The sequence below is a fragment of the Macrobrachium rosenbergii genome, chromosome 55 (assembly GCF_040412425.1).
Source record: "Macrobrachium rosenbergii isolate ZJJX-2024 chromosome 55, ASM4041242v1, whole genome shotgun sequence".
Lineage (NCBI taxonomy): Eukaryota > Metazoa > Arthropoda > Malacostraca > Decapoda > Palaemonidae > Macrobrachium > Macrobrachium rosenbergii.
In genome coordinates, this window is record NC_089795.1 from 84,365,923 (window position 1) to 84,654,280 (window position 288,358).

At 36.7% G+C, this 288,358-nt stretch overlaps 8 protein-coding genes and 4 long non-coding RNA genes across 12 annotated transcripts in view; 7 read left to right on the forward strand and 5 right to left on the reverse strand.

Moving 5' to 3' along the window:
- Nucleotides 1-18,636: 18,636 nt before the first annotated feature.
- LOC136835545 (uncharacterized) lies at nucleotides 18,637-43,901 on the reverse strand. The gene is made up of 3 exons (XR_010852187.1): nucleotides 43,715-43,901; nucleotides 37,420-37,589; nucleotides 18,637-18,733 (listed from the first exon to the last, which is right to left on the reverse strand). It is a non-coding gene; the product is annotated as an uncharacterized lncRNA (long non-coding RNA).
- LOC136835544 (caveolin-3-like) lies at nucleotides 21,627-81,765 on the forward strand. Its single transcript, XM_067099191.1, is given in 5 exon segments — nucleotides 21,627-22,504; nucleotides 58,033-58,190; nucleotides 78,749-78,782; nucleotides 78,785-78,927; nucleotides 80,349-81,765. Coding segments are annotated over 5 exon segments (588 nt in total). The 5' UTR covers nucleotides 21,627-22,455; the 3' UTR covers nucleotides 80,553-81,765.
- Nucleotides 81,766-86,772: 5,007 nt separating this feature from the next.
- On the forward strand, nucleotides 86,773-88,883 carry LOC136835146 (uncharacterized). The gene is made up of 3 exons (XR_010852000.1): nucleotides 86,773-86,926; nucleotides 87,385-87,507; nucleotides 88,400-88,883. It is a non-coding gene; the product is annotated as an uncharacterized lncRNA (long non-coding RNA).
- Nucleotides 88,884-105,747: 16,864 nt separating this feature from the next.
- On the reverse strand, nucleotides 105,748-106,143 carry LOC136835860 (SCAN domain-containing protein 3-like). The gene has a single exon (XM_067099705.1). It carries the CDS (start codon nucleotides 106,141-106,143, stop codon nucleotides 105,748-105,750), a length of 396 nt encoding a protein of 131 aa, XP_066955806.1.
- A 2,562-nt stretch (nucleotides 106,144-108,705) lies between these two features.
- On the forward strand, nucleotides 108,706-124,475 carry LOC136835541 (uncharacterized). Its single transcript, XR_010852185.1, has 3 exons — nucleotides 108,706-110,162; nucleotides 120,386-120,432; nucleotides 123,708-124,475. It is a non-coding gene; the product is annotated as an uncharacterized lncRNA (long non-coding RNA).
- A 10,606-nt stretch (nucleotides 124,476-135,081) lies between these two features.
- Nucleotides 135,082-140,601, forward strand: LOC136835861 (uncharacterized; the record flags this gene model as incomplete). The annotated part of the gene is made up of 9 exons (XM_067099706.1): nucleotides 135,082-135,240; nucleotides 135,421-135,648; nucleotides 136,789-136,920; nucleotides 137,551-137,715; nucleotides 138,266-138,355; nucleotides 139,003-139,130; nucleotides 139,387-139,579; nucleotides 140,018-140,350; nucleotides 140,519-140,601. Coding segments are annotated over exons 2-9 (1,293 nt in total), but the record flags the coding sequence as incomplete, so codon positions are not given.
- Nucleotides 140,602-147,597, forward strand: LOC136835862 (receptor-type tyrosine-protein phosphatase delta-like). Its single transcript, XM_067099707.1, has 8 exons — nucleotides 140,602-140,749; nucleotides 141,585-141,648; nucleotides 142,484-142,653; nucleotides 143,851-144,053; nucleotides 144,351-144,507; nucleotides 146,170-146,284; nucleotides 147,009-147,168; nucleotides 147,591-147,597. Exons 1-8 carry the CDS (start codon nucleotides 140,726-140,728, stop codon nucleotides 147,595-147,597), a joined length of 900 nt encoding a protein of 299 aa, XP_066955808.1. The 5' UTR covers nucleotides 140,602-140,725.
- An 8,867-nt stretch (nucleotides 147,598-156,464) lies between these two features.
- Nucleotides 156,465-169,309, reverse strand: LOC136835552 (uncharacterized). The gene is made up of 10 exons (XM_067099204.1): nucleotides 169,190-169,309; nucleotides 168,786-169,019; nucleotides 167,882-167,945; nucleotides 166,785-166,954; nucleotides 165,500-165,702; nucleotides 165,064-165,244; nucleotides 164,368-164,481; nucleotides 163,557-163,716; nucleotides 160,405-160,454; nucleotides 156,465-159,980 (listed from the first exon to the last, which is right to left on the reverse strand). Exons 2-7 carry the CDS (start codon nucleotides 168,957-168,959, stop codon nucleotides 164,464-164,466), a joined length of 810 nt encoding a protein of 269 aa, XP_066955305.1. The 5' UTR covers nucleotides 168,960-169,019; nucleotides 169,190-169,309; the 3' UTR covers nucleotides 156,465-159,980; nucleotides 160,405-160,454; nucleotides 163,557-163,716; nucleotides 164,368-164,463.
- LOC136835553 (uncharacterized) lies at nucleotides 169,190-190,108 on the reverse strand. Its single transcript, XM_067099205.1, has 15 exons — nucleotides 189,969-190,108; nucleotides 183,311-183,357; nucleotides 180,400-180,496; nucleotides 179,871-179,934; nucleotides 178,820-178,956; nucleotides 177,817-177,869; nucleotides 176,945-177,088; nucleotides 174,385-174,507; nucleotides 173,979-174,204; nucleotides 172,666-172,794; nucleotides 171,846-172,013; nucleotides 171,209-171,296; nucleotides 170,410-170,535; nucleotides 169,958-170,152; nucleotides 169,190-169,519 (listed from the first exon to the last, which is right to left on the reverse strand). Exons 2-9 carry the CDS (start codon nucleotides 183,342-183,344, stop codon nucleotides 174,086-174,088), a joined length of 771 nt encoding a protein of 256 aa, XP_066955306.1. The 5' UTR covers nucleotides 183,345-183,357; nucleotides 189,969-190,108; the 3' UTR covers nucleotides 169,190-169,519; nucleotides 169,958-170,152; nucleotides 170,410-170,535; nucleotides 171,209-171,296; nucleotides 171,846-172,013; nucleotides 172,666-172,794; nucleotides 173,979-174,085.
- A 29,642-nt stretch (nucleotides 190,109-219,750) lies between these two features.
- On the forward strand, nucleotides 219,751-266,599 carry LOC136835863 (uncharacterized). Its single transcript, XM_067099708.1, has 14 exons — nucleotides 219,751-219,863; nucleotides 220,124-220,214; nucleotides 228,871-228,943; nucleotides 238,805-238,964; nucleotides 239,420-239,475; nucleotides 246,917-247,048; nucleotides 247,230-247,337; nucleotides 253,480-253,749; nucleotides 253,995-254,126; nucleotides 254,697-254,864; nucleotides 257,908-258,009; nucleotides 258,316-258,431; nucleotides 261,196-261,382; nucleotides 266,331-266,599. Exons 6-14 carry the CDS (start codon nucleotides 246,934-246,936, stop codon nucleotides 266,597-266,599), a joined length of 1,467 nt encoding a protein of 488 aa, XP_066955809.1. The 5' UTR covers nucleotides 219,751-219,863; nucleotides 220,124-220,214; nucleotides 228,871-228,943; nucleotides 238,805-238,964; nucleotides 239,420-239,475; nucleotides 246,917-246,933.
- Nucleotides 266,579-288,358, forward strand: part of LOC136835554 (receptor-type tyrosine-protein phosphatase epsilon-like) — a 282,453-nt gene continuing 260,673 nt past the window's right edge. Inside the window, exons 1-2 of the mRNA XM_067099206.1 lie at nucleotides 266,579-266,659; nucleotides 267,112-267,353. Coding sequence (XP_066955307.1) covers nucleotides 267,117-267,353 — 237 coding nt within the window. The 5' untranslated portion in view covers nucleotides 266,579-266,659; nucleotides 267,112-267,116. The remainder of the gene's footprint in view (nucleotides 266,660-267,111; nucleotides 267,354-288,358) is intronic.
- On the reverse strand, nucleotides 285,382-285,950 carry LOC136835147 (uncharacterized). The gene is made up of 4 exons (XR_010852001.1): nucleotides 285,893-285,950; nucleotides 285,695-285,777; nucleotides 285,535-285,601; nucleotides 285,382-285,411 (listed from the first exon to the last, which is right to left on the reverse strand). It is a non-coding gene; the product is annotated as an uncharacterized lncRNA (long non-coding RNA).

Genomic DNA, 288,358 nt, shown 5'->3' on the forward strand with positions numbered 1-288,358 from the left:
CCTACTATTTTTCTGACTAAGTATTCCTCATCCCTTCCCATCACATGCCCATAGCATCTCAACCTTTGAGAAAACAAGTCTATTATCTAGCCATTAAAACTTCCTTATTTGTAACAGGATCTTCCCATCCATTTCTGGCCATCTTAGAAAACCGACAGTCCCACATTTTCAAGATCTCTGCTCCCTTTGTCAGGGCTATTTATGTTCTGTTTTAATCCTCTCCTTCTTATTCCGCACTTCTGTCTTTTAAAAATGTCTGCAACCTCTTCCTCTGATTCTTCTGTAGACTACGTAACCTGCATATAGCTGCTCACAGCACCTCCTTTTCTAAACTCTTAGGTTCCTCCAAGACTGTGATAAAAACACCAGGCTTAGGGCTGATACTTGATGGACTAAGCTACTATCTCAAAACTCCTCTGATGCACCTAGGTCTCTTCCTATGGTATAGGAACATCACCAGCTCAACAGATTTTTCAAATCTTTCTGGTACCCTTTGCCTTCGTTTTGTTCACTGAATTGTTGTTCGGTACTATGCAAGAACTTGGAGACTTCCTGCGTCCATTTAACTGCCAAATGTACATACAGATTCCACCAACATGTCGCTCATTCTCTCTATCCATTTCCCAGTGCCACACAGCTAATTAATACGGCTATCTTTTATGTCTTCTTCCATCGATTTCCATCAACCATCTTTCAGTGCTACGTTTGCCGATACTTACTGTTGATACTTTCTTCTAACTTATTTTCAAGTTCTATGTTTTTATTCTTTTCACAATCTCTTTCTTCATCTTTTTATCCCTCACAATTAAATCAGGAAGCAGCAATCTACGCTGTGTTCAGCAAACCTCAATAGAATACTTTCTCTGCTGACAACACGATAAAATCAGTCTGCATTTCTGTTTCTTTGTACTTGTATGTTATTTTTCTGTGGGCTTCCCAAACAGTGTGTTCGGCAGCTTCAATCCTTGGCTCTGGCACAATTCAAGAATTGCTTCTCCGTCTTGGTTTCCCTCCAAGCCGTATCTTTCAATAAAAACCTAAAAACCTATTCTATTAGGTCTCCTATGGCCATGAAAATCTCATTCTAGTATCCCTTCTGACTGTGGGATTTCTGTCACTGCATCTAATAAAATTTCCCTTTCTTCTTCTGGATCCATGATTTTGTTGAGTATACTGTACAGCAAATACATCCATTGCCTTCTTTCCTCAGATTATCTAAAATTCCACTGTTCTTTCATTTATTAGACTCATTTCTAACATATCTTATACCATTTCATTTTTGACCAGTATGTTAATCTGTTCTGTAACGTCTCGCATACAATTCACCGGAGTTCTTTCTTAATGCTGTCCACTACCGATTGTTTTTCAGCCAACTCATTTACATCTTACCTCCTGCGCACAACAAATGCCTTATTTTTTTTTATTAGCTAACATCTCCACCAGTCCTATGCTGTCTTACCAAAGTGCTTTATTCTTACAGCTACAAGGGACCTTTGCAGTCCCAGCCTACTAAAAGGCTACTGGGTATTTCAGATCATTTCGTCTTGAAAATCCATTTCCCGTGTTTCATTTCGTGGCTGTAGAATATTTTAAGGATTCCTATACCCTTACCGAACTAGGGCTGGCTGCTGACGGGTCATTAACTCAAGTTTTATAAGGCAAAAGTAGGGCAATCTGATAAGGATGGGAATATCTATCTTCAGTGTTGTCAGTTTTGACGAAGTATTCGGTGTGAGCGTTTGTACATGGCAAGTCCCTTGCCTCGAGAAAGGGATCCATTGGTGTGTATGGGAAGTATTAAAAAAAAACATATCTCAGTGGGTGACTGATGACTTGGGCAGCCTACTTCCTACCATACATTTCATTATTAAATCATGGAAATAAATTTTGAAATAACGAAAAGTAAGCCTTTGGCAAAAAATATAGTAATGCTTTATTTCTCTTTAGCATAAAATATTCCCACCACACACACACACACACACACACACACACACACACACACACACACACACAGAGTAGCATTTCTCAATTCATCTTTGTAATCAATAACATTCATGTAATTAATAACCTCCATATTCTCGCACTCTATATTTTCACCTCAGAGTGCTTACTAGGAATATAATTTAGAAGCTGGGTTAAGTAAAAGCGTCCTCTAACTTAGTCCTACCATGTTATTATCTAAGTATCTAGGTCTCCAAATTGCCCATGCTAGAGCATGCAAAGGTATGCCGCTGTGTTTTATTAAGACACATGGTACGGAACCTAATACTCATCAACCAAATTATCCAGTAAAAAATGTTGTGGTAATTTACATCTCTTGTTGTAGCAACAGAAGCCATAGCCCTTTGGGTTCAATAAACAGCTTCAGCTAAGCAAAGGTCAAGAGGCCGTATCAGCTTGAATTGTTTATACATCCATTAACACAAACGCTCATAATCATTTTATTTAGGATAATGATGTGGAGATAATACTAAAACTGACATTTTGAATCACTCTTCCAGCTGATTCGAGACGGTCTTAAAAACCTATATAACAAATATATCTACTAAGTAGGATACCATCATTAAAAAGAACATTTTCAATTCAAGAATCACACTCAGCGTGCAACAAAGGATTCGCTGACGGAGGGAGGGGCAGGGGAGGGGAGGTTGGGGGTTGGAGACAGGCAAGGACCGGTTAAGCTACTCTGCAAATTCCAGCCTCAACCTCTCCAAGAACCTGGATACAATATACTGATGGGTTAAAATAATGCAACAGACAAATTAACTGACTCAACGAGATTAAATCATAATCACACACATAGCACTTCGCAATGGCTCCTAAAAGAAAAAAATGGATCAAGCTCAAGAAGGGTAAACGAATTTAACAGAGGAAGAATGGAGATATTCAAAACCTATTGTCAAAGAGGACGGACCATACATAAAAAGGTGTTAGCTTAGTTGCAACCAGTCTTGACCAAAATAGGTTTCAATAAGCTTTCATGTCAGCACAGACTTTCCAATACTTGTGGATAATCCTTGGCCACGCCATCCAGAAGAATACTGGATGTGTAGCACTGCAACGTAATATAAACAGTGGGTCCGGAAAACACTACAGTGACAGATAAAATGTAGCTGACTAAATGTTATTCTTAATAACGAGTAACTGGACATACCTATACAATGAAATTTAAGATTTGTGAAAGTATTTTATCAATGTGTGTGTGTGAGAGAGAGAGAGAGAGAGAGAGAGAGAGAGAGAGAGAGAGAGAGAGAGAGAGAGAGAGAGAGAGAGAGAAAATATACAGTAATAATTATATTTTGGGGGTTGAGTGGATGACAATCAATATCAACAGTACTTTCTACCAGTAATGACTATGGAAAAACTACGGGAATAAGACTAAACGCAAAAAGTTGATATATCATCTACTGATTGACAAAAACGCGCTAACAACGCTCTTACCGTCTGTCTACAACTCCAGTGTAATTCGACTTTCATTAATAAAAGATCACAACACGGGAGAAGTTCTTATGGGCAAATGGGCAGTCTTAATTACGTGTACGTGAGGTACAGCACGTAACAAATTAATAAAATACATACAAACATATACATACATACACACACCTATATATTATAGATATATACTTACATTAAAATGCCTTTACGTTAGCATGATTAGTACCTTATATACTGTATATACACTTCATCCATGAATTATACGAACTACAGCCGGATATTTTCATATAGTTATTGTTTTTTACGTAGTGTTTTTTACGAAACACATTCTACCTTAAAATATTACCCTACAACCACACTATAGCGACAGCTAAAGTACCAATTAGCCCTATGTGCGCTCCGTAATTGATACCTACGTAAAAAGAATAAGTGTGCTGACCTGAAACTGACCTAAAGGTCACGTGGCATTCCATTCGCAGGAAACCGCCAAGAGAAAAGCCACTAATGTTTGATAAAGAACCGAAAGACCCCAAAACCAGTGACAACACGTGGACCTCATCAACTATTAACGTGGCGTCTAGTTGTATTGATTAACAGCGCGTTAAGTTCTCTCTCTCTCTCTCTCTCTCTCTCTCTCTCTCTCTCTCTCTCTCTCTCTCTCTCTCTCTCTGTGCCTTTTCATCATCGTATCAACTTAAGAATCCTGATGCTATATTTTACAGGTATAAAACTTGGGAGCTTGTTTAAACATACCTGATATCCAACAAAAGAATTACAGGGTTAGTGTAACCAACACCAGTGCAAGAGTATACAAGTCTTTCTCTTTCGTGATTTTAGTTTGATTACTAAATAAATAAACATAACAAGGGATTCGAGTTAAGCCACACGATCAGAACACGAAAGAACTCGTTTATCTTCAGCTGACAAAACACACGAGCGAACAGAAAAGGTGTCAACTCTCAGAATATCGAAACACGAAGGGGCATGGGTCAGGATTTTCCTCACAATCTGGTAAACCAGGGAGCCTGTGATACCAGAAACAGGTCACTGTTCTCAGAGACTGAATAAGGTCAAATTACAGATATGGTTGCGTGCATATAATTTATATATATATATATATATATATATATATATATATATATATATATATATATATAAAATGTATTTTCTTACTGTCAGAAGAGATCGTGGTGCCCTTTTAGATCGGCCTCCAAACATTAAAATCAATTCTAAATGACAACAACGTCTAAATGTCTACATTTTTGTCTTCGGAATTTTTCTGTCCTACAAGAACCATTTTCCTACAGCCATCAAAAATTGTGGAATAGTCTTTTAGTATTTGTGAGAATTCAAGGTATTTATTAGTATTTGTAAAGGACAAAATCTGTAAATAACCCATCCTTTCCTAGACTTACTGACATTTAATTCTTTAAAATGCAGCCTGGTTTTCTTCGACTATTATTTCTAAAGGACAAAATGTGTACATAACCCATCTTTTCCTAGATTATTAGCTTTTAATTCTTTAAAATGCAGCTTGTTTTCTTGAACTAGTATTTTTTAAAGGACAAATTCTGTAAATAACCCATCTTTTCCTGGACCTACTGAATTGTAATTCTTTAAAATGCGGCTTGTTTTCTTCCCTCCCTAAATGTTGGCGACTGGGTTATTGTGATTACGATTTCGCTGCACCAGTTGCTTCCTCCAGCTGCAACATAAGAATTAAGAAATAGTGGCGACATTTCAATCCTTCTAGGGGATTAGTTTCCACCGGCGCTGCTTCCCAGAAGCCAAGAAAACAATTTCAAATAGAGGGTGGAGTTCAAAGATCTCTTTACGGTAAGACGCCAGTTAATGGAGATATCTCATGCGACGGTCCTCTCCAGCAAACTCACTCATTCAGGCTTTTGGGCGAACACTGTTTGAAAGCTCTCAAAAACTCTATACTACTAAGCTGACTTTTAAGGCGAATGAATTTGAAAATGAAAATATTATGAGCAATGAAATATTAATGCAAATGGGCCGTTACCAAATTACTACACAAACTTGGGACAGTGTCACTGAACTTGCTGGAATGGTATTTGACCGCAGAAGGCCGTAGCAATTCTTGAGAGCCAACCACTTCTCTTGAGAGGAGAGTTTGGCAATATCGGTAGTAGGAGAAAGGTCTAGACTCCAAGAAGAATTAAAGGAATTACTTAAAATCGGAAGCTAAGGAATCAAGAGGAAAATGAGCACAGAAAGTACTATGGCATTACATTCAAGGTAAATCACAATGAACAAAGAAGGCTGTAACATACTTAGAGGGGATATAATAGTTTATAGTATTATATACTTATTGAAATCTCTGTAACCATGCCTATACATGCAGCTAGCCGGACATCACACATTTCAAGGTTAATGTTCATGTGGAACTCATTAGCATATAGCAGTTCCATATGTAAACTCGCTACGACACGAACACGATCTTACGTAAAATAAGCGTGTCCAGTGTTCACGGTGTGACCACAGCTGACTAGATCCTTACTGATTTTTTTCTCCATCCGAAATATTTGTAACATGTAAGCTTAAAGTAAGGAATGCGACTATTTTCAACATGTACGGTTAATGTAAGGAATGTGACACGAATGAATACACAATTACGAAAGCCAGCAGTAAATATCAACAAGAGAAAGAAAAAAAAAAGAAAACAAATTGCCATGGCAATGATAGTAAGCAGATAAAAGGCAATAAGCGGTACTTGGAAAGACTGTAATACAACCCTTCCAGGAAGGACTTCGATGAATTATTCGGGGTCCCTGTAAAAAGCGCGGGATCTCCGTCTCGCCTGAATTTATGCAGTGTCTGAAGAAAAGAATTTAAAGGCCAACTAATGCAAGCGGTTACCAGATTTATAGAAAAAAAAAATCGTAATATTATCACCCTGATTATCTGATTACCCAGTCGGACTGGAAGACTGGTTAAATGCCTGATTACATGTGTTGATAATCTTGATAACTTAAAAACAACGGCACTGAAAGCTATGAAAATCCCCAACAAATCTGTTTCTCAGTAAATATATGATTATGGAGAAATACAAATGAGGGTAAGACAATAAGGGGAGTTGGTAAAGGCTACAAAGGAGAGAATAAATAGAATAGAACAGAATATAGGATTTAAGACAAAGGCCAAACGCTGGGACCTATGAGGTCATTCAGTGCTGAACAGGAAACACAGTAAAAAGGGTTGAGAGGTGTAACAGGAGGAAAACCTCGCAGTTGCACTGTTAACAAACTGCTAGGAGAGGATGGAAAGTAATAAGATGGAAGAAAGAGAATATGAACGGAGGTACAGAAAAAGGAATGAAAAGGGTTGCAGCTAGGGGTCGAAGGGAAGCTGCAAAGAACCTTACGTAATGCGTACAGTGCACCGCATGAGGTGCACTGACGTCACTAACCCCCTACAGGGGAGAGAATAAATAGAAAAATCTATTAAATACCGCATAAGACGAAGAGCATTCCGCTCCTGAATGCCAAGGTCACGTTAGCCTTTTGGGACTGAAGAACGGTCGAGGAATAGAACTATTAGTCTTACCATCATAAATAAAAGAAAAAGATTTGAGAAGTACTCTCCTTTGAAGTGCCAAGTGGCTCACTAAGGCCTCTGACCCTCATACACAGGTCGCACGCAAAGAAAATTATTGCTAATAGTAGGTATACAAATACAGGTAGAAAAGTGTACTCGTAAAGCTACGCTAATACTGAAACGTCACTGTGCGCGCGCTTACATATATATATATATATATATATATATATATATATATATATATAGCATAAGGTTAGCAACCTCATCATAAGACTCTGCATATATATATATATATATATATATATATATATATATATATATATATATATATATAATACTGTTTATCCTTAAATCTATATACGTGAAACAGCTCAAACACACGTGCAGCAGCTCCGAAACTTTGGCCTTATTGAATACTGAATTGCTCTTGCTAAGAATAAAAAAATATTCGTCTGGCAACCCGACTCTTATTTCTATAATCGTCCGAGAATATGTCTCTGACATTAACTGAAATGTCTCATCTATTCTGAGCGCTTCTAAGAGACACTGAGCGTATCCCATCCGTACCTTCATAGTTTTTCGTCAGGTGGAGTCGAAGAGGAACCATGAAAGAAAGAAGTAAGGATTAGACTCAATAATCCATGAGATTATGAAGGTAACCTGCGCGCGAGAGAGAGAGAGAGAGAGAGAGAGAGAGAGAGAGAGAGAGAGAGAGAGAGAGAGAGAGAGAGAGAGAGAGAGAGAGAGAGAGAGGTTGTTTTAAAAAAATATCTTTCAATTATTCAACGAGAGGAAATCTGTAAAATACACAACAGCCTTCTTGGGAACATTTTCTCACTCCTGCAACCCATTACAGACGGCCAATTCTTCAAAGATCATAAAACACTTCACCTGATTAGCTGCAGCAGTGAACCAAAGTCACCAACAGCAACGAGACGTCAAACCCAGAAACTTCAGATAACCGCAATTCCTCTGTAATGTCTATTAAATGTGTGTCGCAAATACACGACGAAGGTTGACGGGCTATTGTTTTTACTGGAAAAAAAAAAAACTGGATCACTTGGCCGTACAAGGTTGCTCAGGCAGACTTAAACGAATTCGTGTCCACTGTCCATTTGGCGCTACAGATGAGCTTTGTTATGCTATGAATATTTACCGAGTTTCAAAATCAATATTTTATTTGAAGTCTAAATAATTTTGTCCAATTGCACGAATGATTTTCAGATATTTTACAGTGACAATGGTAGCTGAGAGGTCATCTACCATATGTACGCTTCGTTGGCTAATGACCCATGTGTTAAGTCTTTCATTACAGCATTAATTAAGAAAGGCCTATTCAAATTAACTTACTTTTATTACAAAAAATTCACATGCCCTCTGTCGGCAGCTTCGTCCAAAAAAATTCCCCGGTGCGCTTGACATTCATTGATCCTGAGACTGAAAATCAAAAAGTGACAAGCAAATGAGAATGCTTTTGTATCCTAAGGGCTACGACCTGATAAATGAGTATTGTACGTGTATCAGAATACGCACATAAAAAAAATAAATGATGAACTGTCAAAGCAAAGCAATGAAGAGCCAAGCAAGCATCGGTTCATTAGAAGAACATCAATACAGCTAAAACTCTATAAAGAAAATGACCCAATTGGTTACTCTAAGAAGACGATGTCTGGAACCGGTCAGTTGTGAAGACATGCACACACACACACACATACACCCACACACTCGATTCTTTCAATGGCTTTTAAGAACGGAATGCTGCTGCAATCACAAAGAAACCCAATATAGGTCAGCGGCGACATTCTGGGACGCGGAGAAACACGCCGTTTCCATGGAATTGAGTAAACTGGAAGAGTAGCGGTAACTGCGAACAGGCGAAATCAGAAGGGCGATGTCTGTGGTCCCCGTAGTCTCAAATAGGAGTTTCTGAAGAGTGTCACAGTACCGCTTCCCAAGGGAATGGAAATGTAAACACTGACATTTGTTATTTCGCTGTACACTTCTGAAACGTATACAAGGACGAAAGGAGGTAAGAGCTGAACGTTATTCTGTTGAAATTCTTCATATTCGTTCGTTCACGTTCGAGTGCCTTGAGTCTCAAAATCTGAAGATTCAGGAAGTGGCGTGTTAATGGTTTCCCTGACACCTGAAGTGTACAAGTTATTATATCTTTTTAATTGCACATGTAGAGATAGATAGGAGAAGGCCAGTTCTTTACATACTTTCAACACGAATATCCAAAATTATATGAAATTCCTGGACGAAGTATTTCAAGCAACAATGAAAAACGCGGAAGCAAACAAATTAATAAATAAAAATAGAAGGAGACATAAAAAGAAAATTCTTTTCATACATCCGCCAAGCAAGAAGTGCGATGACACGCATCAAATGCTCAAATGGGCTTCGAACTACATTTTGGTGCAAATGTCAAGTGTCAGTAAGTCATTTCCTGAGACAGAACGTCATAGTGATTTCAAAGGCGAGTGGTATTTAATATGCATTTGTACCCTATAAAAAGACATATACGTTGGTGCACAGGATATATCTTGCAAACACATGTACTGTACACACACACTTACTACTGACTGAACACAAAAAAGTGCATATAAATTTATATCTGCACATATATAACGTATATATATAAACATTATATATATACATATATATATATACACACATCATATGTATATACATTATATATACATAAATATACACATACACATCGTATATGTATGTATATATGCATATATATATATATATATATATATATATATATATATATATATATATATATCAGAAAATAGTCAAGTCAAACGCAATCACGTATGGAAACATAAATTGAAAGACCTGAGTTCGATCCTGATGTGAATGTATATATATATATATATATATATATATATATATATATATATATATATATATATATATATATATATATATATATATATATATATATAAATATACACACACATCATATATGTATGTATATATACATTATATATATATATATATATATATATATATATATATATATATATATATATATCATATATAACTAATAAGCCATGTTTCTCTTGCAAATTTGGCCCCATGGAAATAACACAACGGTTACTGCTCACCCATAATCTGACTGCAAAATCGTGGGCGAACAGTTGTGCAGAAAACTTCCACAATATCTTTTGCTTCATTTAACCACACACAAGGCTCACCATCAGCACATCAAACCCTTGCACATACTAAGCCATTTATCTCTGACGCACTCTTGTACTTCCTAGATATTACGGCCCCACCTTTCCAATACAAGCTCATCATGTCCAAGAATTTCTAGGTTTTACTCTCTTCCTTCTTAGAACTTTCGGGTTATGCCTACCAGAGATTCCTGAGTTATACTTTCACCTTCAATAACCTTCTTAACACTTCTGTGCCTCTGCACATTTCTCAACCTTCAATTCTTCGTATGACACACATGCTAAAAAAAATAGATCATCTCCACAACTTCAACCTTTTTTATTCAGTATCACTCAACATCCATTTTTGACTTCAGAGAAGTGTAGTTTCATAAATCCTTTCAAACATCCCTACCTTAACACCCGTAGGCACTCCAAATCTCTTCATAATCTTTTGCAAAAACCCTGGGGCCTTCTGCGCACCTTTCCGACTCTCCCCTTTTTAATACCTATACAAATAAACTGCTCCCTATCTTCCTCTAACAATACTGACATTCATTGCTCCGTCTACCTAATTTCTATTTACCTTGATATCTTTAGTCTTACCATATCTACCCTTAACCATCTCTACTTGCAGTTTTAATATTCTTTCACTAGTTGCCGCAGTGTCTCTTCATTATCTCTAAAAACTGCTGAACCATTTAAAAAAATAAATTCCCCACTTCATTCTAGAATCACCTTATCTCAGAACTTTGCATTTACATCTACTGCCCTTCCTACGACTTCTCACATAAATCCATCCTTAAAGATAAAAAAACTGCCGTGTTGACATAAAACACACACACATATATGTGTGTGTGTGCGGTGCGTTTGTGTGTATGTTACATCTGAACAGTTTACCCCAGCAGAAGGTGGCTCCAGAGGTAAATAAAACAAAAGCGATAACCAAATTCAAACTTTAAAAGCTGAATCCTGGATGAATCCACTACAAAGTGAAAATCCAAAACATTAGCTATACTGTATTACACTTTTTGTTCGCCTTCGCCCCTCTTTTTATTTTATTACATACATTTCTTCTTCCTCTGACACACTTTCTTCCATGAGCTTTACATGAGCTGCTATTTTGTCATTCACCTGTACCTCAAATAATTTCCATTTTCCTTCACTGGAATTTAGATTCCGTCTCCTCAACCGCCACAGCCCACAAACACTCCGTTGTCCTTATTAATTCGTCAAAGAATTTTACAAACTTTTCGTCTACAAGTTCTATTGCGGTCTCTTTACCTATATCTTATGCAGCATCCATTTTCTTTGTAAATGCTCGTCTCATTTCTTTCAAATAAAACTGACTTGCCTTTACTACAGTTACAAGCATATTTCATTCTAAACTTTCCAGTTTAAATTTACGTCCATTTTAATCTTTGCTTCAACTAAATAGTGATCAGATATACCTCCAGCCACTATTCCCACTGCTTCATCCATTAACTTCCTATTTCATTTGCTCTGTGTTAACACACTTCTAGAAAACGTGTTCATTTATACGCCTTATTCGTTAACGTGGGCAGAATAAATATAGCAGTTTCAAAACAATGGAGAGACTATAAGGAGAATGCTAGAATGATATAGAAGCAGAATTTTTAATGAGAAAGTTTCCTGTAGAACACAAGACCTGACTTCCTGTTTTTGATGCTTATTAGATTACGTGGAAAAGTGTTACAACTGAATCCACCTTCGACTCAGCCCATATAAGGCGAATCATGAAATAACCACGGCAAGTTCTGTATTGACAACGGGGCTTTATAGGTGCTGATATTATTTAGTGATTATTTGCATGCGTAATAATATTAGCATAGTAGTCTATACATACGATTAAACATAACTAGACACGGTTTAGAAAATGACAAAGAAAGCATTTACTGTGCATCAATAATGTTCTAAGCAAACAACACCGTGCGCTTTCTTTTCAAAACTCATGTTTGTTGCGAATCTGAGCAGTGCAATTTTTCTTTTTAAATCAATGTCACATCTTATGGTACCATGACAAGTTTGCTGTTCTTCAAAGCAGTTTTCTCTTTCTGAGGCGGTTCACGTTGTTTATGGCATGGTTTTTGTTCTTCCTGTTTTTCTTTTTTATAGCAGTGCAGGGCTTCATGCATTAAAGTCATGATGCCTTGCGAAAACTGTTTGGAATTGGAACATACGATTGAGGCCAAAGGTCAAGCGCTGGGGCCTATGATGTCATTCAGCGCTGCAAGGGAAATTGAGAGTCAAGAAGGTTTTAAGGTGCAACAGGAGGAAAACCTCAAAGCAGTTCCACTGTGAAACAATGGTTAGGGGAGGGTGGAAAGTAAGACTGAAACCAATTTTTAGATCCACTGAAGAACTGTTTCAGGGTTGGTAATCTCTTATGCGCTTGCTGCAGGAGACTAAATCTTAAGAAAAAATAAGCAATTGGCCTGATTCAGGTAATGGTCACTTGTCCCCACAAGCTTTCCAGAGGATTTGTCGCTTTGGAATATAACAGGCCAAGTTTTTACTTAAAGCACTTAATAATTTTGTAGACCTCGATACAAGTTTATAACGTTGCATTAGCGTTTGCAGTTAATGGCGGCCAATCTCTCGAAAGCCTCACTATATATAGCAGTACCACACGAGATGTTCTCGTCTTTCCAGTTAAGAAAAATATACTCCATCTAACGAGAGAAATATTATGGGGTTCTAGGAAATCAGGGAGCTGAAGGAAAATATGCTGAATCTAAATAAAAAAATATGGGTTTCTAGGAAACCACTGTGCTACATGAAATGAAGAAACAAAGCAAAATGGAAAGATGTTTATCAGTACATTGGATAGTTTATAGGATTGCTAAAAACAATTTATTTGCATAAGTTGTATATTCTGATTAAATAGTTCACCATAACAGGGGACGTAGTAATAAACTGCTGATTTAGAACTAAAATCATTTTTTTTATTTGGCCCTGTTAGTCTCGAACAATGGACGGTCATTATCACTAAATGACACAGCACAGCAACTACAAAAGATAGTCTAAGAGGCCGATACAATCAAGCTTTTACTTTCTCCTTATAGCTGGCAGATACAATGGTGGTGATGATTATCGATTTCTCGTGCCATTTGCAACGCATCACTATTTGAACGGACAATTACCTCAATAATTAGTCAACATCTCATAATTAACCGTCCATGCTAACAAATGATTCTCTGACATGAAATAATCATTTGAAGGAAGGTCGTGAAGAACCCCTTTAGCGATTCTTCACCGTCATTATGAAGGAAAAGTTCAGTCATTATATAAGACCTTATAAATCACGAACTTTCCTCTGAAATTTCAGTGAAAAAATGTATATTAACGCAGCAAAAGACCTTGAAAGCGCGGTGGATTCAATATCTTGAACTTGTTAAGTAAGGGGCGAACAAAAGAAAGACGTAATAAAGAAAAAAGCTGGACATAAAGCAACTGGAAATTGATAAGGCCTCTACTTCCCTCGCTTTCAAGGACGAGAGCGTGCATTCAATCTTGACACATTCGCAGGCACAAGGCTGTTTGTGCGTAGGCGTCCCTGGCTCTACGATGCGTGATCTACACGATTTTGTACGGTTCGCATTCAGTCCAAACCTCAATTCACATTTCAAGAAACAACACAAACCTGCTTCTAATAGAGTGAATGATGAATTGACCACACGGACAGACGCATCGCATTCATATTTCTTTTTTTCTTTTTTTGTTCCAGAAGCATTGATTCCTGGAACTATACTAACCCCTAGGTCTGAGCGACTGAAGGCAGCGTTTCCACGAAAGGTGTTCCAGCGCAAAGACGTTTATTGGTAACTGTCACTCAGAGTGTTTGTGTCCCGCTTCAGAGAGTCAACGCCAAAGGTAAAGGTAAGTTGTTTATCCAGTCGCAGTTTATGACGTTGTTGTAGAAACCACACAAGTTTTGGGTATTTTTATCTGTCAAGTTCGAGATCAACTTAAAAGTTTGATGGATGTTTCAAAGCGAATCTTTGGCAGTTTCGTGTTAGAAGGAATATGAATGGAGATTGTTCTGGAACGATTGATTTGTCACATTATGCAGTGAAAAAATTCGAATAAGTGATAGAAAAAGGGTGCTTAAAAGCCATACCATGAGAAAATAGCAAACTAGTGATCATTAGTACCGTATTAATTAGTAGAAGCAAAGATAAAAGAATAAGAACAGGATATTGCAGAACTTTAACTTAAAATCAACAGTCAAGGTGTGAAGGTAAGCGTTGATATACAATTTTCATTTTCATTATTATACTACAGTTAAATTATGAGTTTTTTAATCTCTTGCTCCTCTTTTCCATCCTATAAGCCATTCTATTTAAATGCTAACCCGCTTTTTACTATCAAAAGATTGACAAGAAATACTATTCGCTTAAGCAAGCATGTGACAATTCTGAAAAATATTAAAACTTTCTGCTTACAAAGGGAACCATAATTTACATAAAAAAAAGTCTTGTACTATTGATAGCACGTTATTAACTAAGCATAAATTTAAAAACAAATGAAAAAAAAGCCGCAAACCCTCATGTATCGAGGGGCCAGCCCGAAGGGGGTAGTCAGTGTTGGATGGGACAAGTGGATTAAGGGGAAGTGGGGAGATCGATGTTTAATTCGTGAACACAGCGCGAACAATGCGCAAGTGATCCCTTTAGTCCCTCTCATCAAAGCTCTTTATAGTCCGGTGTACGTATGTTGCATATCGCCTCAACCTACGCCAAGCCAAGTCCCGCCTTATCCTCTTCTTTCCTTGTAAAACGTGAGGCTCACTCAGATTGCTGAAGGCTGGGAAACACTAACCCCTGTCCAGGAAACAGAGTTGGCACATTCTGCCGCCTATGCTTTCAGGTTCTTGACCTCTCAGCCTGTAACTGCGTTTCACATTCGGTCGATATGGCAACACCGCAAACAAATCCAAGCGAAAATGGCTGCCTTGTTTCCACACTGTGATTTACAGGTGTGAGTTCTGTCATCTGGAAGTTATTTGTTGGAGACGAAAAGCGGTAGATCTGTCAAACGGTTATTTTGTTGAACAAAAAACATATATGTTTTCTGTAAATACATGACAGTGCCACACCACAGTTCCACGTCGCATCAGGAAAACTTAATTTCTTGTTGTCTTTCGTAGTACTTAAGAGTGCCTCATAGATACATTCTCAAAGGCACATACGGAGACGTCTTTCCTGAAAAATTTACGTTTTAGCTTACTGTTTCCTGCTCATCTTCACCCCAGGCGATGACAATGTCACTAAACCTTTCAATATTTAGTACAAAGTCTGTACAGTACTCGACTACATGTAGGAAGCAAAAACCAAAAGGACAAGCTGTCTTGTCAAAGAATTTCCTGACGAACGAATTTCGGTATTTTTCCACCATTTTCATCTCATCCTCAACAGTGGCGTTTACTTTTCATAATAAGTGCACATATTTTTTTTACGGCCTCTTCCTAAGAAGGGCGACTACCCTGAACCCACACAAGCTTCCATTCAATTGTACTTGTACTATGACAAAAGTGCTGGAAACCACAACTCACTGCTTATTTTCTGAACGCTGGAAATCTCATAGCTTCTTCTCGGATCATCAATAAGGAACCCATACGGCAAGACCAGTCTGTCTTACCCTGCTACTGTTTGGCAAACATTTCTAAGAAACCTTGGTGGATTTTACCATTCTTGGCATTAGTAAGGTTATTAATGTGAACTGGAACAATTCAATACCAAGAATTCTCGGTGTATTACCACGAATCAAGAGACATTAGGCTATTGTGCATATTGACAGAGAGTGATAATTTTGCCAGTGTATTAATATTTTATCAATAAGGGTTTTTGAAAATTGTGTATAACTCCTTGCACTCTGAACTTCCAAAAGAAGCAATAAGTAAATACCTCTTCACTACTAGCATATGAGATTCTGGCACATTTAACGAAGTCGCAAGTTGGTATTTCTTCAGAACCACCCTTGTTAGGGAACTGGCCTACAGTAATGTAGAAACTTATAGCGGTGCCTTAGATTTTTAGCAAGTCTTCGTACATGGGCGCACGCTCACGCGGTGTTTACCACTAGTAGTTTCAGCCACCACAGTCGCCTACCTACCAGATACACAATTAGTTTTTCAGTGCTTATTTTTAGGGGGAGGGGGGCAAGGCAAGCTTTTTTTAATGAAACATTCCCACAAGTAGAGCCTGGAGACCTCTGCCTGTATTTGTGTACTGTATATTTTTATCAATACATACATATATATATATATATAAATAAATATATATACAGTATATATATATATATAAAATTTATAAATAGACAGATATATTAGTAATATATATAAAAATATATACAAATATATATAAAAAATATATACACACACACATATATATATATATATATATATATATATATATATATATATATATATATATATATATATATATATACATATATATACACATTATATATATATATATATATATATATATATATATATATAGATATGTATATATATATATATATATATATATATATATATATAATCATATATATATATATATACATATATATAGAAAATTACAGATCACGAACAGGATAATAATTTCATTTTGAATCTAAATTAAATATTTCTACGCCGAAGAAAAGAAAAAGATGGTATCTCTGTAACCCATACTCAATGAAATTAAGGTGTCCGTTTTCTGCAAATGTTCAACTGTTGTCTAGAATACCATTCATTATTACAAAGTAAAAGAAAAGGCAAAATTAATTTAGATGAAAGTAAGGGTAAAAATCCACTCTAAAAATGAGGGTGAAATCATTAGCACTCGCAAATGAAAAGGAGGAAAAGGAATACATTACGTACAGTCATTAAGGGAATAACCAACTCGCAGAGAGGTACCGTAGTTGATCGTAAACCGACATTAAGTTTTAAGCACTGGCGAGTAATTGCCGGCCTTTCAAGCGCACCGACACCAGGGTACCGAGTCGAAAGGAAGAGTTTATTCGCTGTCACGCTAACAACGTCTTTCCAAGATGATAAATCCGGAAAGTCTCAGCAAAATTCTTAACAGCTCATTGCGTGGGCGTTATCTGAATTTCGCAAAACCTACGCGTAAAGTCTCCATTGCGTGGGCGTTATCTTGCTGTAACTTCCATTCTGAATTTTGCAAAAGCTACGCATATTCAGCTTGATCCGACTTGCATAAGTAAAGCAAAGAATCAAATAAAGCTACATGAATCACTAGTGGCATTTGAAAAGAAGGACGCATATTTGCACTGGTATAAACACGAGGTATAAAAGCAATTTATCTTGCAAAGCAGCCATGAGTCATTCTACTGAATAAACATGGCTGAGCTTCTAATGACATCCCATGCTACTGCTTAGGTATAATGAAGTGGCTATAAAGTGGGACGAAGAGGACTGTTTACCCATGACAAAAACGAGAATACATGAAGGAGGATTATGTACACAAAAATAAAATAAGAAAATGCAGCAAAAAAGAGAGAAAGCGAAAGATGACACCTGCGATTATATACCAAATTTACTGTCAGATATATATCCATAGGAGCCAACAACAAACATTAAGTATAGAAGATACATATCCCACGTTAACTGAAGTATAGCTGATTATAATGCATTTAAACCACAGAAAATCCTAATCTTTGAGAGTATGTGTTAACAAATGTACGAAGAGACGGCTAAAAAACTGAAGAAATCTAACTCGTAGGTTCAGTAGGTTTTCATAGCACCGAATCGTTAAGTCTGAGCTTTTTCCAAAATATTAATATACTCGAGGTAACATTTGAATGTATCAGCCATGTTTCACCATAATCGGTCCGCCCGTTTATGAGCTATCCAGCTATAAACACCATCATACACACGGGTAACAGCATAACCTAGTCCTTATCTCGCTGGCGGTGGTAATAATGAAAGTTGGGTTTTGATGGAAGTTAGATTTGAATATTTTTTTTCTCTTGAGAGAGAGAGAGAGAGAGAGAGAGAGAGAGAGAGAGAGAGAGAGAGAGAGAGAGAGAGAGAGGTATTGATTGATTGATTTTGGGCATACATGCCAAGCACTGGGGCAACTAAGGCCATTCAGCGCTGAAACGGAAATTGACAGTAAAAGCTTGAAAGGTGTAACAGGAGGAAAACCTTGCAGTTGCACTATGAATCAATTGTTAGGAGAGGGTGGACAGTAAGTTGGAAGAAAGAGAATATGAAAGGAGGTGCAGCAAAAGGAATGAAAGCAGCTGCAGCTAGCTAGGGGTCAAAGGGACGCCGCAAAGACCCTGAAGTAATGCCTACATTGAACCGCATGAGGGACACTGGCAGCACTAAGAGAGAGAGAGAGAGAGAGAGAGAGAGAGAGAGAGAGAGAGAGAGAGAGAGAGAGAGAGAGAGAGAGAGAGCGTTTAAAATGGAAATAAGACATTATTATTTGAAACTTACCTTGCCATTGCGCTTCTATGCCAAAGTACAGAGAAATGCGAGACGAACTTTGATAAACTTTTCTTATGCCTAATCTGCTCCTCTGTCAGCACCACATCTGAAAGAATGACAGGCTTTTAATGCTTTCGTACTAGGCATCAACAAGATGTTAGGCAACGTTCATTAATTTTGAGTAAATAATGTATGTATTACATAGCAGACTAAGGTATCTGAGCTCTTAATAATCTTTTTATGAGTTTCTCCTAGTTAAGAAGTTCTGTGACACTCAACTCTTCAAAATGTCAGGCGTCTTCTGTACAACGTGAAATTATGAGCTTTATATATATACATTTATATATATATATATATATATATATATATATATATATATATATATATATATATATATATATATATATATATATATATACATACATAATTTTTATTACATTACTCTTCATCATCTACCAGACAGGTACTTCTCCAGAAACCATATAATGATCCGTTCCTTAGAAGGGGAACACGATAATTGGCCTATAATTGTCGCAATGATGGAATATCAACAGTTTTCACATGACAGATAAGCGAGGCATTTTTCAATGTAATGGATAAAACCCAGCAGGGGGTACACTGATGACGTCTAATGACTGACGTAACAATTGCCGAGTTAATGGGATATTTACACAGCCATTGGAAAAAGAAACATTGGCAAGGGAGCATTAGTCAAGTTCTCTGAAAGATAATCCAATCAACTACAGCAGACGATCCTGAATTTGCAGAAGTACGTCAAGTATGCGCTTTCTTGAAGCATATGAAGCTAAGCACGTCGAAAAAGTTTATTATATTACCTAATTACGGTACGAATTACGAATGGTTCCAACTACGGAATGACAGGAATAATGGGGTGCAGCTAGGGGCCGAAAGGATGCTGCAAACAAACTTAAGTAATGCCTACAGTGCACAACGTGAGGACCACTGACGGCATAACTCCCCTACGGAAAAGATGAAGATGAAGATGACGAAGATGAAAAAGTGATGACAGCGCTAACAAAGGATAAAAGAAAGATCCTTGTTTCGGAGAGGTTTGGTCCCTTGGAAAAAAGTAAAAGGATGGACTGAGCAACAGAATAGATAACTTGGAAGGTTGGAAGGCAGGAAGAGGAGGAAAGGAACAAGATAAATTGCTACATTACCGAATCAACAGATATGTTGGAACAAAAATGCCTAAATGTCCCGGAAGCACTGGAGTTCATGCAAGATAGAGATGAGTGTTGAGGTATGTTTAGTAATTGTAAATTTGTTGTTGAAGAGTTTTTAGTGAGTATTAATGGTTATAATACTGCAGATGATTCCTGCATAAGGGTCATCCTACAGTAAATTGCCCTAAAAATGAATGTTGAAGTAAATTTTTTTTCTGCAGCCATCCCTTTTCGAGGAAAAGACTGAAAGGGGAATAAATGTGTGTGTGTATGTGTGTGTGTAAATTAGTCAGCCATCTTTCTTAAAAAAAAATTACGCTTAAAATCAGCTTAAAATCGACTGGGGTTCATAACAGTGACTTTTATAGCAAGAGTAATGAATGTATCATGAATTATTCCTCACAATAATTTGGCCAAGTACAGCCATGCGTGACCTATCATTCATATGTATGTATTATTTTATATTTTTACTGTTGAACTGTGAGTTCAGTACATCTATTATGTCACAGTCTTGCTGAATATATAAGGATACGCACACAGAAGACCATAAATTAAGAACTTTCCAGACTGATATGACCTCCTTTGTCCAACAATAGTAATTTTACAGTTATCTAGGACACAGATATATAGCAATACCTCACAACCTGTCACAGCTAACGACAGCTCAGGAACGCAATAACGCGATTGGTTGCTAAGCAAGGATAAAAAAAAAAAACTGGTATTTATTCGAATGGATCGACTTTCATTGGCCCCTCTGGCTGTAACTGGTTTATCAATTTTCCAACAGATGGCGCAAAGGTAGTCCTAAATGACAATTACCATCAAGTAGAACACTCGATACACACAAGACATTCAGCTACAATTACGGCGCAATACGCATACTTCACACGGCACCCGCTAATCAGCACGCAAGACCCTATGCAAACTTTACTTATGTTTAACACGATTCAATATCCTTTTCAGCGACCAAATATTGAGATTTTATATTAAATACAATATACAATTTAGGCCGAAAGCCAAGCGCTCGGACCTATGAGGTCATTCAGCGCTGAAAGGAAAACAGAGTAAAAGGTTACAAAGGCGTAACAGGAGAAAAACCTCGCAGCTGCACTATGAAACAATTGTTAGGAGGGGGTGGAAAGTAAAATGAAGAAAGAATATGAAAGGAGGTAGGGTAAAGGGAATGAAAGGAGTTGCAGCCAGGGACCGAAAGGACGCTGCAAAGAGCCTTAAGTAATGCCTACAGTGCACCGCGCGAGGTGCACTGACGGCACTACCCCACTACGGACGAGTTTTTAAATAAAATCGTAATAGGCTTACCATTATTTCAGTGTTTCCGTTGGCAACGGTAAGCCAAGCTACTCCAGAAAACATCATTCACTTTTACTGAAGAAAACACGGGAAACAACTTTAAATATGCTTTATAAGTTACACCCAAAATAAAAAACAAAATAATCACGAATTTTAACACTTTGTTGGGGTTACAGTACACGGGAAACATTAACAAGCCAATGGGAAATGTGAAGTCCCTTCGCTTTCTCCGCAATGCAACTCTGGGTTTGGCTAGTAATTAAAAAAAACTGGGGTCAATTGCCCCTGGTTCTAATCTACAGACACATTCCAGACATGAACTTGTTGGGGGGGGGGGGATCTTGGGAACGGTTAGACTCACATGCATACTGGGGGTGAGGTAAGGGGAGGAGAAAAGTGAGGAACAGGAGGTTGGGGGGGGGAGAGAGAGAGAGAGAGAGAGAGAGAGAGAGAGAGAGAGAGAGAGAGGGGGTTCTTAATTTGTTTAACGATGGGGTCTATAAGGTAAAGAAGATATACAGTCAACAGATGAGTGAAGGAGTAAAAGTTAATCAATAAATAATCGAAATTCAATAGAAATAAACGAAATTTAACAAAAATACGAGAAACCGAAAAAAAGGACCCGAACTAACAATTAAGACAAATAGGCTATGCCAGGCCAGCCTAAACCTGTAATAGAAAGTTGATTGGGAATAACAGAGAGAGAGAGAGAGAGAGAGAGAGAGAGAGAGAGAGAGAGAGAGAGAGAGAGAGAGAGACTCATAAAATGTCAATCCACCACCAAGTAAGGTACCTCGAAAGCCTCCCCCAAATATCAAACACCAACCCCGACTCCTCCTCTTCACTCCAACCCCCTTCCACAGGAACACACTCGCCCAGTCTCTTTGTTCCTCTCTCTCACCTTCTCTTTCTCTCTCACGAGTCACTTACGCTTCGGATCTCGTAGTACGACAACCGTCCCCCTTAGTAAATCACAAAAAGATATCTAGTTCTTTATTTAAATCGGGTGAAAAGAAATAACATAATATAAGTAAGAATAACAGCGAAAAAACAATGAGAAATCGGTGCTGACTTTCAAGTGTATTGTTACGTTCTTGAAAAAGGCTCTAAAGCTTGAACGAGCGTCAAGCTGTAAAGTCGATCTCGGGTCCGTTAGATAACAGCTCTAAGAGAAAAAAAAAATAGAGACTCCTGTTCGACCAGAGAGAGGCAGAGACAGCCATTCGTCTTTTAGAATTACACAGGGACAGTTCATTGACCTGACCAAACTCCGACGAGGAAACAGCGTCTGCAGGTCACGTAATAATGATAATGGAGGTTGAGAGTCATAATGTCCGAGCAAGGTGAAGTGAACCTCGCATACTGGAGTCAAATCTACGGTAAGACGCTGCCAGGTTTCAATAGATAGTTGTCTTTTCTTTTATATTTACTGTTTTATTAATTGTTGTCACATCTCAAGTTATTCACTGGACAGAGATGCACACACACACAAAAAAACCGACTTTGATGATTTAAGTCTAAACAAAGGTCAGTAATTTCTTTGAAAAAATGTCTAAATTTTGGCAGCCATTCGTCTTATGGAAGTTAAAAATAACTGGGACATTATTTCCTCATTAAAACTCTAATAAACTGTTCGTGTAATTACTTACTTTTAAAAAAATCTTACCAGTAACCTTACCAGCAAGTTACATTCACTTAGATGAATGCATGTGCATTAGAAAATGCAGGTAGGATGGTTTTAATTACAGTAAGTTCAAGTGCATACACACGAATGGTAAGTTTATTTGGCATGACACTGTAGCAATCAAATTCAAATCGCTTATATAAAAATTGAAGAATTATATTTTGTGCATATTTGAATTTAATTTAGTCCCAAGTTCATCAAGAAATATCAGCTTCAGGCATCAAGTATATATCCAAATTGTAAATATACTTTGAAACTGTCGTCTTTTTTTATATTCTTTTCGATTATCTATAGTTTTCTAATCCTAAAGTACGGGATTTCTCCCTTCCCTTAAATAATGCGCTCAACATTAAATTTTCCCTTCCGTTCCTAATCGCACTCTTAAAAACATTAACAAAAAACATTCTTAACACGCCAACATTTTACCTACACGCGGAAATGTTTACTCTTAGCAAGAAAGCAAGCGCGCAAGCAAACGTAATGCAATTATCTCAAAAAACCCTTTTGAAAGGAAGAGACAGCAGCCATGGTCGTCTTCTTGAAGAATCATTTACGACCAGAATCGCACGCATGCGCGTTGCGCCGCTTTTCACAGGAATGCAAGAGAAGGAACATTGATTCATGGAAGATTGGTGGAGAGAGAGAGAGAGAGAGAGAGAGAGAGAGAGAGAGAGAGAAGAGGGAGAGAGAGAGAGAAGATTGGGAGGGGGATGGTGGGTGTGGAGGCACTTTAACCCGTACCCTAAACACTCCTAATTATAGAAATTATACACTACTAATTACTACTTACTTGCGTGATGACGCACTCACCGAAAGGACGTATTAGTAATTAACCAAGATAAAGTCACCTTGGGGTCATTTACTCCCTCCCACACCCACACACACACACACACACACACACACAGAAAGAGAGAGAGAGAGAGAGAGAGAGAGAGAGAGAGAGAGAGAGAGAGAGAGAGGAGGGGGGTGGCACAATGATAATTAATCAAGAAAAAGTCAACTGTGTCTTTTACTCCCACACACATATACACACACTAATAATTAACCATGCTAATAACTTTACTGACAGCCTTTTTACTCCCACACACACACACACACACACACAGGTTACTAATTAACTGAGATAAAGTTAACAAGCAGTCCTTTGTTGAAAGAGAGAGAGAGAGAGAGAGAGAGAGAGAGAGAGAGAGAGAGAGAGAGGAGAGAGAGAGAGAGAGAGAGAGAGAGAAATTTAAATATTTAACCAAGATACAGTCAATTGATGGTCTTTAATTTACACACACACACTCAGAGAGAGAGAGAGAGAGAGAGAGAGAGAGAGAGAGAGAGAGAGAGGGGGGAGAGAGAGAGAGAGAGAGAGAAAAATTAGCTAATTAACTAAGACAGTCAACTGATGGTCTTTCATTTCCACACAACACACACACACACACACACACACACACACACACACACACAGAGAGAGAGAGAGAGAGAGAGAGAGAGAGAGAGAGAGAGAGAGAGGATCTAGATGGAAAGCAAAATGCACAGAAAGTGCTCATACAAGAAAAAACAGAAAGAATACATAAAAATATTGAAATCTAAAAACATGGTGCCTGAGTGTATATTCGAATAAGAGGAATAAAACTTTTAGTTATTATGGAAGATCATGGGACAAAGGTCATTGCAGTGCCCGGGGTTTAATAAAAGACTACGTGACCCTATCTGACCTAATTTACATTAGGATCCCATCTTGTGTACAGAAAACAATTCCCCATTCATATTTCTATTTATCATGTTAAATGATAATGATCCGCCTAATACCAACAAGTAATAAATAATAGTTCTTCGTTGGGAGAGTCGGTAGAGTTGTGGGCTAGCACTTGCTAGGCCCGAGTTCGAGTCTCCGGCCGGCTAAATGAAGAATTAGAGGAATTTATTTCGGTGACAGAAATTCATTTTTCGCTATAATGTGGTTCGATTCCACAATAAGCTGTAGGTCCCATGTTGCTAAGCACAATAAGCTGTAGTCCCGTTGCTAAGTAACCAATTGGTTCTTAGCTACAGAAAATAAGTTCGATCCTTTCGGGCCAGCCTTTGAGAGCTGTTAATCAGCTCAGTGGTCTGGTAAATCTAAGGTATCCTTTTTTAACGAAGTGTAATCAACTACTGCTAATGCCACTATACAAAGAAGTAAGGTGATGCTTTAATTATCAAATGTTAGCATAGTCTTGGATAAACAATTAATAAGGATAAGAGAACAAGACAAAGGGATAAAAGGGTGAATGCTTTCATGCACGAAATTCATTATTTACTTCCACCTCAAGTTAATTGGGGACTACACGATATCGTTTAGCTCGGTAACTAAGGAACGAACGTGCCCGGCAGTATCTGATGAACCTAACGAAAGGTTCCCAGGGGTGCGGAGGGAATTACCTTGTCGAGATCCCCCACAATTTGTGGGAATGTATCAGATCGTTGTTCTCTTAAGTAAATATAGCGCCAGGACGCCCATGCTTTCCAGACAAGGGCACTAACTAAACAATAAGTTACCTTTAAGAACTTAGGTATGCATGCTGTTCTTAGCGACCTAAAGCTTACTTATTTGGGAATGCTGAGGGTTGGGAAAGGCAGATCTATACATAACTAATTTAGCGTGATAATCTGAAAATTTACATAGTACCAGCAACTTCCAGGGAAGACGCTCATCTCAACCAATAAACTGTTCAATCAAGATACATGATCATAAAGGGTTTTCAATATTAATCTCGAAAAAAGATGACTCGCCTTAGCGAAAAATAAGTACCCTTAAGCCATCGTGGTTTATTTCAGAACAGCAACTTCAAATCTGTTGTACAAGTTATCTCCACCCATCCCTGCCTTTAAGCTTTATGTATTCACGAGGCTCCAAGCCAAGATTAGAGCAAGGGTTGAACGCAGGGTAAGGTCCCCCATCTCCTGAAACAACCAAATATTGCTTGAACTTCCGTAACATGTTCGCTATACCGCTGGTCTCCACACCAGTGAAGTTAAAACCGGGTCTGGGAAGTGTATCAAAGGGTGACCAACAATGAATGCCAAACACCAGTGGCATGAGGGCCACCACAGAAGAAAGGCACTTCTTATATTATTTCTTAACCTCAATGAATGGACTTGGTCCTATGATGATCTAGCACTGCTATCCCAAAACGCAGAGGCCATTACCTCACCAAAGACACCACTTGTTACGAGTTTTCTGAGGGAAGAGAACCATATTACTTCCATTGCTTGCCCGAAATCTTTGATTCATGTTCAAACCAGTGAACTCACGTATCATTCTATTATCAAAACTGTCCTGGAAGTTTCCACTCTGGTGTCAACAGCCGTGGTACATGAGATCCAGACCTTTTACTTATTCCCAAGATGTCAGTATCTATATGCTATTCACTGAACCAATAGTGATACCAGCGATCTCAGCTATTTCTTAACCTTTCAAATGTCTGTACCCAAAATCAAGTGATGACATTTACATGTCTGTCAAGAGCTGATGATTTTGAATGTCACGACTGGGTTCGATAGAGCAGTCCCTGCCATGTCTGAGTTCAGCAACCCATTTTTAATAGTACAATACGAAAGGAGAGGTGGGGGAGGCAAGCGTGTTGATACGTGTGTTCGCAGACTTCCTAGAGGCTATAACTTTCTTCTGCAGATATTTAATCATTGTGTAGTTTGTTTCATGTCCATTTTGGATTTCACTTGCAACTTTATGAATTTCCAAAGGTCTCACTTATCAAGTAATAATGGAATACAATGAAGCTTGTGTTACTATTTTTTCCGGACAAACTACAGAACGTTTTGAATGATCACTGTAGCTACAGCCAGGGTACACCGGGTCTTCAAAATCTGATGTGCATACCCAAAGGTCCTGTTTCAAGTTTTAGGAAATTCCGGTTTAGAATCCCACAGACATCATCTAGTTTCATGAGATTCTTGGCTCGTGGAACCTTAATAAGAACAACACCAGTCTTACATTCAACATTTCAAAAAGTACCATCATGTCTAGACCTTTTGTGACTAAGTCTTTATTCATCAGCTTGGTCTGTAGCCCAGTTTTCTTTCATTTTCATTTTTTTTATTTGGGACTAAGTCAGAAAAGAGCAAACGGTTCCACGTCCCAAAGGTTTATTTTTTATCTTAAAAGAAATATCTTTCTTATTACGCAACTGTCAATGCCCTACTGACAATATACTTAAACCTATTCAATATAAACATTATATACACCTTCCTCTACGGCTCCTTTCCTGATAAAATTCCTCGTAAGAAAAAACTCTATCATTATTTCCAGTGCAATCAATAAAACTGCCATAAAATAAAGAAAAGAGCATCGACACACTTAGGACTCATGCCACCTTTAGGTAGTGAAATATCCGGTAATGACATCCTTACCTAATAATGATCAACAAAAAAATCAGTCGAAAACAAAGGACAGTCTGCGCTCTCTCATACTAGCCTACACCTTCGGGTAGCGCAGAACCACCTGCTGAATTCCACCCTCCCACCCACGCCCACCCCCTCCCCCTCAACTCACAAAGTCTTTCCCCGGACTTAATACGCCTTAACCTAAATACCCGAAGCCTGCCTACCATTTCGCCCGCCTCCTAATTGCACGGCAACTGGTTGTGAAGTTGCTTGCAGAAGTAAATAATGACGCAATTGTGTTGCTCCGCGTTTATCGATCGACGTAGGGAATTATTAACGTAGCTGCGTACGGTTGTAGGATACGGAATTGGATCGTGGACGATATATTGCGCACCAGCCGAGGAGCGCGTCGAGAGTCTCGACTAAGTCTCCTGAATTAAACAGTTTCACGTTATGTAATCAGAGGTGCGGTGAAAAAGCTCAACCTTCAGGTTTATATATATGTAATATTCAGTGACATTTGTCCGGTAGGATCTTCATGTATCGATTCAGTGATTACACCATGTACATTGGAGAAACATTAAAATGTCACAGGCAATCGAGGTAAATCGATAATTAATTAATGATGATTAGCGGAAGTGTCCTCGGTGACCTCATTGCCATGTTACTTCGCAGAGAGGAGAGAGAGAGAGAGAGAGAGAGAGAGAGAGAGAGAGAGAGAGAGAGAGAGTGGGGGGAGATCGAATACTTTGCTAATGAGGGCATTTGTTCAGCAGCAAGTCGCTCGAGCTCTACCATGACTAAAGTAGAACTTTCATTTTTTCACTGCACGAGTAATGACGTTACAGCACGATCGTGACATCAGCCACGGTCTTTTTGCATAAATCACAAAACAATCTTAACAGCCTCTAAACATGTGACGTGCAAGATCACTATTTTAATGTACTGCATTTCGGACGTAAATGACTCGCGGTTGGGGGGGGGTTGAAAGAAAGGAATATCATTCGTTTCGTATGAGGAAAACCCCAAGGATCAATACGCGAGCGTGGTCACCCACGTCATAGGTTTAAACACATGAAAGGGTCCTGGTAACCATGTGGTTGTCACGAAGAAACAGCAACCAATCACAGTGGAAGTTCTCTTTAATATTCTATGCAATTGTGATAAATTATATATATTTTTTCGAGTATTCTTAGACTTTATTTCCTGTTTATGCGGATCGTCTTTAGTCCCTTATCGGCAAAATCAGAGCCTATAGTTTTTCCTTGTGTATGTCTGTCTGTCTGTCATGTGCATATTTCCTTAATTTTTTTTTATATAATTAAGCTAGAATAAGGTGAAACGGGAACTTAAGGTGGCAGACTTTTTATTAAACGCATATTTTCGTTAGAAAACTGTTTCGTTATAAACCTGTCGAAGTTACTTACGTCAAAACAATCATACACTAATGGTGCTTTCTTCACCATTTCATAGGTTGGAATGCTCTTGAAGAGAAGTTGGCTATATCAATCTCAAAAAAACCTCTGCGTCAATCCTTCTTCCACCATTTAACCAACAAAGACTTGACTTACCTTGCCACCCCGTCCTTGAACATAATCTTTATTTACTTCACCTTGACGGCATTGTGTCTTTCCTAATTGTCCTTCTAATCCTCCTATCTGCTCCTCGGGCATTCGTGACCTGACTTCTCTTTCCCCCACTCCCCGAAAAAAAGCAAGAGAAAAGAAAGAAAAAAGAAGCCAGTCCCTAAGGCTGCCAGGAATGTGTCTGGCTATCGATTATCAACTTGTATTCAGACCTCACAAGCCATTTGAGTTGACAGCATGGACACCACCGTTCTCTTTCCAACGGAGGAAATAATCGGGAGGAGGAGGAGGAGGAGGAGGAGGAGGAGGAGGAGGAGGAGGAGGGTAGTGAGTGAAACACCTAACGGAGGAGGACGAGGAGGAGAAAGGTTACAATCATGGAAATGGGGACATTGACTGTTAATAAAACTATAAAAAAATTGGGGACTTTCCAAGAAGTTGGATTAATATTTAATGCAAACGTAAATAAAAGGGTAATAACTATAGTTACCGAAGGAGTTTTTACACTCAGCAGCAGCTAAGGAAATAGTATGTAAATGGTTCTCAAAAACGGGAAGAGCGAGTAACCTTTGCCCAAATAGAGGAAATATCAAAACAAATATCCCAAAACTAACATGAGAATATTTCTCCATTGAAAAAAATATGAGAAACAACTTACACCCACAAAGGGAAGAAAAGAAGCTACTGATATTCATATTCTGAATTGGTTATGTTTCAGATTTGAACTTGCTAGTCGCATAAAATGTTAATAGTTCAGCTGATTATTATTATAAATAATAATAATTAATTATTATTATTCAGTAGATGAAACCTATTCATATGGAGCAAGCCCACCAAAGGAGCCACTAACATGCAATTCAAGTCCCCAAAGAATATGATGTTCATTAGGAAGAATTAAGAGGAAGTAAAGCGAAATACAGAAAAAGAGATCCCATTTATCAAAAAAAAATTAATAAATAGATAGATAAATAGATAAAAAAATATTAAAATGCAAGGAGAACAGTATTAGGGTAATAATGCATTGCATTTTCGCTTGAACTTTTGAAGTTCCAGTTGCACGATGTATGTATAACTTTCACTGGTTTTCCTGGCAAACTTTGGAAGAGAGATTTTTACGAAGTCCTTATTTCAAACTGTACCAAATGGTTTGAAAGAGTGTTCCCAATTCAAGTCCTTCCTCCAATAAAACAATAATGACAATATGCATAAAACATCAATGAAAAGTGAACTGGGACAATCGACATTCTTAAAAGACAAGAGCGAAACAGTGAATGTGGTGATGTTCAATGCAAACAGGAAATTGACAGACAACTGAGGAGGCACTCTTTAGATTTGCAGCGAGTAATCCATAAATTGGTCCTGTCGAAATAATCCTGCAGAATTCGCAGAACTAAACTAATATTTATTGATCCACCTCTTCACAAACAAAGACATGACAACACTAAGGCGTAGAAATATGAGTAAAAAATCAGTTAGTTTGTGGCTAATCAATTTTATAATGGAAAATTAAACCACGTATATCAAAATTAAATTACACTGACTGAAAAAAAGGTAGTGACAAAATACAAAATACACTCATATTTCGTAAAAAAAAATAAATATAATTTTTTTTAACCTGACCTAGTTTAGCGGGTGCATTACGATAATCACAAGTTATGACCATCTAGAGTATCATTACCATTACTGTAACAGTTCTGGAAGATATCCGCCTACATCTACAGAACACAATTCGTCAGCCAGATGCAAAAGAAAGATATTTAAAAGGTTCAATATATCAAACAACTCTTACGAAAATCCACAATGACTAATCCCAATGTAAGCACAACCCTTTCAAAAGAGAGCGAAACTGTTCAAGAATAAAACCAATGGTTTTTTTTTTTTATTATAAACAACTTCAAATATTTACCCGATTTGGGATACTGAAAGCTGGAAAATATGTCATGACTGATAAAATATAATATGAATGTTTACTGACACGACTTGGAAGTCTGGAAAGAACCAGATATATTCGTACTGGAATGACGTGGATGTTATCACAGTAGACCAGGGTCCAACCCAGATTCCGACTACTCGCAGAGTTCAAGACGGGAATTCTAGCAACGCGAATTGCAACATCCTGGGCCATTGCTGCTGAGGTGAGTACGTCACTGAACGCCAAAAGCACACGCTGGTTAACGTGGAATCTGACTCACGCCCCACTGACGCAAGGGAAACTTCTGGAACTTCATAAGTTTTGGAAAGCGAGGAATTAATATCCAATTATACTTTCGACACAACTGGTCCCACACTTCCAAAATGGGGCACTTCGGGAATATTAAGAATAACTCTGGAATGGCGTTTCGGGATTAGAATGCAGAATTTAGGCCAAAGGCCTAGCGCTGGGACCTATGAGGTCATTCAGCGCTGAAGGGGAAACTGACAGTAAGAAGGTCTGAAAGGCGTAACAAGAGGAAAACCTCGCAGTTGCACTATGAAACAATTGTTAGAGGGTGGAAAGTCAGATGGAAGAAAGAGAATATGAATGGATGTAAAGTAAAAGGAATGAAAGGGATAGCAGCTAGGGACCGAAGGGACACAGCATAGAACCTTAATTAATGCCTACAGTGCACCACGTGAGGAGCCTGACGGCACTAACCCCTCTACAGGGATGGCGTTTCGGAGAGACTAGAGAATAGTGTGCGCAGATTTGTCTAACATTTCCTTCACAGAAGTGTTTCTTAACCTTTTTTGGCAGTGACCCAAAATCTTGTCCAAATTAACCATGGCGAACCATGCCCTCATAAACATTTTCTTTTCATATAATCATGCTTATGAAAACGTGTTACAGAAACAAAAATTACATGCATTGATTTTTATTAATGCAATTATTAGAGAAAATGTTAGAGTTATATACATAATTCATTAATGTCTAAGACTTAGATATTAATGAATTATATTGTAATACAATATTTTCTAATCTAATAATAATAATAATAATAATAATAATAATAATAATAATAATAATAATAATGAGTATTGGGGACCCGTTGAAATGGGTTTGGTCAGACTGTACAGAACCATCATTTATGGTAGCAAATATTTTTGGGGAAACAGGGTAATCCAAAAATATAAAATAAACAAACAAATGAAAACTACACACACACACACACGCACACACACACACACACACTAACGAAACAAACGATCAGGATTTCTCTAAGGGGGTTAGGGACTGGGTGGAGGTAGGCAGTAGACTGAATCCATGGATGAAAGGTCGGGAGTTCATGGACTCCTGAATACTCGCTGGGGAATAACGTCCAAAAGTGATGAGGGACATAAATAACAGCCTGCGTTGTTATGAAGCCGGTGTCCTGCTTGTTAAATAAATTGACCCGTCGTAGTAACCGTTCTTGTGTTTATAGGTCAGCTAATATCAGACTAATATATATATATATATATATATATATATATATATATATATATATATATATACATATACATACTGTATATGTATAGTATCGATATATATTTAAATAAATAAATATATATATATATATATATATATATATGTATAATATATATATATATATATATATATATATATATATATATATTTAAGTATATATGATATATATTTAAATATAAATTATATATATATATATATGTATATATATAATATATATGTTTCACATAAATATATATATTTATATATGTAATTATATATATATTTATATGTATACATAATATCAATATATGTATATATAAATATATACACTATATATATTTATATTATATATATATATATATATATATATATATATATATATATATATATTATTTATTTATATATATAGCAAAAATTACCAAATAAGCAATCGATTTGTGTTCTTTGTTAAAAGTGTACAGCGACATTCTCTTTACAACAGGAAGGTGGGTCGTGTCACGCCAAGTCACGGGGTACATTAACGGGTTAAATGAATTCCCCACAATACTATTACAATATATATATACACACGTGTGTGTGTGTGTGTATAATATACATATATATATATATATATATATATATATAATATATATATATATATATATATATATATATATATATATATCTATATTTATAGATTTATATATATACATGTGTATTTGTAAATACAAGACTAAACGTACGTAGCGGCAAAAGAAAAAAACCGACTATGAAACCTTCACAAGATGCTAGCATAATATATCATACTATATTTGGAGGATTTCATACAAATTTGTTGCTCTGAGCAACATTGCCACACTCGTAGAGACGGGACTTCCATAAACTTACGCTCACGCGCTATTTTCCAAATCACTATCACTAAGAAAACATGAAGTTCTGGATGGGTTTAAACGAGTTCATTATCATCACACATTCACATTTCTTAGCTTATGATTAGTCATCAACACGTCAGTGTTGCAGTGTTCAGCGTCTGCTGTCAAAACTGGAAATCTATCTGCTACATTCTAAAATAGATCAATCCGCACTTCCTGACAAACATTTCGAGAAAATTCGTCAATTGTTGGAAACAAATACTTTATAGGCTTTATGTTTTTGTGTTTTTCTTATGAAAAATAAATCAAAACCTATAGGACATACAAAGTATGGTAACGGTGCGGGCGCAGTGAAGAATACAAGATAGGCCTATACATTCTTCATGAATGTCAAGGCCGCGAGGAACACTATTCTTACACGAACGAACTTTAACGTCACGATACTCCAAACACAGCAGCATTTCCATGAGATGACGGGAGTCTCGGGTGCAAACGTTTGTGGGGAAGTCATTCAGATTTAAGATGTAAGATTTAAGATAGAGGACTAATAACAAACCCTAAAACTGTATCAATACAGCTCTCTTATTCTGTTCCTGTAAAGGGGGTAAAGCTAATTTAAATTACTTTCTTCAACAAGTCTGGATGAGATATGGACCATTTTACGCATAAAAAATTTCTGACATGAGATATGGACCATTTAATATATAAAAAAAACTAAGTTTTGACATTCTACTGAGCACTTCGATGACGTCCTCGTTGCCCATTAGGATTCCAATCGGTTTTGTTCACCATAAACTAAAGACAATTATCGTCAACTTAGAGGTAAACATTGTACAGTGTGTGAAAGAAAACAGAGAACCTATCAATATTTTAAAACTACAAGCGGGAGACGAAAAACTATGAGTGAATAAAACGCCTTCGGTTGGAAAGGCTGGAATATAAGGAATAACAGTAAAAAAAAAAAGCATACATAAAACTCATTAACGAATAAGGTCAGAGTTATAGAAGTACAAGGAATACACCACTGAACGGACCAAGGGCAATGTTATAAGAACTCATAGGAATGGAAGATAGAATTTAGCCACAGGCCAAGCGCTGGGACCTATGAGGTCATTCAGCGCTGAAAGGGAAACAAGAGTAGAACGTTTGGAAGGTGTAACAGGAGGAAAACTCGCAGTTACACTATGAAACAATAGACGGGAGAGGAAGGAAACAAAGGTATAAGAATGAAAATATGAACGGAGTTAAGGTGAAAAGAAATGGAAGGGGTTGTGGCTAGGGGCCGAAGGCATGCTGCAAAGAACCTTAAGCAATAAGAAAACACAATTAAAGAAACAATCACGTTAGCATTAAGTGTTAGTACGAAAGCACATATAAACCAAACCGAAGTAAAGATGTTTGAAAAGAAAATTGTCGCAGTGAGCACTTAAATAATGTAAGAAGGAACTGCAAATTACCGAAGAAATGTGAACTGGGTAAACACACGAAGGAAGAAGGGGAAATGTATAGGCATCAACGAAAATGCAATATATGTGAACGAATGGCGTTATGGCAAATGAAGTGAGCAGAAAACGAAGGAAAATATCAAGGCCAATGACACGAAACAAACAGTAATGTAAAGATGTAAATTATAATGAAGAGGGCTAAGTAAAATAAGCCAAAAAGAGGATGAATTACTATGTTACCTTGTGATAAATATGCGAAGCATTTATCCGTCTTCCATGATGTAACCAAGAAATTATTATACCTCATGGCTGTCACGTTTTGTGCGTGTTGTAGTAAATATGTATAGGTTAATCTGTGTAGGTCATCTATTAGTGCTGGAACATTGGCTTATCTACTGTGTTACGTGTATATGCAATATATCTCTGACAGTACAATATATCATTATCAGAAGGAACTTACCTATATTAATTTAATTACGAGTATGAATGGAACTGGTAAATGCATATTTTTACATTTTGTCCCTTAGCTCACGCACGGAGTCTTACAGAGAGAGAGAGAGAGAGAGAGAGAGAGAGAGAGAGAGAGAGAGAGAGAGAGAGAGAGAGAGAGAGAGAGAGAGAGAGAGATTTGGGCGATCTGTAATGTCAAAATGTTTCATGATTAAAAGCAGGAGAACCTCGGCGAGGTAATCCTGGCGTCACTCAGGTGAACTCATCATTCATGGAAGAGACCTATTTACCTCGGATTACTTTTTTGTTTAAATAACTGATGGTGTAATGGGTTATATGGGCTAAGCACTAACTTCACTTTCAACCAGCTCAAATCCCAGCTGGAGGGAGAATTTCTCGATTCGATTCCTTTAGGATTTCCAGGCATTCAGTGTAAAACACATGCAAATATATTAGGAAATAAAATAGTTAAAAGGGCACTGTCGCTCTTAGGAATCGTATTTTGTAAGTTTATTTTTGTGTTCGTTGTGTAAGATTTCGTGAGAGTCTACGGAAAAGTCTGTCTTAGGAAGTTAAGCTTTACCATAATTAAATCAGTTTCAAACGTAACTAAACAGTATTCACTGTAAATACTTCTGTGAAATCCTGCCTCTCATGTCTTCCTAGTGTTTTTGTTTTCACAATTCACTCATTTTCACCCTCCCGTCTCATAATTACCATATGCGTCGGTCTATATGCTTTACCGCCACAAGGATCACGTGACTAAATATACTGCAAGAGCCAGAAGCAAATATTAAGAGGCATAAATACCAAGCGCTTACGTGTATTCAATATATACACTTCTCCAAGGTACAGTACCCTGAAGAAATGTGTATTAATACACGAAAGCGCTTGGTACTTGCGCCTTTTAACACTTCCCCCTGGCTCTTGCAGTAGGTCTATATCTACTAAACTCTTCTCGTGCCGACGGGAACCCCGCGGATACGCCCGTACTATTCTCCCAAGCATCTCCGTTTCCCTTTTATCATTACCTCATCTACAATTAGGACTTCGTATTTTCATTCTATTGTCACTTTTCACTGTATTCTGCCAACTAACTTCATATATTCTTCTTAAAACACCTTGTACATTTAGTTTCACTCTCATACCACGATTCATGCCCGTAAAGGATTAAGATCTTACCAGACTTCTGTATAATATTGCCATCGTATGCAATGTCGGGCCATCTGATTTGTAAATCTTATTCAGTCTGTATTATAATAACTAACTTGCCTCTTCTATTCTTACACTAAATTTCAATTGAAGAGAACCTGTAATGGATATAATTGTTCCTCATTATTTGTTCTTCTTAGATATATGCTTTAGTCTCATATCACTATATATATATATATGACGCATTCAGTTAAGCAAACTTCGTAAACCGTATGGTGTTTTGCTGATTAAAATTACAACAAATGCATATTCGAAGTCCACCAAGTTTCTGTCGTTATCCCATCTAAGCCACCTTTTCCATCTTCGACCACTATTTTCAATTATAAAATCTATGAGAAGGGCTAACAGCAACACTAGGAAAGAAAGTTACATATTTTTAAGAAGGGAAATAAATAATTTTTTTTTTTTATATAATTAAACCAAAGTAAAACTGGCGATGTAAAAAGTAATTCGATGCCATTTTTACCAACAAAAAAAAGCCTGCTTCATTATTGTAAATGAGAGAAGTTCCCTTTTCTCCTTGCAAGATGCATCCATGAAAAAATGGCAGAATAACATTCCTGATATCATGCGACCGTACGAAAATATAAGATGCGCTTCAAGTGCTTTATTAGCAATTAAATGCAGCCTTGGCAGATGTGACACCAGACAGTTCTCAATCATCTAAGCCAGTCTGCAGTTAGATTAGGGTTCTCGTGAAGAAACACTTTGCATTAGGAAGTTCATGTTATCCATTTGGGAAGATATAAAAGGATAAAAGCAAAAACAGATCAAAACAAAAAAGAATTGACATAATAAAAGTCTAGTACTATACCAAAGATAGAGGCGAAACGAAATGAATGTGTGTGATGGTCGAAGAGATAAGAAACATGCTAGTTTAGCTCTCTCCTTGCCGTCAGCTCGTCCCCTACCACACACCCACACCAACGGAGACAGTGTTTTGACAAATGGAAGGCGTGGACGACGCAGAGGCTACAATCTCTGATATCGTGCCTTGGGACGATAGTTTTGAGAAAGGTACGACTTGACCACAGATTCTTGAACTGTATACGAGTGCATCCAACACCCTCTTTCTTGACGACCTTCCTTGGCGTAAGCAATGTCGTCATAGAAGTGACAACATTTTGCCTTAAGGTAGGTAGGTAGGTTGTTAAGTCAACGCAGCGAGCCAGTAATCCAAACAAACAAAAGGCTGATCAAGAAGGCATGCAGAATCCAGGAAGACAAACAGAACTACTTAATTTAAAAGAGTAATGACATACGCTCACCTGCTCTTCAGCTGCAGATTAGTTCCGTTTTTGTAAGCAAGATATGACTTGGCAGTGCTGCTACTAGGCCTATGGCAGTGCTACTACTAGGCCTATCAATTACTGCGGCTTCCAGTCGTCGTTTGCAGGACGAAGGGAGATGAAGGATGACAGAAGACATCAATTTACTCCTGTGAGAAAATGAAAATATTCATTAACAAAATTTCAGTGTATACATCATTATCAGTTTTTCCTTTTGATTACCCTTAACGATGCTCATCTATGCTTGAGAAGAAAATTAAACTACGTATAATTTAGCAGTAACGTTCTGAATTGTAATATCTCACCAAATAGTAAAGATATTTTTGTTAAATTCCAGAAAAGAAATTATAAAAGGTATGGTGTTTCCTATAACTTATTAGATTAAGTGAGCAGAGACTATTTTACCCAAAATCTGTGACTATCATCGAATATTACAGATATATATCCCTTGAAAGTTCGGCATTCTAAGACATAACCTTTATGCCAATGACACAGCTTGGTAAGTAAGGAAGCAGCACTACAGAATATTGCTTAAGAATTTGCTCATATTCTATATATACAGCATAAGGAAAAACACTGCAAGAATCAGACTTCTTATATATTAATCCGTGTCTTGTCTTGTTTTAACTCACCTGCAACGTGTGTCTCCTGAGTACAGAACTCAGTCACTATTGAAAATTAACTGAATGCTATGTATATCTAAGACCTCAGTATGGAAACTTTCTATTTTTTTTATTAATAGGATTCACTCTAGAACCACCGGTACAAAGGCCACCTGACAAGGGGTCATTTTCCTTTAACCCTTAATAAGTTTATACAATCACTTGCCCAACACCATTCATAAAAATATGCTCAATTTATGTGTTCATTTATGCTTGTTCTTGAATCTATTTTGTTGACGTACACACACATACATTTAGCCTATATATATATATATATATATATATATAGTATATATATATATATATATATATATATATATATATATATTATATATATTTGTATATTTATACTATATATATTATATATATATATATATATATATATATAATTTACATATGCATATATACGTATGCATTTGTATGTATATATATATATATGTTATATATATATGTTCCAGAAATATGCATCAATGTACTTATTAGCAACCATATCGTCACAGTATTGTAATATTAGCGACAACACAAACACCAGGTTGCTAGGTGTATAAGTGTTCCGTAAAGCTGTTGTAACAAGTACCATTAATCACTAATCACTATCCCATATCACCTATGAAAGCTTTCACTAACACCTGCCGTTGTATTGATTTCACGTCGACTAGGCTGATAACCGTCGTGTTTATCTCTACCACACGTTGAATGAAATTGTCTTTGACATAAAAATTATCAAGATTAAAAGAGACCTTTTTATATCTCAAGCAAGCTAAATTATCCATAAAAGATTCTACTACAGCGCGCGAAAGTGTGAGAGAGAGAGAGAGAGAGAGAGAGAGAGAGAGAGAGAGAGAGAGAGAGAGAGAGAGAGAGAGAGATTACTACCGAGAATTTGGTGCTCACAAAACAAGCCTATGCCATCAACTCTGTTATGACATTATTCACCACACAACATACTTTCTTCTAGTTGAGATTGATGATTTTTTTTTTTTACTACAAGATCTACAAGAAACCATACATTTCAAAATAATATTACGTACGTCTTAATAAAATTCTTAAATTAAGTAGACTAGTGTGGATGATGCCCGTCAAGAAAATTTGGGGTGTATTTATAGTGCGCAGGTTATGAATTGTCATGATTAGTCTGGCTTATGAAATTTAAGCTGTCAAGCCAAGCACTGGGGCACTTCCGGCCGTTCACCCCTTACGACAGTGAAAAGAAAAAATGAGTTTCAGTGGTTGAACAGGATAAAAGAATGGAAGCAGGAATGGAAATAAAGTAAAAAGGCTGGAAAGTGGATGCAGCTGAGGGCTGAAGGGACACTGCAAAACCCTTTAGTAATAACTACTGTGCACCATGTGAGGTAAAATGACTTTTAAGAATAACTTTTGAAATTACATGCTAATCCAGACTTAGTAACAAATCGGCCTGACATCGAAAGCAACTGCCTTCGGCAAAAACTTGAAATTTTACAGAAATTACTTTCCTTTTTCACTCCGATTTGCAGAATCTAACTTGCCACGTTAAAATCTAAAGGACTCTGACAAACGGCAAGGAGAATAACATCACAAGAACTAACTTTGAAAGATGTCACAAGATCCTGACAAGCAGCTGTTGTAACATCAGTATGCTTTTAGCACCATGGCTGAAAAGTTTACTCGAAATTCGAACTTCAGAAAATCTAGCATTCTTCTGTCAATATACATTTACGGCATTTAAAGCTGACTTCCAAGTCGTATACTCCAACGAAAGGTTCCAGACCTTTTGGTTGTCACGCCTTAATACAAAATTAAACTACCCGTACTATGTGTGTTTGATATCGCACTGTCAAGTCAATAAGCCTATGGATGACAAACCTGACAATAGGCTTGCAAGGATTGGGCTGTGTTAGTCTAAAAACAATACACCAAGAACGATCTTCTGGGGAGTAATTTTAAGTCTCAGTCATTCCTAAGGCCAGTGTTTGTTTAAGAAAACTTACAATCTCGACAATGGTTCTCCTTTTTGAGTGATGTTCTCAACAATAGTCAGTGAACACAAGCAAAAACAAAAAATTGTTTTTCTTTCAATAGCTGTCTGTTGCTGTCTAGCCTATCCTCTCACTACACAGCTCTACGGTAAATTTAGTGGCACAGCATCGATTTCCTTCAGAGCCTTTTCTGTTCTTAATTACGAGTTCTCACGATACACTTACATACACCAGTACCTCCACTCTTAACATTATGTTTCGTCTTTCAAGCATGACATTCCTCTCGTAATGCACTTACACTATCTTAAGAAACAAATAAATATAAGTTGAAGGAAAGAGAGGGGAAGATTGACAGAGAGAAAAAATTGCCTTCTACAGTACAGCCTAGAAGGTGAAGTATGCCAAAATGAAATTAAACTTAAAACTTACACAGTACTTCGAGTTGGATCAGGGTCGTTCGGGAAACAACTGACGTCATTCATATGATGACAAAAATGTATGCTAAAAATTATAACACAGTGTGTAATGGATAATTTCAAGCAACTTTTATTTTCCTTTCAAATATAAGGTCAACTACTAGCCCATTAAATGAGGTTATTATACTAAACTAATTGATTTTGTACACTTATTGAAGACGTTTTTGTTGCTATTCCCTTTCATCATTCAGAATAGTTAGTGATAACTACGATTGCAATATTTACATGGCGCATGAATTGAAATATACGTATTTGACATTCCACAGTCGAGCTGATTACGTATCCTCTCAATAGCATGTTGTGTTCATTCACTATGTTAAGTCGGATTATCGACCCGTTTCCAAAATATCTTATGCGTACTTAAGTTTTATCAGACATAGTGATCAATACTTGATACGTCACCTGGAAACTTGAACACTAGCACGAACACGTAATTTTACACTCATAATCATACCAAGATCTTGAAGAACTGGATTAATAAATGACGTCTCAGTGGCAGGCCACGTTTTGCTTATTGCTGATTATTATCGTCAATATTCGTCATCATAAATGCACTTCGCATTTAAGCATGTTTCTTCTCTTTCACCTTTATTCGTCGATATAAATGGGTTTCCCTTCATTCTTTGCACGATCGTTCTTTCACTTCACCATGCATTCAAGAAAGCATTTCCAGTGAGTTTTTTTCTAAGCATTTAGCACCTTATTTTTCCTCTTATGTCAACTCTCTTCCCAGCTCTTTGCACCCTCATCCCCCTCTTTTAGTCTTTTGCAGGACAAAATACCCATACTTCAAAAATAATAATTCTGGGGTTCGAAAGCTTTTTTGTAACTTTTTTATAAAATCAACAAGAATACCATTGAATATTATTGTGGATCTGATATACAGCATATACCTTTCTCGATCTAGAGAAGAAAGATCTATTATGTGATTTAATATAAAAAGAAAAAACAGGTAAGATTTAACCTGCATGCATTAATTGAAATATGCTGAGACTATGGAAAACTGAATCGAACCTTCATGGCAGACTAAAATAAGATTAGGTCTAACTCTGGTTTCAAAATGACACTATCACACATCACTATCAGGCTAGGCTAACTCAAAAGCTTAGGCTACACTATCAGAATGGAATGGAAAGGAAGACAGAATTTAGGCCAAAGGCCTAATGCTAGGATCTATAAGGTCATTCAGTGTTGAAAGTGAAATTGAGAATAGAAAGGTTTGAAAGGTGTAGCAGGGGGAAATCCAGTATTATTTTACTATAGTTCCAACTCATTCTATAATAACTATAGTATTATAGATGCATTATGCATAAAAAATAATTAAACTTTGTCTCTGAACACTTTTTGGGGAAATTCACCATATCCGAGATATGAATGCTTATATAGCCTAATCGCCATCCTCGAAAAATTTCTAAGTGTTTTGTTTACTTTAACACGGACACAGTTTGTGCTCTGATGCGAGTTTGTTTTTGTTTAGAACTGCATTGTGGTTCTGATACGAATTTTTTTCCCCTTAAAATTGCATTGTGGGTAGTTATGTGTTACGTCTAGGGGTCAAGTGATCTGGTGAAAATCTTACAGGTGTCAGACATTTTCACTTGTCATTTAGTTCAAGTCTGTCATAGAGTGAGGCTATGTCCAGTCTGTGTTCGTCTTGTTACTTTGATTATTTTCGCTTAATTCACGAACTTTGAAAATGAAACACAATACATTGATTTTTTAAGACAACATGGAGTGTTACCTGCAGCAGTAAAGTGCAGTTTTACACCAATTTTTACTTGAAGCTGCTAAATTATATCCACCTTAAGTAACACTCAGCCACCATCACCACCTACGGAATCATTTTCTGATGACGACTATGATGACACTGTAGAGGAGCCACAACCATTTTGTTCTGTATACAACCCATCAAAAACGTTTGTGTTCATCCAATTAAGGTAAATTTATAATTGTTTTTAAAATAATATTGTAACATGATTTTACCTCCTGTAACCCTAGTATTAGTGCGCGCAGTGCAAACATTACCTCTTGCCAGCATGTACGAGAGCTTGCCAAGAATCTGTGAGAATGAGGATAGCACTGCCACCACTCCTTTGGGTTAAGAGATGTTAGGCTACATTACACTAGCCTATGTTGCCTGACTATGCCTTTGCTAGGTATGCTATGATTTACCTCATTTTATTCATTAATTCAAGTGTTGTTTTGTGTCGATGAGGACACCCCACCCAAAACCCCACATTCCCAAAGGGTCCCCAACCTTGTTGGATGTAGCTGGGGTGTATAGTTAAAGTAACTCAAAAACAACTCATTTCCTGATGTATTACTATCATAACCATTCAGAACACATTAAAAACACACATGAAAATACATAATTACTTTTAGAAAAATGGAGTTGGAACTGTTGTAAAAATTTACCAGAAATCCTAACACTTGCACTATGAAACAATTGATAGAAGAGGGTGGAAAGAAAGATACTGTAAAAGAACATGAATGGAGGTACAGTAAAAGGAATGATAAGGATTGCAGCTCTGGACTGATGGGCCGCTGCAAAGAACCTTAACTATTGCCTACAGTGCACCACATGAGGTGCACTGATGGCACTTCCCCGCTCCAGAAGGCTAGAATATCATATACACAAAACTAGATGAGGTTACTGCTACTTTATCTTTGATTAGGTCTAGTTGGCTGGGCTATCTTTATTCTTCTCTGATTAGGCCTAGGCTATGCCTTGGCTAACCTACAATAGCATGCGTCATCCTACTCTAATCCTATTCCGCAGGATTTCAGGTGTTACATTTAAATGACACTCTTTAACGACTCCTACTCATTTTGAGTATTAGCATGTGTAACCTTCAATTCTACTAGAAATAAAATTAGACCTATATACTGGGCCTAGTACGTCCTACGGAGACCTTCCGAGTAAGTGACAACTTTACCACAAATTTTGTAGTTACTCGAACTGCCGTCATAACTGCAAATATACAGTACGGCTGTTAAGTGACAAAACGAAATAAGTACTCTATGCAGCATTATTAATAGGCCTAGGTCTAAATTCTTTCAAGACCAAGGGTGTCATTGACATCCACTTAGGCCGTGGAGGTGTAATTTGCAGGTGATTCATTCTAACCACCGAAATTCATCTCCCCCAACAAAAGTTAAAATATTGAAAACTTACAAAATCTATAACAGCTACTTCGGCAGCAAAAACAAAGCCATAAAATATATCCTGCAGAAATATTCCAAAGTAAACCACAGCGTCTCTAGACACACTAAACATAGTCTTGCGGACACAGTACTGAATACTGATGTCGGACAGTCGGAAAGCAAAACGATGAGTTGCCAAGGATTTACTAGCACTATTTTTAAGCTAGGAAGGTGGAGGTTTTCAGATGGATATTAGTATTCATCAACTGATGATAAGTAGCCAAGGAATTTCTGTTTACTGAATTGACATATGAGGTAACAGTATTTTTGAGAAAATCTCGTTTTACCGCCTTTTCCATTGAGTTGTTATATCTAGAGTTATGAGTCATCTCGTGTGTGTGGGTTAGACAATTATTATCAAACAAAAGAGTACTTTTGAGATTACTAAGAGAAATGGCGCGTAGATATAATTTTGTCTTCCGTCAAATTACCTACAGGTTCTTGAAATGTTTTAAAACTTTAGGAAACAAAATTTATGACGGACAAGAGAAGAAGAATACGAGGAAAGAAAGATGACTTGTGTATTGTTCACTCTGTACCTGTATTTCAAAATCACGTTTCTTTCGCTCTTGAAACTGAAAACCTTTTTGGAAAAAGGCAACTGAATATAGATCCGACATGATTCTAAAGGAAATCAGCCTGCAGAGAGAAACAAGTTATAGTTAAAGGTAATACAAAAGTAAATATGAAATGGAAAATAAAACCGATAAGCCACGTTTCAGGAGTCATCACCAGAAAGCAGGAACGAATTTGCTCCTCCCCGAAACATTTGGAGATCAAAAGATACCACAGTGACACTAGGCAAGCTATTCCTTATTTTAGTTTTGGCCAAGATAAGGACCCAAACAAACCGAGTAGTACTAAGCCTAATACTAGAAATGACACTGTTTGCATACACTCCTGTAATGTAGATTGTCAGGATGCCTAACAAAATTCTCTTGGATTTCTGTTTTAATATATTTAGTTTATTAAGTTACACCCTGAGGTGATGACGTCTGTTAAGCTATATTACGTCTTTTCAAAAGTTAATCGAAAGGCAAAACAATGAAGTCATGTGACTTCGGAGTGATTTATAACCTGGATACCGATCCGTGACTTGTCTTTATTCTTTCCAGTACAAGTTCTTTCCTGATCAATAAAGGAAAAAGTTCTATCCTGATGTCTTCTTTTAAATTCATTTTATGATTTCCCTCCTTAAACTTCCTTCCCGATTCTCCTCCCTGCAATTCCTTCAGTATTGTCTTCTTGCAGTTCATGTCTTCCAGCTCCTTGCCAAATCTAAAATTCCCATTTTCTTCCTCATTATTTCTGCTTCCAATTTTTTCCCTGATGTTCTCCCCTGCAATTCTTATGCGTTTTATTCTTTTTGTTTTTGTTTTTTTTCTTACAACACCTTCCAACAACTGGTGCCAATCGATTCTGACAGAAAAGATGGAGATGGTTTTGGTCACGTGACTTTGCATCATGTGTCATGCCATGCGGCGCAATAGTCATGGAAATGAGTAAGAGTGTGAACTGCAGTGAGGGATTAAGAGAGAGAGAGAGAGAGAGAGAGAGAGAGAGAGAGAGAGAGAGAGAGAGAGAGAGAGAGAGAGAGGAAATGGGAACAAAGGAGAATCGTCCTAAGATCGTTAGGCAATTGAGGGGGACAAGTTGAATAGATGACATGGAGCCTCATATTTGAAGAATTCTCGGGATAAAAAAAAGGCAATTATGTAAAAAAAAAAAAATGAAAACAGGTCATCGACCTACCATCTGCATTCTGCCTGCTTAATTCACTTCAGGTTATTTATTTTCAGATCGAGTGAGAAAAGGTGATTGCTTCTGAAGGTTTCTGGTATTTCGTATCCTCAGAAATAAACATTTCTCGATCTCATGACTATAATCGGTTGGCAATGCCTCCTAAAAAAAAGGCTAAAGCATATGCCAGTGCTCGAATAAACTGGAATAAACTAGATATAAAATGAAGCCAGACCTCCCAGATCAGACCGAGACTGGATTCTTCCCCTCTCCTCCTCCCCACCCCCTCCAGCGTCCTTCAGAGAGCGATCTTCATTTAGCCGCATTTTAAACCGCAAAACTCGGTGCATGTCGGCAAAATAACGATATTCTTTTGGTGATGTATTATTAATTTAGTGACTTACCTTGATGTTAACCATTTTCTGCGATGCTGGAGAGACTAGTGAAGAAGGGAATGTATAGACGAAAAGAAAGAAAAGAGACATTTGTTTTTAAAGTTTTATTTAAGGAGGCAGTGTTAGGCTGAAAGAGAATCCAGTCCTGAATTTAACAGAGGTCGTTGGTGGTTGCTCGAGAACAAGAGCCCGTGCTGGCATAAGGCCAGCTTCATCTAAAACAACAGCAACAACAAATATGATTTTAAAAACTGAACAAATTTATCCTTAAAATAAGTGGTTGGGAATGTTTTGCTTTGGAGAAAATACAGTAAGAGATGGTATAATATAAGGAGAAAAGGATAGTAACAGCAATAATGAGCGGAAATGGATAGATAATGATGGGATAATGTTGATTGTTCTTTGAGAAATACAATGCTATCAGTGCGATCCTGAGAGAGAGAGAGAGAGAGGCTGAAGGGACAAACTCTACTCTGTCACGACAGAATTTACACACACACACACACACACACACACACAGAGGAGGCTGAAGGGACTCTGCTCTGTCACGACAGAAGTTCAGAGAGAGAGAGAGAGAGAGAGAGAGAGAGAGAGAGAGAGAGAGAGAGAGAGAGAGAGAGACTAAACAAAACAAAAAATGAAGATAGTCAGTTAGGTATTATAGACTTAATCGCGAGACCTGTCACTGAAAAGAGCTAAGAAAAGGAAGTTGGACGGAGTTGAAAGAGTTAAGAGGAATCGAACAGACGGGACAGTAACGATGAGTCCCAGAGTTCTCGAAAGTGACTCTCGGTTACCGCTGGAATGCGGCGAAGAAGTAATGAGAAATAATGGCGCGCTCTCTTTACCTTATTAAGGCACTCATGAGAAATTATCCATTATTTCAGGCGGGTAACGAAAAGAGAAAGTTGTGGACAGGAAGCTCTTGGCGGGAATCTCGCACAAAACCGGAGCGTCATTAGTGCGTTCGCTTCCCAGAACCTTCTCATTCGCGACTATGGAACTTTCTACCGTTTACTTTCTTTGCTTCCTTTGGATGGAGAGAGAGAGAGAGAGAGAGAGAGAGAGAGAGAGGAGGCTGAAGGAACAAACTCTACTCTGTCTCTGTCACGACAGAAGAAATTTAGAGAGAGAGAGAGAGAGAGTAACTCTCTCTCTACCCCTCTCTCTCTCTGTACATATCCACAAAAAAACAGTATTCTTAATTCAGCCCATCTGCTGAAAATTACACAAAGTATGATTTTGAAATGACCAACAATTTCCATTTGTGTTAGCCCACCATTACCAGTACAGCAAAATTTGTGAGCTGTACGTTTCTGAATATCCTAATCTTGTTAATCATCTTAAAATCACAGAAAACACACTTCAAGAAAATATCAGCAAATGACGAAAGATGGCCGCACAACGATTATTTTCGGAACCTACGACTGAATACAGAGGTCAATGCATCCAGTGCAGCTTACCTAAGCTGTTGACATTTTACAGAAAATGGGAAAACAGGAGGGTTTGTTTAACCTACTCTTTATATGTGTTCTTTAATGTATATATTCAAACTCGTTCTAAAATAAAAACAAAAACTCACAACATGCGCTACGTGAATCCAGCTGTTAGTTATTGCAATCTTTTAGTATGATGGTGATAAGCAAAGGGAAAGTTTGGGAATACTGAAAAATCCACCGTAAAAAGAAAAACAACAAAACGCATGTTGTGGCACCAACATTTGTTTTTTTGGCAACTGCAAGGATGTTCAAAGTTCAAAAGAAATTCACAGACGTTTTTATGATTATTTAATTCAGTCTTTATTCAAATGAAAACGTAATCCGGAGAGTTAAAATTTCATGATCATTAAATCCCAAGTAGCTGAATATGAAACAGAACTGCTCACGGTGTGCATTCAAGTCCTGCCGTCTAATGCGCCTTACTTCCTCTTGGTACCTGTACCTTTTTTTATCAACCGTTTAATAGCTCTTTTAAACGTTGTCTCTAGAGGTTTAGGTCCTGCGCATTAGCAGATTAAAGGTAGGTGATTTGACCTCTAGTTAGTAATGGGATTTTTAAATGGATTAATTGTATATATATATACAATAAATATAATATATATATATATATATATATATATATATATATATATATATATATATATATATATATATATTTAGTACGAACATGCATAGGTACAAATTATACAAACGCACACACACATATATATATGTATGTGTATGTATGCATGTGTATGTATGTGCATATGTATAATTTGTGTCTGTGCATGTTCGTACTTTGTAACTACAGTACATAAATAAAATATACCTATAGATATATTATATATCATATATTATATCTATATATATTTATAAACATATATATACATATATATGAGCAATCTCTTTTGCACTTGTCTTGGTGTCTCTGCCTGACAAACTGTTAAGAACACGTAAGAGAGAACGAACATGAAATTCGCTATTGATGACGAGGCATTTCAGTGGGTTCAGTATTTTCAACTGGCTTCATTCATTTAATATTTGATCTTGTGCGGCTGTTTAAATGAATCTTCTCTGGTGATTCCCGCGCCTCACTGCCACCCATTGCTGCTTGCACTAGAACAGTGGTTCTTAACCTGGGGGGCGTCAGCAATTTCCAAGGTAGGCTCAAGCCCTAGGGAAAAATTAAAGTTTCTCTAATTTTATTCGTTATTCTCTTAACAAGAGTGAGGAACTGATATTCAGAAGTTTATGAAAACAAACGTATCGCCTATAACGTTAGCTTCCTATAGTTCCATTATTCTGGTTAGACCTGTTGGGCTTAATATATTTGTAATTATTTTACCTCCCTATCCTCTAAACCTCTCTCTTCTTTTTTCCATTTTCCTTAAATATGGAGGAAATTTTACCATAGATGCAAGGGGTGGTGAGGGCTGACCAACTTTGAGGAAGCGTGGAGCAAAAGGTTAGGAACCACTGCACTAGATTCTTGAGGTCTGTTGCACGTTTCATTGTGATATTTCCAACCGATCTCGCCTCTCCCCTAAGAGACTCTGTCGACAATGTGCCCTTCACAGCGCACTGTAGGCAATATCAAGAGTTCTTTGCATTGCTTTCTCCCTTTGAATTTTCATCTATTCCCTCTGGAATGGAATGGAGTGGAATATCAAATTTAGGCCAAAAGCACTGGGACTTATGAGGTCATTCAGCGCTGAAAAAGAGATTGAGAGTAAAAAGGTTTGAAAGGTGTAACAGGAGGAAAACCTCGCAGTTGCACTATGAAACAATTGTTAGGAGAGAGAGGAAAGTAAGATGGAAGAAAGAATATATGAACGGAGGTACAGTAAAAGAAATGAAAGGGGTTGCTGCTAGGGCCCGAAGGGATGCTGCAAATAACCGAACCTCGTTTAGTTGTTCAACTTCTCTAGCTTTACCTTGCTCACTTTTCTCTTGGATCAGAAAGACCTTTGAAGGCCTCATAATGACTCAGTGGTCTGATTAAGAGCCCATGATTAATACCAAGAGCCTTGGAGACAATAATTTTCTCCATCTCTCGAGGATGCTTAAACTGGCGTCTTCTGGTATCACCTAAGGCCTCAAATAATTGCGTTAGAATAAAATGTTTGCTTCTGGTCAATTAAATATGCAGTGATGGCTTATGCAGTTCAAACTTGAACATTAGAGTGTAAGCGTTGGAGTTCATGCTATTTCAACATTGTCAGCATGATAGTTTGCCAGATGCAACAAATCCTTTTTTCCAGTTTGGTGATTATTACTTGACTCGGGGTCACAATTAAACGACTCGCGTGATAACAGTAATTTATTGATGCAGATTTCATCGAGTGCTCAAGGCTCTTTTTTGGTCGATCAACCTTCTGTTTAAAAAAAGAACGACGCCGAAGCGTAAGTTTCGGCTCAAAGCAGTGGAGGTGGGTCTCGTATTGTTAAGGCACGGTTGGCTGGCGGACCGTGACGTCACGGTCTCCAGGTCTGATTGGCTCGGCAGAACGAGTGACGTCACGGAATCCCGCCTTCGACATGCGGTTCCCCAGCAGCGTAGGAGATGCTCTTGGTCATTCTGTGCTCAATAGCGTATTCGCGTGAACACATTTCTGTGGTTCTTGTTCCCATTGTTGTTGTGGAGTTCAAATCAATCAAAGTGGCGATGCTTGTGGAAGGTGAGAGTTTTCCGTTTGATTGTTGGGGAATATCTAATGTAAGAGGTCAGATTGTCAAGTGTCAGAGATTGGGGATGGTCTTGACGTATTGTGGAATTTCATCCTGAATGAGGTACTGATTAAATACCAGATTTCAGTAGCATGCTTTTTTTTAATTAATACAGACTACTCTTCGCTAAAATATAGTGAATCAGATCAGAAAAGTTACTGATAGTCGTGGGGTAGAGTAGATTCTTTTTTTTTAATCAGAGACCTAAGGTTAAGCAGTACCGAAAAAAGGATGAAATATTCAATTATGCCCAAAGTCAGATACAATTTGAGCCAAATTTAATGGCAAGGACCACGCTGGTACGGCTGCTAAGTAACTAAGTTTAGAATAGCCTAACTGTAAAATTGTGGGTATTGTCTCAACAAGTACATTTGATTTGAGCTGCAAAGAGATGGGAGTCCCTAGGCGTACTTGGAAGAGGACTATGAGAATGGAGGCTGAGATGAGTGGTGATTTGAGAAAGACAAATCACAGGAAAGACATGAATTTTACAGAGGCCCTTGGCGCCACGCGGCGTTGGGGGTGATGATGATGATGATGACATCACTACTGGCTCGTCAACGTATCCTCAAATAAATGAGTTGATCATCAACTCCTTCAGAATCTCTGTGGTGGATTATATCAATAATTTGAACTAATAAAAGTCCACAATTACGTAAATAATACTGCATTGTATGTGAAAGATAAAAATAAAGACTTTCGAACACCGGAAGGGTGTTCCTCCTCAGTGTTTTAAGTAAACACTGGGGAGAGATGCCGTTCAGGTGTTTGGAAGTCCTTGCTTTTATCTTTTACAAATAATACACTTTGTCTATATAGTTGTGGTTTTCTGTTATACATCACTTTAATGGCGACATTGTGAATTTCTTAGCAATGCGAACTAAATCCCTCATGAAATATGTGAGCTCAATATTGTAAAACCAATGAGACTGGATATATATAAAAGCCTTAACTGGTTACATTCACCAATAATCTCGAAATTATAACTCAGGAGACTCCATTCATAAAAATGCTCCACAACTGGTCATTCACTAGAATACTATCAAGGTTACCCATTCACAATGGATTCCCACTATCTCCTCCGTCTGTTCATTCACTTAAATTATTAACAATCCATGTTAAAACGGCGGATATCAATGTGATCAGACATGCGCACAAATATATACCTACGAATATCTTCAGTTGTTTCTCGATGAAAATATTCCATGGAAAATGAACTGTTTATAATTCAGACTGGATTGGTAAAGCATCCATGTATATATATATCTGTCTGTCTGCTGAACTGTCTGTTTATTTGTGCCTTCTGTCTGTACACCAACTGCATCTGTATGTTTGTTATATTGAGCATAAATTTATTATAGTTCTTTGCAGAGAGTAGAAAGGTGGAGAAGTTTGCTCATAAGCTAGCTGGGGTCACAAGAGCAAAAATCAAAGACACCTCAGAGTGGGGGAGCAAAGCCCATGAATATGATAAAGAACAAAGTTGAAACTGTTGGATAACTGTGGGATTTTTAGGGGTCTTGTTCCCAAAACAGAAGGAAGACGAAATACGGTTCAGAGAAGGGGTCTATCATTTCACTCTGGAAATTTTGATTTAAGGCGAATTAGGGGTGTCCTTTGAATAGTTAGACAAATTATGATATGATTCATATATAAAGATACCCCCATCAATAATTGTCCAATCCTCTATTAAATTTACGCTGTATGTTTAATGACATAACTATAAGCTTCCCTTTTTATCTAGCAAAAACTTGGCCGCCATAAGACTGAAACGGATATGCGTTGAAATCTTCAGCGTTCGTGTTTATGTTGAGCAATTTATCTCACAAATGGAAATGACTCCTGTTTCAGTAAAAGGTGGACAGGCTACAGATTGCATAAATAGAATTAAGTATTCCGTACTATTCCTTCGCCGTGGATGCATGCGAGCCGGTTGTTACGTCTCGTTTTGTTAAAATGTAAATAAGCTTCGTACACCTGCCGCTCCTTTTGTCTTTTTCACCTTCATCTAAACTGGTTTTTTCTTCTTATTTTATGACGTCTGTATCTCGTGCGTCTCAAATTTTGTGAAGGGAGAAGAATGTTATTACGAGTCACGCTAGGGAGGTGCCAACAATACCGAGAGAGAGAGAGAGAGAGAGAGAGAGAGAGAGAGAGAGAGAGAGAGAGAGACATACCAGGATTATAGTGTCATTTTTTCTGCTTCTCAGTTCAGTCAAAATATCTCCTCTCTCTCTCTCTCTCTCTCTCTCTCTCTCTCTCTCTCTCTCTCTCAAGGTAATGTATATGTATGGATGCATGCATTCATACAATTGATATTATCTACATTACATACGTGAATTCAACACAGGCGTAGGTGCATGCTGGAAACATCATAAGCTTGTCGCACGCGTTGTATATGATACAGACAAATAATATATATATATATATATATATATATATATATATATATATATATATATATATATATATATATATATATATATATATATATATATATATATATATATCCACACAGGATTATAGGTTCATGTAGTGTGACAACCTGGCATACTAACGTGACAGAGTAATATCACCGTAAACTATGAATTACAGCCAAGGCGATAACAATCAAAACGAAAATGTTGCAATGGCGTGCACTAAGAAAAAAAAAGACGAACGTAGAAGTATACAAAAAAAAAAAAAAGGATAGAGAACATTAAAAAAAAAATATCTTGCGCTGGCGCAGTATAGCAATCAATAAAATAATTATCTACTCTTTTTTTTTTAAATCAAAGAGTTTTGGTGGCGACATTATTCACGGCTAAGTTGTCTTATGTAATCATTTACGCTTGCCATACTTGCCGTGCTGAAACTAAAAGCGAGAAGGAATGAATATTGTGTTTGTGACGTCTTATGCCTTAGAATAGAATACAGAATTTAGGCCAACGGCCAAGCGCTGGGACCTATGAGGTCATTCAGCGTCGAAACAGAAATCGACAGTAAAGGAGGTTTGAAAGGCGTAACAGGAGGAAAACCTGAAAGCAGTTGCACTGTGAATCAATTGTTAGGAGAGGGTTGGAAAGCAAGATCGAAGAAAGATAATATGAACGGACGTACAGTTAAAGGAATGAAAAGGGTTGCAGCTATGGGTTGAAGGGACGCTGCAAGGAACCTTAAGTAATGCCTACAGTGCACCGCATGAGGTGCACTGACGGCACTACCCCGTTGTGGGGGCGTCTTATGTCTTGGCTAGTCTTATTTTTTTTATATTTTCTTTTCCTCATCTGTAAATGTGATTCCTCTACAAAACGGGGAAATATAATCAGTAGAATAATGCCAGTGTAATCATATAGCACTGAGAAATAACACTAAATGCCCAGGACAGCAAAGGGTCAAGATAATCCAACAATAGTATCGACCATTTAAACTTTACAAAAAAAAAAACACACACCCAAATTGGAGAGCAAATATATTTAAGGAATTCACATACACTTTCGGAGCGTCATGCTCTCTCTTCAGTGTGGAGACACTAAAACCCAGCTATAATTCAATATGAGTGAAGTTAACTCACAATGAGCTATAGTTCGGTTTTTGTGTCTCCACACTGAAGAGAGAGTATGATGCTCCGAGGCTGTATGTGGATTCCTTAAATATATTTCTCCTCCATTTTGTGCGTGTATCTGTGTTTCTTTTAATCCAGCAATGGAACTGAAATAAGAATAAGATTCATACCCTGCAGCTAGTTATAGAAACTCAAAGATCAAAAGTGTCAGGTGCAAATGAAGTGCCAATCACACATGTCAGAATTCATCCCGGTGAAGTTGCGTGATGGAGTATGTAGTTATGAAGATATTAAATCCCTCTACCTCATTTCTCAATAGGTGTTGATTGCCATGACATTGTGTTTGCCCTTCAACTGTGTGTAATTGTTGCAAAGCACGCTTCATTTTGAGTATTACACGCACTCGTGCATCCAAACATAATGCAATGCGAATTTGAACCTTGTTACTTGCATTTTTATGACGCAATTGGCAGAAAAGGAATTGCTCAGGCGATGATAATTCTCGTAAAAATCGGTGTCATCAGTCTGGAGGACATAGGAGAAAGAAAGAAACAAGAATCAAGGCCTTCCTCGCAACTGTAAAGAGGAGAAGAACTATGGTAGAGTTTCAAAGACTTTTGTCTTTCAGTCTCCCTGAGGAAGTTTGTGCAACCGGAACTTCAAAACTGCGAGCGAAGATACATGCATTACTACCTTAAAGCAATATATGGAAGGAAGGAATATAGAATTTAGGCCAAAGGCCAAGCGCTGGAACCTATGAAGTTATTCAGTAAGAAGGTCTGAAAGGTGTAACAGGAGGAAAACCTCGCAGTTGCACTATGAAACAATTGTTAGGAGAGGGTGGAAAGTCAGATGGAAGAAAGAGAATATGAACGGAGGCACAGTAAAAGGAATGAAAGAGGCTGCAGCTAGGGGCCGAACAGACGCTGCAAAGAACCTTAAGTAATGCCTACAGTGCACCATGGTAGATGCACTGACGGCACTACCCCCCTACGAGGAACTTTAAAGCAATTCTCCTTTTAATAATTTGCTTACATTTTTATCTATGTATTATTTAATTTGATAATTTATTTTTTTTTTTTTTTGCTAATAACTGATCTCTTCTAACTGTATTTCCCACTACCTTCTGCTGCGTCTTTAAAACGACAACCATATTCTTTGGAAGTTCGAATTTCAACTAAATGGACCCTGTGGGCTTGTTCCCCATGAATGGGGTTCTTCCTCTGAATACTACTACTTACTACTACTACTACTACTACTACTAATAATAATAATAATAATAATCAAGAGAGGGAAGCTGGAGTATTAGTTACCTCATTCAAGGAGGTTATGCACTGATTCGGTTTGTTTGTTTGTTAGTAGGACCGGGCAAAAAGTTACGTGTGGATTTTTACGAAAATATTGCCAAAGGTGGGCCTCAAGACAGGCAACACTTCAATATTTTTTGGGAGGGATAGGAATGTAACGCTCTGGGAAAAGGAATTTTGGGAGATGGGGTGATCAGCTTTTAAAGAGATATTTGTCTCTGATCGTTTTTATTGACACTATATGTCCTTATTTTTTCTTGCTCTGAATTTGCCCATTTCAAGTCAACCTATGAATTATTCAGTTTCTTTTGCCTGACCATTGCAAATAAAGGCTTAGTTTTTTTTTTTTTGGGGAAGCTTTTTTTTTGGGGGGGGTCGCAATGACAAATGGCAACATTTGGGAGTTTTCTTCTTCCATAATGAATTTTCTGATCCTTTAGTTTTAAAACTTCACCTTCTAAATTGTCGATATTATTCAAGGTCAAAATACTAATATATTAAATATAAAGATAGTTTGAACAATCATAGTCTAACTCGATGCTGAGTACCATATTGCTTCAATAATAAAGGATCGGAACTAAATTTATTCACTGAAGGAATAAGAAATCCAGTCTCCCGAAAATTCAAACTCCATGAGCTTCGCTCTTCAGAAGCGCCAGGTCATTAGAAGTGGAAAACAACCAGATTAAAAATCATAGGTTTTGTTCTTCCAACGATACCTCCACAAGAGACATGTCATCACAACTGACAGTGACATGGCGATAGTGATGACAAAGATGACGTGCAGGGGAGGGAGGAAACGAATGGAGGAGTCCCAGAGGTGTAGCCTACCTTATCTGCTAGCGACACCCCTCCCCCCATCCACACACCCCTCCCATTCCCCCCTAGGTGGTGTTGCAACTGTTGCACACTTGTAGCCTCTCATCCATGATCAACAACCTTTCGCAATCATTGTAATAATTCACGAGAGTTTTGCTCTGTGATTACTTCTCATTGTGCATACGTTCGTACTCTCTCTTCTTCTTCTTCTTCTTCTTCTTCTTCTTCTTCTTCTGTGGTAAAGAACCCCAGGTAATCTTCCGCAAAGGAGAGGACACTCGACAAGAAATTTGTCAGAATTCACAGACGAACTTTTTCCCTATTTTTTTTAAGCTCGACAAAATATCCCCTTGCGCAACACCATGACGTTATTTTCTCCATCTGTTCTGAGTCTGTTTCATCTTTTGTGTTTGAAGGGCCAGCATTCCTCCTTTATTATATTGGGTATTATCCTTCTCTTATGCATTCATTTATGCCTTTGGGACAATGTTTTAATTGTTTTTATCTTCCGAGATCTCTAACTTTACGAATATTAATCATCTCCACTCGTACGTTTTCCGGTATGATTTTTTTCCTTGATGGAGAACCTGTTATTTTAGTAATCCTTAACAGAAGTGGCTCTACTTCCCTATAAAAAAAAACTACAATTTTTTTTTATCTATTTCATTTTCTTTTCATGATCGTGTGACACTGGTTTTATTTATGATTTTTTAAATAACTCCAGGCCTCACCAATGGTTTTCAAGCATTCGCTAAAACATTCGTTTTCTCTTATCGACAACAGTTTCCCTGACAGAGTACGCCCGAGGATGATGCTCATGAGTTCACTGACATTCAGTCCACTTCCTAGAAACGATGATAGGACTTATTCGTGAACGTGAACTGATGTGCCGTTGCAAAGGCAGTAATTCTAACGCCCTTCCGACCGGTTTTCAAACGGAGATTCCTTCAAGTGGAATGGAAAGTTTAAACTCACAGAAGATGAAATCATAATATGCATTACACTGTTCTTCAGTTGAATAACACACAGAAAGAAGATGATCACAGTCATGCTCAAGATGGCCCTTTTTCGTAGCAAGCACAGAAAAAGAAAAGAACACTTTCTAGCCATCTGCTTGGAGAAAGCGAAACTACGTCTCAACAAGCGAATGCCGCCTTGCCTGCTTTAGTAAGCAGAAATCTTGATCATCTGTCCCCATGTGCCATTTTCAGAAGGGAAAAGAAGAAAATCTCTGTACAGCTGCAATGTAAGAGAAACTTTGTCTGTGATCACCATTAAATACCACCCTCGGAGTCTCGATGAGTTTGAGAACATCTTTAGCCTCGGGAAGAAATCGGAAAATTGAGCACCACCCAGCGCACGAAACATATACAACTAAGGCTTCACTATTCTTAAGATGATGTACCTTGCGTGAATGTTAAAGGCATACTATTGTCTTTAACACTGTAGAATTTCGACGGACACTTTTCAAGCTAGTTTTTTGCAAGTTTCACTCAGTTTCCACTTTCATGCGGATACTAATATCTATAGTCTTAAGCAATATTCCATGTAGATGTTATCGTTGTTTGTAGTCCATCTTAATGCATTAGTATGGTGATGCTGACGCAAAACATTGAGTGACAACATGCATATATAAATATACTATCCAGATGCATACAGCAGATTCTCTCTCAATAACGTTAGGAGGCCCTGTTCCTCATGCACGCGCACATATCTAATAGGATCTCATGCACACACACATATGTAAGAGGATGACCATGGAAATGAAACAAGAGAGACAGGAGGGTGTTGTAATACAGGTAGCTTTTCTGCTCTTCATCAGACAGAGAAACAAATAAAAACTACCTGTAATGTAACGCTTTTCTGTTTCCTTGTGTTCTATCGCATGAACAGGCTGCGGACTGGCTGTACAAAGGGACGAAGGGGTTAGAAAGAACAAGATTAGTATTGTAGCTTGTAGAATTGGTGGTGGGGGTTGGGGGTAAGGGTTTGCGCTAGGTTAGTTTAGGTTAGGTAACATCAGTACCAGTGCGCACGCGCTCCCGACCTTCTCCTTCCCAGCACACTTCTTTGTGTATAACTGCAAGTATCAATTTACAATCATGTAAAAAAAACATGCCATTGATGTTTCGTGTCACTGTATTTTTTATACGAATATTCTTCTTCACTGCACGCTTCCTGTATAAATGTAGTTATGAACTTATACACGCAAATGCATATCGTAGACGTGCCTCCTTTTAATGCAGGACACTCACAAACCTCCTCCGCCCTCTCTGTAGGACCCGTTGACCCGAACAAGCTCGAAGGAGACGAGTCACAGGAGATCCGAAAGGACTCGGCCAAGGAGAAGTCCGCCAAGGGAAATCGCATGGGAGGAGAGACGTCACCATTCGCCATGGACAACAGGGATCCTAACAACTTGAATCCGCACATCCAGGTAAGGATTACGTTGGGATTTTTGTAGGATTTCCCTCACCCAGTGCTCCAGGTAACCCTGAAGGTGGATTTGATCACGTTAAAAATGAAGTTTTTTCGGTGGTGGATTTGATAAAGTTCAAATGAAGTTTTTTCTTCACTGTTTTGAATGAGAGGTATTGAAAGAAGTCACTGTGGGTAGAATTGATTTAAACTTTTCATGTTTTGAAAATTAAAGAATTTTTGGATTGTCTTCAATGACCGGCGTCCATTTAAATAAATGTGTGTAACTCATTTCAACACTTATAATTACAATGAATTGAATTAAATATAGCTTAAGCACTTTGAAAGTGTCATAACACTATATTATTTTTAATTATTCACTTGGATGAAATTACACTTACTATTCTACTAAAGGAAAAATCTACGCCAAATCAATCCCACTAATAACACGGTTCTTTTTTATATATAACTTGATCGATTATTGTAAAGGTTACCTGAATCCTTAATGAAAATGAAATTGCATTTAATTTATCGCATGCTGAATAATAAAATAGAGAACTTGGGCCAAAGGCCAAGCGCTGGGACCTATGAGGTCATTCAGCGCTGAAAAGGAAATCGACAGTAGAAGGTTTGAAAGGTGTAACAGGAGGAAAACCTCAAAGCAGTTGGACTATGAAACAGTTGTTAGAGAGGGTGGAAAGTGCGATGGAAGAAAGTGAATAGGAACGGAGATACAGTAAAAGAACATACTGTGCAAGAAAAATCATTTGCAACACAACGTCTCAATTGCGTGCATACGGTTGACAACGACTCAAAAAAGTACTTAATACTCACCTAACTCTTTAGGCCTATGTAAGTCTACTCGAAAAACCTAGGTGGGACTCAATTATCAAAGTTAGAAACATAAGGGAACAAGTAAGAAATGAGACGAAGTTTGAGACGAAGTTTCTTCGGCGCAACCGAGTTTTCTCCACAGCTTATAATCAAGGCCACCAACAACAGCTCTATCTTTCGGTGATCTCTGTATAATGCTGTATGAGCCGCGGCCCATGAAACTCTCAGCCGGCCGCGGTGGCCTGTGTTGTTGCGTTGCCAGAAGCACGATCATGGCTAACTTTAACCTTAAATAAAATAAAAACTACTGAGGTTAGAGGGCTGCAATTTGGTATGTTTGATGATTGGAGGGTGGATGATCAACATCACAGTTTGTAGCCCTCTAGCCTCAGCAGTTTTAAAGATATGTGGGCGGACAGAAAAAGTGCAGCCAGAAAAAAAGTGCGGACGGACAGACACAGCCGGCACAACAGTTCCCTTTTCAGAAAACTAAAAATGAAATAGGGATTTTGACTTGTGTAGGTGTCTTGAACCGTTATTACCAAAAAATCAACGAATCAGTAGATAAATAGATAGATAAATAATAAGGTTCAACAGTTCAGTGATACAGTAATTTTGAAAGCCACATCTGCATCCGTCAAAGACACGCCAAGCCTGGCATCGAGGTCTATAAGATCTTTGTCAATTGCTCCGTGCATGAGCGTTCAACCATTCGAACTAGGCAAACGACACCCAAGAGGGATATTTATGGAAAGTCATATATATAACTTAAATAAGTTTCGCTTAACTGGATGACCGTGAGAAAAATAACTTTCCGCTGTCAATGCCGTTTTTCGTTCGTGGCCGGGTGGTAGCTGAACGCACACTCGACCCGCGCAGAGAAAGCCCGGGAATTTCGGGAAACAATCGATGGAGATTTTTTCGGTAATTTCAGGTCTCTCATTCAAAGAACATCGTTCCCATTCACTTTCCACGTTAAAGGGATGGGAAAGTTGATAATAAGAGTGACCATTTAACCATAATGAGTGAGAACGGGTTCAAATAATGAGGGGCGGGACAGGGAATAGGTTTTTGCGTACGATGTCGAAGGGGAACATAACAAAAAGATTCTCGTTTTTTAACTTTCAGTTCGAATTTTTGGGAGAGGAGCAGACTTAGATGTTTTCCTTGTTGCAATGGCAGAACTCAGTTGAACTGAATTGAACTGAATATAGAATTTAGGCCAAAGCCCAACCACTGGGACCTACGAGGTCATTCAGAGCTGAAACGGAAATTGACAGCGAAAGGTTTGAAAGGTGTAACAGGAGGAAAACCTCAAAGCAGTTGCACTGTGAATCAATTGTTAGGAGAGGGTTGGAAAGTAAGAAGGAAGAGAATATGAATGGAGTTACAGCAAAACGAGCGAAAGGGGTTGCAGCTAGGGGCTGTAGGCACGCTGCAAAGAACCTTAAGTAATGCCTACAGTGCACCGCATGAGGTGCACTGACGGCCCTAACAGCCAACGGGGCAGAACTCATCTGAAGAAGAGCCCATTTTGTCTTTTCTTGGAAAGACACAGACATTACAACAGCCTATTAATAGTTATCTTTAAAACAGTGAGAACAAATGACCAAGACTGGTAAAAGAAAGTGTTTTTAATATGAAAACACGAGAAATAAGCATAGTCATCAATAACAATAATTATAACATGAAGAATAATGCCTTATAAAGATTACAAAAACCGAGACCACCGTGCTTCCCAAAGTTCACTGACACGATATTCGAAACTGGGCGATCAGCGTCGAAATGGCCTTAAGGGAGATTCATTTTTGCCATCTAAGCAACGAGAGTTTCTACGTCCTTTTTGTTACGGCAAGGTCTGCTTTGTGCACCAGTTGGCGAAATAATGATTATAAACACCCTGCTACACATTTTTTCCCCTTTTTGTCCAAAATAATTCTGCTCGGTTTTCCATGAAACAAACTTCTGTCCGTTGTAGTACTACGCTTGTATAGGCGCATGGCGCTGTACTGAAAGTTGCTCAGTTTAATAGTCTAATAATTATCTACGTATAAATAGCGCGCAGATACCAAGAACTACTGTATTATTACTGTTGTCAGCAATCACGACTAACTCCTCGTAGTAGTCAGCCAGACTGGTTTGTCATCAACGAGGTGAAAATTATGACGATGAACATTTCTCAGTTTATCGATGAACACAAAAGAAAAATCTCGGTACCGAGTTTTCGCGGGTGAATTAGAGGTTCCGTCGGTATCCCTCGATGTGTATCCTGCCATGTCATTACACACGGACGGATATCTAGAATCGTAAATGCTCTCTCTCTCTCTCTCTCTCTCTCCACTTTTGGACCATAACGAGGTAAGTTGTTATGAATCCGTTGGATTGGTGGAAAAATATTACTGATTATAGAGGAGATTATTACGTGTTATAAGGTTTTTCTCAAAACGTATTGTATCCAGTAAACGGGTGACCCAATCTGTTTTGAGGTTTCTTGAGTGAAAGGGTGGGGTTCCGTAGGGTATGGATATATTATCCTTTATGTATAATAAATAATGTATATAAATATATATGCACATATATATTATATATAATACATATAATATATATATACTATATATATATTATATATACACATAAACATATATAGTATATATAATTATATATATATATATATAATTATATATATATATATATATATATATATATATATATATATATATACACAAATATGAAAATATACACATATATATGTGTATGTATGCATATATAATTGTTTATACATATATGTACATACATTATATATATATGAATATATATATATACTGTATATACACATTATTAATTGGGAATGTAGGTAATACATGGTATGAATGAAAGGTAACCAAGGCCCCTCATGTTAAAGATCTCAGTATGAAAGAGGAAAAAATTAATGACTGACGCGCAGATGGAAAAAATAGCGAAAAGCCGAGTAACAGAGAGAGAGAGAGAGAGAGAGAGAGAGAGAGAGAGAGAGAGAGAGAGAGAGAGAGAGAAAGCGCTTTACAGTTGTTTGATGGAAGACCATCTACGGAAGTAAATATAAGGTAATGATTATCCTTTTTTTTTAGAAGGCACACCCATTTCGGACTTGCCTATACCAGATTATTATTATTATTATTATTATTATTATTATTATTATTATTATTATTATTATTATTATTATTATTATTGAGAGTAAATTCCCACCCAATGGGTTGGCTGAAAATGCAGACAAATCAGCATCACTGTCAAATTCAACTGCTGAATCTAAGAAAAGTTATAAGTACATAAATAAATCCATAGTACCATCGCTGCATCATACACCTCCACGCAAGGTTCATTAGCAGCTCACTGGTACCCTAACACATTCTTTATAATAATAATAATAATAATAATAATAATAATAATAATAATAATAAATTATTATTATTCTATCCTATCCACCTACACCTTGCATTTACTCTCGATCTTTGTGAAGTTAGGGGCCCTGGGACCGTCTCATTCACTCCTCTCTTCATACTGTTTCCCCTTACATAATGTTAAAGTGATCAACTCAAGATATATAGATCTAATGTATCGCCATAATTATCATCTGTAAACTTATCGTAATCTTAGTATGACTTGATTAGTAGCTCATCCTTCGTGTTCCTAAGAAAATGTCACAAAAACTCTTCTTCTGATTCCCAGAGCTCAGATTCTCCTTAGAAGCACAAAAATGAAGAAAGGAAACACTATCACACGTACACACATACACACACATACACACATATACATACACGCAATTGCGATCCCGTACACGCACTTACGCTACTCTACTTCCGGTTCATACTCATTTTTTTGTCCCGAGAAGCCAAAAGAACTCATCCCGAAATTAGCAGGTACCTTTACCCGGCTCAGAACAGTAGCGGAAGTCATTAAGAGAGAGAGAGAGAGAGAGAGAGAGAGAGAGAGAGAGAGAGAGAGAGAGAGACCATGCAATTACAGTCATTACGGTAACCGGTTCTTGCTTTACCGGACTCCTTTATCTGGTGTAATGTAAATTGTAAATTACGAATGAACGGTGCCTGTGAGTACACAGTGATAAACATAAATCTGTTATCTTATTCTGACACCTTGGCTACTTTAAAGATCTTTTCCAAATTACTTCCATTGCTTCTGATTTTTATTTATTATGCCACTGGTACATTAAAATTACACTCATAACATCAGAGAAACACCTGATTAGACAGAAGAGGGAGAATAATTATGGCTGTAATCAGCTTAATCCCTAGTCTGGGTCGTTGTTTTCGAAAGTGCATGAAGAAAAATGAACAAGTGTATTACAGTACAGTAACTGCGCAGCGCGAGGGTTAGTGTACCTTAACTTGGGATTCCACAGAACCACAAGCCATTTGGAAGTCACAGAAACCATGGATTCAAGGAACTGTCATGTAAGCAAGCAGGTATGCCACAACTTGAGGACAGGATAGGAATATGAAATTTAGGCCTAGGGCCGAACGCTGGGACCTATGAGGTCACTCAGCGCTGAAAGGGACATTGACAGTAAGAAGGTCTGAAAGGTGTAACCGGAGGAAAACCTCGCAGTTGCACTATGTAGCAATTGTTAGGAGAAGGTGGAAAGTAAGACTGAAGAAAGAGAATATGAATGGAGATCTAGTAAAAGGAGTGAAAGGAGTTGCAGCCGGAGGCCGAAGGGGCGCTGCAAAAAACGGGGGCCACAACTTGAGATATCCACGTAAAACTAAAATTTTACCTGGAGGCTTACCTGTCATGAAGCCGATAGGCCCAAGGATTTTGTAAACAATAAAACGTCTTTGGGGAGTTCTAGAGCTTCTTCAGGTAGCTGAATAAAACTGATAAAAACTTGACACTCCACTTGACAATATATTCCAGGAACAGGATAATGAACATGAAAATGAGCCGTTTAACCAGATGCACATAAAGCATCAAAACTGGAGATTGAAACAGAGAGGCCATTCTCTTATCTCCAGGACTCAACGGCTGGGAGTGTCAAGGCTATCTTATTCATACGAACCTACAAAGCATGGTAGTCGGAGTATCTTTCCCATTAATCAATTCAATTGTCTCATTCATACCGTACTATCAAGTAGACGAAGGAAATGGAAGGAAATGATTAAAAAATCGTATTGGAATTCCGGTGTGTGCTTCAAAGAGCTTCTGGTAGACCGTCAAGTGTTTAAAGGAAATGCTGTCTAATTATTGGGGAAAAATCTAGATACAGCTGGAAACTGACCGGAACTAAATGTGAAATGTAGGAGGGTGTATCAGAGCACAGTATAGAGAATTTTCAAGCGTGCATTTGTGTCAAACCGCGAATTACTCATTATTATCATCAAACTACATCCTCAAACTCTAGCGGTTCCAGAGAATGAGTTGAAAAGAAAGAAAAAACCCTAAATTATCCGAAGGCGAAAAAGGTAGGTATCTGATGGCTTTCCGCTCGGGTACCGCTCAAAATGAGGCTGTGGAATGTGGTTCCCTCTGTGGGTGTTGCCTCCGAAGGGTGGACAACTTTAGGACCGAACGACCCTCCCATCTCCTAGGCCTCCCACCCCTTCTTCTTATTCCTCATCCTCCTGTCTGTCTTCCACTCTTCCCCCATTCTGTCACTCCTACCTTACTGACCGGCTACTTGACTTATCAGATGACATCCGTATGACCACGGCTAAATTATGAGTTTCTTATTGTGTGTTTGATCAGAGTAATTCTCTCCTTTTCTTATCGCTATCAACAGTCACAGCCAGATAACTTATCTACAACATTAGAAAAATACTTGCTTTTACAAGTTGCCTTTTGTGAGGAGTGGGTTGAAGAATCTTCAGATAATGCTGAATATCAGCAAGACCTGAAAATAATATTATGGGAGCCTTTGGATATGAATGGTCACCTAGGTGGCAGTGTTCTGATCTGATTTTGAAGTGTCTGAAATGGAGAGAGCGGCTCAAATCTAGTCTGGCCACTGTAGGACAAGAGGGATTAAAGAAAGAACAAGCACGTGAAAGTGTTCTAAATCTTATGTCTACAATGCCACTGCTAATCATTTAATGAATGAATGTATGTGTCCCAAGGTTGGAAAACGGAAACAATGGGTCTGCTGGTCCACCGCCATCACCAGTCCTGAGGTTGGTAGGTCAGAAAAGTATGAGTATCAGTAACTAGTTCCTTCCATTCTGGCAGAGAGACTTCGATCAGCACTTGTCCCGTTTACGCAGATGAGCATCATAGTCATACTTAGTCAGAATTCCTGTATATAGATTAGGAACTTGGCAATATGCCTCTTGCGTGACGTTACTGTATCACGTAGCTGGCTGCCTCAGTAGTAACCATCTTGCTTAGCAGCTTTGCTTCTGTAAAAAGTATTGTGAGTATAGTTCTACCATCTGTGCTTATTTTCTCTTTTAGTGAATGCCACAGTCTTCTACATTCCACAGTAGGTAGTAGTAGTAGGTACTCTCAGCATTTAGAAGAACCACCATATATTCCAGCAGAAAGCAATACACTTCTCTAACTAAAGGATAATGATGGCAAGAAGGACTGAGGTAACGCATGAACCAGTCCCAGAGACTAGCCTGTCGCTTTTAGCAAAAGTAATAATCAATTGCTCTACATCATGAGAAGCATGTGAACCACAGTTCCTAAATACTCTACGAATCTCACTGTTTTGGCCCAGTCCTTGAAAACTGCATGAATGTTTGCTATTAGGTGTACAGTGAATAATTTACAAAAAGGGAACAAGGTGCAAACAAAATTGGAAGCCAATTTACAAACTATAGAGGAAGGTGGAAGTTCCTGGAAAAAAAGGGAAATGATAAAATCCCATATCTACATTTGCATGTGAAATCTTAATTTGGCAATTACAGAGAGATGTGTCCTGTCATTATGGACACTGAATGCAATAGTAGGGTATTATTTACTGTAACCAAACTATAAACAGTTTAGAACATGAGACATCTGTATACTATTCCACTCGGCATTCATAAATTTAATGACTGGAATAACAGTGTTGATTAAAACCACATGGAGCTTCCTGCACTAATTTCACGTGGAAACTCTTCAGAAAGAAAATCTAGTTCATCTCCTAACACTTACTGAGTTGATTTCACTTGTAAATATTACTGAAAATTTTACTAGACAAGATTAATGTGGTCATATTATTATGCACAGTAATGTAAACCTGATAGTCATGCAAGTGTAGTTATTTGCCCAGTAATCAATTCTGTCAATATTATCAACAGTAAAGTCTCCACTAGATTTCATTTTTAGCCAAATTTAAGAATTTTTTGTAATTATCATCCACCATCTATTCATGGCAGTTATTGCATCATAGGTAGAAGCAGAAGTAAAAGCAGCAGCAATACCAGCAACTGAAGAAGCAAGAGTAGTTGTGATAGTAAGACCTTTCAGTAATCCAGAAATAAACTGATATGAGAATTGACGCACTAAAGATTGCCTCCTTGTTCCATCACTGTTGCCGATTATCTATAAAAGTCGAACATAATTTAGCTTTAAACAAATGTAAGCTACACAATGAATGTAGAACTCTAGAAAAGCTTCTAAAATTCTTTAAAAATCTGCTTGGTAGTGTAGAGAAATGGTTGTTATCCATTAAAATTTATTTTTTTTATTCAAATTAAAAGTTGATTTGCTTGAACTTAGGTGGTAAATTCTGTAAAAAGGGCTCACTATAGTAGTGTTGGGTCCTGTCCTAAGATAACAGTGGTACTGATATCTTTAGTAGTAGATGTACTAGTAGCAGTAGCAGTAGTAGTAGCAGTAGCTGCTATTTTCACACGCAACTAGATTTTATTGTAATACTTAGCAATACTCATAAATTGCTTGTAGTGTAAGCACAGACATCAGCCAAGTAACGCCATCTTTTTAATAGTTGTAGGTAACATTAGATTTAAAGGAGTAAGTAGTAGACAAGTTATTAAAAGTAGGTTATTAAAAGTATACTTTTTTAATAAAAGGAAGGTCACCAGTACTAGCATTATCTCGAGAGCTTAGAAAACTAAAATCACATGTACCTACAGAATTTAAATAGGCCTATATAAATTCCTTCACAGGGGTTAGTAAAACTTGGGCAGTATGAACTATAAGTATCAGCTGCAATATGTAGACTATATACTGGATCAAATTAATCAGAATTTATGGTTTTGTTGTGAAGAGTTAAGAGATGCGTAAAAGAGAAGTCTTGCAGTGGTAACATGACATTTATAAGAGATTCTGTTTTAAGAGCAAATGAAGTCACATACGAACCAGTATCACACTTGATAGAATTAGTGATAGTAAGAGCAGCTGTAGTAGTAGTAGTCGTATTAGTAGTGGCATTATTATTAACATTATATAAGTAGTGGTCGCAGAAGTAACATATTTATTCGTAAATACATAAACCTTGGTGACATTTGTAATATGAAACGTACAAGCAGCGGTTGGAATGCAGTCTCTGCAATAACGATATAGTAATAGTAATAGTAATAACTTTGATAGTAACAGCTATAGTAGAAGTAGCAGTAGTAATAGTAGTAAAATCAGCAGCATAGCCAGGTGAAAGTGAAACATCAGCAATAATTTCGAGGTTACAGAGGACAGCAACAACTTCATCTATGGCTCTTCATAAATATTACAACTGGTGGGAAACACATTAAAAAAGTCTATGTCCTCTTGGCTCACTAGCAATGGCAGCAGCCACTCTGTTAATAACGTCCACTCAGCTATAACGGCAGGTAACGTTTCTGGCCACTAAGGACATTGGTAATATCAGTGATCTCTTAGTTACTCTGATAATGCTGGTGCCTGACTACACTGCAGATAGTCGATAACCACGTGGCCATACACGTTACATCAATGTCCATTTGGCCTGATAATGTCTGTGTTCGCTTAAAGGTATTGGAGCCACTGGTACCGATTTGGATAAATTGATTAAATAGTTTCACCTTGACTCATAAATAATTCATGTCCATTTGGGTACGTTGGCAATGTTAATGCCAACTAGGTTGTAAAGATATGTCAAGTGCCACTTGACTGACCTGATAACGCAGGACTCCATTTCCTCGCACTGAAAATCTGTGCTTAACTGACCGCAACATTTTTGTGAACGGTGAGAGGGTTTCAGATAGTTCGGAAAATAATGATCATTGTGTACTGCCACCCAATATCTTCTTACTACACCTTCAAGTTGACTTGAAGTGGAAATGAAGTACTGTAGGCGTGCATCACTCGCAACAGAATGGACTTGATTCTTGTAAGTTCCACTCAATTAAAAGTCCTGTATTTCATCTGGTTTGTAAAGATACATTGTTCATCTATTAAAGAATTAAATACTTCGGTTGTGAACGCCCAGTTGAGTCAGCATAGCATTTAAGCGGGACTGCATGATTTATTAGCCGTTCTTCTGAAAACAGAACTGAATAACTGAAGCAATCAGAATGAATTTACACAAGACTTCATGAAGTTTTCAACAACAGATTCATTAAGCGTTGTTAGAAAACAGAACTCACAATTGAAGACTTTTGAAAGTATTCAAACCAGATTTCATGAAGTTTTCAACAACAGAATTATTGGATGCTTTATTGAAAAATAGAACTAAAAAATTAGAACATTTTATGCGTGGGAAAACAGGCTGGAATTGGAATACAGAATTTAGGCTAAATGCCAAGCGTTGGGACTTATGAGGTCATTCAGCGCTGAAAGGAAAACTGGTAGTAAGAAGGTTTGAAAGGTGTAACAGGAGGAAAACCTCGCAGTTGCACTATGAAACAACTGTTAGACGAGAGCGAAAACTAAGATAGAAGAAAGAACATGAATGGAGGCACAGTAAAATGAATGAATGGGGTTGCAGCTAGAGGCCGAAGGGACGCTGCAAAGAACCTTGAGATAATGCCTACAGTGCACCGTGTGAGGTGCACTGACGGCTCTACCCCCCTATGGGGCCTAGGATGCTAAGAATAAGAAGATAGTGAGAGTGATTGGGCTCTTTATCCGAAGCGGGTTGGATGTATTATTAACACCACCAGTATTATAGTAGTAGAAGACTAAAGTGTTGTAATTGCACGTACCAGTTGTAATTGAACAAACAAAGAAGAGTTATGGAGCGAAGCGTCTGAAATCGACAACAGAGAGCAAGAAGAAGAAATGAAATGAAGTGATCTATTAAGCAAACATCCAGAAGAGGGAATAAATTAAGAAGTCTTGATACAGACGAAAACACCGAGAAAATAAATCCATGAAGTTCTTCCACGACTGCGGCAGGATCTTCAATGACAGGATGCAAGATATTTCACACGCCCAGTTGCCAAATTCCTATTGTACGAGTTACGGACGACGCGTAATCACAAAAGGAGATGAAAAGAACCGACGGATAACCCCGGATAAAAAAGTATGTCAAGGAGAGGAGGAGGAGGAAGTGGTGGGATCTGGAAGAGCGCTGAGATAAGAAGCAGAGCGAAGGGCACCTTGATTACAGACCAAGCCGAAACAGAAGCTAGAAGAACTAGCAAAAAATGCGCCGAAGTTTTTTCGGCGCAGTCGAGTTTTCTGTACATCCAATAATCAAGGCCACCGGAAATAGATCTGTCTTTAGGTGGTCTAGGTATACCCAAACATTCCGCATCACTTATATTTTGCTTTTTTTTTGCTTTCCTCTAGGAAAAAGTTAAGTATGCCTTAGTTTAACCAGACCACTGAGCTGATTAATAGCTCTAGGCTGGCCCGTTGAAGGATTAGACTTATTTTACATGTCTAAGAACCAATTAGTTACTTAGCAACGGGACCTCACAGCTTATTGTGAATCGAACACATTATAGGAGAATGAATTTCATCACCAGAAATAAATTTCTCTAATTCTTCATTACCCGGCCGACTTTCCTCTAGGAAATAGCAGAGACAATAAGCAAAGCAATCGAAATAATCTGGATCCAAAATTAATCAACAGTTCTCTGGGACATACTGAATCTACAAAAAAAAAAAAAAGTAAAAAATGCGCCGAAGTTTCTTCGGCGCAATCGAGTTTTCTGTACAGCCGATAATGCTGTATGAAACTCTTAGCCACGGCCCATGAAACTCTCAGCGGCGGCCCACGAAACTTTCAGCCACGGCCCATAGGTAGCCCGTGTTGTTGGCACCTATAGCGGTGCCAGACGCACGATCGACTAACTTTAGCTTTAAATAAAATAAAAACTACTGGAGATAGAGGGCTGCAATTTGGTATGTTTGATGATGGAGGGTGGATGATCAACATACCAATTTGCAGCCCTCTGGCTTCGGTAGTTTTTAAGATCTGAGGGCGGGCAGAAAAAGTGCGGACGGACGGACAAATAGCCATCTCAATAGTTTTCTTTTACAGAAAACTAAAAATCTTTAAAATTTGTTAAAATTAGTTAATAGTGGTTTAAATCTGACTCTGACAGCAGACATTTCGATCAAATTAGCCCCTCCTTGCGGGAAGGCAACAATAATGATGTTAGTAGTGAAAATATAAAGAAAATATAAACAATATTTATAACAACTCAACCACTAAGCGTAAATCTATCAGTCTATCCACCTATACATTTATCACTGTATTTACGTATGCATTTATTGTTATTACAACAGTAACCTCTTGATTTCTAGATTTCGTGCATTCATGGATGCTCTAACCTCTGAAAGCCTTGAATCTGAACTGGAAATAAACGTAAAAGCTTCCGTGATATGATACGAAATTTTTAACTTATTGGGGAGGGGGGTAACATACACCATCGTATCCAAAAATGGGGGACTAAAGTCGAGATGTATATGAGGTCATTATGGCTATTGGAAAAACATTAAACGGAACGACAGATTTTATATTATATATATACATATATATATATATATATATATATATATATATATATATATATATATATATATATATATATATATATATACTGTATATATGGATGAATTTCATCATATCACCGTGATTCATATACAGGCATTAAACTTAAACGTCCTTTAATATCCAATTGGATATTAAAGGACGTTTGTAGCTTAATGCTTGTATATGAATCACGGTAATGTGATAAAATGGCTGCGTGCGACAAACGCACTACATGGTTAGCATGGGAGAGGTGGGATGATACCGATTCTAATTACAAATACCTGAGTTCGACGGGGATTTGTATGTACGAGTCGGTATCAACTTATACCTCACTTGTTGGCTGTGTGGTTATAATGTGCGTCACTGTAGTCCTGAGTTCTTGTCTTCCATGGTTCGAGCCCACGATACGACGAACTTGTTATCAACTAAAAAATTCCCCTTTGGGAAACATATATGAAAATATATTATTTCCAAGGTAGAGCGAATTGGATAATAAAGGACGTTTGTAGCTTAATGCTTATATATATATACATATATATATATATATTTATAGAGCCTCGATGGCCAAGTTGGTTAAGGCAGCAGCCCTCGACTTCTTAGGAGGTCTGTGGCGCGGGTTCAACCAAGAGCCTACCGGTCAGAGAGGTGACACTTTGCTATCCGCGTAGACACCCTGGGATTATGTATGTAATCAACGGATAGGTTTGCTTAAAAGCAAATGGGTGTTGTGACTATTACACACAAACAAAGCCACTCCAACATCTTCTAAAACATAACAGACACCTCACACATTTCGACTGTCGACTCACTGCAACAACTCCTCGCCGCTGGGAGAAAGAGCTGGTGAACTGGTACAATACATGTACACAATAACGGGTCTAAGCGATGTCAGGCAGGGCAGCCGATCGGGACTACAAAGTTTTTACCCCAAAAAGCCAAATCAAAGTCCTTCAAAAGAAGGCATCACGGGAGACCTCATATATGTAAAGAAGAAGATACAGTATATATATCAGATATTTATATTTATATATATATATATATATATATATATATATATATATATATATATATATATATATATATATATATAATATATATATATATATATATATATATATATATATATATATATATATATATATATATATATATTTGGATTTATATAGATATATATATGTTATATAAAATATATATTATATATATACATATATAAAAAATGTAGAGTATAAGTATCTATCAACTAAAACATAATCAACGATGCATTGATTATACAGAAAGGGGTTGAAGGCTACTCAAAAAAAAAAATTTACCAATTTTGTTTAATTACAGTATATACCTATCAATGGAGATTAATTAGTGAATCGAAATACGAATTACTAGTGATGTGACAGATTTGGGTCAATATTGGTCTCCTTATTTCTTTGTACGTTTATTGACGAAACAGGTGGAAGTTCATAATGAATAGGTATATACCTAGTACATCATTACATAAGCAAAACCATTGTAAGAAGCTGGCCTCAACATTTCAAGTTTAGGGGATTATGATACAAATAGGTTTTTCAGTTACACTGTAGTAAGTTTGAGATTCCTTAACCTTGGTTTGAACTGCCATTACTTTACACAGAGGTTCTTATAATTGAGAGTCAGTTTTTACCAGCACCAATATGCAGTAAATGGGCCTCGCTGTCGAACTCCTCAGTTCCAGAGGTCCTTTATTCTTCACACCGTTGACTGTGGAACAGTCTCCCTGAGCATTTGGTGCAATTGAAACTTTGAAAGTTGCTGAAGATGCACGCACATTACCCCTAATACAATTCTTCTTGTATTTTAATAATTTACTGACATTTTTACTTATTTATTTATTTGTTAATTGGTCTGTTTTTCGAATAACTGATCTCTTATTTCTGTATTTCCCATTATCATCTGTTACTTCTTTCGAATGAACGCCATATTCTTTGGAAGCTTGAATTTCCAGTCAATGGCCCCTGTTGTGGGCTTGTTCCATATGAAAAGGGTCTATTCTTCTGAATAATAATAATAATAATAATAATAATAATAATAATAATAATAATAATAATAATAATTAATTATTATTATTATTATTATTATTATTATTATTTTTTTAATAATAATAATAATAATTATTATTAGTTATTATTATTGTTATTATTATTAATATTTTTAATAATAATAATAATAATAATAATAATTACCATTTTATCCAATTTTTTAAAAAGCACGTGGATGAAAGACGCGAGAGTATTTACAAAGCAAGAATGAACGAGCGGATGTTTCATGAATGAAATTTGACTGAGATGGCTCTATTCCATTTTAGCCGAATTATATACTTTGAGCCTCCATGACCACGACACTGTCGACGTCAGGTTGCACGTTGTCAGTTCATCAGTTAACTGTTACCAGTCTACTGGACCTCCAAGATGAGGGAAAAGTCTGCCTTGCCTCTCCCTTGGGGAGGAATTGGATGGAGAATGTGGACGTCAGCGGAGAAATCTCAACAATGGAATGGAATATAAAATTTTGGCAAAAGGCCAAGCGCTGGGACCTATGAGGTCATTTAGCGCTGGAACGGAAACCAACAGCAAAAAGGTTTGAAAGGTGTTACAGGAGGAAAACCTCGCAGTTGCACTGAAACAATTGTCAGGAGAGGGTGGAAAGTACGATGGAAGAGAGAGGATATGAACAAAGGTATAGTAAAAGGAATGACAAAGGGTTGCAGCTAGGGGCCAAAGGGACGTCGCAAAGGAACTTAGGTAATGCCTACAGTGCACCGCATGAGGTGCACTGACGGCACTAACCTCCTTCGGAGAATCTCAACGGTGGCTTTGTTACCAAGAACACGAGATGAAAACCGCTCAAAAACAACAACATAACCCAGGCGCTTACTGATATGGTACCGTTTTAGACCCATACACATGAAAATAAATAATGCGTGTTACTTCCCAGACTTCACTGCCTAACTTATCTGGTGGCCAAGGTGGCGGACAGGGTAACATTTAACAAAATACTCTGCCCTGAGATTTCCCACTCAGTTCTCTGGCCTTATGGCAAAGGCACCGATAAGGAATATCCTCCAATGGAAGAAAAGGCTATGCGAGGGTGTTCCTGTCACTGGGATCAGCAAATAATTTCGGAGCAGTTCTATACATCAGATGACGTGCGCTTTGGACATTCACAAAAATGGATTTTTTCTTATATTACTAAAATCACCCCTTTCTGCTCCACAAAAGGGAACTCTTGCACCAGAGATGATATAACAATATGCCCTTATTTTGGGAGCTTTGCATGCTAACACGTATACGGCTACAGGAATAGAAAAAAAAACTTTTTGTAGGAATTCCAACCCTCCAACCATGTCTAATACTTAAATGACATATCCAAGCTATGGCTTGGTAAAAGAATAAATTGTGCGTCTGCGCTACGTAAAACAATTAAAATTTCACAACGGTTTTTGTTTGCGTTCTGACTTTCCGCGGGCGCGCCCTTTCACTTCCTGCGATCGACATACCATTCTTCCACTCTTCTCATTTTTGTTATGATTCTCTCCCTCTCCCTTTCTCTCTCTCTCTCTCTCTCTCTCTCTGTCTGTATGCGTGTGTGTGTGTGTGTTTAAAAACAATGGCTGGAACTCCACCCTTCATAATTACGCCTCTGAGATGATACTGATGATCACTCAACCTGTTCAACTACGCCCTGTTATACTTCAGACATTTTTCACATTTCAGTAAATGTAGGACGAGAGGTATATTTTTCATTTCCTTTTTTTTTCACGATAATTACGTGTCTTCCGTCCACAGAGACACAGCATTTTACTGAAACTTTCTTTTCATGCCCATGTCTTTCCTGTGTGCAAAGACATGCAGTACACAAACAAACAGACAAAAACATGCGAATTAATTTTGAACCCGTCAGTTTCACATGAAAAATTTTTTTTAATGAATAAGTTGTTTTAATCACAAATGAAATCCGGTTATTTATCAGAAGTCGCCTAATTTACGTTATCACCTTCGTGTCCAAATAATATAAGCTATGTAGTTATAGGTTTGTGCGTGTTTGTGTGTGTGTTTATTGTCCTTATTGAGAGACGAACAGAAAAAAATTTCCCACGACCAAAATGTACCGTAAAGAGCAGTGGTACCCTTAAATTTACTTAAAGACTCCCCTTTCTCCTTCACAAAACACCATGACAGTGAATGAAGAGGGAAGCTAAGGTTATTGCTATCATTACCGTTTGCGTGAAAAACGGATATCTTAGGAATAAATGAAATTGGAAAATGCAGAGATCACTTCCAATTTCATTTGTTCCAAAGAGAGAGAGAGAGAGAGAGAGAGAGAGAGAGAGAGAGAGAGAGAGAGAGAGAGAGAGAGAGAATGTCCTAAATAGCTATACGTAAAGGGAGGGGTTGCAATGGTGACAAAACATGACCTTAAAGGCTAAGAGATCATTCTAGGAGACAGACTGACAGACAGACAGAGAGGAGAGGCAGCGTTGTTTCGGCTTGTTATGAGGGGTACTGGTAATTTAACTGATACGAAACTATAATGAAAATACTGATGAAATAATGCTGCTTTTGTGCCATGGCATGAAATTAAGATCGTCCCAATATGAGTTCGCCACTCGAGAAACATGCTATGTGTCCTTTTTTAAAAATTGAGTAAATCGCGACTGAAAATAAGATATTTTCACGTCGTTATAATACTATAATTTGAGAACATGATATTACATCTTTTCAAAAAATAAGAACTAAATTTCTATACACATTATGCCTATGTAATAATATTTAAAACAGTTTATTAGATTATGAAATATTTATAGAAAAATGTGCGGTTTTTTTTTCCAATTCCCCTATTTTTGCACCGAAATGTGTCTGATCATGTTTTATAGTTTAAAATCCTGCAAGATACTGTTTATGTGTGTGTGTTTTTTTTTAACAATGTTGTATGGTAGTAATGGAAAAAGTTCGCTCCGACCCCAAATTTGTAAATAATTTTTCGTCTTTTGCAAAAATTTCCAAAGAAACATTGTCACAGTTAACATACAGCAATAAACATGTCACAGAGTATGTAAATAATAATCATAACAAACCTGTGCATATTTATTAATGATGAAGGTAATGATGACTAATAAAAAATCCCAAAAGCTAATAGCACAAAGTTAATAAACGCAATAAACATGGAAACTGGTAATAATATTCCCCAAAAAATATGAATAATATATAATAATCAAGATGGTGGTAATTAACGATTAAAAATAATCACTAATTAATTAAAAGGCATGAAAAAATGGATGACAAAAATAAGTTTTACTCACCACGCAAAAAAAAAAAAAAATTGGATGACATAGTTTTACTTACCAAAATAAGAGTTTGATTCTTGATTATCATTTTCGTCGAGTAGTCAGAAGTATTAATCCATAGACAAGCACGGGTCTTCATCAAAGAGTGTTGTAATATCTAAACTTCACCATGGTGACAGCGAGAATGACAGCAGACTAGCTGACGTCCATTCAATCGCGGTATTTTTTGTACAGTGCCCTGATGCTGACATGAAACTCTAAATACCGCCGGTTCAAGGTGTGCCTTTGGGTGTAGTGATTGGAACAAACTGGCATAAGTCGTTTGTGTTCTGGGACGCCTAACACAGCCCCTGTTACTTTCCTGGTGCTTGGGTTCATGCCCCACAGGTCGTTTATTCTTGTTCCTCCTTCAGACAACTTTTCCATAGCAACTAGGGTCCTCACAGCTTTCATTACTTCAATGGAGATGAAAGCTGCCTTTGCAGATTGTTGTTTCTTTACCCCTGAAGGTAATAGAGTAGCCCAATGACCGCTTCTTGCTTTCCTCGGCCTCAGGTCATTTCTTCTTGATGAGTTCCCAACGAATGTTTATCTACAGTTATGTTGTCTGCATGCTGTGGTCTCCCGTTGACCAGTTTGTCTTGAGGATGATCACATGAATCACCTCATCCCCCAATTCGACAAAAAAAATCGTTCTTGCACTTGCAAGGTAAATAGCCTTCTTGGTGAAAGTTTTCTTGGTACCAGCCTCCTTAAGAAAGCTTTGGTAGGTTAGACCAAAGTTTTTTTTCTCCTTTTAGCAGCATTAACAAACTTTGTTTCTGGTCTATTAACCATTTTTCTTCCTTTTCACGCTGTACTGGGTGTTCAACCTCACCAGCTGACGTTCCCAGAGGTTAGGAGCTAGCCTACTCCTGGCGGTGGCACAAGCTTCGAAAACTAGTGCTAGTGGCACAAGAGGATGGATCATCGCATCCTATATCACTATCACTGTTACAGGGATGCACCCAGTCATCATCTGGGGTTTCACTGTCACTAGGCTATAATCGTATTAACTATATCTTCTGTCTTTTCACACTAGGCTAACCTTTCAGCAATCTTGTGACCTTTTCCCTTCTTCCACCTAATATCACTGCTCTCCTCTTTACCCTTCACCTGTTATGTCACTGCCTTGCTCAATAACATCACTATCACCAGGTCCTGTTACCGGAGAAGGTCCATAATTATCATTATCACCACCACCTGAACATCATCCAAATTAGCTCTACCTTTAGCCTACCACTCCTAGAAGCCACCGACACACGAGAAATTTTACTTCTTTTTTTCACACCAGGCTATCCTGGGACGATCTGATCCATATCGCACACTTCCATGGGATCTACGTTATATAAATTCAATATAGCGGTAACACTACCGCTCAGTGATTAATAACACTGCCGTTAATAACGATAAGGTCGCACATTTAGGGGAAACTTAACATGGATTAGCTTCCAAGCGACAATAACAAAAGCGCTGATTGGCCGGCCTGCCGCTTGGCTCGTAACTTCTTTTCCCGAGTAAGGATAATCCTTACAACGGCCCTCCGTAGACTGGCTAGTCCATTCCTTTGTGTATAACGTTACTCTCAGTGACAGAAATTCACAAATTCCCTATAATGCCTCTGCTGAAACACGATGAGCAGTCGCTAGCAGGAGAAAAACACTTCCATTGAAAGCCTTATTCTTTATTCTACATTGCTCTCGAATGCCGAAGAAAAGGTTTCTTGTTCTAACCTGAATTTGGAGTGATGAAATCATATATTAGGAATGTAAAGGTTCAGTGGAAATCGGAGACTAATAATTGAAACAGAAATCAGCTCTTGCAACTAGCTTCAGAGGCATATGTTTCACACTCATCGGGCAACTGAAAACGAATATTCATATTACACTTGAAAATATTTACTTTGATTGATATAAAAAAGATCCAAAATGCATGTAGACATGAAATAAATTAAAACGAAAATGAAAAATAAAACTGTGAAAAATCAAAAGAGAAAAGCTAGTGAAATATAAAAAAATCTAAAAACCCGGAACTCGACAGAGCTTTCACTATTACAAAGGAAGGGTGTATAGAGACCCCATTTCGATACATCTGCAGGTAAGGGCTGAAAAGGAGACCACATTTATAGACGGTTATGTTCCTCATTTTGTTGAAAATCCAATATATATATATATATATATTATATATATATATATATATATATATATATATATATATATATTATTATATATATATGTGTATATATAATTTATATATATAGATATAGATATATATAATGTATTATATGTATATATAATATGCATTTATGGATGAATATATATATATATATATATATATATATATATATATATATATATATACAGAAGCTGTGTTTTATTTATGTATATACTATAATTACATATATGTGTGTACACTGTATAAAAATGCTTGCTTCCTTTTAATTAGACGCTTGTAAAGCATTGTCCAGGATGAATACAGTATCCTTCCTCTCTTACCACCTGTGTGCTTTCAGATCCTGTGGGATGACATCATAGGAGAGGCGGAGGGACTCGCACACCGGACAAATGCTGGAATTGCTCTATATCCTGTTACGATGGGACGCGCCGCTGCTGTTACGTATTCTTGGTTATTCTGTGCGCGCCTCTCATCGCCTTCTGCAACGGGTGCCAGTTCGCCTGCCTTGCATTCAACGTAAGTTTGACTGTTGACTATACAGCTTCCCATATATATATATATATATATATATATATATATATATATATATATATATATATATATATATATATATTTATTTATATCGATTGACTAATCATTAATTTATTTTTTCTTTTTTAATAAGTGAGATATCTTTTTTTCTGTATTTCCCTTTAACCTCCTCTTACTTCTTCCTAATGAACACCTTAATATTCTTTGGAAGCTTGAGTTTCAAGTCAGTGGCATTGTGGGCTTGTTCCATCTGAATAGGGTTCATTTTCTGAATAGTATATATATATATATAGATATATGTGTATAAATTTCTGATTCACATCAGGATCGAACCAAGATCTTTCATTTGAAAGACCTGGGTTCGATTCTGATGTGAGTCAGAAATTTATTTCTGTTCCACAGCTAATTGTGTTATATTTCTATATGTATGTGTGTATGTATATGCATATATATATATATATATATATATATATATATATATATATATATATATATATATATATACAGTATATATATATATATATATATATATATATATATATATATATGTATATATATATATATATATATATATATATATATCACCATTCATATTTCTTCCAGTGAAAGGGGTGGCTCCAAAAGGTGAAACCTTTCTGGTTTCGGGCAAACATTGTCAGGACGTGGTTGGCTGTCCTGTTCATTGCCTCACAGATATGCAAGGTTCTTACGCCGATGTCGTTTGACCTTTCTTGGTAGTCACTCATCCAAGAGCAACCAGACCCAAAATCTTTTAACTTTCCTGACCAGACGACCAACAGTATAGCAACTGTGTTACTCATACCTGTATTTTCACACACGCCTGCATATTTTCATTTGTCTATGTCGCTTGGTCGTCTGATCAGCAAAATTCAGGGACGGTCGAACTTGTGAGTAATTAGATTAGCGACCACCAGGAAACGCCCCTCGAACAACTGAGTGGTAGGGCGTGAGGTTAGCAGCCGCCCTCCGACAATATCTCCTGAAAACCTGTTGATGCATTGACACTTACATGCCCATTGATCACGTCAATAATAAACGTTAGCATAGAAATGTTGCAAGTTGATGAGATCAATGGCTAAGTGAGTGACAAGAGCAGTTAAGAGGCTAAAACCTCCACCAAGGGTTGGCAATCAAAACCTTCCCCTAAAACGTCCATTATTCAGGCCCAGAATTCTCCCAAAATCTAATCACTATCACTTGTTGCCAGCCACAAGATCCATATTTGGTCCAATTTCCATAAAAATCAAAACAACTTTTTGAGAAAGGAAAGTGATAGGACTGTGTCTATTTTTTGCCAGCCACGAGGTCCATCTTTGGTCAAATTTCCATAAAAATCTAGACTTGACGTAAACAGAAAGTAAATAGGGTTATGTATTCCTTCGCAGCATGTATGGTGCGTCGGACCTTGCCTGAGAATGTGGAAGATCAACATGGCCACTCTGAAGAAGTTCTGGGAAGCCTGGCTCTACGCCGTCTGCCTGCCGATGTTCGAGACTTGTGGCATGTGTTGTGCGAAGGCCAGCGTCAAGTACCAGAAGCTCCCGGACGCGATGACGGCGGAGACCTCTTCGGATTACTTCAACGTCTGAGGGCCGGGATGGGGACGGGATAGGCGACTGGAGGACGGAACAGCAAAATGAACAGAGCTAACTGAACACCACTTGGGAATCAAGTTAGAGATTTTGGGGTATTGCAGAGACTTGCGAATTCATAACATTTCGTTCGTTAGGCAAAATGGTTTGTTGCCAACGACAGCTTTCATGGACGTAGGGAAATTAGATCTAAGATCGGAATGGACTACGAAATTTTAGATTTCACGGTCTACAAAACGAAATTGGGGTTAGTTAAGTCTCTGTAATTTGAATTGCTAATGGTCTGACTCAAGTATGACTTTACAATGAATAACGTAAAAAGAAATCTGAGAATCCTTATAAAAGTTCTCACTGACTCTACCAGGTTTTTGAACATTAACACAAAATTAGAATACCACCGAAATCTCTCTTCTCTAGAATGATTTCTAAGAAAAACTTACAAAACGATTTTTTTTTTAACTCTAATAGGGTCCGATTATTTAACTGTTTTGAGGGAGTTATGCTTGCAAACTTAGTTGTAAAATTTATGATTAAAAGAAACATAAGATTTCCTCCTTCCTTCTGTCATTTTAAATTGGGAATGTAACCTGTGTAATGCAGCTAACCAAAGATTTGATTACTTTTAAAGTGAGTAGGCCTAGATGTATGTCGATGAACGCATTTCATTGAAAAAGACACCTCCTCCTTCTCGAGACCCTTCCAGGTATGAAACGAATTCACTTGATGCAAAATCAATGTTTATTTCAGTGAGAGTCGTCTGCAAGTGTCGAAACTGTTAACTAAGTGCCTGACCTGCACATGCGCACACGAGAAACTCACTTACGCACATTCAGAGTGGTCGCTGGGTGATGAACCAATTAGGCAGACGTTTGTGGGTAAAATTTCTAAAAAATTCCTGTCAGTTGATATTCCCTTGAGCCAATATTAACCATAGTTATCTTCCCCGTTGTATGAATAAAAGCGAATGATGCAGTCGCTCGCCGCTAACAGCTTGTCTGCTGCGATTGCCTATTCCTGACATCAGGAGTTAATTCGTCAGAGAAATGCGTCACGTTATACTTTGATATAGTTATTTTCATTGTAAGCTTATAAAAAAAAGAATACTTTATTTTCCACACGGTCAGTCATTATCTATGCATGTATACCCTTATGCAAGTACACAATTATTCAATCATACATACACACCTATAGATATATTTTTATATGTTATTCTGCATATATATATATATATATATATATATATATATATATATATATATATATATATATATGTAAACGTATCCTCACCCACCAGTGCTCTGCACTCTTCAGTTTGTTTCCATTTTTTCTACTTTTAAAACTTCAGAACTACATAAAATGCAGACTTTATATAGTATAGAATGCTATCACAACGAGTGTGATGAAACATTATGTACAAAGTGGCCTTTAGTATAGGCAAAGAAGTGTGGTATAGAATTATATAATCATTAAAATATTTAGATATTAAGTCAGACCACTGCTGCCATCTTTAAAGCTACGTGACGTCACAGGAGGAGTTTTGCGTAGTCAGCAAAATCCTTCTCACAGAGCTGGAATTTTTTGTTTCGGAACTTAGCGTTAGATCTCCTGTCATTTAAAACAGTATGCTCCTAGTAAATTATTTTGCTTTCACAGTATTTTCTTACTTTCAACCTGAACTAATTTGCCCCCTTTGCTTTCTCCAGTATTCATATGTTGTTAAATTACCAAAAAGTTCTCGAGAGAATGATGATAATAAACTATTCTCGAAGGGATTAGGGCAATAAGGCTTTTAAATAAAAATCACAATAATTTAAGAACATCGAAAGGAATTCAATAACAATCATAAAACTTGTGAAGGATAAATGTTAGAGTTGTAAAGCAGTATATTCTGTTCTGCCTAAGGTTCACACGATGGCTTAGATGTCATATGTTATATTGAGGTCTTGGCAGCTATGACGGGTTGAGCCTCATCACCAACACCCTAACTCCCTCCAGTGACGTCACGGCGTGAGAGGGTAGGTAGCTGTATCGCCGCCAGCAGTGGGCCTCGCCTTGTGAAGAGACATGGAATGTAGTATATTTCGATTTCCTAGTTTTAGTCTGTGGTGTTGTCGAAGTGTGGCATCATGATTACCGTGAGCGTTTGAATAATGTATATGATCCTGCACCATTTTCATTGAGGTACCGATTGGCTTGAAAGACAAAAAGAAGTAGTTTTATTCCCGACATGAAATTAAACTGATCTGTCACTCTTGTCAGTGAAATGTCGTAGCTTAGTTTTTTGGTGGGATTGTCATGCTAAATATAGATATATACTTACACTTTATATATATGCATACATATTCATATACATATGCAGTGCTTCGCCATTTTTGCAAGTATATTCACCAGCATGGTTAATGAAATGTATAATTTAGGTTAAAGGCCTAGCGCTAGGGCCTATGAGGTCACTTAGCGCTGCAAGGGAAACTGAGAGTAAAAAGGTTTTAATTAAGGAGGAAACCTCGCAGTTGCAATATGAGAAAGAGAATATGAATGAAGATACGTTAAAAGCAATGAAAGCGGTTGCAATTATGGGCCGAAGGGAAGCTGCATAGAACCTTAAGTAATGCCTACAGTGCACTACGTACGTTACAGTGACGAGCAGTCGGACACTACTCTCCTGCGGGGTTCATGGCCATGGAAGTATATGAATTCATACATATGCATATATATATCTATTCACTGTGATAATGTAACCTTTTAGTCAATCATAGCTATCATGACACACGTGTAAGTTTTTAGCGGCGCTGAGATGACATTCGGAAATATAGAACAAGAAAATGCTTGGGCCTATTCTGGAAAACCCTAAGGTAATGATTACTTCTTGTGCCTTGCGTTCCGAAGCTTGTAGATCCTGCCAGGCGAAGACAGAAATCAGATTGTTAGTCTAAAGAATAGATTCGTTTTTTCACGTGTTTCTTTTTGTACACACATTTTGAGAATAAAGGATTCTACTTGTAAAAGAAGCTTTTTAATCTCCTCAGCAGTCCTCAGAGTGGAATTCTGCTTTTGTTTTCAGCTTGCTTAATTTCACCGAAAGTGTTCTGCTATTCTTCACATAGCACTAAGAGATACTCTGTGTCTGAATGGGTAGCTGCTCCAAATAACTACGAAACCTATTTCCAGAGTCTTGCTGTACGAATGTCCAATATCTCAATTTTGCCACGTTTGTGTAGTCGGTGAAATTCAAATATTTAAATGTCTACATGCCTTGGAACCAACGATATCCTTGAGACATTCGATTTAAGGTCATTACGCACAACTGAACTGACAAAGTATTGTGCTTTTTCGTCACAGAGAGTCATTAACAGAGAGTGGCCATCTCCCTGCCAAGCATGTGACCTCAGGCGGCCATATTGAAACTCCCACTCCAGCAAAAGAAAACTTGACTGCAGTGACGAAACACTGAGGCAGTACACTGCTCTCTCTCTCTCTCTCTCTCTCTCTCTCTCTCTCCCAAGTAATTCTTATAAGGATATGTTACTCTATTGCAGTCAAATTAATCATTACTGTATAATATATTTTCAAATATTATTGGTCCTACGTAAACAGTATCTGAAGTAAAGATTTCTGCATTCTAATCTTTATGTATCTCAAATATTGGACAGCTAAATACAACTTCATTGGGATAATTGATTCCCTTATCGAACCATCAGTAATCTATAAGCATATGAATAAATGACTGCTTATACTCCTTTTAACAAAAGAATTAAATATTGATTTATATCGAACAATCAGTATATATACATACACACACACACACACACATATATATATATATATATATATATATATATATATATTATTTTTATATATATATATATATATATATATATTGATTTATGTTTAACACTCAGTACCATGTATGTATACTTTATAGACAAAAATTCTATATATTCTCTTTTAAAATACACATACACGCAGGCTTACACACACACACACACACACACACACACACACACACACACACACACACACACACACACACATATATATATATATATATATATATATATATATATATATATATATATATATATATATATATATATATATATATATATATATATATATATATAAATATATATATATATATATATATATATATATATATATATATATATATATATATATACTTTACCATCATGAATCACTGCCGTAAGTTTAAAAATGACATGTTTACATAGCAATAGTTTCCTGGCCTGCCTACTGCTCTGCAATTTTAATGGCAAGCAAGAAACTGCATCATCGTGCATTTTGTTTAGCATGTTCAGAGACTGTGTGTTTCCAGAAAAGGTTAGCAAAGACTTTTCTTTATATTCTAAGGCTCTGGAACGATCCTCAGAAATAATGATTTAATAAGGACTATTACCAAATACAACTTTTTTTTAAAGGTTAAACTATTAAAAACGTATGCCAAACCAACTGGCATAGGCCTAGCGTTTGCTTGGCAAAGATTCTTTTCCTGGTTACCATTCTTAAAGTCTACTGTTTTCCTTGGCATGGTAATTCGATATCTTTTACCATAGAGAAATTATTCTTATACACTCGAAAATAAGTTGTTCTTAGAATAAGGTTTAAATGGTATAGTACCTTACTAAATGTGTAACCGGAGGGCATAGGCCTAGCCTAGTCTACTAAGCTTCATTTCCTCGCTATCATATATCGTTTGGTGAAAATATAAATTAAACCAGGATTTGTTACACATAAAAATACAGCTATTTCTACTCTGAATCAAATAATAGAAGTTGTTTTCTACGGTTTGTTTACGTCGTCCTGAAATACCCTAACCTAGTGTGATGTTCCCGAATCTCGTTGAGAAATCACATTTGATTAAATGCATTTTGTTAAACAACTCTCACGCTGTCTTTTCATGTCTAAAACTGAAAAACTGATGGCACAGACAGCATCCTACTGGCCTACCTACTGCAAGAATTCTTAAGAACTGGCAAAACACAGCAGGTGTCCCGATGCTCCACGGTAACATTTAAAAGACGAGACTATATACTGTAGTTGTCACTACCAGTAAACTATAGGACTATTACTACGAAGCATTTTTAATAACGAACAAGATCTTTTTCACTTTCCATAATGTGGCATACATAAGATTAATGCCTTTCTTATTTCATAACTGACATCGCCAGTGCATTAATGGGCCACAATAATATACTCAAAATATAAGACAGGTTAAGAGAGAGTGTGTAACTACTGCTAACAACATTCATCTGCCTAACACGGAATTACGGGTGAATAAAATTCAGTATGCTTTTCTTACCAGCGAAATGTTATTCCATTTCTTCTTGAGGAATTGTCGTGCTTCATTTCTGCAATTATAAGCTGCACAACGTACTGCTAACAAGATAATTTACAAAAAACAAAAAAAAAAATCGGTGTGCACAATAAGCACGTATTCACTCCCCGCGGTTCACGGGGCTTCAAAGATAGCTGCAAGGCTTTGCAAGCAGCGCCAGCCTGGTGGCGTTAAGTCAAACTACATTGTACAGTACTAGCATACAGATAACAGTTCCAGTTATTATTGACTATATGATTTTCATCTAGCATTTTCCCTTTAACATTAAACCTTTATAAGGCAGGAAAATATTCCCACAATTGTCCAACTCGGAGCAATAGACTATGGGCACTGTTTTGAGTTATTGAATTATTGTATACTTAAACATTTTGACTGTGTTCGTGTTTGTGTATACTGTGTTGTCTGTTTATCTATCTATACAGTGTATATATATATATACGAGTATATATATATATATAATGTATATATATATATCTGTATTTTATTAAACATTAAATTATTCTCACCGCTCATCTAATCCTGAAATGAGGGATCGTTAAAATCCCGCCTATGCAAGAAATATTAATTGCTACTATTGACGAGCGTAGAATTAATCATTCAAAATACAGATGGTATTTTATTGGCCACAGGCTTTCATAATAAGAAAAACCAAATCAAACGCACATTCGCCCATAGTCTGAATAACCTAATCAAAATGGTAATAGATTTTTCATGTAATTAGGATAGGTGAAAAGGAACTCTCTTGAAATGTTGACTCAAAATATTCAAATGGATGTTGGAACAAGTGTTTTTAAGACCTGTGTTTGATAATGTACGTGCGTATTTTCGCATAATCCTCCCACTCTTATATAAAACGGTCTGGGAATCTACATTTACAGCATAGACTCTGTCGCACTGAAGCAGTCTAGATTCGCTCGGTGACCAGATAAACTGAGAAACATGAAGTACCTCTTGGCAGTTCTTCTGTTGGCTGCGGTCTCAGAAGCCTTCGACTGTCCCAGCGCGGGAGTATTCCCCAGTGAGTGTCAATGTTTTGTCTCCTTCCCACTAACTTTTTTTTTTTTTTTGTTACCTCTTCCATTGATGGTGTTAGGTGACAACTTGTTTGTGTCTTTTTTTTACAGTCAAGTTGTCTGTATCATGAAATCTCACCCCAGTGCTTAATTTCTGCCCCCCCCTCAGTTACAAAATACATGACTATTAGTTTTATTTCTTTGTAAATCTGCTCCTCTGTTATTAATGCTTTTCAAAATTTAATATATATTTTATTTGTTCAAAACATTGTCCTTCTTGGGCTCGATTACGGCCTACGTAAGCATTCATACATAAATATTTAGATTAAGTTGTCTGTGCAATAGATAGGCTATATATTCTGAATGCATTATGTACATCCATACACACTGTTGCTGTAAATTATATATATATATATATATATATATATATATATATATATATATAATCACTTTTGTGCTTCAGAGGATGATTGCACAGGATTCTACGTGTGTGGTCGCGACCTCCTCACAGGTGTGGGCGAGCTGGAGATCATACACGAGTACGCATGCGATGCAGGAGCTCTCTACAACAGCAGCATTCGTCGTTGTAAGTTTAATTAAGATACCAGACTGTTCTTGTTAGTCTTAAATTAAGGCGCACAGAGACACCATCAAGTTGTTTTAGGGGTGATTTAAAAGACAATGTAAACTGGAAGCCTAGTCGCACAGGTTAGGCTAACGAGAGCGATTGGTGAATCCTCGGTCTTGTTCAGTGGTTCTCAACCTTTTTGTGCCCATGGACCATTTTTGGCATCCCTAAACACTCATGGCCCACTGCCCTTCAGAAGTGTGTAATGATGATAGAAGTATTATAAAGAATTTTCAGAACACTAATAGTTTTACATTTTCATTTATGGAATTATTTTTCAGAACACTTTATTAGTTATACATTTTCATTTATGAAAGAAATCACTGGCCTGCATTTACTGTAAATGATTTTTCATTTCTTAAATACTATTTTAAGGATGTCCGAGGCATGGCCCCCTCAGAACTGCCCATGACCCACAGGTTGAAAACCATTGGTCTAGACCAAGACCTAAAAAAAAAAAAAAAAAAAAAAAAAAAGATCGGTCTAGATGGGTGAATCACAAACACACTTGTATTATTGTAAGATGCCAACGTTTAATAGGAGTAAATCGAGCTATGTTTTTTATTTATTATAATGATGATTCACAAAGTAACATCTATGGTAATAAGACAGTTACGCTTTAGTACCATTTACATTGGTACTGTATTAAATTTCATGTAGTATGTGCTGCTCAGTTGAAATATCCGCCTACCGCCTTCCGCTGTGCATTTTTCCCGAAGAAAACGAGGAAGAGAGGCCTTAGATAAATACCCTCAAGAGCAGAAGAAGATTTCAGTCCTGCTGAACGTTGCTTTTGTAAAGAATCTACCATCTTCACAGTAATGATTTTTTTTTTATTTTTATTTTGCAGGCGAGGAAGGCTACATCTGTCCGGAGAAGTAGGAAGACTGTAGACGAGAGATGGGAGTGAATGAAAGCCTTATTTCGCATTCTTCAGTACAATAGTTCCATTTTCATGAAACATTGGATTATCTTATTGGCGCATTATTGGAAAATTAGCTCTACACAAGAAATTCGAATATGACATCAGAATAGAAAGCAAATAAAGACATTGTGAACTCTGTTAAATTCACAATAAAATTATATTGTTCGTTATTATGACAATGAAATTCATCCCATTCTCTCTTGCTTTCCGTTCTCTGTTACTTAAAATGTTTTTTTGGGTTATGCTTAGTTTTGTCAATAAGAAACAAACTACATAGTCATGTATATATGTAAAGCATTATTTGCAAGTGTTTCTTTTTTTGCTCATATAACTAGCAATGAGAGAGCTCGCGATTTTACTTTATAAACAAGGATTTGTATATAAGAAATAAAGCAGCACTGTAAAAGAGTATTCGTATATGCCTGTATGCCCAGTTTAATCCTTCAAAGAGATCTTTCAAATAACTACAATAAACCTTGTAAATCTCTTGGGAATAACTGCTAATGATATTGTGTATTGGGTGCTACTTTTGCTTGTTATCTACGCGTCACCTACTCCGAGGTGCTAGTACTCAACATGGCGGAAGCTCCTTGGGACGCCGTGTTTAGTACTAGTCCCTCGCAGATCAAAGTATTATATACACCCATTTCTATACTGTGTGGGCGACAAATCATATTAATAAACGATATCTTCGTGAGGCCGTCTACTTAACACTTGCCATACGGTGTTTAGTACTAGCACTTCGGAGTAAGTGACGCGTAGCTAACAAGCCAAAGTAGCACCATGTATTGTATCTTCTTAAAGAACTGAAAAGAGTTTTCATCTTCTCCACATTCTGGGATGCAAAGAACTAGCAAAGCTGGTTAAATTAACCTTCGCGTCGGAGACGTCTCACAAGAGCAATGCCCAAAGTAATATCTACAGAAAAAGAAGAGGGTGGTAGCATGACAACTGAGTAAAAGCGCATGCAAGATGGAGGGTCTGATTCGAGTCATTCATTAAGGTGAAAACCCTTGGATTGATCTGCATCAAAAATAACAGCTTGCAAAGATTTCCCTAAATAAGAACAATACCTGAAGCCAGAACAGGTACATCCAGTGCAAATATAAAGGATCTGATTAGAAAAGAATTCTGAGTCCCATTTTCCAGAGGCAGATCGTGATGTTCTCCCTCCAAGATGTGGTACAGCGTAATTATAGTTACCTCTGGACCAAAATATTGATAGATCTGAGATGTCCACTTTTCATAATTTTGAAACAGTGCTGTTAAGGTCAAACTTGGAATAAGACAAAGAGACTGCTGGGGAACTGGTCTTAGATGCACTGAGATGAACGAAATCTTGACTAGTTAACTGAAACGCCTCATAGCCGGCACACCTCTTGGTGGAACGAAATGGAATATATAATTTAGGCCATAGGCCCAGCTAGTGTGGTAGGCTATGCCATAAATTGTGCTCCCGTAGGATCTGAACGTCCAAATTGGGATAAGGGCTGATTCTGAATCTACTTTATGTGAGAAATTCAAAAATGGACAGTAACAATTTTTTTTACCTCATTTAGGGGGTCAAATTAGTCCCAAATAACCTTGACTTTTTTTTTTATCACCTTGAAACATATTTGCACCTATCTCATTGATGTGTTCCCTTATTTCATAGCTTATATTATATAGACATGTATGTTATTGAATGGTAATTATTCTAGGATATGTTTCAAGGTCATGTGAGGTCAATGTTACCCAAAAAGGTCAGGGTCAAATCATAAATACAAGATTTTAACAGAGAAATCATGATCCTTGAAGATACAGCAAGTAATATTTTAGCACATATTAGTAATTACACACATAATTAATATTAAAGGTCAAGGTTAAATTTATAAACTAATGTAATTCTTCATTCTTTCAGAGCCAAGTTATGTTACACTTGCAGAATGACAACAGAAGTTAACATTACCATTTACTAAGCCATATGTTTTCCGTTTTCAGGAAGGTTAAATGAAAAAAAAAATTATCTTATGTTTATCTTTTGTAAAGGTCATGTCAAGTATCATGGTTCTTTAAATTAGTCTTTTCCTTATTTTTATCAAGTACTTTATGGCGCATGATTTGTTCACATATGCCGACTCATGCCTGTCCATTTAGCGCAGATGAAAGCTCTTGAAAAGGATGATACATTGACATGGGCCGCACTGAAGAATGGGGACTTCTGCATCTGAAAGTCCGACTCACATTTTTCTGCCTTATATGTTGACCAGACCCTCGAGCAGGAAATAAAGAAACTGAAAGGGATCGGCGGCATCACTGGTCTAATACAGCAGGAGGGTCTACTTGACCGATTTCTCCTCATCCAACCCGAACTCTCAAAAAGTGTGGCAGATTTTCAGACCCACTATACTCGAATCTGTGGTCCTAGGGAACCTGGTAAACGCCATTACCAACTCTCAGGTGAGACAGCCACACGATCGACAGCAGCAGCTCTCAAGTTGTGAGACTACATTCAGCTTCACTGTGAAGGTAACCCATATGAAACTGAAACACCGCTGAAAAGCAATGTGTCCTCGGTGGTCGTACATGAACCAGCAAAGTTAGGCATTCTGAATAGGGATGAGAAGGGACAGTTAGCTTACAAGACCCTAGTTGACGAGAGATTGCTAACTCACTCCACAATATCAATTTGGAATCCAATGAAAAAATTTAAATTAAAGCCACATCAACAAGGATGCCAAAGCAGATTGTGCGTGTCGGAGAAAAGATGATCAAATTGCGTGAGGAACGACAGCTGTTGGCTAGATTTCTTGTGATTCAGCAATCTCGACCGGAACTGGTACCGAAGTTGGCAGGTACTATAGCAGAATATGAGACGTCTGTTCTTCCAAGATCTTTGTTTGCTAATGACGGATCTCTTCTTATCCCGACCGACAAGAGTAGCTTGACGCATGCAATCGAGGACCAAGAGGCCATGAGCATATCGGAGGCACCATCGGATGTTGACTCGGACAACAATAGGGTGATTGGTTTGCCACTTAAAGAAAACAGCAATGTGAATGAAGTTGCGATTATATTTGATGGCATGGCTGTCTTGCAAAGTATGAAGAAGACATGTGAAAACGGCATTCGTGAAAAGAATGAAATGCTTGATGAAGTGGTATACTGAGGGCCGCATCGTATTCAACAGATACTGGAAGGTGTCCTTGAAGGACAAAACTCGTGCTAAACGTGCCGCAAAAGTGTCGTCAATAGAGTTCATGGTGCATGATGAAATGAATATTGCAAAGGTTACACTGAAAGAACTGCTAGCTACCTCAAAAACAAAATCCCAGCTGACTGAGTTGATTTCTCAAGCTCTCCTAGAGGCTTTTGAGGGTTCAAATCAAGATCTGGTTGTATCAGAACTGCTAGCTAGCTCAAAAACAAAATCCCAGCTGACTGAGTTGCTTGCTAAAGATCTCCTAGAGGCTTTTGAGGGTTCAAATCAAGATCTGGTTGTATCCTATGTTGAAAAAATCAGGTCCAACCGTTCTAAGCTTCTTCGACAGGACATGATGGCATAACCATGAGGAGACGGTTACAATGATTCCGCTCATGTTCTACTGTAGATATCATTAGAGAGTCAAGATTTAAAACAATAGATTTTTGGTCTCCTGATACAGATGTACTGGTGCTTCTAACGGATCTGGTCGCAAATGGACACTTAGAATAGTCCAACAAACTCTTCGCTTTTTGACTGGAAAAGGAGCGAAATACAGGTGACTGATGTTTGTCGTCGAGTATCAGCAAGAGGGAGGAAAAGCCAAAGGCTTGATTATTACCACAGTCTACACCATTTCACTGGTGCAGACTGGGGAGATAAATTCATTGGAGTTTCCAAAAAGACGTGGATTTCGGTTTACCTTTCACTGCCCCAAAATGATGAAATTCTGCAGACATTCGCTGGCATGGGCCATGAACCCCTAACAGAAGAAACTACGGAAATACACTTGCTAGATGATGGGAATATGCCTGCGAGGTATCGGCCAATTGAAAGATTTGTTTGCCAAACAGATTCAGCAAAGAGCAACATAGACTCTGTTCCCAGCTCTTCGGATGGAACTATCCGTAAGAAAAACCTGAGAGCGAAAGCTTTCCACCAACGCGGGAGCACTTCTACCACACATTACTAGAGCAAACTATAAGGCAATGAGAGACAAGTCCTACACTACATCGATGCCTGAGCTTCCGGAACTTGCCCAAAATGGATGGAGATTATCAACCTGTCAGATGCCTTAAAGGACCAGCACCCAAAGCAGTTCTGGAGTTCGTCAAATGCGGGTGTCGTGGTTCATGCGATACAGTTCTCTGCTCTTGCCTAAAAAACGGTCTGTCTTGTACACCAATATGTAAATGCACCGACTGCTCAAATGCTGGCAAAGAATTTGACCTCAGCAATGAAGCTGATGACGCCGATTAAGATTGAGACTATCAAGAAACCTTGCAGTCAAATTTCCAAGACAAATTTCACCAATTTAAAAGGTGATCCTTTTGATATATATGGCCTTGATTTTCGAGTGTGACCTTGACCTTCGAGTGTGACCTAACTTCTGATGACCTTGAGGTGAGTTTTAATCTATGCCTGATATTAATACTGTAAGATCACTCACTGATGCCAACAAAATTAGTGTATTACTTCACATGATTTGCTACTTTCTGTAGAATTATGGACAAAAAAGTTCAAGGTCATTAAAAGGTCATATGACCCCTTAAAAGTGATGGGAAAATTTGTTACCATCCATTTTTATAAACCTTGTATCCCAATAAAGCAAAATCTACCACTAACTCAATTTGTACATTCAAATCCTACGGATTTACATAATATATCACACTATATCATGAAAAGTAGGAAATTTATAGGAAACATTACACTGAGGGAAGCTCAAGATGTTGTCACTAACTATCTTCAGCAGAGAATTGTGTAGAGCATGAGCAAATAGCTGGGTGAATTCTGGGAATACTGCATTACAGTCGAGTCCACCATCATGCAGGATATATATATACTCTGATAAAGACCTCTTCCAGGGAAAATGCTTTCAGTAGTTGATCAATGAAAAAATTAGTAATAAACACCAAAATATTTGCGTACTTGTATATGAAACATTGTGATCTCTAGTAACTTACTTCATGATACAAAAGTGTTCCATTTACAGGTATAGGGTCTTCTGTTGATGGTCTTCTCATACAATCTTTTGAACACCTGAAAAATTATGATATCAGTATTGCTACCAGAATGATATTAAAAATAAAAATAAGGAAGAAGCGGACAACAATGAAGGTGGCAATAGTAATGGTAACAAAACGATAATAATCAATTATTTCTGATAGTTTAAGATTACATTACATCTGTTAACATAATCACCCCTTAACCAAAAAACAAAACTGCTACAACATTCCATAAACATGGAAAGGGGAATGAAGTACCCTACTGGATAACAAAGTCTTGTGCAGCCTTTATGCCAAAAACTAGGGAAGAAATATATATAGGACCCAAAATACACATATTCAGTGATTAGCTATTTGATTTTCCAAATTATCCTGCAATGAGAATGTGTAGATATATAACCCAGAATATGTGTAGAATCTAATCATTCTTGTCCTTCCACTAAACTTTCCCCTTATGAACTCCCTCATTTCAGTGTACTACTAGATCATGTTATCAAGAGATCAGTACTAAAAGCTGTTTCTCAGACCTCTGAGTGGGTCCTGGGTAACACTACCGAAGCTCAGACTGATCGGGAAAGGGTTTTAGGGGATGGGGGAGAGGCCTCGAGAAGTTTCCATGGTGGGGACGTGGTATGATCGCTTGGCGCCATCGGAGAGGAGGGGCAGTAAGGCGGAGTGGAGGAGAGATCAAGGTTTTGTTTCGGAAGTTGGGTGAAGCTGGGAAGCAGTTTCTGTGGCTGGGAAGTGGTAGGGTTGCAATGTTGGAGGGGGGAAGAGGGATAGGTAGACCTGACTTGAGAGAGCTTATTTGGTTTAGTGTTTTAATGCTTATGATATAGTATTCCACATTTTATTAAAGGACATGTATAGCAGAGAGAGAGAGAGAGAGAGAGAGAGAGAGAGAGAGAGAGAGAGAGAGAGAACAACAACTCAGGTATGCTTACACTGAAGTCTAATACAGTAACACACACTCATTCACTTTTTATTTATATTTTATACTACAGTATTCTCATTTATATTTTCACAGTATGTTCTCAGTTTTATTCTTTCAAACCAAAAGAAACGCAATCATGTGTACAGGCGAGAGAGAGAGAGAGAGAGAGAGAGAGAGAGAGAGAGAGAGAGAGAGAGAGAGAGAGAGAGAGAGAGAGGAAATATCAACAGTGATAAAATATTCTCTTGCGTACTGCTACATGTGATAGTCATACTTGGAATCAACTAAACTTGTAATTAAAAATGATATAGTAAATCAAATCAAAGAAAAAAAAAATAGCAAAACGTACATAATTCCGTGGCTAGGGTAAACTTGCTACAGCCTGTTTCGTTTTGTATTGCCTACATATGAAATTCGGATTTTAAAAATTTTTCCGGTGATTTGAGATGAAACATCAATAGTGATAAAATACTCTCCTGTGTACTGTTAAAATATGTGGGGTAATCATACTTAGAGCCAACGAAACTTGTAAAGAAATATGGGTGCTAATTTGGCTTGCTACTACAAGGAAAAAATGTCTGCACCGTGCAAATTTTAAACCACCGTATGGTAAATGTAAAGTAGACGGCCGCACGAAGATTTCGTTTATTAATATAATTTGTCGACCACACAATATGGAAATGGGTGTACATAATACTTTGATCCCCGTGGGGCTAGTACTAAAGTTGTGGCCCCAAGGAACTTCCACCACGTTTAGTACTAGCATCTTGGAAGTGACGCACAGATAAGCCAAAGTAGCACCGAATATTTGTCACTGCTGATATTCAATCTCTAATCACCGTAAAAATATTTAAGATGCAAATTTAATCTGTTGGCAAAACAAAACCAAACACGTTGTACCAAGTTCATCAATGGCAGGAATGAATGTGTGAATATGTATGTAGGCTACCCTACGCACATGATTGGGTTTATCTTTTGGTTTGTAAAACTGAAGAGAAATGTGAAAATACAGTTAAAATATACACGAGAATACTGTAGCATAAAATATAAACAAAAGTGTACAAGTGTGTGTTATTGTATTAGGCTTTAATGCAAACATACTGTATGTCAGTTCTCTCTATGTAAACATACGTCAGTTCTCTCACTCTCTCTCTCTCTCTCTTCTCTCTCTCTCTCTCTCTCTCTCTCTCTCTCTCTCTCGTATATCAGTACTGTACATGTCCTTTCATGAAATATCAGTTACTGTAACATAAATATAAACACGCGAAACTAAAACTCCAGGAAGTTCACGACGCCATCGAATGAGTGCATGCATATTTAGGTACATGTTGTCATATTATTTGCTTTGCCTAATTTATTGTATCATATTTCTGTGCTACTTTGGCATGTTATCTACACGCCAACTCCAAGGTCCTAGTACTAAACACGGAGGAAGCTCCTTGCCAAGCTAAGTATACCTTAGTTTTACCAGACCACTGAGCTGATTAACAGCTCTCCTAGGGCTGGCCCGAAGGATTAGGCTTCTTTTACGTGGCTAAAAACCAAGCAACGGGACCTACAGCTTATTGTGGAATCCGAACCACATTATAGCGAGAAATGAATTTCTATCACCAGAAATAAATTCCTCTAATTCTTCATTAGCCGGCCGGAGACTCGAACTCGGGCCTAGCGAGTGCTAGCCCACAACTCTATCGACTCGCTTAACGAGGAACTAATGAGACGCCGTGTTTAGTACTAGCCCCTCTGGGATCAAAGTATCATATACACCCATTTCTATACTGTGTGATCAACAAATTATTATTATATTAATAAACGATATCTTCGTGCGGCCGTCAACTGTGCATTTACCATACGATGGTTTAAAATGTGTATGGTGAAGATATATTTTCCTTGTAGATAACAAGCCAAAGCAGTACCAAATATTCTCTTGTATGCTGTTACGACATGTGTGATAATCACACTGAGAGTCAACTAAACTTGTGATGAAAGGGGTACAGTAACTCAAGCAAAGCAAAAAAGAAATACTGTAGTAACACGTACATACGTATGCACTCACTTATTCGGTGTAGTTGTGATCTCCCTGGAGTTTTAATTTCATATTTTTATGTTTATGGTACAGTGATTCATGTTTCATTAAAGGATATGTGTAGTATTGCTAGAGAGAGAGAGAGAGAGAGAGAGAGAGAGAGAGAGAGAGAGAGAGAGAGAGAGAGAGAGAGAGAGAGAGGGGGGCAGGAACAGAGGTATGTTTGCATCAGTAAACAAACATATCAGGAAACAGCTGTTTTGTGGATTTGAGGGATTTTACTTCAACATAAAATATGAAAGTTTACTTTTGTATACCCGTTTTACATTTATGCACAAAAATAAAACTAATTCCATTAATACATTCGTTTCTTTTACCAAGTAAAAAATATTTTTCCTATTACAGTAAAATTCTTTTGGTAGTAGGTTCAATCAGCTGATTCTGAGAACATAGCAATAAATCAATATTATAAAACAGTGTAAATAGATTCTTTACATAAAATAACATTTTCGTTACCATTACATTTATCTTAAATACAACTGTAATAGCCTTTTTGACCTTTGCAAATGTATACTAAAGTGTAACACCTGAGCTAGCCTAGGTCTATAGTTCACACATGGCCTACACATTTTCATCTCGTGTATGGTAATAAAATATGGTAACAGCTGATATGGAAGTTGCTGTATAGAAATACTTAAGTGGTCATAAAACCACGGTAGGTTGTGGGTAAACACAGGTAGGCTACCTGCCCACTGAACTGTGTCATTTTCTAGGGGGGAGGAAAGAAGGGGTTGCATTTCTTTTCAGTGTATTTATGCAGTATTTTGTTATAAATATGGGGAAAACGGGTAGGTAATTGCCTTTTGCATAAAGTTATCAGTTTAAAGTGTGATGGTTGCTGTTTATAAGCATACTGAGTGTTTCCAGTTAGCCTATTGACAAGGTTAGTCACTTACGTGTGTGTAGTCTTTTCTAAAGATGCTGCATAGAGTCCCAGCTGGTTATGCATCCTGAGTGTTGACTTGTAACTAGAGTCACTACCCCTGAAAAAATAGATGAGTTTGATGACTCGGACCAAAAGACTAGTAAAAGATTTTGATGACTTGTACCAAAATCCTGGTAAAAGTATTGTTATGGCAAAAACATGAAATGAATCTACAGAGTAGAATTTTCTTTTACTTATCCAGTTTGCAAATTTTGACAAAATGAAAAAAAAAATTTAAGTATCGAAGTCATTCAATGGATCATTTAACTATATGGCGAACATTACCAAAAACACTAAGCAATGCCAACAACGCCAAGCAACAAAAACGAGCTTCTATCAGATCCAAAAGTAGATTTATAAATGTTTGTGCAACAGATTTTCTTGTAAATTCCCTGAAGGCTTTCCTGTACTAGACAACAATTACTGTCATCACACATTTCACATCACAAGAGACCCAGACTTTACAGTGCCAGACTGAAAAGGAACTGTTTTTATGTAGGCAACCAAAGGCCACTTTCTCATGAAGTTGCAGGAGAATGGTATGACCATATTACATTACTGAGAGAGCCTCTAGCTCAAGCCTCGTATGCAACAAATCAACTCTGAAGTTGAAATAGAGGCAACAAACAGCATCAATCAACATTCATATTTAATTTCTACTAATTACAATTGAAATTTACAATTTTTCCGATTCCTGTATAACTAAACCTTCAAGTGTTAGTGATATGAATAACCAAACCATCCAGCTGCTGTTATTTCTAAGGACAAAATACGGGCATATAACGCACTACTCAAAGTTTTCATTTCCGCTCCCATTATTTTATGGGGCACTAGCCAAAGTAACTGTCTTAGTACTGCGTATTTTCTGTTGCTGAATTGAGGAAAAATATAGTTTATCTAGACGTTGGAATTTTGTAATTCTTTTATGTAAAAAGCAACTCATGAAGCAGATAGTAGTCTGATATCACACATGAGATTAAACATCCTCTCTCTCTCTCTTTCTCAATCTGTGTATAACTACACGAGCCTTACCCTTCGAATCATAATTATACTCTTTTTAATCTTATGGTAGTTAGTGAGGGTCACTGAATATTTTTTACTCGTGTGCTGTATACAATTTAATTATTGTAAACAGGATTTCGAATGAACAAGATCAATTTAAGGATTGTAAACAGGATTTCGAATAAACAAGAGCAATTCAAGGATTGCAAACAGGATTTCGAATAAACAAGAGCAATTTAACGATTGCAAACAGGATTTCGAATAAACAAGATCAATTTAAGGATTGCAAACAGGATTTGGAAACAATTATCTCTCGGAGATTTTTCTTCTGAACTGCCCATCTGTTTGGATGAATTTAGGAAAACCCAATTTCATATTTCACCAAAAGGTTAGTGCCACAGACTACGGATGCTTTTATGTACCGGATGTTTGAGGCAAATTAAGATAGTAATACTTGAGCAAGAGTGGGGTCTTACCCAAAGAAGTGATCAGCAAGCTGCTTGAAACCTATTGTACAGTAGAACAAGGGAAAATGGAAGCCAGGAGAACATTCCAAACCTCAGCAAACAGAGAGTTAGATAAAACTTAACAAAGAGAAATACTGAACGCTGAATAATTTCCTATGATAATTGCTTTTAGTAACATTAAATGGGTATGGGAATGGTTTCAAGGTGATACATTTGGGATATACAGGCACCTTAAAAGTCACAATGGGTTACACTGAAATTTTATTTCAGCTGAAGTGTTGATGAAAGGACTTGATCACAGCTGTAAAATTACATATAGGAGAATAGTTTATTCTGTCTTCAGGTTGTTAAGTCTTTCTAAAGCATAAATTGTCATTTACCAGAGTCTATTCTAAAATTTGACAGTGTTCGTTTTAGTTCAAAAAATATGGTAGAGGTACCTGGTCTTCAGGCTCTTTGTCATGACACAATCTACTTATGAGGACAGAACAGCACATATGGACTGGAATATAGACTTTAGGCCAGGCCTTGCACTAGGACCCATGAGGTTATTCAGGCTGAAAGGGATATTTGAAAGGTGTAACTGGAGGTAAACCTCGCAGTTGCACTAACCCCCTATGGGGAGCACCTCTGCAGTGTTTGGGTACTTTAGGCCCTCCAGTTCTACTGTACATCTACTACTCAGCCTATCCTGCGAAACCCTACTATAGGTTCCTACAGTTATCTGTTACCTTTTATCATGATTTGGAGAGGCAGAATATTTATGATAACCCAAGTTTTGAAATGGCTTTTTAAATGTACAATGATTGTACCGAAGTTCAAATGCATTACTTGATGTCTGTGTGGAATCATTAGTTCTTAAGAACAAATGAAAATGAAATCTAATTTACACTTTCATTTGCCTCGCTCCGCTTCTCTACAACCTCTAGTAAATGTACTGTAGTCCGTCTTCAGTTCAACTTTACTGTTTTGGAAAGCAACCACTGGTGGAAAGCTTAAGTCTCTCCCACAAACAATATTCTAGAGAGAGAGAGAAAGAGAGAGAGAGAGAGTTTAACGCTCTCAGAAAATACGTGTCAATATTAGCTGCATAAATCAGTTGTTTGGAGTATCCTGTTGTTACAAACAAATCATGTACACTACAGAGTTTTGTACAGACAATATAAATGGGAGCACTGACATTTGCGCTGGTCACATTCTAGTGTTTAAGCATTATTCGGTGGACTCTAACAAATCAAAGGTTTAGAACTAAAAATAATGTTGATCAGATGTCACGTGACAAAAAAAAATAAAATCATACCAAGACCTGCAGAGAAGAGGACCAAAATGGTCATGAAGTTCCTAAAGACACTTGTCATTGCTAAACTCATATCTGACTAGGCAAAGGAAAAAGACAAAAATCGCTGATCTGTTAAAGAAAACCTCAAGAGAGGCAAGAAAAGTCCTCAGCAGCCAGTAAAATAATTATCCTCAATTGTAAGCAAGATTCAAGAGGCAATAATAGTATAGGAACTAACGCATGATATAAACTCAGTCCTTCTCTCGATTTATTCCCTTGTTTTAAGGATTTATACCACTCCTGAACCATCTATTGGTTAAAGGTATATGCTGGTATGCTGGGGTACTGTATTCCAAATGCAGTGTCAGGAGAAAATGGTTCTCATTAATTTCCATCTCTTCACAAATTGAGTTAGTTCCGTAAAGTCTTTACTTTCCACAAGTAGTGCATTACTTGAAAATACTTCACAATCCTGGTAAGATGCAGTCATTATATTGCAATAATATACATTTTTACAAAACCAAAAGTATAGACGCAGTTTAAGGTTCAACTACCTATGTAATAAGAGATTACACAACTAACTCTCCTATACAGAAGTGAAGTGTAATGCCTAGTGCCAATGAAGGAAAAAATTTCTATTAAGACGAGCTCCTTGCACAGAAAAAATTGAATGAATACAAAATGTAGATACATAAAGTCTCTGGCAGAAACGTGAAAGGATGGATCAATGTGCCTTGAGATGGTCTGATCCTGTAGAAAGAATAGAGGACGATAAGCTGATGAAGTGTCAAGTTCAAAGTGTTAGGAGGGGGAAGGAGAGGAAGCCTAGAAAACAATTTAATATACAAGGAGTGACGCAGGTGCTTTTTCCCCTGGAGCTTTTCTATGCTTTTATATATATATATATATATATATATATATATATATATATATATATATATATATATATATATATATATATATATATATATATATATATATATATATATATATATATATATATTCATGAAGCTACAAATGTCGCTTAATATCAAATTCACTACCTCGGGAATATCTCTGATGGAGAATTATCACCGAAGGGGAATTTATAAGTGATAAATGGATTGGTACTGCTGGGTCACAAACCTTTGACACAGAACTTATCCAGCAACTCCAGTCGTCGTTACCACTGAGCTATCAAGAGAGGTATAAGTCAATGCCGATTCTGCTGTACTTTTTTACCCGTCGTGAGCGGGGAAGTTGTATTTAGCCTCAGCATTAACCCACCTCCGCCATAATAGTTCATTGGTACGTTTGGAACACGCAGCTCTTATTATGAAATTTTTTTATCACACTGTGATTTATATACAATCATGAAGCTACAAATGTTGCTTAATATCAATTCACGCTACTCGGAATATTCCGATGGAGAATTATCGCCGAAGGGGAATTTATAAGTGATAAATGGATTGGTACTGCCGGGTCACGAACCCTCGACACAGAACTTATCCAGCAACTCCATGGACAAGTAAAAGCCTTTCCCAGCCAGCGGCAAATCCTTTGAATTGTATTACAGCAATAATAATAATAATAATAATAATAATAATAATAATAATAATAATAATAATAATAGCAATCCTATCATATAAAAACACCGATACATTTCCTCACAGGGTGGAGGCGATAGTCCAGGGCAATCCAGTCCTGAATCCTGAGACAGTTTCTTTGACCACTGTCGCTGGACAGCAGCACCTACAGCAGCAAATGTGCCTCGCTGTCAAACTTCGCAGCTCCAGAGGTCCTTTATTCCTCACACCGTTGGACTGTGGAACAGCCTCCCGAAAGATATCGTGCAATTAGAACTTCAAAACTTCAAGCAAATATCCCGTGCATTACTATCCTAATACTGTTCTCCTTGCTTTTTAATACATTTTTATCTATATATTAATTTATTGTTATTTTTTTCTTTTTAATAAGTGGACTTCTTCTTATGTATTTCCTTTGCCTCCTCTTACTTCATCTTAATGAATACCATATTCTTGGAAGCTTGAATCTCAAGTCAATGGCCCCTTTGGTGGGCGTCTTCCATATGAATAGGTTTCATCTTCGAATAATAATAATAATAATAATAATAATAATAATAATAATAATAATAATAATAATAATAATATGGTGAAGAAATCCATAAAGATGTCAGTGTGTACAGTATATGTCATAAATATATGTAAGACGAAATCTTTCGAGTACCTGCTCGATTCTCCTTCTCAGTCACATTTGTGACCACTGTCCACTATGTGTGTAATGTTTATATTTATATATATATATATATATATATATATATATATATATATATATATATATATATATATATATATATATATATTTGTGAAAAAGGGAAGGAGAATCGAACAGGTTCTTGAAAGCTCGTTACACACACACACACATATATTATATTATATACATATACATATACATATACATATATGTGTATGTATATATATATGTATATATATATAAATACACACACATAAATGTATGTATATTTACACATATACATATACATGTATATATATATTATATATATAATACATATTTACGCTGATATCTTGGTGGATTTCTCCATCATTTTAGTGACTCGTCCGATTATACTTTTATAAATAATAATAATAATAATAATAATAATAATAATAATAATAATAAACAAACAGAGGAATGGCACAACAAACCAATACACGGACAGTACATGAGACAGACAAAAGAACTGACCAGCGATGAAACATGGCAATGGCTACAGAGGGGAGAACTCAAGAAGGAAACAGAAGGAATGCTAACAGCGGCACAAGATCAGTCCCTAAGCACCAGATATGTCCAAAGAACAATAGATGGAAATAACATCTCACCCATATGCATATGAAAGACGAGACCATTAACCACATAGCAAGCGAATATCCGGCGCTTGCACAGAACCAGTACAAAAGAGGCAATGATTCAGTAGCAAAAGCCTTCCCACAGGAGCTGTGCAAGAAACCCTGCTAGCTTGCAGTAATAAGTGGTACGAACACCAACCTGAGGGGGAGTGATAGAAAAAACGATCAGGCAAAGATCCTCTGGGACTATGGTATCAGAACAGGTAGGGTGATACGTCCCAATAGACCAGACGTGACGTTGATTGACAAAATCAAGAAGAAAGTATCACTCACTGATGTCGCAATACCATGGGACACCAGAGTAGATGAGAAAGAAACAGAAAAAATTGATAAGTATCAAGACCTGAAAATCGAAATAAGAAGGATATGGAATATGCCAGTGGAAATTATACCCATAATCATAGGAACACTAGGCACGATCCCAAGATCCAAGAAAAGGAATCTGGAAAAACTAGATGCCGAGTAGCTCCAGAACTCATGCAGAAGAGTGTGCTACTAGAAACAGCGCACATAGTGAGAAAAGTGACGGACTCCTAAGGAGGCAGGATGCAACCCGGAACCCCACACTATAAAAACCACCCAGTCGAATAGGATGACTGTGATAAAAAAAAAAAAAAATCATAATAAAATAAGAAAGTGTAATCAAATTAACGCATGTTTTATATTTATTAAGAAATTACTGATGATATACATGAAATGCTGAAATAAGAATTGTAAATTGTCACGTACTCAGGATACGGGAAACGCTAGCAAGAAGACCGATGGAAATCTTGACAGACTACAAAAGTTTCGAAATAAAGGACGAAAAGACTAGGGGTCGTCGCTCTCTTCACAAAATCACAATTGTTTTTTTCTCCGTCTTTTTTTCGTTTTTTAATACAAATATTTGCAATTTTGCCCTCCCGTACCTAAACCCAAGGTAAAGCCTAGACCTTGGCTAACCACCCACCCACGGTCTACCTGGTTTCTAGATTCCAGTGGTTCTCAAGTTTTGTCACTGAGTAACCCCTGAGACAATTTTTGTCATCCCAAGGAACCCTAGTACACACACACACACACCCACACACACACATACACACACATATATATATACATATACATATACATATATATATATATATATATATACTGTATGTGTATGTATATATATATATATATATATATATATATATATATATATATATATATATATATATATATATATATATATATAGTCATAGTTTCAAGGAAGAGCTGTGCTATGTCCTAAAACCCATAGATAGATACATAGTATCCCCTGTATACACACCTCCAAACTGTCTCTATACTAAGGTATGGGGCGTTGAATACCAACAATGGCACCCAGCTATGGACTGGGGATTACTCTGACAAATTTTGTTCTATCTTAGTCCCGGCCACGCAAAGAGCAGTGGGACTTCCTGAGGGGATAACACAGTCGTTCCTTCTTAAAATAATAATTTTCAGAATTGGTGGATTATATATATATATATATATATATATATATATATATATATATATATATATATATATATATATATATATATATATATATATATATATACATATATATATATAAGGAAGCATGAATGAGATGTAGAAAAATAAAAAAATAAGTTATAAGTTGTCAGAGTATAAAAGACTTTTTGAGTATTTGCTTTTAGTTTTTGTTGTATAAAATACACAATGAGACAGCGTTCAAGAACGATTCTTTAACAATAGTAGTTACATGACCTAAAACTTGAAAAGATTGTAAATACAAAAGTCAACATAGTCATAGGTTTTACTTTCAGAAGCCGATTTCTAGATTTGCTTTTTACAGTACTAAGACATGAAAAACCTTGCTCACAAAGGTAATAAGTAGAAAATTGGAGTCAAATAACCAATGCTGTTGCTGAGACGACTGGGTACTCTTCTCTTACAGAAATCCAAAATGCATCAAGTGGTACTGCATTAAACACTGTCTTCAAGGTTCTATCGCACTTTAGTTCAATTATTTCTTCCCGTTCTTGTAGATTGAGCAGGTTTTGCCAATCTGAAGAGAGCTCAGTAAAGAGATTTCTAACCCTATCATACAAATCTGGCGATAAGAATGGGAAGTATTTATCAAGTTTTTCAGCCAGTGATTCCAAATGACTCGTAATTAAGGGTATGATTTCTTGATAATCATCTCGGTATCAACTTGAAGTAGGAGTGGAAACATTTCAACATTGCCTCTTGAGAGATGTTTTTTCCAAACAATAAGTTTATCCTTGAAAGCAATAAGCCTGTCGGTCCAAGTCAGAATGTTTTCTTGTCGACCCTGCATGCTGGAGTTCAGGTAATTTAAATGGTGATAAGAGTCTGCTTAACAAGCTAATTTCGTCTGCTAGTCTGTGGATTCAAGATGTTCATAAAAACTTACTTTATCGTTCTCTTTGAAGAAAGAAGCAATTCTTCTCGCAGCTCAAATACCCTTGACAGATCTTCCCCTCTGGAAAGCCATCTGACCTAGGTGAAGAGTGTCACGTGATCTTCTTGCATATTTTCACACAACCTGGCAAACATGCGAGACTCAAGAGGGCGTTGCTTTATGAAATTGACCATGTTAACAGTTACATCTAGAACTTGCTTTAATATTTCTTTTACACATGATACAAAGCCTTTTACTGAGCCAGTCATGGAGGGAGCATGTTGATTCCAAGACAAACCACAAGATTCCAGATATAAAGACATGTCTGGCAGCTCTTTACAGCACAAAAAGTTCTCCATTATCTTACCCTCATTGTCAAATCGAACAAATGCTAGGTGAGCTTGACCCGTTATATCCATCGACTCACCAGCTTCCAGGGCAAACTTTGTATGTTTCAGTATCTCAGACAAAATGTCTGAAATATCTGGGGACATGTCATCCACATGCCTACTAACTGCCGTATCAGAAACAGGAACTTTGCTTATTTCTCTTGTGAGGTTCAAGAAAGGTCAGAAGTGAGACTGATTCTTTATTGTTCACAACAGGTACTTATAATGCGGAAAGTGGACGGAAAGGTAATGGGCGACCTGCGGGCCCCCCACTGCGCCCACTGCGCCCAGCAGTGGGAACTTAACATCCACGACGACAAAGGGCCAGTGGTATCTGCGGCCCAGGATGGAGATGATCCGTGTCGTTGTGCCGTATGTGCGGATGGGTGTCCGTTTGCTGCAATGAGGGTGTTTGTTCAGTCAGGTCTCTTCTTAAGACCTTCCTTTGTCGGTGGGAAGATGGACTGCATTGTCCCCCATGTCTACCAGCAGGCGGTGCTTGGAGATTTCATCTTTGATGAAAAAAACCTGCTGGTCGGGGGGAGATCGGTTTCGTGGCCACTGGTGTTACTTGTGGCCACTGACATTGTTTTTTTTGGAAAGGAACAGGGATGCTTGCAGTACTTTGCTTTGGCGCCGAATTTCTTGTGGTAGAAGCACCACTTCGCAAATGATTTCCCTCTGTTCTCTTTCGGTTTCTTTTTGAAGACAACATTGATTTCTCCGTCATCATCGTTGTTGCTCTCCATCAGGCTGCAGGCTTCCAGCTGCAAGGGTAGCAGCATGTTCCGAGGCCTTGGTGGCCTCGTGTACCTTCTGGGCGACGTCTATTAGTGTCCCGGTGTCGAGAGTGTCAGCATCCCTTTTCTGGTTCCTATTTCCTGCGGGAGGCATCAAAGGAAGATCATCCTTGCCCAGTCGACTTTCCTTATCCTCCCATTCTCATCTCAGCCTGGTAATGTTATGAGCCCCTGCAGTTTGTCCCAGGCCTCTCCAGGTGATGCTTCTCCGAGGGGTGGGGATGCCAGGTCGAGTGCACGCTGTGCTCTTTCCATCACAGGCATTGAGAGAGGCGTACAGACGATACTCACACATTTGCATTGAATGTCAACTTCTGCCATCTTTACTGCTCACGCACCAAAATGCGGAAAATGCGCCATGTTCAGTCCGTTAATGGTGCTGATGAAAAGCAAAATGTTCCCTCTCTGTTGGGTACGCTGTATTTATCCATTATTGGCACGGTTTTCAGAAAGGAGCTATCAGAGGCCTAAACTTGACGCCGTGTTTAGTCCGTTAAAGGCTCTCTAACGGTAGGCTGCGACCATAATTAGTCCGTTTATGGCTGGGCCAAAACCGCGCTACCTGTCGCTTCCTGTGGTCACCAGTGTGAGGGTCAAGAAAGGTCAGAAGTGAGATTGATTCTTTATTGTTCATGGCAGGTACTTATGATGCGGAAAGCGGACGGAAAGGTAGTAGTTCCACCTGCGACTTCTCACAAGGTCCGTACAGAATTGTGTTTGTTGAAAGACATAAGACGACATAAACAGAGCATTACAGAACATGTACAAGGCAGATATATATATCGGCGAATAGGTCGTAGAACGTACATATAATGAGATACATAAAGAATCTGAAACAATAACAAGTGACAAATACGACATGATTAATGTACAAATGTAGAGCGAAACACAAGGAACGGAGAGGCGGTTTGACACACTTACACTCTCACAGCTTCCTCGCCAATCATTGTCGTCGCTATTATTTTACAAGCAGGCATTATTAGACCCTCAGCAATAGTGTGACTTCATTTTTTTAGCAACTAACTCAGCCACTAAATAGCTCACTTCTTGGGCCTTTTCACTTATTGTTACCTTCTTTTCAAAGGACTTTCTTTGTTTCTTCTGTGGCTGTGACTAGGAGAGAAATGTCACTTTAACTTGGCGGGGGCCACACCTGTGGTACCTAGTTTTTTTCCTCAAATGATGCTTAATGGAAGAGGACAGCTTTCGTTCCCTGTCCACGTGAATCCAACGGCCAGATAACCCTCCTGATCCTCTTCATCAATTGGATGCTTCCTTTTCAAATATTTCAACATCTCAGACTTTCACAATTACTAAAGGACGGTTGAAATAAAAATTGTTGCTCGCTCTGTTCAAGGCAGACTAATTAAGAAATGAAAACGGGAGTATGGAAGTCATCGGATCAGCTCATAACACGTGTGAATCCGTTGAGGCTTCATGAAGTCTACACCGTGCACCAAACGTATTTTTAAGGGGAAAAGTTAAATATACCTTACTTTAACCGGACCACTGAGCTGATTAACAGCTCTCCTAGGGAGAAGTTGAAGCCTCTTAAAACAGTAAGTACGAAAAGGGGAAGAAATAGATGATTTCTTTCATTTGAAGAAGGACGGGATGGTCTGTCAAATCCTTGCTTCTCTCCTTTTCAGAATTGAAGTAACCAAGAAAAATAATTAGGAAAGAAAGAATTGTGTAATACAGTTTGTTTTATTATTACTTAATAAGTAGATGGATTAATTTTTTATTCATTTTAACATAGCTAGAGCACTCCAGTCTTTTCTTTAAAGAAATACTAGATGTTATGTTTCTAACTCTTTGCAAATGCAGTTGGAGAAATTGAAAGTGCATCAAACGCAAAGTGACTTCGCAATGTAAATAATCACTCTGTGAAGTTTAAATGCGGCAGAGGAGGTGCGCACCAGTAAATAATATGAATTAACAACAGTTAAGAAATAAAAGCATTGAATTACATGAGGCGGTGACTCTAGTCCTATTAAGGTAACATTACACTGTTGAGAAAATGCGACAACTAGCATCCGTTGACAGATGTCACAGTAGCGGCCTTCTTCTTCTTCTCGGCAGCAGAGTAACTTAGATTATAACAGCAAGTTACAATATATCTGGAGTAGAAGATTACCGGATTGGAAAAACGCAAAAAATAAAAAAAATAAAAAAAACAAAACTGTCAATTATGAGTAAGCACTATACCATGAACGACTTTTCTCTTACTGTACTAACTACGAGGGCAATTTTTATATAGCTTATAAATTATCTTTATATGCTTAGAAAAACAACACAGCTCAGAAAGAAAATAGAATTACATATTTATTGAATGATACAGTGAACTTGCCATATGAAATCGACGCTACTTGAACCTCACGTATCAGCCTAGGCCCTGCTGGGAGAAGAAAAACCATTACAGCGTCCTTACAATTATGAGTAAGAACTATACCATGAACGACATTTCTCTTGCTGTACTAACTACGAAGGCGATTTTTCTATAGCTTGTAAATTATCTTTATATGCTTAGAAAAAATTCAGCTCAGAAAGAAAACTGACTGATACAGCAAACTGGCCACATGAAATCGACTCTACTCGAACCTCACATATCAGCCTAGGCCCCTCTGGGCGAGGAAAAACCAGTACAGCGTCCTTATAAACTCACGAACCCAGAACATTCCAACTAAGAGCTCACGCTAAGACCTGTAAAACATACATTGAAAATAAAGTTTTTAAAAGCATCGGACAAACACCCAGCACCCAGGAATTACCCATTTTAGAGTCCTTCCTTATTGATCAAACAAAAGGTTCCCCAATTAAACACGCAGTCAACAGCCACTCCCCTTGTCTTGTCTTGAGGTGTATATTCTTCTTTTTTATTTTTTAGTTTCCTTCCTCTTACGTTTCTTCTAATCTGGTGGAAGGTTGGTCCAATAGTTTGTGAATTTTAATATATCTTGGTTTTTTTAAATGTATAATTTTAGGGGTAAAAAATTTTCATGTTTGAGTTTTATGCTAATTATATATGAAAATTACGAAACGTCGGGAAATAACTATGTGCAAGACGAGCAAATCTTAATTTCCATAAGCATACGTGTTGTATGTAAGATCTACGGGAAACCAGAGCTCAGACAGAAAGCCTACGTCATGGGAGTCATCCTCGGCCTTTTTTAAATAATCTGGCACAGGACGTTTCTCCCAGAGTCGCGGCGCAGCAGGTCTTCGAGAAAGAACGAACGGAGCCATCTCCGTTTTCTTCTTCTTCTTCTTTGATTTGATTTTAGAAGAGAGATCGTGTGGTGTGAACATCGGCTCTGGAAAGTGGTAATTATTACAATTAATTCTATTCTGTGATGAATCGTTTGTAGTTCGTTTTAGTTTACAGAGTGTTGTCTATATGCATTCAAATATACTTTAGTGTTTATGCACAAACGAACAAATACAGACATTTCCGAACACGAACGCATATATATATATATATATATATATATATATATATATATATATATATATATATATAATATATATATATATATATATATATATATATATACATACACATATATATATATGTATATATTTATATAAATATATATGTATATATAAATATATATATATATATAACAACCACACCCCTTTCCTCAATGTAAGGTGCTTTTCGAGAGAACGTTATCCTCTCAATTCCCAGGAAATCTCTCCGAGATGGGACTACAAATCCCACGCCTCCCAGGAAATCTCTCCGAGATGGGACTACAAATCCCACGCCTTTCTCACTCTTCCATCGTTGACGGCAGTTAGCTAACACGAGGTTCCCAATTCACCGCTTATCTTGAGAGCTAGGAGACTCTCTATCTCTCTCTCTCCCTACAACTCTTATCACTACTTCTTTTTTTTAACCTTTTTCCTAGCTGCTCCTCTCCTCGTTTCTGTTTGTCTCGTAACTTTTTTTTTTTTGTCATCTCTCATGAATCAAGGAATTATCAGTATGCAATATGAGTGTTGCCCGTTTTTAAAAGCAGAAGTATTATAGACTATTATTATTATTATTATTATTATTATTGGTTATTATTATTATTATTCAGAGGATGAACCTTCCATATGGAATAAGCCTCATTATTGTTGATCTGACTTAGTTTCACCTTCCAAAGAATATTAAGCAGTACATTAGAAGAAGTAAGAGGATAAAGTGTGGAAATGCATAAAGAGGTGATCCCACTACTGAAAAAGAAAAAATATTAATAAATAGATAAAAATGTATTAAAAATACAAGGAGACAAGTATAAGGGTGGTAATGCATTGCATCTTTGCTTGAACTTCTGAAGTCTAAAACACTCTAGGGTATTCTCTATGACAACAGCCATAGTCATGCCACACTTTCTCGTTGTTTTGTCTTGGCTAGCTGTTTGATCTGCTTCCTTGGTAATTAGGTGCAACACAATACACACACACACACACACACACACACACACACACACATATATATATATGTATATATATATATACATACATATATATATATATATATATATATATATATATATATATATATATATATATATATAAACACTTCCTCACTAGCGCAAGAACCTGCGTCCAAACCCGTTAAGAACGGAGCAACTAGAGAGCTTTCGTTAAAACTAAGCACCCCGTGTTGACTTAAGCAGTGAGTCAGCTTCGTGGTAGTGGGTCGCAGCCTCATCCCGAAAGGTTCGAGGTTCGATTCCTTAGCGAGGCTGCAGGCTTTATGAACGTTCCGCTTAATCCCACTGTGTCTCTGGTGACTTCTACAGCGAATCGTGTACCTGGTATTTATCAGGATGGAGTGCATCGCAGCCAGGATGAAGGTGGGCGTTGGGCTAGCAACTTCATCCCAAAAGAGGCCTAGAATGAGAGAGACTGCGAGCGTTTGTGAGAGAGTGTGTGTGTGTGTGTGTGTGTGTAACAGCCTCCCATAGGATGTCGTGTAGTTGGACCTTCTGAAGTTCAAGCGAAAATGCAACGCATTACTACTCTAATTCCATTCTTGTGCATTTCAGTACATTGTTATCTATTTACCTTTCTATTAATTCATGTTTTTCTTTTTTAATAAGTGGACTTTTCTTTCTGTATTTTATTTCCTCTTTCTTCTTCGTAATGATCACCATATTCTTTGAAGCTTGAATTTCAAGTCAATGGTTCCTTTGGTGGGCTTGCTCCATATGAATAGGTTTCATTTACTGAATAATAATAATAATAATAATAATAATAATAATAATAATAATAATAATAATAGTGTGTGTGTGTGCGTGACGTGGGAAGTCCTTCTGGAAAATGATTAAAATCTTACAGTGATGGCGTTTTCCTAGAAAACTCACTCTGGGGTGATGTGAGCCAGTACAGTACATCTCTTTCTTGTGAGGCAATACATCTCTTTCTATTGCACTATTTTTAAAGTATCTGGTGCGACCACGTAACCGTGTTTTTGGTTTTCTTTAAAAGAAACCGATTGTTATGACTATTTGTCTGTCCGCCACCAGATCTTAAAAACTACTGAGACCAGAGGGCTGCAAATTTGTATGTCCATCATCCGCCCTCCAATCATCAAACATACCAAATTGCAGCCCTCTAGCTCAGTTATTTTTTATTTGATTTAAGGTTAAAGTTAGCCATGATCGTGCGTCTGGCTCCGCTATAGGTGCCAACAACACAGGCCACCACCGGGCCGTGGCTGAAAGTTTGATTTAAGGTTAAAGTTAGCCATGATCGTGCGTCTGGCTCCGCTATAGGTGCCAACAACATACCCCACCACCGGGCCGTGGCTGAAAGTTTGATTTAAGGTCAAAGTTAGCCATGATCGTGCGTCTGGCTCCGCTATAGGTGCCAACAACAAAGGCGACCACCGGGCCGTGGCTGGAAGTTTCATGCGCCGCGGCTGAGGGTTTCATGGGCCGTGGCTGAGGGTTTCATACAGTATTATACGCTGTACAGAAAACTCGATTGCGCCGAAGAAACTTCGGAGCAGCTTTTGCTTGCTTTTTCTTGTAATGAATTACCAGACAATGCTCGCAAGCTTCCTCAAGTAGTAAGAAGAAATTGTTTGCCCACTGGAAAGAACCGAACATTCTGATATTAACATTATGTTCTCTCTGCCTTTTTGAATAGGATGACCGAAACACCTCCAGTTTCATTTACGACGCCACTCCATTTCCGGTAAATCAATTATTCTAAACTCTCCATTTTAGTTTTCTGTAAAAGAAAACTATTGTGCCGGATTTGTCCGTCCGTCCGCACTTTATTATGTCCGCACTTTTTCTGTCCTCACTTTTTCTGTTCGTCCTCAGGTCTTAAAAACCACTGAGGCTAGAGGGCTGCAAATTGGTATGTTGACCATTCACCCTCCAGTCATCAAATGTGCTAAATTACAGCCCTCTAGCCTCAGTAGTTTTTTATTTTATTTAAGGTTAAAATTAGCCATAGCCGTGCTTCTGGCAACGATATAGGATATGCCATCACCGGGTCGTGGTTAAAGTTTCATGGACTGCGGCTCATAAAGCATTATACCGAGACCACCGAAAGACAGGTCTGTTTTCGGTGGTCTGTAAAGAAAACTGGACTGCGCCGAAGAAACTTTGGCCCATTTTTTACTTGTTTATGTTGAGATTCACTATTTCATAAATTTCCTCTACAATTGTTGTAACCTTTTACTCTTTCATTTTCATCTATGCTTGTTCTTGCATTGAATTTGAATTGATTATAAAATTTAGGCCAAAGGTAAGGCGCTGGGACCTATGAGGTCATTCAGCGCTGAAAGGGAAATTGAGAGAGAAAAGCTTTTAAAGGCGTAACAGGAGGAAAACCTCGCAGTTGCACTATGAAACAAGTATTAGGAGAGGGTAGAAAGCAAGGAAGAAGAAAAGAATGTTACTATGAGGTACAGCAAAAGGAATTACAAACCTGTGGGCTGCAGCTATAGCTCAAGGACGCTGCAGAGAATTTATCTAATATCTTCTACAGTGCACCATGATTTCACTGACGGCACTACAGCCTTTACGGGGAATTCCCCTTGTATTTTACCGTCTCACTTTCACCCTTCTCTTCACTGTAACGATGGAAGCTTCAATCACCGCATCCAATCCGGGCGCAGAGCCCGTTGTACCAAAAAGGACACTATCTGTAAAGACTGAAAACTATTGTCTAGTTCAACTTTCATATATAACGAATACATTTTTCAGTTTTTATCCGCCCTCTCTGTCCCGTTCACTTATCAGACCCTTCGTATTAATTTTGTTATCTTAACCAAAAACCCTTTCTGACAGGGATACGATGACCAAACTTTACTTTGCACGTGATGTGAACTACTGCGGACAATATCCCTGCAAACTCACTCCGATTTAAGTTTCCTTCTTCCCAAGCATCCCTGTCTATCAGCTGATTTTGCAATCAAATGTTCTTACAGAGAACAGATCAGAATATAGAATTTAAGCCAAATCAGTGACTGGGACCTTCAGGTCTTCAGCACTGAAACGGATATTGACAGTAAAAATGTTGTTGAAAGTTTAACAGGAGGAAAACCTCAAAGCAGTTGCACTATGATTTAATTGTCAGGATAGGGTGGAAAGTAACATGTGGAAAAAGAGAATCTGATTTTGAAGGTACAGGAAAAGGATCTGAAAGAGTTGCAGTTAGGGGCCGAAGGGACGTTGCAAAAGAATCTAACGTAATGCCAAATGCACAGCGTGAATCAATCAATTAGTAAATAATTCGATTACGGGTTTCTTACAGCTCAAGCGCCTTCACAGTCTTGGTTCTTCAACTCACTTCAAGCCAGGTTTGAAGTCATCAACCTTTAAACTACTTGAAAATTAATATTTTAATAAAAATAACTACAGCCACTAACCTCCCCATAGAGGAGGGGCAGTGGTCAATGCAGTTCACGCAGTACACTGCAGACATGGGAAGGGTTCTTTGCAGGGGTCCCTTCGGCCCTTAGTTTCAACCTCATTCCATTTCAGGTACCTCCATTCATACTCTCTTCTTCCACCTTACTTCCCACCTTCTCCAACAATTGATTCCTAGTGCAATAAAACGAGGTTTTCCTCCTGTTACAACTTAAAACCTTTTAACCCTCAGTTTCCTTTCACCGCTGAATATCCTCATAGGTCCCAGTGCTTGGCCTTGACCAAATGTTATATTCAATTTCCATTTCCATACAAATTTTTCTTTTAAAGTTTCCATCTACTGCATTCACAGATGATGCTTTGATGGCGTTCAGATAATAGATAAAATGACACTTACAACTGCATATAATCAAGTAAATTTAAAATTCAGTCAAGTCTTTTTGGCGGAGACGAGGAAAAGGAGAGAGAGGTACTCTTTAAAACAAACTTAGAAGGCGACAAAGACTATTGACATTGGCTCTCTCATTTTTTTTTATATGAACGATTAGCTTTTAAAACGTCCGACAGAATCTCTTCTTTGAAAGTTGGTCTCGAACTAAAGTTATGATAACGTTATAGAAATATTTTGTGATAGTCGTGACCTTCCTCTCTCCGGAACAGCTTGCCAACTCTTGGTTTGTTTTAGTGATTTGATCCAAGGATCTCTGAGTCCAAGACAAGCATTCAACGAATCAATAGTCATTCCCGATGCACGACATGGAGGTAAATAAAAAAAAAAAAAGAACAGAGATCCCTCTCAAGGCCGAATCCAAACTTTTTTCCTCAGCAGGTATCTTTTCGGCAAAACTGCAGTTCCGTAGACTTAGCCCATTTGCGAAAAAAAAAGTCCCAAAAAGTAATTTCATGGCATTTTATGATCTGCTGCTGGTTTGATAGGCTGCAGTACGCCTTCATTAGTGTCCCGTAAAATGGCAATGCTGAGGTGATTTTATCCCTCACCACTGGACTGCATGGAATTGCTCCTTCAGAGGCTGTCGTGGATTGAAGTTCACTGTATAATTCAAGGAAGGTAATAATTACTACCCTGATGCAATAATCAAATTGCAATAATAATAATATAGGTTCTATTGCGTTTTTATTTTTTATCAGTTTGTTCATTTATCTTTGTTCTAATAACTGATCTCCTCTGTATTTCCCATTACCTTTCTGTTACTTCGAGAGGAATGAACATCACATTCTTGGAAGCTTGAATTTCAAGTCAGTGTGTTGAACTACTTTGTGGTTTGTCCTATATGAATAGGGCCTGACTTATGGTCTAAAGACGGAACACACATAATAATAATTTGGCAGCAGACTCTTTTAAACAGGGACTTTGAATATTATTGCTGCTTCAGCTGCATTTATTTTGTAGAAGACTTTTTCATTTTCCTTATTGAGGACTTCTCTTTCAGTGGAGGGACACCAACAAGAATTCGAATTTGTCATTTCATGGGGGAAAAGTCAAAACAAATTCTAAACTTTATATATTCTATACAGTTGGTTCTATACAATTGTTGAACTTGACGCGTGCCCTGACAGACTCTTCTGTCATTCTCCAGCGGGAGCAAGTAGAGGACTGGCAGATTGCATAGGTCCTTCTGGAAATCGTACACGGGCTTCACCCCGGGGTTGTCAGTGGATGGCGAATAAATCTTATAATTTAGTCAGCGAACTTCAAGCCACCCGTGATCTGGCGAAGCTCGAAAATGACAGATCTTCGCAACCTGGGAATGTCATTCAATCCAGCGTTCCCATTGGCCTGCTGTGCGTGATGTCCCCGGCTGACATCATCGGTAGTTTGCTGCTATTGACCGTGGATGAATCTGTCAGGATCTTTCTGTCGTACGTCGGGGGGGATTGTCTCGAAGGGCGCCCGTCGCTCATCAGGGGCATTCCATCTCCGCGTTGTCGTTTACAAAATATAAGTATGATTTGGCGGGTGTTCTGCATTATTCGACGTCTGCGCCTGCTAGATCAGCATTTCATCGCCAGGTAAACCAACAATGAATACGACGCATTCATCTTAAAATTAAATGCCAATTTAAGAAGAATAATGCAGAACACCCGCCAAATACAACGAATACCTGAAAACGACAACCCGGGAGAATGAGATGCCCCTGATGATGAGCAGGCGCCCTCGAGACAATCCCCAACTACGACAGAAAGAGTAGATAATGACATCATTCATCCGCAGCCCAATAGCAGCCAAACTACCGATGATGTCAGCCGGCGACATCACGCAACGGCAGGCCAATGGGAACGCTGGAATGAATGACATTCCCAGGTTGCGAAGATCTGTCAGGATCGAGCTTGCCGCAGAAATTTGGCTTGAAGTTCGCTGACTGCAACCAATCAGAATTCGCCATCCATGACCCCCGCTGAAGCCCGTGTATAAAATTCAGAAGGACCTATGGAATCTGCCAGTCCTCTACTAGCTCCTGCTGGAGAATGACAGAAGAGTCTGTCGAAACGCGTCGCGGCAACAATTGTATAGAACCAACTGTATAGAATATATAAAGAAGCAGAATCCAGATTTTGACTTTTCCCCATGAAATGACAATATAGGCGAGCTGTTAGCACGCACCTCCACTGAAGAGAAGTCCGCAATAAGGAAAAATAGAAAAAGTCTTCATTAAAATAAAATGCAGCTGAAGCAGCAATAATATTCAATAATAATAATAGTAATAAAACAAGGTGTCACCCGTGACAAAGAAAATGCAAAAAATGGAAACAGCAAAAACATGAAAATCCCTTGACAGACTCTGAGGACCGTCACCCCTTTTATTTTTAGCAAAACCACAGCCTTCTAAAATGAATGACTGCCTTCCTGTACGAACAACATATTTTCCACGGTTGCATTCACTTGACCTCTTTCTTTAGAGATCGCCCTAAGGGCAAATGTCTGTGCTGATAAATTCTATCTCTCGGTATGAAAAGGATTGTGAAATATCTTTTCTTCGATATAATGTAAAGATGTTGCATTCCTTAATCTACGTACATATATATATATATATATATATATATATACATATATATATATATATATATATATATATATATATATATATGAACGAATTTTATCACATCACCGTGAATCATATACAAGCATTGCTACAAACATCCTATGATATCCACTGCTTTTACCTCGGAAATAATATATTTTCACATATATTACCCGAAGAGGAATTTTTTAGTTGATAATAAGTTCTTCGTCTCGTGGGCTCGAACCATGGAAGACAAGAACTCAGGACCACAGTGACGCATTTAACCACACAGGTAACATATGACATGAAAATATATTATTTCCGAGGTAAAGCGAATTGTATACAAAGGACGTTTGTAGCTTATCAGCTATATATATATATATATATAGCATAGAGTGAGTATATATATATATATATATATATATATATATATATATATATATATATATATATATATATGTATATATATATATATATATATATATATATATTATATATATATATATATATATATATATATATATATATATATATATATATATTTCCATGATGCATACCAAGTAACTGGTTATTACACAACTAATCACAGATTTCAAAAACATACCTCACTTCAGCCAGATACCTGAACTCTCATAACAAAAGATTTACGACTGAGTACTCTAAAGGTAACCGTGATCCCTTAAAAAGTTCATTAATCACATGAAAAATCAAACTAGTTCATCAAAAGAATGGTGAGATATCAAACATTAAACAAAAAATATATTAGAAAAAAAAGGGCATCACTCCATCAAACAACTTTAACTGTTTCCCTGGTCTTAATTCACTTCAGCAAAACTGAAGGAACAAATCATGTTTATCACTTTGCCTTATGCACCCAATCCTGTTCACTGGTGGTCAATAAATGAAACACTGCTTTTTAAAAACATTAAATAAAAAAATTTATTTTTAAATTCAAAATTTATAATCAGAACTCACAGTCTGAAAAATTTACTGTTGCCTGAAAACAACACAAAATCTAATTAATTCTTAAATTAAATTATTAAACAAAATTAAATCACAAAATTTTAATTTATCAAGAAAATTAAATCACAAAACTTTAATTTATCAAGAAAATGAAATCACAAAACTTTAATTTATCAAGAAAATTAAATCACAAAACTTTAATTTATCAAGAAATTAAATTAATCAAGCAAAATTTAAACTATCAAGAATTACTCAAGATTTGAAAAGAAAATCTTAAGAAATGAAAATTAAATTATGTATGCAATGTTAAATTATCAAGAAATATTTAAAATGCTAAGTAAATAAATGTTAAATCACCTATAAAAATCAAGAGATTGCAAACACAAGAACACATGAAAACAGACAAAAGATTTATCAATAATAATTTCACTAAGACAAAAATTTCCTAATACACCTTATTATACCATGGTAATAATAAGTAAAATTCACTTGTAAAATTCACTTTACCTTACACATGCTTGTGAAAACCTTTGTAAACTCTGGCAGCTGCTTGTAATTCACAAAACACACTTTTTTACCAGATGCCGTTACTGCAAAATAATTTTACTAAATTCAGACCTCAAAAGCTAATACTAACTCCAGTGACCACAAATATTTTACGTTAATTATCACTCTTTTTAAAAATGAGAGAGAGAGGGAACCAGACTTAACGGTCTCTGACATAAGAATGAAAAAAAATTAATCTGAGGATTCCAGTATGAAATGAAACATATGACGTCATTAAGGCATTTTGGGTACGAAACACAAGAGAAAAGTTCTAGAAGCAGGGAGGTGACGACACTTCCAGTAAAACGTTTTGAATGATACACCTGCCATGTGCTTCTGTGCAACACTTGTTTTCAAAAGGGCATACATGACCAGAGCCATGTATGTAACATTATTCTCGTATGAGACAAAGCTTTAACAGTAATCTTTACACGATCTAAACTGGCTAATTATCACTGGCATGTTATGAACAGAATCAGCAATTGTTATCCCCAACCTGTCAACACGTTATCTTTTTAATCTCTCTCTCTTCTGCTACTGCTCTATTATCAAGAAAGATACTATTAATTCTAAATCACTAAGTCTTTTGTGAGATCTGATAATAAAATACATACGATATTTCAACAATCTTTATCATTACACATAATACATGGTAAATGAATGATTAAATATATCAAAATTATAGGAGGATATATGTATTACAAGGCAGCATCATGAAATATATATATATATATATATATATATATATATATATATATATATATATATATATATATATATATATATATATATATATATATATATATAATGTTGCATGTCTATGCAAACGCATAATACACGCCACACACATACACATATATATATATCTGTGTGTGTGTCCTATGTGTTTGCGCAGACACATGCAACAAAGACAGACATGCATGTGCATATTTACAGGAATGATGAGCTGAAAAGGCTACCGACATCTGCTTCCTCTGTTGTAAAAAGAATGACGAAAAGAAGCAATTGTTAAACAAGAAAATATAATTACTTACGTTTCCCTCTCCTTTAGGAAACAAGAATCGGGACTAGGGAGATGGTTGGTTAATGCTTAAGGATTAAAAGTAAAAGTATATAATTGAAATTTTTTTTTTTACAGAAATCGAGGCAAAATGGTCTTCTTAAGCAGCAGACCAGCGTTAAGAGGTAAGTTTAACATCAATTTCGGGATTCTTATTGCATATTTTTGATTAGGCAGAGAGATGACGTTTGCAGATGCAGCTTCCGGCAAGTGAACATTAGGAAACGTTGTTGTAATTGGTGATAACGATACTGTAAATATTTAAATTAATTCCCCGCCCTTTGAATTAACTGGATGTTTATTAATTCACGTGATATTTTGAACAGCATTATTATTATTATTATTATTATTATTATTATTATTATTATTATTATTATTATTATTATTATTATTATTATTCAGAAGATGAACCCTATTCATATGGAACAAGCCCACCACAGGGGCCATTGACTTGAAATTCAAGCTTCCAAAGCATATTATGGCGTTCATTCGAAAGAAGTGACAGAGGATAAATACAGAAAGTGGAGATAGTTATTAGAACAACAGATAAAACAAATAAATAAATAAATAAATAAATAAAAATGTAAGTAAATGATTAAAATACGAGAATTGTATTAAGGTAGTAACGCGTTGCAACTTCTCTTGAACTTCCGAAGTTCCAAATGATGAGAATAAGAATCTTTGGCTAGAAACAGACGTTACCCTCATTTCGAAATACTCCCGATCTGCTCTTGTCGAAGATCCCCAAGTCACGTGACACAGGAAGCGACCCATCCAGATAAAAGAGTGTCCGTTTGTCCGAATAACGGAGGGTTGTCAGACCAAGTTGAAAGCCGACTTCGAATGTCCAGATAGCTAGATGGCGCTATCCGTTGTCTGTGATAATCACTACAGGAAATTTTAAGTGTTAAATGTTCTTCTGTTATGTCAGTTTGTGCTTTTTTTTCCTCATACTAACTCACTGGAAATGTCATTTAGATAAACGTGAATTTTCACTTCTTTTTTTTTTTATTTCACTCGGTTTCGATCGCTCATAAGTTTAAAATGTTGGTTTCATTCGGTCGCTTATAATGTTTAAAATGTTAGTTTTGTTCGATAGCTTATATGTTTAAATGTTAGTTTCATTCGATCGCTTATATGTTTAAATGTTAGTTTTATTCAATCGATTATATGTTGAAAAAGTTAGTTTTATTCGATCGCTTAAATGTTTAAATGTTAGTTTCATTCGATCGCTTATATGTTTAAATGTTAGTTTCATTCGATCTATTATATGTTAAAAATGTTAGTTTCATTCGATCGCTTATATGTTTAAATGTAAGTTTTATTCGATCGCTTATATATTTAAAATGTTGAGTTTTATTCGATCGATTATATGTTTAAATGTTAGTTTTATTCGATCGATTATATGTTAAAAATGCTAGTTTCATTCGGTCGCTTATATGTTTAAATGTAAGTTTTATTCGATCGATTATATGTTTAGTTTCATTCGATCGCTTATATGTTTAAATGCTAGTTTCATTCGATCGCTCATATGTTTAAAATGTTAAGTTTTATTCGATCGATTATATGTTTAAATGTCAGCCTCATTCGATCGCCTATATGTTTAAAATGTTAGTCTTATACGATCGATTATGAGTTCAAATGTTTGTTTTATGTGTTAGTTAATCCGCTTGTTGGTTTCACAGATTTGTACTACACCTCTTTTTTTTTCAGGTTCCTTTATAGGCTCCTATCTCCTCTGTGACGTTGGTGATGTTTGTGGGTTTGACACATGAATGTACGGTGTTTGTTTATGATGATAACAGAGATACTGAAGTAGTTACCATATAGTTTCATTTGTCTACTGAAGTAGACAGAGAAATAGAAACGGAAAAATAATATTCTGAACTGACTAAAGTCTAAACTGATCTCATGATACTGATGAAATGAGTTAAGTATACCTTAGTTTTACCAGACCACTGAGCTGATTAACAGCTCTCCTAGGGCTGGCCCGAAGGATTAGACTTATTTAACGTGGCTAAGAACCAATTGGTTCCTTAGCAACGGGACCTACAGCTTATTGTGGAATCCGAACCAAATTAATAGCGAGAAATGAATTTCTGTCACCAGAAATAAATGCCCCTAACTCTTCATTAGCCGGGCGGAGAGGCGAACTCGGCCTAGCGAGTTGCCAGGACACAACTCTACCGACTCGCCCAAGGAAGAGCTTATGAAAGGAGTTACTTCACTGTCTTCTGTATTATTATTATTATTATTATTATTATTATTATTATTATTATTATTATTATTATTATTATTATTATTATTCAGTACATGAAACCTATTCATATTGAGCAAGTCCACAGGGGCCACTGACTTGAAATTCCAGCTTCCAAAGAATATGGTGTTCATTAGGAAGAAGTCAGAGGAAGTAAAGTGAAATACAAAAAGAAGAGACACCACTTATGAAAAAAATTAATAGACAGGTAAATAGATAAAAATGTATCAGAATGCAAGAAGAAGAATATTAGGGTAGCAATGCGTTGCATTTTCGCTTGAACTTCTGAAGTTCCGATTGCACGACATCCTCTGGGAGGCTGTTCCACAGACCAACGGTGTGGGGAATAAAGGACCTGTAGTTCCATATAATCGTTGAGAGTCTTCACAAATGCTGGAAAGGACAGTTACTATAGTACTGTCAGTCTCTCTTCAAGTAACTGACTTGTAGCGCTTTGTTCGATGCATTAATGTATTATATCATAATTATGTTATCACTGCATATTATTCTCTTCAAAATAAGGTTAATTTCTGCTAGGCAAAATTTTAATGCTAATGAATGTTACCGACATAAACGTAAGATACTAAGAATTAGATTATTTATTGTTAAAAGTATCTCGTGGACTTTGAAAATACCTACTCTAAATGTTGATTGACTTATCATTTATTGAAACTGTAGCTGGAAATCCTATGAAAATTCAAAGCTGATAAGTAAAAAGTGTCATAGATGCTGAGATAGAATATAGAATATAGGCCAAAGGCCAAGCGCTGGGACCTGTGAGGTCATTCAGCGCTGAAAGCGAAATTGACAGCAAGAGCTCTGAGAGGTGCAACAGGAGGAAGACCTCGCAGTTGCACTATGAAACAATTGTTAGCAGAGAGTAGAAAGCCAGATGGGAGAAAGAGAATATGCACAAAGGTACAGTGAAAAGAATGAAAGAGGTAGCAGCTAGGGGCCGAAGGGACGTTGCAAAGACCCTATGAGGTGCGCTGACGTCACTACCCACCTAAGGGGTAGGTACCGAGATGAAATCTGACTTATCTTGAAAAGGACTGACTGATTCGTCCAGAATTCATCCACGAGGAAGCGAGTGAAGTCTTCCTCTTGATCTGTAGATTCAAATGGTCCATCCTCCTCTTGCAGGAGTGGCTGTAGCGGTCGTGACGATGACGCTGTGGACAGGAGTCACCTGTGACTGCCCCAGGATCAAGGACGTCATTTCGCTCAGCGAATCCTTCAGGTGAGATGAAGATCCTTATTTTTTTTAACAAGATAGAGGAAGCTGCTTTTTTTTTTTTACAAGATAGGGGGAACCTGCTTTTTTTAGAGTTGCTTTTTAACAAAATAGAGGAAGCTGTTTTTCACAAGATCGAGAAAGCTGCTTTTTTCAACAAAATAGTGGAAGCTGCTTTTGTTTCAACAAGGCAGAGGAAGCTCCTTTTTTTACCATATAAATTTGCTTTTCAACAAAATAGAGGAAGCTGCTTTTTCTTTGCAAAGTAGAGGAAGCGATTGTTTTTTACAAAATAGTGGAGGCTTTTTTTTTTTTTACAAGACAGAGGAAGTGGCATTTTTGGCAAGCTACCGGAAGCTGCTTTTCCTCACAAGATGGAGGAAGCTGCCATTTTACCTGATAAGGGAAGCTGCGTTTTCATCAGACAGAGGTAGCTGCTGTTTCTGACAAGACAGACGAAACTACTTTTCTGACAAAATTGAGGAAGCTGTATTTCTGACCAGGTAGAAAAGGCTGCTTTTTTTTGGACAAGGTAGAAGCTTCTTTTTTCTCACAAGGTAGAAGAAGCTGCCATTTTTATCGACAAGATAGAGGAAGCCTTATCTCTTTAACGAGATAGAGGAAGCAAAGAGAAGGCTGAGGCTTATTCACGGTGGCAGTGAGAAGGGAACACAGAAGCAAGAAGAGTATAACTTTCATAACATGATAATTCATGGCCTCTCCACTCCATTTTATAAACGACAAGTCTCTACATTATCGAATTTTTATTACTGATTGCATTGTTGTAGTTATTTTACTCTTCTCAGCCTGATCCCTAGTCGCGGCCGCCGTTTTTAGGCAACCCTTATGCTCGTGCGTATGTTTGAACCCTTTTTTAGTACAAATTATTATTATTAATTACTAATTTAACCGGTAAATTCGATCCTCTTCATTATTATTATTATTATTATTATTATTATTATTATTATTATTATTATTATTATTATTATTAAGAAATAAGACGCCTAAGAGCTCAAAATAAATGCAGATGTTTTCTATCTAATATTTTATATTCAAAAGGCACCACACTAATGCAATAATAACTGGTCTGCCATTCACTTTTCTCCACTCGTTAAATTGGTTTAGAACATTCAGTGAAAGACACTGTATTCCTTTCAATCGTATAAAAAAATGATTATATTACCGCTGTTAAATCGCGAGAGGCATCATTTCTTTTATAAGAAAGAATTACGTTTTTAAACACTGCTCATAATTTACTGTTGACATCAGTTAAGATTCTGAATGTTAGAATCAATCCTCTCTCTCCCATTTTATGCTCAGTTCTTTTTCATTTGTTTACAGGTGTGACAAAGAATGCATGTCAACAGGAGGGAAACCTGTCTACGGAACTTTGGTCTACGGCCAGGTACTGTCATGAACTTGCCTTTTTTTTTTTTCCATTTCCCCATTTTTTTTGTTAAATGTTACCATTTTTTTCACGTCACCATTTTTTCCATTTCAACATTTTTTCACGTCATCATTGTTTCATTTCACCATTTTTTCTTCGCGTCACCATCTTTTCCATTTCAAAATTTTTTCTATTTCACCATTTTTCCCATTTCGGCAGTTTTTTCATTTCACCATTTTTTTATTTCACATTCTTTTTCCATTTCACCATTTTTTAAATTTCACAATTTTTTTTTTTTATTTCAGCAATTTTTCATTTCACAATTTTTTTCCATTTCACCATTTTTAAAATTTCACCATGGTTTTCCCATTTCAGCAGTTTTTTTCCATTTCACCATTTTTTCCGTTTCACAATTTTTTTTTCATTTCAGCAATTTTTTATTTCACCATTTTTTCCATTTCAACATTTTTTTTTCATTTCAGTAGCTTTTTCATTTCACCATTTTTTTTATTTCAGCAGTTTTTTCATTTCAATTTTTTTTTCATTTCACCATTTTTTTGTATTTCAGCAGTTTTTTTCATTTCAAATTTTTTTTTCATTTCAGCATTTTTTTTTATTTCAGCAATTTTTTTCATTTCACCATTTTTTTCCATTGCACCAATTTTTTCCATTTCACCATTTTTTCCCATTTCACCAATTTTTCCAGTTCACCGTTATTTCACCATTTTTTCCACTTCACCATTTTTTTCATATTTTACCATTTTTTCCATTTCACCATTTTTTCCATTTAACCATTTTTTTCATGTTTTACCATTTTTTTCCATTTCACCATTTTTTTCATATTTTACCATTTTTTCCGTTTCACCCTTTTTTCGTATTTCACCATTTTTTTTCCATTTCACCATTTTTTCATGTTTTACCATTTTTTTCCATTTCACCATTTTTTTTTCTTGTAGATGCCCCTTTTGTAGGAAGATCATCTTCTACTCTCAGACACTAGTTGATTGTCCCTTCCTGAATGAAGACTGTTTTCTACGGAAAGTTGACCTTCCTTATCATTTTCTCGTATTCCCTCGTCATGCCAGCTATCTGTCTACCTGTACCCATCCCTCTTTCTCTGACTATCTATCGGTTTATTTGTCTGTCTCCTGGCAAGTGACAAACATCGCTTCTTATATATCTGATGAATTCGTCACGATGGCATTTAACTCTCGATGACTGATTGTCATCGCTGCTTATATATATATATATATATATATATATATATATATATATATATATATATATATATATATATATATATATATATATATATATATATATATATATATATATATATATATATATATATATAATATATATATATATATATATATATATATATATATATATATATATATATTATATATATTATATATATATTATATATATTATATATATATTATATATATAATATATATAGATATATTATTTATCACATCACCGTGATTCATATACAATCGAAAGCTACAAACGTCCTTTCATATCAATTCACTCTACCTCGGAAATAATATATTTTCATATATGTTACCGAAGGAATTTTTAGTTGATAATAAGTCCCACCGTCCGTGAGGTCGACCAGCGACGGACGAGGAATCACATTCCCTGATTCCCTCGTCCGTCGCTGGTTCGGCCTTCCCAAGACAATGGACAATATCAACAAAATCCCCTTCAGGCTGCATATATGAAAATATATTATTTCGAGTAAATGAAATGAATATTAAGAACGTTTGTAAACTTTCTCTAGATATATATATATTATATATATATATATATATATATATATATATATATATATATATATATATTATATTATATATATATATATATATATATACAGTATATGTATATATATATGTATATATATATATATATATATATATATATATATATATATATATATATATATATATATATATATATATATATATATATATATATATATATATATATTATACATATATACATACAAACACACACTATATATAGTGCAGTAGATATGTGTAAAAAACGTTCCTTTATGTATAGAAACATGAAAATTTGCACAGACACTCTCCAGAATACTATTTATCATACTGGATATAGACCCATCTTCAAAATGCTACATAGCGGAAATGGCAGCCATCTTGTTCAGCCATTACCTAAAATAACAATTTTGCTTGTATCTTTGAAACTAATGACAGGAATTTCATTTTTATTTCACCTATACATATGTTTAGATCGTCAAACATTCCAATTCCATCAATTAAAATAAAATAAAATATATTATATTATTTTATTTTTCTGATGTATGGTGATGTACAACAGAATGTGGTGGCGCCTGTGTTTTGCATGTTTGTGGTTGTAGTTCCGTCCTTGTATTAACGAGAAATTGAAAATGGCCAGTAAATTTCAATTAATAGATCCACAGCATGATTGCATAAAAACTTCACCTAAATTCGAAAAGACAGATTGGACCAAATGTGCTTTGTGTCAGAGTGACAGCTCAGAGATTCTTGTGTGTCCTGCTGACAGCAAACGAAAAGATAAAGGGGCAGCGTACAAAATTTTTTCTGAAAACATTTTAAAATTCCATGAAATTGGGAGGTTGCCCTTAGCACTAGACATTCAAAGACTTGGCGAAGGACCAGTCATTGCAGAAACTCTTCTAATTAATGAAGCAAAGTGGCACAAAACCTGCCTCCTAAAATTCAGTTCCATGAGGCTTGAAAGAGTATCAAAAAGGACAATGGAGGATGCAGATACACCTTGTTCTTCCAAGAAGTATACCAGACAAGCTGGAACAAGTAAGATCAATGAACTGTGTTTCTTCTGTGATGAAAATACCCCTCAGACACATTACATGATGCCTCGACTTTTGAGCTGGACAACAGGGTCAGACAGTGTGCACTCAAGTTGCAAGATTAAAGAATAATAGCAAAATTCAGTCAGGGTCATATGATTGCAATTGAGGCCAAGTACCATTTGCACTGCTTGGTCGCTTTTTACAACAAAGCAAAAGCATCAGATGCCATAGATTCAAACGATGATGATGACAGAAGTGTTTACAGTAGGGCTTTTGCAGAGCTGGTTTCCTACATTGAAGAGATTTCAACAGAAGCAGAAATAGCTCCAGTATTTAAGCTTGCTCAATTAAACAAAAAGTACACAACACGACTGCAACAATTAGGGATTCAGAGCCCATTGAAAGTAAACAACGCTAGATGGAGTTGCAATAGTGAACATGTTGAAACCTGGTGCTTCAAAAACATTTGATGATTACGCTCACAATATCTTTGTTCCATACATCAAAAAACAGCTGCAAACTACAACTCGAGTAGAAGTGATTTGGGATCAATACTTTCCACAGAGCTTGAAGAGCTATGCAAGACAAAATCGTGGTTGTGGTTCTCGTATCAAAGTTACTGGTTCAACAAAGGTGCCTTCAAACTGGCAGCAGTTCCTGCGTTCAAGTGAGAACAAGACTAACCTCTTCAAATTTCTGGCACAGAAGATAGTGCGTTTTGAGACAGAAAAACAAGTTGTGACCGCTATTGAGAAACAAGTGTTATCGACCAATGTTGATGACCTGTCACACCTTTGCCATTGTAATCATGAGGAAGCCGACACTCGGCTGCTGCTGCATGTAAGTTGAGTTGTAACTAAAGGCTTCAAAAAGATCTTGATCAGAACTGTGGATACAGATGTTGTAATTTTGGCAATATCGGTCATTCATCAGGTAAACCTCACCGAGCTGTGGATTGCTTTTGGGACTGGTCAGCACCTGAGGTATATTCCAGCACATGAAATTGCAGCCAAACTGGGTTCTGAAAAAGCTAAAGCTCTGCCCATGTTTCATGCATTGACAGGCTGTGACACAGTTTCCTCCTTTGCAAATCGTGGCAAGAAGTCAGCCTGGGAAACATGGCAAGCATACCAAGACCTATCACCAATTTTGAGGATTCTAGCCATTAACCCACAGTTTCTTTCAGAAGGGAGCATATCAGCTATTGAACGCTTTGTGATCCTGTTGTATGACAGAACCAGCATGCTTTTAGATGTGAACGAGGCTCGTTATGAATTGTTTGTGAAGAAAGGCAGAGGTATGGACAATACACCTCCCACAAAGGATGCTTTGATCTTGCATATTCGTCGAGCTGTGTACCAAGGGGGTCATATCTGGAGCAAGGCTCTTATGGCACCGCCATTGTATCCATCACCCGAGGAGTGGGGATGGACAATTTCTGATGAATGGAAACCTGTTTGGACCACTCTACCACCAGCAAGTAAAGCAGTTCAAGAACTTTTGAAATGTGGGTGCATCAAAGGATGCAGAGGAAACTGCAAGTGCAAGAAAGCTGTTTTACCATGTACTGGATTATGCAAGTGTGATGGTGACTGCGAATACTAATGTATCGTTATTGTCACTGTTGTTTCAGCAGCATCATGATCAATTAGATATAACTGACTTCTCATGCAGATATGCGAGTTTTTGTCTTTTTTTTTTTTTTATATTGAATTGTGAATTAATATAGATTATTGCTTCTTGGATCATTTAAAGTTCATTGTTGTGTCAGTCATGTATACTATTTAGTATATATAGGATGTGCGAGATTCTTTGATTACCATTGTGTTTGAATTTATGTTTGCCAGCAAAGCCAGTATATAGTATTCATCTAAGAGAGGTAAAAAAACAGACATTTTGGTAGCTCATATTGATACAAATGATGATCATTATTGTTTTATATTTATAAGTCACCAATGTACTTTTTTGCAGATATATTAAAACTTTTGATACCGATTTTTCGATGCATAATTTGCTAAAATATGATATCATCGCATTATAAAGAAACTGAGTGAATTTAGACTGTTTTTATATCATCCCATCTATAGCCAGACCCTTAAAATAGGGGTACAGACACAGTTATGAATCCTTTATCTTCCTTAGTTCCCCAGATATCGAGAAAATTTAAATTTTCTGTAATGGCCGAACAAATATGGTTGCCACAGGGGTTACGGGCAATTTTGAGAATGGGTCTACATCTGAAGTGTTACTATTTATATTTATCTATCTTTATGCAAAATTTCATGCTTCTATACCAAAATGAACAATTCTTCTGATATTCTCCACATATCTACTGCACTAATATATATATGTTGAATGGCGCCCAAAGAAAGGCTTTCAAATATGTAAGATTGCTTCTCTCCAAACGAATAGGAATCTGACGCTTGCCTAGCTGGTCTTCACGCCGGAGCTCTAGGTCTGGAAGGTGGAATTCTCGTCGCCCAGCGAACTGACAACCCCGAGAGACCCATCAAAGCCACCTGCAGAAACAGAGTGTGCTCTCAAACCTTGTAAGTTACGAAACCATCAAAGAAGAAGTGTTCTGATGTAACTCTAATCAACAGGATGTCAAGGTTACGAGAAGAACCTATGTACTTCATTGAGAGCCCTCGGTACTCGCGCTCCAGTGGGTGGATTATTTATTATCCACGTTACAGAATGGGCGTCTCGGGAGCTCTCTGCGAATGCCATTCTATTTCCGAAACTTGTAGCTTTACTCTCGGAGTCAATGACCTGAGTCGAAGCGACGCCACTTCGCATTTAATAATTAGCCATTTTAGACCAGCTGGTAATTTCTTACGTAGGAAAGGAAAAGAGATGCAATTTTCCTCAATTAAAAAGAAAAAAAAAAAGAGGTTTTCTTGCTCGTTCTACCGATCCCCCGCTGCCGTTGATAAGCAAGCAGGTTGATTCCAGAGATGAATTGGTGGTATTCTTCACACTCTATCCTTAGGACTATATTATCTTTTGACAAGTACATAGCCATTTAACAGGTTTCATGTCTATGCCATAACTTTGGCGGGATTCTCTATAAAGTTCTTGTATCTATAGATAATGACTATACGAAGTGAGGATTCTTGAGGGAGATCAGAATATGAGATTTCCTGTTCTATATAGATAGATAAGCATGTGTAGTTAATAGCAAAGCACAAGAAAGTACATATATGAAGTGTTTTTGTTAAGATATGGACAAATACAGATTTATCCTTTATTACACGAATTATTTACTATTACTGACTTGCACGGAGAAACAAATTCAGGGTTATATCTGGTCTTGCAAAGGGGAATAGAACAGATTCCCAAAAGCTCCCTGTATAGATTTATTTTTGAATATATTTGTACCCATTCATACTGTGGATACGTTTCTCCATTTCAAGACTCATGGTACTGAGTGATTTTTAATTATTAATGCTACTGAGTAATTTTTAATTATTAATGCTACTATGAGTAATTTTTAATTACTGATTTGCATCTTACCTCATTACAGAGTACCTAGCGGTCCTGTGTACACTATGGGAAATGGAACATTCATGACTGACCGTAAGTACAGTTACCCATTTTTAGCTTTTCTAGATGTTTTGTATATCCCTTAATTTTGAGTGATAAAATTGGCCGAGTAGCTTTCCTAGATATTCTGTATTCCTAAACTTTGAAACAGAGATGAAACTGGTTGAGTAACTTTCCTAGATATTCTGTATTCCTTAATTTTGAAAGAGCTGAAATTGGCTGAGTAGCTTTCCTAGATATTCTGTATTCCTTAATTTTGAAAGAGAGCTGAAATTGGCTGAGTAGCTTTCCTAGATATTCTGTATTCCTTACTTATTGATGAGGAATTCATCCCCTCGTCATTTCTTACCAAAAACTTACGAGAATTCATCTGCCTACACAATGATAGATATTCTGTATTCCTTAGTTTTGAAAGAGAGCCACAATAAACTAAGACAGCTTTCCTAGATATTCTGTACCTTCATTTGAGAGAGAGACCTTACAGAAATTGGTTGAGAAGATTACATCAGATACATGATTCCTTAGTTTTGAAAGAGAGCTAGACATTTTTGCTGCCTGGTTCATCTTGATTATTTTATTGGGCTCCAGATATTCTGTATTCTTAATTTTGAAAGATCAAGTTGTATACTGCTTGCTAATTTCACTACAGATATTCATTGTATCTCTTGATTTTGAAAATGAAATTGGCTGAGTAGCTTACTGATATTCTGCATACCTTAATTTTGAAAGATGAAATTCACTTAATCTTTCAGATATAACTCTCTCTTTACTTCTTGAAAGATGAAATTGTATGAGTATTTCCTAATATTCTCTTCTTCCACTTGAAAGATGAAATTATTGAGAGGTCCTAGACGTTTTGTATTCTTACAACAATAGATAATTTTTGGAGTAGCTGAATATCTGTGTCATTCCAGAAGAGAGAGAGGAAAATTGTTGAGTAATTTCTAATTGGTGGTGGATAAATACCTTATAATATCAGGTGATTAATTTAGGGCATCTTTTGTTTATTTTCAGATGCAAAATGAGAATTCGTGTCATTTTTACATAAAAACTTCCAAGAATTCATCTGCCTGTTAATGATGAATGATAATAATAATACTCACAAGACCACACAGAATATGCTTATTGGTAGAGAGGAAGATAAAAAAAAAGAATCTGTGAAACTTTAGTAAAATAATTATCAATTTACATATTCTATCTTCTCACAGTAACCATTGAGATTTTTGCTTCTTTCATCCTTGATTTTTTTATTCTCCCTCTAACCTGGTAGTCCTTTTTGACACCACATTCTTTGTAAACTGCTTGCTAATTTCAAGTAAATATGGCCATTGTTGTTAATTATTCCTTATGACATAACACTGTGTTCGCCCTGAAATATTGACTAATAATATTACGAGAAAAATCTTTCGTCACTGAACTCAAGCTATTTAGACTTTTTGTTCCAAGAGTCATCATTGATCCACAGCAATTACAGAAACGGAATGTTTCATAATCTGAACGAAATTTCAAGAAGTTAATTGACAATGGCTCAAAGTACTGTGGCTATGGTTTTAAAATGAAGACTAAACTGTCAGGCCACTGCTTCTTAAGAAGTAGGAATCTAATTCCATGATCGACTTCATCTCGAATGCATTTACAATTATTAATCTTATTAATCTATATTTTCTTTATCAGTGATTTTCTTCCCAACATTTATCTCCTCTTACGTTCTTCCTACTTGACTGACATTTTTTGGAAGGTCATTCTCAAGTCAATGGAATACTTGGTGGTCATTATCCATATGAATAGTGATCTCCACGGATCTTTCCTAGATAAGCTATTTAGACTTTTTCAAATCATTGCTGCAGTTTAAGAATGTTATCTAATCCTGCATTTCTAAAGGGTCACTCAACGAATTTAAAGGTTTTGTCTCTAGTAACTGCCTGACGCAGAGTCACTATCCACTCGCGATGCAAAAGACTCCTTAGGGATCTTTCCTAGACAGTGACCCCAACAAGGATCGGCGGTCGTTATCTAGGACTGATATTTCTTGAGGGTCTTATGTAAGAATGGAATACTTGCGGTCCCTTTACTATCTAGAAAGATCTCCCATGGATCTTTCTCGATAGTGACCACAAATAGGCTTGGGGTCGTTATCTAGGACTGATATTTCTTGGGGGTCATTATCTAGACTGGAACTGCTTGGGGGTCACTATCTAGGAAAGATTTTCCGATCTTTTGCGGCCGGCAGTGACCCAAAACTGTTAGCTCAGGGTCGTTATCTAGACCGATATTAAATTGGGGTCATTTGAATAAAAAGACTGATCTTTTGAAGGGGTCACTTTGAGATGCCTAAAATATTGAGTGAGGAAAGAAATCTTTTCAAAAATTATGTTGAATTCAGGCATTCTGCAATGTGAGCTACTTTCTCCATTTAGGTTCTTGACTTGTTATTATTATTATTAATACGGTTTCTTTTGATTTGCAACTAATAATAACCACTTAGAAGAATAATAATAATAATAAGCCTGTGTATTATTATATTTTTATTATTACTATATTAATACCCATGATCAATTAAAAGAGCAAAAAAAATTAAAAGTAAAAGAATAAACAATATGTAAAAGAAAATAGCAAAGGGAAAGAATAAGAGCCCTAAAAGAAATATTGCAAGAGGAATGCCAGCTGAACAAACAAGGCATTCGCACTTAGTCTGAACTTCAGAAATACCTGTGCTTCAACCACATGATTTGGTCACGACAGAAATCAAACTTCTAGAAGAAGGTGACACTGAACCACACATAAGCAAATTTACATACGAAAACATCAGTGAATGATTATTAAAAAATAACCGTTTCCTAGGCACAACGGGATTAATAACAGGAAGTAGTCAAAAGAGTTTGACAGCTGTCATATTTAATGGATCGTATGTAAACTGTTATTTGCCGACAGAGATTAGCATCCAACAATGCAAAGCAAAAGAAAGCTTGAAAACGCGGCAAGCTTTCAAAGAACAATCTAAGAATATCTGAATTTGTCGATGAAGCTCTCAGGAAAGAGGATAATGACTGACAGTAGCGGAGACAAGATTACTGTCGAAGAAGTTAATTATAGAAATACTTACAACTGGCAAGGCAAAGGTTGTAAAGAAACTGTCAACATTTTGGATTTTTAGTTTTCCGTAAAAGAAAAACTACTGCGATGGCTATTTGTCAGTCCGTCCGCACTTTCTCTGTCCGCTCTCAGATCTGTGTTCATTGATACAGATGGTTGCAAATTGGTATGTTGATCATCCATCCTCCAATCATCTAACATACCAGATTACAGCCCTCAGCCTTAGTAGCTTTGATTTTATTAGGTTAAAGGCCATGATCGTACTCCCCGGCACCGCTGGTGCCAACAACACAGGCCACCGCCACCAGCCACAAGTGAAAGTCGCGCCGGGGATGAGAATTTCATGGGCCGTGGCGCTGAAAGTTTCATACAGCATTATACGCTGTACAGAAAACTCGACTGCACCGAAAAAACTTCGGCGCATTTTTACTTGTTAGTTAATATTACAATTTATCCCTCACCATTGCAGGAACGGTAAAGGGTCCTTCTAAAGTCATCGCATCTCTTCACTGGGAAACAAACAGACGCGCCATCCAATGCTTGGGCAGAACCCCTGCTTCTGATGTGCTTGCCCCTGTTACATCCCACGATGGTAAGTTTGCATGTTGCCAGTTACCAGCTGATTAGGAAGTGAATGGTCTATGATCAGTTGTTTCTATGCCTTTACAGAAAAGACTGTGCAAAATGTCTTGCAGGCATTCAAACTCCTCCCTCTCTGAAAAGGTACACAATTTTTTGCAAATAATCAAATAGTTATCCATTCATTTTTCAGCCGAATATAAAACAACCCAGTTTACATTCAGAGCAAGCAAGGGCGATGCTCTCCAAGTGATGTTCTCCCAACCAAATCCACTGCCATTGGATACTTTTGTGACACGTTTACCAGGGGATAAGGATGAGAGACAGAGCTTGGACTATGACAATGTACAACCAGACGTCACTGCTCTTTATTATGCAGGCAGCCATACAACACGGGCTTACTTTAACATCATCGTAAGAGGTAAAGATCTATACTCTCTTCTAGCTTCCCCACTCTCATATACGTAGCACTGTTAACTAAGTTTTGATTATGTTTCCTTTCAAATGTTCAGTGTCTGAGCAGTCTGATTAAATCCTGTCATCAAGTTACCATAAAACTAGTGACACTGTCTATGATGCTCCGTTTTGTTTAGATTTTTCTGAACGACAAATTTGAGGAACTTCTTGATTTTGCTCTGGGCAGTCTCTGAACACCCTTAAAGGGATGTTTATCAGGCAGTTTAAGTTTCTGTTGAAAGACTCTGATAAGAATTCACGTGAGGGATATTATTTCTACTGAGAGCTCATTTTATTAACCTGATTTTTTCCCATGTTTTAAGGACATACAGAGGTAAGGTAAAGCAACTTATTCATCTTTGCTTCCTCACATATATTAGGTTACAGGATGCTTCAACTAATAGAATTAATGACTACTCTTCTGTAAGAAATCTTATGTTTGAACATTGGCACACCCCTGTAATCGTGAAGGACTTTTCTCACTGAACTAGCATGTTGTCCGTTTCAGTAATGCCTAACAATTAAAGTGTAATAAAATTTCATTTTCTATTTCAGCAACAAAGTCATTCCCTTAGGTTACAGTTGAGTCATGTGTATTGTCTCACATGCAGTAAACCTTGTGACGGCCATGGGTATTTGCCATTTACATTTTTGGAAATATAAACAGTACATAAAACCTTTACCCTAAATTGTTACTTCTGACTCTCCAATCAGTCTCAATTGTAGATTAAAGATTTTCTCTTACCTAGCGCTGTTTATCACCTTTTCTTCCTTCTAATTCTTTATAAGCTGGTTTTACATTTTTCTTAGACTACTTCCATAATTGTGTATTTAGACATCCCCTTTAAATGTGACATATTAGATCTGGCAATTTCACTGCTGACTAAAAATTATTTTTCTTGTGATTCTGACATTTCTATATAAACTGTTATGTGTGGTCTGCTAATTCTGGGCTAAAAGGGTTTCTCGAAAGGACATGTCCCAAACCTACTATAATCAACCTCAATGGAGTTTTGCCTCGTAGTCAACCTTTAATTTCGGAGCATCTCTGCTGTAAGGATTATCTTGGGGTGTTAATATAATACTAGTGTTATTCTTTATGCAGATTGTGAAGCAGGAAAGTACGGGAATAAGTGTCAACACACTTGCCCAAGATGTGAGAATGGTGGTGAGTGCCACAGCAACACAGGCGAGTGCATCTGCCCACCAGGATTCGCGGGGAACTTGTGTCAGAAAGGTAAACACGATGTTTTGTCCTTCGTAGACCTTGCTCTAACTTGCCTTTGTGGTTCCATGAGCTCCTTATGCCTTAAACGTCGAACCGAAGAAGAAAAATACTGAAATTTAACGTCCAATACTAGAGAAAGACACATTTTTCAATCGGGTCAGTGACCAACTTTTACAAAAACTTTCTTGAAAATTGAGGTTTAGGGTTTGATCTCTCTGGGATTCTGGCTTCAGAGTAACGCCTAAATGTATTAAAATATATTAATAGCTTTTGTTTCCTAAATGACCTCCTCAGTAAATTGAGTCTATACTGGTTTCTGGATATTATTTGAGCCATAACTTGAATCCAGACCATCACAAAAATGAATGAATGTTCTTTGGAATTTTCTTGAAATTTCCTATAAGAGGTAAAGCTACTGCTAAGCTTGATAATCCTTGATTGATCCTTAACCAATCAGAAAAATTTGAATTTTCGTAGATATTTATTTCCATTTATCTATATCGCCATTAGAATGTACATATTGGATTCCTTGACGTGGCTGGCTTTCCATGAAATCCTCGTGAAAATAACTTAAGTTTGTAACATGTCAGCAACTACAACTACCAAAATTAAATTCTTTTCATTTTCGTTTTACTATAGCTTGTCCCGAAGGCCATGTTGGTAATGACTGCAAGCTACAGTGCAGCGAAAAGAGTTCCACTTTAGTCTACCTGATGGATTCCTGTGAAGGACTCACGTTTTGTCTTCCAAGTCCTCTAGGATGTACCTGTGCTGCGGGATACAAAGGCGTGCTGTGTGACCAGTGTAAGTAAGAAATAATGGTTACAGATTCATTCTACCATGGATGTGTTTATGCATTTGTAAGGATGCTACAAAAGCTCTTATTTTTACTTAAAATCTTCACTGTAAAGTTCAATATGCATTTGTAAGTGTCAGGAAATTAAATATTTATTGTTACTGATATTCATGCCATCCCAAATATGACAGAACAGATAACATTTTAATAAAGACTTTAATACATTTCTCAAGCACTTACTGAGAGTTTTTCTTAGTTTCAGGAAGTTTCCCATTTAGGAACGTCGACATATATAATAAACTTACAGCATAAAGTACATAGCTTTTGTAAAAATAAGTTTGGGCAAACATACATAAACATTTGCATCTTGTCAACCGGATATGAGTCGTAATAGCAATGCAAGAAAGGCTTTGTTATCACTTCAGACAATTCTCTGTCACAGCTGAATTTTCGGTCTGTTGTCTGATGATCAGGTTAGTAATTAATATCTTGCAATTCAGGCACTTACCTTAATTTTTTTTTTGTATTTCTCTTCCTCTTTTCTTAACGATTTCTTAGCTTGTGGCCTTGGGGAGTATGGTGCTGGGTGCACTGGTAGCTGCCAAGAGAAGTGTCAAACCGACGACTGTGAACCAGTTACAGGAAAATGTAAGTCTCTCACTCAAGGACGTTTGAACTTCAACCTGGAATGATAGGCAGTGACGTTTTAGGGCCTCTAAAGTTCATTCACTCAGTTGCTTCTTAGCTAGCATATGCATAAAGAGTTTCTTGTTTAGTGTTATATTAAAGCAGCGATAGTCCATTAACTTTTTAAAATCCTCTGTTAACATGCGCTACTTTTACCCCTAAAGAACATTTCGTGGATTTGAAAATCAAAGAATATTCTGTCTTGTTTTCAGATATCAGCTGTTTGATTTTCATATGACTGAGACAAACATTAGCATTTTAGGGTAAAATTAGAAGCAATTGGAACTTTACAAAGAAAGTTCTCATTAGGCAACATATTCACTACCGCTTGTTGAAGCGGATTAAATCTTATGAATAACTTATTTTGCTTAAGATGCTAATATACTTTGCAGCATCAAGTTAAATTGTTGTGAAGTAGCAATATACTGTTTCCACTCTTCAGAAGTACTATGAGAAATCTAAGTATACTGAATATCTTTTTGAAATGATTTGGATAAAGTATTGAATATTGCCATATTTCATTCTGATTTCTCTAATCACGAAACTACAAAGAAACTTAGTGTTTTGTTTATTTGAATATCCACAAAGAATTGATGGAATCTTTTCAGGTCCACCTTCACTCCCTAAGAACATGAGAGTTCAAGTGGCATCTCCCAGAAATCTGACTTTGTCTTGGGACAGCACTGGGGACGATGAAGAACATCAAGATAAGCTATATTATCATGTTGGCTATAAGGTCAGTAGTTCACTGAAATCGTTTATAAAGTTTTGATGAGTGTTACATTATAACCAGCAATCATTCAAAATCTTGCAAAAATATTAGGAGACTTAAAGCACCAAGTAATACAGTTTTGGGCATTTACTGAAGGCAAATCAAGATTCAGAAAAATACAACAATCTTGATTTTGGCAGTAAGAGTCAAAAGAATGTATATAAAAAAAATTGCTTCTTGAAATAAAATGCCATTCTTTGCTAAATATTCCTTGACGCAGTTACTGACCCACATGAGCTGCGATTACAAGGAGGAAAATGAGAAATGGAACAGGATTGTCGTGGAAAACCAGCCCATTGTCATTAGCGGTCTCCAGGCTCATGCATCATACAACGTCTGCCTCTATGTCTTCCGAGATTCGGATTCGAAGAGAACTGCTGAGGAATGTTACACCGTTGAGACAGGCGTAGAAGGTAAAGGATGACGCAATTAACGTACTGACCATTAAAAATTTTGTATTCTGAAACTCATTTGTACATCTACTTTTGTAAGATTGATTTTCTTAACATAGTAATTATGGCCATAATTGCACTTGTATGTCACACTCCTCTCTACTTTTATTTTGCATATAAATGATATTGTTCATATTAGAAAAGTGACATCTGGGATGCTGAGAACCCAGACCTGACCGAGGTTGGAAATCGTGTGACACTTACTGTATAATTTATCACTTTGACCAATACTAACCAGCTCTCTTGAAAAAACCTCAACATTATTCTGGCTTATTGCCATTTATTTTCTCACAGGCCCAGAAAAATAGTAAAATTTCAATGCAGTCTATTAAATTCGTTCAGATTCATTGGAATTAAAAAGAAATTAATCATTAATAAACATATCTTTGAATCTTTCAGTGCCAACCGTGAATGTTACTGGGCTTGTGTGCACCCCGGGTGGCTCTGAAAATATTCTGTGCTCTGCAACGATAGAGGGAACCTGCGCTCATTACAATGGGCCCAATGTGGAGCTTTCCTTTTCCCTCTCGTACGAGGATTGTAATGGCACCAACGTTTTGATCGAGGAATCTGAATTACTGCCTCCTACTATCGATGAGTTCCATAGCGGAGTTATCAACCACACCTTCTCTGGACTAATACCTGGCCAGATGTTTGTACCAACAGTGAGAGTTAAACGAGTTCCGGTACCTGAACAACGAGCTACAGACCTTGTATACACAGATGAAAAAGGTAGGTTTTATCAATATAACTAATGACTTCGTGATATCCAGAAGCTATTAATCATAACCTCGGAATCAGCAGAGAAATGTCACTGACAGATAACAGCATTTTGAAAAGCTCTTGCACTCTAAAGACTTCTTGGATTACCATTTCTTTCATATCCTTCTTCCCCACTAGCACCGCCACCTGTGAAGGATTTGAAGGCATTTCCCTTGAATGAAACTGACGAAAGTGATGTGGAATGCCCCAAAGCCCATCCAATGGCAAAATCATGGGCCAAACATCACTGTCGAAGACAAAGTGTATGAAATCTCTCCTGAAGACGGTGCTAAGTGTTCTGATGTTGAGAGCTACCAGTATTGTTTCACTATCAGCCATCTGAAAATGGATAGCACTTATAACGCACAGGTAAGAAAGCAATTTATCACTCCTCAAATGCCTTTTTTTTGAATCCTTGACGTATCTTTTATTAGAAGTTCGTGATTTGTTAATTATATCATCCTTGGAGAGGAGTTTTTGGAACATCTGGATTTTGTGATTGCTTGTCCATGTGTTTGTATTTTTTTTTTTTTTTTGGTGGGGGGAGGATGCTAACATATTAACTGAAACTATGCATAACCGCGTAAGTCAGAGATCGCACATGTAAATCATTTGAAGTTTTTGTAACAGCCGGGGCTCCTAAAAGTAAAGGGTGCTACTTTGGCTTGTTATCTACGCGTCACCTACTCCGAGGTGCTAGTACTAAACATGGCGGAAGCTCAATGGGACGCCGTGTTTAGTACTAGCCCTCGGGGATCAAAGTATTATATACACCCATTTCTATATTGTGTGGTTGACAAATAATAAACGATATCTTCGTGCGGCCGTCTACTTTACATTTACCATACGGTGGTTTGAAATTTGTACGGTGTAGATATTTCTTCCTTGTAGATAACAAGCCAAAGCAGCACCAAGTAAGTACTTGCCGATCCCAGAAACAAAAGTTCCTGTACTAAAAAAAACTTCCCTTGGGTTTAGGGTGGGTGTATGACAAGAATTTACGAATCAGTGACCCAGGGGAAAAATACCATCGGATGGGAGCTGTAGTCGTTGAAGGACTGCTGATGTGGACTGCAAGAATTAAGATAAGAATAGGGACAATGGCAAAAACACCAGTACTGGTAGTTTTGACAAAGGGTTTTCTGTCCTAAAACAAAGACCTTCAAAGTTACGTTACCAATTTTCATCCAAGGCATCTTTTCAGATCACAGTTGGGACCTCACACTTCCAGAGCCAAGTGAGCAAATTTGAATTCAAGACCTTCGCAAGTACGTTAATCCTACAACTTTATTCTCTTTCCTTGTTTATTTTTATTCCTTTAGATATTTTGCTTTTAACTGAGGCGTTTAAACGCCTCAGTATTCTTAAGTTCCCGGTATTAATTATTCATAAATAAGTTCTGCGCGTAAGTTTTATTTATTTGTAAATAAGAGACATTCTAGGATCTATGTTTCTTCAGAGAGAGAGAGAGAGAGAGAGAGAGAGAGAGAGAGAGAGAGAGAGAGAGAGAGAGAGAGAGAGGGGGTGTAGTGTAGCTGGGGACGGGGATCTGTGGTTTTTCTTCCTTTTCTACAATTTGATTTATTCTTATGCCCTCAGTTGCTTTCCATCTCAAACATTCGTCGTTTTTGCTTAGTTTTACCTCCAGAGGGTAGATATTCCAATTGGAAGATATTCAAATAACTTTCATGAATTTCCGGTATTAACACTTATTTTATTTAGTCCATTAGTATTACAAAATTCAAAAGGATGGTCTCTGAAGTTCTTTCGTTTTCATTAGAGAATTTGTCTTGATGAACAATACCCAACCAGGTGCTAGATCATCCAAAATGTCGTCTGTATATATATATATATATGTTTCATGTCTTATGTAACTGCATACGTTCTCCACGTTTGTGTACTAGTAAATGACAACATAGGCTTCATGCTTACAAACATTAACGCAAATAAGTTTAAGCTTTTTTTTCCTCTCTCTATCTTTGGAAGATCGGACTTCGTAATCTGATTTCCTCACCTTGAGTACAAAAAAATTACATTTCTTGTTTTTGTTGATTCACAACCAAGAATATGATCCATTAAGATAAGTTCTCTCTCGACATGAAGAGCCCGGTGAACCACTACTACAGATGGAGGAGCGTGACAAGAACGCCCTAGGAGTTTCCATTACCCCACCGACCTTCACTGGAGGAAGGCTGAAAAACTGCACGGTTGCGGGACCGAAGGACTCTTGCGTGATACCTTACGAGGAAAACAGCAAGACTATGAGGTGTGAGGTTGGTATCTTCGAACAGCAACTGATCCAGTCTTCTAAAGTAACCTAACCTAACCCAACTTAACTAAACCTAAGGCCTACTCCTTTAACTAAGATTAGGGAATGTCATGCCAAAATTCTGGAGTAGGAAGATGGGCCATTTTTGTGTAGATGCTTTCAGCCTCCACCCAAACAATGACCTATTTTTTTTTTTTAACTTTGCGTGTAATGCGAAGACATGATCCGTATTTACAGCAAATGTCAAATCAGGAAAGTTGTCAGGGGGCGAATTTCGATGTTAGATAATTTAGAAAATCTGTCAATATGACATTTATTACTTTACCAATATCAATAGAAAATACTTGTTTGTACACACATATACTTTCACTCACATGCATAAACACACACACACATTGTATACACTGTAATATATATATATATATATATATATATATATATACTATATATATATATATATATATATATATATATATATATATATATAAAATGTGTGTGCGATTATAATCATTTTATCATGTGATTCGTTTATCACACATTACCGCAGGTGAAAACGAGACTAGGTGTAGGTAATGACCGGTTTTACCTTATTGCCAATCCATTGACGAGGGACTGATACATATACATGTGATTTCCAACACTATGTAGCAGTCCCTCGTCAGTGGCTTGCAAACAAAGCTGAAACTCGTCAGACTAATAATGCACCAGTGCTCCTCATTTTTTCACCTTTGTGATATGTTATATATATATATATATATATATATATATATATATAGGTATATATATATATAGAGATAGTATATATATATATATATATTTACATTATATATATATATATATATATATATATAAATTATATAATGCACACACGTTCTTAAATACCGAGACTTTTCTTCTGTCTCCCCCTTTTCCTGCATCCCAAAATTATATAACCTTTCCCACATTTTATCTGAAACGCAGGAAAATAGTCATGCAACAACAGACTGAAATTATAGATTGCATTGATCTGCCTCTCTTATACTGCAAATGATGAAGATAAATGCTCAAAGAGAGAGGCATACACATATACATGTATTTATGAATACATACGCCCACACATCATACAAATTTATACATACAGTACATGCTTGGGTAGCTGTCCTGCTATTTTGCTCTATATTATTTGTTTTGTTTTATTTATGATTATTGTTTGCTTTTTTAGATTAAGAATTTGAAATCTGGAACCAAGTACAAACTCGAAGCATACTGCTGCAACGTCATGCTCTGTGGGAAGAAACGGAAGATCGAGATGGTCACAAGACCCTCACCTGCATTCCGAGGTTTTGCCCGAGTGGAGGACGACATCACCAATTCCACCATTCCCCTGACTCTTCCAAAGCTCATCAACACAGGAGAGACCAAAAGGTTTGAGCATTTTCTGAGTTTTTTTACCACTGAAATCTGCTATTAACGTTAGCAAAAGTTCGCATGAGCAGACACGTAGTCAGTCATATTGTGATTTTCCTTCGTTATAAAAGGAAACATTAAGTTTTCTGTTATATCGTTGTTTCAGTATAGCTGGTCAACTGTCCTGAAAACCTAAGTAAGGGAAACCAAGCTCTTTATGGTAAAAACAAATTCACTTTTGTATCATCGTTCCTATTTTCCACTTGTTAAAAAAAAAAAACTTATAATTAACCATGTCTTGTTCACCAATGACAGCAACCTTGTGGTAGTCGTTCAACACATTCCCAAAGACGGGCAGAACCAAACGCAAGACCTGCGAAACGAGAGCCTCAAGATTCTGAGCAATCATGAAAGAAACAGACGAGGGAAAAACTGTGGTGAATCGACTTGGATTGCTGCGGTGCTTCCTGGAGTAAGTAACATAAACAACGGTTTACTATTTCATCTCAGTTTCCTGTTCTTAATATTGATTGTTAACACACGACTGCAACAGACAAAAACTTTTATATGGGTTAAATTGAGATTCATCATCATTCATCATACCCCGTATGGGGATATTGACTGTAATATAGGTAGACAATATCTAAAGGGTTTTGACGGCCCTTCCGTCCGGAGTCAAATCTTTATCGATCATACTGTCCCCTCATTTCTTTCGTCCCTCTATATTTTCTGTCCAATCCCTTATCAAACTTCACTCCTCGCTGTCTCTTCCCCTGCCAACTCGCCATGGGCCAGCGCGGCAGGGTATGGCCCACACTCTTCCCTAATGAGTTACAACCACAGACGAAATTCGGCCATGCCTGTTGGGTCAGCGGATTTAAATTAAGGCCCAACCACTCGGTCTGATTTGGGTAGGGACTGTGTGCTGTAGGCCTACAAGCGACTACCCACCCCCAAAATAGTGCTCAACATTGCTACATACTATGTAAGAACCCTCTCTGAAGAGATACACCTGAGCAGCCCCGAAACAGAGACATTATCGGAATCTCTGAGATGAGGAGACCAGGTGAGAAAATCCAAATGCTTAAAAGCGGACACCTGCTTTACAACAGTGGCAAGGAAAGCAAACAAAATGGTGTTGGATTTGTCATGAGTAAAAACTTACAGAGCAACACGGAGAAGCTCACAGCCACATCTGACAGAGTAGCTAGTGTCACTCTTGGAATTTCAAAGCAGTGCAGACTAACAATCATACAGGTATATGCTCCCACATCAGTGTCATCCCAGGAGGAACTGGATAACTTTCATGATGACCTATATACCACTCTAAATAATAACAAAGCCCATTACAACATCATAATGGGGATTTCAATGCTAAAATTGGACAAGGGAGTTTGTGTTAGCAAATTTGATATGGAGAGAGAAATGAGAGGGGAGATGACTTGATCAATTTTACTGTAGCACATGACTTCAAGATCGTGAACACATTCTTTCAAAAGAGTGAAAACAAGAGATGGACATGGCGAAGTACAAACCATGAAACACGAAATGAAATAGACTACATACTTGTAGACAAACATAATATAGTTAAAATGTTGATGTCCTGAACCAAGTCAACGTAGGCAGTGATCACAGGATGGTAAGATGCAAAATTGAGATTACTTCTTGGTAAATTGCACTCAATTTGCTTTCCCACAGACTATTCAGTTTAAGGGGCAGGCTAGTAACAATTCTTAAAACTGAGAATTAAAGTCAGATTTATTCAGACTCTGGTTTGCGTTTCAAACAGATCTGAATGAGTATCTAAAGATGCGGGTTATACAGACGGCTGAAGGAACTGCCAAACAAAAAGTCATACAGGTAGAAAGCTGATTACAGCCAACTGCAGAAGACTAGGCATGTGTTCTGGCTCACTTGCTTGTTGTATGTGAAATATATCATGAACTGTATACAATATCAGTGACCTCACATTCTGCAATTTCCATCCTGCTTATTGTTCGGAGATGGACAAAAGATAGTAAAAAAAAAAAAAAAAAGGAAGATTCTAAATTACTCTGATATAACTCAGCTCTCTTAAGGTAATTTTTACTGCACCATGTTCTTCAGCTGTACATCCTATTCTTTTACTTTTCAGAAGAATGAAATGATTGAAGTGGGAGATGGAGAAGTTTATGGAGGGTTTTATAACTGTCCCTTGGAGCAAGGAGAATCCTACGTAATTGGAGTGCTTGGCATTACAGATATGCAAGGTAGTATCTCAATAAACTTTGCTTAAGGATACACTCAAACATGCTTCCATTTACGTATTTGTTTATGATTATACTCAGTTTTTCTTGTTAGCTATTAATCATTTTATATCATCATCATCATTAAGTTTTTTACCTTAGATTTCCCTTTTCTGACGTTAGCTATGAAATGAGCCTCTCCTGTGCACTTTCGTCCTCAATTCTCATCTGGTCTACATCTTTATCTCTGCCTCTTTCCCATGCTATTCTGGACCTTTCCAGTGGTCTCTGATACGTTGTTTCCATATTTACTGCTCTCCATCCCTTCTTATCACTTGCCTAAACCATAATCTTCAAGGCCTCTGTGATCAGTCTATTTGCTAGTCAGAGGACATCATATCTTTTATCAACTTCCTAATTACACTGCAGCCATGGCTCTTGTCATTTTGTAGATTTCAAGCTTTACTTTGTAAGTATACATGTCTGTGCTGCTAGAGTACTGTAGTAAAGGCAACTGGATATTCATATCTAACAGTAGTCTAGAAATCTTGCTTTTGCTATTCTTTCTACTCTGCCCTCTCAATATCTTACCTGTACCACTGGCTAGTAAATCCTCATGGTAACAGATAAGTTCTACCTTTAAACCACAACAAACTGTTTTTGATGTTATCATAAACAAAATCTGATAAAGAAACAGAAACTGTTATTAACATTGCTGTTCCTTAAGCTTACCCACTCTTCGCTTCAGGGGATCCTAAATACCGGGAAACGGTCTGGCAACAGCTGAAGGAGCCAGTGAAGATGACGACGCAACCAGGACCGAATGAACATCTGTTGCTCGTGATCGTCAGTGTAGCAGGAGCGTTGCTCCTGTTCATTGTCTTGGCATTAATCATAGTCTTGCGCAGGTGAGTTCCCCAGCAAGTTGTTGCTAAGGTCCATTCTCTCTCCTTTAGCAGTGCGATGACCTTTCTTGTTGTGATGTCAGTTTACAGAAACCCTTAATCAGTCAGTTTCTCCATGGAATTTTTTCCATTTCTGGATAGGCATTTCGGAAAATTAAGTTGAGCCTGAGTTTAGACCAAAATCCAATTATTGTCTTGTACCCAATAATCATATCATGTAAAAAAAGCTAAAGCCTTTGTTTTAGGACCTGAATTAAGGAAGCAACCTCACGCAAACAAGGAAAGCAATCTGAAGAAAAATGTTCTCCATTATTTTCATTCTTATGGGCTACTGATCTAATTAGATTTTTACACTCCATGTTTTTTCATTCTCATGGGTTAGTGATCTAATTAGTTTTTTACAATCCATATTTTTTCATCCTTAGGGATTAGTGATCTAATCAGATTTTTACACCAGTCTTTTACACTAGCACCTTTCCGTCGACATATTCAGTGTTTCCACAGTCATGTGACTAGATTTACTTTCAAGGGCATCTCATGAAACAGATGCTCAATCCATAGAGGGCCAATAACACGGAGTGATTGATTAATTGTGGGTTATCACGGAGTGGCGATCTCACTACTGAGCATGTGACCTCGGGCAGCCGTATAAAAACACACGGTCCACCACATAGTACTATATTGTAGTGATGAAACGCAAAGGCAGCACAGTTTTCTCTCTCTCTCTCTCTCTCTCTCTCTCTCTCTCTCTCTCTCTTAGTAATTATCTGTTTTTCTATTGATTCTGTTGAAGGTAAATAGATTATTACTTTACAATATTTTTTTATATATAATTTTCTGAAGTCTATTTCTGTTAAGTAAAGGACGTTGTATTCTAATTGTAGGCTACATTATATCTAATACTGGAGAGTTAATTTGATGAGAAAAACTGATTCCCTTAGTAGGCAGTCAGTAATTTTTCTTTTTTAACTTATAAAAAAAGTACGACCGGAAATGCTGACTTACATGAAGTAAAGATTTTTGCATAAAAGAATCGCCTATATGAATCTGCATATACATATGAAATATTGGAAGATCAAATTACGGCTGGCTTGATATAAAAGTAACGACCGTTAGAGAAATTTAGTCACTCGCTGAAAGATCAGTAATCGAAATGTAAGGTTAGCTACGCGTTTGCGAGATTTTGTTCAGAGTTTTGAAACAGGTTGGCAAAATGAATTTCCCGCCAGGCTCTGACATCACAGAAACCGACAGTGAAAAAAGGCTAACAGAATAATCTCACACTGTTCTAAAGCTTTGAGAGAAATTTTAGATAAGTATTACCATAAGAAAGCAATTTTATTTTAGTTGGATGAAACAATGACAAAACAATTAAAATAGCTACAGAATCAACAGGTATATGCAAGGTGGAAGGTATAGGTCTAGCGTTTCCTCAGCTAAGATTTTTATGCTTTGTTACCATTCTGTAAAGACTTCATTTTTCCCATCTTGTTGTCATGATTATAATTAAATAAAGATTTGACACAAGAAATTAACCATTTTTTATATTTAGAATAGTTGTTTAATATAGCCTTTTACCAAATACGTAGCGTGAGGGCATAAATGCATTTATTTAAACAATTCTAACGCTGCCAAATCATTGTTGGCCTGCTATCTGCCAAAAGAATTCTAATGACTGACAAAATACAACAGGATTGTTTGAGTGACAAATATAAATAACGAGACTTGTTGACTACCAGTAACCTATAGGCTACTCAAATTGCTAGCATTTTCAATAAAGAACAAACTTTTTTACTTATGTATGTGAAGTCATGAAGTTAATGTCTGTGTTTGAAATTGAATCAAGTTGCTAATGTCACAATATTAATACAAAAGATACAGACATGTTATCGGAAACAGATCTCGTGCAACAAGGCACTCATCGGCCTAACGCACAATACTACGGCGAATAAAATTCCATACACAGCAGCACTGTGAAATGTAACTCCCTTTTCTCTGGAAGATTACACATTGTTTCGCAATCATGGCTAACATGGCGCACCATAGACAACAGCTGGAAAAATCAGAAAACACTGAACACACAACTTTCCGCGGTTCCCGGTCTCTGTGAGGCGATGCGGCGCGAACCCTCCTGGTGGCAGTTCACCGAACTGCCAGATGCTATAATTCAAACCACTACCGATGTCGATATCTAACCTCTCTACGACGCTCCACAGTTGGCCATTGATCAGCCAGTCCAGGCCGGAAACTGGTCAGTCTGTTAGCAAACTGAGTGAACGTCTCGATGTTGCAACCTCCCTCAAAATATGTCTTTCAAAAAGATAGCTAACTCATTTACACCTCAGTTTCACCCGAAGAAAAGTGGTGTTTCTCACTTTCATCATCAAACATCGTCAAGCCAGTCGATTTGAGAATTACTGTGATATATGAATTACGTACTTCGATAGACTTAGTGCTAAAACATATATAGTGAAATAAACATGAAATTTTCAATATAAAGTATATTCTTTCATTCCTTACATGACATCGCAGTGCATTTATCATTTATCTTCATGTGTTTCGCTAATATCAATAGCTTCAATGTCATGGATGACAATGCTACCAAAAAATTATAGGTAGGGCTATCAAAATGAAAATAACAAGCAAAAGATTAAGAATATTAAAAGGAGCGGGGATGCGCGCAGATAATAACCTCAGGTTCATTTCACTATACATAGTTTAGCATTAAGTTTACTAAAGTACATAATTCATATATCATCATAATCCTTAAATCATTGGCGTGACGATGTTTAGTGACGAAATTGAGAAACACTACTTTTCTACGGGTAAAACTGAGCTGTAATAAAAGTTATAACTATTGAAAGACATTATTACAAGAGGAGAGGTCGCAGCGTAGACGTTCACTCGATGACGGCTGGAATAGATTGACCAGTTTCCAGCCCTGCGACTGGCTGATCAATAGCCAATCAGGAGCGTCGTAGGAGACATGGTTAGACACTAGATTCACGGGTGGTGTGAATTGATAACAATAGCGTCTATGGGTATTTTTTATCCTCAGTGTTTCTGTTTTATAGTTGTGCAGGTTATTCTGGCTACAAAGTTCATGCTATGCCGAAGACAATGAACATGTGGTGATCCTTATGATATGTACATATGTGTGTGCGTGTGGTTACGGATTTCTGTTTGTTTCAGTTGGACCAATCATTATAATCACCGTTCATTTTCAGAACTAAAGTTTTAATAGGTTTCAGCGTTAGAGACCCAATCCGATTTTAATTTGACAGAGTCCATGAAAGTCTTTGTAAGACTTATCAAATAACATTTTTTTCTCCCATCTAAAATTAATCGTTCAGCGGAAGACGCAGAATCCTCAGCAAGGGAGTTTGCCCCATTCTTAACCATCCTAAGGTACTTCATTCGCTTTCTTCATGCATATTCATCCTTTCACTCGGCCTAGCGTCTCGCGCTAATTGTGAAAAGAGATATGAACGACATAGTCTAGCTACAACTTTCCTTGAAGAAGCAGACGTTACCAACGTCGATGACCTCTTATTGTGTAACGCCAGTCTTTTCATGGGGCAGAACTCAATAAGAAGTCCCATGATTCTTGGGATTTTAAAAAAAAAAAAATTCTCCTATTTTCTTCTCTGAAATTTTCTTTCTGTTGCTCACGTACTCGGCTTAGTATTTCGAGCCGTTAACAGAAATGTAAGTCAGCTCTGCTTATAGGACATTCCAGATCACGCGACGAAGGGTTATACAAACTGGAACTTAGGGTAATCACGTTTTCATTAATTTGTCTTGTTTTTCTTACAGGCAATGCACCTGAAAAGGGCGAAGAGACGACTGTCAAGTACACGAAAGGTAATGATGATTATTTTGCTTTGTTTAAATTCAAGTAAATAAAAAGTTACGTGTGTTTTTTTTTTTTTATACACTCAAGTTTCACTGCAGTTAGGTACAAATATAAATGTTATGGCCTTTTACGTCAAGATTTAGACTTACTTATATTTATCAAATGTAAACTTACAGTTCTTTTCATTAAATCTCACTTTTTCTCATTTATAAATGAGAACTTTTCCATTCAAATTCTGTATATTCAAAAAATGCCACCAATTTCCAGTCGATACTCCCAGTAGCAGTTGTACTTTTAAAGATCACTTATTCTATTGATTTTCATATTATGTTGCCACAACATTTTGAACAGTCTAGAATTGTTTGGTTTGATGATGAAGTCATAATTTCCCTTGGGTTTTCCATTCTAATTTACCTTTTTATCTCAGCCGAGCTCGTGGGGGAAGGAGGAAATGAGCGGTGGTGAAGCGGCTGCTATCGTTCAGGTTTTCTGCAGAAGTGTTCATCCATAATTCACCTGTTTAAATATGATGAAGCAGTGACTAGTATTTTTTTCTCAAATACCTGATGTTGAAAAAGAAAAATATATATGCTTATATATATACAGTATATATATATATATATATATATATATATATATATATATATATATATATATATATATATATATATATATATATATATATATACCAGTGGAACATCTTGCTAAACCGGAACAACATTTTAACTTTATTGCGACATGTTTCTGAGCTACAAAATTAAAATGACAACATTACAATTCTTATAATAAAATTCAAAATATGCAGTAAAATTACTATGAAAATAAGATTACGTTTAAAAGATGGCTAATCAAAATAAATAAAGAATAAAATAAAATGGAGCAAAACACAAAAAATTTAAAAATTTAAGTCACAAAAACGGAAGGTACAAAGGCATAACAAACGTGCTAATTAATATACAATACCAGCAAAACGCAGATAAAAACAGAAAGTGAGGTTACAGCCACATTTCCTAGCCAAAGAAGGCTGTATCTTGATGGTGTATAGAACTTCTAAAATGTCGAGGTCTGTAGCAAACTAAGCAGTGGTTAAAACAGAAAGATCATCAGTATGTAAAGGGTGACCGGTCTCCTCGCTGTTCTCTCTAATTGCACTGTACCTAGGCCTTGAAAGATAATTGCCAGTACGATATGACTTACCTACGTGTTCAAAGCATCTCATCCAAGCTGATCTGGTAGTATTTCCAACGTAAGTGGCATCACAACCACCACACTGCCATTTATAGATCAGATTGGACCGAAGGCTTGTTGGTATAGGGTCTTTAATTTTAAAGAAATTACCAAATTTATTTAATAAGTTGAGAAAAGTCCGCAGTGACAAGCAATTCTTGGAGACTTGTGAGACGAATGGCCTCATTCCTAAATTTCTTCACTTTAAATTATACAACAAAAATTCTACACAGAACCCAACATTATCGGGATTACCAGAAGAAACTACTGGAAGAAGAAATTCGCGGTAAGCGGCGACTTTTGCATCAAACTACTTTTAAACTTGACCAAGTGACTAATGTTTTGAAAATTTTTTCAAAACATTAGTCACTTAATCTGGTAAAACTAAGGTATACTTAACTATATATATATATATATATATATATATATATATATATATATATATATATATATATATATATATATGTGCAATTTCCACACCGTTGTTTAAATGTAGGTGTCTGTGTTCAGAAAATTAATACCAGAGAGTATACCTGAAATTATTAATGTATCTATTTAGTATAATAGTTCATAAGTTTTTTCTCTGAGATTTATGGGCTAGTTCTTGTATGATATGTCCAAAAACTAAATAAAATAATTAAAAAATATTCTATTTACAAATATATTCCGTAGTTTCAATTTCTATAAAAATACCCCTCTTTCCATTCTTGACTCTTATCATTCATTTTAAAATAATGCTGTTTTTGTTTTCTCGTGATGATCTGAGTAAGGTTGTTTTTGTGAATGTGAAAATGTACGATATAGTCACTTGTTCACGAGTTCTGAAATTCACTGGTGATGCAGGGTCCCTTTTCAAAAGGAGACATTTGCTAGACCTATCAAGGGTGGACAAACTCAAGTAACACAGTGGACTATTCCACCAATGAAACGAAAATATACCAGAGCATCTCAGATATCATTAGATGTGGCCCCTAGTGGGGTAGCTTAAGGTTCTTTGCAGCGTCTCATCGACCCCAGTTGCAACCTGTTTCATTCCTTTTACTGTACTTCCGTTCATCTGTTTTATCCATCCTACTTTCCAGCCTCTCTTCTTGTTTCAAAGTGCAAACTGTGAGGTTTTCCTCCTGTTACACCTTTCAAACCTTTTACTTTCAATATCCCTTTCAGTGCTGAATGACCTCAAAGGTCCCAGCGCTTAGTGCTGTATATTATGTAAATCCGTAGGATTTGAATGTACAAATTGAGTTAGTGGTAGATTTTGCTTTATTGGGATACAAGATTTATAAAAATGGATGGTAACAAATTTTCCCATCACTTTTAAGTGGTCATATGACCTTTTAATGACCTTGAACTTTTTTGCCCATAATTCTACAGAAAGTAGCAAATCATGTGCAGTAATACACTAATTTTGTTGGCATCAGTGAGTGATCTTAGAGTACTAATATCAGGCAGAGATTAAAACTCACCTCAAGGTCATCAGAAGTTAGGTCACACTCGAAGGTCAAAGTCACACTCGAAAATCAATGCCATATAAATCAAGTACATCATCTTTTAAATTGGTGAAATTTATCTTGGAAATTTGACTGCAAGGTTTCTTGATAATCTCAATCTTAATCGGCGTCATCAGCTTCATTGCTGAGGTAAAATTCTTTGCCAGCATTTGAGCAGTCGGTGCATTTACATATTGGTGTACAAGACAGACCGGTTTTTAGGCAAGAGCAGAGAACTGTATCGCATGAACCACGACACCCGCATTTGACGAACTCCAGATCTGCTTTGGGTGCTGGTCCTTTAAGGCATCTGACAGGTTGATAACCTCCATCCATTTTGGGCAAGTTCCGGAAGCTCGGGCATCGATGTAGTGTAGGACTTGTCTCTCATTGCCTTATAGTTTGCTCTAGCAATGTGTGGTAGAAGTGCTCCTCGCGTTGGTGGAAGCTTTTCGCCCTCCAGGTTTTTCTTACGGAATAGTTCCCATCGAAGAGCTGGAACAGAGTCTATGTTGCTCTTTGCTGAATCTGCTTGGCAAACAAATCTTTCAATTGGCCGATACCTCGCAGGCATATTCCCATCATCTAGCAAGTGTATTTCCGTAGTTTCTTCTGTTAGGGGTTCATGGCCCATGCCAGCGAATGTCTGCAGAATTTCATCATTTGGGGCAGTGAAAGGTAAACCGAAATCCACGTCTTTTTGGAAACTCCAATGAATTTACCTACCCAGTCTGCACCAGTGAAATGGTGTAGACTGTAGACCAATCAAGCCCTTTGGCTTTTCCACTCCTATTGCTGATACTCGGCGACAAACATCAGTCACCTGTATTTCGCTCCTTTTCCAGTCAAAAAGCGAAGAGTTGTTGGGTATTCTAAGTGTCCATTTGCGACCAGATCCGTTAGAAGCACCAGTACATCTGTATCAGGAGACCAAACATCTATTGTTTTAAATCTTGACTCTCTAATGATATCTACTGTAGAACATGAGCGGAATCATTGTAACCGCCTTCCCATGATTATGTCATCATGTCCTGTCGAAGAAGCTTAGAACGGTTGGACCTGATTTTTTCAACATAGGATACAACCAGATCTTGATTTGAACCCTCAAAAGCCTCTAGGAGATCTTTAGCAAGCAACTCAGTCAGCTGGGATTTTGTTTTTGAGCTAGTTAGCAGTTCTGATACAACCAGATCTTGATTTGAACCCTCAAAAGCCTCTAGGAGAGCTTGAGAAAGCAACTCATTCAGCTGGGATTTTGTTTTTGAGCTAGCTAGCAGTTCTTTCAGTGTAACCTTTGCGATATTCATTTCATCATGCACCATGAACTCTATTGACGACACTTTTGCGGCACGTTTAGCACGAGTTTTGTCCTTCAAGGACACCTTCCAGTATCTGCCGAATAAGATGCGGCCCTCAGTATACCACTTCATCAAGCATTTCATTCTTTTCACGAATGCCGTCTTCAGATGAATGATCTTCGTCATTGCAGACGTCTTCTTCATACTTTGCAAGACAGCCATGCCATCAAATATAATCGCAGCTTCATTCACATTGCTGTTTTCTTTAAGTGGCAGACCAATCACCCTATTGTTGTCCGAGTCAACATCCGATGGTGCCTCCGATATGCTCATGTCCTCTTGGTCCTCAACTGCATGCGTCAAGCTACTCTTGTCAGTCGGGATAAGAAGAGATCCGTCATTAGCAAACAAAGATCTTGGAAGAACAGACAACTCATATTCTGCTATGGTACCTGCCAACTTCGGTACCAATTCCGGTCGAGATTGCTGAAACACAAGAAATCTAGCCAACAGCTGTCGTTCCTCACGCAATTTGATAATCTTTTTTCCGACACGCACAATCTGCTTTGGCATCCATGTTGAATGTGTCTGTAATTTCAATTTTTTCATTGGATTCCAAATTGATATTGTGGAGTGAATTAGCAATCTCTCGTCAACTATAGGGTCTTGTAAGCTAACTGTCCCTTCTCATCCCTATTCAGAATGTCTAACTTTGCTGGTTCAGGTACGACCACCGAGGACACATTGCTTTTCAGCGGTGTTTCAGTTTCATATGGGTTACCTTCACAGTGAAGCTGAATGCAGTCTCACAACTTGAGAGCTGTTGCTGTCGATCGTGTGGCTGTCTCACCTGAGAGTTGGTAATGGCGTTTACCAGGTTCCCTAGGACCACAGCTTCGAGTATAGTGGGTTTGAAAATCTGCCACACTTTTTGAGAGTTCGGGTTGGATGAGGAGAAATCGGTCAAGTAGACCCTCCTGCTGTATTAGACCAGTGATGCCGCCGATCCCTTTCAGTTTCTTTATTTCCTGCTCGAGGGTCTGGTCAACATACAAGGCAGAGAAAGGTGTGTCGGACTTTCGGACGCAGAAATTCCCATTCTTCAGTGCGGCCCATGTCAATTAGTAAGGGAGCATATGTAATGTGAGGCAGATTTGGTGATGAAATATTGGTAATAGTTTTATTCAACCAAGAAATACCTGATGTTAAAAATGATGGTGTCACCCTTGATTCTGTTGCATATAATTTTGATGATGTCATCAAAATGGCCGCTTACCGTAAATATTACATTTAAATAAATTCCTTATTTTTGGTCCAATTTCGATTATTTATAGCTCATTTTAAAGAGAATTTTATATACAACAAAAAATGTGTCTACACATTGTTTTGTAAAATGAAGGGTTTTTGAAATAAAAAGCTTTAAAGGTATTTTTTACGTGGTTTTTAAGTTTAATCAATATAAATCATGATATCACTTTTAAATAGCAAACAAAATAATTATTTCTCTTCTAATAAAGCTTCATTTTTGTTTTGTTTCAAAAGCTGAAATGTGAATGAAGGAAATTTTGATAAAAGGAAAATGGAAGATTTGGATGATGCAAGTGTACCCTCATCAGAAAATAAAAAGAGGCGTACAATCGGTCTGAATGTTAATATATGTTTACTATGCCAGTCTCAAACAAAAGAAACCTTGGTTGAAAATTCAAAATGTGCTGAAAAACTTGTTGGCAATATAAAGATTCGAAGTGACTGTAATGATGAAAATTATATGCGTGTTTCTCAGTATCTGAAGGACAAATCTGTAGAAGACTTACTAAAGAGCAATGTAAAATGGCATCTTTCTTGCCATAAAAAATGTACCCACAAAGGAATGCTAGAAAAACTCCAAGAGAAACAGAAAAAAAAATGAGAAAATACAGTAAATGAAGAGGATGGCAGCAGTACTGCCTCAGAGAGTTTGAATAAAGGCCCCATGTACAACAAGATCCACACGCCAGAGTACGGCTTGTTTCATTTGTAACAAGCCTAAAACTAGAAATCATCCATTACATACAGTTTCTACCTCATCAGTAGGTAAAAAGTTGTATGATGCTGTGAACCAGGGTACTAAGCAGAATGGAAACTTGAATTAAGTGGATGTATTGACCCAAGAGACTGTCATACCTATGATGTCGCATACCACAAGGAGTGCTTCAGCAGAAATGTCGGCAATGTAATTAGAAAAACTGAAAAAACAGGTGAGGATTTGCCAAGTATTGCAGAATCTGCTAGTCAGGTAGAATTTATTGATTCTTTGTTGGAAGTTTTACCGTCAGGCAAAGTTGTCAAAATGACGGACGCAGAAAAATGTTACCGGGAAATTTGTCACTCCAAATGTGTCACAGAGACCGATATGATTTCCAGAAAGTCCTTAAAGGCACTCATTGAAAATGAGCTGTTTTATCTGGCCTTAGTGTTTACGACTCCAGAGTCCAAAAAAAGCCACAACGGATCATGCTGAAGTCAGCCAGTGATGCTTTGATTTTGCATTCAGAAGAAACCTGCAACCTCAATAATAACCTTAAGATTATTTATCAAGCTGCCAAAATTTTGCGTAAAACGAGCATGACAAATGAGAAATGGACGTTCTCAGGTTCAATTACTAAAAAAGAAATAACAAAAGCAACACCAGAAGAATTTTCATTTTTTATTAAATGGTTGATAACTGGGAAAACAATGTTTGACAGTACAGGTGTTAAAAACCAAGGAACAATTCACCAGCGGCAAATTTTTCTGTTGCAATTGTTGATGGGATGGCAGAACTTCAATCTCTACAAAAGTCAAAAGTCATAATAACTTGCAAAGATCTGGCATTTACAAGCAAAGTATTAGGTAAATACCTGAAATATGATGAATTACATATAATTTTTGTTAGTTATGTGGAAAATTCCATAAAGAGCATTACACGAGAAAAGAGACTTCATGGTATTGCACCAGTGCAATTCAAAATTATGGACAGCACCGTCATCACAAATGTGACTATGAAAAAGTTGCTATCTCACTCTCATACCAAAGATGAATTATCAGCCTATATTTCTCAAAAAGTCATCTATCCTGCAGAAGGGAAAAATATAAACCTTGTGGTAGCATGGCGTACAGAAGTAGCTTCTACCCATTGTGACCTAGGATTTCTTAAAAGTACACAAGAAGAAGCCGATCCAAAAATGATTCTTCATGCAGTAAAAGCTACAGAAAGAGGTGCTAACAGATTATTTATCTTCACCCCAGACACTGATGTTCTGGTACTTGCTGTAAGACGATGGCCAAAACTACCATCTCAGTCAATCTTCATGCCAAATTTTAGAATGGAAATTTCAATTGCTGATATATTTTCATCACTGGGCACTTTGAAAGCATCTGCATTACCTGCACGGTCCTTCAGGCTGTGACACAACCGGTGCCTTGGTCGGTAAGGGCAAACTCTCTTACTGGAAGGCATTTAATATGGCAACTAAGGAAGCCTTGGAAGCATTGGCGACACTTGGAACAAGTGAAGAAATCTCTGATGGAGTTCTAGAGGCACTTGAAAAATTTATTTGTCAAGTCTACAAACCAGGGTCAAGTATAGATAAACTAACAGAACTTCGATGGTATATGTTTTCGAAGAAACAAACACCCTGGGAAAAGCTACCGCCCACTAAAAGTGCTCTAGTACCTGCACTTAAGAGAGTAAATTATCAGGTCATGATATGGAATAAGGATATTAACGCAAAACCAACACCCCATCGCCCATTGGTCATAGATGGGACATAATTAATGGGCAAATATTGGCAAGTGTCTGTGATTTGCCTTGTGCTCCCAGTAATATCCTTCATCTAACCAGGTATGAGAAAGATTTTGGCATCTGCCTAATTTTTATATTTGACAAAGGGATTACCTCAAGACAGTCCCTGTTTCAGGACAAACCGAAAAACTCGTTATGGCTGGCACTTCTCCGTCCTCATTTTCATCTTCTTGTGGTTTATCATATAACAGCCTTGTCAACAGTAACAACTTCATTTGAAAATGGAAGTCTACCTGCTGCCTCCCACACTTAGATCCGGTTTTTTTTGTCTGTTGATGATGTACCTTCTTGTGTGCATAAAATGACACCTTTTCATTCTCTCTCATTAGCTTTTTTAAATACTATAAACCTACAGAAGCTATTGCCGCTATTTCAAGTTAAAGTTTTTTTAAATATTTCATCTTGAATTTAATATTTGAAGTGGAAGTAAGGTTGAGAAGCACCAAGGTGACCTCGCAAAATTAAATGCTTATCAGTTATAGTCATATAATAAATATATACAAAAATCCTTAAAAATATAACATAGTAAACAAACTGAAGCTGTCATGGACAAAATAAGGTACTAATCATAGCATAACAAATAGTGTTTGGTGGCAAATGACATCTGGCACTGATTATATAAAACAGACTTGTCGATCGAAATGTAAAGAATGGTCTTTCATTTTTCTTCATGGAGGGTTAAACGAACACATGCGTTCATCTGGAGTTAGTCACTGTAATTACATCTTATATTTTCGCAGGAAAGGGTGTCGAATAGATTGACAAATATTTACATGAACTGTTTAACTTCAGCTAGCAGACCTCACTGTCTCTGAGAAGCGTTAGACCAACAGCGTGCGCAAGAAGAGGCGTCCCAAGTCTTCTCGTTTCGCGAGGTGTAGGAGACGCCACTCAAGTCTGGCTAAGGTGGATTTAACCAACCATGTACCCAGTACAAGTTCAAAGCTTCCAGGTACCACTTAGAACTATCTGTTTGTCCTAACTTACAAGCAAGCAAGATACCAGAGTCCGGGGACCTTTCCCCAATAAGAATTAACACCACCATGCCAGAGTTCCTCAACACCACCACTAGACATCAGCTTGGTAAGCAGGTTCCTCTCCTCCTTCCACCACGGGCTCGGCTGAAGTCAGAATGGAAAACCCAAGGGAAATTATGACTTCATCATCAAACCAAACAATTCTAGACTGTTCAAAATGTTGTGGCAACATAATATAAAAATCATTAGAATATTTGATCTTTAAAAGTACAACTGCTACTGGGAGTATCGATTGGAAATTGGTGGCATTTTTTTGAATATACAGAATTTGAATGGAAAATTTTTCATTTATAAATGAGAGAAAAAAGTGGGATTTAATGAAAAAAAAGGCCTGTAAGATTTACATTTGATAAATATAATTAAGTCTAAAATCTTGACGTAAAGGAGGCCATAACATTTATACTGTGCCTAACTGCAGTGAAACTTGAGTGTATAAAAAAAAAAACACACACACACACGTAACTTTCGTTACTTAAATTTAAACAAAGACAAAAATAATCATCATTACCTTTCGTGAACTTGACAACCGCCTCTTCGTCCTTTTTCGAATTGCATTGCCTGTAAGAAAAACAAGACAAATCAATAGAAAACGTGATTATCTAAGTTCCATTTTGTACTAACCCTTCGTCATACGTGATCTGGAATGTCCTATAAGCAGAGCTGACTTACAATTCTATTTAACGGCTCGAAATACTAAGCCGAGTACGTGAGCAACAGAAAGAATATTTCCAGAAGAAAGAAAATAGGAAGATTTCTTTTTTTTTTTTAGGAATCCCAAGAATCATGGGACTTCTTATTGAGTTCTGCTCCCATGAAAAGAATGGTGTTACCCAATAAGAGGTCAACGACGTTGGTAACGTCTGCTTCTTCAAGGAAAATTGCAGCGGGACTAGGTCGTTCATATCTCTTTTCACAATTAGCGCGAGACGCTAGTCTGAGTGAAGGGATGAATATGCATGAAGAAAGCGAATGAAGTACCTTAGGATGGTTAAGAACGGGGCAAACACCCTTGTTGAGGATTTTGCGTCCTCCGCTGAATGATTAATTTTAGACCGGAGAAATAAAATGCTGTTTGATAAGGCTTACGAAGACTTTCATGGACTCTGTCAAATTAAAATCGGATTGGGTCTCTAACGCTGAAACCTATTAATAATTTGTTTCTGAAAATGAACGGTGATTATCATGATTGGTCCAACTGAAACAAACAGAAATCCCCAACCACACGCACACACAGACACACATATGTGCATATCATCAGGATCACCATAACATGCTTATTGTCTTGACATAGCATGAACTCTGTAGCCAGCAAAACCCTTCGTCAGGATAACTTGCACCACTATAAAACAGAACCACTGAGGATAAAAAAAATATCTATTAGACACAATTAGTACTACGTAGTTCGGTGAGCTGCCACCAGGGAGGTGCTGCTCTCCCCAGCTGCATCGCCTTTAGAGACCCGGGAACCGCGGGAAGTGAAAGTCTGTTCAAAGTGTTTTCCGATTTTTCCGTTTATTATCTTTGTTATGGTGCATTATGCAGCTTACTATTGCAGAAATGGGCACAGGAATTCTTCCAGAGAAAAGGGAGTTACATTTCATAGGTAAGCAAAGTGTATGGAATTTTATTCTCCAGTAGTTTTGTGCTAGGCCGATGAGTGCCTTGTTAGCAACAGATTCGTTTCCTCTGGTAACACGTCTTGTATCTTTTTGTACATTATTGTGACACATTTGTGCACTGGATTCAACTCTGAAGTCACGTAGCCATTAACCTCATGCACTCCCCATACTATGAAGTAAAAGAAGATCTTGTTCCAAAATCCTTAGTACTGAGTAGGCCTATAGGTTACTGGTGGTGTCAACAAGTCTCGACTTTTAAATATGTTAGTGCGTTGCATAAGGACACCTGTTGTATTTTGACAGTCATTAAGAATTCTTTGCCGTAGATAGGACTGTAGGATACTTTCTGTGCCAACAGTTTTCTAGTCTTAGACATATAATGGCAGCGTTAGAGTTGTTTAAATAAAATGCATTTTATCAAGCGTGGCTTCTCACTAATTTCCCGAACGTCACTCTTGGTAAGAATCTTTCAGGACGCAGTGAACAAACGTAGAAAACAACTTCTATTATGAGAAAAATACTAAAAATGGTTGTATTTTTATGTGTAACAAATCTTTATTTAATTTATGTTGTCATCAAACAATATCTCTCATAGATTGGTGATAGCAGGAAAATGAAGTTTGGTAGCCTAGGCTAAGCCTATGCCCTCACGCTACGTATTTGGTAAAAGGCTATATTATTTAAACTTTATTCTAAATATAACTTAATTTCTTTGTGGTTAAATTATCGAATCATGATAACAAGATGGAAAAAATAGTCTTTAAGAATGGTAACAAAGCATAAAAATCTTAGCTGAGGAAACGCTAGACCTATGCTTATTGATTCTGCAACTATTGTAATTGTTTTGTCATTGTTTCATCCAAATAACCCAGAATTGCTTTCATATGGTAATGTAATTACAATTTCTCTCAAAGCTTTAGAACAGGAAGAGATGCTTTATTAGGCTTTTTCTGCCGTCAGTTTCTGTGAGGCCGAGCCTGGCGGGAAAAAAATTCACATTTTGCCAAACTCGTTTTCAAGACGTTCGCGAAATAAAACTCCCAGAAATACTAGTGTAGCTAACCTTACACGTCGATTACTGATCCTTCAGTAAGTGAATAAATTCCTCTAACGGTCATTACTTATATATTAAGCCAGCCATAATTTGACCTTCCAATATTTCATACGTATTTGCGGATTCATATAGGTGATTCTTTTATGCAAAATTCTTTACTTCATATAAATCAGCAAAAATTACTAACTGCCTACTAAGGGAATAGGTTTTTCTCATCAAATTAGCTCTCCAATTTTAGATATAATGTAGCCTACAATTAGAATACAAAGTTCTCTACTTCAGCAAAAATAGGCTTCAGAAAAATATATCGAAAAATGTTGTAAAGTAAAAATCTATTTACCTTCAATAGAATCAACAGAAAAACAGATAATTACTAAGCGAGAGAGAGCATGCTGCGTTAGTGTTTCATAACTTCTGTATAGTACTATGTGGTGAGGTCACATGCTCGGCAGCGAGATCTCCACTCCGTGTTAATTGCCCTCTATGGATTGAACATCTGTTTCATGAGATGTCCTTGATAGTAAATCTAGACACATGACTGTGGAAACACTGAATATGTCGACGGAAAGGTGCTAGTGTAAAAGACTGGTGTAAAAATCTGATTAGATCACTAATCCCTAAGGATGAAAAAATATGGAGCGTAAAAATCTAATTAGATCACTAACCCATAATAATGAAAAAATATGAAGGGCATTTTCTTCAGATTGCTTTTCTTGTTTGCTTCCTTAATTCAGGTCCTAAAATAAAGGATTTAGCCTTTTTACATGATATGATTATTGGGTACAAGACAGTGATAGGATTTTGATCTAAACTCAGGCTCAAAAGAAAAACTTAATTTTCCGAAATGCCTACCCAGAAATGGAAAAAATTCCAGGGAGAAACTTGACTGATTAAGGGTTTCTGTAAACTGACACCACAACAAGAAAGGTCATCGCACTGCTAAAGGAGAGAAAATAGACCTTAGCAACAACTTGCTGGGAAACTCACCTGCACAAGACTATGATTAATGCCAAGACAATGATCAGGAGCAACGCTCCTTCTACACTGACGATCACGAGCATCAGATGTTCATTCGGTCCTGGTTGCGTCGTCATCTTCACTGGCTCCTTCAGCTGTTGCCAGACCGTTTCCCGGTATTTAGGATCCCCTGAAGTGAAGAGTGGGTAAGCTTAAAGAACCAGCAATGTTAACAACAGTTTCTGTTTCTTTATCAGATATTGTTTATGACATCAAAAACAGTTTGTTGTGGTTTAAAAGTAGAACTTATCTGTTACCATAAGGATTTACTAGCCGGTGATGCAGGTAATATATTGAGAGGGCAGAGTAGAAAGAATAGCAAAAGCTATATTTCTAGACTACTGTTAGATATGAATATCCAATTGCCTTTACTACAGTACTCTAGCAGCACAGACATGGATACTTACAAAGGAAAGCTTGAAATCTACAAAATGACAAGAGCCATGGCTGCAGTGTAATTAGGAAGTTGATAAAGATATGATGTCCTCTGATCTAGCAAATAGACTGATCTGAGGCCTTGAAGATTATGGTTTAGGCAAGTGATAAGAAGGGATGGAGAGCAGTAAATATGGAAACAGCGTATCAAAGAAAGTGCACAAGAGAGGCTCATTTCATAGCTAACATCAGAAAAGGGAAATGTGAGGTAAAATCTTAATGATAATAATGATGATGGTATAAAATGAGTAATAGCTAACAAGAAAAACTGAGTATAATCATAAACAAATACGTAAATGGAAGCATGTTTGAATGTATCCTTAAGCAAAGTTTATTGAGATACTACCTTGCATATCTGTAATGCCAAGCACTCAATTACGTAGGATTCTCCTTGCTCAAGGGACAGTTATAAAACCACTCCATAAACTCTCCATCTCCCACTTCAATCATTTTCATTCTTCTGAAAAAGTAAAGAGAATAGGATGTACAGCTGAAGAACATGGTGCAGTAAAAATTACTATAAAGGGAGCTGAGTTATATCAGAGTAATTTAGAATCTTCCCTTTTTTTTTACTCTTTTGTCCAACTCGACAATAAGCAGGACCCAGAACTGCAGAATGTGAGGTCACTGATGTGTATACAGTTCATGATATATTTCACATACAACAAGCAAGTGAACCAGAAACACACATGCCTAGTCTTCTCCAGTTGGCTATTGTCAGTTCTCTACCTACATGACTTTTTGTTTGGCAGTTCCTTCATCCCTCTGTATAACCCGCATCTTTAGATATTCATTCAGATCTGTTTCAAACGCAAACCAGAGTCTGAATAAACCTGACTTTAATTCTCAGTTTTAAGAATTGTTACTAGCCTACCCCTTAAACTGAATAGTCTATGGGAAAGCAAATTGAGTGCAGTTTACCAAGAAGTAATCTCAATTTAACCGGTATCACAGTTTTTGTCTGTTGCAGTCGTGAGTTAACGATCAATATCAAGAACAGGAAACTGAGATGAAATAGTAAACCGGTGTTTATGTTACTTACTCCAGGAAGCACCGCAGCAATCCAAGTCGATTCACCACACAACTGTTTCTCTTGAGAGGGATCCTTTTTCCCTCGTCTGTTTCTTTCGTGATTGGTCAGAATCTTGAGGCTCTCGTTTCTCAGGTCCTGCGTTTGGATCTGGCCGTCTTTCGGAATGTGTTGAACAACTACCACGAGGTTGCTGTCATTGGTGAACAAGACATGGTTGATTATAAGGGGTTTTTTTAATGGAAAATAGGAACGTTGATACAAATTCCCTTACATAGATTTTCAAGACCAGCTATACTGAAACAACGATATGATAGAGAAAACTTAATATTTTCTTTTATAACGAAGGAAAATCACCATATGACTGACTACGTGTCTGCTCATGCAAACCTTTGCCAACGTTAATAGCAGATTTCAGCGGTAAAAAAAACTCAGAAAATGCTCAAACCTTTTGGTCTCTCCTGTGTTGGTGAGCTTCGGAAGAGTCAGGGGAATGGTGGAATTGGTGATGTCGTCCTCCACTCGGGCAGAACCTCGGAATGCAGGTGAGGGTCTTGTGACCATCTCGATCTTCCGTTTCTCCCCACAGAACAAGACGTTGCAGCAGTATGCCTCGAGTGTGTACTTGGTTCCAGATTTCAAATTTTTAATCTAAAAAAGCAAACAATAATCATAAATAAAACAAAAATAATATAGAGCAAAATAGCAGCACAGTTACCCAATCATAATATATGTGTACGTATAAATTTGTATGATGTATGGGCGTATGTATTCATAAATACATGTATATGCGTATGCCTCTCTCTTTGAGCATTTATCTTCATCATTTGCAGTATAAGAGAGGCAGATCAATGCAATCTATAATTTCAGTCTGTCGTTGTATGACTATTTTCCTGCCTTTCAGGTAAAGTGTGGGAAAGGTTATATAGTTTTGGGATGCAGGGAAAGGGGGAGACAGAAGAAAAGTCTCGGTACTTAAGAACGTGTGTGCATTATATATATATATATATATATATATCGCATCACCAAAGGTGAAAAAATGAGAGACTGAGTGTAGGTCCTGACAGGTTTCAGCTTTATTTGGAAGCCACTGGCGATGGACTGCTACATAGTGTTGGAAATCACAACATGTATGTGCATCAGTCCCTCGTCAATGGATTGGCAATAAAGCAGAAACCGGTCAGGACCTACACCTAGTCTCATTTTTTCACCTGCGGTATGATAAACGAGGATCATATGATAAAGTGATTATAATCCACACACGTTATATATATATATATATATATATATATATATATATATATATATATATATATATATATATATATATATATAATAATGATAATTTTATGCATGTAAGTATATGTGTGTAAGAAAGTATGTGTGTATATAAACAAGTATTTTCTATTGATATTGGTAATATCATAAATGTCATATTGACAGATTTTCTAAATTATCTAACAACGAAATTCGCTCCCTGACAACTTTCTTGATTTGACATTTACTGTAAGTATGGATCATGTCTTCACATTACACGCGAAGTAATAAAAAAAAAAATAGGTCATTGTTTGGGTGGAGGCTGAAAGCATTTACATAAAAATGGGCCATCTTACTACTCCAGAATTTTGCCGTGACATTCCCTAATCTTAGTTAAAGGAGTAGGCCTTAGGTTTAGTTAGGTTAGGTTAGGTTACTTTAGAAGACTGGATCAGTTGCTGTTCGAAGATACCAACCTCACACCTCATAGTCTTGCTGTTTTCCTCGTAAGGTATCACGCAAGAGTCCTTCGGTCCCGCAACCGTGCAGTTTTTCAGCCTTCCTCCAGTGAAGGTCGGTGGGGTCATGGAAACTCCTAGGGCGTTCTTGTCACGCTCCTCCATCTGTAGTAGTGGTTCACCGGGCTCTTCATGTCGAGAGAGAACTTATCTTAATGGATCATATTCTTGGTTGTGAATCAACAAAGACAAGAAATTTTTTGTACTCAAGGTGAGGAAATCAGATTACGAAGTCCGATCTTCCAAAGATAGAGAGAGGAAAAAAAAGGTTAAACTTATTTGCGTTAATGTTTGTAAGCATGAAGCCTATGTTGTCATTTACTAGTACACAAACGTGAGAACGTATGCAGTTACATAAGACATGATATATATAATATATATATATATATATATATATATATATATATATATATATATATATATATATATATGTATATATATATATATATATATATATATATATATATATATATATATATATATATATATAGCCAAACATTTTGGATGCTCTAACACCTGGTTGGGTATTGTTCATCAAGACAAATTCTCAAATGAAAACGAAATAACTGAAACCATCCTTTAATTTTATATTACTAACGGACTAAATAAAATAGTGGTAACATCGGAAATTCATGAAAATTATTTAAATACCATCCAATTGGAATATCTACCCACTGGAGGTAAAACTAAGCAAAAACGACGAATGTTTGAGATGGAAAGTAACTGAGGGCATAAGAATAAATCAAACTGTAGGAAAAAGCAGAAAATACCACGAATCCCCCGTCCCCGGCCACACTACAACCCCCCCCTCTCTCTCTCTCTCTCTCTCTCTCTCTCTCTCTCTCTCTCTCTCTCTCTCTCTCTCTGAAGAAAGATAGATCCTAGAATATTTCTTATTTACAAATAAATAAAACTTACGCGCAGAACTTATTTATGAATAATTAATACCGGGAACTTAAGAAAACTGAGGCGTTTAAACGTCTCAGTTAAAAGCAAAATATCTTAAGGAATAGAAATAAACAAGGAAAGAGAATAAAGTTGTAGGATTAACGTACTTGCGAAGGTCTTGAATTCAAATTCGCTCACTTGGCTCTGGAAGTGTGAGGTTCCAACTGTGATCTGAAAAGATGCCTTGGATGAAAATTGGTAACGTAACTTTGAAGGTCTTTGTTTTGGACAGAAAACCCTTTGTCAAAACTACCAATCTACTGATGTTTTGCCATTGTCCTATTCTTATCTTAATTCTTGCAGTCCACATCAGCAGTCCTTCAACGACTGGCTCCCATCCGATGGTATTTTTCCCTGGGTCCCTGATTCGTAAATTTTTGTCATTCACCACCTAAACCCAAGGGAAGTTTTTTAGTACAGGAACTTTTGTTTCTGGGATCGCAAGCACTTACTTGGTGCTGCTTTGGCTTATTATCTACAAGGAAGAATATATCTACACCATTACAAATTTCAAACCACCGTATGGTAAATGTAAAGTAGACGGCCGCACGAAGATATCGTTTATTATTTGTCGACCACGCAGTATACAAATGGGTGTATAATACTTTGGTCCCCGAGGGTCTAGTACCAAACGCGGCGTCCCATTGAGCTTCCGCCATGTTTAGTACTAGCACCTCGGAGTAGGTGACGCGTAGATAACAAGCCAAAGTAGCACCCTTTACTTTTAGGAGCCCCGGCTATTACAAAAACTTCAAATGACTTACATGTGCGATCTCTGACTTACGCGGTTATGCATAGTTTCAGTTAATATGTCAGCATCCTCCCCCCACCAAAAAAAAAAAAAAAAAAAATACAAACACATGGACAAGCAATCACAAAATCCAGATGTTCCAAAAGCTCCTCTCCAAAGATGAAAACTTTAATATAATTAACAAATCACGAACTTCTAATAAAAGAGACGCAAAGGATTCGAAAAACAGGTATATGAGGAGTGATAAATTGCTTTCTTACCTGTGCGTTATAAGTGCTATCCATTTTCAGATGGCTGATGGTGAAACAGTACTGGTAGCTCTCAACATCAGAACACTTAGCATCGTCTTCAGGAGAGATTTCATACACTTTGTCTTCGACAGTGATGTTGTAGCCCATGATTTTGCCATTGGATGGGCATGGGGCATTCCACATCACTTTCACGTCAGTTTCATTCAAGGGAAATACCTTCAAATCCTTCACAGGTGGCGGTGCTAGTGGGGAAGAAGGATATGAAAGAAATGGTAATCCAAGAAGTCTTTAGAGTGCAAGAGCTTTTCAAAATGCTCTTATCTGTCAGTGACATTTCTCTGCTGATTCCGAAGTTATGATTAATAGCTTCTGGATATCACGAAGTCATTAGTTATACTGATAAAAACCTAATTTTTTTCCTCTGTGTACACAAGGTCTGTAGCTCGTTGTTCGGTACTGGAACTCGTTTAACTCTCACTGTTGGTACAAACATCTGGCCAGGTATCCAGTCCAGAGAAGGTGTGGTTGATAACCCGCTATGGAACTCATCGATAGTAGGAGGCAGTAATTCAGATTCCTCGATCAAAACGTTGGTGCCATTACAATCCTCGTAACGAGAGGGAAAAAAAGCTCCACATTGGGCCCATTGTAATGAGCGCAGGTTCCCTCTATCGTTGCAGAGCACAGAATATTTTCAGAGCCCCCCGGGGTGCACATAAGCTCAGTAACATTCACGGTTGGCACTGAAAGATTCAAAGATATGTTTATTAATGATTAATTTCTTTTTAGTTCCAATGAAACAAACGGATTTAATAGACTGCACTGAAAGTTTACTATTTTTCTGGGTCTGTGAGAAAATAAGTGGCAATAACCCAAAGTAATGTTGAGGTTTTTTCAAGACAGCTGGTTAGTATTGGTCAAAGTGATAAATTATACGTTAGGTGTCACACGATTTCCAATCTCGGTCAGGTCTGGGTTCTCAGCATCCCAGTTGTCACTTTTCTAATATGAACAATATCATTTATATGCAAAATAAAAGTAGAGAGGAGTTTGGCCATACAAATGCAATTATGGCCACGAATTCTATGTTAAGAAAATCAATCTTACAAAAGTAGATGTACAAATGAGTTTCAGAATACAAAATTTTTAATGGTCAGTACGTTAATTGCGTCATCCTTTACCTTCTACGCCTGTCTCAACGGTGTAACATTCCTCAGCAGTTCTCTTCGAATCCGAATCTCCAGAATACATAGAGGCAGACGTTTATATGATGCATGAGCCTGGAGACCGCTAATGACAATGGGCTGGTTTTCCACGACAATCCTGTTCCATTTCTCATTTTCCTCCTTGTAATCGCAGCTCATGTGGGTCAGTAACTGCGTGAAGGAATATTCAGCAAAGAGTGGCGTTTTATTTCAGGAAGCAATATTTTTTTATATGCATTCTTTTGACTCTTACTGCCAAAATCAAGATTGCTGTATTTTTCTGAACCTTGATTTACCTTCAGTAAATGCCCAAAACTGTATTACTTGGTGCTTTAAGTCTCCTAATATTTTTGCAAGATTTTGAATGATTGCTTGTTATAATGTAACACTTATCAAAACTTTTTAAACGATTTCAGTGAACTACTGACCTTATAGCCAACATGATAATATAGCTTATCTTGATGTTCTTTCATCTTCCCCAGTGCTGTCCCAAGACAAAGTCAGATTTCTGGGAGATGCCATGAACTGCCATGTTCTTAGGAGTGAAGGTGGACCTGAAAAAGATTCCATCAATTCTTTGTGGATATTCAAATAAACAAAACACTAAATTTCTTTGTAGTTTCTTGACTAGAGAAATCGGAATGAAATATGGCAATATTCAATACTTTATCCAAATAATTTCAAAAAGATATTCAGTATATACTTAGATTTCTCTTAGTACTTCTGAAGAGTGGAAACAGTATATTGCTACTTCACAACAATTTAACTTGATGCTGCAAAGCATATTAGCATCTTAAGCAAAATAAGTTATTCATAAGATTTAATCCGTTTCAACAAGCAATAGTGAATATGTTCCCTAATGAGAACTTTCTTTTTAAGTTCCAGTTGCTTCAAATTTTACCCTAAAATCCTACTGTTTGTCTCAGTCATATGCAAATTAAACAGTTGATTTCTGAAAACAACAAGACAGAATATTCTTTGATGCTCAAATCCACTAAATGGTCGTGGAGACAATCCGGTTGTTCTTGATGTGTAAAAGTAACGCATGTTAACAGAGGATTTTAAAAAGTTAATGGACTACCGCTTCTTTAATATAACACTAAACAAGAAATCCTTTATGCATATGCTAGCTAAGAAGCAACTGAGTGAATGAACTTTAGAGGCCCTAAAACGTCACTGCCTATCATTCCAGGTTGAAGTTCAAACGTCCTTGGTGAGAGACTTTACATTTTCCTGTAACTGGTTCACAGTCGTCGGTTTGACACTTCTCTTGGCAGCTACCAGTGCACCCAGCACCACTCCCCAAGGCCACAAGCTAAGAAATCGTTAAGAAAAGAGAAGAGAAATACAAAAAAAATTAAGGTAAGTGCCTGAATTGCAAGATATTAATTACTAACCTGATCATCAGACAACAGACCGAAAATTCAGCTGTGACAGAGAATTGTCTGAAAGTGATAACAAAGCCTTTCTTGCATTGCTATTACGACTCATATCCGGTTGACAAGATGCAAATGTTTATGTATGTTTGCCCAAACTTATTTTACAAGAGCTATGTACTTTATGCTGTAAGTTTATTATATATGTCGACGTTCCTAAATGGGAAACCTCTTGAAACTAAGAAAAACTCTCAGTAAGTGCTTGAGAAATGTATTAAAGTCTTTATTAAAATGTTATCTGTTCTGTCATATTTGGAATGGCATGAATATCAGTAACAATAAATATTTAATTTCCTGACACTTACAAATGCATATTGAACTTTACAGTGAAGATTTTAAGTAAAAAATAAGAGCTTTTTGTAGCATCCTTACAAATGCATAAACACATCCATGGTAGAATGAATCTGTAACCATTATTTCTTACTTACACTGGTCACACAGCACGCCTTTGTATCCCGCAGCACAGGTACATCCTAGAGGACTTGGAAGACAAAACGTGAGTCCTTCACAGGAATCCGTCACAGGTAGACTAAAGTGGAACTCTTTTTCGCTGCACTGTAGCTTGCAGTCATTACCAACATGGCCTTCGGGACAAGCTATAGTAAAAAGAAAATGAAAAGAATTTAATTTTGGTAGTTGTAATTGCTGACATGTTACAAGCTTAAGTTATTTTCACGAGGATTTCATGGAAAGCCAGCCACGTCAAGAACCAATATGTACATTCTAATGGCGATATATAGATAAATGGAAATAAATATCTACGAAAATTCAAATTTTTCTGACTAGTTAAGGATCAATCAAGGATTATCAAGCATAGCAGTAGCTTTACCTCTTATCGGAAATTCCAAGAAAATTCCAAAGAACATTCATTCATTTTTGTGATGGTCTGGATCCAAGTTACGGCTCAAATAATATCCAGAAACCATATAGACTCAATTTACTGAGGAGGTCATTTAGGAAACAAAAGCTATTAATATATTTTAATACATTTAGGCGTCACTCTGAAGTCACGAATACCAGAGAGATCAAACCCTGAACATCAATTTTCAAGAAAGTTTTTGTAAAAGTTGGTCACTGACCCGATTGAAAAATGTGTCTTTCTCTAGTATTCTTGAATGAGACGATACTCATTGGACGTTAAATTTCAACATTTTTCTTCTTCGGTTCGACGTTTAAGTCATAAAGAGCTCATGGAACTACAAAGGCAAGTTAGAGCAAGGTCTACGAAGGACAAAACATCGTGTTTACCTTTCTGACACAAGTTCCCCGCAGATCCTGGTGGGCAGATGCACTCGCCTGTGTTACTGTGGCACTCACCACCATTTCTCATCTTGAGCAAGTGTGTTGACACTTATTCCGTACTTCCTGCTTCACAATCTGCATAAAGAATAACACTAGTATTATATTAACACCCCAAGATAATCCTTACAGCAGAGATGCTCCGAAATTAAAGGTTGACGACGAGCCAAAACTCCATTGAGATTGATTATAGTAGGTTTGGGACATTGTCCTTTCGAGAAACCCTTTTAGCCCAGAATTAGCAGACCACACACAACAGTTTATTTAGAAATGTCAGACTCATAAGATAAATATTTGCTTAGTCAGCAGTGAAATTGCCAGATCTAATATGTCACATTTAAAGGGGATGTCTAAATACACAATTATGGAAGTAGTCTAAGAAAAATGTAAAACCAGCTTATAAAGAATTAGAAGGAAGAAAAGGTGATAAACAGCGCTAGGTAAGAGAAAATCTTTAATCTACAATTGAGATTGAATGGAGAGCCAGAAGTAACAATTTAGGGTAAAGGTTTTATGTACTGTTTAGATTTCAAAACATGTGAATGACAAATACCCATGGCCGTCACAAGGTTTACTGCATGTGAGACAATACACATGATTCAATTGTAACTGAAGGGAATGACTTTGTTGCTGAAAAAGAAAATGAAATTTTATCACATTTTAATTGTTAGGCATTACTGAAACGGACAACATGCTAGTTCAGTGAGAAAAGTCCTTCGTGATTACAAGGGTGTGCCAATGTTCCAACATAAGATTTCTTACAGAAGAGTAGTCATTAATTCTATCAGGTGAAGCATCCTGTAACCTAATATATGTGAGGAAGCAAAGATGAATAAGTTGCTTTACCTTACCTCTGCATGGCCTTAAAACATGGGAAAAAATCAGGTTAATAAAATGAGCTCTCAGTAGAAATAATATCCCTCACGTGAATTCTTATCAGAGTCTTTCAACAGAAACTTAAACTGCCTGATAAACATCCCTTTAAGGGTGTTCAGAGACTGCCCAGAGCAAAAGCAAGAAGTTCCTCAAATTTGTCGTTCAGAAAAATCTAAACAAAACGGAGCATCATAGACAGTATCATGCATACTGTTATTCTAGAGGAGGACGTTACAGCAAATCCCACTAGTTTCGTGGTAACTTGATGACAGGATTTAATCAGACTGCTCAGACACTGAACATTTGAAAGGAAACATAATCAAAACTTAGTTAACAGTGCTACGTATATGAGAGTGGGGAAGCTAGAAGAGAGTATAGATCTTTACCTCTTACGATGATGTTGAAGTAAGCCCCTGATTTATAGCTGTCTGCATAATAAAGAGCAGTGACGTCTGGTTGTACATTGTCATAGTCCAAGCTCTGTCTCTCATCCTTATCCCCTGGTAAACGTCTCACAAAAGTATCCAATGGCAGTGGTTGGTTGGGAGAACATCACTTTTGAGAGCATCGCCCTTGCTTGCTCTGAATGTACTGGGTTGTTTTTATATTCGGCTGAAAAATGAATGGATAACTATTTGATTATTTGCAAAAAATTGTGTGCCTTTTCAGAGAGGGAGGAGTTTGAATGCCTGCAAAACATTTTGCACAATCTTTTCTGTAAAGGCATAGAAACAACTGATCATAGACCATTCACTTCCTAATCAGCTGGTAACTGGCAACATGCAAACTTACCATCGCGGAATATAACCGGGGCAAGCACATCAGAAGCAGGGGTTCTGCCCAAGCAGTGGAAGGCGTGGCGGTTTTCACCCTCGGAAGAAGTTGTGATGACTTTAGAAGGACTCTTTGCCGTTCCTGCAATGGTGAGGGATAAATTGTAATATTAATTAACAAGTAAAAAATGCACCGAAGTTTTTTCGGCGCAACAGAGGTTTCTGTACAACGTATAATACTGTCGAAACTCTCAGTCACGGCCCATGAAACTCTCAGCCGCGGCCCGTGAAACTTTCACTTGTGGTCTGGTGGTGGCCTGTGTTGTTGACACCTACAGCGGTGCCAGAAGCACGATCATGGCTAACTTTAACCTTAAATAAAATCAAAACTACTAAAGCTAGAGGGCTGTAATCTGGTATGTTAGATGATTGGAGGATGGATGATCAACATACCAATTTGCAGCCCTCTAGCCTCAGTAGTTTTTAAGATCTGAGGGCGGACAGAGAAAGTGCGGACGGACTGACAAATAGCCATCGCAGTAGTTTTCTTTTACGGAAAACTAAAAATCCATAAATGTTGACAGTTTCCTTACACAGCCTTTGCCTTGCCAGAAGAAGTATTTCTATAACTTCTAACTTCTTCGACAGTAATATTGTCTCCCGCTACTGTCAGTCATTATCCTCTTTCCTGAGAGCTTCATCGACAAATTCAGATATTCTTAGATTGTCTTTGAAAGCTGTGCTTCTAAGCTTGCCGCGTTTTGAAGCTTTCTTTTGCATTGTTCAGGATGCGCTAATCTCTGTCGTCAAATAACAGTTTACATACGATCCATTAGATATGACAGCTGTCAAACTCTTTTGACTACTTCCTGTTATTAATCCCGTTGTGCCTAGGAAACGGTTATTTTTTTAATAATCATTCACTGATGTTTTCGTATGTAAATTTGCTTATGTGTGGTTCAGTGTCACCTTCTTCTAAAAGTTTGATTTCTGTCGTGACCAAATCATGTGGTTGAAGCACAGGTATTTCTGAAGTTCAGACTAAGTGCGAATGCCTTGTTATTTATCTTACTTCTTTCCTTTGCTATTTCTTTTTTAGGGTTTATTCTTTTACATGTAATTTTTTTTCTTTTACATATTGGTCTAATTTCTCCATTTGTGTCCTTGGGCTTGTACCATTTTGCTCTTCTAACTGAGTTGCCGTTTGATTTGTATTAATATAGTAATAATAAAAAATAGTAATAATAATTATTATTATTATTATTATTATTATTATTATTATTATTATTATTATTATTATTAATGCAAATCAAAAGGAAACCGCAGTTAGAAGAACTAAATGTTACAAGCCCAAGAACCTAAATGGAGAAAGTAGCCCATTATTATTCAGAATGTAGCCGAATTCTTACATAATTTTGAAAAGATTTCTGTTACCTCACTCAATATTTTAGGCATCTCAAAGGCACAAACTCCTTCAAAAGATCATTCTCTTTATTCAAATGAGGGGCTTAATTTGTTCCTGGCTCTGTTTTCACTCTATCAGTAGTTTTGTAGCCTCTGTTGTAATCTACAGGACTAGCCAACAGTCATTTGGCACACTGCCGGCCGCAAAGATCGGATCTTTCCTAGATAGTGACCCCCAAGTAGTCCAGTCTTAGATAATGACCCCCAAGAAATATTAGTCCTAGATAACGACCCCCGAGCCTATTTGTGGGTCATTACCTAGGAAAGATCCATGGGAGATCTTTCCTAGATAGTGGCCACCAAGTAGTCCATTCTTAGATAATGACCCCCAAGAAATATCAGTCCTAGATAACGAGGGGGTCATTATCTAGGAAAGATCCGTGGGAGATCTTTCCTAGATAGTGACCCCCAAGTAGTCCATTCTTAGATAGTGACCCCCAAGAAATGTCAGTCCTAGATAACGCCTCCCGAGCCTATTTGGGGATCATTATCTAGGAAAGATCCGTGGGAGATCTCACCTAGATAATGACCTCCAAGTATTCCATTCTTACAGAATGACCCCAAGAAATATCAGTCCTAGATAACGACCGCCGATCCTTGTTGGGGGTCACTGTCTAGGAAAGATCCCTAAGATCGTCTTGTATGCATCGCGACAAGTGGATAAATTACTGAGCTCTGCTTCAGGCAGTTACTAGAGACAAAACCTTTAAATTCGTTGAGGATAATTAATGGAAATGCAGGATTATGAAAACATTCTTAAACTGCATCAATGATGACTTGAAAAAGTCTAAATAGCTTATCTACGAAATATTCCTATTATTATTAGTCAGAAGATGAACCCTATTCATATGGAACAAGCCCACCAAAGGGGCCACTGACTTGAAATTCAAGCTTCCAAAGAATGTGGTGTCCATTAGGAAGAAGTAAGAGGAGATAAAGGGAAATACTGAAAGAAGAGATCTCAATAAGAAAGAAAATATAGATTAATAAATTAATAATTATTTAAATGAGGAAGTTCATAGATGAAGGCGAGTCATGGAATGTAGATTCCCTACTTCTTAAAAGTAGGGGCCTGACGGTTTAGTCTTCATTTTACACGAAAATACCCACAGTACCTCTCGGGTCACCGATATCTCCGTAGTTCCACCTCCTTATGCTCTTGCTGGACATTTCGTTCCTTGGGTCTTCTGACAGACACAGGACGTTCAGTTCTCCGTTTCTGTAATTGTTGTGGATCAGGAGAACGTCGCCTCCGACTCCTGGAAGAAGAGAAATTGGGAAATATATACATGGCCAAAGAAGTCAGTGAGAGAGAGTTATTCTCGTAAGATTAAGTGAGATCAGTATTTAAGGGCGTAACACAGTACTATGTCATCATTTATAATCAGCAACAATGAGACCATGTGTAGTGGAAATTAGCAAGCAGTTTACAACTTGATCCCTATGTAGAGCAAATCAAAGGACACCAGGTTACATGGAGCCTAATAAAAATAATCAAGATGGAACCAGGCAGCAAAAATGTCTAATGGTTACTGTGAGAAGATAGAATATGTGACAGCGTTGATGTAATTCTCATTTTACTTATACTGTAAGGTTCACAGATTCTTTTTCTGTCCTCTACCAATAAGCATATTCGTCTCTGTTTTACTGTGTGGTCTTGTGAGTATTGTTATTATCTTTCATCATTGTGTAGGCAGATGAATTCTCGTAAGTTTTTATGTAAGAAATGACGAGGGGATGAATTCTCATCATTGCGGTATCTGAATTTCAGGTGAACAAAAGAAGCACGAGAATAAATTAATCGCCTGATATTATAAGATAATTTATCCATCGACCAATTAGAAATAAAATACTCAACCAACTTCGTCTCTCTCTTTCAAAGTTAAGGAATACAGAATATCTAGGAAAGCTACTCGGCCAATTGTATCTTTCAAAATTAAGGAATACAGATTATCTAGGAAAGCTGAAAATGGGTAACTGTACTTACGGTCAGTCATGAATGTTCCATTGCCCATAGTGTACACAGGACCGCTAGGTACTCTGTAATGAGGTAAGATGCAAATCAGTAATTAAAAATTACTCATAGTAGCATTAATAATTAAAAATTACTCAGTAGCATTAATAATTAAAAATCACTCAGTACCATGAGTCTTGAAATGGAGAAACGTATCCACAGTATGAATGGGTACAAATATATTCAAAAATAAATCTATACAGAGAGCTTTTGGGAATCTGTTCGATTCCCCTTTGCAAGACCAGATATAACCCTGAATTTGTTTCTCCGTGCAAGTCAGTAATAGTAAATAATTCGTGTGATAAAGAATAAATCTGTATCTGTCCACATCTTAACAAAAACACTTCATATATGTAGTTCCTTGTGTGTTGCTATTAACTACACACGCTTTTCAATCTATATAGAACAGGAGATATCATATTCTGATCTCTCTCAGGTCTCCTCACTTCGTATAGTCATTATTTATATTGATGCAAGAATCTTATAGAGAATCCCGCCAAAGTTATGGCATAGACATGAAACCTGTTAAATGGCTATATACTTGTTTGTCAAAAGATATATGGACCTAAGGGTAAAGTACACCACCAATTCATCTCTGGAATCAACCTGCTTGCTCATCAACAGCACCGGGGGATCAACAGAACGAGCAAGCAAACAACTTTTTTTTCTATTTAATTGAGGAAAATTACATCTCTTTTCCCTTCATACGTAAGGAATTACGAGTTGGTATAAATTGGCTAATTATTAAATGCGAAGTGGCGTCGCTTCGACTCTGGTCATTGACTCCGAGAGCAAAGCTACAAGTTCCACAAATAGAATAGCATTCGCAGAGAGCTTCCGAGACACCCATTCTGTAACGTGGATAATAAATAATCCACCCACTGGAGCGCGAGTACAGAGGACTTCTCGTAATGTTGACATCCTCTTGATTAGAGTTACATCAGAACACTTCTTCTTTGATGGTTCCGTAACTTACAAGGTTTGAGAGCACACTCTGTTCCTGCAGGTGGCCTTGATGGGTCTCTCAGGGTTGTCAGTTCGCTGGGCGACGAGAATTCCACCTTCCAGACCTAGAGCTCCGGCGTGAAGACCAGCTAGGCAAGCGTCAGATTCCTGTTCGTTTGGAGAGGAGCAATCTTAAATATTTCAAATCCTTTTTCTTGGGCACCATTCATTCTATATATACAGTATGTGTGTGTGTGTTTGTGTATGTATGTATATAATAAATTATATATATATATATATATATATATATATATATATATATATATATATATATATATATATATATATATATATATATATATATATATATATAAAAGATGACAATCAATCATCGAGAGTTAAATGCCAATCGTGAGGAATTCATCAGATATATAAAGAAGCGATGTTTGTCACTTGCCAGAGACAGACAAATAAACCGATAGATAGTCAGAGAAAGAGGGATGGGTACAGGTAGATAGCTAGATGGCATGACGAGGGAATACGAGAAAATGATAAGGAAGGTCAACTTTCCGTAGAATACAGTCTTCATTCAGGAAGGGACAATCAACTAGTGTCTGAAAGTAGATGATCTTCCTATGAAAGGGGCATCTACAAGAAAAAAATAGTGAAATGGAAAAAACTGGTAAAATGTGAAAAAATGGTGAAATGAAAAAAAAAAATGTTGAAATGAAAAAAAATGATGAAATGAAAAACTACTGAAATAAAAAAAATTGTGAAACGGAAAAAATGGTGAAATGGAAAAAAAACTGTTGAAATGGGAAAACCATGATGAAATTTTAAAAAATGGTGAAATGGAAAAAATTTTGAAGTGAAAAAAATGGTGAAATGAAAAAACTGCTGAAATGGGAAAAATGGTGAAATAGAAAAAAATTTTGAAATGGAAAAGATGGTGACGCGAAAAAAAAATGGTGAAATGAAACAATGATGACGTGAAAAAATGTTGAAATGGTGGCGTGAAAAAAATGGTAACATTTAAAAAAAAAATGGTGAAATGGAAAAAAAAGGCAAGTTCATGACAGTACCTGCCCGTAGACCAGAGTTCCGTAGACAGGTTTCCCTCCTGTTGACATACATTCTTTGTCACACCTGTAAACAAATGAAAAAGAACTGAGCATAAAATGAGAGAGAGAGAGGATTGATTTTAAAATTCAGTGAATTATGAGCAGTGTTTAAAAATGTAATTCTCCCTTATAAAAGAAATGATGCCTCTCGCGATAATATAATCATTTTTTTTATACGATTGAAAGGAATACAGTTTCTTTCACTGAATGTTCTAAACCAATTTAAGGAGTGGAAAAAAGTGAATGGCAGACCAATTATCATTGCATTCGTGTGGTGCCTTTAGAATATAAAATATTAGATAGAAAATATCTGCATTTATTCTGAAAAATAGCAGCTTTCTGGATCTTGTTAAAAAAAAACCAGCGTTCTCGATCTTACTGAAACAAAGCTTCTTCCATCTTGTCAGAAAAACGCGGCTTCCTCTACCTTGTAAAAAAAAAAAAAGCAACTTCCTCTATCTTGTTAAATAAAAAAGAATCTGCATCTCACCTGAAGGATTCGCTGAGCGAAATGACATCCTTGATCCTGGGGCAGTCACAGGTGACTCCTGTCCACAGCGCCATCGTCACGACCGCTACAGCCACTCCTGCAAGAGGCGAATGGAGCATTTGAATCTACAGATCAAGAAGACTTCACCTGCTTCCTCGTGAATGAATTTTGGACGAATCAGTCAGTCCTTTTCAAGATAAGTCAGATTTCATCTCGATACCTACCCCTTAGGTGGGTAGTGACGTCAACGCACCTCATAGGGTCTTTGCAGCGTCCTTCGTCCTAGCTGCTACCTCTTTCATTCTTTTCTGTACCTTCGTGCATTCTCTTTCTCCCATCTGGCTTTCTACTCTCTGCTAACAATTGTTTTCATAGTGCAACTGCGAGTCTTCCTCTGTTGCACCTTTCAAATCTTACTGTCAATTTCGCACATGAATGGCATCAGGTCGCCAACCTTGCCTTTGGCTGATGTAATTATCTCAGTATCTATGACACTTTACTTATCGTCTCTGTACTTATCAGTTTTGAATTTTCTTGGGATTTCCAGCTACAGTTTCAATAAGTGATATGTCAATCAACATTTAGAATAGGTATTTTCAAAGTACAGAAGATACTTTTAACAATAAATAATCTAATTCTTAGTATCTTACGTTTATGTCGGTAACATTCATTAGCATTAAATTTTTTGCCTTGCAGAAATTGATCTTATTTTGAAGAGAATAATATGCAGTGATAACATATGATATAATACATTAATGCATCGAACAAAGTGCTACAAGTCAGTTACTTGAAGAGAGACTGACAGTACTATAGTAACTGTCCTTTCCAGCATTTGTGAAGACTCTCAGCGATTATGTGTGGAACTGGGTCCTTTGTTCCCCACACCGTTGGTCTGTGGGACAGCCTCCCAGAGATGTCGTGCAATCGGAACTTCAAGTTCAAGCGAAAATGCAACGCATTACTACCTAATATTCTTCTTCTTGCATTCTGATACATTTTATCTATTTATCTATCTATCAATTTTTTTGCATAAGTGAATTGTCTCTTCTTTTTGTATTTCACTTTACTCTGACTTCTTCCTATTGAACACCATATTCTTTGGGCTGGAATCTCAAGTCAGTGGCCCTGTGGACTTGCTCGATATGAATAGGTTTCATGTACTGAATAATAATAATAATAATAATAATAATAATAATAATGATGATGATGATACAGAAGACAATGAAGTGACTCATTTCATCAGTATTATGCGATCTGTTTAGACTTTAGTCAGTTCAGAATATTATTTTTCCGTTTCTATTTTTCTGTCTTCAACAAACACCGTACATTTATGTGTCAAACGCCACAAACTCACAAACATCACCAACATCCACAGAGGAGATATGAGCCTATAAAATTACCTGATAAAAAAAGAGGTGTAATACAAATTTGTGAAACAAACAAGCAGATTAACTAATACTTAAACATATAATCGATCGTATAAAACGAACATTTTAAACATGTAATCGATCGAATGAAAGTAACATTTTTAAACATATGAGCGATCGAATGAAACTAACATTTAAACATATAATCGATCGAATAAAACTTAACATTTTAAACATATAAGCGATCGAATGAAACTAACATTTAAACATATGACCAATCGAATGAAACTAACATTTAAACATACAAGCGATCAAATGAAACTAACATTTTAAACATATACGCGATCGAATGAAACTAACATTTAAACATATAAGCAATTGAATAAAACTAACATTTTAAACATATAATCGATGGAACAAAACTTAACATTTTAAACACATAAGCGATCGAATGAAACTAGCATTTCAAACATATAAGCGATCGAATGAAACTAACATTTCAACATATAAGCGATCGAATGATACTAACATTTAAACATACGAGCGATCGAATGAAACTAACATTTAAACATATAATTGATCGAATAAAACTAACATTTTAAACATATAAGCGACCGAATGAAACCAACATTTAAACTCATGATCGATCGAAACCGAGAGTGAAATAAAAAAAAAAAAAGTTAAAATTCACGGTTATCAAAATGACATTTCCAATGAGTTTGTACAAGGAAAAAAAAAACACTGACATAACATAAGAACATTTAACATTTCGTTTCCTGTCGTGACTGTCACATACGATGGACAGCGCCATAAATAGCTATCTGGACATTCGAAGCCGGCTTTCAACTTGGTCTGACAACCCTCCGTTATCTGGACAAACAAACATCCCGTCATCCGGATGAGTTGCTTCCTGTGTCACTTGACTTGGGCAGCTTCGACAAGAGCAGATCGGGAGTATTTCGAAATGGGGTTAATGTCTATTTCTAGCCAAAGCTTTGTCACAATACGATTTGGTAGGAAGGGCTAATTATATTCTGATTGCTCATTCTTATCCTCATTTGGAACTTCAGAAGTTCAAGAGAAGTTGCAACGCGTTACTACCCTAATACAATTTCGCATTTTAATCATTTACTTACATTTCTGTTTATTTATTTATTTGTTTGTTTGTTTTATCTGTTGTTCTAATAACTGATCTCCTCTTTCTGTATTTATCCTCTGTCACTTCTTTCGAACGAACACCACAATATGCTTTGGGAGCTTGAATTTCAAGTCAGTGGCCCCTGTGATGGGCTCGTTCCATATGAATAGGGTTCATCTTCTGAATGATAATAGTAATAATGATGCTATTCAAAATGGCACACGAATTAATAAACATCCAGTTAATTCAAAGGGCGGGTAATTAATTCAAATATTTACAATATCCTTATCACTAATTACAACAACGTTTCTTAATGTTCACTTGCCGCAAGTTGGATCTACAAACGTCATCTCTCTGCCTAATCAAAAATATGCAATAAGAATCCCGAAACTGATGTTAAACTTACCTCTTAACGCTGGTCTGCTGCTTAAGAAGACCATTTTGCCTCGATTTCTGTAAAAAAAAAAATTTTCAATTATATACTTTTATTTCTAATCCTTAAGCATTAACCAACCATCTCCCTCGACCTGATTCTTGCTTCCTTAGGGAGAAGGAAAAGTTATTAATTATATTTTCTTGTTTAACAATTACTTCTAACCTTTTCAGCTCATCATTCCTGTAAATATGCACATGCAAGTCTGTCTTTGTTGTATGTGTCTACGCAAACTACATAGGACACATATATATGTTTGTGTATTGTGTGTTTACATAGACATGCAACATTATATATATATATATATATATATATATAATATATATATATATATATATATATATATATATATATATATAAGTATTAATATATATATATATGTATATATATATATATACTTTGATATATCCTTTGATAATAATTCGCTCTACCTCGGAAATAATGTATTTTCATATATGTTACCTGTGTGGTTAAATGCGTCACTGTAGTCCTGAGTTCTGTCTTCCGTGGTTCGAGCCCACGAGACGACGAACTTATTATCAACTAAAAAATTCCCCTTCGGGTAATATATATGAAAATATATTATTTCCGAGGTAGAGCAAACAAGATATTAAAGGACGTTTGTAGCTGATGTATATATGAATCACGGTGATGTGATAAAATTCATTCTATATATATATCTATATATATATATATATATATATCTATATATATATATACGCATACATACATACATACGTACGTAGACTAAGGAATGCAACATTGCACATTATATTGAAGAATAGATATTTCACAATCCTTTTCATACCGAGAGATAGAATTTACCAGCACAGACATTTACGCTTAGAGCGACCTCTAAAGAGGTCAAATGAATGTAACCATGGAAAATATGCCGTTCGTACAGGAAGGCAGTCATTAATTTTAGAAGGCTGTGGTTTTGCTAAAAATAAAAGGGGTGACGGTCCTCAGAGTCTGTCAAGGGATTTTCATGTTTTTGCTGTTTCCATTTTTTGCATTTTCTTTGTCACGGGTGACACCTTGTTTTATTATTATTATTATTATTATTATTATTATTATTATTTAGAAGATGAGCCCTATTCATATGGGACAAACCCACAAGGGCCATTGACTTGAAATTCAAGCTTCCAAAGAATGTGATGTTCATTCGAAAGAAGTAACAGAAGGTAATGGGAAATACAGAGGAGATCAGTTATTAGAACAACAGATAAATGAACAAACTGATAAAGAAATAAAAACGCAAGAAAGATATTAAAGTGCAAGTTGAAGTGCATCAGGGTAGTAATGCATTGCACCTTCGCTTGAACTTCTGAACTTCCAATTGCACGACATCCTCTGAAGGGAGGCTGTTCCACAGTCCAGTGGTGTGAGGGATAAAAGACCTCAGCATTGCCATTTGTATCAGGACACTATTGAAGGCGTACTGCAGCCTATCAAACCATCAGCAGCTCCATAAAATGCCATGAAATGCTAACTTTTTGGGACATTTTTTCGCAAATGGGCTACTCTACGGAACTGCCAGGATGCCGAAAATAACTTGCTGAGGAAGAGGCTGTTTAGATTCAGCCTTGAGAGGATCTCCTGTTTTTTTTTTTTTTTTTTTTTTTACCTCCATGTCGTGCATCGGAAGCATGACTATTCCTCGATTCGTTGAATGCACTCTTGTTCACATCTATCCTTGGATCAAATCACTAAAACAAACCAAGAGTTGGCAAGCTTTCCGGCGGGAAAGGTCACGACTGACTATCACAAAAAAAAAAAAAAAAAAAGTCTTTGTTTTGGGAACAGGAAAGATGATAACGTTATCATAACTTTAGTTCGAGACCAACTTTCAAAAATTATTCCTGTCAAATATTTTGCTGCCTCGTTCATATAAAAAAAATGGATGCCAACGTCAATAGTCTTTTGTCGTCTTCACTAATTTGTTTTTAAAAGCTTTTCCTCGTCTCCGCCAAAAAACTTATTTTGAATTTTAAATTTACTTGCATTATAAGCAGTTGTAAAGTGTCATTTTATCTATCCTCTGAACGTCATCAAAGCATCATCTGTGGCGATGCAATAGATGGAAAAATTTTAAAGCGAAAAGGTTTGTATGGAAATGGAAATGGAATATAACATTTAGGCCAAAGGCCAAGCACTGGGACCTATGAGGTCATTCAGCGGTGAAAGGGAAATTGAGGGGAAAAGGTTTGAAAGGTGTAACATGAGGAAAACCTCGCAGTTGCACTAGGAATCAATTGTTAGGAGAAGGTGGGAAGTAAGGTGGAAGAAAGAGAATATGAACGGAGGTACAGGAAAAGGAATGAAAGGGGTTGAAGCTAGGGACCGAAGGGACGCCGCAAAGAACCTTAGGTAATGTCTGCAGTGTACTGCGTGAGGTGCATTGACGGCACTGCCCCTCCTCCTATGGGGGAAAAGGTTAGTGGCTGTAGTTATTATTAACGGTACGTTTGCCTTCGGGAGCTGGTTTAAGGTTGATTTAAACCTGGCTGGTAGGCCGTGAGTTGAAGAACCAAGACTGTGAAGGCGCTTGAGTTGTAGGAACTTTTACCCGTAAGGGGATAGTGCCGTCAGTGTACCTCACGCTGTGCACTGTAGGCATTACAATATTCTTTACAGCGTCCTTCGGCCTAAACTGCAACTCCTTTCATTCAACACTGTACCTCCGTTCATATTCTCTTTTTTCCACCTTACTTTCCACCCACTCCTGACAATTGTTTCATAGTGCAACTGCTTTGAGGTTTTCCTCCTGTTGCACCTTTCAAACATTTTTAACGTCAGTATCCGTTTCAGCGCTGAATGACTCACAGGTCCCAGTGCTTGGCCTTTGGCTTAAATTCTATATTCTGGTCCGTTCTCTGTAAGAACATTTGATTGCAAAATCAGCTGATAGACAGGGATGCTTGGGAAGAAGGAAACTTAAGCGGAGTGAGTTTTTACAGGGCTATTGTACCCAGGAGCTCCGAGGAGTTAACAGTAATGGCATCGATCTTAGACCGCAGTCCAGATCAGGTACAAAGAAAAGTCTGAAAGGGGATTTTGGTTACGAATACGAATAAAATTAACGCAAAGGGTTTGATAAGTGAACGGGACACAGAGGGCGGATGAAAACTGAAACAAGATTCGGCTAGAGTATGAAAGGGATTGAACTAGACAATGGTTTTAAGTCTTTACAGATAGTGTCCTTGGTACAACGGGCTCTGCACCCGGATGCGATGCGGTGATAGTGAAAGAATTCGTTTACAGTGAAGTTGTAAGGTGAAAGTGAGAAAAATACAAGGGGAATACCTTGTAAGGGGATAGTGCCGTCAGTGCACCTCACGCGGTGCACTGTAGGCATTGCTTAAGATTCTCTGCAGCGTCCCTTCAGCCCCTAGCTGCAGCCCCTTTAATTCCTTTTGCTGTACCTCCGTGTATAGTCTCTTTCTTCTGGCTTGCTTTCTACCCTCTCCTAATACTTGTTTCATAGAGCAACTGCGAGGTTTTCCTCCTGTTACGCCTTTAAAAGCCTTTCTCTCTCAGTTTCCCTTTCAGCGCTGAATGACCTCATAGGTCCCAGCGCCTTGCCTTTGGCCTAAATTTTATAATCCAATTGAAATTCCAATGCAAGGGGAGCAAGCATAGATGAAAATGTAAGAATAAAAGGTTATAACAATTGTAGAGGAAATTTACTATGAAATAGTGAATCTCAACATAAACAAGTAAAAAATGGGCCAAAGTTTCTTCGGCGCTACAGCGTATAATCAAGGCCACCGAAAATAGATCTGTCTTTCGGTAGTCTCGGTATAATGCTGTAAGAGCTGCGGCCCATGAAACTTTAACCACGGCCCGGTGGTGGCCTATCCTATATCGTTGCCAGAAAGCACGATTATGGCTAATTTTAACCTTAAATCAAATAAAAACTACTGGGGCTAGAGGGCTGCAATTTAGTATCATGATGGCTGGGGGGTGGATGGTCAACATACCACTTTGCAGCCCTCTAGCCTCCGTGGTTTTTAAGATCTGAGGACAGACAGAAAAAGTGCGGACATAATAAAGTGCGGACGGACGGACAAATCCGGCACAATAGTTTTCTTTTACAGAAAACTAAAATGGAGAGTTTAGAATAATTGATTTACCGGAAATGGAGTGGCGTCGTAAATGAAACTGGAGGTGTTTCGGTCATCCTATTCAAAAAGGCAGAGAGAACATAATGTTAATAACAAAATGTTCGGTTCTGTTCAGTGGGCAAACAATTTCTTACTACTTGGGGAAGCTTGCGAGCATTGTCTGGTAATTCATTACAAGAAAAAGCAAGCAAAAGCTGCTCCGAAGTTTCTTCGGCGCAATCGAGTTTTCTGTACAGCGTATAATGCTGTATGAAACTCTCAGCCACGGCCCGTGAAACTTTCAGCCACGGCCCGGTGGTGGCCTGTGTTGGCACCTATAGCGGAGCCAGACGCACGATCATGGCTAACTTTAACCTTAGATCAAATAAAAATAACTGAGGCTAGAGGGCTGCAATTTGGTATGTTTGATGATTGGAGGGCGGATGATCGACATACAAATTTGCCGCCCTCTGGTCTCAGTAGTTTTTAAGATCTGGGGGCGGACAGAAAAAGTGCGGACGGAGAGACAAATAGCCATCTCAGTCGGTTTCTTTTAAAGAAAACTAAAAACACGGTTACGTGGTCGCACCAGATACTTTAAAAATGGTGTCATAGAAAGAGATGTATTACATCACAAGAAAGAGATGTACTGTACTGACTCACATCACCGCAGAGTGAGTTTTCTAGGAAAACGCCATCACTGTAGGATGTGAATCATTGTCCAGAAGGACTGCCCACGTCACACACACACTATTATTATTACTATTATTATTATTCATTAGATGAAACCTATTCATATAAGCCCACCAAAGGAGCCATTGACTTGAAATTCAAGCTTCCAAAGAATATGGTGATCATTACGAAGAAGAAAGAGGAAGTAAAGAGAAATACAGAAAGAAGAGATCCCACGTATTAAAAAAGAAAAACATAAATGAATAAATAGGTAAATAGATAACAATGTATTGAAGGTCCAACTGCACGACATCCTCTGGGAGGCTGTTCCACACACACACACACACAAACGCTCGCAGTCTCTCTCATTCTCGGCCTCTTTTGGGATGAAGTTGTTAGCCCAACGCCCACCTTCATCCTGGCTGCGATCCGCTCCATTCTGATAAATACCAGATACACGATTCGCTGTAGAAGTCACCAGAGACACAGTGGGATTAAGCGGAACGTTCATAAAGCCTGCAGCCTCGCTAAGGAATCGAACCTCGAACCTTTTGGGATGAAGCTGCGACCCACTACCACGAAGCTGACTCACTGCATAAGTCAACAAGGGGGTGATTAGTTTTCACGAAAGCTCTCGAGATGCTCCGTTCTTAACAGGGGTTTAGACACAGGTTCTTGCGCTAGTGAGGCAAGTGTTTTAACTAATGGACTACTGGGAACAAGCAGATATATATATATATATATATATATATATATATATATATATATATATATATATATATATCACCACACATATATTTATAGATATTTATATTATATATATTTATTTATTTATTTATGTATATATATACATATATATATGTGTGTGTATGTACCGTGTCCCCTTATTGCCAAGGAAACAGATCAAACTTGGCTAGTCAAGACAAAACAAAGATAAAATGCGGCATGACTATGGCTGTTGTCATAGAGAATACCCTAGAGTGTTTTAGACTTCAGAAGTTCAAGCAAAGGTGCAGTGCATTATTACCCTTATACTTGTCTCCTTGTATTTTAATACATTTTTATCTATTTATTAATATTTTTTTTTCTTTTTCAATAAGTGGGATCACCTCTTTATGCATTTCCCTTGATCTCCTCTTACTTCTTCCTAATGAACACCTTAATATTCTTTGGAAGGGTGAATTTCAAGTCAATGGCCCCTTTGGTGGGCTTGTTCCATATGAAGAGGGTTCTTTTTCTGAATAATAATAATAATAATGACGTCTGTAATATATACTTCTGCTTTTAAAAACGAGCAACACTCACATTGAATATTGATAATTCCTTGATTCAAGAGAGATGACAAAAAAAAAAAAAAAGTTACGAGACAAACAGAAACGAGGAGAGGAGCAGCTAGGAAAAAGGTTAAAAAAAAAGAACTAGTGATAAGAGCTGTAGGGAGAGAGAACGAGAGAGTCCTAGTTCTCAAGATGAGCGGTGAATTGGGAACCCTCATGTTAGCTAACTGCCGTCGACGCTGGAAGGGTGAGAAAGGCGTAGGGTTTGTAGTCTCATCTCGGAGAGATTTCCTGGGATTTGAGAGGATATGCTCTCGAACCGCACCTTTTATTGAGGAAAGGCGTGTGGTGGTTATTATATATATATATATATATATATATATATATATATATATATATATATATATATATATATATATATATATATATATATGCGTCCGTGTTTGGAAATGTCTGTATTTGTTCGTTTGTGCGTAAACACTAAAGTAGATTTGAATGCGTATAGACTACACTGACTGTAAACTGAAACGAACTACAAAAGAATCACCATGGAATGGAATTAATCGTAATAATTACCACTTTCCAGAGCCGATGTTCACACCACACGATCTCACTTCTAAAATCAAATCAAAGAAGAAGAAGAAAACGGAGATGGTTCCGTTCTTTCTCGAAGGCCTGCTGCGCCGCGACTCGCGGAGAAACGTCCGATGCCAGATTATTTAAAAAGGTTGAGGATGACTTCCATGACGTAGGCTTTCTCAATCTGAGCTCTGGTTTCCGGTAAATCATCGTTTACTCACGATGCCCCTCTCTCTCTCTCTCTCTCTCTCTCTCTCTCTCTCTCTCTCTCTCTCTCTCTCTGCTGAAAGTCGCCGCCAAGTCAACGATTCTTACTCCAGGGATGTTGGTTGCTCATTTCGATCGTACGTTAGTCATGTTTCCTACGGATGAATTTATACACACACATATTTCATACATATATACTGTATATATATATATATATATATATATATATATATATATATATATATATATATATATATATATATATACAACGCGTATACTGATGGACAATTAAGATTTGCTCTTTTTGCACATAGTTATTTCCCGGCGTTTCGTAATTTTCATATACAAGGGCTCTAAAATAGATAAAGACAACACATAATTAGCATAAAACTCAAACCTGAAAATTTTTTACACTAAAAATTATACATTTAAAAAACCAAGATATATTAAAATTCACAAACTATTGGACCTACCTTCCACCAGAGTAAAAGAAAAGTATGTGGAAGGAAACTAAAAAATAAAAAAAGAAGAAAATACACCTCAAGACAAGACAAAGGGAGTGGCTGTTGACTGCGTGTTTAATTGGGGAACCTTTTGTTTGTTCAATAAGGAAGGACTCTAAAATGGGTAATTCCTAGGTGTTGGGTGCTTGTCCGATGATTTTAAAAACTTTATTTTCAATGTATGTTTTACAGGTCTTAGCGTGAGCTCTTATGTTGGAATGCTCCGGGTTCGTGAGTTTATAAGGACGCTGTACTGGTTTTTCTTTGCCCAGCGGGCCTAGGCCGATATGTGAGGTTCAAGGAGCGTCGATTTCCTATGGCCAGTTCGCTGTATCAGTCAATAAATATGTAATTCTAATTTCTTTCTGAGCTGAGTTTTTTTTCTAAGTATATAAAGATAATTTGTAAGCTATATAAAAATCGCCTTCAGATTTAGTACAGTAAGGTAGATGTAGTTGATGGTCTGGTTCTTACTCATAATTGACAGTTTTATTTATTTTTTGTTTTTTGTTTTGCGTTTTTCCAATATCGTAATCTTCTATTCTACATAGATAGCTAGCTGTTATAATCTAAGTTACTCAGCTGCCGAGAAGAAGAAGAAGAAGAAGAAGAAGGAGGAGGCGACGCACGTAGCACTAGCCGCTAGTGTGCTCTGTCAACGGATGCCAGTTGTCGCATTTTCTCAATAGTGTAATGTCACCTTAATAGGATTTGACTCACCGCCTCATGTAATTCAATGCTTTTATTTCTTAACTGTTGTTAATTCATATTTATTCACTGGTGCGCACCTTCTCAGCCGCATTTAGACTTCACAGATTGTTTATTTATTTCGGGAAGTCATTTTGCGTTCGATGCACTTTCAATTTCTCCAACCGCGTTTGCAAAGAGTTAGAAACATAACATAACATCTAATATTTCTTTAAAGAAAAGACTGGAGTGTTCTAGCTATGCTAAAATGAATTTTTAAAAATTAATCCATCTGCGTATTATGTAATCACAATAACAAACTGTAGCCTATTACACACTTCTTTCTTTTCTAATTATTTTTCTTGGTTACTTCAATTCTGAAGCAGAAAAGGAGAGAAGCAAGTATTTGATAAACTATTCCGTCCTTCTTCAAATGAAAGAAATCATCTGTTTCGTCCCCTGTTCGTGCTTACTGTTTTAAGAGGCTTCAACTTCTCCCTAGGAGAGCTGCTAACTGGCTCAGTGGTCCGGTTAAAGTACGGTATATTTAACTTTTCCCCTTAAAAATACGGTTGGTGCACGGTACAGACTTCATGAAGCCTCAACGGATTTCACGCGTGTTATGAGCTGATCCGAGGACTTCCATACCCCCTTGAACAGAGCGAGCAACAGTTTTTATTTCAACCGTCCTTTAGTAATTGTGAAAGGCTGGGATGTTGAAACATTTGAAAAGGAAGCATCCAATTGATGAAGAGGATCAGGAGAGTGAAAATGACTCTCAGCCAAGTACAAGGAAAGAAGAAGCGAGTGATAAAAAAAAATAAAAAATCCGGCACTATACTGAGAGTTATCTGGCTGTTGGATTCACGTGGACAGGACACGAAAACTGTGAGAGAAATAAGCAAAGTTCCTGTTTCTGATACAACAGTTAGTAGGCGTGCGGATGACATGTCCCCAAATATTTCAGAACATTTTGTCTGAGATACTGAAACATACAAAGATTGCCCTGCAAGTTGATGAGTCGACGGATATAACGGGTCAAGCTCACCTGCTAGCATTTGTTCGATTTGAAAATGAGGGTAAGATAATGGAGAACTCTTTGTGCTGTAAAGAGCTGCCAGACACGTCTTTATATCTGGAATCTTGTGGTTTGTCTTGGAATCAACGTGCTCCCTCCGTGACTGGCTCAGTAAAAGGCTATGTATCACGTGTAAAGAAATATTAAAGCAAGTTCTAGATGTAATTGTTAACTTGGTCAGTTTCATAAAGCAACGCCCTCTTGAGTCTCGCATGTTTGCCAGGTTGTGTGAAAATATGCAAAAAGATCACGTGACACTCCTTTCGCACACCGAGGTCAGATGGCTCCCCACAGGGAAAGTTGTCATGGGTATTTAAGCTGCGAGAAGAATAATTGCTGCTTTTCTTCAAAGAGAACGATAAAGTAAGTTTCGATGAGCATCTTTAATCCACAGACTGGCAGATGAAATTAGCTTGTTTGGCAGACACTTATCACCATTTAAATAACCTGAACTCCAGCATGCAGGGTCGGCAAGAAAACATTGTGACTTCGACAGACAGGCTTGTTGCTTTCAAGAATAAACTTATTGTTTGGAAAAAATCTCTCTCAAGAGGCAATGCTGAAATGTTTCCACTTCTACTTCAAGTTCATACCGAGATGATTATCAAGAAATCATACCCTTAATTACGAGTCATTTGGAATCACTGGCTGAAAAAGTTGATAAGTACTTCCCATCCTTATCGTCAGATTTGTATGATTGGCTTAGAAATCCCTTTACTGAGCTCTTCAAATTCGCAAAACCTGCTCAATCTACAAGAACGGGAAGAAATAACTGAACTAAAGTGTGATGAAGCCTTGAAGACAATGTTTAGTGCAGTACCACTTGATGTCTTCTGGATTTCTGTAAGAGAAGAGTAGCCTACCCAATCGTCTCAGCAAAAGCTTTGGATATTTACTCCCATTTTCTACTTCTTACCTAGTCTTTTCGTCTTTTATTTCGAAACTTTTGTAGGCTATCAAGATTTCCATCGGTCTTCTTGCTAGCGTTTCCCGTATCCTGAGTCCGTGGCAATTTATAATTCTTATTTCAGCATTTCATGTATATCATCAGTAATTTCTTAATAAATATAAAACATGCGTTAATTTTATTACACTTTCTTATTCTATTATGATTTTTTTTTTTTTTTTTTTCCATCACTTTCATCCTATTCAACTGGGTGGTTTTTATAGTGTGGGGTTCCGGGTTGCACCCTGCATCATAAGGTCATCACTTTTCTCACTATGTGCGCTGTTTCTAGTAGCACACTTTTCTGCATGAGTCCTAGAGCTACTTCGGCATCTAGTTTTTCCAGATTCCTATTCATGGATCTTGGGATCGTGCTCAGTGTTCCTATGACAACGGGTATAATTTCCACTGGCATATTCCATATCCTTCTTATTTCGATTTTCAGGTCTTGATACTTAAAAATTTTTTCTGTTTCTTTCTCATCTACTCTGGCGTCCCATGGTATTGCGACATCAATGAGTGATACTTTCTTCTTGATTTTGTCAGTCAACGTCACGTCTGGTCTATTGGCACGTATCACCCTGTCTGTTCTGATACCATAGTCCCAGAGGATCTTTGCCTGATCGTTTTCTATCACTCCCTCAGGTTGGTGTTCGTACCACTTATTACTGCAAGCTAGCAGGTGTTTCTTGCACAGGCTCCTGTGGAAGGCTTTTGCTACTGAATCGTGCCTCTTTTTGTACTGGTTCTGTGCAAGAGTCGGACATTTGCTTGCTAAATGGTTAATGGTCTTGTCTTTCATATGCATATGGGTGAGATGTTATTTCCATCTATTGTTCTTTGGACATATCTGGTGCTTAGGGACTGATCTTGTGCCGCTGTTAGCATTCCTTCTGTTTCCTTCTTGAGTTCTCCCCTCTGTAGCCATTGCCATGTTTCATCGCTGGCCAGTTCTTTTGTCTGCCTCATGTACTGTCCATGCATTGGTTTGTTGTGCCATTCCCCTGTTCTGTTTATTATTATTATTATTATTATTATTATTATTATTATTATTATTATTATTATTATTATTATTTATAAAAATTTGATCGCACAGAGTCATTAAAATGATGGAGAAATTCACCATGATATCAGCTTAAATATGTATTAAAAAAAAATATTATATATATATATATATATATATATATATATATATATATATGTGTGTGTGTGTGTGTGTGTGTGTATACATATATGTGTGTATATATATATATACAATATATACATATGCATATACATATATATATATATATATATATATATATATATATATATATATATATATAAAATACGCACACATAGCGAACAGTGAACACAAATGTGACTGAGGAGAATCGAGCAGGTTCTCGATTTCGTCTTACATATATTTATGACATATACTGTACACACTGACATCATTATGGATTTCTTCACCATATTATTATTATTATTATTATTATTATTATTATTATTATCATTATTATTATTATTATTATTCATGTACCTATACCATCAATAATTATAGTCAAGACAGGAAAACCTACTGCTAGGCTAAGCGTGGGGCATACCGTCTATAGACTATAATCATGTCGGTACAGTTTGACCAAGGAAGCTTCACCCCGTATACCTACCTACATTATTATTATTATTATTATTATTATTATTATTATTATTATTATTATTATTATTATTATTATTATTATTATTATTATTCCGAAGATGAAACCTATTCATATGGAAGAAGCCCACCAAAGGGGCCATTGACTTGAGATTCGAGCTTCCAAAGAATATGGTATTCATTAAGATGAAGTAAGAGGAGGCAAAGGGAAATACATAAAGAAGAGATCCCACTTATTAAAAAAGAAAAAAATAACAATAAATTAATATATAGATAAAAATGTATTAAAAAGCAAGGAGAACAGTATTAGGATAGTAATGCACTGCATATTTGCTTGAAGTTTTGAAGTTCTAATTGCACGATATCTTTCGGGAGGCTCTTCCACAGTCCAACGGTGTGAGGAATAAAGGACCTCTGGAGCTGCGAAGTTCGACAGCGAGGCACATTTGCTGCTGTAGGTGCTGCTGTCCATCGACAGTGGTCAAAGAAACTGTCTCAGGATTCAGGACTGGGTTGCCCTGGACTATTGCCTCCACCCTGTGAGGAAATGTATCGGTGTTTTTATATGCTGGGATTACTATTATTATTATTATTGCTGAAATCCTATTCAAACGATTTGCCGCTGGCTGGGAAATGTTTTTGCTTGTCCATGAAATATTGTTGAGTCATTTGTTCCTGAGGAGTTTTTCTGCAGCTTAATTTTCCTTGTTACCCCCATAGTCTTTTGGATAAGTTACGGTCACGACAGAGGTGAACACTTGGGTGGATCAAGATGGCGATGGAGTGATGCATGAAGTCAGAGAAGGTGAACAATTGTGGGGTAAGACAATTATTAATGAATGGCGTGGAGTAGCTGGTGTTTGCAGATGATACTGTGCTGATTGGTGATAGTGGATAGAATCTGCATAGACTAGTATAAGAGTCTGAAAGCGTTAGCAAGAGTAAGGTTATGAGAGTAACTGGATGGAAGAAAAATGTAGCTGTTGATTTACATAAGTATTTGGGAGCAAATATAAAGGATGATGGTAATGGCAGCATGGGACTATTTAAGGATGGTATGGTGGCGTGGAAAGATGGACGACAGTAGAAAGGAGAATATTCTTAATAACAAGGAAGCACAAGAATATGTTCAAGATAGGAGTGCAATGCACAGTGTGTGTAGTGTTTGATGCACCGCTGATGAACCATCTCTGTAGATGTATGCAGTGGTTCTCAACCAGGGGAGAACTTCAGAGTTTCGGGGGTGGGTGGGGGAATTGTGACCACAGAATGGCAGGCTCAAATTGGCTCTAGGACCACACAAAACGCAGTATGCATCAGTCCGCACTACTGAGGGGTCACGCTGGGCTGTCTCTCTACTATGTGTTTAGTATTTTGCATATTAATTAGAATGCACCTTTTGAGGCAAACAATTTTGGAAAGGAGGCGGGGGAGCTGACATTCTGACATGGTAAAAGGGTACGCGGGCCAAAAAAGGTTGAAAACCACAGAGCAAAATGTTTGCAGAAATTTAACTGAAAAGGGACCGTCCACAATTCAGCAGTTAAGGTGAGTGTAACAGTGACCATCTGTCAGGGGATCAGGCTATCACAAAACCCAGCAGGTGACTCGGAATATATTTTTATTCAAACATAATTCGGATGCCTGGAGTAATTTTTTGTATTTGTTTAATCCTTGCAAGTTTCATACTAAACTTTCAAGGCCTAGCAGTGATTATCAGTGGATTTCGGTGTGGTGAATTTTTTCACAGCCGTCGTCATGGACCATAATCTATGTGACGAGTTTAAATCATTCAATCTCTCCCTCTCTCTCTTAAACATTTTGGAAAATCACAACAGACAAAATCTATATTGCGTCTATTTGTTGTGGGTTTGAGCACATCCCCCCCCCGTCCTCACTAGAACACGCAACTAAAAGGAATCATTAGTGTTCTTTGAATGTTTCATCATCTTACATATTGTAATTGATAATTTAATTCGAAAGAAACGTTCTCTGGTCAGAGTTTGGTCCTCATTTCAATTCCACCTAAGTTTCAATTTGAGTTCGTACTAAATTTAATTGCTGTTGATATTACAGCTTTGTTGCGCTTGAAATATTCTTATGGTAAATATCTGAGCTCTTCCGGGCTTGTTATACTGAATACTATATCATTTGTATGAAAAGGAAAAAAGGAATCCACTTGAATATAAAAAGTATTTCTTCATTGTGGCAGAGAAGGTTTAGCCAAGTTGCGCGAATCGGCCTTTAATTCTAACGATTCATTTTCTTTGATGTCATGAAGACAGAAAACGGAGAAACTTGAATACATCCTATGGAGGCGAACAGGACAGGTGTTTTCTTGGAATACATTCTGTATTTCTTGTATTTACTTCTTATTCGTCTTTTCCATAACATTTCATCAATCTATAGAATGCAGTGCAGTAAGAAGTGGTCTGTGAAGTCCCCAAACCACGGCACATGTCCTTTTCGCCAGCGGCCTTCCCTTTTTCAATTCTTCCATTAGAGTCTCTTCTCTTCCGTTCTTTACAATCACGTCCACAAACATTAACAAGCATGTATTAACCCAACCCACTCTTACTCCATTCAGTTTTATATCTCTTCAGGTCTATACATTAAAAAGCCAATACAGATTCTCTCTCTCTCTCTCTTGAGAGAGAGAGAGAAATGGATAACAGGCCTTCGAGTAATATATTTTTTGGTCAATATTTTTAATCATCATATATGATCGCTTTATGTTTCTAACTTTAATAATTAGTAATTAGTACCGAATTATTAAACAGCAACGGAGTATTATGGTAACAGCATATGATAATATCTGTGTTGTTTCCATCACGAGAGAGAGAGAAATCGGTTGATAACTAAGCACAGCTTCCTTCGTAAAACCCCACCACGTTTGTCAGGGAGACTAGTTCCGTTGGTTAGACCGAGTCCAGTGGTCCACAAGCATTCTTTATATTCGACCAACCGAGAAGTTTTTTTGTTTGGTATGGAGCGGAAGATATCTGAGCATATCTTTGTAATGCCATACTTTTTCCCTCGTATGTATGCGTATATATCTGTCATTTCCCTTATTTGCTCAACAGAAGCAACTCGAAAATGGAATATCATTACGTAACAGATGTGAAGGGATAGAAAACTTTCGATATATATTGTAAAAAATCGGTAAATTTCAACTGAATAAAAATCCAATATAATCCGTCGTGCAGCTTTCTGTCAAACTTTGTCAATTTTACAGTGTTAATTTCGTACCCTTTTGTATATATAAACCAAGAAGTATCCTTCTCTTAAAAATAATAAAAAAAATAAGCTTCCATATTATGATGCTTTGTTGCAAAAACGTAGATATGGATTTTACAATGAGATTATCTTATAACATTCTATTCCAGTAGCGGAGGACACGTTACTAGCTGGTATTGCACATATGCGCAGTTAATGTTTTCAATGCTGAAATGTAGTTGCTCTTTTTCAACTTCTTCATGTCTAAGCAAAAATAATAAAATTAAAATAAATGACAATCGTTAAGTGTCTCTTGAAGGTTGGAAAATTAAGAGTTTATGGGGTATTCCCTTTCCAGTTACCTCATGGTTTTGGAAATCTCTTGATGCGTTTTAGAATAATCTTTAAGAAAGATTTCGCAAATAGCCCTATGTGGTTTTTTGTATATGAATCTGTTTGCGTTCTGAATACAGTTTCGCGGAAAGCATCGTACGCGCTTTACAAAATGATACTCATAACCCAAGCCTGACTTACAGGATTCGGTGTGATAAGATATATTTCTATCTGAGAGTGGGTTTTTTGTATCATTCCCGTCTCGAGAGAACTTGATATGTCGTTGCAGGGACAGAAAGATAATCTCATATCCTGTTGTTTATCGCTACGTGTCGTCAAGTTCGATGTTGGTGTTTTCTGTTTGAGAACAATCCGGCTGACAATTCAAGAGCAACTTGATGAAAGTACAAATGAAGATTGATGTTACACTGTGCCAAATACATTCTCTTGGAGGAGCGTCATGTCAAAACCTGCTGTTGTACCTCACTCAGTTATTTCTTTTTTCCGCTGTTAGCATTTTTCCATAGACTCTGGCTCAAGACCATATAGCCTACATGTCTCTGCTGGGTGGTCAAAGTACGAAGGCTTATAACAAGGTATTCACATCTTATCGACCATAAGCCGACTTATCCAACCAACCAACTTACCATCCAGGCCGTGTGCACCATGACAGTCGCATACAATGAACCGTCGTATGATTTCTGGACACAGGCTTGAATCTTCAGATTTTCAAATGAGGCTGATGGTCTAATGGCAGCTCCCCGGCTCCTCCCCCCCAATGCCGCGGAGTATAGTATGTTGTCTTATATGGTATTATCATAGTATCCCCATCTACAGTTTACTATCCAAGTACTGACTAGACGTAATCATTTTTACTTCTGGTGCTTTTTCTTCCAGAGCACGCTTTCAAATCACAGGAAGACAAGACTAAAAATAAAGAAAACTGTTTTGAGGAAAGACCTAGAATTTTCTACAAATAATAAACTGCCCATTGAATGTTCACAACAGAGCATCATAGAGAAAGGATTATAGTTCAGCAGCAAAAATAACGATTTGGTAAGGCTAGCCTTGAAAAAATGTTCTGGGCGTAGTATTTCAGCGCAGCTGTTTTCTGCCATATCGCTTTTGAGCGTTTTGCGCATGCGCGTATTAATTTTTTTTACAACTTCCATAATACGTCATGGATGTTTCGTCATGTAAACTTTTCTGTGAGTTTGATACACACCAAACCAATTTATTGCCGTAATTACCAAAGCCTTCACATTTGCAGTAAACTACCCTAATCGTATTTGTGAATTTTACCGTCACTCGCACTGTTTAGCATAGCTATAATAGTCGATAAAGTTGACGCTCTAGCTTGGTAAAGTATCCTACTAATACAGTCTCGGAAAGAGATGACCCGAGCACCGTTCAGATCCAGTAGCGCATTCCTCGGCTATCAGAAAGCAAGATGTCGTAGAAGAGGTGACTAATTACGCAGTATGATTTCTTATCATGTAAACAAGTTCATGATGAGGACGGAGAACTGAGCGCCGAATGCCTGTCACCTGTGGTGTTTGTGCGTCTGCGCAATAAAAGGAAACGTTGAGGACCTCTCTGTCCCGCTCCCGCATTTGCCTCAGTTATGGCCAGATGGCGACCATTACTGTAAAATCTAGGTCTATAATTGCAATTAGACGTAAGAGCTCCCCATGGCTGATCTCCTACCTTCCTAATTTAAGGTAAGACAGATACAAGGGTATTAATATACTTAAGGTATTAAGGAAAACGCGACGACGTCTCAAGTTACGTAGGGTGTGAATGCTCTTCATTGTCAGTTGGTGGAAATTTTTCCAGAGATCGTTGATTTTTAGACATAGGCCTGTTATTTTACGTTGTTAATTGTTTTTGTTGGAATTCTTAGGTGACAATGAAACAAGATGGGACAGAACGCAAAACATGGTAAGCAGTCTAAAAAACAGGCTTAGGCCTAGTTGCCTCAAGGAAACCAAATTTAATATTCTGAATAAATACCGGTTAATGAGACGTGCAATATGAATCATTATCCCCTGTTTTAATGTGAATAGGCCTAATTGTTTGACCACAAATTGTTGTCAGATATTTTCACGCGTAAATTTCATCACAATTCGTTCATGGCCAAGTACAGTCATTCCACGGGAAGTTATATCAGAAGAAAGGAACATGGTTAGGCCTAACCATGACCAGTCGATTTCATTCCATCTGTCCACTCACTAGCGTAGGTTAGCTGGACGTGACAGTAGGCAAAGCTAGCACTCGATTGGTTGCAATCAGTGTTCCCGATATCATAGGCTTAGGCAACAGTGATAAAGATGCAAGTGTTTTTTTCAGTAATTCATCAGAATGGTTATATATGCAAACAACCCTCACTCCCTCTTATTTAGATATGAAACATGCGACGTATGTCGATAATATAATGACTAAATCGCATGGATGACGAGTCAGTAACAAAGGGTATGCTGAGGTCAAACGCAGAACGAATAATGGACTTGAAGCAATTTTTTGTCTCATTGTAGGTACATGAAAAGACGTCTGGTTATGCGAGTACAAATGAGGGATTTTAATAACTAATTGGATGTAAATCACATGAGTAGATTAGTATTAAAAATAAGTCAGAAGTATTGTTTATGAGGGTGTGTAGGACCTTGAGCTCAGTGAATGGAACAACAACTTCTGTCTTGGCTGGGAGGCGGGAAATTTGTTACATGGCATGATATCAATGGTATTGTGATTTTCTTTCCAAAATTGCATATTTATATAATATTTTTTTGAGCATACAAATATAAAATATTTTTTTGAGCATACAAATATAATAGCTAAGTGCATGGACACTTTCTGACTATTTAGCTAAATAGCATATCGAGCAAGTTTAAAATCTGACCCAGTTCCCATCATCCTTGTGCCGATGACATACTGTATACGGCATAAAAGGCTAGCCAAGGCATGCATTTTTTTTTTTATTGTTGGGTATTGGAACGATAATTGGATAGAATGAATAAATAATTATGGGTTACAATAAAAAACAGTTTTGACTGCAGTGGAAAGAATGTGTGCTTAAAAGAAGGCCACTAAAATAAAATACCTGGCGGATCATTAGCATTGATCCATGCTTCAAGTTTTAGCGGGAAACAATATTTAAAGGAAGTTTTAGCAGTAAGCAATACTAAAGGTTATTTTTCAGTTGACGGACAAAGATATTACTTAGGCATCATAAGTTGTTTTATTGTTACATGTGAAACTGCATAGAATGAAGTATGAACAGTTTTTGAGCATAGGTCTATGTTTCGTCTCGGCTACACTAAGGGGATACATCATAATTTCTGAAAGCTCATCGTTCATGTGTGTTTTATCTGAGTAGATTGTTTGATACGATCTCGTACCTCGTGTGCTTGTGTTGGTATATTATGAATACAAATCGATGAGTTTCATAAGGGGCGAGGTTTCGTTTCCAGTATAAACATTCAAATACGTTACTGGGAAATAGTTTGATAGTTAATCACAGTAAGCCAACGATATCGGAAACGTTGCTTGTCAGCCAATCACGTGCCACCCATGTGCAGGTGCCACATCTACGTCCGTGAGTGGATAGATGAAATGAAACCGACGATAGCTAACAAAAGAAAGTTTATTGGAATTATTACCGTATTCTCTGTTTTGAATACCAGGCGAATTATCTGCAGGTACTGGATTGCTACAACGAATTATGCTACTGGGACATTATAGTACTGAGTTAGTTCCTATGCTCCAACGCCGCATTCTTTTCATTCCGTTTCACGCCACTTGTCTTCAGTACCCAATAATCTTTGGTGAATCATTTACATTCCTCTGTTGCGAGTCACAAAACTCATTTTTTAACTGATGACCAAAAAGTTCTTTTGACCCCTTAACAACTCCCATCAGCCCTGCTTGAAGTTTGGGCATTAAGTGTTACCGTTGACCAGCATTCGCCCAATAGGCTTTTAAGTTTTCATGTTCGCTAAGTTTCAGTGAATCAAACTAGTGTGACCAATTGGAAAATACTGTCTGGAAAATACCGTTTGGACTATCCAACGATCGGTGTGGTCAGCTGATTTTTAGCTATTAGATTCAGTGCTTCATAAAGTCTTATTTTTTGAAGATGAGTTTTGAAGATCGTATTAGTCTCAAATTACCCTAAAAGTTTACTACACACACACACACACACACACACACACACACACACACACACACACACACACACACACACACACACACACAATGAAGATTTATGATTCATGAAATCAACGTACGCGTATCATTGTCATTTTTTCTGTTGAGCGATAAGGGGTTAGGCTGTATGTTGTCTTTCTTTAACCATCCACAATATTTTTTTAATGAAACCAGTAATGGTTAAATGATGAAAATTCTTCTCGGGTTTTTACATATTAGTCTTTCAATATGTCTTTTCAGTTATAATTTAGTGCGGAATCTTTCTATTGTGAAGGCAAGAAAGTTAAGTATATCTTAGTTAATTTAACCAGACCACAGAGCTTATTAACAGCTCTCCTAAGGCTGGCCAGAGGGATTAGATTTATTTTACGTGGCTAAGAACCAACTGGTTACCTAGCAACGGGACTTACAGCTTATTGTGGGATCCGAACCACATGACCAGAAATAAATTCCTCTAAATCTGCATTAGCCGGTAGCGTGCCAGGCGACAGCTCTATCCATCCATCCAACGAAGAACTGATTGTGACGGCAAATCTCCCCGTATTTGCAGTCTCGACTACTAACTAATCACTAGACTAATAATGCACTTTCAGAGGCAAAAATTAATTTAAATGCATCTCTTGGTGCCATTGATTGTGCTCGCGTCTCTTACGAGTATTACTAATGACAACGCTACTAGCAGAGGTTTAAAGCAACCATATGTGTTGAAGTTATTTTGTGTAGAAAATTGTTTCACAGACATATTACCATGAATTTCCAAAACATAAGGTTGCACTCAGCCTGCGGAGTCTATCTATGTACGGTATAGGCTATTGTTCTCTACAGGCATATATTTATTATTTAAAATCCTAATAAAACAACACCTCAGACACCAGTTCTGTCTCCTGTGAACGTGTTAGTGAGAACATTCGTCAGGGATTTCCCGGATAAATCGCTCTCTCTCTCTCTCTCTCTCTCTCTCTCTCTCTCTCTCTCTCTCTCTCTCTCTCTCTCTCTCTCTGTGTGTGTGTGTGTGTGTGTGTGTGTGAGAGAGAGAGAGAGAGAGAGACCATTATTTTACCTTTAACGAATACCACCCTGCTTTTTACGTGCACGATCATGTCAGTTTTTTCTGTATATATGATAATAGCATGTGTACGTGCCAGAAGCGGTTAATAAGAGACAGTGAGAGACAAACATACGTAGGCTGTGTTAGACATCTTGGTACTGTACATTTCCGAGCAAGTCGGTTACATATTTGCAACTGCTCAAACCTTAATTAAACCATTTTTGATGTAAAACATTACTCACATGTGATTCTAAATGGAGTAATGAGTGAAGACCGAAAAGTGATTTTGTCGGAGCAATTTCTATCGACGTGAATTTAGATCTTCATCGCCCATTACATTTTCCCCCTTCCCTTCGCCAGTCCTTTGTTCATTATATTATACAAATTTATTCCATTTCAGATTATTTTTACGGGTGAAATTCTGTACAAATTTGTTCTTGTTACAGCTTCTGTCTCTGCAAAAAGTTTATATTTGGATAAATTGAAAATGATGAAGATTCTGAAAGTTTCAGTATTGCTTTATTTCCAGAACTTATTTGCGGGGTATGTGTACCGGTTGATGTTGATTGCCAGTGTTTACGAATGGTCAGGGCCATTGAGAAAATAGACTAACGTTTTTCCCCAAGAATGCCAGTGAACAAGTGGCTCTTGGTACAGGATTTGTTGTTATTACGATGATGCTTAAATGCTAATGAATAGTTTTTAGAACAGTTATGCTGCTTTCTGATGTCACAGTTGTTAGCCGTATTTGTTAACTGATATTTATAGGACAGGCCAATTGGAATGAAGGAAAGTAGACGTGAGTCAAAAATTTTTTTACATTCTCGGAAGTAAAGGAAGGCGGATGTCAGTCCAACAGTCAGATTTTTTTTATATCCTCAGATATTTTCGTCAAAGGAAGCAAGAAACTTGAACATTTGCATTAAGACTGCATCCCTAGAGTGAGGTAGATATATCAAGAAACGATGACACATTAAAAAGTAACTGTACTGAATTCTACAAGTATAAAAACAAGAGCATGGGAATCTGTCTTGAGGCAACGTCACAGGAAGCTGTGTTATCAAAGGGAATAGCCAGCGGAGGACTGCCATTTTTCATCCAGTGTCATTTTCACCACTGGCGGTGTTGCAGTGCTCTTCATGGCGCCCGCATCAAAGATCTACAACTGGTAATTATCCTTTTTTTTTTTTTAAAGAAAAGTTTCTGTCTTGCTTATATTTATTTACAAAGCTGATGGGAACAAACAGCAGTAGATCGTGTCATTTAGAGTTCTGTTCAGAGGTACAAGGAAAAAACTGCTGGGGTTCAGAGGCCCGCAAAAGCTGTCAGAAATATTGAGTTGTAATTTAGAGTTTTTCCTTTTTTATGTATATCTTTGAAAAATCGAATGATCCAAATCCTTGATATGAAGACCATGGTTTTAAGTTTAAATTACTATGTGGAGAATTCCACGGTAAATGAAATACTGAAAGCACTAAGCACCTTTCGTCTCTCTGGCAGATTGTGTTCAAGATGTGGCTTTTTCGCATCACGGCTACTTTAGGTGCTTCAGTAACTTTTTGCTTTTGAATTTTTACCTAAAAAGTTTTAAGGCATTCCTAGTAGGGTCACGTGTTTATGAACGTGATAATGAGTATTTATCACCCTTCCGGTGATGTCGCTAAATATCTTCTGTTTGTTGTGTGTGTGTGTGTATATATATATATATATATATATATATATATATATATATATATATATATATATATATATATATATATATATAATATATATATATATATATATATATATATATATAACAATTATAACAATTTTCTTTGGGAAATGCTTGCTGGGAGCCAGTCATAGACTAGACTCTAAATGAATGATTTCATTACTTTACCTTTATTTTTGTATGAAATCTGACTGCTGTGATTCAGGAAATCAAAAACAAGGAAAAAGGACTTAGAAGTGAGCTGGAGGGCCTCACCTCACAAGGTATTTAAGTTTAAAACTACGAGTATTTACATGAAATGAAATGTCAGAAGATGACATGGACTAACCAGGCATGCAAGGCCTGAGAGGTTAATTATAACTGGGAAATCTTGAAAGTATATCCATCGGTGTGACGATGTTAACATAAGGCACAGTCAAGAGAAATTTCCACGGCTAACACACCCTTTGTAAAGACAGAGGTTCACGACTTAAAAGCCAGTAAGTATGCAGTAAAGTATACATAGGACAAGGTGAGCACAGAGGGTGCCAAGAAGCCTTGAACACATGATTTTATGTAATTATTTAACCACAGACATTTATGTAACACTGACCTAACAAGGCAAGGTTGATATGGAAAATACTGACACTTAGAAATGGAAAAAGGAAGTTGATTTCGAGAATTAAAACAGTGTGACTGATGGGAAGAACCTTTGCAACAGATCACATTACCTTGTAGAAGAGGTGGCTTCAGCTAGAAATGGCAGTGGAGGAAAGGCTGAGGGATTCACTGATAAGACGACTAAAGGTCCCCACAAGATAGGACCACATGGTAGGGCATGGCTCTCTGAAGGAAATGGAAGGGGGGAGATGCATCTCGCTCGCATCCAGCAGTGTGTGACTCGCTTGTTCCTTCGGTGAGACCCTTATATGACATCGGTCAGGGGTCAGGAGGTTAGGAGGATACCCACAGGTAGATTGGGGTAGGTTGTCATCTATGACTCAGTCCCAGGTGTGCCTGCCAGTTGTCCTCTCTTAATCCAGGCTTAGGATTCTGAGAGCAAAGTCTCCCACAGTCATATGTTCAAGAAGAGAAAGTTGAAAGGGATATAAAGCGATTAAAAGATTAAGGGAGGGGCCTATATTCCTTTAGCCCTTCCTTGTCAGACAGTGCCCAAAATGCACTGTTGTATTTTCAAGTTTTAAATGAAGTAGGAGGACTGGGATTTTTGGGAAATTATAATATATATATATATATATATATATATATATATATATATATATATATATATATATATATATATATATATATATATATATATATATATATACATTATATATATATTCTCCTGGATATGAGGCCAACCATATCCGGTTGCAAAAGCTTGCTAAAGGACATAATGAGGTTACCTTGAATTGCAACTACCTCCTGCAGGTCACGCTTGGGAAAGGTGTAGTACCTGTAAACCTCCCTTGGGTTAGGGTACAGCTCCACTGCCTTGTGGGATAAACTTTTTAGTTAAAGGCTAAGAGGCTGGAAAACTCCCAATTTAAAACCCTACTGCCTTGTATGAAGTCAACCTTTTTAGGTAAAGGCTAGGTTTATGGCTTTATAACCATAGTGCATGGAAGAGAACTGGAGACTCACCATGTATAACCTCCAAGAATAATCATGGCTATGTCACAAAAGAAGAAGTACAGATGAACGGCGTTAGTGGGAACTATGTCAGAATGATGATGATGGTTGTTCCCGCCTGGTCAAACTAGTCATGGTGCAGGTGGCATTTGACCGTCATCAAGCCAAGCTGCCCAAAAAGAAAAGAAAAGAAATGTAATAACAACCCAAAGACAACAGAAAACAAGGAAAATAAGGATAGCTACTTGGAACAATTAGAACATTATCAGGCTGGAAAGAAAATGAATGTGTAGAGAGAAATGAAAGAATGAAGCTACAAGTATTAGGGGCTTAGTGAGGTTAGATGGCCAGGAGGGGGAGGTTCTCCAATCCCAACAGGAGGAACCTTCATATACTGGAGGCCAGGGAGTTGAGAGAGGTGTTGGTGTGATGTTAGACAAATCTGAAACCATGTTTGATAGGTTGGGCTGTATCTGACAGATTTGTACAGCGTATAAAAGCCACACTATTCAATATATGCATAATACAAGTATATGCACCTACATCTGAACACATGAAAGAGGATGTTGATCAATTTTATCTAGAGTTAAATCAGGCAAGAGAGCAGTGCAAAGAGTATTAAGCAATTATGGTTATTGGTGACCTCAATGCGAAGGTGGGACAAGGAAGAACAGCTGGATATTGTTGGGCCTTTGGATTAGGTAGAAGAAATGAGAGAGAAACAGATTTGTAGACTGGTGCTTAGAGAGAGAAAAGATTATATCAAACACCTGGTTTAAGCACCACCCAAGACATCTCTGGACATGGAAAAGCCCCAGTGACAGAGTTAGAAACCAAATAGACTTTCTAACCATCAATAAAGATTTGGGAACTCTGTCAAGCAAGTGAAACCTACCCAGGAGCCGATTGTAATAGTGACTCATGTACCAGTTGTAGCAAGTGATGGTGAAGTTGAAAAATCAGAAAGAGTACACCTAAATCAAAGAGGCAACTGAAATTATTGAAAACAGAGGAAATGAAGAACCAATATAATATAATTGTAAGAAATAGATATGACCAGCTTAAGGAGGAAGGCCCAGTGCTCCAACATCCTCAGCAAAAGTGGCAAAATATGGAAATGCAATAAGAGAAGGTAATGAAATAATACCAACAACAGAAAGAGAGCTCGGAGAGAATGGATGACAGAAGATATTTTGATAATGATGGATGAAAGAAGGCAACAGAAGGGTAAAAATGAAGATAGATATAGAGCTCTGATAGAACTATTAAGAGGGAATGCACAAGGGCAAAGGAGAAATGATGGATGAGATATGTGAGGAGGTAGAAGATTTGGATAAAAGGGATGAACGGAGAAAGTATGATAAGGTGAAAGAAATTACTTTTAAAGAAGAGAAGTATCAGCACTGCATCAAAAAAGTGGATGGAAAACCATAGTAATGGAGTCAAAAGAAATATTGGCAAGATGGACGGAATATATTGAGAATTATTTGATGATGATAGAATAGAAACATCTAGGCTTCAATGACAACGGAGAGGGACCAAGTATAACTAGATCAGAGATATAGGCATCTTTAAAACAAATGAAAAGGATAAAGCAACAAGTGACATGGAATAGCAGCAGAGATGTTGAGCTCTGGGAGAGAATACATCATTGATATATTAATGGAAATAGTGGAAGGAATATATGAAGATGGAGAGCCTGCAAACACAGATGTACAACCAAACATTTAATTATCAATGCCAAAAATACTGGTGGAACACTTGAGTGCAATAAACACCGGACTATCAGTATCATGAGTCAGATCACAAAAATAATATTATGGGATTGTTTTGAATAGAATAAGAAATAAGATACTCCCAGAGATTGGCAAATGAACAGTGTGGTTTTATGAGAGATAAAGGGACAAGAAATGCAATTTTTATTTTGAGAATGTTGATGGAGAGAGCAATAGAAGTGAAAAAAAGATCTATATGTTTGTTTTGTTGACTATGAAAAGGCTTTTTGATCAAGTTAGATGTAGACCTTTTATATGATATTGGAACATATAAATATCGATGGAAAGATCTAAGATTGATAAAGAATTTATATTGGAATCAACAAGAGGCATCAGTGAAAGTAGAAAATGACGAATCAGAGACTCGCACATCAAGAGGTAAGACAGGTTGTGTGGTTATCACCTGATCTCTTCAATTTATATAGTGAAATGATAATGAGAGATCTCAGAGATAGTGAAGGAATTAAGGTTGGAGGAGTCAATATTAATAATATCAGATATGCTGATGATACAGCATTTGTTGCAGACTCTCATGATAAACTTCAAGCTTTAGTTAGTACTTTTACACGAGTCAAGTAGAGAAAGAGGTCTGTCATAAATACTAAGAAAACAGAAGTTATGGTTATCTCCAAAGATGAAATCCCAAGAACAGATATAAGAATTAATGCTGAAACAGTTAAACAAACCGATAGTTTTAATTATTTAGGATGCACTGTCACAAGTGATGGAAAATGCGAAAAAGAGATCAGGAAGAGAATATCCATGGCAAAAGGTGCATTTGCAAGATAAAGAAATTAGTCACCAACTCAAAATATCGATGAATCTTAGGAGAAGATTTGTGAAATGTTTTGTTTGGTGTGTATTGTTGTATGGTTGTGAAACTTGACCCTGAGGAAGGCAGATGAGAGAGGTTACAGGCTGCAGAAATGTGGTTTTGGAGAAGGATGCTGAAAAATTCTGGACAGAAAGGAAAACTAATGAGCAGGTATTAGAGAGAGTGTGGCATTGAGAGAGAACTTGGCTTCAATGAGAGGTAGACAAATGCGGTTTGTGGGTCACATAGTGAGAAGACAAGAACTAGAACATCTCTCTCTCACTGGTAAAATCAATGGAAGTCGCCAAGAGAAGACCTAGACAAAAAAATATATAGATGGGATTGGTGAGAATGACTGGAGAAGAAATGTCTGCAGTCAGTTGGGCTAAGAGAGCCAGAAATAGAGAGGAGTGGCAGCCATGGCTGCCGATGTCCTTGGGGATATGGCACCCGAGGATGATATATATATATATATAGAGAGATAGTATATAGTTATATATATATATATATATATATATATATATATATATATATATATATATTTAAGGTATATATATATATATATATATATATATATATATATATATATATATATATATATATATATATATATATATATATATATATATATATATATTTAAGCATATATGCATTTCATAGCTTCAATGCTTTAAGGTGTGATGAAAGAAGGTTTGGAGTCAGAGCGAACTAGGGCGAGACTTGATGTAAAATCTTTGTATTCAGTAAAGGTTTGACTCTCAGCCATCTGCGTGAGAAGCCTCGCAATATTGCCGGTCAGGTGATCTTCAAGAGTTATGTATATTAGTGAGTATGCGATGCTACTTTGATCTAGATTATGCCAAAATCTGCCCTAAAGTGAGTTTTGATCGTTCATTAACGTGATAGAACTGCAGTTGTCCAGCCATAGTTTTGGAGAGGATCCAGGCTTTGAAAATCGGCAGATATGGTAGAGTTTCAAATCTCTGTTTTTATGGGAGGAAATTGGAACTTGTGATTTTTACCATGATTTTCTAATCATTATGAACTTTTGAACTGGTGTGGGAGATTTAATATGAATATTCATACCTCTTTTATATTATTATTTTGTTATGTTACGTTTGCCATATCTTGGCTATGCATTTTACACTTTCCATTATTGTGTTTTGTATTTCATTTATTTTTGGGAGTTTTTCTATCATGTTTAATTCTTTCGACAGATGTCTGTGGACATGTTGGAATAACATGTGACTTGGGAGTTTGAGAAAAGGACATGCAAGTCATTTGCAATGTCAATCTCTTTATGTGGTAGACTGTTTTTTTACATGACTTTAGTTATTGATTTGGGGAGTATGTGTGATTTTGGGGATTTCAGGTTATTAGCCATAATGAGAACTTCTTTAATCAGAAGTGTTTTGCAGTTTAGAGTTTAGTTATCTGACTCGATAATTCATTTATTATGCATTTTAATCTTTGCTTTGTTTTATTCATTTCTTGTTAATTATTTGAATAATAAACCTATTTTTGTAGAAACTATTGTGTTTCTTTAAATAGTCCATTTAATTACTTTGAGAGAATGAGTGAGGTCGGGTGGATGAGCTTCGGAAAGCGATGAGAGAGAGAGAGAGAGAGTCGATACACGGAGAGAGAGAGAGTTGAGAGAGAGGGGAAAAAAATGTGGGTGTTGTCATGGGTCGAATCTTTATACGTCTTTTCCCGAAGAAAGATCGCGAGATTACGCTCGACACTTTCAAAAGTGTTGAATCTGTTCCGTAACATAATATATATATATATATATATATATATATATATATATATATATATTATATATATATATATATACATATATATATACATATATATACAGTAATACTTGATCTTACACGATTCGAGGTTAAGTTATGAATTCACACACACACGAACTTTTCACTGGAACCTAACTAATGGGCATACACGATTTTTCACAGACACACGATATTGAGAAACCCTGCAGAAGTGGTGTTTTGTTTTGATAAGTACAAGTTTCCATGCTTTTATGTGTAAAATCTTGATGAAAAATGCATTTCATTCTTTTTATGTGAAATCTGTAATGCATTTCATGCATGTAAAATCTGTATGAAAAAATACATTTTATGTTTAATGTGCAAAATCTCTATAAAATACATTCATGCTTTCATGTGTAAAATCTTTATGAAATGCGTTTCATGCTTTCATGTGTAAAATCTGTATCTAAAATGTATTATTTTATTTTTGCACATGTGTAAATATGATGCAAAAAGTAGTTTCAGCTCATTCATAGTAAATTTTACAGATATTGATACCCATTTGCAAAGTTACTGCACTTTTCAAAATATTATAGAAAATGCTTGTTTAAAGTTTGAAATAAATTTAAAAGTTTTCATGCTTTTAACTGTAAAATCGATATGGAAAATTTATATTTATATTTCTGTACATAAATATCATACGTTATTATGTCCCATTTGAAAGTCTTTGTCACAAGGACTTTACATGACCTTGTGAGGTTGTTGGATAAAATGAATTCGTTTAATGGTATCAGAGATGTAATCTAAGAGTTGTATAAGTGTCATTCTTTGAAAAATTACTCTGTTCATTTCGGAGAAAAATGCTGGTGCAATTTGGTATGTGCATGTAATTACAGCACGTTCAGTTGGTGTACTTTTACAAGATGTGATACCCTTTTAGAAACTGCATTTTTCAAAAGATGATACCCTGTAGAAAGTGTGTTTATTTTCAAGTTTTCGTGTTTTTGTGTAAAATCAGAATGGAAAATTTGTATTTATACATTTGCGCATAAATACGATACAAAAAGCAATTACAGTTATTTATTATATCTCTCTCTCTCTCTCTCTCTCTCTCTCTCTCTCTCTCTCTCTCTCTCTCTCTCTCTCTCTCTCATTTAGCATGGCTCAAACATACTTTTACAACTTTATTTCTCTGTACGTCATTACCTGTACAGTATATAATTTTAAATTGATTGAATTTACCTGTGCTGTAATTAATGCCTCTTAAACATTATGTTTATGTTTTCGATTTTTTATGAATTGTGCTTTTGTTGACTGACATGACGTTTGCTAATTAATTAAAGAAAACGGCTTTTACTCTAAGTGAAAACGTATCCCATGAATTAGGGATAACATTAGTATACGTCACGCACTACTTACTGTAAATGCGCTTTATTATGAAACTGTACAATACTCAATTTTTATGTTTCAACCGTTTATTGTATTCCTTTTTAAGGGTAATGTTTTCTTTAAATTTTAAATAAATTACACTAACTTTAGTTTATTTAAAAGTTAAGCAATACTTTGGGACATGATTAGGTTCATATTTAGTGTTAAACTTTGAAATAAACATTTATTAGCATTTTTAAGGACCATGGCAAACTTATGTGAAAATTCACCTTGCAATGAGGGGCTCCGAACCTAACCTCGTAATTTAGAGGAATGACTGTATATATATATATATATATACTCATATATATATATATATATATATATATATATATATATATATATATATATATAGGATGTTTTTATCACATCACCGTGACTCATATACAATCAGTAAGCTACAAACGATCCCTTTTAATATCCAAGTTCATTCTACTAGAATAATACATATTTCATATATGTTGCAGAAGGGAATTTTTTTAGTTGATAATAAGTTCGTCGTCCCGTGGCGAACCAGTATGAAGGACAAAGAACTCAGGACTACAGTGGGCTGATTAACCCATGCGCCAGCAAGTGAGGTATAAGTGGATATCGATCTCCCCATATACAAATCACCACGTCCGAACTCAGGTGTTTGTATTTAGGGAAGCGATTATCCACCCACCTCTGCCATGCTAACCGTGTAATGCATTTGTCGCGACGGAGCCATATTATGACTTTTATCCCATCACCGTGATTCATATACAATCAAAGCTACAAACGTCCTTTAATATCCAATTCGGCCGCACCGGAAATAATATATTTTCATGTATGTTACCGGAAGGGAATTTTTTAGTTGATAATAAGTTCGTCGTCCGTGGGCTCGAACCAGCGAAGGACAAGAAGTCCAGGACTACAGTGGGCGCGTGCCCATGCGGCCAGCAGAAGTGAAGGTATAAGTGGATATCGTCTCCCGGCACCGTCGCCCGTTTAACTCCAGGTGTTTTGTATTTAGAGACGAGTATCCACTCACCTCTACCATGCTAACCGCAATGTCGTTTGTCGCGTGACACAGCCATATTATGACTTTATCACATCACCGTGATTCATTACAATCAGTGTTACAAACATCCTTCAATATCCAATTCGCTCTACCTCGGAAATAATATATTTTCTTATATGTTATCGGAAGGGGAATTTTTAGTTGATAGTAAGTTCGATCTCATCCATTGAACTCGAACCACCAGAAGGACAAAAAGTCAGGACTACAGTGGACGCATTAACCCACGCGCCAGCAAGTGAGGTGGTATAAGTGGATATAAGTCTCCCATATACAAATCTGTCCGAACTCAGGTGTTTGTATTTAGAGACGATGTCCACCACCCTCGCTATGCTAACCGTAATGTGTTTATGCAGACGCAGCCATGTGTGACTTTATCACATCACCGTGATTCATATACAATCAGTAAGCTACAAATCCTTCAATATCCACCTGCTCTACCTCCGAGAAATAATATATTTTCATACATATGTTATCGAAGGGGAATTTTTAGTTGATAGTAAGTTAGGTCATCCGATGGGCGAACCAGCGAGACAGAGAAGTCAGGACTACAGTGGATGACAACTCCATGCTGACCCAGCAAGTGAGGTATAAGTGATATCGTCTCCCATATACAAATCACCAATCGAACCCAGGTGTTGTGAGAGACGATATCCACCCACCTGCCATGCTAACCGTGTGTCATTTTCAGCTGATGCCTGGAAAAGAAGCAGCAGACAGATCTGATCACTCTTTGCCTCGAATATGAATTATCGACTTAGCGAGCGGCTCATAATCGGTTGTAATCCCTGTGCCTTGGACTGCAAGGTTGATAGACAGATATGTCTATCTGACTGATCACAGACAGAAACAAAAAGAAAGGGAGCAATATTCTAGTGACTCTTTGCTAATCATAATATATATATATATATATATATATATATATATATATATATATTATATATACAATAATATTTTCTATATATTTATTCCATTCATCCCTTCTCAGCCCATTAGCTAGAAAGTCAAATTCTCTTACTGCTGCAAGTTGAGAGACACTATTAAGGGGGTGAACTTATGTAGGCCTACCCCCCAACATCACCTGATTTAGGGAAAACATAATGACCTCTTTAGAGCTCCAGGGGAAAACAGCAATACAGCAATTACTGTCTTAATAGAAACTTTCTCCTTCATAGGCACTCGGCATTACACTCCACTTCTATAAAGGAGAGTTAGTTGTGTAATCTTTTATTACATAGATAGTTGAACCTTAAACTGCGTCTATACTTTTGGCCTTGTAAAAATTTATATTATTGCAATATAGTGACTGCATCTTACCAGGATTGTGAAGTATTTTCAAGTAATGCACTACATGTGGAAAGTAAAGACTTTACAGAACTAACTTCATTTGTGAAGAGATGGAAATCAATGAGAATCATTTTCTCATGACACTGCATTTGGAATACAGTACCCCAGCATACCAGCATATACCTTAACCAATAGATGGTTCAGGGAGTGGTATAAATCCCAAAACAAGGGAATAAATCGAGAGAAGGACTGAGTTTATCGTAAATGCTAGTACTCTATACTATTATTGCCTCTTGAATCTTGCTTACAAGTGTGGATAATTATTTTACTGGCTGCTGAGGACTTTTCTTGCCTCTCTTGAAGTTATCTTTAACAGGTCAGCGATTTTTATTGTCTTCTTCCTTTGCCTGGTCAAATATGAGTTTAGCAATGACAAGAGTCTAGGAACTTCATGGTCATCTTACGGATGTCTGGTCCTCTCCTCTGCAGGTCTTTGTATGATTTTTCTTTGTCACGTGACGTGTGATCAACATTAATTTTAGTTCTAAACTTTTGATTTGTTATACTGTAGTCCACTGAGTAATGCTTAAACACTAGAATGTCACCAGCGCGAATGTCAGTGCTCCCATTTATGTTGTCTATACCAAACTTTGTAGTGTACATTATTTGTTTGTAACGACAGGATACTCCAAGCAACTGATTTATGCAACTGATACTGACAATGTATGTTCTGAAAGCGTTAAACTCTCTCTCTCTCTCTCTCTCTCTCTCTCTCTCTCTCTCTCTCTCTCTCTCTCTCTCTCTCTCTCTCTCTCAGAATATTGTTTCTCTCTCTCTCTCTCTCTGCAAAACAGTAAAGTTGAACTGAAGACAGACTACAGTACATTTACTGGAGGTTGTAGAGAAGCGGAGTGCGGCAAATGAAAGTATAAACTAGATTTCATTTTCATTTGTTCTTAAGAACTAATGATTCCACAGACATCAAGTAATGCATTTGAACTTCGGTACAATCATTGTACATTTAAAAAGCCATTTGCAAGCATAGGTTATCATAAATATTCTGCCTCTCCAAATCATGATAAAAGGTAACAGATAACTGTAGGAACCTATAGTAGGGTTTCGCAGGATAGGCCAAGTAGTAGATGTACAGTAGAACTGGAGGGCCTAAAGTTCCCAAACACTGCAGAGGTGCTCCCCGTAGGGGGTTAGTGCTGTCAGTGCACCTCACGTAGTACACTATAGGCATCCCTTCGGCCCCTAACTGTAACCCCCCCCCGCCATTCCTTTTACTGTACCTCCATTCATATTCTCTTTTTTCCATCTTACTATCCACCCTCTGTTAACAATTGTTTCATAGTGCAACTACGAGGTTTACCTCAAGTTACACCTTTCAAATATCCCTTGCAGCCCGAATGACCTCATTGGTCCCAGCGCGAGGCCTGGCCTAAGTTCTATATTCCAGTCCATATGTGCTGTTCTGTCCTCAAAAGTTGATTGTGTCATGACAAAGAGCCTGAAGACCAGGTACCTCTACCATATTTTCTGAACTAAAACAAACACTGTCAAATTTTAAAATAGACTCTGGCCTTAAGGATTATGTCAAGGTTTCATCAGAATCTGAGGAACTTGATTCTCTCAATGTAGGTCAGCTTGTGCAGTTGAAAAATTGGTTAAGTTTAGGATATTTTTGAACGAGTAAGCAACACGACATACTGTACCTTCAAAGCTTCATCAGATTGAGTGAAAAATAAAATGACAAGGGCCTAAATAATTGAGAGGCTCAATTTTTATCTTGAAGACAAGTTAATGATTATAAATACTTGTTAAAAGTAACCACTGACTCCAGTTACATAAAATGTTGTATCAAAACTAAACAAAACAAAAAAAAAACGTTATTTAAACAAACCTCTGACCTTGATTAATGGTCTTGGTCAAAATAGGTTAAGAAAACTAATCACCAACCCATAGGTACCTGTCTGACAAAGAACACCAAAATGCTAATCATTAGGTTGACCTGTGACCTTTTAGAACTGAAAAATATTTTTGGAAAATGAATGCTAACTTCTAGGTGCCTTCCTACGAAATTTCATCAGAATAAAAAAAGAATGTTGACTTAAATACAGACTTTGTACTATGAAAAATAAATCTAGATCACAACACATCAGAATCAGAGAGAGAAAAAAATGATGCAAGATCCTGAAAGATAAGAAGGTGCAGATAAAAGGGATATTGTAACCTGCTGACAGATATATATAGACATAACGCAATGTCAGGATGTGAGATTCTAGAAGGAAAAAATTCCACATGGGATAAGCTGAGTGCGTAGAAGTCAGACTGCCACAGTGCACTTGGCACATCAAGTTATTATTGTTATGATTATTCAGAGTATATATTTTTATAAATGAAGCTAAAACACTGCCAAATTACGTAGCAAGGTTCCGTAAATTAGAAGTCTGGTAAATGACAATTTATGCTTTAGAAAGACTTAAAAACCTGAAGGCAGAATAAACTATTCTTCTGTATGTAATTTTACGGCTGTGATCAAGTCCTTTCATCAACACTTTAGCCGAAATAAAATTACACTGTAACCCATTGTGACATTTAAGGTGCCTGTATATCCTAAATGTATCACCTTGAAACCATTCCCATACACATTTAATATTTTACTAAAAGCAATTATCATAGGAAATTATTCATCGTTCAAGATTTCTCTGTTAAGTTTTATCTAACTCTCCGTGTGCTGAGGTTTGGAATGTTCTCCTGGCTTCCATTTTCCCTTGTTCTACATCCGGTACATAAAAGCATCCGTAGTCTGTGGCACTAACCTTTTGGTGAAATGTGAAATTGGGTTTTCCTAAATTCATCCAAACAGATGGGCAGTTCAGAAGAAAAATCTCCGAGAGATAATTGTTTCCAAATCCTGTTTACAATCCTTAAATTGATCTTGTTTATTCGAAATCTTGTTTGCAATCGTTAAATTGCTCTTGTTTATTCGAAATCCTGTTTACAGTCCTTAAATTGATCTTGTTCATTCGAAATCCTGTTTACAATAATTAAATTGTATACAGCACACGAGTAAAAAATATTCAGTGACCCTCACTAACTACCATAAGATTAAAAAGAGTATAATTATGATTCGAAGGGTAAGGCTCATGTAGTTATACACAGATTGAGAGAAGAGAGAGAGAGAGAGAGAGAGAGAGAGAGGATGTTTAATGTCATGTGTGACATCAGACTACTATCTGCTTCCCGAGTTGCTTTTTACATAAAAGAATAGCAAGATTCCCACGCCAACACAGAGAGAAAGTAATACTTGTCTATGAGTATTTAAAAAAGAAACTATATATTTTTCTCCTATTTTTCTTCCATTCATCAACAGAAAATAGCAGTACCGAGACAGTTACTTTGGCTAATGTCACATAAAGTACTGTGAGCGGAAATGAAAACTGAGTATATACTGCTTGTTCATATACCCGTATTTTATCTTTAGAAATGACAGCAGCTGGATGATTTGGTAATTCATATCATTAACACTTGAAGGTTTATTTATACAGGAGTCCTAAACATTGTAAATTTCAATTGTAATTAGCAGAAATTAAATATGAGTGTTGATTGATGCTGTTTGTTGCCTCTATTTTGACTTGAGAGTTGATTTGTTGCATACGAGGCTTGAGCCTCAAAAGACTGCCCATGTTATCTTGGAAGTAGTATGTAGATTACACCACGACATGGCAAAGTGAAAAGTTGTAACTGGTATATAATAAGGAAAGGAATAACAGTAAGATGTAGAGGCTTTCTCAGTAATGCAATATGGTGACACTATTCTCCTGCAACTTCATGAGAAAGTGGCCTTTGGTTGCCTACATAAAAACAGTTCCTTTTCAGTCTTGCAGTGTAAGGTCTGGGTCTCTTGTGATGTGAAATGTGTGATGACAGTAATTGTTGTCTAGTACAGGAAATCCTTCATTGAATTTACAAGAAAATCTGTTGCACAAATATTGATAAATTTACTTTTTGGATCTGATAGAAGCTCGTTTTTGTTGCATGGCGTTGTTGGCATTGCTTAGTATTTTTAGTAATGTTCACCATATAGTCAAATGATCCGCTGAATGACTTCGAAACTTATTTTTTTTTCAATTGTGTCAAAATTTGGAAACAGGGTGGGTAAAAGAAAATTCCACTCTGTAGAATCGTTTCATGTTTTTGCCATAATATGGGTTTGGGAAACACTTGAAACAATGTTCACATTAAAAAAAAATACAATTCTAGCCGTCCCAGAAGTTAGTCAAAACAAACATTTACAGGATATGGCAACTACTGTAATTGAGGCATGTTCTTTAACAAAAATGTCTTGCTTCTTTTTAATAATTTTCTCTATTAAATGGTTAGGTTTTGATTAACCCATAGTCTACCGTAAATCTGTTTGTTTGCTCCTAGATTATTTTAAGAATTAAATAGAATTTAGTGTTTAAATAGATTTTTCAATTAAGGTTTTGTTTTATCGGTGCAGCAGGATTTCATACACTGCCGAATTATACTGTACAAGCTTCCACTTAGTTTGGCTATGAGCACTCCACTTTATGCTGTTTTTCTTAAATCAAGTAAGGATTATTCCTAGAGAAACTGTAACACTCCATCATTACCTCATTTTGCCCCCTCGCCGATATAAAGTGGTTCCAGTAACAGAATACTTTTTAAATTTTTGATGTTTATACTGACGTAAAAAATGCTTTCATTCTCTGCTTACCTTCAGATAACCAATGTTTCAAGTTACTTTTACAGGTATTTTGGTACAAGTCATCAAAATCTTTTACTAAGTAAGTCTTTTGGTCCAAGTCATCAAACTCGTCTATTTTTTCAGGGGTAGTGACACTAGTTACAAGTCAAAGCTCACGATGCAAAACATTCAGGGAGCTGCGACTCAGTAAAGCATCACCAGAGACTACACACACGTAAGTGATCATCAATTTTACTGTTGTTTGAAACCAAAATACCAGATATCCATTTTGATGCAACTTACGAAATGGCAGAGTTCCTTCGGGCATTGTATGGCAGTAATAGATACCCCATGTATATTGGTACTGAAGGAAAATTGAATAATTGACTGCCAAAAACTATGAGTGATAATATGTGTGGTTGTGTGTATGTATGCATATGTTTATTATATAAGTAATCCTTCAATCATCCGGGTTAATAGAGCCAAGAGGCCATCAGATAATCGTGAGTAAAAAACATCAAGGGATGTTCAAGGACAAGGCCATTCCCTTCCCCACCTAACCTTGTCAATACCACAAAGGCTAACTGGGAACACTCAGTGTGCTTATAAACAACCATCATACTTTAAACTGATAACTTTATGCAAAAGGCAATTATCTACCCGTTTTCCCCATATTTGTAACAAAATACTGCATAAATACACTGAAAAGAAATGCAACCCCTTCTTTTCCTCCCCCCTAGAAAATGACACAGTTCAGTGGGCAGGTAGCCTAACTGTGTTTACCCACAACCTACCGTGGTTTTATGACCACTTAAGTATTTTTATACAGCAGCTTCCATAACAGTTGTTACCATATTGTGTTACCATACACAAGATAAAAATGTGTAGGCCATGTGTGAAGTATAGACCTAGGCTAATCCAGGTGTTACACTTTAGTATCCATTTGCAAAGGTCAAATAGGCTATTACAGCTGTATTTAAGATAAATGTAACAGTAACAAAACTTTTATTTTACGTGTAGAATTCATTTACACTTTATTATTTTATAATATTGATATATGACCATGTTCACAGAATCAGCTGATTGAACCTACTACCAAAAGAATTAGGAAAATTATTTTTTACTTGCTAAAAGAAACGAATGTATTAATGGAATTATTATTTTTATTTTTATGCTTAAATGTAAAACGGTTATACAAATGTAAACTGTCATACTTTATGTTAAAGTCAAGTCCCTCAAATCCACAAAACAGCTGTTTCCTGATTTGTTTTATGAAACTAAAACTCCCGGAAATTCACAGCTACATCGAATTAGTGCATGCATACGTACAGTATGTATGTGTTACTATTTGTTTTTTTGCTTTGCTTGATTTACTGTACCGTTTTCATTACAAGTTCAGTTAACTCTAGGTGTGATTATCACACATGTCATAACAGTATATAAGAGAATATTTGGTACTGCTTTTGCTTGTTATCTACAAGGAAAATACATCTACACTGTACATATTTTAAACCATTGTATGGTAAATGTAAAGTAGACGGCCACGCAAAGATATCGTTTATTAATATAATAATTTGTTGATCACACAATATAGAAGTTGGTGTATATGATACTTTGATCCCCGAGGGGCTAGTAGTAAACACAGCGTCCCAAGGAGCTTCCACCATGTTTAGTACTAGGACCTTGGAGTTGACGTGTAGATAACATGCCAAAGTAGCACAGAAATATGGTACAGTAAATAAGGCAAAGTAAATAATATGATCAGTACCTAAATATGTATGCACTCATTCGATGGCATCGTAAACTTCCTGGAGTTTTAGTTTGGCATTTTTGTTTATGGTACAGTAATTGATATTTCTTGAAAGGATATGTACAGTACTGATATACGGTATAGAGAGAGAGAGAATTGACGTGTTTACATTAAAGCCTAATACAATAACACCCTCTTACACTATTTTGTTTATATTTTATGCTACATTATTCTCGTGTATATTTTGAATGTGCAATATTTTCTGATTTTTTCAGTTTTATAAACCAAAAGATAAACCCAATCATGTGTGTAGGGTACATACATATGCACACATTCAGTCCATGCCATTGATGAACTTGGTACAGCCTCTTTGGTTTTGTTTTGCCTACAAATTAAATTTGCATCATAAATATTTTTAGGGCGATTAGAGACTGAATATCAGAAATGGTAAATATTCGGTGCTACTTTGGCTTATCTACGCATCATCTCCGAGATACTAGTACTGAACATGGTGGAAGTTCCTTGGGGCCACATCTTCAGTACTAGCCCCTTGGGGATCAAAGTACAGTAAACCCCGGCATTCGTGGTCTCAATATTCGTGAACTCACGTATTCGCGGATTTCTCTGTGGAACGTATCTACCCATTATTCGCGGAAAATTCGCCCATTCGCTGTATTTTTCACTGAGAAATATTCAGTAATTATTAAACTATCAAAAGAGGATGTTCTAAGTGTTTTTAGAGGGGTTTTAAGTATTCATGGATTTTAGCTATTCTCAGGGGGGGCGGGGCGTTGCTGTATGCATCCCCCTGGAATATGGGTGGTTTATATATGTATATATATATATATATATATATATATATATATATATATATATATATATATATATATATATATATATATATATATATACTGTATACAAATATATATATATATATATTATATATATATAGATATATATACATATATACTGTATATTATATATGCAGTATACATATACATATATATATATATATATATATATATATATATATATATATATATATATATATATATATATATATATATATATATATATATATATATATATATATATGTATATGTATATATATATATATACAATATATATATATAATACCTTGATCAATATTACACTATTCAAGTTCAAGTTGTGCGAATTCAGACACACGAACTTTTCATTGGAACCTAACTTTAGTACATACTGTATAATATTTGTCGATGACGACTTTTCAAAGCCAATTCATTCTAAGAACATGACTAAATAGCAGTTGATAAATGAGAAAATGCAATAAAAACATAATGTAAATGAAAATACTGTAGCGTAAAATATAAATAAGATAGTGTAGGAGTGTGTGTGTGTGTGTTTTACGATATTGTTCTCTCTCTCTCTGTATATTGTATCTCAGTAAGTACTGTATAGTACATATCTTGTAAAAAAATATGAGTTACTGTATCGTAAACATAAAAACATGAAACCAAACAAACTCCAGGAAGTACACGGTACCATTGAGTGAGTGTGTGCATATGTTTGTATATGTTGCCTTTTATTTTCTTGATTTATTGTGCTGTAATTCATTACAAGTTTAGTTGACGTAAGTATGATTATCCCACAGATCATAACAGTATACAAGAGAATATTTTGTCACTGTTGATATTTCATCTCTAATCACCATTGAAATATTTAAAAGCAAATTTCATTTGTAAGCAAGCCAACACCAAACATACTGTAGCAAGTTCACAGGCGACATCGAATGAGTTTGTGCACACACATACCCTATGCACTCGATTGCTTTTATCCTTTTGTGTGAAAAATAAAAAGTGAGAAAATACAGTAAATATATAAATGAAGACACTGTAGCATAATAAAATATAAGTAAAAAAGTAAAGGTGTGTTTGTGTTACTGCACTTAGGCCTCTGATGTAAACATACCAGTTATTGTTCTCTCTCAGGCCTGTTTAATGTAAACATACCGGTTATTGTTCTCTCTCCACACTGGCCCTCTTCACCCTTTGGCGCCCAGCCAGCCAACACTTCCCCCCCACCTTGGAAAATTGTTGAGGCCTTTCCCACCCCTCAGAAACCATTTCTCAGTTTGAGTGTAAGCAGCATCACCAACGTTTTCCTGAGTCTGCACAGCATTGCCGGTCATTGGAGGGTGGTTTTTCAAATTTAAAAATTTATATAAAGTATATCTTATATCTTTGAGACCTTGGTCTCTGGTCCGGGTGTGACGGATAATATTGAGTTCTGGATAATTGTGATCTGGATAATTGAGGAATTACTTTATATATATATATATATATATATATATATATATATATATATATGTATACAGTAGATACTGTATATACTTCATCGATTCACAGATTTTTTTTTGTGGAACATATATCCACATTCGCAGAAAATTAGCCTATTCGCAAAATTTTTCATAGAGAAATATTCAATAATTACTATATTTTCACGTTATTTTCAGGACTAAATAAATTTTTTTTTTTTATGGTAAAACTATTAAAATGGGCAGTTATAAGCATTTTTAGAGGATGTCTCTGGTGTTTGAATTATTAAAAAAATAGGCAGTTATAAGTGTTTTTAGAAGGGTGTCAAATATTTGTGGATTTTAGTGATTCACAGGGGTTGTCCCTATCCCCTGCGAATCCTGGGGTCAACTATATATATATATATATATATATATATATATATATATATATATATATATATATATATATATATATATATATATATATATATATATATATATATACTCAGGCAAATTAGGCATCTAGAACGCCAGGGATTCAAGAGGAAAAGGATGGAAAACAACCATCGAAGCATCATAAATTTAATAACCGAATTTTCGAGACATCAAGTCTCATCATCAGGGCTGTAAAATATACAAAATTTCCAAATTAAAAACAGACTCAGTAAAATGACAATTGTACAAAGGTTAAAATTAACAAGACGCTTAAGAATTTATATTAAAAGAAGGTAAAAAAGTTAAATAAAAAAAAATTAAAATAAAAATAAAAAGCAAAGAGAATTCAAAGACTAGTACCTATCTCTAGAAGGTCACCACAGAAAACCCGCTCAGCAGGGACTTTACCAGGGTATTTTGGGATGATGGTTTGGGGTGTATTTTTTGTTTGAATTGACATTAAATTGTTTTAGTATGATAATTTAAGGTATATTTTTGTTTGAACTAATAAATTAGGCAGTGAACTTTTAAAGTAGACAGTTATAAGCATTTTAGTTTGAGGAGTATTTGGCAGTTATAAGCAGTTACAAGCATTTTTACAGGGTTTTATTTTTTTTCTGCAGTGGGTTCTGGAAGCTATCCCCGCAAAAATGTGGGGGAGCACTGTGTGTGTATGTATATATATATATATATATATATATATATATATATATATATATATATATATATATATATATATATATATATATATATATATATATATAAATTGAAATAACTGTGAATAAAAAGTACAGGTTTTGCTAGAAAAACACAAATAATGCACAAAATTATGATTCACAGGGAAACTGGGTTCCTATGAAAAAAATCTCAAAAATTACCAAAAGATTAACACAGCTTATAGCAAGTGAATTTGAGATAAGGTTTCAAGTGATTTTACAGGACACCGGTTATGCATGATTAAGAAAGATTTTATATTTCTGAAAGTTCTTCACATTTCAAATGGCAAATAGTGGGAACCCTGAGCTTTTGACTCTGATTTTCAAGAAATGTACGGGAGATCCAATTTTAAAAATTACTCGTGAATTTTATTTTATACCGAAAACCAGATTAATTTGTGAAATGCCTCTGAGGCTGTTAATATCTGAAGTGTCTCTGAGGCTGTAAATTCTACAAATGATTAGTGGCTCTTTATCTTTACAAATGATAGAAAGTGCTCAGAGATGCAGAGTGCTCACATCTGAAAACCTCTTTCCATAAGGTAATGAAATGTATATTCATTGCATTGGTCCCACAGAAAATGTTTTGGCAGTTTTAAAAATATAGCAAAGCAACGAGAGTTCACCATGGAAATCAGACCAATTTGAACAAGATGTAGGTCTTGGTTAGGAGTTTTTAAATTATGACAGTTTTTGAAAATGAGGATAAACCTTGTGAAGATCTCTTTTTAAAAATATATATGGGATACATCTGTGACTAGAGCGGGGGTCACTGAACTTTTTTTTACAGTGGGTCAGATAACTGGGAGAATGACGAGTGTGGGGGCACATAACCATTTTATTCAATATAAAACAGTGAATACACAAAAAGTAAAGACAACCAACGTATTTATTTACCAATACACAAAATACAAAATATACAAAAAATAAAGACAACCAACGTATTTACCAATACACAGATTACAAAATACACAAAAAATAAAGTCAACAAACATATTTATTTACCAAATTTATTTACCAAATTTATCAAAGAAGGCGACGTTAGCAGTAAGATAATTATATCGCACCCAGTGTTTACATATCCGAATTGCACAAACTTAAGAAGTAGAAAAGGTTAGGTAGCTTTGTGAAACTGTTTTTAGCTTTTAATGGGTCATTAATATTTGCATTGGAATTGCTTGCTTGAAAATCATTGAGCTCCAACTGTAGTTCGATTGGCACATTGACAAGGTTACAATCAAACAGGTTCGGAAGCGAAAGAACATCGTTCTCCGTTTTGTCGAGATCTGAAAATCTCTCCAAAAATTGTTAATAATTCATGAATTTCTTAGGAAACCCAAGGTTGACATCATCTGTGATTCCAGCACGAAACTCTTTGTAACACTGAAAATGAGAGAAGTGTCCTCCTTCCAGTTGTGCTTCAAACAATGATAGCTTTCTCTGAAATCCTTTGATGATTGTGTAGAGATCACAGATGCGGTTATCCTTTCCCTGAAGTTTCAAGTTAAATTCATTCATGTGGGATGTGATGTCAACCAAAAATGACAACTTTGACAGCCAGGTACAAACTGATGGAAATGGATCAGCTCTATCCTTTTCGGTAAGGAAAATCTATTTCTCTTTTGAGCTTATAAAATCAAAACAGGACTTTACTGCAGCTGAGCCACCTCACTACTGTGTGATAAGGAAAGTCACAGAATTCAGAATCAAAATTTCTTCAGGAAAAGCCTGGAACTGGTGGTGATCAAGTGCAATACCTCGAATGAAGTTCACCGCAGAAACGACTGGTTTCAGTACGCAAGAAATATCTAAGTCTTTCCTACAGAGTGTTTGTTGATCTATAATTTAGTGTATAATCAGAGCAATTGGGAGTTAAAGATCTTCCAACTTCCTCTTGATCTGCCCAACCTGACCTTTCCTCACTCCAGCCATATTTTTATCTCCAACTGTAACACATTGAAGCTGATTCCACTGAAGTTTATAGCCTAATTGCAGAGTTTTCTGACTTCCATGAAAATGTCTTCTCCAGTTGTTGTTCCGTGCATGCTGCAAACAGGTGCCAACTCTTCTGTGGTCTGAAACCCCAAAATAACAATATGAATGAACACGAGAATTTGTGACATACTTGAGAGATCAGTAGACTCGTCCAGCGCCAGAGAATACCACAAGAAATTCATAGCCTTCTTGTGTATCTGGAGCACTGTTCTGTTATGTTCTTATGTTCTCTGCACAACTGAACTTGCTGAAAGACTGATACTTCCAAACAAATCAGCTTTCTGAGGACATGTCATTTGCTGCTTCCATCATACACGCTTTGATGAATGCACTACAGTATTTTGTAATTTGTATGAGTGACTGATTCATTTCCAGCAGTAATTCTTGTGAGGAGATACATTTGAGATTCCAAAATACATTTCATGAACTCAGATTTCTCACAATGCAACTTTCCAGAAAACTTTGAATATGTAGAAAGATGTTTTGTTTTATAGTGACGCCGAAGATTGTACTCTTTAAAAACAGCAACACTTTTCTTGCATATCATGCTGCCCTGCCTGACATCGCTTAGACCCCGGTAGCTTATGGTACATGTATCATACCAGACCCAACGCCCTTTCTCCCAGCAGCGGGAAGTTGTTGCGCTGGTAGGTCGGGAGTTCGAGACGTGTGAGATGTTTGTTATGTTTTTAGAAGATGTTGGAGTGGCTTTGTTTTGTGTGTGTATTTAGTCTGTAACACCCATTTGCTTTTTAAGCAAACCTATCCGTTGATTACATACATAATCCCGGGGTGTCTACACGGATAGCAAAGTGTCTGCCTCTCTGATCAGTCGGCTGCATGATTTGAACGCGCCACAGACCTCTACAAAGTCCGAAGCTGCTGCTGTAACCGACTGTGCCATCGAGGCTCCAGTTCTTTACTGTATCATATATATATATATATATATATATATATATATATATATATATATATATATATATATATTATTTATATTTATATATATGCTAGGGTGGCAGTGCTGTCACAGTAAGTTTCTAGAGCTTTACTAGTCGTGGTGAGAATATCTTAAAACTAAAGACAAAAACATTTGGGATTTATACTCTGTGTTCAATTACTAAAGACAAAACCAATTTGGGATATATACTTTGTGTTCAGTTTTTCCGTAAAGTACATTCTGCTTATTAATTAATAATATCAGCCTTATTAAGAGGTCTGAGCAACAGGCTTTTAATACTGATCTCTTGATAACATGATCTAGTAGTACATTGAAATGAGGTAGTTCATAAGTGGAAAGTTTAGTTGAAGGACAAGAATGTATAGATTCTACACACATTCTGGGTTATAAATCTAAACATTCTCATTGCGGGAGAATTTGGAAAATAGAATAGCTGATCACTGAATGTGTGTATTTTGATTCCTTCTATATATATTTCTTTCCTAGTTTTGCTCTTATCATAAAGGCTGCACAAGCCTTTCATATCCAGTATTGTACTCCATTCCTCTTTCCATGTTTGTGGAATGTTGCAGCCTATATTGTTTTTTGTTTGAGGGGTGATTGTGTGAACAGATGTAAGCTAATCCTTAGCTATCAGAAATAACTGATTATTATTATCTTGTTACCATTACTATTACCACCTTCATTGTTATCTGCTTCGTCCTTATTTTACTTTTTTATATTGTTCTGGGTAGCAATATTAATATCATAATTTTTCAGGTGTTCAGAAGAATGCATGAGATCATCAGTGGAAGTCCCTAGACCTGTATATGGAACACTTATGTATCATGAAGTAAGTTACTAGAGATCACAATGTTTCATATACAAGTACACAAATATTTTGGTGTTTATTACTATTTTTTTCATTGATCAACTACTGAAAGCATTTTCCCTGAAAGAGGTCTTTATATAGTATATATGTATATATATATATATATATATATATATATATATATATATATATATATATATATATATATATATATATATATATATATATATATGTATATATATATGTATATATATATATATATATATATATATATATATATATATATATATATATATATATATATATATATATATATATATATATATATATATATATATATATATATATATATATATATATATATATATATATATATATATATCTATCTATGTATATATGTATATATATATATGTATATGTATATATATATATGTATATATGTATATATGTATATATATATGTATATATGTATATATATATCTATCTATCTATCCTGCATGATGGTGGACTAGACTGTAATGCAGTACTGTATTCCCAGAATTCACCCAGCTATTTGCTTGTGCTCAGAATTCACAATTTCTCTGCTGAGGATAGTTAGTGACATCATCTTAGCTTCCTTCAGTGTAGTGCTTCCTATAAATTTCCTACTTTTCATGATAATTATGAAAACTGTTCCAACTCGGACATCTCCCGGCTGCAGAGTCATTATTAGGGCAATAGATCTTGTGTTTCTAGGTACCCTTGAGCTTCAGCTCCTGTTCTAAATTACAGCAGATAGATATTTTGATAATAATTCATTAATTTGATGCCTTATCACTCTGTGTATAATTTTAGCTTAAGATGTAGTGAACAGTGTTTATAGCCTAGCATTTCCTTCTCTCTCAGTATGGTGGTGATCTTGACTTCCCAAGTGTGTTAATCCTAATGATTTCTCTTTAATCCAAGTGTTAAATTTTTTTTTCTCTTAGCTCCATACAAAATTTCAATATAGGAAATGTTATGGAGAGATTGTAATTCACAAGAACCCCCCCCCCCCAGTTAAATTTAATGTCAGGAGTTTATCATGTCAGAAAATTATCTATTGGTCATGTGGATCTACTTTGCATTGTGTTATAATGCCACGAAGACATTATATTATGACTCCTGTTCAAGTAAATCCTTTATGGCTCCTAATTAGCAAGAAGTAGAAAATGCTTTCCTGCACTGGTTATTGTTATTAAACTAATAGTTTTAATGATACATATATTAATTGTACCAGAGTAGAAGTATGAGGCATAATCCTGTAATATTTGTAACTACACTACTGTACTGATAGTATTTAATGATAATTTAAAGTGTAGTGCCACCCAGCATAGCTTATGGGTAGTACTTTGATGTCATGTGTTAGGCAAGTTTCAGTTGCATGAGGACTTACCACACTGAGTATTAGTCAGATAGTTAAAAATATTTCAAAACATTGTACTACCTAAGTTAATAATAATTTACAGCATTGTACTACCCAAGTTAACAGTAGTTCAGAACATTGTACTATCCCATATAGATTATAAATATGGTATTTTAATGTAGTTTGGTAGAAAGGCTAGCTTTCATCATAAAATACTCTTACCTGCTCATAGAAAAATACTCTTGTAACTTTCTTGAAATTGTATACTGATCATTACAGTAATAAATAGAAATAAAGTATAACTCAAATATAGTTTATATATGTGGTTGGTAATTTGATTTAGATTTGCTTGGCTATCTTTCAGTAAAAAAAAAAAAACTTTAGCCTACAAGATGGGAAATGCTCCTTTAATTTTCAAAGAAAGTTTTGCAACAGTACTGAAATTGGTAATAATTTAAAATGCAATACCACCCAAAATAGCTCATATATGTGGTATTTTAAATCAGATTTGCAAAGCTAGTTCTTAATAGAATACTGTAACCAAAAAATACTGTTAATTGCGGTACAGAGAAGTTCATGCATTCCAGCCATTGAGATTGTTGCTTAACAGATACTGTATCAAGGTTTCACAGTTGTAGGATCCAGTTCTTATAATATGCTTTTTCTTGGTGAGACGGAGATTTCTTTCCTGTATTTGTTAATATATTAAACTAGTTGAACTTAGTACTGTAATGGTATCTCTAGTTTAATCATAATTTAAAGGGATGATGCCAGTAATTATGTTATTAAAATAATGTCACCCACAGAGCTTGTCTCATACCATGTTGTCATGACTATGTACTTGTAACCAGGTTGGTCTGTTTCATCCTTGTTGGCCATTCCACTTATCCAGTGATATGTGGCTCTTGCTGTACTGTTTCTCAGGTTTTTTGTTTTTTCCCACTACAGCTCTGCCATTGTCAGCTCAAGTGTTGCTTGCTTACCTGCAAATTACAGATGGTAATTCTTGTTAGTTAGTGATATGGCACACCACTCACCATAGACATTGAGTAGCTACTAGACATGCATGAGGTTGCCAGGACATAAAATAAGCAACATACCTGGTGCAGCAAACTCCAATGAAGTTGGGGCTCTGATTTAGACTAGGCCTTGGTTCCAAGTGTTATGGGAGTATGGAGAGGAAGGGCACATTATCAGTAGAACATCATTGTATACCCTCCCTATCTGAGCAGATCTCCACATCCTGGCCAAAATGATTCCTTCAGTGCAGGGTCATTCATTGGGATACAACTGCTACCATTAATGGGCATGAAGTGGACTTTTGCCACAGAGGTTTTCTTCCAAACCCAGAAGACCCAGGGCACTGTCTTTTATTTGCATGAGGTGTATCTTCAAAGACAATCAAGTCTCCCATGCAAGAATATAATGCTGAGATTCCAGTAGTTCCCACCCCTCCCCCCTCAAGTTCCTGTCCTCCAGGATTGTTATCCTTTAGCGAGAATCTTAAGCTTTTGCAAGGAAGTGGCAGTCCAGCTGCCATGGCTCAGTCAGTCTGGATGGTTGTTAAGAATGAGAAAATTTTGCCTTACTTGTTTAGGGTTTCAGAAGAAGTTCTTGAACAGTGTGGAGAAAGCCCTTGATAATGAGCACCACTCATCAGATGCTATTGAGATTTCAGGGGCATGTGGAGATTCTCTTGCAGAAAACTTAGTCACTAAGATCTCCTCTTGAGAGTCAGAGGACTGGTAAAGATATGACCTTCCTGCTTACGTAGCTGACTGGTTGTAATGCCACAACCAGTTCGAGCATAACCCCAAAGCTGGGAGTATTGTGCAGCAGTACCTGCCTGGATACCAATAGTGATAACGTGGGTGTTACACCCTAATATATGTCCTTTTGCCAAATAGCAAAATGCCTGTCAATGAAAGGGAAAACAGTGATTGAAGTGAAATAAAGGGACTTTTAAGGACAGAGCTGCTTTTCCTTGTATGGGCTGGTGCTTGGTCCCTCCTTCAGTACGAACCAGAAACTGAGACAGTCATCCTCTGCTAGTGTGGCAACTAAAGCCATTAAGACAACCTTTTTCTGGTTTAATGGAAATTATGGTAACTCCACAATCTTAAGAGAAGTTGTACCCTCTGGGACCGAAGCTTTCAGTCCTCTTCACTGTAAAACAATGGATCAGTGTGAAGGCAGAATTTCAGAAGTTTGCAGTTATTGGGTAGTCAGAGGTAGTGGTGCAGAAATACAGATTTCTGTCATCCCAGTATTCAAATCTACAAAGAACAGGGCAACACTTGCCTTCTCCTTTTGAGTTAGAAAGCTCCCAGTGGATATGGTTACTTCAGGGAGGTCGGTGCCTCTTGGAAAATCTCAGATGGGATAGCCATGTCAGAGTTCCTTACAAGGTTTCACCCACTGTCCTAACCTCTTTAAACTGTTCTGGAAGTAACCATGAGTGCGCTTCCAGATTCTACAAGGGACTGCCTAGATGTTGATGCAAAACTCAAGTGGCCCTATGGGGGCACACTTATGATTTTATTTGATGGCATCTTTGGGGCCAAAATGATGCATAGCAGGGGCTCCAGGATGTTATGCCCCCTTAATGTTACACTACTGTCTCATTCTGTTGTAACTGAGCTCATACAAACCCGTTTAACAGTCTTGTATGGTACCACTCTTTATTGGTGAGGTAGAGCCTGGGAAGCAATATTATTCCTAAGAGTTCTACCAACAAACCCAAGCAGCCATGCTACAGTGAGCTATACAGCTCTCCTTTCATTCTCATTATGTCCTCACAACAGAAGATGGGCAACAATAACAGCTACAACAAGAACAGCATCCCTTTTGAGGTAAACAGAAGCAAAGGAAGAGGTGAAGCTCATTAGGATTTGTCATGTTTGGGTTGCCTTCTACGCATCACATGCATAAAGCCTCCTCATGATACAGCATCATCTTAGTGAGCAGGGCTGGCAGTGGTCTAATCCCCCACTCCCTCATGGAGTTTTTTCCAACAACCAGACCTCCATTGAGGAATATCTACAGAAGGATCTCTTAAAGAGAGCCATAGAGATAGATGTATATTCATCATCAGGAATATCTCTTCAGTGTCCCTAGAAGGACTCCCTCTGAAACAAAGAGTGGTCCTTGACTCTCAAAACCAGACAACATATGCTGCTAGTTTTGGATTACAACTACTCAAGTATGTTTGGCACTATTCCATTTGGGACTTGGAGAGCCTCTCTATAGATCTGAGAGATAACATACTGGCACATATCCCTTTGCTGTTCCCTTCCTCCAGTAGTTTTTCAGGCAGGGAGAGACACATACAGATTCATGCCCTTTGCCTTAAACATCAGCCTGGAAATCTCCACAAGATTAGCAGCAAATGTTTTCTGCAAACTCAGAAAAAAAGGATTCAACTGGTAGATATTTGTTAACCTTGGTTGCCACCGTGGAAGAGGCCCTATGAAACCTTAGAGGGGTAGTCAACAGACTCCCTCAGAGGTGTTTTGTGAGGTTGGGACTTTGTTGGAATACTCTTTGTGGCCAGTTGTCTATCCCAACCATACACAAACCAGAATAAGGAAGGACCTGCTAAAGTTCCTAACCCAATCCATGTTTTCCCAATGATAGTTGGAATGAAGCCCATGTCTGGTGTAGTTTGAATCTGTGGTAGATCCAATCCTCAGATTGCAATTCAATGACTTGAGCAGTGTCTGGCTTTTACTTGCTCAGAAAAGGCTTCATGATCATCTCCACTGACAAAGCCAGGTAGTTGGGACTGAAGGGGAGCTCTTGCCCAACAGGTTGACCCGACCTACCTGGCTGTGCTGGTATGATACACATAAATGCCTCTTTGATTGGTTGGCAAAGCCGTTGGAGGATCATCAGATAGAGGGAAGGTGGTTGCCTGGTTTAGAGAAGTATCACACGAAGTTCTGGGTTCTGATGGCTTTCTTCCTTTGTCTCAGAAAATTGAAACCCCCAAAGGGGACCCACGCTTTGTTGGTCCTAACCAATATATGACGACATGTATCAGGAGTTTGGTCTCCTGTTCAGTCCTTTTCAGTGCTCTTTCTCTCCTACAGATGGCTCAGGCAAGGAAGTGTCTTGTTATCAGTCCACTTCACAGGGTTGCTTAGTGTAACATTGCCTGTCAAGGTGGATGGTAGCCTTGACCAAATGGATGTTAGACAAACCATTCAAATGATTGCCAGCCTACTTTGACGTCTGGAAGTGGACCTTTTTGCCACACAAGAACCATCAGCTCCTGGTGTGTGTGTGTGTGTGTGTACATCTCCAAACCCGGACACGTAGACAGTAGCAAGAGAAGCATTTCTACAGAACTGGAACAAATGGAGAACAGTCTTCCTGTTTCCTACATTGTCCTAGATGTTGAAAGTACTGGACAGATTGCTAACCTTCAATGAAACCAACTACCTAGTGTTCCCAAATAGGCCAAAGAGTCCTTGCCATCCATTGTTGTATCTCAGACAGTAGGGGGGAAAGTTGTTCTCACATCCTCCTCTCTAAACTGTGACCTTCACATGTAGATTTTGAAAAAACTAGGTACCAGGTCCAAAACCTGCAGGCTTCATCTGTCCAATAATACCAGTCTGTGTGGAAAGAGTGGTTGGATTACATCCACATTGAGATCCCAGTTAAAATATCGGTTGAAACAGTTCTAAATTTTCTGATCTACCTATTTGAGGACACGTGCCATATTACTGCAACAGTTACACCAGGTTGCATTGTTGGAGCCCTGGTTTTGTGTGCTTGGTGTTGACCCAAATACAGAAGTCTCTAGTTCCCTTCTCTAGTACTTTGCATTGCAAATACTGGCTACTTCAAGGGCTCCCATTATGTTGTCCCTGAATAAGGTACTTGAGTTCTTTTCATCTCGTCAATTCAGTACCCCAATGTAACTACAATTCATATGCTCCTAATTGCAGTCTTCTTGACCAACTTGACTCCAGGAGCATGGATTAGCAACTCGGCTATCTCAAATGGAGACTATGCTTCATCATCCACATACCTAGCGGTCGCTTGCTGTTTTCTCCTGGTCTGTCTTTCCAAGAAAGAGGACCCCTTTGAAGAAGAAAAACCCATATTCTTTTACGGGAATTCAGTATTACTGTAAAGACATCATTGGTCCAGTCATTCAAGGTTTACTTGGATGTTGTAGCTAACATCCCAGAAGGTAATTTTTCTAACATCCTATCATGAACTAGTTGCTCTCTCTGAATGGGCTAAGAATTATCCTAGTGTCCCTAATTACGAAGTCAGACTCCCACCACTCCTTTCCTAAATATCATGATATCCGGAAAGTGAGTACATCACTGACTTTCTTTGGAAATTTTTCTTTCAAAGAAATCTCTTGCTTATGGGATGGTCATGATACACACTAGGCTATTCCTCAGACATTACTTTTCGGTAGGGGATATGGTAATTCCCAGCCCCATAAGCACCTTAGCAGAAAGTGAAGGCCCTCCTTGATGCCGGGATAATTCTAAGATATTGCAGGGGGAAAGCAGTAACCCTACATCTCAACCAGAGCCTATATATACGAGCCATGTCACTTCCCGGCTTCCCGTTGGATTATAACAGGACGCCATGTTTGTTTACATTTGAAGCAAGGTGCACAGCCAGCCCTCCAAATGGCCAGAGGCACAACTATTAACTTAGAGCAAAGCCAACAGATATAAGCTCTACTTAGAGCACTGTAGACAGCAGATTTAAGTTGATATATACATTTTTGATGTTGTGATGGGTTGAAAGGACAGAAATACATTACTTTACTTTACTTTATTGTGGAACAGACAATATTTGAATGCAGACAGGGCCAGCCTGACCATTACTCATACTGCATTTTCCTGGCCTAAAGAACATTCAGTCAAAATATTATTGAAAATATGTACGTGTGCAATATCAGTGAAATTTATTTAATCAGCTATATAGGCAGTTCATATGACATCATGTTATGGCAGTCAACCTCTTCAGCTGACAACTTACACCTGTCAAAATTATGGCTACAGAAATGGGTCAAACCTTCATCACTTACTTAAATGTAATTTATTTTAGATCATTACTTCTGAGATAAACTCAGCATTCTTGGCGTTTTTAACTATTATTAAAAAACTGAAATATTTCATTAAAATCATTTATTATATTATATATACAGTATATACAACAATAATGTAGAACATCGTACACTTATTATTTACACCACATCCAACATTGTTTAATATAATTATGTATGAAAGTTATTCTTTTCCCTTTTTTACAGTAAAAAGTTATTTACAATTATATAGAAAATAATTCAGTAACTAGCCCATTACATATAAATATTTCAACAATAAAGCTCTTCTGCAAGGCAAATGCACTATGGCATTATCTACCATAACACAGACACAGATGACAACACGTACATAATGTAATATGTAGGCCATACTATGAATCATATTAGATAGGCCTGTTGAAATTTACACTGAAGGCTACCTGGAGATTGTGAAATAGAATGGACAGATCTCAATCTGCAGAGTATGGACTGGACCAATAAATTCCTTATGTATACATCCAATGTTGACTGAAATGATGATCATACATAAATAAAACCACGTAACAGTGGTAATTGAAAAAAATACAGTATGTATATATAATATAAATAATCGCAAATACATGGGCACACTATAAATGCTGAAGTATCTTTGCTTTTCTGTTCTTTTAGTTGCTTTGAGTAAGCATTTTTCTGGCCTCAAATTTGAAATAGTAGTAGAGCCTGCAGTGAAGATAGAGCTGGATGATGGAATTCAAGAGACTTCCATCTTGATGAGCTAGACAGAACACAACCTGTCTGGAAGGTACTTGCTTCTCAAGTTTGCCCAGCAGTTTAGACAGTGTTGCTGCTGACAAGCATACTGGGGATCTCCTTTTCAAACACTTTGTCGTTGTTACAGCCTGAAAAATAAGCTGGCATTGTCAAGCAAGTTGCACTAATTTGGAGAAATTAAGCTGTGCCATAGCCTACCATCACCAAAAAAGTATTTATAGGCTTTGCCATCACCCACCAAGCTGATAGTTATGCCCTGAGCCGTTTGGAGTGCTGTGCAATTTGCCCTAAATGTAAACAAACATGACGTCCTGGGAGTGACTTGGCTTGTATATATTGGCTTTGTCTCAACCCAAAATAATTAGGTAAATCACTGAAACTACATAGGCAACATATGTATGTTCCTTTTTTCCATCCTTCGTTGTTAATATTTTATGGGCATTCTGAATAAAAGGTCAGTAATAACATAAATGACTTATCATGGACTTTTTTTTTTTCTAAGTTATTGATATCCCTTAATTAGGGTTAGACCAATTCATCACCTGTCAATTTCTTGTATATTGTTTTAGGAGGAACAGGGGTTATGATACCAAAAATAAGTTTGCATGTAGGGAAAACCTACGTTTTGTAGTCACTGAGAGTCCACAGAGCCACCCACTTTCCCAGAGGAAAATGCACAGGACTCTGTGGTGGGTGTTTTCTTACCCAGACTTAACAACATTGGTGAAAAGACCGATTTGCGCACTGCTGCCACATCTGTGTGAGAAGGGTGAATGGAAAGACCTAGGTAAACATTATCTTTATCCTTTTATACTTCGTCACGCTGTTAACAGGCACTACTCTGGCCAAGACCAACTATCATCTGATGAGTAGATTAACTTGTGTACTCTGTCAGGCTAGGAAAGGCTATGAATATTAACAAGATTTATAGATGATCACAAGGTTTTAAAGTCTTTACATGTCTTGTGCAGAATGGGTCCAGAGTATATGGACTTGGAATTGAATTGGTATTTCATTTGTCATCTGTATTAATGCAGATTATGAGAGATTGCAAGAGACAATATTATTACTTCTTGTTATTGAATACTTTGGAGCCAGTCAGTCTTGTTTGAGTTTTTACTTAGGTTTAAAATAAAGGAATTATTGCTTTGGTCAGTTCTAACTGTACAGTATATTTGTTTGATTATTGTGACATTTAATTTTTGCTCACATGGCACAAATTAAATGAATCTCAGTCCACACATACGATTTTACGGACTGTTACTTCTCTGTGGAGGACAGTTTCTGATAAGCATGTGTGTTTTATAGTGATTATGAGAACGTTGATGAGATTGTTGAGATTTTTATTATATGATGTCCAAAATACAATGGAGAAAAGTTGAATTAGTCTATTTTACAATATGTATTTACTAAATGTACACAGAAAAGTTTGCATTAATTAACATTGTTTAAAAATGATGACTCAAAATAATTTTTCTTATGACTGTAACAACTATGGAAATATTAATAGTTAGGACAAACAGTGTTTCAGTATTTTAGGTTTAGTAAATAAAATTAATTACAGTAATGAACATAATGAATCTTTGTATTAATTCTCTCTTATTTTTGTTTTGTTTTCCTGTAAAAGCAAACACTAAAGTTATTACCATTTCCATCAAATAAACAGACATCAGACATATGCCTGGCAAGTCTGCATGCAGGAGCCCTGAACATGAGTGGCGGAGCAGTCAAAGTTGAATGGGTGAAGTACAAACATGTTGGTGATGGCTCGAGAGAGGTCAGTCTCTCCATGCCACTTGCAGGAACAGGATATGTTCAGAATCAATGTGAGTTTTTACCAGACCTTTAGTTCCAAGGTATTGCACATTTAAATTCCTAGGAAGTTTTCCATAATTGCTTGCTGTTTTGTAATGTATTTTTTTATTTTGGATATCACATATTCTGAAGTAGAGATTTTTGACACCGGATTGGAATTATTGTCATTCAGGTTGAATTCAATTCGATCTCTTTTTCTGATGGTTGGGAAATACATCATCATGCTTGATGTCAGACTTAAGCAAGTGTTTTTCATGTACCCATACCATTCATTAATTTTCTTGTGACTTAAAGTGGCATTATGGAAAATATATACAGTATTGGGTGCAAATTTCATCTGAAAACATTTGAATAGGGAAGTATATTGAGAAAATCACAATCTTCCTGTTTTATATTGTTAAGAGCTTTTTAGGGCCTAATGATATTTAGTAAATCAAAATTATGTCTGTATCGTTATGTCTTTCAGAGTTTCTTCAGGATATCTCTACAAAGTTGCAGAAACAGCAAAGGTCATTAACGGAAGTAAGTATCCTTTTAGTCCAACAAGTTGATACCTGTCTCTAGTGCAAAAGTATTTAAGCATAACTTGGCTATCTGTAAAGTAAACAGGCTCCATACCTTCTAAAGACTGACCATTGTCAATGACTTCCTTTCCATCTTATCGATTTTTTCACTCATCATATTCAACCTTCTTTTGATGCATATGTTGATAAGTAGGGACAAATATTCATCAAGAAGTACAATACAGAAGAATTTTCTCTGCTGTTTTATAGCTACTGTAATGTTTGGCAAAGAGACCAGGAAGTCAGAAAATCTAGATCAATCTTGCTTCTCAACTAAGGCTGATAACATTCAGGTCAAAAGTTTTTGTTTTAGCGGAATGAATTATTATTCCCCTAAGTCCAGATGCATAGAAGGGAAAACTTCCCTTGAAACAGGTAAGGCATTAGGCAGTGACTTGACCATTGGACTTACTCCAGAACTGTTACTGATAATTCACATGAAAAAAGTTTACTCTAGTTGTTGCATCGCTTTAATTTGGAAAGTGTAGTTACTACTTTATATAGTGAAAAATTATATCTCTCATATAAGGAAGATAAGCCCATCCGGCTTTATTGCTTATATTTGAAATGTATGTTGTGGAAAACTTTAACCACAACTTTCTCATGGAAAGAACTTAGTTGAAACTGATTAGAATTTAGTTGAAACTGATTACTGGGAAATGTTTATTAATTGCAAATGTTCATTTCTCTAAAGATCAGGTATTAAAACAAAGAACAAAGTTACTTTTGCCGTAGAAAACACAGTATTCTCATTTCTATATATATATATATATATATATATATATATATATATATATATATATATATATATATATATATATATATATATATATATATACATATATATATATATATATATATATATATATATATATATATATATATATATATATATATATATATATATATATATATATATATATATATATATATTTGTGTGTGTGTGTTTATAAAATTGCAAATACAGTTGGTAATATTTTTTTTTATCTAAATGCAGTTCAGGAATGGTTCTAAATTTTTGGACAAATTTATAATTATGGAATATGCTTGAGCTCATTGTCTTGCATAATATCAAGATTACCGTACTTACCAGTATAGTCTTCTTCTTCGTTTAACATGCTTTTTCCCATTTTTTATATGGGGTACTAACATAATTTTCATATTCAGCTTTATATCTAGTATTTGATACTCACAATAATATTCCTCTATACCATCAGTCCTGTATAGTATAATCCCTTGACAAACTTTTGGTATAATCAGTGTTTTTGAATATTGACAGGGTATACAGTATTAGGATAGGTGATTTTAACAAGGAAACCAGAAACAAAAGTTATTTCTTATTTGTCAGATGTATTAGGAATCAGATTATTTATGCTAAAATTCAGTAGCAAGAGAAAAATGAAATTGTTTGTATTATCTTCATAATTATATACATTACTCATGATATTGTCTTTAAAATGTATATCATACTATGATTTTGATAGATTTACCATTCTAGTTATTGTGCATTCTGTGTAATGATGATAACTGTTGAAGTATCGTATGAAGTGTATGTAAGATTTCACAAGAATTAATAATACGCGTTTAATAATAACGTAATAAGAACAAGAAATTCAAGTCAGACAATCGCTCTTGTGTTTTGTTTCTGATGTCATCAGTCAAGATAAGGAAGACTCCGCATTCTTTGTCTGTCCCATACGAGAAGAAGACGAATGATTTCACAATGTTACATGTATTGTTCTGATCGCATCCCATATGATTTTCTGTAAAAGCACATCTTGATTGATTACATGTTTTGTAAGATTGCAGTACCAATGGCATTCAAAATATATTGCTCAGGAAGTGATGTCATATTTCTTTTCTAGAGTGTTCTGTGAGTGTCTTGCTATTGGCTGAAGATATGGATTCATTTCATAAGACCAGATACCTTGCTTGTTACATTAAGTGTAATCTCTCTCTCTCTCTCTCTCTCTCTCTCTCTCTCTCTCTCTCTCTCTCTCTCTCTCTCTCTCTCTCTCTCTCTCTCTCTCTCACATGTTTTAAACTCATAACGTAAAAGTAAATATATTGCACTGGTCACTCTTTAGCATTTATTAAGGTTTTGTGAAATACCATTTTACATCTGAATTTATAACAGTGGTAACAGCGCCTATCGGAAGTGTGTTTAGTGAAAAGCTGCAGCAAAAATTTGGGGTAATTTTGTGAAAGTTTTCACAAACTTGTGTAAGGTAAAGTGACTTTTACTTATTGTTACCATGGTATAATAAAGTAAAAATATTAACCCTTAAACGCCTACTGGACGTATCATACGTCGACTAAAATTGTCTGTTGGGTGCCAAGTGGACGTACCGTACGTCGACTACAAAAAATTTCAACCTTCGGTCAACTTTGACTCGACCGAAATGGTCGAAAAATGCAATTGTAAGCTAAAACTCTTACATTCTAGTAATATTCAATCATGTACCTTCATTTTGCAACAAATTGGAAGTCTCTAGCACAATATTTCGATTTATGGTGAATTTTTGAAAAAAAAAAATTTTTCTTACGCCCGCGCAGTAACTCAGCTGAAAATCTCAGAAATTCTTTCGTCATTTTGTCGTAATTTTTGCACTGTTCTATATTAGCCGTTACATAAAGTTTTATATATGAAAATGTGCGCAATTTCATGTACAATACAACAGAAAATAACTCATGGTTGTAGCTTTTATCAGTTTTGAAATATTTTCATATAAATCACGATAACTGCCAAAATTTCAAGCTTCGGCCAACTTTAACTCGACCTAAATGGTAAAAAAACGCAATTGTAAGCTAAAACTCTTACATTATAGTAATATTCAATCATTTACCTTCATTTTGCAACCAATTGAAAGTCTCTAGCACAATATTTCGATTTATGGTGAATTTTTGAAAAAAACTTTTTCCTTACGTCCGCGCCAGAAATTCTTTCGTCACGTTGTCGTAATGTTTGCACTGTTTTATATTAGTCGTTACATAAAGTTTTATATATGGAAATGTGCGCAATTTCATGTAGAATACAACAGAAAATAACTCATGGTTGTAGCTTTTATCAGTTTTGAAATATTTTCATATAAATCACGATAACTGCCAAAATTTCAAGCTTCGGTCAACTTTAACTCGACCGAAATGGTAAAAAAACGCAATTATAAGCTAAAACTCTTACATTCTAGTAATATTCAATCATGTACCTTCATTTTGCAACAAACTGAAAGTCTCTAGCACAATATTTCGATTTATGGTGAATTTATGAAAAAAAAAACTTTTTCCTTACGTCTGCGCGCGGTAACTCGGCCGAACATCTCAGAAATTCTTTCGTCATGTTGTCGTAATGTTTGCATCGTTTTACATTAGTCGTTACATAAACTTTTATATATGAAAATGTGCGCAATTTCATGTAGAATACAATAGAAGATAGCTCATGGTTGTAGCTATTATCAGTTTTGAAATATTTTCATATAAATCACGATAACTGCCAAAATTTCAAGCTTCGGTCAACTTTAACTCGACCAAAATGGTAAAGAAACGCAATTGTAAGCTAAAACTCTTACATTCTAGTAATATTCAATCGTTTACCTTCATTTTGCAATAAATTGGAAGTCTCTAGCACAATATTTCGATTTATGGTGAATTTTTTAAAAAAACATTTTCCTTACGTCTGCGCGGTAACTCGGCCGAACATCTCAGAAATTCTTTCGTCTCGTTGTCGTAATATTTGCACCGTTTTATATTAGTCGTTACATAAAGTTTTATATATGAAAATGTGCGCAGTTTCATGTACAATACAACAGAAAATAATTCATTGTTGTAGCTTTTATCAGTTTTGAAATATTTTCATATAAATCACGATAAATAGAAAAAATTCGACTTTCGGTCAACTTTAACTCGACCGAAATGGTCGAAAACTGCAATTGTAAGCTAAAACACTTACAGTCTAGTAATATTCAATCAATTAGCTTCATTTTTCAACAAACGGGAAGTCTCTAGCACAATATTTCGATTTATGGTGAATTTTTGAAAAAAACATTTTTTTACGTCCGCGCGTTACGAATTCATGCATCATTTTGTGATAATATTTTCTCTGTGTTGCTTTGATCGTTTTACAATTTGTTATATACCAAAATCATCGCAATTTAGTGTACAATACAACTAAAAAAAATTAACTCATTAGCTTTAACCGTTGTGCTTACAGCGCGATTTGTATACAATTATATGAGTTTTTTTTTTTTTGCTGTCATATATTCCAATATTTATATATGATAATGATATTTTTTTCATTTCTGATGGGTGCATACTAAACTTCAGGCAATGACAAAAAAAATGAGCCAAAAATGAACTCTTAATCTTAAAAACTAAGCGTGTTGTGATTTTTTGAAAAAAACTTTTTTTCCTCTTCGGCGCTAACTCACCGAACGCCGCCGGCATATGGGAGACGTTTTTGTAAATAGAGGCTCGGCGTTTAAGGGTTAAGGGATTTTTGCTTTAGTAAATCTACACTCCATTTAATATTTTATGTCTTGTGAAATAATGTGTTCGTAATGTCATTTGAATTGTTTGATTCTTTTTGAATTATTTGTTTAGTTCTTTGTGAATTTCACACTTCGGCATATTTTATATGTTTGTAATCTCTTAATTTTTCACATTTTATGTAGTGGTGATTCAAGATTTATTTACTTATCATCTTAAGTGTTTCTTAATAATTTAATATTGCAGACTTGATTTAATTTTCATTTAATTAAATTTTCTTTTCAAATCGTAAGTGTTCCTAAATAGTTTAAATTTTGCTTGCTTAATTTATGGATGAATTAACGTTGGTGATTTCATTGAAGAATTAATTAAATTATGTTAATTTCAAGTAATAATAAATTTTCTTTGAAATTGTGAATTTAGAATATAAATTTTGAATTAAAAATAAATTTTTGTATTTAAAATTTTTTATAACTTTCATTTATTGACCACCAGTGATAGGATTAATTAGGTGAATACCCATAGTGTTATAGAATTTTGTTCCTTTAATGTTGCTAAAGTGAGTCAAGACCAGGGAGACAGTTAAAAGTTGTTATTACCTCACACTAGTTTAGATAAAAGTTTTTTTAAGGGTTAATGGAGTGATGCAATATATTTATTTATATATTTAATTACCCTAAGCATATATAATTACCTCACACTAGTTTAGATAAACTTAGACTGATTTCTCACATGTTTAGTAAGTTTTTTTTAAGGGATCACTGTTGCCTTTAGAGTACTCACTCATAATTTGATTGTTATGGGAGTTCAGGTATCTGGCTGAAGTGAGGTAAATTTTTTAATTCTATGAAAAGCTGTATAATAACCAGGTATTTGGAACACTTAGTGACAATATAATATATATATATATATATATATATATATATATATATATATATATATATATATATATATATATATATATATATATATATACCAATATATATATATCATATATATATATATATATATATATATATATATAGGGTATATTATATATATATATATATATATATATATATATATATATATATATAACATAAATATATATATACCAAAAATATATATATATATATATATATATAATTATATATATATATATATATATATATATAAACACAGAAGGAAACACAATATATATATACAATTATATATGTGTAATATATATATTATATATGTGTAATATATATATTTATTTGTATTTAAAACTGACACCTGAATTTTAAACTGGGACCTCATTCCCTCATTTTATTTTTGAGGAGAGGTCAGAACAAATTGTCACACGTTCATTTGGTATAGAAATCTATGATGGTGGAAATCAGTGATTCAGTGGATGTGTCACTTGCTAATTGTATCCACTTACAAAAGGGATACAACATCCTAACAAAGCACCCAAAGTGTATCTGAAGTTGAGTCATCAGATGTGTAAAATCAAGCTCTTATTTCCTGGCTGTGCTCAGTAGGTGTGGAGTGATGAAGCCTGTCAGTTCAGTTATACAGTACTAATACAGTATTGATTATAATGAATATTTTGTTCTTTGATCCTTTTTTTAATTTGTGGTAACAATCTGAGATCAAATTAATGGAGTACACAAATCACAGGGGCATATCAGTGAACACCGAAGGTTTCTTAACTTTAGACTCAAACCCTGTAATAGACATAAATTTATGATGTTTATTTTAATTGATATTGAGTTATTTATCATTGCAATAGATGCACTTTAAAACAGGTCCTTCACAGTTAATCGGCCAAAGTACCTTTTCTATTGCCCCAAAATTGTTCTCATTCCTGCTGGGACAGTAGTGAACACTTAATAAGTATATTATGGCTTCAGAAGTTAGTCAAGAATACAATCTCACTGTATCAACAAGAATAATCCTTTAGAAATCCTTCCTTAAATTATGAGAATAAGAAAATAAAAAAAGGATCACTGTAAACTTCCACAGTGAAGCAAAATAGCTCTTTCCTCATTCTACATGACATACTCCACCCTTGTGATACAGCTTGGTGTCTTGACATCAGCGTAATATTCTAGCAAAAATAACACAGCCAGCTTGATCAAAGCAAAAGCTGAGTGTGGAAGGAAACCCAGTGTGACCTTAAAAACTGCATCTTCTCAAATGTTGCACACAAAATTTTGCCCTGATCTTTGTGCATAACTACTATTGTGATTGTAGCTCCTTATGAAGCCAAGTGAAAGTGTTTCATGTATGTTCACCTTTGTACTCGTGAAACCTAAATTAGATAGACCAGATGAACTCTGATATCCCTTATTATTAACTAATATAAAGGTAATATCATGATACGTCATGAACTGTACTTCAGTACTGTGAAGCAATCATGGGAAAACTTTGTAAAAAACTAATACCCCTCCAGCTGCACCGCCATCTAGTACTCATTTTTTATATCCTTGCTGTCAGGCTTACAGAACCTGGTCATACAGAAGAGAAAAAGATCACAAATGTAAGTGTCAGCTTAGAGACTTTGTTGATAGAGTGAAATTCTCAGAAATAAAGTGTTGATGGTAATATAGGCAGTTTTCTTAACATTCATTTGTATTGATCCTCTCAAGTCTTCAAATTGTGCTCATTGCTATGGCAATGGTCTTGGGGAGCTAAAATATTGTTTTTGTTTCTTTTAAGCACAAATAAGATTTGGGAACAGATTTTACCAGAATTAAACAGAACCCTTTCATAAGATAACAGTCATGGGCAACACAGTACAGTTCATGGTGTCTACCCTGCATATACATTCATTTGGATATTCTTATTGTTTTGTAGCTTGATACTGACTGAATGTGAGAAATTAACATGCAATTCATTAACTACCAAAATATATTGTGAATGCTCCTGAATTTCATGAGCTTTCTTGTTCTCAGGTGTTGGAGGAGATGTGATGCTGATCCACGACAATTACTACACCAAGACGAAGTTAAAATTTCTTTGTCTAGCAGAAGATAATAATGGAAGCAGAAACACTATGAAATGGAACTACGAAAATCGTATCATAGGTATAATACAGTTTCATCTGTAAAGGGGAGAAATAAAAAGGCAGTCACAATTTTGTGCCTAAGGTCCTCCCTGGCCCCAGTGGCAGTCCATATTGCCCAAATTTCATATATTTATATCACCATAATTTATTTTGATTTCAGTTTTGACATTGATGTGAATGTAATTGTTTCTATGTTTCAGCTGAGGGAAAAAGTGGATACCGAGAAGCCAGCAATTACATGCATGCCATTCAGTGTGCTGGAAGATCTGTTTCCTCTGATGTTTTAGCTACAATATCAGATAAGGATGGTAAACTATAATTTCCCCTACTTTTTCATATGTAACCTGAATAGGCAGTCCCCGAGTTATGACGGAGATCCGTTCTTGAGGTGGCGACTTACATTGGATCTTAACTTTTAAAAATTTCTAAAAATGAAAAAAAGTTATGAAAGACTTACCTTAATCCTGTGGTTGTGGTTGACTTGCACACTGGAAGCTTGGCGACACCTTATTCACATGAGGGAGCTCAGAAAATAGTACCCAGCCTAACGGCGCCTTAACTTTGGATTTTCACCTGAAGTCAGAGACAAATTTTTTTTTAACAATTTTGAAAAGTGTTGTAAGATCATATCGACTAAAGTCAAGACCGTCAAAACTCAGGGACTGCGTTTTTGTGTTAATTTGCAATACCTGAGTGACAAAATATTAAAGGTTACTTTTTGATGTATGCATGGAAAGTAAGTACAGTATAAGTTATATGTTGCTAATTATATATATGAATCATTGTTTATGAATACAGTATTTCCAGGTGGTGTTTGGTTATGATAATGATAATGTAGTAAAATGAGATTTAGAAAGAAAACGTATCTTTGAAAATAGAAAATAGTCAAATATGTTGATGGTAATTATTTGTCAAATTGCCTGTGCCTGATTTAATCAATTATCCTCAATTAGGCTAGGTATTTAAAAAGAAGAGAACCAGATCGATTAATATTCAAGTAATTTTAATTTAGAGGAAAGAGTTAAAAGAAAGTATGAAATATGAAAATGGTAATTTTGATATCTTTTTTAATGCCAAATTGCACAAACTGACAAACTTGAAAACATAACAGCAAACTTTTATCAGCAACTTATCTAAATTTTCTTATAAAGCAAATATGGTGAGGAAAGGACCTTATAACTTGAGCTAATCTATTTAATCCTTTGAATTTTGCCATCCATAAATTAAAATTGAATTAAAATTTCTTCACGCAAGAAAATGAAAGGTCAAGTTTTCCTTTTTTGAGTATGCAGGCTCTGAATTAACTAAAAATTCCACCTCTTCTCAGTTACCTGTCAAGCATTGGATTTTGCCCTTTAAATTTTTTTTATTTCCTTTGTAAATATATGATTCCAGTTTCACTGTGTATAGTGAAGTAAGGTTGTCATAGGTAAAAGAGAAGGAAATTCAGTGTAAGATTATCCGTTGCCATCGAAAACCACAATTATCTTCAAAGCATTTAACTTGTTGTTTCCTTGACGAATTAACATTCCAGGTCTTTTGCACCTTCTGTTCTTATGCTTGTGAACCTTCCATTGTTGTGATCTCTACCTATATTACTTTTCATTTATATACACTACATACAGTACATGCATTCTGATGAAATGAGTTGCAAAACTTTTAAGGTTATGTGAAAAGGGGAAGGGATTGCTTTTTCTCTTGACCACTGGTAGAGTGTTTTGGTTTCCTTGCCTCTCTCTTGATTGCAGAGCTATTGTTACGTTAATGGGCCATGTGTTCTCACTTCCTTTAACTCTTAGCTCCCTTTCTTGATTATAATAAATTGGAAGTTAGGAATATTTTATTACACCAATCCTTATCACCCTCTGTATATAATTTTGGCTTACTGTGGAAGGAATAATTTTACATCTTACATTTCCTTCTTTCAAGATAAAATTACAATTTTGACTTGCAGAATTTTCACTTATGCACATTTCCTTGTTTCTCTTTCATCCAAATGGGTTTTCTCTTTAATTCCATGCCAAATTTAAGTACTGTATAAGAAGTGTTCTTTAAGAAATTTTATAACTTGGTGGCCCCATTTAAGTTTCAATCTGTTTTTAGATCAATATTGCACCTTTCAGGGTTATTACTAGATTAACAGTAAACCCCGTATTTGTGGGGGATGCGTACCACAACCCCTGCGATAGCTAAAATCCGCAAATACTTAAAACCCTTCTAAAAACACTTAGAACTGCCTATTTTGATAGTTCAAACACACAAAAAAATCTCTAAAAATGTTTATACTGGTATTATCCTACTTACGATGGGGTTAGGTTCCTAAAAACCCATTCATTGTTTGTTGGAAAAAACATATCTCGAATACAGTATAGCCTAATCTACACTAGGGTATTCAGTACCATGTATACATATATGGTACCCTAGCCTACACTATAAAGTATAGTCTGTACATATACGGTATAGTAATTATTAATGTCAGCTAATTCTGGAGGTTCATGCATATTGACTTATGATAATTCAATACAAAGAGAAATTGAATAATAAACAGTAATCAGCTTAGCCTACACTATCGTATATTGTGCACGTATACGGTAGCCTATAATACATTATACTGTACTCTATATTCACATATTAATATTGTATTATACAAACATCAACATAACGAATATGCATCTTTTCCATGGATCTTTTACAATGTTATGCTTTACTTCACTGTATCCAACAATATTGTTTGTATTCTTATATTGCTTTTGTATTATAAGTTGCAAAATCATAGCGATCAGTGTTTTGGTTTGGAAATCGATTACGCGGCAAGTAAATTTCGCCGTATTTAACTCATTTCAGAGAGCTTTCCTTGCTTTTAGTTCGCGTAAATGAATCTCCAGATACTTTATTTATATGGGGTAAGGTTAATTTTCGTTATATGAAGTTTTTCAAGTCAAAATATAACTTAAATATGTCTCGTTGTGAAATTAATTTAGCTTTTTTTTCATTAATAGGTGACGTTGGCCATTTGGGACCATGTTTGTTTTGTGTAAAATAAATCAAGATTCCATTCGCTACTTTCACTTGATTTCATAATACGAACTTTACTTATTTATCTTTTATTAGTGTGAAAATAGCAGTAATATATGTTCTTTCATGCCCAGTGGGTTTTGATTCAAATACTTGGACTCCAATTTTATTTATGGTTGAGTTTCATCAATGTTGCCGATGCACGATAATTTATAGTCAGTAGCAGCTTGAACATTGTTTTCTCAGCTTCAATTTAACTTGCAGCTTAAATTTAGCAGTATATTTCCTTGCCAACCTTTTATCCATAGCAGACAAGGGTATAATGTAAACATATATCAGTCATATTCTACTTAACGTCATTTGTAACACAACTACGGTAACTGTTTACTACTGTACGATGGTTGAAATACAAGCAAAACAGCTGTTGTTACCCGATTCAGTTATAAGCAGAACAGCAGTTTCTCGTTCGGTTGTTTATGACTGTACACATTTATGCAAGAGTATATCATTACTAACAATACTTTTATCATTCTCTTTTACTTTTTTAACTAGAAGATGGGGTAAAGAGATGGAGGAAAAGGAGTTATTTTATTGTAATTTGGTCTCTCTCACTGCCTGGTTGTATGCTGGTGCCTGTGCCTGCACAAAATTTGCAAATCTTTTATAAATATTGTCATATCAGTATTAATTGCTTACCCCATTGCAAAATCAAATTATCGTAAGGCGAATTACCATAACTCAAGGGATACCTGAGTACTGAGTATTTTAATAGTTTTAGCACAAAAAGTGCATTTAGTCATGAAAATGATATGAAAATACAGTAATTAGTGAATATTTCTCAGTGAAAGGTACCACGAATGGGTGAATTTGCCACAATTAATGTGTATTATGTTCCATAGAGAAATCCGTGAATCGTGAGAATGCTAATACAGGCATTTACTTTATTTCTGAGATTAAAAGTTAAGCATTTTTTTTTTTTTTTACAAAATTAAAACAAGTTTTTTTTTTTTTTTTTTTTTTTTTCAAAACTAACAGAATTACTGATGGATTCATCTAAAGGATATATAACAAATTTCTGAATACTGTATTCTGAATTTTTCATTTCTTATTGATACATTGAAAGTTATTGGGAGTACTACAGTCCAACCTCGAAAATCCTGCATCACCTGACTGTTTTGGAATCAGCTGCCATTAGTTCTTGAGCGGCTACGAGGGCAGCGTCACACGATTCCAGTTTGGGATTGTTTTGGATTTTGGAACTGAAGCTTGCTCCGTAAATACACAACAGTTTATTTCCAACGAAAACATTCTGTGAAACTCAAAAATATACATCATACAAAAGAACCGTAATTTGCATATATACTCGTGTATCATGCGATCATTAAAATTTCGTCCAACAGCATGATTTTATCACATGCATCGTGTATAGTGTGAGATGTATTTTCAGTAGATTACACTATGCTAGGCTTTCTATGCCTGTCTCAGTTTTGGTGGATACCTATTGATGATGAATATTACATCTGAGGCAGCTTTTAACTAATAAATAGGCCTAGAAGCTGTAGTCCATTAGGTTAAATGTATGTCTTCATTCATTAAATCGGGCAAACGCAACATCCAGTACTGGTGAAATCACACCTTTACTTCATGTTATTTACTGCATTTATAATTTATAAATAAAGTAAGTTGCATTTCTAAACCCAGCAGTGATAATTTATGGAAAAAACAAATCTCTGAAATGTGTTTCATTTAGGAACTAATGGTTTTATGTCAGTAAAATTCAGTCAGCTGATGACTTTAAGAATGTAAACATTAAAAGAATGCAAATGGCGCCTGAATGCTCTGTTCATAAATTATAATATGACGATAATGCATGAAATATAACTGCATACAGTATGTAAAACAAGTTTTATTAAAATGATCATTCTCAATACAACTGTCATTTGAATTTTGCAAATGGATATCTTTAAGTCTAACAACTTGCAGGGTCAAGAGTCTCTCTCTCTCTCTCTCTCTCTCTCTCTCTCTCTCTCTCTCTCTCTCTCTCTCTCTCTCTCTCTCTCTGATTATTCATCTCTACTTTTGATCTCATGCAAGACTTTGTTTACACAGTTTCTGTCATCATTTTCTGATGTCCAGATGACCTCTCTATCTCTCTGCAAGGGATGAATCTTAAATCAAGAATATTACTCATGGACTCAATTCCTAGGCAACAATAATTTTTACATATACACTTCACTAGGATCTTTCGTAGTAAGTGACTGTTTAAGAGACTGGAAACTTGAAACATGAAAAAAAGGAGCAGTTAAGATGAAGGAGAGCTGGGCAGACATGATCGTCAGAAGCCCTGGGTCTTATAAGCCATCAAATACGGTATATATTTAAAGGCTTTATAGCCTTTCCCACACTGTTATAAACACTTCCTATGCACTTAAACACTGTATTACTATTTTGATCTATCACCGTAATATGCATAAAAAAAAGATCGTCCCATATTTGTAATGTTTACGTTCTGAGAATCAGCTGACTGAAGCTGCTCACTACTAACGAAAGAATTAGGAAAATAATTTTTTAGTTGCTAAAAGAAACAAATTTATCAATGAAATTATTTTTAATTCTGTACATAAAAGTTTATGATACAGTAATTCATATTTCATTGAGAGAGAGAGAGAGAGAGAGAGAGAGAGAGAACTGGTGTGTACAGCACAGTAGCTTGGGACGAGACTAAGTCTTGACTTGACAAGCTGGGGATGAGAGAGTATACAGTATCCTTGAGTTGCTTACGTATGAAATTCGGATTTTAATTATTTTTACAGTGATTAAAGATGAAACATCAACAGTGATAAGATATTCTCTTATGTACCACTCACGTGCCTTGTCCGAGTGCCTGTGGGTATATATGAAGCTTCCAGTCCTTGCGTCCGTCAGTCTCGCAAGCTTTATCTTTTCTTCTTCGCACTTAAACACGTAACATGATGAAACATCGCTGTTTTCCGCAATATGGCTGCCTATATGTTGCGGTACTTTTTAATTTTAATTTTTGATGAATATTTCTGAAAAATCAGTAGCGATGCAGTGAAGTATCCTTGAGTTGCAAAGTTGATTAAAATGAAACATCAACGATGGCGAGGGATCACTGTATATATATATCGCTGTTTTTATATATATATATATATATATATATATATGATGTGGCGAGGATCACTGTATATATTATATATATATATATATATATATATATATATATATATATATATATATATATATATATATATATATATAATAATGTGTGTGTGCATGTAATTTTATTGAGAAATAATAAGGGACTGCTTTGCATAGATATTTAAGGAATGGTAGAAGAAAATTTTGGGTAACTTGTAAAAGAAAACATTAGACTTTCAGCTTTTTAATGATGACAACCTTTTTCTGGAATTCTAGCTAAATACAAAAGTCTCCAGCACACCTGGAGATGTAGCACTGGCGAGGATTTGAAGATCTCTATCAGTATAGCAGAAGGCATTGCTGAAAAACTTGACCTTGTGAAGATTCCTGCTAATCCTTATTTGCAGGGGAAGACCTTTACTCTGAAGAATGATTCTCAGAGTTACAGCTTCGTGCTAAATAGCATGACACCAGAAGACAGTGGCTTTTACTATTATTATGTGGAAGGAAACAAACCAGAAAGTTATTTCAATATTTTGGTCAGAGGTAAGAAAGAGAATAGATTTATTTTCTTTGGTTACTTGTGATAATATATCCCTGTGTCATGCTGTATCTGAACAAAATTTATTTCTGTGTAAGTTATCAAATAGCTCCGGGAAATTTTCTATTATGTGGGCATTAGTAAAAAAATTTTGTTCTTTGTTTATTTGTGAAAATATTTACTGAAAGTGGAAGCTTATGAGACAGTGAGTTAGATGTATGTAGAGCAAAACTTTCCCTTTTTTACACAGACTGCATGGCAGGATATTTTGGTCCTGATTGTTCTGAGATTTGCCCTGAATGTCAAAATGGTGGACAGTGCCACAGCTATACTGGAGAGTGCCTCTGTCCTCCCGGCTTTATAGGAGTTAAATGTCAGCATGGTTAGTTATTTGCTTTTCCTGATGGTTATTCATTTGTTACCATCTTTTTTCCTTTCTTTCATTTTGTTGTAGTTTATTGAAGATAGCAGAATTATTGTTCTGTGTGTCAAGTTCATATCCAAAAGTAACAAATGTTTGTATAAAGAAATATGACAAAAAATGTAAGATTATTTGTGTATTTCTTGTGTAGTTATTTTTCATGAAAGTAAGTGTTGTAAGTTTGATGAAATACGGTTGCCTTAAAACAGCTGAAAAACAACATTATCATTCAGAACTGCCAATGGTCTTATCCAAAGCAGTAACTTGTATATATATATATATATATATATATATATATATATATATATATATATATATATATATATATATATATATAAATTATATTATACAATATATATGTATATATATTTGTATATATAAATTACTATATATATATATAATATATATATATATATATATATATATATATATATATATATATATATATATATATATATATATATATATATGTGTGTGTATTTATTTTCATTTATTTATTTATTTATTCATTTATTCATTCATTCCATACAGCTTGTCCTAAAGGTTGGTTTGGAACCAAGTGCCAGTTTACGTGCAGTAACACAGCCTCTGGCCAATTGAACCCTGAGAAAGGCTCTTGCAGAGGACTAACTCTTTGTCTACCAAGTCCTATGGGATGCTCCTGCTTTCCCGGATATAAGGGCCCTATGTGTGATGAAGGTGAGAAAAACAGAAAATCTTACTTAGGAAGATTTTAAAAAAGAAAAATAAATTAAAAAAAGACATTCATCGTTATGCTCTCAATACTAAATGAAATAGAAATTCAAGTATCACATGTAATTTATTGAGACTTTTTTTTGAGCAAGAAAATATGTATCAGTACTTGATTCCTGGAACTGCTGCTTCCTAAAAATTCGTTTGACTTTGGAGAGGAAGCTTCAGACAGTAGGATCCTCCTTTCATTATCACATTTTATCCTGGTGCATTAAGGTCAGAAACCCCACACCCCTACCACTTTTGTGCCCAGAATCTCCATCTCCCTTGTGAAGTCTTGGACTTGGTTTGTAATCTTGAATTAATGATTTTTTTAACAGCTTACTTAAATGATTTTTTTAGAAATATTATTTTATAAGGTAACTTTTTTCATGTCTTTTTAATGATAACACAGTATTTAAGTTCGAAAGAAAATGACAAAACTTTTATTATATGCTTAAGCCATTTCCTATTCTTGTCACAGGACCAAACTATCTTCAAGCACTGTGGTCCATCCTTCACCAATGCTAACTTTTTTACTGCATTTACCACTTTACAGTACAATTTTCTCAGGACTTTCATATCTTCATATGTGACATACTACACATGCAGTTCATGCCAATACCGTCAACCTGTTTTTTATTACTTTTTTTTTTTTTTTTTTTTTTTTTTTTTTTTTTTTTTTTTTTTTCTTCAAAAAATCCATACATTCCCACTTAGCCTTCCACAGACAGTGAAGTGTCGTACAATCTTTTGTGCACACTCACACACAGCTACCTTTCTTGAGTCACTTACCCTGTGTTTCTCCTCTCATCCTACCATCATCTATCATATTTTTACCCAAATATCAATATGAATCAGTTATTTCATTCATCTACCATCCATATTAACATTCATTGTTCCATCTTCCTGGATTCCATTTACCCCCATAACATACTCTTGCGTACATTTACATTCGAACAGTTTTTGTTCCATAACTTTGCACACACACACATGTATTGCTCATTCCACTATAAACATTACCAAGGTCCAGGTATGCTGCTTACACCAGTATCTTATACTTTTAAATCTTTCACATGACTTTCATTACAAACACCTGATCACACCCTCTTCCATTTTCTAGACCCACACTGTTTATCCATTCTCAGTCCTTTTATCATTTGTCCTATTTCTCAATCAAAATCTTACAATGCTCCTTCCCCAGCATACTAAGCAATGTTATGATCCTATAAATTTTACAGTTTCTTTTATCACCTTTACCTTTATATAAAGGAACAGGTATTCTTCTTACCTATTCCTTTGGAACCTTTCCCTCTTCCAGACATAACTGGAAAACCATGGTCAACCAGTCAGATACACTTTCACAACCATACCACAGGATTCTATACCTGCTTGCAATGCCACTTCTTGTCTCTTCTTTTAGATTTGAATCAAGTAACCAGCTGCTCTTTTATATCTCCCAAATCTATCCAGCATCAGGCAGAGATTCAGATCTCCCTAAAGCTTTCCCTCTTTCACTCCTGTTCTTTGTCAGTCTTGGATTGCACACACTCACTTTTTACAAATGTATGTACTTGTGTTGGTTCTCCCATCCTACTCTTGCCTGTAACATTTTCCTATGAATGCTTGCAGAAGTTTATCAGATTCTCTCATTCAGTACCTTGATACACACCTTTTCATGGAATAGGCAGTTTCAAGAGTTGTTTCTCTTAATTTAAATCTTCTCTGACAGCTTAGTCTGTTAACAAGAGGAGCATCTTTTACGACAGCTTAGATTAATTCATTTTCTTCTGGTTGCATGGTAATTGTAATCTTAGGTTAAAATTTTCCATTATTTAATTTTTATAATTAATTTTATTCAGGAATTGGTAATCTTGAGAAAAGAAGATAAGTACAGTATACCCTTTCATAGTGCATGAGTGCACACAAAACATACTTATGTGCTTTTATGGAAGTTTTCTGAGGGAAAGTTACTCAAATACCAAAATCTTTTTCTGTATCTGAAGTGATTGGCTTATTATTTTGTATTATTTCTGTTTCATGGGATCTGTCGGTGTTTGGAAGACTGCAGAGTATGATCTAATGTGTTTGGATGTTTGGAGATGATGATGTTGTTGCAATGAACACTTCAGATATATTGCATTGAAAAAATTCTCGTACTGTAAATATTGTCAGTTTTGTGATTATTTTTAATATACTGAAGATGACACCCAAGATATAATTGTTTGTCATCATAACCAGGAGTTGTCTTGCAGAAATGTATGTGCCATATTTCCTCATGATCAGTATCTTCATAGCCAGAGAACTGGCTTTCAGGATTTTACCAGTGCTTTAAAAACTCAGATCTCCTAAAAACATTGTTCCATCATGAAAACTTTTATCTCTGAAGAATTAACCTTCTGTACCATATATGCTCATCATGTTCCCCATTTCCTCTCTTTGAATCCAGTCAATCTTCAGGTAGGTCCATGGATACCATAAGCAGCTTTTGAACTACATACTCTCCATCCTTTCTAAACCCACACAGTTCTTCCCATATCAAATCTTCTGTCCTGTATAACCTTTTACGGTATTACATTTGGAATCAAAATCTTGCAATACTCCTTTCTTTTTATACCACTCTGGTAAACCAAGTGAAGTTATGTCCCTATAATTCTTAGTCTTTTCTAATGCCTTGGCCCATGCAAAAAGAAAGGGTTATTCCTGCCACCCTTTCGCTTAGATCATGTCCCTCATCCAGACAACTTACACAACCTGGTCAGCTGCCCAAACACAGTGTCGCAGTCTCATAATTGTCTTCCTTGGGCCCGTAACAGTAATGTCCACAAGCATTCTCTGTCTTGCACCAACTTTTAACACTTGGTCATCATTTCATATCTGCTTCTCATATCATCCACATTCAAGAAATCCTGAAAATGTGTGTTTGTGTACATAAAAATGAGTTTGTATTAATTGATAAATATGTATATATTGTGCATTAGTCAGTAGCATATTTCCTTATTCTTACCAGATTGCACCCCTGGAACTTTTGGAGCTGGATGCTTAGAAAGCTGCTTGGAAAAGTGTGAGTCTGACCAGTGTGATCCTTACACTGGTTCTTGCTATGTCTTTGGTAAGTATTTCTTCTATCTTTCATTGATTGCTTTCTGAATTTGTTTTTTTTATGTGTTGTTGCCAAGCCATGGACATTGTTTCTGTCGTCATAGGTCTTTCTAGCAGTGTTCTTCTTCACTACTTATCATTTAATGAAGACAAAATTTTTACCCATTTTAAGTAAATGTGATGTTTATTTCCCAGCTGTTCCTGTGTTTATTAATCAATAAAAGAATCAGAATTTTAGTGAGAATTTTCACTGTTGGCATGAACAGAATACATACATTTGCTTTCCCTAGTGAAGTACTCTCCCCTTATGTTTCAGGTTCTGAAGTCTTCTCTACCAAGGCTCCAACCAAAGTTGAAGTGAGTGATGACCTGCTTCTCTCCTGGGAAGATGAGTATTCTGATGGGCAGCGTCTGTACTTCATTACATTGAAGGTATACCATAAAAGAGAGAGATATTGATATTTCAGATCACTTAAATTTAAGATGCCAACTATGACTACACTCTTTCTTGGGTATTTGATAATTTATTTACTTCCTGTAAGGATGAACACATAGTTCTCCACATCATCATAACCTCATAAAACTTCATGAGCGTGCTGGCTTCCGGTATGTACTAATTCATTGACTTTCATCTGGAATAACCTACATATCCTGGCCATTTGTTTCTAATATTTGGGCCATTTAGGATGTAGACAGTTGCATTCATTCCATGTCCAAAAATCACAGTTCATTCTTTGTGATGAATAATGTCAGCTCATTTTCTTGTGGTATTATATCCACATGAAAGATGGCTTAGTTCTTATGTGATTAACCCTTTTCTATCATCCTTTGTGTAATATAGCTAATAGTTTAGCTCTTTTGATACCAGATACAATGCTGTTCATTTACCATGTAGTGTAACTCTTGAGCTTTTGCACCAGCAACTTTTATACTTTGTAGTAAGGCTGGAAATCAAAAGTTATCTCCTCTCCACTTCTTGAAACAAAGACATTTTCTCATGCTTTTCATCAACCCAAAATTTATTCAAAATTTCTGAAACCAAAAGTAAGCTTGTCACTTCTTCATTAATAGACTTTAGCAGTGTAAGGTATTCAGGTGCATAAAGTGAAAAGTTCCCAAAGAACAGCTCCACTGTTCATGCTCAGCCAGCTCCCCACCACTCAGTTTACTAAATGGTGCTCTTCATACTACTCTGCATCTTTGAGTTTGGACATGCTGCCTTTCTCTCCAGGCAGTTTTCTGTGTGCCTACCTTCAGCTAGTTTCTACAAGTGGTATTTCTGGTTGTCCTATTATTTGTGTTGATAATGTCCTTAACCTGCCCCTGTCCAAGGACATAGTTTGAACAAGTATTTCAACTTTCTGGAATCCTTTTTATGGTGATTTTAGTAAGTTTTTCTTCCAGTTAAACAATGAACTTTCAAACCCTCAAATTTAGATGGATAACCAAAAATTCTTTTATATTTAGATATCTTACTTATGAGAGATGATGCAGAATATAAATCTACAATCCTTAGAATATTTAGAACAAGAATTGCAATTGATTTGTAAACAGTTGTCATTTTTATAATGATTGAGAAGCATTGATGTAATATTGTAGTGGTAATATTTATCATAATTTGTTGAGTTCTGGTTGTTCCTTGGTTATTTTATGTCGAATCTGATGAAATCAGTGATTTTGCTGATGTATAACAGGAGATGGGGTGCAAATTATACAGTGAAAGGAAAGAACACAGTAAGAGAAGGATGATCAAGTTAATTCTTTTGGCAGTAACATTTGGAATAACTTTTAAAATGGTGTTATTCACGTATATGCTAATAGGCAGAGATGCTTTCATTTATCTGACAAGAATTAAAATGGTGTTATTCACGTATATGCTAATAGTTAGAGATGCTTTCATTTAGCTGACAGGAAGTAGGTGTTATTAAATTTACTGAAAGGGGGAGGAGGTGAATTTCATTCACCAAAATGTAAACTTCCCAAAGCTTTCTATTGCTTCTGTGTCAGACTGAAATCAAATGTGCTTTTCCCATTTGTATATATGGTAAACAAAAGGAAGGGTGTAATGAAAGTGAATGTTTATTGACTGATGAACAAATACTGTAGATAGCCTGGTGTCACAACCAGGTGTCACAACCACCAAGGTCATGGACAAAGAAGTTAGTGAAATCAGTCAAAATTTTATCTCTCTCTCTCTCTCTCTCTCTCTCTCTCTCTCTCTCTCTCTCTCTCTCTCTCTCTCTCTCTCTGCATAAAAGCATAAAATGAAATGGTAGCAAATACAAAATTCATTTTTATAAAACAAATTGTTAATCAGAAAAACTCTGAGCCCATTGGAGAAGAGGTTGGTGGCAGTTACCTTGGTGGTTGTGACAGCAGGCTTTCTACAGTAACTGTTCATCAATCAATTAACGTTCACATCCATTACAACCTTCCTTTTCTTTACCCTATATACAAATGGGAAAAGCATGTTTGATTTCAGTTTGCATCAGAAGCAATAGTAAGCTTTGGGAAATTTGCATTTTGCTGCATGAAATTTGCCTCCTCCCTTTCAGTAATTTAATAATTTCTAGTTCCCATCACATAAATGAAAGCATTTCTGACTTTCAGCCGATACGTGAAGAACACCATTTTAAAACATTCCAGATGTTACTGCAAAACTAAACATTGTCATATTTACTTGATTTTCCTTCTCTTTCTGCTTTTTTCTTTCATTGCATATTTGGCATTACCATCCCGACAATCTGTTAATGATATAGAAGAGCTTAGAAAAATTCTAGTGATTATCGTACTGTTGTGATGAAGTACAATACAATATTTAGACAAGAAAATTATGCGCACCATAACAAAAGCCATATCAAATTTATTGGAGTGACTTGGCCTGTTCTGTGTATTCAATAACACTTACTTTGTTAAACATTGTAGCCTTTTTTCACATTGATATTCCAGATGAAATAAAATTATATGCTGGGTACTTTCAGTGTCCCTAGATGATTTTGTAACAAACAGTTGTCAGTTTCAGGAACAAGATGTTCAGTTACTTGAGCTAAAAATCCTTGGCTGCTCAACATTTCCAGACATAGGTTATACACTTTAAGGTTGTTTTGACTCATTGGTCTTTTTAAAACTATATTAATAATAATAAAAATATAGATTTTCCTTATTCATTTTTGTTATTTTATTTCCTTCTAATTAGGTGAAAAACAGCTGCAGTGATAATCAAATTGGGAAGACAGAACTGCTATTGGTCCGGCCGGGAAATCTAAGGAAGAAGCTGCCTCAGGAAAGTCTACAGAACTCTGAATTTGAGGTTTGTGTTACTGCCAGTGACAGCAGGAATGGACACAGCAGTCCAGATTGTATCTCACACGTGACACCCAAGGGTAAGGGCCAAGCTCCAACATTGTTTAAGTATTTTTGTGAAGTGCATTTTCCCCCTTGAAAGAGTAGCAGTGTTTTTTGGAGCGAGGTTGTACCTATGTATTATATATACAAATATATATATATGTGTAAGTATAAATAAATGTACTGTATGTATATATGTATATACAGTATACAGTATGTATATATAAATATATGACTAAATGGACCTCATTGAAAATGGATGATATCTAATGGAGTATTTATTCAGAAAAGTTACAAAGCTTTCTTGGACAAACAGTCCCAATATCAAGTATCCCGACAATGACCAGACGTCAGTCAGCTGTATTTATATCTGCGTGCTGGGTACTTTTAATCCTATAATTGCCTAGTTCCTCTGTGACCACCCCCTCATGACCTTGGCTTTTCTCTGCCAGCTTCTTCCAAACGTTCGTTTTTCGCAAGAGAACGCATGGAAAACGAACATTTGGAAGAAGCGGGCAGAGAAAGGCCAAGGTCACGAGGGGGTGGGGTCACACAGGAGGAACTAGGCGATTATAGGATTAAAAGTACCCAGCACACAGATATAAATACAGCTGGACTACGCATCTGGTCATTGTACGGATAATTGATAATGTCGACTGTTTGTCCAAGGAAGCTTGTAACTTTTTCTGAATAAATACTCCATTAGATACCATCCAGTTTGATTGAAGTCCTTTTAGTAATTCTACTAATGCACAGAACAATTGTGTATGTGATTAAAGTTAATATATATATATATATATATATATATATATATATATATATATATATATATATATATATATATATATATATATATATATATATATATATATATATATATATATATATATATATATATACATAGTATATACTGTATATACATATATATACATATATATATACATATACATACACACACACACACACACACACACACACACACACACACACACACACACACACACACACACACACACACACACAGAGTCCAACCTCCTAAAACTGGCACCCTTGTGACTAGACCACTGCCAGACCACAGAAAATCCCGGATGACAGAAATCAACCCTGAAAAACTCCCTTTGTAAAGAAAGTCTCGCCAGCTCAGTCCACATATACTGTACAGTATATTGCTCCATTATCGAAAGTTAATGCTTTTGAATAATCACTGTCCATATTTAGGTTTAGTTCCTTATGAAAATTCTGTCCTGGTCCATAAGCATCTCCCTGGAAGTGCATAAACCTTCATTTCATTGGAGCTTAAACCAGTCTATAAGTGCACTGTCGATTCCTAATCTCTTAGCATCTTTTAGGCACTTCAAAATTTTCTGGCTTTCGTTTTCAGCAAAAACATAAAAATCTCTGCTTTTGTTTCTTTAAACCTTCATGAGAGAGAGAGAGAGAGAGAGAGAGAGAGAGAGAGAGAGAGAGAGAGAGAGAGAGAGAGAAACTATTTGCCCCGGTTAGGTTTATACACTGACAGATATCCATTTGCAAAAGTCAAATATTACAGTTGCATTAAGAATAATGATAATTTAATAAGACTTGTTCTTCGTACTTAATGCAATTATACTTCACGCATTATCAAATTATTATTGTATTTTAATTTATGAACATGTTAATCAAGCACCATTTGCATTCTTTTTATTGTTTACTTTCTAAAAATCGTCAGCTGATTGCATTTTACCCACATAATCACAACCATTAGTTGCTAAATGAAATGCATTTCGGAACTTTGTTTTTTCCTAAATTATCAGAGCTGGGTTTAAAAATGCAACTTACTCTATTTATAAATGCAGTAAATAAAATGAAGTAAAGGTGCGATTTCGCCAGTATCGGATGTTGCTTTTGGCTCTCCCAAATGTTTTGTGGCCTGCACATTGGGATCTGTTCACACTATACGTAAGTGCACGTTCACACAACAGTTCAGTACCTTACCAGACCTGCAAAGTATTTTTCAATGGCATAACATTGACACACTCATACCGGACCTGCACCTGCAAATGCCGGTGGGATTTCTCGGTAATAATATTTTGCAGGTACGGTCATGTGCCGATCAGGTACTGTTCATGTCACTGCTGGATCGTGGGAACACGTGACCTGAACGGATGCCTAACGGCTAACGCACCGCAGTTAGTGAGCTGTTTAGGAGGAAGGTCTATGGATGTGTCCCAGGATGGATGAGAAAAATTAATTACTCTTGTTCAGAACCATGAGTTCTTGTATAACATGGCCAACAAAGAGTATAGCAACAATGTGAAAAAAGGATCAAGTATGGTCTGACATAGGAAATGAATTAGAAGCAACAGGCAACTGAATATTTTATTCCATTTTTTTACATAGCTATTGCAAATGTAGCTTTCTGCTTTGGAAAATCATATTTATGTAGTTTATTATATGTGTGTGTGGTACTGTGAGGTGAGGCTTCGGAATGTAATAACGAGTATACAATAAAATTATTACAGAAAAACCAAAGCTGAGACCTAGTTGATAATTAAAGTTCATGCGTGGACCTAAGTAAGGATCCTTGGGAGAGCTCGAAGTACCTCCTGAAAGCTTCTCTTACTTCAGAAGCTCAAGTTTGAGCATTACCTGTTGCCTAGGTATCTGAGAAAATATATCACCTACATCAGGTGTTTCTGGTTCATAAACAGAATAATACCTGAATCACTGATAAAGTTGTGTAGAATGCATGAAGCAAGAACAAGTTTATCAACATTTTCAGCCAAAGACTTGACTTTCCTACGAAATATCCTAAATCTCTGTGTCAGGATGCCAAAAGCATTCCCTACTACTATAGGGGTCGAGATGATTGATAATTGAAATGTGTTTTATTACATCATTTTCAATTTACGAGCTAGGGTAAGGAGGCATTTTCCTCAAAATACATCAGCTACTCACTAAATTGGTTTTCGGACATTCTGAAATACTGATGAAGTTTTTGTTCATCATCCTGCATCGTGCTGTTCTCTATATATATTGTGAAATATTCTCCTTCAGTGTTCATTTTCTTCAGGGAATTGTGCACCCAATATTGTCGTTTTTGCCTTTTTCACTCGCCTGTTTTCTGCTTCCTCTTCCAAATTGAGTGCCATCACCGCCAAGTACCTTATACTAAAATTCATGAACATTTCAAGCTAGCATGACAACATCCTTCTGGTATAAACAATAGGACTGGACTATGATCATACTGCTGGGAGCTAGACGGTGCAGTGTGGATGCACATTCAGGAGACAGTCAGGTGACGTTCAGCGCAGGTCAGGTGCGTGTCAGTTTACATTCAAGCGTAGTGTGAATAGACCCTTTTTTCGTTTCTTCAGCAACAGCTACAACCGCCAATTTTGTGGCATACTTTCATAACACTTTCCTCTCCATTGTGTGAAGGACGGATAAAGACATATTTTATTTTAATTTATGATGGAATTCATTGAAAATTATCAAATTGTTAACACATTGGCAACTGAAACAAAACCCTTAATAAACGGTTGCTTGTTATGGTAACTGACATCGGCAGACGGCTGTTTCTCGAGAAATTTTGTTGTTGAAGTCAGCACTGTACTTGTAGTGTCTTGCAGGCAGTTGTCAGTGGTTATTAATTATAAGAAATAGCAATGAGTTCTTAGACAAGTCACAGTGTTGGTAAGCGTGATTTAATGTATGAAGATTTACATTTAACTTAATGAACTTTTGTTTCTAGGCCTATTTCTTACTTAAGAGCAAACTCAGATATAGGTTAAGTATACCTTAGTTTAACCAGACCACTGAGCTGATTAACAGCTCTCCTAGGGCTGGCCCGAAGGATTAGACTTATTTTACGTGGCTAAGAACCTATTGGTTACTTAGCAACGGGACCTACAGCTTATTGTGGAATCCGAACCACATTATAGCGAGAAATGAATTTCTATCACAAGAAATAAATTCCTCTAACTCTTCATCAGCCGGCCAGGGAATTGAACTCCAGCCCATCGAGTGACAGTCCGCAGCTCTACCGACTCACCCAACAAAGAGCTAACTCAGATATAATATGCATTATTAGTGGTATCTGTCAAAACTGAGAAGGCATAGAAAGCCAAAGTAATCTACTGATATACATCTAGCACCGTACACATGTGATGAAATCAGTTTGGGGCAAAATTTTAATGATCAGATGATAATATACACGCAATTACAGTTTTTGTATGCCGATATTCTTATGTTTCACAGAATGTTACCATTAATAAACTGTGCTTAGTATTTACAGAGCAAGCTTGAAAGAAAAAAAAAAAAAAATGAATTGTGTGGTGCCTCCCCTGTAGCCGCTCATGAACAATGGCAGTTGATTCAAAATGTCCTAGATCATGGAGTTCTTGACCACATAGAGGGACAGATTTATTATAGTCTGACTAATTTTATATATATATATATATATATATATATATATATATATATATATATATATATATATATATATATATATATATATATATATATGTTGTAAACATATATTATGTAACATACATGTATAGCCTATACTGTATATAAACAGTTATTTATAGATAAAACTGTGTAAGTCATTAGGCATATATATATATATATATATATATATATATATATATATATATATATATATATATATATATATATATATGTATATATATATATATATGTATGTATGTATGTATATATGTATGTATGTATGTATGTATGTATGTATGTATGTAGATAGATAGATAGATACACAAGGAGAGAGAGAGAGAGTCAGATAGCTTCTTTTCCGAGGTGTGTTGATGAAATTTTTCAGTGTTCCGTACTTTCATGATTAGTTTAATTTTTGCTAATATCAGAAATCAGGCATGTATATGAATTCATTGTGGTTGGTGATAACACAGAAAATTTAGCATTTTAAAAATGTTCCTAAATAATTGATATAGATTTTCACAATTTTTGTTTATTTATTTATTTATTTTGCAGCACCAAATGTAACATTTTATGGCACACCATCCTGTCAGAGTTATGGTGGTTTACACCAATTAGTTTGTGATGCCAGGATCCAGCAAGGTTGCCTCCTCATTTTTGCTGGAAGTTTCAGTGTGGAATTCAGGCTCTCATCAAACCTTACTTGTAACCAGACAATAATGAGTTACTCGGGATCAGTGCCACTGCAACCTTCACAGAGGGAAGTCCGTCGCACCTTCAGAGACCCCATCCAGGGTTGTAGCAATAATAGACCACATCAGTGATCCACAACGATAGTGTGATAGCAAGAGCACCTGACACGATTGCTAATACAGTGAGCAGCAGTAAGTATATCTAAAGATATAATCCTGTACAGCTATTACAGTGTCAAAATCATATTCTTTGCGTGAAAGTCAGACAAAAATAATGTTAACAGATGGATTAGGCAATTGGAATTCTTGAAGCAGAAGCTAATAAACAGTGAATGGAATATTTAATTAGGTCACTGTTTTTAAATCAGTGTCAGGATATTAATGTAATGAATTAGATTAATCTTAGGTAGTTTACAGCTAACTCGGATATTAATGTAATGTATTGGAATAAATCTTAGGTCATTTTCGTCTAACTTCTTAGATTAAGTAAGATTTTCATTTCTGAATATTTAAGATTAAACACAGATAGAGCAGGTCTCGTCAGAATAACAAAAGGGATTTATGATGAATGGATCACGATCATATGCTGGATATTGATACAGGAAAGTTTTCAACCTCCTCCTTTACTTCTTTTTTCGTAAAAGGTCCTATGAAGGTGGAAAACTTGACGGTCGCCATTATAGGTGAGGACCAAGTAGGGTTCATGTGGAACGACCCGTGCCCTCCCAACGGGGAAATTTTACAGTATTACTTCAGTTACGGAAGCTTCAACAATTATGAATACGTAGAGAAGTCTGACACTAAATGTCCCAAAACCATCAAGTATGATGGTTGCCACAAGAGCTCAGGATGGGAAAAGGGGCGCTATTATGGGAATTACTATTATGTAAGTAAATATCAGTTTACTTTACCGTAGTACTTATTGCAATTGGAATTTTTCCTAGCCATATAATTTCTGAAATGCTACAAAATCAGTTTCCAGACATAAAGTTTTAGATACTTATTAAAAAAGGAGTGTATGGGTTAAAATGCATCACAAGTTATTTGCAACATAATTCATTATTCATAAGCATTATTGGCCTTCAAAATGTAAATAACAAAGGCAATTGATAAACGCTTCAAATTTTACAGCAAGACAAGAGCACTGAGTAAGTAAAACACTGGAGAAGATACGATGTACACTAAACAGTAAAAATAACAAAGTGTCAAAGCTAGGAATTAGTTTTTGAAAAATTACCCAAATTGACTCTGAAATATTGGGGATTCTAGAATTAAATATACCAAGAATAGTGAAATTTGGGAATCTTCAATGTGTTTTTGCATAGGTTATTTGGTACGTTGGCTAGCATGCAACGATTATGACGGATGCACCTTGTTTTTCAGAGCTTGTAAGCTCACTAAAGAAAGCCTTGCAACTCCCCAAAAACTTTCAAAAAGCAGCCTATAAAACCATTAGCTGACAAGTTTCTACCAGGCACATGAAGCAGTCTCACACAACTATTGCTTTTGATGTATTTGACAGATTCTCAGCATTTTGTATTTCAAGTGTTTTTATTTTTTTGCTCTGATTTTGAAGCAGTATGCAAGAAAATGAAAGACGGTCACTATTGTACTGTATTTTTGGGGATGTCGGCATATATAACTATTACTGTCTTCAGAGTGATGTTTGTAAACATAGGTGTATAAAAGTACATTATTTGCTTTTATAACATAATTTTGGTTTATTAACAGTGTTTTTATAATGTTAGGAGCAAAATTTTTCATTAATGGCATTATAATGAATTTGTTATTCTTGGCATATTCATGTTTATTCGGGATCTTTGGGCCAAAGGAAGACAGTACAGAATAATTTCCATTACAGTATAAAGAAAATTACCCATATTAGGTCTAAGGTAGACAGCCAGAAACAAATTTCCTCTCTCTCTCTCTCTCTCTCTCTCTCTCTCTCTCTCTCTCTCATTCAGTGTATAGTTTATGCATCCACTTGATCACAATGTGAGTTGTAAGGAGGTTTAAGTGGGCCACTTCAGTGTTTAGAGAACAGTAGGTCAGGGCACATACACCACACATGGTTGCTTTAAGACTGCCAATTAATACCATCGCATATAATATAACATATGTATATGTGTGCTAAGTACTATAATCACTTTTGTACGTGATTCATTTATCACACATGCCCCTATGTGAAAATAAGAGATGGGGCGTAGGTCCTGACTGGTTTCAGTGGCTTGAAAATAAAGTTGAAACCGGTCAGTGCCTACACCCCGTCTCTTATTTTTCACCTGTGGTAATGTGTGATATATATATATATATATATATATATGTGTGTGTATATATATATATACAGCTTGCCCTCAGTATATACTGTTTCAGTTGACAGGGTTCCACTCTTGCACAGTTACATATGGAAAAAGTAAGAAATTTAAATGGAAAAATTCTAAACTAAATTCAAATTGTGCATGCCATACTACCTGAAAATACAGTCAAAATAAAATGTCATTTGACCCTAAAGCATTTCCTCCTCGTTACTGTAAATGTATAAATAAGAGAGAGAGAGAGATGCATTCCAATACTGCACTAAGGAACTCGTGTACATACCTGTATTATCATTAAAATAGTTTAACCATACCACTGAGCTGACTTTCTCACACACACACACCTTCTGTATCTTCCCAATCATATCTTATTTTTTTATTTCTTGGTGTTATGTCATATTTAACTAAAAGAAACAATAGAAAATAATGATTGATAATCGTTGCCTCCATCCAGGCTAATGAACATTAAGTGCTATGCACTATATAATGTGGTACATACGTAATCAAATTGTTTATTGACTTTTCTAGTTTTTTCTTATGCTAGTATATATAAGGCACACTGTTTCCATGAATTTTTAATAATTTTTTGTAGTTTATAACCAATAACCATTACTAAATGAGGTATATTAAGGTTTCTATGGGCATAAACAGGTGGTTTTAATGTCAGTATGTTCATAGAAATCTCTTGCATGAGGATATATATGTATATATAGTGCTTAAAAAATCACAGTAGATGCACGTGATGTCAGTGTATAAGCAAATCCCACAGGAAACTGACAGGCAGAAGTTCAGTACCAAGGGCTTTCATGTTTATTAACGCATCGTCTGGACACAAATGAGACACAGAGCGTAATAAACAGAAAGATAATCCAGGATAATCTGGACTGCAATACAAACTAAAACCATGTATATATTGTTACGAAGTGACTAAGCACCTGTGTATCACACAACTAGTTACAAAATCCGTGTAATTTTAATTCCTCACTTCAGCCAGATACCTGAATCTTCATAACAATAAAATTAAGCAACTGAACACTAAATTGCAATAGTGTGATCCCTTTTGAAACTTACTTATCACTTCTGAAATATCAAACTACAGCTTATCAAGTTATGTGTGACTTATTGAGATATACTAGATAAAAAGGGCATCACTCTATCAAATAACTATAATTGTTTCCCTGGTCTTAATTCACTTTAGTTCTGCTAAAGGAGAACAGAACATGTCTATCACGTACCTTATGCATACACACATAACCCTATTCACTGGTGGTCAAAAATGAAACACTGTTTTTAAAACTTTAAATACAAAAATTTATTTCTAACTTCAAAAGTTATAATTAGAATTCACAATCAGAAAAAATTTACTATTACTTGAAAACAATATAAGATTTCATTAATTCTTAAACAAGATTAAACCACCAAAATTTTAATTTATTAAGAAATTACATTAATTAAGCAAAATTCAAACTGTTAAGATTTACTCAAGATTTGAAAAAGAAATCTTAACAAATGAAAATCAAATCAGGTATGCAATGTTAAAGTATCAACATATGTGAAATGTTAAGTAAATAAATGTTAAATCACCAGCACTAAGGTTTTGGGTAACGCTATGAAATCTGCAAACACAAGAACACACAAAAATGCAAACAAGAATACAAAACAACATAATAATATGATTACTAACAATTGCTTAAATCAAATATGTGATTATTTACTATAGTAAATAAAAATTTAATTAATTACATTGCTGATAAAAGCTTCAACACTTTGATAAAAATTTGCTGCTTAAATTTTAATTTAATGCACTAAATTAAACTATATTTAACTTAGATAGTATTTGGAGGGACCACCAATTGCACCCAGATGAGAGAGAGAGAGAGGGAGAGAGGGAGAGAGGAGAGGCAAAGAGAGAGAGAGGACACACTATACTTCAACCACTAGAACTGAACTGCTATCTGTAAATTTCACTAATATAAATTAATGGCTAGGTTGCATTTTGGAAATGGGTCACTCTGGGAATCTTCCCTGGAAAAAAAACAGGAATAAACAGAGTTTTTTCCCCTAGAGAAGAGAAACTAAACAAGATAATCTTTTCCCTGGCTCCAAAGAGCTATCTAGGCCTGTCATCTCATCTGTATAACTGACAGGGATTTCCTGTCTGAACTTGTGTCCAAACAGAAAAAGGCAATTTTTAGATCGCAGTTTATCTGGACCTGTCATCCCACATCTCATAGTTAATAGAGTACTGCCTTAACACTTGTAGTGAAAACAAATAAACTTTCTTAGACCAGCCATGGTTATCTAACTACCCTCATTCCCTTTAGTTGACAACCTAAGGGTTTAGGTTGCCTTGCATAAAGGATTTCCTGTGGTCACCGACTTGACACATGAACAAACATCCAGCTGTGAACACAGAAGCCAAATAGGAAAATGCATCTTGTCTCTAAAATCACACAGTACACGACAAACACAAGAGAGAATATATCAAAAATTTTACAGAAAACATTGAATTTACAAAAAACACATATGAGACATATCATTATAAATATATATAATTATATACATATATATATATATATATATATATATATATATATAGTTATATATATATATATCTTATATATATATAATATATATATATATATATATATATATATATATATATATATATATATATATATATATATATATATATATATATATATATATATATATATGTTTAGAAAATCACAGTAGATGCATGTGACTTCAGTGTATGTTGAATCCTACATGAAAATGACAGGCAGAAGTTCAGTACCAAGTCACTTTCACGCTTTCTGATGTGTTAATAAACCTTGAAAGTGCTATAATTGAATTCAATGTCATTTTCCTGTGGATTTGCATACATACATACATTATATATATATATATATATATATATATATATATATATATATATATATATATATATATATATATATATATATATATATACATATATTTATATAATATATATATATATATATACTGGGTGTTTTAAAATTAGAGCCTGCCTCCACAGCAGAACAAATGGAAAGTTATGAAGTTTGTTACTCATCTTCAAGTACATTATTTCAAGTTTCCTTTATTAAGTTTATTTTTCATTTTACATTTCTGTATTTTTCAGATCGAGTGATTTGGAGTTAGATATAGTTACATGATAATAACTGGAGGAAATCAGATGGATTGACCGAACTGGCTATAACCTTTCAGAGACCAGGATGCTGGCGATCCTTCATTTCACGTTCTGGTTAGGTAAATATGTTGAAAGAGATGAATCCTTTGTTAAAAGAAACTGGAACAAAAATCCATATGACTGTCATCATGAAAAGAGTGAGAATCTTGGAAGGCCTGAAGTCCTTTCTCAGGTGTCATAAAAGACATCATAGTTGAGGCAGTGGGCAGACCAAGAAAGTCTTTAATGTAAATTGGCGCTTGAACTAGAAACAAAAAGGAAAAGAAGAGATTTATAGTGCTGTATAATGTGAGTTGGAAAAATCTATCAAGCCATTTCATGTTATCAGCAAGCCCAACATCACTCAGCAACAGAAGACTGTGCATGGTTTTGTGGTTCATTTCTTAAAGAGTGGGATGAAGCTGACTTTCCATGTTGCCGCATCAGGTGAATTCTTCATTTACACAGTCAGGAAGCCAAATCATAAAACACATCATTTGGGCCAAAGCAATATACTGAAGGCGACATGCGCTATCGCTGTTGTGAAATTTCCTGAATGTTTGGGAATTTTTCTCTGTTTCTTACAGCTAAAATCTGTTATTGTGGATCATCAAAGAAAAAGGACAGTCATGAAATGCGTAAATACTTCAGAGAAAACCAGTTACTGGTGGCATTTTCTTCAAAGATCCTGAAAATGTGTTATCTGTTGAAGAAGTCACATTTTTTGCATGACAAGGCAACTATGTTTCAAGGCTCTTCAGACACAGGAGCCAAGCTTCTGAAAGAATGGCATCAATTCTTCCTCATCATGAAATTTGTGGGGTAGCTCCCCACCTTTAATGTGTGTGAAACATTAGAAATCTAAAGGATCGTGTTGAAGACAACAACAGTAACTGCGATGGTATACCAAGCCTCGACGACCTGCGAAGAGAGGTGACCGAAGTGCTCAAGGAAATGGAGCTTGAGTCTCAGCTTTTTTGCAATTTGCTGAAATCATACCCTTCAAGAATGCAGGCTGTGGTACAGGCAGATGGAGGCCACACAAAATATTAAATACTCAGAGAGAAACTTAAATACCTGTTCTGAATTACTTTTGTTTTTGTCCATATCAATTTTAGTTTATGCTGTAGAGGGGGGGGGCTCTAATTTCAAAACACTCTGTATATATGGTGGAATGCTCACAGATTCCTTATACAGTATACATTTGTTATAACAGTCAACATTTCTTGATCCCTGGTAGCATCTTCAGGACGTTTAAAATGACAACATTTTAAATGCTGTTCTAAATGCTGTAGTTTTAAATGTTCTGAAGACGTGACCATGTGTCAAGAGATGTTGATTGTTATAATAAATGTATATAAGGAAGTTGTGTTTGATTATGTATATATATATATATATATATATATATATATATATATATATATATATATATATATATAATATATATATATAATATATATATATATATATATATATATATATATTGTTATATATATATATATATATATATATATATATATGTAATATATATAGATAATACACACACAGAGTTGACTCCTGCTAGATCTCTGTTCAGCATTCGCAGCTTCAGTTATTCACAGGTTTATTCTGTGGAATGTATTTCCAAATATGTTGAGGAAAATTCAATAAGTTGCCAATTTTTTCACTGAGCAATATTCACTAATTACTGTATTTTAATTTAATTTTATGACTAAACACATTTTTATGATAAAAAATTGGTATATTAATTTTCAAATATTGATATTAGTGTAAACACTGCAAAACATCAATAAATTGTTAAAGTAAAATCCCTTATATTGATGTGTTATCATCGACATTTGTAATCGTTTTACTGATGTAAACATAACTCACGTCCCTCTCTCTCTCTCTCTCTCTCTCTCCTTGATGACATACTATTGGCTGGGTTGGAAGTAGCCAATCACACAGCTTTGTAGGTCAGATGCTTGTGTACTGTATGTACCGTCCACTAGTGCATGAGTCGTATTTTTGTTCCCTCTCTCTCTCTCTCTCTCTCTCTCTCTCTCTCTCTCTCTCTCTCTCTCTCTCTCTCTCATGCATATGTAACATGTATGTGTATTTGTTTGGTATAGTTTTATAGATAAACGTGACGTTACTTTGTCATTCATTTTTTCATATTTTCCATGCTATAATTACATATTTTTGCCTTTCAATAACTAGTTAATTTATGTGGGTATACAGTACCCATATGATTTACACAATCTTTAACTTATTGTTATTTCATATAATATACAGTATTTTTGTTTGAATTATTAAAATAGGCAGTTACAAGTGTTTTAGTTTAAGTTATACAGGGTATGATAAAAAATGATTTACTTATTTTCAATTATTAATATTAATGTAAACACAGCAGATTATCAATTTATTAAGGAAAATATAGTCAATAAGGTAAGATTTTTGCACAATATTTTGCTTTTTCCCCATCTTTTGCTGTTAGGAAGTCTCCCACTTAGGGGGAGGGATGTAGGCCTAACTGTCAATCATCTTGACTTATTGACATGTTGACCAAGGTAGCACTTGGGCAAACGGTCTCTCTCTCTCTCTCTCTCTCTCTCTCTCTCTCTCTCTCTCTCTCTCTCTCTCTCTCTCTCTCTCTCTCTCTCTCTCTCTCTCTCTCTCTCAAGTTATTCTCTCTTTCTCTGTAATAATCTATAATAATAAAATTTGAGTGGAGCTTTCTTGTTTGTCTACCCCAAGTGGGGCCGGTGTAGGTAGGGGATTAGGAGGGTAGGAGAAGCATGACATATCCACCCTCCACCTGCAAACCTGTTTGTCTGCCCCAGGTGGGACCAGGATAGGTAGGGGATTAGGAGGGTAGGGGAGACATGACACATCCACCCCCTGTAAACCTGTTTGTCCATCCCGGGTGGGGGCAGGATAAGTAGGGGATCGGAAGGGTAGGGGAGACATGACAGACCTGTTTGTCCACCCAGGTGAGGGTGGGATAGATAGGGGATCAGGAGGGCAGGGGAGACTTGCCACATCCACCCTCCTCCTGCAAACCTGTTTGTCCACCCTGGGTGGGGGCAGGATAGGTGGGGATCAGGTGGGTAGGGGAGACATGACAAACCTGTTTGTCCACCTGGGTGAGGGTGGGATAGATGGGGGATCAGGAGGGTTGGGGAGACTTGACACATAGACCCTCTTCCTGCAAACCTGTTTTACTTTTCCAGCTCTAGCTCAAATGGAAAACGATAAGTAAGACTTTTATTCTGACTGAAATATGGAAAATGTACAGTACTCACTTCAGTTTTATTATTTTATGATATGTGCAGTGCATGTGACTGAACTCCAGATGTGCTTCATTCTGAATAACTATCGCAAACTTTTGTTTATTTATTCTAAAATTGTCAATAGTTGTCATTAATGTCATCAATTTAGTTTTAGCATTTCATGAACATTATTTCAGAAACTGTGTACATTGTCATGTTGCTATATACATACATTCTTACATACATATAATATATATATATATATATATATATATATATATATATATGTATGTATGTATGTATATACAGTACAATTCGAATAACTAATTGTCATTACTTATGTATAAATTCTGGAACATCACAGAAGAAAGGATTAGATATAGAACGAACAAACTTTCATACATTAAACAGTGCCATGGTACCATAAGTAAATAAAAGTTATGTTGAAAATTCTTGCACAAGAGACACTGCTGAAAATTCATCCGAGAGTGAGAATGCGGAAAACTGAAAATTCATCCAAGAGTGAGAATGCGGAAAACTGAAAATTCATCCAAGAGTGAGAATGCGGAAAACTGAAAATTCATCCGAGAGTGAGAATGCGGAAAACTGAAAATTCATCCAAGAGTGAGAATGCGGAAAACTGAAAATTCATCCAAGAGTGAGAATGCGGAAAACTGAAAATTCATCCAAGAGTAGCTGAAAACTGAAATTCATCCGAGAGTGAGAATGCAGAAAACCAAATTCATCCAAGAGTGAGAATGCGGAAAACGAAAGCAGAGGTATAACAAGACAAAGACACCAAAGGGAGGTTTATACTGTATGTGATAATTGTGACCAGGTTGCGAGCAATTTCCGGGTCAGTCAGAAGTTTCGTATTTGACAACAGTGTTAGAGGCATTACATCGATAGAAGAAAATTCCTTTAAAAATAGACATGAAATTATCGCATCGCTTGTATTTTCATCATCAAATTGCGGCTTTAATCAAAGAGAGAGAATGTTACTGTTGTGCTGTTCTTCACCTTCCCTTGAACACTGATGTCATGAACAGTAATTCAGACTCAACAAATTTTGGTATTGATAATTCATAATGTTATAACTAAGAACACTCATAATAAGAAAGAAAATGCAGATTAATGAACAGAGACAGTATGATGTTAATATTATATATACAGTATACTATATATATATATATATATATATATATATATATATATATATTATTATGATTAGGCAAGAATCACGCCAGCAAATTGCCTCCTCCCCTCCTTTGTTGGGTTGTTGGTTGTTCATTTACTGCCAGCCGCCGATCGGAGCAGACCATCTGTCTATCGACTTAAAACAAGTAAGGGTTAAAAGATTAAAGGCGCTCCCATTTTTTGATAAAGATCTTTCCTTCGAGGCAAAAGTAATCTTGGCTTGGTGTTTCTTAGCTAAACCTCTGCGGGCAGCAGGTGCAATGAGTCAAAGCATCTGTGTTGGCACACCCCTGCCTCATAGGGAGGGGAGAACAAAAGCTCAATGGGGCTCACATTACACCAGCTGGCTGGAAGATATGGAGTGGAACTTGCAAGACGCCTCAACACCTGGCCCCACCGATGCCCTCCTCTTGCATCCCAACCACGTGGCCCTTCCCAAAGTATACTTCCTCGTGCCCTTCAACCGTATTCTGCCCACACGCCATTGCTTGGAGTTTCGAGGAGTCCCCATCGCCTTGCCCCTTTACGGAAGCCCTTGCATCTCACCACGTGGAAGAAACTCGCCCTCGGAAATCGCAAGTCATCCACGGACCGCCTTCTACACGCCCTCGGAAAATCTGCTAAGGTAAAGTGCCCTGGAAGAGCCCCATTTCAGTCACGCTTTGTCTCTTCGTGAATATTTTCTAAAGAGGAAAGCCAGAAATCTCCTCTGTCTATCGGTCCAGCGCCTCTTGCATCGCATAATTTTATTACCCTTTGGCACCTCAGTGCAGCTTCGAATTCATTATTCTTTTTGTCTATTTTCATTACTGGCTTATAATGTATATCTCTCATTTCAGAGGGATCCTATTTCGTGGAAGCTCGACTGTGTCTGAATTTCATTTATCTAACTTGTAGAATCTCTTCAGATAGTAATCTACTTGAGTTCCTCTTTTCCGCATTGATATCATTTATAATTACACTCCTTTAAATTTGGTCATTTGTTTACGTAATATTTCCTCAGTAACAAGAGCCCTAAGCTCATAGAAATTCTCCTTTGTTTTCCTCTTTACGTTTTCCCGTACCACAAAGTCAGAATCACACAATTAATGTAAATTGTTGCTACCTGTCTCACAGAGCATATTTCAAACTAAAACCACGGAAAACGTGTAAAATGGCGACCTGCCAGGATCCTTTTTCCGTGCTGTAGCCCTCTAGTGTTGCTTTATTGCATTTGCAACCAGGCTTATGGATCAGCTATTAGCAGCTTAAGCTGGGTACGACAATTACTTAACCTTTCTGTAAAACCAGCACACAGATCCAGAAAATTCCACGTAAGTAATGTGTTAATCTTAGCAAAACCTTTTTACAATCGTGACTGTTCCTAGGAATTAGAAATAGGACGCATGTATTCACTGGAGAGAAAAGAACCGCCGTATTAGATCTGGCACGCATGCCTTTCAGGATAGGTAGTTAGAAATAACCAAAGTAACCATCTCTTTGCTTCGAGGAATAGTGCGAAATTCCTCTGTGCTAAAACTTGCATATTCTTGCTTCGAGGAATAAAGTAAAGAAATTCCTCTGTGATAAATTTTACCTCGCTTTCGAATTAGGCGAACTGTTATTTAGGGCGCGACAAATTCCTAATGCGGGAAACGGACGGTCAGCTTGCATTGCTGGAAAATCTCCCAGTGTAAAGTTAGGGATTCGATAGGTGCGTTAGGAAAGCGAAATTTAAACTCCGCTTATAGGAAAATTACTTCAGGCCGTTGTACTGTTATCCTCTCAGATGACTGGGAAATTCTCCTGAATCCCAGACGGTATATAAATATAATGGTTCATTCACCCAGAATCTAAAAATACCGTGTTGGGCCAAACGACTGCACCCTCACCCCCGCCCATGCCCATGTAGCATTTTTTTTTTTTCTTTTTCCATTCATTTCAGCATACATTTTTCTGTGGGTTTCCCCACAGTAATTTCTAAGTCCTATGACTAATCAGAATTCCAAGTCCTAAGTGACTCCTAAAATTCTACATCAGACGGTGATGAATTTCTCCAAATTTCAGTCCTCAGGAGACCTTGTACCACAGTCAGACGTGGGCGAGAATTCTCCAAATCTCCAGTCCTCAGAGACCTTAAAATTTGGCTGGGTCGCACGTGAAGTAGAATTTCTCCAAACCCCAGTCCTCAGAGACCAAGCACAAAATTACCGCCGCACGTGAAGTAGAATTTCGCTCCTGCAGGAACCTAAAATTAAGTCCTTGAGACATTACAGTGTAGTTCACACACATCTAAGCCCTCTTACGGACTGATCATTCTAGTTCGCTAGAACAACTCTTAACTTCACGCCAGCCGCCAAGTCCGAGCGCGGACAACCAACCACGCCTTCCCGGTGACGCATATTAGACTTCGTCGCTTAAGAACAACCAATGCCTTTCCAAGACACATCCACTTTAACAAGAGCTCTTCTGGTATATCCTATACCCATTATTCCAAGATGGCTAAAATAATGAGCTCTCCAACAAAACGAGGATTTCAAATTCTACATGTCCGCTGGGAAGGACATGGACTATCGGGCAAGATCTGAGAGCATGGGTTCAAGAGCGAGTGGACGATGCCAAGGCGGAGAGCAAGAGAACGTGGAGGAGAGAGAGAGAGAACGAATTGCCCAAGAGCAGAGAGAGAGAGAAACTAATCGCTTCAAGAACAACGTGAGAGAGGAGAACGCGAGGAGAGAGAGAGAGACAGAACGCCTAAGAGAAAAAGGGGAGGAACGAATGGGAAGATCGAGCGACAGCTACGCCTAATGGTGCTCCAGATGCTAGAACGACAGCTCCGCCACTCCCCGCCCCCTCGTCATGATGAGTGCCCTCAGCCAAGCTCACTCTGTTCATGCCAAAATGGACCGAACCAACCCGGCGCATGGCTTGAAAGGGCCGAACGAGTCCTGGAGTGCTGCGATCTCTCCCGCGGAACTCTCCCTTGTTCACTAAATTCCTGGGCGGAAAGGCTCGGGCCTACCACGCCCTTCCGCAGAGACGATCGAAACTGGAAGCCGTGACGCCAAGCAGTTACTGGCGCATACCGAGATTACCCCGAAGGGTGGAGGAGACGTTGGAGAGAGCAGCCCAGAAGCAGGCCAGACTTGGTCCGGATTAAGGCATATCATCTGAGTCGGCGCTGACAAAATGGCTCGACCGGCGAGCACTAACACCGGGCCGGCGGTACTCGAGCGTTTAAATTGCATTTCCCGCGCCTACGCCTCCTGCCCCCGCCACTCACAGGGTGGAAAGCCCAGCAACACTCACCGAGTGTTGCCGAATAGCAGACATATGGGAAACTCACCACCCTCAAGAAGGAATCCATGGGGCGGAAGACAACCCGCCCTCCTCGGAGGTTCAAATTCCCACAAAATGGGAATCCCTCGGGCAAGCCCCTTAACTTGCCATTATTGCAAGAAACGGGCATTCTCCAACAGTGCTGGAACAAGAAACCGGCCTTCTTCCCGGAAACGGACAAACACCTCGCCTGCGCTCCACAGGGGCATGAGGATTAGCCAGACCTTTTTGCACGGCGCAAGGTCTATGGCTGTCTGCATGGGCGTAAATGCCCACGCAATAAATCAACTACTCCCACCGTCGCCTTGGCCGTCACAGGATCCTCAGGCCATGAGGCCCTCCCGCCGAAGGGTCAGGCACGCGGGTTTCTCCACGCAGGTAGCGAGCCCGCTACAACGAGTCACTGCTTTCGAGGACTCGGCGCACTGTAAATCTCTCATCCGGAGGGACAGAGTTCCCTACGAGCTATCACAATAGATCGAAAACTCGTCACGATCGAGGAATAAATCAATCTCCTATATACTCCCTACGGTCCACCTGAGAGTCTCAATGACCTCACCAATCCAAAATTTGCAATCTTGCAGTAGCAAGCCATCTCCCCGGAGGCTATGACGCTGACTCAAGCAGGACTTCAGTCCTGCCGAAATCACGACAATCTAGGGGTCCACATTCCTAACACTCGGCGCGAGAGTAATCCTCCCCGCTTCCTCAGCCAAGACTGGCGCTCCCTGGGTACCAGAAGGACGAAGTCCCCCACCAGTGCCACCTGGAGCATGATGTGCCAGTGTCTCTCGAGATCGGTTCCCGATCCAATTTGTGCCCGCCCGCCTCAGTGCCAGTGCTAGGCTCCCAATCAGATCTCCTTCAGGAGATGCCAAATTCTCTGCCGGTGCCACTTGCATGTCTCCATGAGGCAGCCATCTGGTCTGACCGATTTAGAGCCCAAGAAACCCTGATAGCGCCTGACTCTGCTCCTATGCCACGCCAGAGCGCCACGCCGACTCCATTCACGATCCAACTCAGGACTTCCTTCCCCGCGCCCAGCACCGCTACCGGCGTCGTCAGAGAGACGGTTCCTGACCACCGCGAAGCTCACTCCGCAGGTGCGGCCTCGCAACCCGCCAGCTGCAAGCCTGAGCTGGTCAACGTTACTCGCGAGCCGCTTCACGCCACCCCCTCGCACCGCCTCCCTTCTGCCTCAGCCCGTCGCTGACGCAATTGCAAGTCAGGATTCTGCCACATCTCCCACTTGGCCGATGAACTACAAGAGCCGACGATCATGGTAGAACCCGCACGAACACCGCGCCAGTTGTCGATCAGCAGGCCCAGGTGGTACCCGTGTCCCGGTCGCGGCCCTCCGCTTCCGGCCGAGACAACTGTCCCATTAAGAAAGGCTCGAGGCTAAATTACCACGCGTGGGACATTCCAGGTAATTTACAAAGAGCTCTAGAGCTCCTCATGGCACCTGTGCCACCATTTCATTTTTTCGAAGGCCTTGGCACCCCTAATCCAGAAGGGGATGTCAGACCTCCTCTATCTTCTCGCCTCAGGAACTGCTATCTCTTACCATCCTCTCTACTAATCTTCCCTTAAATTATCCCCGCAAGAGGCAATTAAATACGGATACCATTCCCACACAATGTATAAATCATTAAGAATAACAGAGTGAGAAGTGGCACGCCCTTTGCTACTTCATATTTGGCACCGGGCGGCGTGTCAGCCCCTGAAGGAGTCGCGCTGGTGCATTCTCTCTCACTCTGGGACTGAAGTGATAGTCCAGGCTGTAATTTATAGGCGAGACTATAAATCTCTGCCTAACACAATAAACCTCACTTTTTCCCCTAGCTCTTCTGCCAATATCATTTACTTTCTTTAGTCATTTATTTATCTTTATTTTAATGAATCACGAGTCATAAACTTCTGCCCTTTGTGATTTAAATGCTCCCTTTGTAAGCTCTGAGGGACGTGTCCCGCCTATCATATGCGGGGTCGGTTTGTCTGTGAACGCCTTGGTACTCTTTCCTTTACATAGTTATCCTTCTCCATCCTCCAAGATCCATTGTCCATCTGCATCCATTCATTACCGCCATACATTGAGCAGTGACTACAAAATTAGCGAATGAAATTAGCGGTAATTAAAACTGCGAATACTTCCGGCCGCAGATACGGGCTGTCAAAACTGTAGCTGCTACAGTACGTAAAAACTAAGATAAATTATCAATGCGAATATGTATAGTCATTACAGTATCGCGTAAAAGGGGATGTCATTTACAAAAATAAACGCTGTTTTTCATTTACACAGCCTCTTCAAGGCAGATTGTACTAACCGCATGCATTTTATCTAAAATTAAGTAACTGTGTATTTTAATTCTTGAACAATAACCTTTCTTTTCATTTGTTGGCCATAGCCTCATATACGTGGTCCTATAATTCACAATTGTTCGAGTCACATTATAAAGTTACCAGTGGGTAACCAAATCTAAAGTAATTATTCTTTTGCAAGTGTTTAAATCACTTTGCGTTCTGTTAACTAAAATTGTCCCAATGTGTTATTAAAAGTAACGCCACAGTTTCATAAAACCTTAGAGTAAAGTTCATTGCGAGGCAGAATGTAGAGTAACGTAGCATTTGTCGCCATTCTGAATATCGATGTACACACCGGCGAGGTATGTACATCATCTTGTATGGGGAGGTATTATGGGATTAGCAAGAATTAGCAAATTGCTGCCTCCTCCTTTGTTGTTGTTGGTTGTCTATTTACTGCCAGCCAGCCGATCGATAGACCATCTGTCTATCTAATTTAAAAAACAAGGGTTAAAAGATTAAAGGCGCCTCCCATTTTTGGATAAAGATCTTTCCTTCAGGCAAAAGTAATCTGGCTTGGGTGTTTCTCATAGGCCAAAAACCTCTTACAGCAGGTGCATGAAGAGTCAAAGCATCTGTGTTATGCACCCCCTGCCCCATAGGGGATAAAGGCAAAAGCCCACGAGGTCTCGACACATTAATGCTGGCTAAAGACATGGAGTGAACTTAGAAGACGCCTCAACACCTGGCCCCACCGGATGCCCTTGCATCCTAATCCACGTGGCCCTTCCTGAAGTATACTTCTCTCGTGCCCCCTTCAACCGTATTCCTCGAGCCCACACGCCATTGCTTGGAGTTTCGAGGAGCCTCATCGCTTTGCTCCCTTTACGGAAGCCTTTGCATCTCACCACGTGGAAGAAACTCGTCCTCGGAACGCAAGTCATCCACGGACCGCCTCTCTACACGCCCTCGGAAATCTGCTAAGGTAAAGTGTCCTGAAGAGCCCTACTTCAGTCACGCTTTGTCTCGTAATATTTTCAAAGAGAAAGCCAGAAACCCCTGTTCATCGTCCGCGCGCTCTTGCATCGCAGTATTAATTTTATTACTCCTTGGCACCTCAGTGCAGCTTCGAATTCATTATTCTTTGTCTATTTTCACATTGGCGATAATGTGCATATCTCTCATTTCAGAGGGATCCTATTTTCGTGGAAGCCGGACCGTGTCTGAACTCAGTTTCATTCAATCCCGCAGGAATCTCCTTCAGGATAGTAATCTACTTGAGCCTCTTCCCGTACTACACTACTTGTGTAAATACACTCCTTAAATTTGCCTTACGTGTTTTACGTAATATTTCCTCAGCAAGAGCCCTAAGCTCATATGAAATTCTCCTTTGTTTTCCTTCCTTTTTACGCTTTCCGCACTACAAAGTCAGGAATCACAAGCAATTACCGTGAAATTGTTGCTACCTGTCTCACAGATATTTCAAACTAAACCATTGAAAACGTAAAATATATATATATATATATATATATATATTTATGATATATGTTTGTGTGTATTTATGTATATAGATCTACAGTGCACATAGAAACACTATACACACAAAGTGTGTGTCATTAGCTACGTTGCCGAAATCCTTCCCAATTTAAAATCTGGGCACAGTTAATCTGCATTCCTCAGTTCGGGGTTCTTTAATCTGATCATAAAATCCTAATTATCCCTCCCACAGGCTGTCCAGAAGAAAGAGGCCATTCCGGGACGAGGCTGACCTACTTTACAATCTGCCATCAGTTGAGGAGTCAATAACCATATTTTTTTAATGCATTGTATAATTTTTTTTTTTTCATTAGTGAGCCTGGGCTAGAAATTGGACATTTTTATAATTCATTTAGATGATTAGAAAGTAGGTCATCCTCATCCTTCCTTTTGATCAAAGCAGTTTAATGTATGATTTCAGTTCTTGAGGTTTCAGTTCTTTTGCTCTTTTCACGTCTTCATGGTTAGATACACAGAACAAGAGTCAAGCTCCTGGTTTACCCTTTCAGACCTAGTATGGGAAGATGTGGCAGCGCGTTGCCACATCTACATGATAAGCAAACTGAGGTCAAGGTTTTATGAGTCACATCTGGGGAAAGTGGCAGCGTCTGAAACGTACTACATGTTTGTAGTCATTTTGGTTTGACTATAGTATTGATAACCAGCAGATATGGAAGTTTGTAAGGTGGCGACGTAATTGGTATTTTAGATGTCGGTATCGTTTGATTGAAATGATCGGCCGTTGTTTACAGCTTTACTGTAGTCACCTCCCACCTGCGGTGAAAATGGAGGGCTTGACATTAGGGCCCAGAATTACACAGAGTCCTTTGGAAAGATTCCAGTTCCTGGTTATTTGATGATGGCCAGTTTGGAATTCTTTTGTCGATGGTCAAAAGTCATGGTGAAAGTGAAGGTCGTTTTGCTGCCCATACTGAAAGGGACACTAAACTCGCCATTGCCCATGAAACAAGGAATTGGAATCTGTCAAAAGGTGTGTGTATAATATATATATATATATATATATATATATATATATATATATATATATATATATATATATATATATATATATATATATATATATATATATATATATATATATATATACAGGCAGTCCCCGGTTTACGACGGTGGTTCCGTTCTTGCGCGCGTCAGAACCCGAAAATCGTCAGTAAAAGCGGAACGATGGCATACGACGCCAGAAAATTGTATAAAAATTTGAAACAAAAGTTATGAAAGCCTTACTTTTTAATCCTTTGGGTATACTGCATGTTGTTTCTTGATGTTTTACCTACATTTTGATGTGTGTGTATCCAAAACTGGTGGTTCTGGAATGTAAAATTTACAATTTACTACAAAGTACAGTACTGTACAGTAAATCCTGTATGCAGTAAAGTATAGAGTACTGTACATATACTGCACAAAAGTAAAATACAAATATGTTATACAGTAACACAGGTGTACAGTACACTGTACTGTACTGTAATTTATACCAAAGAGTTTATAAAAGATAAAAAAAGTGAATTCCTTACTTTTATTTTGGAAACCCTGTGCTTTTAACCCTGGAAAAAATGGTGTGGCCTCATGATTCAGGGGATTCTGGAACAAAAATTTAGTATTAGTGTACGTATAATACTGTACAGTAGTCCTGCATGCAACAAAGTATAGTACTGTACTGTATAAATACAGAAACAGTCAGTATTTTACAGTAGAATAATAAATATATAAAAATTATAAAGAGTTAGGAATTCCTTACCTCATTCAGTGATTGTCAAAGCTGTTACAACCGCAGGCTAGGTTGGGGAGATGGAGATTGTATGCGTGGGGAGCCTGCAATGATAAGGATAAAATTGCTGCAGAGTTTGTACTGTATGTGTTACACTGTTCTGTATCAGTTCAGGTATTTCACAAACCTATGTTCAACAGTACAAAATAAAAATATGAATGCCTTACCTAATTTCAGTGATTTTTAGAAGATGGAGGCGAGGATGAGGGAGCTCTAGTAAAGGTGCTGGGCAGTCTGAATATTAGAATGAAGACGTTACTTTATATTTATCAAATGTACTGTACATATGACCATTTATAACATTAAAAACAGTGAAGAATTCAATACCTTGAGTGATTTGAAAGATGTAGGCTACATGAGGAAGGTTTTGTACAGTTCCAGTAGAGGTCAGGTTAAAGGTGCATGTCAGTCTGGAATGATAATGTACATGATAAAGATTAGAATAAAGTACTTCTGTGGATTTCATAAACAGTACACTAATTTTATAAAATGTATAACAATTTATAAAACAGAAAGTGTTCTTACCAAATTCTAGTGGTTGGCTTGCTTACTGGGATGGGCATATGGTAGATGAGAACAGGGGCTATGGTGTGGCATCTGCAGGTGCTTGGGAGTCTGCAATGAAAAGATAGAAATGATACTGTACACAGCAGTACTGTACTGTACTGTATAAGTATAATAACACAATTTAAAACAATGTAGGCTAATAGAAATTTCAAAAGTGAAGAATTCCTTACCTGGTGGACATGAAATGGGTGCAGGTGCTACTGGTGCAGGTGAATTTGGAGTTGAGCAGGGGACACCTGTCTTTTCTGTGGAATGATAAAAGATAGAAATTACCACACAGGGTATGTATGCAATAAGCTACTGTACTGTATACAGTTTTATAAAGTGATTTGAAAGAAAAAAAGTCATGAAATCCTTACCTGATGGGGCTGGAGGGGATAAGGTCAGCTGAGTTGGCCGGGAGGAGGCTGTAACATGTGGATCTGGAATGATAATGATTATGTAAAGTTACAGCAAATACTAAAGCAATAGTGTACTGTACAGTGGGTGAAGTGCAGTACACTTTTTTGTAACATTTATAAAAATTTATAAAACATTAAAAAAACATTAAGAATTCCTTACCTGGTGAAGTTGAGAGGAGACAGGAGGTCCTGTAACTTCAAAACCCTGAATTCTTCAGGGGTCAGGACTGTCATCACTACCAAAAGAGATCTGAATGGCACATAATGAAATAAATTAGGTTATGCGATAGTAAATATAAAATTTGTACCATATGTACAGTACTGTATATACAAATGATTTCATGTATGAAAATTATAAAAATTAAACACTTAGGAATTCCTTTACCTGATAGAGCTGGAGAAGCTGCTGGGGAGGTTACTGCAGGTACAGGTTCAGGCTCAGGTTCTGATTCATAGCCAGGTAGAGGTTCTGGGAATCTGGATTAGAGTCACTTCTGCAATGATACAAATGATAAAATTTATTGGGTTATGCTGTGTATCTACAGTATGTAAATATAAATTGCAGTAACATTTTTATAAATATTATTACAAGTTATAACAATTTATATTACAGCAGTTAATAAAAAATAAAGTTGAGAAATCCTTACCTAGACTAGGAGTGGCAGGTGGTGCTGAAGACTTCTTCACGAAGAAAGAGTCTAGCCTAGACTGCACTTTCTTCTTCAGCTGCTTCTCCTTCAGCGCCTCCCTGTAGCACGTAGTAAGATCCAGCATTCCTCTGCGAATCCTCTCAAACCTGGCAATGTTAGGGTCCTCACCCCTCAAATGCTGCCAAACATTTCTCCAGGTGAGCAAAACCTCTGTCAAGCCCTTGATTGTTAATTCCTTGACCTTTGGTTGTGGTGCCTCTTCCTCCTCCTCGATCATCTGCTTCTCCAGCTCAATGAGGTCCTCCGATGACAATTCCTCTCCGTGGGATGCCAGCAGCTCAGTGACATCCTCAGCTTCCAAGTCCAGTTTCAGCCTCTTGCTTAGCCCAACAATTTTCCTTGTCACAGCCTCAACATCTTCTGCCTGCTCTAACCCCTTAAAACTATTCACAAACTGGTAGGACACAGTTTCTTTCCACGCACCATTCAGAGCCGACACCTTTACTTCGTCCCAAGCCACGTGCGATGTTCGTCACAGCATCTGCAATGTTGTAGCCCTTCCAAAAATCTTTCAGAGTCAACTCCTTGTTACCTTCAACGGCCCGTAAAGCTAGCCGTATTGTCCTCCTCAGGTAGTATGCCTTGAAGTTAGCAATGACTCCCTGGTCCATCGGCTGTAATGAGGGATGTAGTATTTTGGTAGATACACCACCTTACATTAGGGTTCATATTACTAAGATTAGAAAAAGGTGACCAGGGCATTGTCTAAGACAAGCAGGACCTTAAAGGCAGACCCTTCGAGGCACAATACCTTTCCACTGCGGGCACAAAGTGGTCATTGAACCAGTCCTCAAAGACCATCAAGGTAACCCAAGCTTTCTTATTGACTTCCAAATGACGGGGAGTTGACTCTTGAAAATGCCCTTAAAAGCCCTGGGATTTTCTGCCAAGTACACTAGCAAGGGCTTAAGCTTTCAAATCGCCACTAGCATTGGCCCCAAAGAGTAAAGTCAGCCTCTTACCAGCTTTATGGCCTGGTGCTGACCTCTCCTCCTTGGAAATGTATGTACGATTTGGCATTCTTTTCCAAAATAACCCTGTCTCATCTACATTAAATACCTGGTCAGCAGTGTAACCACCTTCCCTAATTATCTCAGCCAAACCACTAGGAAACTTTCTGCTGCTACATCATCAGCGCTAGCAGCTTCACCTTGCAACTTCACATTGTGCAAATTTGCATGAGCCTTGAAGCGGTTAAACCAACCCCTACTGGCGGAAAATTCTTCACTAGCACTGCCTTTCCCATTTTTCTTCACCACTGCCGCATGCAGCTCCCTAGCCTTCTCTTGAATCACACTCGGGCTCACTGGAAC

What these genes read in the sequence shown, in the direction of transcription:
- LOC136835860 (XM_067099705.1), bottom strand. Translation starts at nt 106,143, where the DNA reads ATGTCCCCAGATATTTCAGACATTTTGTCTGAGATACTGAAACATACA.
- LOC136835553 (XM_067099205.1), bottom strand. Translation starts at nt 183,344, where the DNA reads ATGGTCTTCTTAAGCAGCAGACCAGCGTTAAGAG. An exon ending in TCGCTCAGCGAATCCTTCAG is followed by an intron (nt 179,935 to 180,399) that starts GTGAGATGCAGA and finishes ATTTGTTTACAG; the next exon opens with GTGTGACAAAGAATGTATGT. An exon ending in AGATATCGGTGACCCGAGAG is followed by an intron (nt 174,508 to 176,944) that starts GTACTGTGGGTA and finishes TCACCATTGCAG; the next exon opens with GAACGGCAAAGAGTCCTTCT.
- LOC136835552 (XM_067099204.1), bottom strand. Translation starts at nt 168,959, where the DNA reads ATGTGGAATGCCCCATGCCCATCCAATGGCAAAATCATGGGCTACAAC. An exon ending in ATAGCACTTATAACGCACAG is followed by an intron (nt 167,946 to 168,785) that starts GTAAGAAAGCAA and finishes GCATCTTTTCAG; the next exon opens with ATCACAGTTGGAACCTCACA. An exon ending in AACACAGGAGAGACCAAAAG is followed by an intron (nt 165,245 to 165,499) that starts GTTTGAGCATTT and finishes CACCAATGACAG; the next exon opens with CAACCTCGTGGTAGTTGTTC.
- LOC136835863 (XM_067099708.1), top strand. Translation starts at nt 246,934, where the DNA reads ATGCTGATCCACGACAATTACTACACCAAGACGAAGTTAAAATTTCTT. An exon ending in TGGTTCTTGCTATGTCTTTG is followed by an intron (nt 258,010 to 258,315) that starts GTAAGTATTTCT and finishes CTTATGTTTCAG; the next exon opens with GTTCTGAAGTCTTCTCTACC. An exon ending in TGTACTTCATTACATTGAAG is followed by an intron (nt 258,432 to 261,195) that starts GTATACCATAAA and finishes CCTTCTAATTAG; the next exon opens with GTGAAAAACAGCTGCAGTGA.
- LOC136835862 (XM_067099707.1), top strand. Translation starts at nt 140,726, where the DNA reads ATGGATAGCACTTATAACGCACAG. An exon ending in TGAATTCAAGACCTTCGCAA is followed by an intron (nt 141,649 to 142,483) that starts GTACGTTAATCC and finishes CTCGACATGAAG; the next exon opens with AGCCCGGTGAACCACTACTA. An exon ending in GCAAGACTATGAGGTGTGAG is followed by an intron (nt 142,654 to 143,850) that starts GTTGGTATCTTC and finishes TTGCTTTTTTAG; the next exon opens with ATTAAGAATTTGAAATCTGG.